Source organism: Bubalus bubalis, chromosome 5, assembly GCF_019923935.1.
Source record: "Bubalus bubalis isolate 160015118507 breed Murrah chromosome 5, NDDB_SH_1, whole genome shotgun sequence".
NCBI classification, from domain to species: Eukaryota; Metazoa; Chordata; class Mammalia; order Artiodactyla; family Bovidae; genus Bubalus; species Bubalus bubalis.
Genome location: NC_059161.1, coordinates 56,310,471 through 56,598,828, shown reverse-complemented (window position 1 = coordinate 56,598,828; position 288,358 = coordinate 56,310,471). Strand labels below are relative to the sequence as shown.

General features: G+C 39.7%; 1 long non-coding RNA gene across 1 annotated transcript; it reads left to right on the top strand.

The window, feature by feature from the left end:
• Positions 1-46,748: 46,748 nt before the first annotated feature.
• On the top strand, positions 46,749-47,970 carry LOC123333574. Its single transcript, XR_006550950.2, has 2 exons — positions 46,749-46,852; positions 47,694-47,970. It is a non-coding gene; the product is annotated as an uncharacterized LOC123333574 (long non-coding RNA).
• Positions 47,971-288,358: the final 240,388 nt, after the last annotated feature.

The following is a 288,358-nucleotide window of genomic DNA, read 5'->3' as shown; positions in this document are numbered from 1 at the left end:
AGCAGGAAATGCTCGCCAACAAGGTGAATGAGCAGATAGGCAACAATGTGCATGAACTATTATAGTGTTTGGTGCATGGTGATGACCTTCCAAGTGTGAAAGATTATGTTGGCTGCTTCTCTTCTGCCTTCCAAATTGCACAAAATATCCCCATGACCTAGAGTAATTCAAATTAGACGGAAAAAAAGAATTCTTAGAAAAGGAATTCTAGCTTAAGGATTGTTGTTGTTGTTGAGTTGCTAAGTCGTGTCCAACTTTTTGTGACCCCATGGAAGTCTTAAGGGTGTCATGGTACAAATTCACAGTAGACATTATTGTGTGTTGTGGACCTGTGTGTACAGCTTTTTGTGGTAGATTTCTCAGAACTGAATTGCTCACTCACAGAAGGAATATGGACCAAATTTTACTACCCAGTGCCACACTGCCCACCAGAAATGCTGTACTTGGCTATAATTTCATTTGCAGAGGTTACAGTTCCAGTCTCTTAGCATTCAACAGCCTCTGTACTTTGGTCAGTCTGAAACTTTTCTGATTACTCAAGTGTTTTAACATCACTGCAAATACTGGTTAACCATTAGAATTTCATATTTTTTGAATTGCCTGTTCATACCTTTTCCCCATTTTTCTACTGAAGTTTCCATCATTTGCATATTGATTTTCAGAAGGCTTTTTGTATTCTAAGTACTAATCATATATTGCTTTAAGTGTGGAAAATACCTTTTTCTAAATATCTTTTCTTAATTGTCATTTTCTGTTAAATTTGTCAGTGGTATCCTTTGTTAAGCAGAAATTTTAAATGTTGTTTTAATCAAATATATTAATTTTCCACATTATATTTTCTGTTTTTAGGTCACTCATATTTCCTTTGATTACTCAAATCTATGGCTTAGTCTTCTTTTTGATACTATTATTAAATAATTTGGAAGAATTTTTGGAAAAATCCCCAGAAGAAAGTAGATGAAAATCAAAGAACTGTAGATAAAAGAGGGAAAAGTAAATAAATTTGATTCAAATTTCAAACTATTTTTATATAGGTGATCATATCATTTGTGAGTAGAGACAATTGTTTTCCTTCCTTTATATTCTCTATGCACTTTGTTGACTTCTTTGTACCATATTGGTTTGGCTAGCACCTTCAAGATAAAATTTAATTAAGGTGATGAGCAAATATCATTATCTTATTCCTGATCTTAGGGAGGAAAGTATTCAGTCATTTATCATTAAATATGACTTTAGCTGTAGGATTTTGTATATGCCCTTTGTTAAGCTGAAGGAGTGACTTTCTCTTCCTAGTTTGGGAATTGTTGTTATGAACGGATACTTTTTCAAATGCTTTATTTGTATCTGTTGATTATCATGTTTTTCTTAGTCTATCTGTATGGCCAGTCATATTGATTAATTCTCAAATGTTGCCAACCTTGCATTTCTGCTGGTCCTTTTTTTAATGCCTTGATCTCACAGATATCTCTTGTTTTAAAAACCTCTAGTTGGGTTTTCTTTGTTGCTAAACTAGATTATAGAGTTTATCAAGTATATAGTCTGAGTGTTTGGTGGAGTGTTGTGTGTATGTGTGTGTTTGGGTGAGAGAGATGAAGGGAAGAGGAAAAAGGAGAAGGGAGTTTGGAGAGTGGAGAAGGGAAAAGGGTTTATGATTGGCATTTTAGAACACCTGGTGATTAATGGTGTCTTTTTGTTACTGTTTCTGATGAGGCCTGGTTAAAAAGGTTAAAAAGTCTGATTGGAAGTTAGCTTAAGTGACTCTTGAAAGTTTAATTGTGATTACTATGATATAAAGTAGAGTAAGTGCTTTGAATTTGCTAGCAAGAGGCTTACAAATTAAGGGTTTTTTTTGGCAAAAAAGGCAAAAAGCAAACTATACAACAAAAACTATAGATGCAGTTATATATATATATACTTATTTTGTTATATATATTTATATGTTGTATATGTTTATATATACAACTATTGGGAGAATGCCTACATCTATAACATCGTGGGAGATTTTAACTAAATTTTCTCACAGAATGACAGAGTCAACGGAAAAAAAAAACAAAAAAAACAAAAGCATATACATGTACACAGTATTTGAATAACATAAATATCTCTCTTGGAGATATATATATGTTAAGTCATGCATGTGTATTTATGTGTATATATATGTATATGTGTATATGAGACAAGATTATAAGTCTCAAACATTAAAAAAAAATCACAATTAAATACATTCAGAAGTAAACACAGAAGGATATCCAACTTTGTTTTCCTCAGAACATCAACATCATTTATCTATAAATTTAAACATATTAATAAATTCATGAGAAAAGAGAAAGTTAAAATAGAAATTGTAAAATACTCAGAACTAAAAAAAAAAATTAGAGTTTCTAATATCTATGGGGAAAAAGCCAAAATGTTTCTCAGGGAAAATTTTATACTCTAAAATGCATGTATAAAAGAAAAAGTGATAAATAAACTAGGCTTTCAACTTACAAAGCTAGAAAAAATAACAAGCAAACAACAAAATAAACACAAACACCAGTGATTAAGAAGCAGAAAAGAGTAAAAATAACACATGTATACCTGTGGTGGATTCATTTTGATATTTGGCAAAACTAATACAATTATGTAAAGTTTAAAAATAAAATAAAATTAAAAAAAAAAAGAATAGGAATTAAAGAGTCAAAATTGAGTTGATCAGTAACCTAGAAACTAGATCTCAGCAAAGACTGTGACAAATATGATAAAAAAGAAAAGTAATAAACTAAAGAAGTTAATAAAATATATATTAAAAAAACTTAAGAGTTTACTAAAACAAATTATACTAGTACCTTTAATATCTAGATGCATTGATCAACTTTTTAGAAAAATACACACTATCAAGATTGTTCTAAGGAGAATAAAAATGCTATGAACATGATGACCTTAGAAGAAATTGAAACAGTAGTTAAAGGTCTACTGATCTACCAGATTTTAATACCTCTGGGCCAAGATAGCTATATGTTTAACTAAAAATTTAAAGGCCAGCTATTTTCTATCATATAAATCATTTAAGAGCATAGAAAGGATGGAAACTTACTCAATTATCTTAATGAGTCCAGGATGACCATAATACAAAGGTAGGAGAAAGGGGAAAACAAAATTATTGATCAATCTGTTATAACTGCAGATATAAAAATCCTAAATGAGGTTATTAAGAAAAATAATCTAGCAATGTTTTAATAGAATAGCCTATGGTCATTAAAATTTACCCTAGGAATGTAAGAGTTATTTGATATTGTAGTAAATTATGTTTAGACTTTCAAAAAAGACCAGATTAAAGGAGAATACCATATATTCATTCCATTAGTTGTTAGAAAAGGCTTTGATACATTGTAATACTTATTCATGCCAAAATTTTATCATTTTATTTACAATATTCTTAATCTAAAAAGGGTGTCTACTAGAAGCTTATAGTAAATATCATGTAACAGTGAATCATTAGAAGTCCAGTTAAAGCCCAGGAGAAGGATGACAGTGCCTGCCTTTACTAATTCAGTATGATACTAAAGGGGCCTAGACACCTGGGCAAGGGCAATAACAAACGAGATGTAAATACTTAAAAAAAAAAAAGAGCCAAATTTTTATTTCATACTGTAGTGTATGCTGCAGTGTGCTCCCCGTATCCTCCTCTTTTAAAACTGGAAAAGTCACTCTCTCAGTTGCAATGACTGCTGATGGATGAAGGGTCACAGCTGATTGAGTTCCCCCTCCTAGTGGTTGGCTCCTGGCTGAAGAGTGCTGCCTTACTCAAGGTCACACCCTGTTCCTGGGTGTGGCTCATATGCAAAGACTGGATAAAGTGAGGATATAAAGATCTGGTCCTACTGCCTCATCTCTGCAACTCCTCAGGGCCACCCCAGTGTGGAAACTCTCTGGGGGGAAAACCCTGTGGCCTTTGTTGTAACATCATCATAACAACTTCTCACTCTGCCCAGTCCTGCTATTTTCCCTTCTTCAACAGGGGCAAATGTGGAAACATCTTCCTAATACGTTTCTTCATGAAAATGTCCATCTCAGAGTCTACTTCCTAGGGAACATGCTGAGAATTTTGTGATCTCATATAACCTTTCCCAAATCATTATTAGGACGTATTAGTTATTAAGCAAAATATTAAGATGAATAAAATGGTCTGTTAAATGACCAGTAGATGGAGGAGCCTGGTGGGCTGCAGTCCATGGGGTCATGAAGAGTCGGACACAACTGAGCTAACTTCACTTTCACTTTTCACTTTCATGCATTGGAGAAGGAAATGGCAACCCACTCCAGTGTTCTTGGCCTGGAGAATCCCAGGGACGGGGGAGCCTGGTGGGCTGCCGTCTATGGGGTCGCACAGAGTCGGACAGGACTGAAGTGACTTAGCAGCAGTAGCAGCAGCAGGCCAATACAAGACCAACGTACAAAACTCTGTAGCTTTTCTTTATTCAGCAAAAGACAATTAGAAGATATGACTCATAAAAATATCTCCGCCCCGGAGCCGTGCTGCAGGCCCCGCCCTCCCTTCCGCTTTGGGAAGCAGAGGGTCTGGCGTTTCCGGTTGTACCGCGTGGGTCTCGTCCGAGTACGAGCTGGCGGAATGGCGGCGTTCGATGGCCCGGCAAAGCCGCTCAAAAAAGATTTAAAAAAAAAAAAAAAAAAAAAAATCTTTCACAGTAGTAGCAAAACTGTAAAGCAACTACAAATAAAATTAACAAAGGATCTTTTTGAAAAAATTATAAAAAAGTTTGCTGAGGTACATTGAAGACCTGTATAAGTAAGAGAAATATTGTAGAATTCCTCTTTTCTATCATAATCACAGCCTTGTCCAACCAGTCGTGTCCGACTCTTTGCGACCCTGTGGACTGTAGCCTACCAGGCTTCTCTGTCCATGGGATTCTCCAGGCAAGAATACTGGAGTGGGTTACCATTTCCTTCTCCAGGGGATCTTCTTGACCCAGGGATCAAACCCGGGTCTCTGGCCTTGGAGGCAGACGCTTTAACCTCTGAGCAGGAACTGATGATTGGTCAGTTGATCATAGCAAGCTTCTTAAGGCATGAAATAATTAAAGACAAGGATAAATATAAACCTGAAGTATTTTATTGCAACTTTCAACATATAAATTTACATTTATTCACCAATATTTTTCCATAGAGCTTAACTGTAAGTCTTACTTTAAGCAAGGATTGATTGGAGTTCCTCATTGACTTTTTTGCATAAATCATATAAGTAAAGGCAGTATTTCAAAGTTCAGTTTCATTTTCTTTGAAGTGAGACTAGTAGTAGAAAGTATTGATGAAGCAATCTGAGAGCAGAATCCTCCTAGAATTTCACAATTTCCTTGTCCTAATATTTGACTAATTTTTCTTTACATCTAATTTTAGCAACTTCCTTTCATTGAATTTTTTCATAGTGTTCAATTTCACTTTGGTAGAAACGCTAATTCTCTCTTTTTGCATGACGTTGGTTTGTGAAATATTTAATTAAATTGCATAATAATGTTAACTAGAGCAGATGTCACAAAAGGGTGTGTAAGCTGTCATCTCATTTGAAACATGTGGGTGTTCTGGGAGTGTTCTAGTTGGGAGCATTCAGAGTGTAATGGGTGTCCATGAGTATATTTCAAGTAATTTGGTTATGAAGAGTTTGACTCAATATTGCAAAGATGTTAATTCTTCCAAAATTGCCTCATAAATTTAATGTGATTGCCGGAATTTCCATAGAACTGATTCTCAAATGCATGAGTAAGAGTTTTAATAAAAATAAAATTGAGAGCAAAAAGAGAATTGGTCCTACTAGAAATCAAAGCATCATGAGTTTGTAGTTGCTATGGGAGAGCGTGAGAAATAGATCAGAATGAATAAGAAAGAAATTAGAATAAAGAAACAAGTATATGCATGTATAAAAATTTGGAGATAATTCCCTGGTGGTGCAGTGGTTTAGGACTCTGTGTTTTCACTGCTGAAGGCCTAAGTTCAATCCCTGGTTGGTGAACTAAGATCCTGAGAACCAAAACAAACAGAAAAAAAAGGAATAAAAAGCAACATTTGAAAGTAATGGTACTGGGGCAATTGGCTCTCCAAACAGAAAAAAATTCCAGTCTCCTGACCTTTATGGGTTAAAGACCCAAATGTTTACATATATGTCATAAAATCTCAGGAATAATTTATTTAAAAATACAAAAATAAAAGGAAATACTGGTAAATTTATTTGATAAATAAAAAGAGAGAAAGAAAACTTCTGTATAACATAAAAATACCATAAGTAAAGATAAAATGCAAACAGACTGGGAGAAGATTTTTGCAACACATTTCATAGACAAAGTATTTGTCTCTTAAATGTATAAAGGATATCAACAAACCAATACAAAAAAACAAACAGCTGAACGTAAAAATGGGCAAAATATAGCAGTGAATTTTACACAGAAGACAATATACAAATGGTCAATAAAACATGAAAAGATGCTCATTTCAAGGACATACTGTGAAAAGAAAGGAAACTTCGTTTAAAATGGAGTTGGGAAGCCTGAAGGGGGAGCTCTCGCACGCACACATCACCACTTCCTATAGACCCCAGACTGGACCGCAAGCCGGCCACTGCCTGCAGCCGGTGAGGAGGAGCCGCTGCGCTCCCTAGCTTCCTCCTTTCTTCTGCAAAGGCAAGCCCCTCCCTTGTTCTCTAGTTCTCGTTTCTTTAACTGCAGTTGTCTGCTATTCCTATATGAACTGGCTCTGTTGTTTTTTAAAAGGCCAATATTACTAATTAGGAAAATGAAGAAAAAAAAACAAACTGTAGGAGACACTGTTTTTACCCTTCAGATAAGCATAAATCAAGTTAAAAAATATATAAGTAAAATGGAAAGAATGATAAGAACCAGGAAGACTGTGAAGAACCAGGTGCTCCAACATACTGCTGATGATTTTGGAGGGTAACCGAGCAGTATTCAGACAAACTCGTGTAGTTTTTTGTTTTTCATTTTCCTAATTAGTAATGTGGACCTTTAAAAAACAACAGAGCCAGTTGATATACCAGCAAAATGAGTTTGTTTTCCCTCAGAGCTCAGTTGGTAAAGAATCCAGGAGACCCTGGTTCGATTCCTGGGTGGAGAAGATCCCCTGAAGAAGGGATAGGCTACCCACTTCAGTATTCTTGTCCTTCCCTTGTGGCTCAGCTGGCAAAGAATTCACCTGCAATTCGGGAGACCTGGGTTCGATCCCTGGGTCCAAAAGATCCCCTGGAGAACGGAAAAGCTACCCACTCAAGTATTTTGGCCTGGAGAATTCCATGGACTAAGTCCATGGGGTCACAAAGAGTCTGACCCACTGAGCCATTTTCATGAGCAGTATTCATTAAAACTAAAAATGTATAGACCTAGTAATTCCCTTTTTTCATAAAGAACCTACACTTTCATGCATGTGTAATAAGACCAGTTCAAAGGTGTTTGTTAAAGTCGTAGTGAATTGAACAGCCCACAGATAGTACAAAGCTCAACAAAATGCATTAAATTCATAAGACATCCTATTCTATAACATTTGTAAGAAACAGACTGGCTCTTTGTATAATAATATGTGTAGTGCTAAAAAATGTTTGTTGAGTGATAAGTAAGTACTGATTAACACCTATAGTAGCAGTTTCTGTGGGTACATGTATAATGAGAAAAATAATAACGGTTTAAAAATCATAACAGGGCAGCAATGAGTTGAAATAAAAAAGGAGTCTAAATTTATTGATTGTGGCTTTTTAAAGGAGCCTATATTTATGTTTTACTTGTGTAACTAAAAATTAATTTTAAAAAGTAACAGTGAATATACCTGAATTGCAGGCTCCTTGAGGAACAAGACAGATAACTTTGAATTTCCAACATAAGCCCAGTGTCTGACACAGAGTGCTGCTGCTGCGTAGTTACTGAGTCGTGTCCTACTCACTGTGACCCCATGGACTATAGCCCACCAGGCTCCTCTGTCCATGGAATTTTCCAGGCAAGAATACTGGAGTGGGTTGCCATTTCCTTCTCCAGGGGATCTTCCCAACATAGGGATCGAACCCACGTCTCAGATTAGGCAGGAGGATTCTTTACCACTGACTCACTAGGGAAGCCCTTCTGACACAGAGTTGCACTCAGTAAAGTTTGGTGAAATGTTTAAAGAGATGAATGGATGAATAGATGAGTGGTTAGACGGGTGAGTCACTGACATGGTGAGCTGACTTGGGCAGAGTTGGTAGAGGGATGACCCACATATTTTTTAAAAGTCTGACAACCTTTCCACTGATGCTTTCTTGAGAATAGTGATGGGTGGTGTTAGTCTGCTAAGGTTGTCATAACAAGATACCACAGACAGGGTGGCTTAAAAACAGACATTTAGGGACTTCCCTGGTAGTCCGTGGCTAAGACTCTGAGATTCCAAGGCAGGGGGCTGGGATTCAATCCCTCATTAGGGAACTAGATCCCACATACCGCAACCAAAGACCTGACCAGCCAAATAAGAGACAAAAAACAGGGGTTTATTTTCTCATAGTTCTGGAGGATGGAAGTCCAAGATTAAGGTGCCATCAGGGCTGGTTTCTGGTGAGACCTCTTTTCCTAGCTTGCAGATGTCCACTTTGTCTTCATGTCCTCACATGGCCTTTCCTCTGTGTGTCTGGAGAGAAGGAGATGTCTCTGGTGAAACTGAAAAATCTCTCAGTTGTATCCAACTCTTTGTGACCTTATGGACTGTAGCCTGTCCATGGAATTCTCCAGATCAGAATATTTATTAGCTGTTCCCTTTTCCAGGGGAATCTTCCCAACCCAGGGATTGAACCCAGGTCTCCTGCATTGCAGGCAGATTCTTTACCATCTGAGCCACCAGAAAAAAACAAGAATACTGGAGTGGGTAGTCTATTCCTTGTCCAGCGGATCTTCCCAACCCAGAAATTGAAGGAGTCTCCTGCATTGCAAGTGGATTCTTTACCACCTGAGCTACTGGGGAAGTCTCTGGGGTCTCTTATTATTACTGTAAGGACACAAGTCTTATTGGATTAAGGCCTTAGCCTTAATTCTGGTGCCAAGAGTAGTTCTAGAAGAACACAGTCTTGAAGATGAATTTTCTACTTGATTATGGATTTTATGGAATTGGGTCTTCAATTGGATTTGATTTGAAAACACTAATGACTCATTTTCAGTAGTGAAGAACACTGATTCCAATGCTCCGTCTACCAATAGAGAAAGAAAAAAATGTCACCATTGACACTTCTGATCAAACAAGTATAAAAAAGCAAGAATCTGGGTGACCATGTATACAATACTTTCGCATTTGTCGGTCAAACTAATGAGTACAGTGAGGTTGGTTGACTGCTCCTTATGTTGCTGGACAATGTTGGAGAAAGGAAAAAATGGGATGACCTCAGTGATTCCCAGTCCCAGCTCAAGGGCCACATAAGTGAGCTGGAAGCTTCTATATCTGCTTTGATGGAGACTCATCTCCTGGAGCCACTGGACTGAGAATATTAAGAGCAAAGCCAGAATTCTCCTGCTAAAGGCTAGATTCCAATGCAGACTGAATCCCCAGCCCTGTGGAGTGTCTCCTGTAGAGTGAGGACAAGGTTTGGGAAGGAATGGGGTTCTGGGAGTTGGGATGGGAATGTGTAGGAAGACCTTGATGGACCTGGAGACATTGAGCTCTTCAATTCTAATCAGTCTTCTTTGCCATTAGAAGGAGACTTTCCACCCACATCTGAGGGTCTCAGGGGATTAACCTTTAATTGCCTGAGGAAACTATAATTCTCTGAGGCAGCTGCCTTGCAAGATAATGCCGATTTTCCTCAAGACCCATCCCACAACACCTCTTTGCTTCTAGATCTATAACTTGACTCCAGTCCCAGCAGAACCCTAAGGGTGAGGAACAAAGTATGAACAAGAGAAAGAGGTGTGTTACACTCTCAGAAAACTACTTGCGTTTTCTAATTTAGACAGGCAGAAATCTGGGGGATGAAAATTAAGAGAGCCTCATCTAATAGGATTGGTTCTTAAAAGAAGAAGAGCCATGAAAGAGTTCCTCCTCCCTCCACACAGAGGAAAGGCCACTTGAGGACACAGTGAGAAGAGTTGTCTTCAAGCCAGGGAGAACTGTCATGAGAAACCAATCCTGTTGACACCTTGAAATTACTTTCAGCCTCCAGAGCCACCAGAAAATAGAAAAGTCTTTTGTTTAAGCCACCAAGTCTGTGGTATCTTGTTAAAGCAGCCATAGCTGACTAATACAGGTAGCATAAGGAAATATTTGGGTAGCATCACGGTATACCAGGCTCATTTCATTTTTTCACTACTCTATTATTTTTTAATTAATTTTTACTGGAATATAGTTGATTCACAATGTTTTACAGCAAAGTGAATCAGTTGTACATATAAATATATCTATTCTTTCTTAGATACTTTTCCCATATGGGTTACTATAGAGTACTGAGTAGAGTTTCCTGTGCTATATAGTATATTCTTATTAGTTATCTATTTCATATTATGAACATGAAAGTGAACGTCACTCAGTCGTGTCCGACTCTTTGTGACCCCATGGACTATACAGTCCATGGAATTCTCCAGGCCAGAATACTGGAGTGGGTAGACTTTCCCTTCTCCAGGGGATCTTCCCAACCCAGGGATTGAACCCAAGTCTCCCTCATTGCAGGCAGATTCTTTACCAGCTGAGCCACAACGGAAGCCCCTATTTTATATATAGTAGTGTGTGTATCTATATATAAAATAGGGGCTTCCGTTGTGGCTCAGCTGGTAAAGAATCTGCCTGCAATGAGGGAGACTTGAGTTCAATCCCTGGGTTGGGAAGATCCCCTGGAGAAGGGAAAGTCTACATAGTAGTGTGTGTATCGGAGAAGGCAATGGCACCCCACTCCAGTACTCTTGCCTGGAAAATTCCATGGATGGAGGAGCCTGGTAGGCTGCAGTCCATGGGGTCGCTAACAGTCAGACACGACTGAGTGATTTCACTTTCACTTTTCACTTTCATGCATTGGAGAAGGAAATGCAACCCACTCCAGTGTTCTTGCCTGGAGAATCCTAGAGACGGGGGAGCCTAGTAGGCTGCCATCTACGGGGTCCCACAGAGTCGGACACGACTGAAGTGACTTAGCAGCAGCAGCAGTGTGTGTATTCCACTACTTAAAAAAAAACAAACCCAATTTTTTCTTTTTTATTTCCAAGGCACTTTGTAAGCAAATGTTTCCTTGACAAGTTGGAGATCACTAGCCTGGAAGTGTATTTTATTCTCTTTCAGAGGATGACTAAGGTTTGACTCTAGAGGTTGACAAAGGGCTACCTTAGGATCTGGGCAAGCTCATTCAGCCTCTCTCACACTTCTTGTGTCCAAGAAGTTATGGACACATAACTTGTTTCTTATGTCTTATGTTTTGGCAACACAGGGCTATTTGCATCTATCTGTTCTTCCTGATTAATCTGTATTCTTCATATACAACTTTGTTTAGTATTACCGGCTCCATCCATCTTCCTGGAGGCTGGTCCTCCTGGAGTGAGTTGGACACCTTTCAGCCTGGAACTTATTACAATGTTTTGTAATTATCTCTGTTTACATGTATTTTTCCTTTGGACTGGTAATGTCTCAGAAACAGGATTTTTGAGTCAGTTTAGTATTTTCCAAAATTAACATGCACTTGAATTACCTAGAGATTTTGTTAAAATTCAGATTCTCATTCAATAGCTCTGAGATGGGGCCCGAGATTCTGCAGTTCTCACAAGCTCCTGGGTGATGCCAATGGCACGGGTTCTTGGTCCACAATGAGCGGTGAGATTTTTCCGTGTTTTCTGGTGCTTTCAGGATTCAGAACAACATGGCTGCTTAAGCAAAGAGAGAAAGCTATTAACTATTATTCTTTATGTGTGTAGGTGCTAAGTAGCTTCAGTCGCATCTGACTCTGTGCGATCCTATGGACTGGAGCCCGCTAGGCTCCTCTGTTCATGGGATTCTCCAGGCAAAAGTACTGGAGTGGGTTGCTATGCCCTCCTCCAGGAAATCTTCCCAACCCAGGGATCAAACCCATATCTCTGTCTCCTACATTGGCAAGTGGGTTCTTAACTAACTAGTGCCACCTTTAATTCTGGCCTCAACTTTAAAACCACATAAGAAGACTTGAAACAGTTCTGTTGCCTATGTCCCACCCTCAGGAATTGTGATTCAATTAGTTGGGAGTGGAGCCTGGACCTTGGTGGGTTTTAAAGCTTGAAGTGTGCCTGATGGATTGAGAACCACTGCTTGAGCCTGTAAACTCTTGAAGATGGGGATTTTCCCTTGTTATTCCTGGGTCTATCACAGGGTCTGGGGTACTGGAGCCACTTAATGTAAGTTGGTTGAGTAAATTAACTCCATAATCTTGGCTGGGGCTCAGTGTTTCTCAGATGCAGTCACATCTTTGGGGTGGGCAGAACATTTTCTTAAGAAGGAAGGTGGTGCTGGATGTGACACATTTATGAGGTGACGAAGTCAAGGGTGAGTGTGTCAGGGGATGCTGAATTAGGAAGGAAGTTGACTCTATGACATCTTACAGCTCTGATGTGGGTGGTAGAGGGGCCTCACTAAGGATGTCAGGGCTTTTAAAGTTATTGCAAGAAAGAAGCTCTGCCCAGATTATATTCCAAGTAACCTCCTTCAATAGCGAATAGCCCCTGCCAGCAAGGAGCAGATTTAAATGAAACAGTTGATTGTGTAGTCCATTTGTGCATTTTAAAATACTGAATGTGGATATATGTAGGCCAGGTGTCTTAGCAAAGAGGATTATTGGGAAACCTCTATTGATCTCCGAAGACTCTTTTAAGTAAAAAGATTTCAAATGCTAAAAAAGTTAGAACAGTCTCTAAGAAAGGCCTTACTAATGAATAAAGAAAAAAAACCAAAAACCCACAACAGCCCAGGAAGGCTCTTGGCATCAGAAAAAGGGGCAAATAGTTATTTGAGAAGTAGTTCGTGGTAAAGGCAGCCGTGAGTCGAGTGGCTTCTGGGAATATCCACTGGATAAGTTCCAGCCAAATGGCCAGTGGCTGGAGGCAGATGGGTGCCGAAGCCAGAGCAGAGCATCTCATGAGAGCCTATTGTTGAATTTTTAGGAGTTCTGTGAGCTAGTTGTTACATAAAGCCATTATTAAAACTTAAATTATAAAAGCTTATGCTGGAATAAATTATATGTAAAGCAAACTAATAAATACTCAAAACTCTTTACTTCCTAATTATTTTACCACATTGCACTATTATGTAAACCCTGGAGATTATTTATGTCTCTCGTAACTTTACGGTGGAAATATTGCATGATGGGGTACTACTGTGTATTTCTTTTCTTCTCCACATTCAATGATGTCATGATGGAAACTTGAGTATTTACAATGCAGAAATAAATAATGCAAATGAGGGTTTGATTCATTGTTTTCTTGACAGTCTTGTCTTAGGAAAGTGATGGATAAAATGTTAATAATTCACATTAATATGTTTATATTAAAATGTGTACAGTGTCTTTAGCTTTTACATTATGAATAGAAAAAACCTGTTGCAATAACAATTCCAGGGTTTGAAAACTATTCCAATTCAGCAAAGTCACCCAAGTAATTGACAAATGAGTGAAGTTCTAAGTCTTAATTGGTTCACTTTTTGTGATCCTTAATCACTTGTTAATAATGTAAAGCAAAGTATCAACCAACATTCATGTGAAAAGTACACTGGTTGGTTAATTGAAGCCATAGGTTGGCGATGGAAAAAAAAGTTTAGCAAAAATTGATGAAGGCATTCTGTGAAATTCATTTGGCTATATGGAAATTACAGTTACGAATATTGGATATTTTGTTCCTATTTGCAAATTACATCCTATAATAATTTTACAGCAGTAAAATTTATAATGAATTTATGTGTGTATACATATACGTATGCATATATTTTTATTTTCAGAGAAACGTTTATTAAATATTGGGTTGGCCAAAAAGCTTGTTTCAGTTTTTCTGTTCTTAGGGAATGAAGTTTTTAGCCAACCCAATATTTACCAGAGTATTATTGTAGAGGCAACTTGTACTCTTTGCTAAGAAAACAAGGAAGCAACGATTGTAGAGGTTATCTGTATTCTTTGCTAAGAAAGCAAGGAAGCAACTATGCCTAGAGACAGCATGTGCTTAAGTACGTGAGACTATCTGGGTTCAAATCTAGTTCTGGGTAACTCTGAGCATTTACTTAATTTCATTGTGACTTAATTTCCTCAGTCTGTACTACCTACTTCATATGACTGTTATGAGATTTAAATGCAGTAAGTAATATACAAATAACACTTGAACAGAGTCTGGTGGTACATACAGAATTATTATAATTTCATTATTAGAATGAAGGGAACAAGGGCCTTAACTTCTGTTCACAAAAAGATCTTCCGAACTTTTATCCACTGGTAAAAAGAAAAGAAAATGATGCTTGTGGGGAAATAAAATAGTGGGTCTTGGTTGTTGAGAGAAGGTTGGCAGATATGTTCTGATTTAAAATTGGTTTTCTGTTCTGATTTGGTGCAAGGAAAGGATGAGACCAATAATGGACACTAGTTTTGAACCTTGACTCTTTCTTCCCGGCCGCATCTCTAGTTCTCATCCCTTACATCCTAACACTGAAAGACATCACATTCCAGATTACAGCTTTGAAGTGTGAAGGGTTAGGAGTCTATCAGCACACTCTAGGTGGTGGCTGGGGTGTTAAAGTCTCACTGACTCTTATACAATATTTGAGGGGGCAGATGAATTTCAGGATTCAGAATTTGGGAGGTTTAGAAAGCTCTATGATGCATATATTGTCTATTGTGTCAAAATCCTCAATAGGTTTTGACGCAACAACTGCAGTCAAATACATGGATATTTCTGTAGTGAAACCATTTAGTATTCTCACCAGGTCACACAAATAAAGACTATAAATAGTCTCACATCAGTTCAGATCAGGCTTCACTACCAGATGAGTTCAGATCAGGTGAAGTATTGCCAGCAAATGAGTAAGGAACAAACTTGTGGGTTTGGAAAATGGCTGTGGCCAAACCTGGCAAGTCTGTCCAGAGGACTGCCACCCTGGGAATGAACATGTTTTTGTCTACACTTTGTATGGTTTTGCCTGCCTGCAGCCCAGTCCTCTGTTCTACCCATGCCATCCTCCCTGCTTCCTCCTCCTCTTCCCATCAGGAGATTTCTAGAGGGAAGGACTAGGACATGTACTCCTTTTTCTTCACATTATTCAGCAGTGTTTTTTTCATCTCCCATTCCTACCAGATAAGGGAAGAGGCCTGAGACTGTGTGAGTTTGACCTGGAAGTTTGGATACACTTGCCTGGCAGAGTGACAAGGAAATAGCAAAGGGATAATCCTATGTATTTGCAGTTTCCCGGGAAAGATGATTCAGTTATGGAAGATGGTTTTTATGATTTGCAAAACCATCAATTCTGGATCTTGGGGATGACCAAATTCATTTAGAAGCTGATTCTGGGGATAGATTTGGATTTAACCTAAAGTCTCAGGGAATGGGGTTTCAAAGCCAAGCATCACTTCCAGGAATTTGCCTTTAACAAAATCAAGAAATAGCACAAGGGTGTGAAGAGACCCTGTTAGTGGTTATGTTATGATCTAAACCTTTTGTTTACATGTGTGCAGAGGCTGACGCCCAAGAGAGATGAAGGACTCGCTCAAGACCACAGAACTAGGACCCCTTGCTGAATCTCCTGACTCTGATCCTGTTTGAATTTGGCTGAGAGAATAAGAGAGATTATCAGGGAGAAAATGGGTTATGTGCACAAACCAGCAACCTCTCTTCCTTCTTTATGTAGCCCGGAGAGTTTAAAGGAGCTGGAGATACGTTTGCTGCATTAACCTTCTGTGGTGGGCAAGTGTCTCTTCCTGACTTTTAAAAACATGAATAATGATTCAATAATAATTCAAGATCCTGGCCTGCGGCTTATGCAGAGATTAGAGAGAATGCTTATGAAGTCTCTAGCACATATTTTCTACCAAAGAAGTGGTGGAAACTGTTATATTAAAAATAAGACCAGTTAATTGTTTTGCCATTTGATTACTTGTGTGTATGTGTGTGTGTGCATTTAAAAGATCTTCCTAGACAGAATTTCTGGAAAATTGGGAAAATGGGGAAATTTTCAACATTGTCACTTCCTACTGTGACAGGCAGCCCAATTGCAATGAAATAATTATGATTATTAGTCTCTCAGGAAATGCATTGCATTTCTCATTATATGAAACTGGACTAAGGATTGTTATTATGCTGCCTTATATAATGGAATTACTCAGATTTTGATAAATTATCTTTAAATACAACATGATTTTTGTCATAACTCTTTGTAAGTCATTTTGGATGGTTTGGATGCCAGCATTTTAGAAGTGACACTGATGTTTCTAGGATCCTTTGAGAGGAAGAGGTTCACATCATCATGGGATGAAGCCACCAGAGAAGAGTCAGAGAGGGGATTCCAGGGCTCCCACCCCAGTGAGCTGGCAAGCATTCCTTTTGGTCTAGGTTCACTCTCTACTCCCTCTGCCCTGTTTGTCAGCCTCTAACAGAAGAGAAAGAGAAGTGAGAGAGAATTTGCAAGTCTTAGACCCAAAGCCTGGAGGCAGCTATATGACTCAGTAAATGATTTGTCATCAAGAGGAAAAATGACAGGGCTGGACTGAATTTGTTAATTCATCAGACTTTTAATTGAATATCTATTATGTACTATGTGTTAGCCATAGAGTTGACTAATTGATTCATCAAGTTCACAAATATTCCCACAGAGTATTCTAAGCTAAGGGCATAAGAAGGTTAAAGGCATTCCCTCATAATATCCTCTACGATGAAAACTGCACTAACTTGCCACTTTGCCCTGTTGGCTCTTCTTCCAGATTGACCCACAACCACAGAAGATAAACTGGGTCTTCTTCGATAATAAAGAGATTGTGAGCGATATCTGAGGTTGCCTCTTTGGCGCCTCGGTTATGCCCACTTACTAAGGGCTGATTATCTGGGATCTACAGTGCTGCTCTTTTCATTCTAGAATCCTGTCCAGCTCATCACTTGAGTCTGGGGTCAGTGCGGTGGTTCTTCTGCTGATTTGTCTAAAGTATCCTTTTCAGAAATTTAAAAAGCAGAAACAGGAGTAGATTCTAACTTTAGAAGGACCAAACTCATAGGAACTGGGTAATTTATAATTTTTATAGAAAACAATATTTTAAAATTTTACTTTCAAAGCTATCCTCCCACTTCCATTTGACTGATTAGCTACATCATCTAGGGTTTGAGATAGATTTTAGGAAAATTCTACATTTTATTTTTCTCATACTCTAAGACATTATAAAATAGAATAAAGTTTTTCTCATTTGGGCATGAGAAAGATTTATGAGGTTATGTGTGTTCTGAGAATTATGAAATTGTAGAATAAATAAAGAGAAGAGCGAGAAAAAAATCGGGCTAATAAAACAGAAAAGTTTAAGAAAACAAGTGTGTGAAATAATGTTATATTTTTACAATTGTTAGGAAAAATAGGTATATAATTATGCCCTTTGGCCAATTCTTCTATCATACAAACAACTACCTTCTAAAGCATTTAATGTGTAAGAGTTCTGATTTTGTATGTCAGATATCATTACTTGGGCAGAGTTTTAAGAAGGAACTTTCTACTGAAAGGAATTTATGGTTCATACAAGTTACTTATTTTTGAGGAGCCAACTATTTAAAATAGTAAGTACATGTACAAACAGTAACAAAACCCTGACTAAGGGATTTTAGTAAATCTTGGATCTTTATTTTCAAAGTGGGGTTGTTTAAGATGAGAATGAAGAAAATTACAATGGATTATATTTAGATATTTATAATATGTTTGAAAGTTGAAAAGCAAGGGTAGGAAATAAATGCTTTTTCTCTCCCCCATTTAATATTTTAAAAGGAATTTAAGTGCCTTAAAACACAACAGTTGCTTTTTGACGGTAATCTTTTCGGCAGGCATGGAAAGGGGAAGCCTTTATATCTTTGTATTTTTAGTTCCTAACAAAGGGCGACTGTGCTTGACTGGTGAGAACATTAACCCCCATCTGCCCTCAAATGTAATCTGTGGTCATATTGTGCCAACTATACTGGTGAACACTCACAACAATTAATTATCTGAGGTTCCCCAAACATCTGGACTTTTGGCACCCAGAACCAAAACATCTGGACATTGGTTGGAATTTGATGCTTGTTTTCTGAGTTTGACATTGTGTCAGAATAATCATAGCCACCGAGTACTTCCTATGTGCCAGAGCCAGGCTAAATATTTTACCTGACTTCGCTTGTTTAACCCTCGACAAGTGAATGGGTCCTGAATGATGAATACATTCATTTCACAGATGAGGGTTCTGGGGCTCAGAAAGGGAAGAGCAGAGCTGAGGGGAGGACCCCTGTGGTCTAATGATAAACCCTGGGCTGTTAACTATATCCTGCACTGTTGCCAGAACAACTACAACTATAGAGGGTCAGAACAACCCATGGTACAGATCCAACATGGGCTACACTAGTCAAAGAAGAGGAGACTGCATAACATCGAAGTGAAAAGTGCTACTCAGAAATATCACTGTTGCTAACCAATTTGGTAATCTGGGGGAAACTTGTCTTTTTCTTGAATTACTCTGATTGAAATTAGAGTTCATTAAACATTGAAAAATGCACCTGATAATTCTGTATTCCATGGATTATACTTTGGGTAATAAAATAACTGAAAATAGTTGCATCTGCTTTGTCAAGTTAAAGAATTGAGAACATGAAAAAAAAAGTACACAAAAACAAACTGAATCAAGTTCGGAACTGATGTCTCAATTCAAGATGAATATTCCAGTTCTTGTTCATAGTTGCTATAACCTGAACTACGTAATCATAAATTATTTAATGTCTTAAGCCTCAGTTTTCTCATTTTCAAAGACAAATAAATAAAACCTACTCATCCTACTTTGCTGAAGGAGGGGATAAGATAATGCATGTAAAAGTACTTTAATCCAGTGCCTGGCTCAGAATATGGTCTCAAAATGTTAGTTACTATTATTATCATAAATATTTGTTATAGCTTAAGCTAGTACGTGAGGGAACTGGAATTCAGAACTACACCTGACGCTTACCCCTGCCAGCAGGAAGCTCTGGAGAGTAGAGCAACCTCAGGCAACTTTCACCCTCTCTCCTCATTTATAGATAGTCACAGAGAAGAAAGCAAGCTTCACTTCCTCTGGGCCTTCTGCCCCCTGCTGGCTGAGGGTACAGGCGAGAGGCTATGGAGGAGCTGAAAGTCAATTTGCCTTCCTCCCTACTCCCTTTCACTTCTCCCTGCCAGGGCTTCAGATTTCTTTAAACATTAAATCTGAATAACCCTAACTTCCTACAAAAGGATGTGAGAGCATGAATATAATCATTGCCTCTTTAGTGCTGTAAAATTTTACGGTTATGTAGAAATTCAATGTTAAAAATAAAACCTCAAAAACTCACTGATGAAATTTCTCTGGATAAATAATTAGTTATGCCCAGAGACACATTGAGGGGGCAGTAGATTTTTAGACTTTTCAACACAGACAGATGGTTTACGCATCTTCAGCATTTAGAGCTTTCTGAGGAGCATTATATAATCTTAGTGCAGTTACCAAATGAAATAAGAAATTCCTCGTTTGGCAGATGGAGCTTGCATATCGAGTTCATAAACTTTAATACTTCTCCCAAGTCCAAAATCAGAGACAACCTGCTCCAAGTCAGTTTCCCATTTGCACTTAATTAGGGAGTGTGTTTTGGAGGTCAGTGAAAATCAGTGGAGTACATTTTCATAATAACTTTCCTCACAATAAAATTATTTGGGAGGCAGCTCTCCAACTTTTTCTGGAATGAGGGCAAGAAAAACGGGGACACAGAGTGAAGTTATTGGATACCTTATCTGGAACTGCCCAAAAAGTTGTCTGGGATCCAAAGAACACAAAGTACCTTCTGGATCAAGGGAAAAGAGCCAAACGCTTTTATATTCCCAACAATTTTCATAACTGTGCAATTTCACACAATTTTAAGGATTCCAAATACTAGAGAACAAAAACCTTCACAGGGTTGTAATCATGTTACATTTTTAGAAGTAGAGGCAGCAATCTCCTGGTTAAGGAAAATGTAAAAGTTTGAGTAGAGTGATGGTTGGTAGTTAGAACAGATAGCCACACTGTCACTTATGGATGATCTTGTGCACTTCAGTTTCTCAAAGATAACACAATGAGCCCCAGACATGTTACACTTCATTTATGGATATGGGATATCTTTGTAGCCATACAAAAATCTAATCAGACAGAGTAAATTTCCTTAATAAGATTAGGAATCTATTAGATTCTGATAGGCTTATAAGTTCTCCATAATTTTCTTTCGTTTTTAAAACTAAGATTTTAGCTACTTCTAAATTTCATTTGGTTTTTACAATCCCCACTAATCCAGGAAAACATGGCCAAGATCCACAATTTCTGAATTGTGGTTGATAAGCTTTTATCATAGTGTAGAACCTTTGGCTGCAATATGTTGAAAAGATCTTCAGCCTCATATACAGAACATGGTTAACCTTTTTGCCTTTTACACACACAGATGTGTGCGCACACACACACCACTCGAGGTAGGATTGGTTATGTTTATACTGTGTAGGTTCAGTGATAAATTGTCCTGAGATGAAGTCTTGAGGCTTCTAAACCAAATTCCCCTCAAAGGCAGTTCATATGTCAAGTTGCTACATTCACCAAATGACTGAAGTGTAACCATAACCAATGTAGCATGACCAATGCATCAGAGTGAATGTACTCGTTCTCTTTAGTCTTTCACTTTGATAGCAATGATAACAGGGAATTTGTCATACTTTGTTTCCAATATTTGGCAGATCATTCAGATTATGGTCTTTACAAGTTACCTGTCTATAAATCACTCTAAATTCAGCTCAGCTGGTATTTTGTTTTTCTGTTAAGAGACATTACCCAGTTGGATATATTAATTTTGTGAAGCTTCAATGTTTTAGGCTGCTGTTGTGTGCCATGGACTGTGTGGTTCAGTTCAGTTCAGTTCAGTCTCTCAGTCGTATCCGACTCTTTGCAACCCCATGAATCACAGCACGCCAGGCCTCCCTGTCCATCACCAACTCCCGGAGTTCACTCAGACTCACATCCATCAAGTCAGTGATGCCATCCAGCATCTCATCCTCTGTCGTCCCCTTCTCCTCCTGCCCCCAATCCCTCCCAGCATCAGAGTCTTTTCCAGTGAGTCAACTCTTCGCATGAGGTGGCCAAAGTACTGGAGTTTCAGCTTTAGCATCATTCTTTCCAAAGAAATCCCAGGGCTGATCTCCTTTAGAATGGACTGGTTGGATCTCCTTGCAGTCCAAGAGACTCTCAAGAGTCTTCTCCAACACCACAGTTCAAAAGCATCAATTCTTCAGCGCTCAGCCTTCTTCACAGTCCAACTCTCACATCCATACATGATCAAAAACCATAGCCTTGACTAGATGGACCTGTGGTAGGCAACCTCTAAGATGACCCTGGATTATCCCTGCCTCCTGGTATTGAGGCTTTCATGCAATTCTCTCCCTTTCAGTGTGGACTGAACTTGCTGACTCGCTTCTAATGAGTAGAATATGGCAGGAGCCATGGGATTAGGTTGTAGAAGGATGGGCTTCCACCTTGGGTGTCCTCTCTTGAACTCTCTTTCTTGTAAGCTTCATGCTGGAGGAAGTATGTTGCCATATTGCATATTGCCCCATGGAGAAATCCAAATGGGAAAGAATTGATGACACTGACCAACAGTCAGGAAGTACCTGAAACCTGCCAAAGCTGCGTAAGTAAGACTAGAAGTGGATCCACCCAAACTTTGAGATGACTGCAGCCCCAGCTGACACCTTTTTTGCAGCTTTGTTAGAGACTCTACACCAGAATGCACCCAGCTAAGCCACATGCATGTCCCTGAGCCATAGAAATTATGAGATATTATCCGAATTGCTAACTATTGGGGTAATTTGTTACATAGCTATTGATAACTAATATATATGTCTACCATTATTGTTGCTGTTTAGTTGCAAAGTCGTGTCCAGCTCTTATGCAACCTCATGGACTGTCCATGGGATTTTCAAGGAAAGAATACTAGAAAGTGAAAGTTGCTTAGTCGTGTCTGACTCTTTGCTACCCCATGGACTATACAGTCCATGGAATTCTCCAGGCCAGAATACTGGAGTGAGTAGCCTTTCCCTTCTCCAGGGGATCTTCCCAACCTAGGTATCCTGCATCGCAGGCAGATTCTTTACCAGCTGAGCTACAAGAGAAGTCCAAGAATAGTGGAGTGTATAGCCTGTTCCTTCTCCAGGGGATCTTCCTGACCCAGGAATCGAATTGGGGTTTCCTGCATTGCAGGTGGATTCTTTACCAACTGAGCTATCAGGGTACATCCAGAGTTTGCCTACCTTCCTAGTAACAGCTAGCTAGCACTGTTCTGTGGGAAGTGGCTGCAGAAGAAGGGAAGGTGCTGCCCCACAAGGCAAGAGGTTTTGTCTTCAGGAGCTACCCCATATCCTTTCCTGACTGCGAGGATAATGATAGCAAAAAATCCCAGGAAAACCTGCCTTGGAATGCACTGAACCTGACATAGGCAAGACACCTATGTTAGGTGTCAAGAGTTGCAAGAAACAGTCATCATGTTCAGACCTGAGCCAGGAAGGTATTTTTAGGATTGATTCCTAGGGTTCTTGATCAAGGGGGCCAAAATGCTAAGCATAAGCAAGCAACTATTTATTGATCTGGGGACTCTTCAATAGGACATAGTTATCTTGGACTTTCCTGGTGGCTCAGTACTCTTGCCTAGAGAATCCCATGAACAGAGGCACCTGGCGAGCTACAGTCCATAGCGTCACACAGAGTTGGATACAACTGAAGTGATGCAGCAGCAGCAGTTATTATCCTAGGAGAGACCTCAAAGTATTAGAGAAAAAGCTGCTATTGAGGTGGCCCTTAGAAACCTGGGAAAGGTAAATGGCAAGCACTAAGTGCAGAGGGGGTTGTTTGCTTTACTGGAATGGATTGTTGTTTCCTTCTCCAGGGAATCTTCCCAACCCAGGAATTGAACCCACTGCCCCTGCCATCTTTCCTGCCTCGCAGGCAGGTTCTTTACCGCTGAGCCACCAGGGAAGCCCAATTCTACCATATTGGTGGTTAAAAATCATAGAGTATATTATTCCTAAACATGGGCAGTGTTCAAATGCTGACTATAGTGATCCATACTCTTTGGCAGCCCTCTATCCAACAGAAGAAAGGCTGGAGTTTTTGGTTCTAGAATTAATAAGTGTATCACGCACATGTGATAAAGCCCCATTTTATATAAGATGTGGGTCATCTTCAGCATCATATAAGGAAGGGGAAGATGAGTGAATAATAAATGAAAGGAAAACTATTTTTGAATTTTTTTTCTATTGATTTCTGATGACTTTTCCAGAATGATATTTTTTTTTTTTTCTGAGCATTTACAAAATTCCTTTTCTATAAAGTCAAATCAGATTGTCTTTCTTCAATCCCTGTAACTATATATAGCCTCAGTGAGAAGGGAAATGTGGCTTTTGATTTCATCTATTCATTCCTCGACGAGACACAAATGCGTCAAAGTCCTAATAGCTTAGCCTCCTTAAATAGTTTGTTGTGAAATAGAATAACTCAGGGTGTTCTGTCCAAAGTGTTTTTTTTTTTTCTTTAGAAAAGTTAACAATACATGTCTCAGGGTCAGAAGGATGAGGTGGATCAGCGCTGAGAGCCTGAGACCATAGCAGTCGTGTTAAAACAATATTGTTTGTCCTCCCGTTCATTTCCTCAGAGGTGCACAATACTCTTTCCTCCCCACCCTGCAGCTCTCTTTCTAAAATTGTTTTGGACCTTTGGGGGCCTTCTATATTAAGACTGGAGGAAACTGGAACCATTATTTGTTCTTTCTTCCAAACACTTTTCCTGTATGTGATAAACTGGTTGAATGAGGGAAAGGAGCTTCTTGGGAGCCTCTGAGCTCGCCTCCCCCTGACCCCTCTCTCTGGCCCTGAGCAAACTGTCTTCTCTCTTCTGTCCTGGCCCCTCTATCTTCACACTCTCTTTGACGTCCCTTAATGCCCCCTCCACCTTCCAGAACTTGCCAAAGAGCCAATGAGGCTGAGGAGAAGGAAGGAAAAATCACCACCAACAGAAGGCCATTCAGAATTTTCTCACCTGCCCTGAAAGCCCGAGGCAGTTTCCTCAGGCAAGCAGTTGGCGAATTCTCCCAGGTAACTAGTTTCTTGGAAATTTGCAGGGTTGTAGAATCATCTTGCTTTGAATCTTAGGAATGTCTGAAATACCAGACAAGTACTCTTCCCACAAAGTTATGTTAAGAGGTTTAATTACCAGAAAGTACTGTGTGTCATACATATCAAAATTTAAATGAGAGGAGCAAGTCTGGCCAGTAAACTTTCTGAGACAACTCAGTGTTGCCAGAACCTATTTTTCTGTGTCTATAAGAGAAAATGTAAGGTATGTTTCTTCCTTCAGTATCCTCTGGAATTAGGCTGGTCTTGTCATTTTCTCCAGTGGTTACTTCTGGTGAATCTATAGGGCAAGCTGTCATTATCGATTGTTTATGTGGCTTTTCTTCAATCCACAGTACAGTTAATATGCGTTTCTTGATTTTTCCAAGGGTTGGGGAGAACATGGTTTATTTGCTGGAGGTTGTTATTTTTTTCCCCTCATCTTATATTCTTCCTGTCTTTTCCAATCCAACAATTACTTCCTGTGCCTACTGTGTTCCCCAGAGGCTTTTCTGTTCTTAAATTGAGTTTTCTACTGACTGTCTGTAGTATAGCCTTGAATTCGAGTTTTATTATAAATTGAAATTAAAGCTGTCCCAAGGGTAACTAGAATTTCATCTCTTCCAATGCCAAGCCCTATTGCCTCTCCAGTGTCAATAGAGAACTTTCCTTTTTCAAGATTTGCAAGATTTAAAATCATACCTTCCGGATATAAGAGAAGAGAGTTTGCATAGTCACAGGAAAATGCGTGGATGGGGAGATTCATTGTTCTTTCTCTCCTCCCTCCCTCTCCTTTTTTACTTCCCAAGAGGAACACTGGCTTCACTTTGTATAGGCCCTTAAGATCGCTCTGCAGAAACAGGAGCTGATTGACTAATCGTTCAAAGGCATGTTCATGCTTTCATGATCAGATATATCTCACTCTTCTGTAAAACAAAAGGCGCGTCACCTCATAGCAAATGTTATGATTGCCCAATGAATCGTGTGCTCCTGAAGCAAAATGTTTTTAACAGATGACTTACGAAAATCATCCTTGCAGTTCTGTGATGGAAAACAACTGTTATTAAAGAGCTGAGCCAAAGATAAAATTTTCTTAAATATATATATTCCATAAATAAGGTATATTGAACACATATATTCAATAAAGGCATACATGTGTTCTATATAATCAACTGCTAGTTATCAAATATGTAATGACTTCGGGGCTTTATTCTAGCATTCACAGCAAGTTCTGTGACATTGTCAAATCTCTTATGCTTTCTAAGCTCAGTTTATACATCTCTAATATGTGAGGAAGTGAAAAATATTTCCAATCTGCCTCTGTAGCTCCTCATGCTCTGCTCTTGTGACTCTCTTTTTGGTTTGGATATGGGTGGTGTGGGCAATCAAAATCCACTCATGACACCCATCCTCAGGCTTGCCAATCAATAGATTCAACATTTTCCTCTCAGCCCACTTCAACTAGAATGACTCAGAAGAAACCATATAAACTATATGAGTTTATTTTTCACTTAGTCCTTCAATTGGCCTCAGTTCAGTTCAGTTCAGTCACTCAGTTGTGTCCGACTCTTTGTGACCCCATGAATCGCAGCACGCCAGGCCTCCCTGTCCATCACCAGCTCCCAGAGTTCACTCAAACCCACGTCCATCGAGTCGGTGATGCCATCCAGCCATCTCACCCTCTGTCGTCCCCTTCTCCTCCTGCCCCTAATCCCTCCCACCATCAGAGTCTTTTCCAATGAATCAACTCTTCGCATGAGGTGGCCAAAGTACTGGAGTTTCAGCTTTAGCATTATACTTTCCAAAGAACACCCAGGGCTGATCTCCTTTAGAATGGACTGGTTGGATCTCCTTGCAGTCCAAGGGACTCTCAAGAGTCTTCTCCAACACCACAGTTCAAAAGCATCAATTCTTCGGTGCTCAGCTTTTTTCACAGTCCAACTCTCACATCCATACATGACCACTGGAAAAACCATAGCCTTGACTAGACAGACCTTTGTTGGCAAAGTAATGTCTCTGCTTTTCAATTGGCCTCATGGAGCTTTTTAAAAAATATATATATATTTTTATTTGGCTGCACTGGATCTTTAGTTGTGGCATGTGGCATCTAGTTTCCTGACCAGGGATTGAACATGGGGCCCCTGCCTGAGGAGCATGGAGACTTAGCCACTGGATCACCAGGGAAGTCCCTGGCCTCATTTGTGAATGATTTGATGATAGGGAGGGAGGACAAAGAGGAAGAAAATCAATGGCCTTAGTCCATTCACAAGCTGGGTTAGAAAGCTGTCCTTCATTTCCCATTGCCTGTGTACAGCCTCATCTCAAGCAGGCCCACTGGACATTCTGGGCTTCCTTTCTAGAGGGCAGAACCTCTGTGGGCTCTGAAACCTCAGTATGGTGATGTGCTCTCTTCTGTGAAGGTGAGGTAGTTAAAAACCACGTGGAGGAGCAGCCCTTTTAGTCATGCTTCCAGTAATGGTGATGACATAAGTGGAGTCATGGATCCTCTGCCCTGTCTTCTGGTGGGAATGCTTGTGAGCATTTGAGTAAAGACTGACTGACAGAGGCCCAGGGGGTACCACGTCTGTGGTCAGTTTTCATCTATCTGTGAGTTGTTCTTATATGAAGTAAACTGGCTCTTATTAATGAAAAGTTATTTTAATACCTTGATACAACTAAATGAAGTAAATGCGCACTTGTTTCCTACCTGGCTGATGGACCTATTGACCATGAGAATGACATTTTATTAGTATGGTAAAAAGAATTAGGAACCTTTATTCCTATTAATACCCAGCCTTCAGGGTGAACCACACTTAAGCTCTCCTTGACTGAGAAACATAGTATTTTTCTTATTAGAATCTTATTTTTCTTATTTCAGAATCTTCAAGAGAAGTAGAGTTTGTGATCACGACTTCTGCCATGTTGAAGGATACATGATAAATACCTTTCTTTGTCAAAAGAATTTTTCTTATGTCCAAGAAACCCACAAATTATGCTAATAGAAGCACCTTCCAACAGAAAATATTTCAAGAGGCGTTTTCATCATTTGCTTGCCTCATATGACTTGTTGACTGAAAAACAGGATTTCATCACGGCGGTTAGTAGAGACAGTCCTGAGAGCAGAGTCAGCAGGTTGTGTGACTTGCCTGGAAAAGAGAGGAAGATGTGCAGAACTTGGTGACCTCTCAATCAAGATGCTGTGACTCTCCAACATCTGCCGTGTCCACTGTACAGCTCACTAAGGCTCTAAGCCATGATGAAGTCTCCTTGGAGCCCCAACTTTTTTCCTGTGAGTCACTCAGTCCTGCCCAACTCTTTGTAACCCCATGGGCTGTAGCCCACCAGGCTCCTCTGCCCATGAACTCTCGAGGCAAGAATACTGGAGTGGGTAGCCATTTCCTTTTCCAGGGGATCTTCTTGACCCAGGGATCGAACCTGAGTCTCCTGCATTGTAGGCAGACTCTCTACCATCTTTACCATTACTGCCCTGGTTGAGCCACCAGGGAAGCCCAACTTCTTTCTTGGGTTCCCTTAGTTTTCAGAGATGTTAATATCACCAAAATCCATTGATTTGTATTTGTATCATAAATTTTACCTTTCAAAAACTCATCACATACTATCATACATCACCATTTTTGACCTTTATAATGGGCCTGTGAGGTAGGTAGGACCAGAATTATTACCCTGTTGTCTAAACTAGGAACTGATCTCATAGAGGCTCAGTGACTTTTTAAAGATCACATAGCTACTAAGTGATGGCCTGAAAATTCAAGGAACCCAAGAAAGAAATTAGGGCTTTTGAAGGTAAAATTTATGATACAAACACAAAGTAATGGATTCTGGTGATAGTAACATTTCAATATGAAATTCTCTTGGTTCAGTAACTTAATTAAAGAGGATGAAATATATACATATATTTGTATGTTCAGGAGCTTTTGAATTCCTTCCCCCCAAACTAACAAAACTCACACACTTTGGTTAGCTTTTCTGTGTCCCAGCCTTTCAGTAAGCTGACATCACAACAGAGGTTAAAATAAGGAAACAGACACTGGCCAAGATATGTGCATTTATGTGTGTGTGAGTGAGTATGTGTGTGTGCATTTAGGAAAATGCACGTGTACCTTTGACCTAGCTACTACATATGTTCATACAATTAAAAAAGGAATAATGACTCATTAACCAAACAAGTCTTAGAAAAAAAATACTCATTTAATACAATCACAGTGACTTCCTCGCTGTTTCCACTTCATTGCTGCTTATGTGAGTAAAAACAACATGCTAAACGGAGACTTTCAGGATCCCGTGGGACCAATTAATGCCACGTGACTTCCTCCCTGCCTTCCATGAAAATAACTATATTATAATGGTCTGTGATATTAATATCAGCTTTGGAAAAGTCAGGCAGCAGCTCCATAGGGAAGGAAGTGGCCTGAGCAAGAACTGTGGAATGTGCAGTATTTGACAGACTAGAGGCCACATCTTTTTATAAGCTGCATCACACAGTTCAATGAGGTGGGGGCACCATGTGGGCTCCTGGGTTAATTAGGGTTAAAAGGCCACCAGGGTAGTCAACCTCTGATCTTGAACTCCAAGAAAATGCGGTTATGTCAGGGGGAGGGAGGGGATGGGGAAGATTGGAAATTAAAGTTCTCAGAAATAAAACCATTTCCAAAGCATTTTTCCCCCTGAATTTCTCCAGATTTCTGCCCACCACAGAGGCAGGATGTGTTTTGACAGCCTCTGTTTGTGTTGGAGTGTAGACCTGGGATGAAGACTGGGGGGTGCACCTCCCAAGTGTGTTGAGTAGTTTGGTGGGGTTTTCCAGTGACTCCAGAATTTAGGGCAGAACCAACGGGTATATGAGCCACAACATCCGTAGCCCTGCTCCAGGGTTCCCTCAAATGCAATCGTAAGAACCTTAGATTCAAACTCCACCCAGGTCCCAATCCAATCCACTCACTGTAGAGTTTTGCAGAGATGCAGCATTCTCCCTGTGGCAAGTCAAACTCTCCTCTCTAGCATATGGCAATGGACCAGTCAATTTTCTTGTCTGTAAATTGCTGTAGTGCATTAATTCTGCTCAAGGGTGGTCCTTAAGCACAATGGAGAATAAAAATTCCCCTGAGAGCAGATTTTTAGTGGTGTGTCTGATTATCCAAGAATGATTGCCTAAGGCAATGATCTAGATCCAATTCCTAGACACTGGCTAATGGTTTGGCCAGACAATCTGAAGCTCAGAATAAAAAATGTTGGAGAATTGATGATACAGAAGTTTAGGGTAAAAGCTGGTTACACTTCTTAGAATGAGCCCAGAATATGAGAATATTTGTACTAAATCTGCAGGCTCATCAAAATGGCCCCCTATGGAGAGATTTTTAAATTATCAGGAGGACAGAATGACTCTCACTGAAGTTATCCATCAGGGTCCTCTCCTGGTGTTTAATCAATTGTCTCATAAATGAAACAGCTATGTTGCAAAAATGGATCTAATGACATGAACTAATGGCTAGCCATCCTACCATGAGGTGACTTATGGCTGGTACCTCAGCTGAGTCCCCCTTTGGCCAGGAGTAGCAACAAAGCCTGAATACAAGGATGGTGCTACATCTGGGAGAGGCAGTCAACTACTCAGTAGGAACTGGTTATTTTGGACACGTCTGTCATGGAAGGGACAGTCATATGGTGGTTTGTTTTCATTGCCCCACTGCTTTGCTAACACTTTCATCAGTGTAGTTTAAACTCTTAAACGTCATAATGAAGTCCTTACTCTACATATCCTTGTTTTATAAAATCATTGATTTTCTTGACATTTATTTTCTAAATCTCTTGAAATAACACTTAAGATGACTCTATATAACTGAACTACAATAAAAATTAAAATTGCAAGTATATTGCTGTGAGCAACTCATTTTATAGGAAAAAAAAAATAAGACAATGGGCTAATGACCATATGATTCACTGTTCTAACCATGTGTCCCATTTTCAGAAGCAATTGACTTTATAGAAACATGGAATCATCTATTGAAGACTCAGATATCATTGAGTCTTGAGTCATTGATATCACTGAGTCATTGAGTTGGCTGGTAGACAACTTCTTGCATATCTGGAGTGCTAGTCCTCATTCAGGGTGAAACATACACTGTAAGTTAATGGTGACTAAACGGTTTTCTTTCTTCCAGTTCTAGAACACAGAGATTCAGGAGACTTGGGGAAGAAATATGGGTAAACACACACAATCACATCTAAAAACCCACTACCAAAATTTTACATTCTGTCCCTAGGCTCTGGTGGTTCAATAATTTTAGTCCCTAATGGAAATTTGATTTCACTGAGACATTAAAATAATTCTATAAAACTGAGAGCTGAAACACCACTTGAGCATTCAAGGATTCTCATGCCATTGAAAATTGTGACAAGGAAGTTGGATATTTGCTGGGTTGATGGATCCTGACTATTGTAAAGAAGGAAAGGAAGGACCACGGACACAATCCAAGGGTACCTCTCGTACTATTATTTTGAGTGGGAAAGATGAGTAGAAGACTACTGCAGTTTACTCAAGCAGAAACAAGGGCTCAAATTTCTAAAGGTGAAATTTCAGCTTTAGTTTGCCTTGCTCTGCTAGCTGAAGCAGAGAACATGGAATGGTGGTGATTGCATGGAAAAGTTGAACTAGCTAGTACTTGCAAGTACTAGCTAGGGTCCATACACAGAAATGTCTGTTGTATATAGAATGTGTTGTTATTGGTGGTGGTTATAATTACAATTCAATCTTCAATTTTAGAAATTTAAAGTGGGAATGTAACAGGAAGAATGGACAATGGCCATTGAGGATATGGACTGAAACTGGAAGGAATAAAAAATAAAACTTACTATTTTCTCTGTTTGGGAAAGGAGTGGGTATGGTTTTGGTTGCACGAGATGGGCTACCAATGCATATGTGCGTGGTAAGTTGCTTCAGTCGTATATCTGACTCTTTGCAACCCTATGGTCTGAAGCCCACCCTTCTCTCCATGGGGATTCTCCAGGTAAGAATACTGGAGTGGGTGGCCATGTCCTCCTCCAGGCTATTTTCCTGACCCAGGGATCAAACCAGCATCTCTTACCTGTCCTGTATGGACTAGCACCACCGGGGAAGCCCCGGGATACCAATATTGTGTAGAAATACTTCTGGAAGTGTGAGTTTGGGAGAAAGTGTTTATGAGTATGTAAGGCAGACAAAGGAATACATTATAACAGACTTGAGTATCCAGAACCTGAATATTCTTTTTATTTTGGAGGAATCCCCAAATAGGTGTGGTAACAGGATCCTATTTTCCACTTTTCTACTAAGCAAACAAAGCGGGATAGCTATTTCCTCTCTGCCTCCTGACATCAGTTTGTCTGTGTGGTCTAGACTTGGTCAGTGATGTTTAGGATCCCACCCAGGACTTTGAAACCTAAGGGAGTGATGTACAGACCAAGTGGCAGGTAAGAAGCTTTTTAATGATGGCAGGGACAGCAGAGTTGTGAGTCTTGAGGTGGGGTCAGCTAATGTTTAAGGTGTATGTGGTGACAATGAAAGCAACAGCCCGTGTTGAGAGCTGGAGATATTTTACCCAGATTGTTTCAGTATGTTTTTAGCTGTCTAACTCTCCTCGATTGCCATCCATTTTCTGTGTCAGGTTCTGCAGCCTTCCTGTTGATTTGGGAGCAAGCCAACATCCTTCCAATGAATTCTTTTTCAGCTTGAGATGGCTAGAGACAATTCTTCCTATCTGGGCAGAGGTATAATGGTTCAAGTTGCTGTTCATTCCACCTGGATAACCTCATTGCAGCCTTTTCTTATGAAACTGGCAGACACTGTGGTCACTTTGGGGTTGGTCATTGTCTTGGTACAAGACTTTTGTTTTCACCAAAGACTTGCTGCTTCTCTGACTTTCTGTGTAGAGGCTGCATTCTTTTAGTATAAAAAGCCTTTCCCTTTGAGAGCATGGCATGCTTTTTCTTAGGACTGGATTAGGAGAAAATGTGATGAGATCATAACAATGAACAAAGGAAAATTGTCCTTGAAGTTAATCCCAGCTTTTTCCATGAGGATTGATTAGATGAATTCTGACTACCTTAATTCAAGGTGAGTTCCTTTCCCTTAGAGTTAAAGATATGCTAATTTGCCTTACATTTTTAAAAGGTAAAGTCACTTCTTGGATCTAGCAATTAACTCCAATATGTTCCAAACGTCTTTCCAGACCACCCCTTAGGACATTTAACATTTTATCTCCTTAGTGCTCTTTAATATATTTCAAATTGCCCCACCCCTGGTAGAAACCCAGGGAATTTGGAACCCTTAGCCAAAGAACCATAGCTTTGCTAGCCAGAGCTCCATTAAATGATGGAATTTAGCTTAGACTTCTTCATAATAATGGAAGCAGAAAACGTGTTTAATGGGAAAAAAAATGATGATTCATTCATTTAATATTTTTTGTTCAAAAATATTTGTTAAGCAGCTATTATGCGCCAGGCATTACCCTCACCACTGGAGATTTGCGGTGGTAGTTTAGTTGCTAGGTCATGTCTGACTCTTGCAATTTCATGGACTGTAGCCTGCCAGGCTCCTCTGTCCATGGGATTCCCCAGGCGAGAACACTAGAGTCAGTTGCCATTTCCTTCTCCAGGAGATTTAAACATGAACAAAATAAAGTGTCTTATATTGTACTTATTTTGGGGGGATACAGATGGTAAACAGATTTAAAAGAATTATGTCTGATGATGGTAAGTACTATGGAGAGAAATAGAACAGGGTAAAGATTTGGGGGTGTGATAAGAGCAGGCACACGTTCAAGAGACTATGAAAATGACGATGTACTGCAGAGTGAGTATTCGGAAGATTATTAGATGTAGTGGGGAACCAGAACGTATGAGGATTCATGTTTTGGCCTTAAGATGGAAAGATGTTTGAAATTTTGAATCAAGGGATGGCATTACCTGACTTAGCTTTCTCCCCCAAGGACAAGTAAGTTTTAAAAAATTGAGGTAAAATGTACATATCATGGAATCATAAATTTTAAGTGTGCTCTCAGGTGATTCTGACAAATGTATTCATTTCATAGACCCAATACCTTTGAATAAAACACAGTTTTATCATCCCAGAAATTTTTCTGATTTCTCTGCCCAATTTCTGCCCTCAGGCAACCACTACTTCAGTTTTAAAAAATCACAACAAGTAAATTATATTTGTCTTAAAATTTTGTTGAAATAGGATCACATGGTAAAGCTATTTTATTGAAATAGCTTTCCATTAGAGGTGATTGTCAAGAACTATAGCCTGAATGTCATGAGTGCTGCCCAGCTGTGACCACAAGGTATTTAGAGTAATAGAATTACTCTCTTGTGGCTGTCTTCTTCCACTGAGCATGTTTTTGAGAGTCATTCATGTTGTTGTACAAATCGGTAATTCATTATTATTATTATTATTGAACAGTATCTAATTATATGACTATGCTGCATCTTATTTATTTATTTTACTATCGATAATTATTTGGTTTATTTTGTGTGTTTTATTTCCTTGTTTATTTTTGCCAATATTAATAAAGCTACCATGAACACTTCTGCCATGTATTTTTTTGGATGTAGGCTTTCACTCCTCTTTAGTAAATACCTGGAAGTGCGGTTGCAGGGTATAGAGTGAAGGTATCCTTAAAATGATAAGAAAATGCCTAATAGTGTTTTGGGCTTCCCCTGTGGCTCAGCTGGTAAAGAATCTGCCTGAAGTGCGAGAGACCTGGGTTTGATCCTTGGGTTGGGACGATTCCCTGGAAAAGGCTACCCACTCCAGTATTCTGGCCTGGAGAATTCTGTAGACTACAGTGCATGGGGTTGCAAAGAGTCGGACTCGACTGAATGACTTTCACTTCACTTCACAATAGTGCTTCAGGGCTTCCCCGCTGGCTCAGTGGGTAAAGAATTCACCTTCAATGCATTAGATGCAGGAGATATGGGTTCAATTCCTGGGTCAGGAAGATCCCCTGGAGAAGGGCATGGCAACCCACTCCAGTATTCTTGCCAGGAGAATCCCATGGACAGAGGAGCCTGACTGACTACAGACCATGGGGTCACAAAGAGTTGAACATGACTGAAGCGATTGAACATGCATGCATGCAATAGTATTTTAAAGAAGTTGTACCATTTTATACTCCCATCAACACTGTAAGAGAGTCTTAGTTGCTCAGCATGCTCTGGAAAATTTGGTGTTATTAGCTTTTAAATTTTTAGCTATATCTTCTACATCCATACATGTTATAAACTTCACCTTACAATGTTAATAGTTTTGCTTTAAGTGGATAATTTCTTATAAGAAATTTATAAGAGGAAAAAACCTGATGTCTTACAGTAAACTACTTGTTTATTATTTCTGGTGTTCTTTATTTCTTCCTGTGAATTCTAGTTTCTATCTGGTATCATTTATTTTCAACCTGAAGAAAATCTTTTGGATTTTCTTGTAATAAATTCTATCAGCTTTTGCTTATTTGAAGATGCAATTATTTTGGTCTCCTTTTTGAAGGCTATTTTAATTGCTTATATGATTCTGTATTTATAGTGGGGTTTTTTCCCTTTGTTATTTTAAAGATGGCAGTCCATGATCTTCTGGCTTCTATTGTTTCTGATGAGAAGTTAGCTTATTGTTCTTGTATATATAGCCTTTTTTCCCCCCTCTGGTTGCTTTCAGGGCTTTTCTCTTTATCTTTGGCTTTCAACAGTTTGATTGTGATGTGCCTAGGTGTGTTTTTTTTTTTTTTGTATTTAGTCTACTTGGGGTTTGTTGACCTTCTTTGTGTGTAAACATATTTTTGAACAAATATGGGAAATTTTCAGTTATTACTTTTTCTATTTCTGGGACTCCAAATACATATGTATTAGACTGTTTGAATTATGCTTAAGTACTTGAACATCTGCTTATTTTTCTATAATGGTTACTTTTATGTTCTTCTGCTATTTCTAGCCTGCTGTTTTTATGCCATCTCCATCACCCATTGAATTTTGAAGTTAATTTCTTATTCTATTTCATAATTTTTATTTGATTATTTTATAATTACATGTATTTTTGATATCTCTTATAATCTTCACTTATTGAAGTCATATTTTTCTTTTAAAATTTTTATTCTTCATTTTTTATTTTACTTTAAAAAAAATCCTGGCTGTACCGTACAACTTGCATGATCTCAGTTTCCCAACTAGGGATTGAACCATGGCCACAGCAGTGAAAACACTGAATCCTAACGACTAGGCCATCAGAGAACTCCCCAGTTTTCCTTTATTTCTTTTACAATATTTATAGTAACCTTTTAAAAATCTTTGCCTGCTATATCCAATATTTGGGCCATCTCAGGATAGATATCTAATGCTTGCTTTTTTTCTTTCTTGATTGTCACAATTTCGTTTATCTTTGCATCTCTTAATATTCCTGATTGTGTGCTCAACTTACTGAATGCTACATTGTAGAATCTCTGAAGGATGTTGAGTTTTGTTTTAGGAGACAGTTCAATGACTATCTCTTTACACTGAACTTATAAAGTCTTAGGTTTCTGCTTTATTATGGAAGATATATGGAGAGCCCAAAGTGTTTCCCAACCCCCTCTATTTTGGGGCTGGGGGAAAGAATCTCCAAACGCTGCCTCTTTTGAGGCTTTTGTCAGGGCTTAGATTATAGCATTTTTTAAGGCAGTGTAGGAATTACTCTAGAATGTGCACTTACTCCCAAGGCTTGGCCTTTTTGACATCTTAACTAGTTGATTCACATGTAAACAAGGTATTAACAAAGTTTCTCACTCTGCCTGTAGCAGAATCCCAACATCCAGTTACTTCCTTCTCCTCTCATGTCTGTTTTACTCTCAAACCCACCATAGCCACTCTCTTGATAGCCTCATGTCACCTTGACCTGTGCATGGTTAGCCCAAAGGCCCCCAGCCGAGGACTCACAGAATAGTTCCTTTCTCTCTGATTACCTAGGCTCTAGATTCTAGCTGCTTCATTATCCTAAACTCAGATACAGTAAACTCCCTACATACAAACATTTGAGTTGCAAACTTCCAAAGATGTGAGTGTGCATTCACATGCCCAATTACATAAGCTAGTTCACATGTCTGGAATACGTTGTCATCTGCATGCCTCATCTACAAGTGTACAGTACTGTATAGAGAGCAGTAGTATAGTATCTTTATTTCAAGCCCAGGATGTCCTGAAGCAAGCACAAACACATTGGTGATGTAGCTGGTACTACTAAGAAGTGCCAAGCAATGGAAACAAAAGTGAAAATTTTTGAGAGAATGGAGCAATAAGAGGAAGAAGTAAGTGAAGAACCAAAGAGATTCACAACGCAGGAAATGGCAAGGGGAAATTCTTTATTTGAGGAGGCACTGTTAGTTTTTGAGGCACAAGACCCAAACGGAGAAAGATACAAGAAGGTTGCAACAGCCATTCAGAATGCAATCCTGTGCTCCTGTGTTATCCATGATGAGAAAGAAAGAGCTACTACCCATTACCCAGACATCACTGGATCGTTTTTTCAAGAGGATAGATAGAATTAAATTGAGCAAGAACCAGAATCTGTGCCTGCTATCAATGTCAGGCATGAGTGACATCACAGCTTGCCCCCCACCTCCTATTGCTGATGATCCCTCCGCTCTACCATCTCCCACCTCCTCTCCCTCCCCTGATCAGTAACTCTTTTTGCCTGTTCACTCAATGGCAGCCTCTGTATGTCACCTGTTGTACTGTACTACTGTACTTTTCAAGGTCCTGTGCTATAAGATTAAACATGTTTTCTTCATTTTTTAATGTTTATTTGTATAGTTTGTGTGAAATGTATTATAGACCTGTTACAGTACAGTATGATATAGCTGATTGTGTTAGTTGGGTAACTAGGCTAACTTTGTTGGACTTATGAATGAATTTTATTTTGTAAGTCACAGTTCTTCTTCATTACTGGACCTTCCAAGGGATTATCCTCACCTTCCCCAAATCATCTCCCAAGACACAAGTCATGGAGTTCCTACTATAGGTTTCCTGTCTCTTTCCTTCCGAAATGTCTTGGCTTCTAATGCAAACTGGTCTGCCTTTTCTACCTCATAGTTCATTCCACTATATTTTGGCAAATAACCAGTGGTTCAAAGTTGTTAAAGGATACCAGGGGCAGAACTAGCTATAATCTTGACTGTTTGGTTCCCAGAAGATGCTTTTCCAGTGCACACACTTAGCCACAGTTAACTTATCATATTGACAAATCGTTCAACAGAACTCAATAGAATTGAGACTGTGGTGGTGATTGTGTGTGGGTGTTTCAAGAGAAATCTTGCACTTTGGCAGAAGCAAGCACAGCTTTTTGCCAACTTGATCCTATTGAGCTCAATAGGATTTGACTGTGGTGGTGGTGGTGGTTTGTGTGTGTACATGTGATGGCAGGTGTGGTGTAGGAGAGAAAGTTTTAAAGGTAAGAGGTTGTTCTGGGTGGACAGGAACTAGAAAGACAGCCCCAGTACCTGGGGATGGCATGGGGTGCTACTGGGCTGGCCCCTGGCCCTGTCTAGTTCTTCCTAGCAACTAAAGACTAGATCCCTGAGTGTCCCTTAATTTAGGGTGACAGAATGGTCTTAGTCATCCCTTTGTGCCTCTTTAACTGTTTTCACACTTAGAGTATCTCTGAGGATACCTGTCTCCTTGGCCCTCTGGCAGAAGAATATTTATTTCCAGACTTGAGCCCTTGACTCTGCTGGCAGAATATTGAAACTCAAGACTAAAACTCAGACATGCCTGGATTTTGGGGAATCTGGAGGATCTCTGTCTTCTGTCCTTAGTTGGGTCCTGCTGGCAAGTCGATGGTGGGAAGGTGGTGGGGGAAAGGGAGGCAGCTTCTTGCCTCTGTTTCTTCCTTGTCTCCCCAAAGACATGCAGTGTCCACCTCTCACGGATGCTGTCTTTCCTGAGAAAAAGAATGCGCCCGCAAAACCCTGAGCAGAGAGGCGCTGCCAGGTCTCCCCCTAGCCTAATCCCCCCTAGTTCCTTGTACAGTGTAGCTGTGTTGCAGCCGTATTCAGAGAAACCTACAGGGAGCTCCTCGGCAGGGCAGCTTTGATGATTTCTTCAGACATATGGAGCAGACTGACAAATTGACTTTCAAGTGAAAGGTCAGCGCAGAGAACCAAAAGGGTAGAGCATCTGGATTCACAATTAAAACGCCCGCGGAGCACAGTTTGCAACTCCGGCGTCTCGTTGTGTAGGAGGTGCTGTCAGAGGGACTCATTTGGCAGCTGTGTCTGACTGTGGATTGGGATTGGAGAAAATAAAAATTCCTTGTGGTTGTCTGTGCATGGTGCGTGCACAGTGCACCCGCGATTGTGTGTGGGTGTTTCAAGAGAAATCTTGCACTTTGGCAGAAGCAAGCACAGCTTTTTGCTAACTTGATTCTGCCCTAGAGTTGACCTCCAGAATGGTCTGTCCCGGGTGAGCAGATCCTTAGAAGAGTGGCTGGCTCATCCCTGTGCCCGCCTTAGGCAGCTGCGAATGAAAGAACTCAAAGGATGGAAAACCAAGTTTAATCACTGACTTAGTCTCTGACCTTGGACCCATTGTCTTTTGCATGTATAAAGGGCTGCTTCCAGCTTCCAGACACCTGCAGAAAATATATTTCCTCATCCAGTTCAAAAGAAAGGATCCCATCAGTGCCTTTTCTCTGGGTTACTTAGTTATAGAAGCATTTGTTCTGTTTCCAGTTTACAAAGTGTTTCCATACCCAAAGATATGGTGCAAGAAAATAGGACACGCCTAAGACGTACTTGTGAATCCAGGACCTCAGAACTGGGCTGTGGGGTTTGGGGGCACAGTATACTGAAAACTCAGCTTTCTCAGAATGCTTTATCTGCCCAACACTTGCCTTTGAGTTCTTACTGACGTCTTTAAGCAGGTAGATGATAAAACCCTGTAATGACATCATTCATTATGGCTTGTTTACTTTCCTCCCCTTTGGAGCAGTCAGTCCCCCAAGAGGTCTTAAAAACCCCGTGTTGAGTGATGGGATTCAAACCTCTCTCCACCAGGGAGTTCTGCTTCTCCCTCTACCTCACACAGGTCCAGCAGGTGGTTCCACTTTGGGGGGCCCTTAGGAAGGGATATTTATAGCTCACTCTTCCCCTTCCTCCTCCTCCCAGGAAGCAGTCAGATAATGAAATCAAGCTTCTGGTAGAAAGTATTGGAGAAGTTTGCTAGAAAGAGACAGAAGATGAGCATGGAGTTCGGAGGGTCTGCTTTGAAAGGACCAGTGTTTTCCAATAAGTAAAAATAGCAGATGAGAGTCTGGGCCCCTGGCTTCATTGGTTGGGAGGCAAAGAATTCTTTGCTTCATAACACAGGCTCTGGAGCTATCCTGCCAGAAATTAAATTCTGTTTCTGTGACTTAATTTCTGTGTGATTTTGGACATTTGATTTAACCTCTCTGTATCTTCAGTTTCCTTTTATACAAACAAAGATAATAATGAAACCTATCTCACAGAGTTGTTGTAAAGAGAAGATTCATTTCCCCATGTGAAATGGTTAAAACAGTATCTAGCACATACGAAGCACTGCACGGTTCTTTGTAAATATCATTAATTTTCTTTGGGTTTATTTATCATCATTTTGTTGCTAGCTTTCTCCATCTGCTGCTGTCAGGTAAACACATTCTTACTTCCTCTTTACAATAACATGTATGAGGGAAACAAACCAAGAGCAATCATTATTGTCCTTTGACAGGTGAGAAACTATGGAGACATTTTTTCTTTGATTGCTCTTCAAGGTCCGTAATTTTCTCTTATATTACTCCTGCTCACCTTTAGCATTTTCTATGAGATAGGAGAGTATTTTCACATACTGCATACATATGTTATATTGGAAATTTTTTGAATGCTAGGAACATAAGGGTGAATAAGACACATAGAGTCCTTACTCTAATGGAGTTTTTAACTTCATCTTATTTCATCTCTTCTGTTAGAATCTAAGCTCCTGATGGACCAGGTATATATCTGATTTATCTTTGTACCCATCAAAGTATTTAGTACAAACTTTTGATCATATTTAATATTTAAATGTTTGTTAACATAATAGCACACATTTGACTTCTCATTAGTGTCAGACACTAGTATCACTAGTTTATTTACTTATTTATTACCTTGTTAATCCTATAATAACAATCCTATAAGACTGGCATTCTTATTATTCCCATTTTTATGATGGGGAAAACTAGTATTAGAGGCTTGCCTAAGTTCACTCAGGTAGTAAATTAGCACAAGGCCTTATCTCAGACTGGCTTATCTCTAGATTTCATGCTTTTAGTGTTTGGAAAGGAAATTGAGTTGAATGGGCTTTATCAAATTATCTTGATAGATGGCAAGTTGAATCTCAAAGTTGTTAAGCCACTGAAAGTTGAATATATCCTCATGCTCTCTAGCCTTTTTCCTTTGGTCCTATTTGTACTCTTCCAAAAAATGAAATTTCCTGCTTGGACTAGGGCTTTGCCTACAAGATTTCCCTGTTTCTCTGGCATCCATGTTTAGAGGTAAATTGATGGTCTTTTGCATCCCGTTGCCAAGGAAACAGCAATCTCCTTGTTCTGTTACCACAACCCTGGGAAATAGAAACAGCAGTCCTTTCAGTCGTTACCCTGCTTGAAATATGGGGTCTATTTTTAGAACTATGGGGATCACGTAAATAATTAAATAGTGACTTGCTTAGTGACTAAGTTATAGGCCTATGTATTGTGATGACAACATGGACTTAAAAATCTTTATTTTATTTGACTATCAGTCGATTCATTTTGCTTCCAGTTTCTAGGGAATCAAATATTATTTTGGTATCTTCAGTTTGCCAGAGAGATGAATAATGTTCATTTTTAAAGCTAAGTTTTATGGTGGTCTTTGAAAACTAATCAATTGCTCAGATACACTTAAGGATTATTTAAAAATTAAAAACAGTACTACAGTCTCCATATCTGTGTCTCTTTGTCACAGGAACCAGCTATGGCTCTGTGAGTAATTCTGTTAGTAAGTATGTGTCATAGAAGGAGTGACTATTGGCAAGTTGCTAACACCAATTTTTATGCATCATTTGTGGAATTTGCCTCATTACTTTAGAGCGACTCACTTGCATATTTTAAAATAATAATAAAACCATTCTTGCCATAGAGAAACAAGGGGTAGCTATAACAGACAAGAAGTTTATCAGTAAAAATATTTTAATTAACTCATCAGGAAGTATTTATTAAGCACCTATCAGACACATAATTGAAGTGAGACACAGACATTGCCTCTAACTGTAAGAAGGTTACTCAATAATTTACAATTGTGATCATTCTATGTAAAAACTCATACATATGTCAGGCTGCTTGATGGAAAATTTGAGTTGATCATATCAAGAAAATGATGGAAGACTCTACTTTCTGGACATATTTGGATTAAGTTTCAAGAAAATCCTTTTCTAGAAACACAAAAATATACACTAAAATAGAATAAGCATTATATTAAATATATACTCCAGTTTATAAGAAGGAAAGGAAATTTTCAAGGGAGAATATGAAAACAACTAATAAAGAGATAGTAAGCACTTGACTTGTTGTTCTAGTTACCTTGGCTGTGGGGAGGAGTTTGACCTTTAAGATCTGAGGACCCGGTAAAAAGCTCTTTAGAAAATAAACAGCACAACAGCAATAACAACAAACTCCAAAATGTCTCTTTTGAAATAAATAGGAACTTGTGTTCATGTGAAATTATAGTTCAGTATTTTTACCACCAGTGTGGCCCACGTATATTTAGATTATGACATAAATAAAAAAGAAGTCTTGGGCTTAATGATAAATGGAATGGCAGAAGGTAAAATTCCGCTTTGGAAGGACATCCTCTCAATCTATGCCATGTAAGATTCCCATAATAATATCTTCCAGATATCAGTTAATAATCTACAATTATGAAACACAGATCCACCATAAATAAGAACCAGAGGAAAAAACAATAGAAGAATTAGGCTACCAAAATGCTCCAATAATAAAACTATCTTTTAGAGATAATAAAATAACTATGTCTAAGATGATTAAAGACATTTAAAAGAAAGGATTAAAATATAAACATAAAAGCATTATCAAAATGCTTTATTTCTTTTCAAAGCCAGTTACGCTAAATCTTAACAGAGCCAGAGAGACAGATGTAAGAGATAGTAAACCTGTGGCTCTGCCTAGTCCACTAGTTCATAGCTCAGCTTGGTTACTCACACAAGGTATAAGATAGTGGAGTACCTTGCCTTTCCTATTCCACAAAGGTTTAAGAAAGGTACAGTAGGGAAAGGGGATAAAACCAATCTTTTTTCTTACTGATAAGTAGATAGAACTGAGAAGTCTTCTGGTGCTTTGGGCTTCCCAGGTGGCTCAGTGGTAAAAATCCACCTGCTTGATGCAGGAGACGAAAAGGGATGTGGGTTCAGTCCCGGGGTCAGGGAGATTCCCTGGAGCAGAAAATAGCAACCCATTCCAATGGCACCCCACTCCAATGCTCTTGCCTGGAAAATCCCATGGATGGAGGAGCCTGGTGGGCTGCAGTCCATAGGGTCGCTAAGAGTCAGACACGACTGAGCGACTTCACTTTCACTTCTCACTTTCATGCATTGGAGATGGAAATGGCAACCCACTCCAGTGTTCTTGCCTGGAGTATCCCAGGGACGGGGGAGCCTGGTGGGCTGCCGTCTATGGGGTCGCACAGAGTTGGACACGACTGAAGCGATTTAGCAGCAGCAGCCAGTATCCTTCCTGGGATAATCCCAGGGACAGAAGAACCTGGCGGGCTACAATCCTTGGGGTCACAAGGAGTTGGACATGACTGAGCACATTTGCATGCCAGTGCTTTAATTTAAACTGTGATATGAATTTAACTGCCAGTGCCTATCACCATGTCTAAAAAAAGAAAATCGCTCAATAAATATTTGTTGAATTAATTAATGAAAGAAAATGAATGGAAAAGACAAGCGGTTGAAGGCTAAATAGTTACTTGGGATGAAGTGAGAAACTTCTGATACCTTAAGAGGGTTTTGTGGAAAAAAAAAAAAATTCTGTGTTTCCTATTCTGGGGCACAAATCTTCCTGGTGAGTTTTTGCTAAGTTTTTATTTTTCCATGACTAGATGTTGGGTAGGACATCTAGAAGCGTGTACTGTTGCTCAGAGAAAAAGGATGAGTAAATATAAGCGTTTGTTGCTATGCAGTGATGAAGTATTCGGGGACCACAGGAGCTGCAGAGGCAAATAGATTAATTAAAGGCTTTAGGCCTCATCATGAGGGCCTTGAACTTTGTCTGAGTATTGTAGCCAAAGTAGTTTCCAAAGGGTGGGGCTCAGTGACTCTTTCACCTCAATACTGAGGAGTATCAACTCCCACAGTTTACAGCTGCTCCAGCAACTGGATGCATTTCAAGGAAGAATGACTCATTTTAGAATCCCTGCAGGCAAAGAGACTCATGTTAATGAAAGCAATAGCTTAATGGAATTTATCTGATTTTTAAATATCACCAAGTCTTCTGGTAGACATAAGATGCAAGTCAAGTATTAGAAAGGATAATAATAATTTAGCTAAATTTCAATTATTCACACGAATGTTGTAAATTTCCGCAGAGTAATTTGTGTTTGGCTTTGGTAGACATCGTGTGATGTTGCCTTTGTTTTTCAGCAACAGATTTATATACCCAGTCGTGTTTGGCTTACTTTGTTATTGAAATGATTTTTGCATTGCCTGAAAACTCCAAGGAAAGGAAAGGAAGCCCAAAAGACATTCACTGGCAATCAGAAATCAACATAGAATAATCATCTGTACATAGCTTTAAAGTTTTCAGCGCACTTTAAAACTTATCTCATTTTATTTTTATGGTAACACTGGACAGACTTTTTTCTATGATCCAATGGACACGACTGAGCGACTGAACTGAACTGAACTGACTGGTCAGACATGGATGTCAAAGCATGGTAAGGATGCTTTACCTTATGTAATACCTATTAGCCTTCTATCATTTCCTAAGCAAATAATTTTTCTAAGAAACAATATGTTTGCTAGGCAAGCACAACTTTAAGAGAAAATCTTCTAGTCCATTCCTTCCAACTAGATCACCATCCTTGTTAACAGTTCAGTTCAGTCATTCAGTCATGTCCAACTCTGAGACTCCATGGACTGCAGCATGCCAGGCCTTCCTGTCCAACACCAACTCCAGAGCTTACAAAACTCATGTCTGTCGAGTGGGTGATGCCATCCAACCATCTTATCCACTGTCATCCCCTTCTCCTCCTGCCTTCAATCTTTCCCAGCATCAGGGTCTTTTCCAATGAGTCAGTTCTTTGCATCAGGTGGCCAAAGTACTGGAGTTTCAGCTTCAGCATTAGTCTTTCCAATGAATATTCAGGACTGATTTCCTTTAGGATGGACTGGTTGGATCTCCTTGCAGTCCAAGGGACTCTCAAGAGTCTTCTCCAACACCACAGTTCAAAAGCATCAATTCTTCTGTGCTCAGCTTTCTTTATAGTCCAACTCTCACATCCATACATGACCACTGGAAAAACCATAGCTTTGACTAGACGGTTATATTTGGTTGCATTAACAGGGGCAGTTCTTGATCCTTTTCCTTCTTGCATCCTCCTTTTTTTTGGTAGCTAATTTTATTTATTTTTAATTGAAGGGTAATTGTTCTATAGTACGGTGTTAGTTTCTGCCGAACATCAACATGAATCAACCATAGGTATATCTATGTCCTCCCTCTTTGACTCTCCCTTTCACCTCCCTCCCCATCCCACCACTTTTGGTGGTTACAGAGCCCCGGTTTGAGTTCCCTGAGTTACACAGCAAATTCCCATGTATGACTTTGCACTTCCTCTAAGCAAGAGACGAAGACTGTTTCCCCACTCCATGATTCTAAGTTTGGCCATGAGACTTGTTTTTGTAGTTTCAGTGCAGGTGGAAAACTGAAACATACCTGCAAGCTTATGATAATATTCTTGTTCTTCTAGTGTCATAAGAAACTATCTAGACTAAACTAGTACAGGATGAGGCATAAGGAGCAAAGTCTAGTCACTTCACTCTAGGAAGGGATGCTTGGCTATGGGAATTCAGGAAGGAAGGCAGAAGAAGGAGGGAAAGAAAAAGGGATGGGAGGAAGGAAGGAGGGAAGGGAGGGAAAAAAAGAACAAATACATCAGGAATGAAGAAAAGATATCAGGAAGGAAGGCAGAGTTGGCAGATTGTATTAGTGAAAGCTAATTACTATTAATATGTTGGAAAGCATCCTTCCCAATATCTTTTACATGTATAGATATGTTTGTACATAGGATATAAATCATAAGTGTGGCAATACTATGCTTTGCTTATTTAAAGATGCCATAAGCATCTTTCTGAACCAATCAATATAGATCATCACCATTTTTTTTAATAGATGCAAAATTTGTGTCATTATTACCATAGTTTATTCAACCCATTCTTTATTTTGATGGATTGAAAAATGGCCATATATTCTACCTCTCTCTCTGTGTGTGCTCCTTTGCTATGTGGTTTTGTTGTTCCTGCCATGAAGAAGTGGAGTCGGTTTCTGCATCATTTGAGTCTGGGTTGTCCTAGTGACTTGTTTTGGCTGAAAAAATAAAATACAAATGATACTATGCAAGATCTGGTCCTAGTCATCAAAAGGGACCTTGCATGTTTCTATTTGTTCTCTTGGAATCCTGCTAAACTGCTATGTGAACAAGCCCAGCTGACAGCTAATCATAGACATATGAGTGAGGCCAGCCAAACAGGAGACCCATCCAGCTAATCTCTGCCAACTTGCCAACCCACAATGTGTTAGCTGAACAAATGGCTATTGTTGAAGTCATAAAGTTTTGGGGTACCTTTTTATAGCAAATTGATCATTGATGAACCTTTAGATTGTGTTAGTTTTTCTTTATTATAGACCATGTTTTGATGAAAAAAATATTTGTATAGTTCTTCACATGCTTGTCAGATTTATTTCCTTATACTAAGGAAAGGGAGTGAGATTGCTGGATATGAGGGAATGTTCATTTTAAGTTATAACATATATAGCTAAATTGCTCCCTAGAAAGTAAGATTAGGTTATGTTTTAATCAATCACATACAGCAGTATTCAACAGGTTGGAGGTAGGGACCAATTTAGATAAAGTGTTTCAGGAAATCTTTTCTGGGGAGGTGACCATTGGAGCAAAGACCCGAGGAGGAAACAATGAAACATATTTGGGCAAACAGTGGTCCAGGCTAGGAATAAAGCAGTTGTTGTTTAGTCCCTCAGTCCTGTCTGACTCTTTAAGACCCGATGAGCTGTAGCCTGCCAGGCTCCTCTGTCCATGGGATTCTCCAGGCAAGAATACTGGAATGGGCTATTATTTCCTTCTCCAGGAAGGAATGAAGAAAAGAACAAATACATCAGAAATGAAGAAAAGATATCAGGAGGAAAGGAAGGAAGCAAGACAGAAGTAACTGATTCTATTAGTAAGAGGTAATTACTATTAATAGTTTGGAAAACATGAAGGGATGTTCCTGACCCAGGGATCAAACCCACTTCTCCTGCATGGGCAGGCAGATTCTCTACTGCCGAGCCACCAGGAAGCCCAATAGAGCAATTACAAAGACACTTAGAGTGAAGGGGGTATATGAAGTTTTTGGCTAGTGTGGCTTCAACTGAGTGAAGGAGGCCCAGTAGTTGGATTGCAGATATGCAGGGGCCAGATTCTGTAGCACCTCTAAGGCTGCAATGAGCGTTTTGTATATTATTCTGAGTTTGGTGGGATGCCACCGGAAGTTTCTGTGCAGGACTGTGGTATCATCATCATTAGCATCATCAGCAGCAGCATTTTCCTCATCGCTAATACTTGATAAGTGTCTGCTATATACAAGATGTTCCAAGCATGTTCCACATGTTAATACACTTAATCTTTTCAATGCAAGAACTAGACACTATCACTATCATCTTAATTTTACAAATAACACAACAAGCATAAAAAGATTAGATGAATTGGTCAAGTTCACACAATGAGTTGGAGGCAGAACTAAGATTCAAACCCAGGTAGTCAGGATCCAAATCCTGGAATTAATGTGGTTTACGTTTTAAAATGATGCCTCTTGTAAGAATTCTCTATAGAAGAGCAAGCATGAAAACAACACTTTTAGAAGCTATTATAGGACTCTTGAGGGATCCTATAATTATTTTAAAAATCATAGCTAATCTGATAGAAATGATATCTCTTTGCCATTTTATTTGCATTTTTAAAATTAAGAGTGAAATTGAATATTTTTCTTAAGGAGGTTGAATATTTATATTTCTTTATTTTTTTCTTTAGGCCATGCCTTGTGATATGCAGAATCTAGTTCACTGACCAGGGATCAAAGCACGGGAGCACAGAGTCTTAACCACTGAACCACTAGCAAAGTCCCTGGATATTTGTATTTCTATGGTTATTTGAATGTACATATTCTTCATATGATTTTTTCTGTTGGGATTGTTTTATATTTATCTCTGAGAACTCTTTGTATATTAGCTATATTAGCTTAAATGCATGAATTCATTTATATAACATAATTTGCTGAAATGAAAATATAGTATTATTAAAATTTCCCAGTTTGTTGTCTTTGGTATTTTGACTTTGTTGATTTCTTTTTTTTCATACATTTCATCTTATTTTTATGCAGCAAGATTTCATTATATTTTATGGTTTCTGAATTTTCTGTTATACTTGGAACAGCTTTCTCCATCACAAAATTATAAACGTATTCACCCATATTTTCCTAGTGCTTTTATGTTTGCATTTCTTTTTACTTAAATATTTGATTCATTTAAAATTTATATTGGAATCAGGAGTGAGTTGAGATGCAGCTTAATTTATTTTATAAATTACTAACAGATTTTTCCAACATTATTATAAGCATACTCCATCTTTTTTTGCTCTGATTTGAAATCCCATCTTTGATATAAACTAAGTTTACATATATGTTGGTATTATTTTTATATTCAATTCTATTCCTGCCTGAATACTAGACTGTTTTAGTGATAATGATTTTATAGTTAACTTTAATATCTGTTAAGATAAATATACCTCTCTCCATTAATCATCCTTTTTAGCATTTTCCTAGCAATTTCTGCTTGTTCATTCTTTAGACTACATTTTAGAATAATTTTTTTGGTTAAAAGCATTTTGTTGAGATTTTGATTGGGATTGTAAAATTCTATAATTTTTTGTAGAGTGATTTAGAGAGAACTGATGTCTTTCAAGATTAAATTGCAGCTGTAACTGAAAGGTATCATCATTTTGTTAATTGTGCAATATTACTGTTATTGTAGCTACTGATATATTGCATGGGGGGAATTTCCTTATTATCATCTTGTCTTCTCTTCACTCCTCTCCTTTCCACCCACCTCCACCCTCCCCTCCCACAGAAATTGCAGAGCATATTAAAATAGGGACTTTTCAGTACCCTCTCTTGAACTTAAGCTTTTTTCTTTTACTTGCTCTGCTTTATCTGCTCCCCAGAGCTGGGGGAATGGTTATTACTAAGCTCCAAATCTTAGTTCCCAGAAGAGGAATGTGTATAAAAGAGCAGATTGGTCCTTAACATCTGTAACTTTCCAGCTCATTGTATGATTAGTCTATGAGCAAGCCACCGGGCATTTTTTTTCCAATCTGAGACTTACTTCATGTTAGCACACTTTTGTTTTACAACACTGTTTCCAAGTTTATGACTTTCTTGCTTGAGCCACTTGTTTCAATCGCATCTAATATTTCATCAAATATGGTAAAGAAACCATGAGAATGAATTGATGCTCCTTGCGAGCCGTCTGAAGCAGACACCGCCAGATTGCTGTAAAATGGCTTTCCTTTTTAGCCCTTCTGAATTGTAGTATGTTTCTGAGGCCAAATTCTTTGGGGAAACATTATGACTTTTTAAGGTCTCCAAACTTTATGCTTCAGTACAAAAGGCCTAAGGGTGAGGATTTTAAATGGATGAAGTGGAGAAATTTGCACTTCCTTAAGCAAACATATAGCATTTCCTATCATGTGTCAGAAATGAAAACAAAAAATACAAACTAATTTGTCATGAAATTTTCCCTTTTATAATTCCCTCTTTGGTGCTTTTTCAACCTAACAAGTCATATTTTCTCTTCTTTCGTGTCAGGTTTATAGCTTTGCTGGTCACAGTTTCAATAACCATGATGGACGATCTTCTGTTCTATATATCATGTACAAGTATTCGGCTTAAAAGTATCTTTGTGTTCACAGCTTGCTTTCTGTCACCTCCCCGATCCCTCCTCCCCACTGCATATGCACATGGCGTTATATTATATGCGCGGAGAGCTTTGGGGAAAGCTCATATTTAGGAACATTAAGTAAGCAGAGGATGGCTGCTTATTTGGGCTGAGACTGACCTCACTATGAAATGAGGCAAATTGTCATATTTATGACTCAGGGTAAGTCAATAATATATTGGCGTTCACATGTGGAAACCCATTTATTCCCCAACATGTGGCCTCACTTTGCTTTTCTCCCAAGTAGTGGTTTTCACCTAAGTATGTTTTTTTATTTTTTTCTCTTTTTCTTTCTCTTCCTTCTTTCATTTTTTCTTCATTCTTTCTCTGTCCCTCCCTTCCTTCCTTTCATACTTTCTTCCCCTTCTCTCATTCCTGAGCCCCCAAGTAAACTTTGTGGGATTTACAGCATTTCTATATAGGATAAAAAAAGCCTTCTCTTCAGATAACTGAAACTATTATTTCCTTTACCCTCTTATTTCCACCCTCTGTTTGTTAGACCCAGGCTTACACACATACACACACACAGAGTCACACACTGAAAAGGAAAATTACATGGTGGATAAATGCTATTCACAACTATTGCCTGGAAATCTGATCCTTGGGTTCTTTGGAATCTGAGTCAGTATCATTTGTTTTTCTTGCTATACTACATCTCTGTAAATTACAGCAGGAGAAACGAAGGTCATGTGGTTTCTGATTTACTGTAGAGAATATTGAGAAGGGGAAAAAAAAAAAAAAAGCATCAGAGTAGTCATTGATAATCAAAAAACAGAAAAACCTCACTGTGAAAGTCTTTATTCTTGCTAAATTTGGTCAGCTGTACCTTCCTAGTCCCCCAGCTACAAGGCCCCCATTATCCTTAAATCTATTTTTATAACAACTCTATTTTGCAAGTGGGGTTTTGGTTGGGAAGGCGTACAGAAAAACTTTACATCCCTTCCCGTCTTCCCAGTGTGTCTTGGAAATCAAGTTTCTCTTCCTTGCTTTTCTAGTTTGGCAGATTCGTGGGGTTTGGGGGCAACTCTTTCTGTACCATCTTTCTCCTCCTCCTTGTATTTGGATTCCAGTTTGGATTCCACAGGCTGTTTGTGGCCAGCCACTCTCTTCCCCAGCAAATCGTGATATGCAGATGTCTGTATTCGTTTAGGGAAGAGAGTCTTGCTCTAGGGAAAGACCCAAAAATGCTGAGATGGTCTTTACTAGCTGCTGTCATTCTTGATTTTCCTCACCAAGCAGACAGCAGTGCAAGGTATTGGAACAGCTGTCCAGACTCTGAGCATACTTAGTGTTGATGCTAAATGTTGTAAACACTTTCAACCACCATTGAAATCAACAGTGACTTCTTTATTTTGCTCTAAGCAATTCTAAGTAACTGGTTGGGGTGAATTTTCCACTTTCACCCCTTAGATTCAGGAGGATTAAACTGTTAAGCATAGAACTGGGCCTGGGAAGATGGGTTCAAACATTCATCTGTGTTTACTCCCAGAGTTAGAGAAGGAACTTATGGTTACCAGTGGGGAAGGATGGGGGAAAGGGAGAGTTAGGGAGTTTGGGATGGACGTGTACACATTGCTATATTTAAAATGGATAACCAACAAGGACCTACGGTATAGCACAGGGAACTCTGCTCAATGTTATGGGGCAGTCTGGATGGGAGGGGAGTTTTCAAGGGAGTGGACACATGTATATATGTATGACTGAGACTAGCACATTGTTAATCAGCTATACTCCAATATACTTCCCAGGTGGCGCTAGTGCTCAAGAACCCACCTGCCAATGTAGGCGATGTAAGAGATGTGGGCTCAATACCTGGGTCAGGAAGATCCCCTGGGGAAGGGCATGGCAACCCACTCCAGTATTCTTGCTTGGAGAATCCTATGGACAGAGGAGCCTGGAGGGCTACAGTTTGTAGGGTCGCAAAGAGTCGGACCCGACTGAAGTGACTTAGCCTGCATACATACCCCAATACAAAATAAAAAGTTAAAAAAATCATCTGTATTGCTGCCTTTCTGGTTCCTGGGAGCTATCTCTCCCCACAGCCTCTGTTTCCAATCTGTGATTTCAAAGAATTGATTCTCTCTGAGGTCATTTCCTGTAACAGCACTTGATGCCCTGTTTGTTGTTGCTTGGTTGTTTAAGAAAGGAATTGGGTAGGATTTTCTTCCTACCACATTTTCAACTTATCCTCTGACTTCAGGAAAGAAGAGAACTATCTAGAGAGAATAATACTCACGAGAGACCTGCTTCCCCTAATGCTGAAAAGAAGAGAGACTAAGGCCTTCTCCACAGATCATAAAACAAAGCAAGATTTGGCAGCTCTCCAGCTCATTGGATTTGAGTTAAACAGGGGTGAATTTTTTATGTTTTATTTTTGGCTTAACAATCATAGAGTTTTTGAGAAAGTTGATTATAGTGCAATTACTGATCATTCTAAAGACAACCTGTTGTGTTGTATAATGTAGCTTAAGAAGCAGGTATGAGTCTCAAGAATTTCAGTTGTGTGACTAATTTATACCTAAAGATTTTGCACGTGAGTAAAGCAAAAAACTACCTTACCATGAAGTATGCATTTATTAGGGCTTTGGTTAATTTGATTGAAAGGAATGATCAGGCTGTAGAAGATGAGCTCAAGATTATTTCAGGGACTTGATTTACCTGTTTGCTCCCATTTTGAAAATTCACATTCCTTGGCTAATACAATCTGGAATCACACTCAAAAAGGGCTAGACTCAGGGATCCTTGATGACAGGAATCATATTTTAGTTTTTGTGTCAATAGCATGGTGCCTGAATGTAGTAGGTGCTTAGTAAATATATTTTGAAAAGGTATGTAATTAAATAGTGGATCAATTCATTTTTGCCACCTTTTTATTGTGATAAAATATATATAACATGGGCTTTCCAGGTGGCACTAGTGGTAAGAACCTGCCTGCCAATGCAGGAGACATAAGAGATGCAGGTTCAATCCCTGGGTCAGAAAGATCCCCTGGAAGCGGGCATGACAACCCACTCCAGTATTCTTGCCTGGAGAATCCCATGGACAGAGGAGCCTGGCGGGCTACGGTCCATAGGGTCACAGAGTCAGACATGACTGAAGGGACTTAGCACACACCCTTACGTAATATGCACTATTTTACTCATTTCAAGTGTGCAGTTCAATGGTATTAAGCACATTCACATTGTTGTGCAACCATCACCACCATCCATTTACAGAGTTTTTTTTCATTCTCCCAAACTGAAACTTTATACCCATTAAGCAATAGTTCCCCATTCCTTCCTACTCCCACCCCACTCCCAGGCCTAGGAAACCACCATTCTACTTTCTGTCTTTATGAATTTGGCTACTCTAGGTACTTCATGTAATAGAATAATACAGTATTTGTCCTGAGTCTGGCTTATTTCACTTAACACGTCTTCAAAACTCATCCATGTTGTAGCATGTATCAGAATTTCCTTTCTTTTGAAGACTGAATGCTATTCCATTGAATGCACAGCCTACATTGTATTTATCCAGTAATGAAAGCTTGGATTGGTTTTATCTTTTGGCTATTGTGAATAATGTTGCTGTGAACTTGGCACATGATAAAAATTTTTACCATTTTTATAAGAAATAAATCGTTACTCAGAAAGAATCCACATTATAGGAATCATTTGAATCTATTAATGTAGCTGAAGTGCTTAAGCCATTTTCTGGGTCAGTTTGGTTTGTCCTGGAAGTTCACCTACCAGAGAGTGAACCCTATCAGGGTAACATTCTTGTCATGTCAACCTTTATACTTCCAGCATCTGACTAGAGCCTGGCCAAAGAGGGCTGAGCAGTGTTGTTGAATGGATTTACTAGAGTTAATGATCAGATTTGTACTTTCAGCCTCAGAGAGAACAAAGAAATTAAAGCTAGAACACTGAGTGTATTTATTGCTAACTGATTTTATCTATGCTTTCTTTCTTTCCTGCTAAACTGGATATTTTCTCAGCATAGAGACCAGTTTGAAATTAGGGAACTTCAATCTTTTTTAATTACATTGTTTCATAAGAATGTCTAAAACTAATGTCATTTGTTCATCTTTATATTGACACCTACATTTTTGCATAATATGTTAAGCAATACTATGAAAATTACTTGTGTGTTGCAGGAATTGACAGTTAATATAAAATTGTCACCTCACTATTTTGGCATGCCAAGTTGCTTCAGTCGTGGCTGACTCTTTGCAACCCCAAGGACTGTAACCCTCCAGACTCCTTTGTCCATGGGATTCTCCAGGCAAGAATACTTAAGTGGCTTGCTATTTCCTTCTCCAGGGATCTTCCTGACCCAGGGATCAAACCTGCGTCTCTTTTGTCTCCTGCTTTGGCAGGCCCATTCTTGGCCACTAGTGCCACTTCCAAAAGTATATAGCATAAAAATTTGATCCTACCATCATCTACTTACATATAGATAATTAAGCCCTATTTTCACAGTTGGGAATTTTAAGGGTTCTTCTTCTTACCTTAATTTATATTATCATTCTACTTCTCTCACAGAATTTTGCGCTAATTTAACAGTTGTTTTATGGTTATTGAATACCATACCACTCTTATTAGCAACACCATATCTTTTAAATGTTTAATTTAAATTTTCAGTGCCCACAAGGCTCCATGTTGGAAACAATTTCTGCTGTGTTGAATCATTCAATTATCACAAACATTATTAGTGCATAGTCAGTCAAAAACCACAATTATATCACAATTTAAAAAATTACTTATAATCTTACAATTTATGATTATTACTCATACAGTAATACAAAATTTTATGGGATGTAAATTTTTTAATGATAGGAGATTTAAAATTCTCTATTTGTTCTCTTAATTACCAGACAAATGGAATTCAGAATGAATACTATTTCTATTTTTTTAACAGATGTAGCAATGAGATATTTTGTTTCATAATAAATTAGATGGGAATGAATGCCTTTTGATTTAAGTGTTAAAAGGCAATTAAGAGATCTATCATAAAAAGTATTTTAAATAATTAATCAGATGGCAGTTCAGTTAGGTCCTCCTTCATTTTCTTAGTTTTTTGGAAGTATAATTCCTTACACTAGTTAATATAAATATTAATTTAATTATATTAATTTAATTAATTAAATGCTAATTTTTTGACAGCCGTTTCACTTTTGAATTTTAAAGATGAATTAAAAAGGCAGGAAAATGTGCCATGAGTTTGTGCTTGGGTATTACAAAGTGGCAGTTGCCTTCAATATATAATTTTTTTAATCAGCATTTTTTTTTCTTTGCTTTTGCAGAACTCTTCCTCAGGAGCAGTTCTTTTTTTTTTTTTTTGGAGAATAGTTGGAGGATGGAAAAGAACAAGATCATTAAACAAAAATCTTTATCTCACTTGCTTTTGCACTCTAAAATATATCTAACTTCAGAAATCCTAAATGGGTTGATAATACTTAGGGTCTAACGCCACCCTTTGCTTTTATACGCATAAGTACATAAGATAGGAAAACATAAGGAGCCCTCTCACTGGTTTAGGTGTCTCCTATAGACACAGGAGCCTTCACCAATGCCAATATTTCAAATGGTCTGTTTGACAGGGGGAGGGCTGAAGGATTTCACACCTCAGGAAAATGCACCGTCATAAGGTTCAGGATCAGAGGTGTGTCTGTCTTTTGTCAATTGGCAGAAGGAAGAATGGACAGGAAATGTCAACTCCAGACATTTCTTCAAGCAAAGAGATTTTTAAAAACCAAATATGGAAGCTGAGAAACAGAAAATGTATTCTCTTAAAATTACCCAAGTCAATAGCCCTTTGGACAGTGTATACCTTCAGGGCTACTTATATTCCAGCTTAACCACCACTGTCTTACGTTCTTCTGCACCATCATTTAGCTTCATAAACACTGATATTTATAAGGGCATCACAGTTGTAAATTCCTTACTTCCATGATACTACTTCTTATGAACTTGTTAACTCCATGAGTTACTACAGATTGCATAGCTCTGGGTGACAGACACCTCATTCATTCTTTTTTTTTTTCATTTGTTAATTCGGCAAATACATGAGAAATACCTACCATTTACAATTCATTGTAGCTTAGCTAAAAATAATAACAAAATAAAATAAGGAGCTCCAATTAGGAATGAACAGGCTTGTACACAAATAACTATGATACAAATCAGAAATTGTCACATTGTTATGTGGGGAGTTTAGAGGAAGAAACAATTATGGCTTAAAGAATCAGATCCCAAGAATGACAGCGTGCATGTACGTGGATAGAGGCAAAGCCATCTTGACTTCTAGAAACGCTACTTGAGAGTTCTGTTGGCCCAATCTTCCTATTTGAAAGACAGCACTTTATTTAACCTTTTGTAATTTACATGCTTAAGCTAACATTTGTGACTATGTATATAAAACCTTGAAAGTGAATTCATTTATTCCCTACTTTCGGAGTCAATTGAATCATGTTTTATTTCTTTTTCAGCTGAGAATAGGCATATAGCATCATAGTCTGTCAGTTTCATATTTATTGGGGGAATATTTTCAGATCAATCTTTCCTCACTGGCTCGAGAACACATTTACTTTTATTTCATGAACTCTACTTCAACCAAAAAAAAAAAAGTCTATGATGCTGACTCAGCACACAAAGCTACATTTTATACCTGTCAGGCTGCATATAGATTTTTATAAGGTGAACAATGGTTGTATTTAAGTACCGATGTAGTAATCATGAAGTCTTCTGGCAGTATCCTTTGGAAACTGAATCCATAAATTTTATTAGTATTAAATGTTTCTAATGGGAGTTGACAAATAGTTGAATGGGATAGTCTTTTCTCTGTTCTTGGCAAAGAGAGAGGGAAGAAAAAGTCCCTATTACACAATGAGAAATACATTAATGCTCAAGCCCATTCATCTCAATTTTGCACAAATATAATTTAAGACCTTTTACAACTGTTGGTGAAATTACAGTGTGCTGTGGGGAAGTTGCAAAATTTTTATGGACCTAATAAAATTGTCATTGTAATACCATTATAGGGTGCTGGGACAATATAGATATTTGTAATATCGTACTCCCATGCCAAACTGAAAAGGGAGATAGTAAGTTTGATTAGAGGCAAATGCTGAATAGGGCTAAAATCCAAGTTTGTTTGATAATGAAAATCTCCCTATTAGTGTTTGGTATCAAATGAAATTGCATGGGTGATTAGGCATTTTGACTGGTTGGCTTTATAAAGAACCAGATAAACATTATCAAGCACAGTCTATAAAATAAATTATTGTTGAAATAATCATGTACTATCTTCAGAAAAATTTCAGAATAATTTCCATTTGTGTAGTTTCTGCTTTTTTACCCAAGTGTGATTTCAGAAATACACTCAGTGGCCTTCTTCTACTCTCACTTTTAGCACACAGCCAAAAATCTCCTGATGGTCTTTAGTCAGACTAAAAGCTTTTGAACACATCTGATAAGAAATCCAGTCACTTTGATGCATGAGGTCAAAATAAACAGCCCTTCTTGTTATCAACACTTCTGGTGATGTCAGTTAGGAGAGGGTAGTATAAAACAGCTCAACACTAAAATCCTGAAGACTGAGAACAGAATTTGCAGCACGTGCCCCCAATGGAGCTGTGGCCTTTTTTATATGACCACTGCCTATCCTGGGTTCACGTCCAAGATCCACAACAGAATCAAATAGATCAAACATTAAGTTTCTCCAAGGTGGAGTGTGACATACAGCATGCACTCTAGCTGTGAAAGACATGATGTTTACTCGTTTCTGTTGATGGACCTCAGCTGAGGAAAGTAATACAAGCACAAGCCATTAATAGATCATTGGCGAAGTCTTTCATTTGAATCCCGATATCCTTGCCATTCCTGAAAAAAAATTAGTTTGATCTAAACCTGTTAATCCTATTCCCCCTTAGTAGTGATTGGTCTAGGAATGGGCCCATTGACCCACTGCCTTCCCGTGTTCCGTGAAGATAAGTGTCCTAGTACTTCCTGGGGTGACCCAGGAAGGACAGTCCCTTTCTCCCTTGTGTCCAAGTGTGACTCATGGAAATGCTGCAGCCATCTCACTACAGCTGAGGATGAGGCAAAACAGAGAGGAGACTGGAGCTAGGAGAGACACAGGGAAGACCTGGGACAGAGCCCTGACATGATCTACCTGCCTTTTCTCTCGCGGGCAAACATCTGAGTCAGGAAAGAAACTTGGCCAGGGACAAATTTGTAGAGCTATGCCACTTGCCAGTCACATAAACTTTTGGAAAAATCTCACTCTCTCTGAGCCTTGGTCTCTCCACCTATGAAACAAGGATACAAAAAGTACCTACTTTCTAAGGCTGATTGTGAGCCTTAAGTGAGTGCATACATGTAGGCTGCTCAACAGAGTCTCTGGTACACTGTGGATGCTCAATAAATGCCGCTATACTTATTATTTTTGTTACGTGAAAAATGGTCTTCCTTTATTGTTTAAACCATTGTGAGTCAGAATTTTCTGTCATTTTAAAACAGAAATATTTGGCAATTTCACATAGCATTATTGATACATTGGTTTTGCTCCAAGGTCATATTTTTAAGGAAGACTCAGCTCACCAACCTAGTTCAATGATGCCTACCTCTAGCATTGCCTGCCTCCTCCTCTGACTTGTTTTTCCCCAAAGAACCTATCATCAGATCAATAATATATTTTACTTATTTATTTGTTTGCATGTTGTCTTCCCTCATGAGGATGTAAATCTCACAAGGGAAAGGGTTTTTTGCCTTTTTTTAACAGCTCTACTCCACAGTGTCTAGGTTGAGTACCTGGCACAGAGGAGGCACTCAATAAACGTTTGTTGACTGAATAAATGTTGTATCACATGCGGCTTGGTAACACTGAAGCAAATGGGGCAAGCAAACCTCTACACCCTTGGATCATAATGGTGACAGACGGGCAGTGAAGTCAATGCTTCTTCCTCCAAATGGAAGCGTGAAACAATTCAGGAAGCTTCAGAAGTTATCGAGCAAAACGCTCACTTTCTGGGTCAAGCCTCTACTCTAAGGGAGAAATTATCAGCATCTTTAAGGATGGATACATCATATCAGTTCGTGTGGGCTGCTAAGTCTGAAATCCATTGGGTAAGGCAACAGTCTGGAAACTGGGGCAGAAATTGATGATGGAGTTTTAGGCAGAATTTTTTTCTCCGAGAAACCTATTTTTGTTCTTAAAAGCCTCGAAACTGACTGCATGAGGCTCATCCACATTATTGAGGTAATCTCCTTTACTTAAAGTCAACTGATTGGAGATGTTCCCCCACCGCAGGAAGTGAGTGGCAGGCATAATCGATGTTTCATCTGTATTTACTCCGCATTGCTCACATTATCACCTGAGCTCCTGAGCTCCGCTTCCTGTCAGATCCGAGGCTGCATTAGATTCTCATAGGAGTGCAGACCTACTGTGAACTGCGCAAGTGAGAGATTTGTGCGGTGTGCTGCTTATGAGAGTCTAACGCCCAATGATCCGATTCCGCGCTATGGTGAGTTGTATAATTATTTCATTGTACATATCAATTAATAATAATAAAAATAAGGTACATAAAAATTAATGCACTTGAATTATCCTGAAACCAACCCCCTCACTGCCCTGATCCCAGGAAAAATTGTCTTCCACAAAACTGGCCCCTGGTGCCAAAAATGTTGAGGCCTACTGCCTTACACGATTGTCTCATTTAATCCTCACTGAAATCCTATGAGGTAGAAGCTACTGCTGCCCTCATTTTACAGTTTAGTCACTTGGGCCACAAAGCCCTTAAGATCATGAAGCATTTCTAGTCCTTCCAGTGTACTCAAGTTCAGAGCTTTATTTGCAATGGATTCTAAAGCAGGGCTGACTGTTAGACTGGCTGGGGCTCTTTAAAAGCTTTGCCTTTTTTTTTTTTAAAGGCCTGAGAGGGCTCACTTTGTCTATCCAAAGAGCAATAAACCTGTGTCTTTTCATTTCAACCCCTTATTGTAATGCTGCCAAGACCAAAACACCTTGGGTTGGAAACCTGACTAAGAATACATTATGATCAAAAGTGGCTCCATCTTATATGTCACAAGTTATAAATTTAGGGTTCATTTCAATGTTCATTTCAATCTGGAAAAGCATAATTTCATTTGAAGGAAAAAGAAAACAATCACTTTAATAAAAGTCTTTATGAACTAGGTTCAGAGTGCTTCTTGGACAACAAATGACTCAGAAAACAACGTTGTGGTGAGTTAAGTGTAAATGGGTCAGAAACATGCAGATTAAATTTCCCTGGAAACACTCAAGGGCTTCCAAAATTAATGGGGGGAAAATACTTGGACAATGTATATTTTAGACTTTATGCTTTTAATTCTTTTTTTCCCCTTTTCACTCTGCTGATTTAATTTTCTTCTACAAAACACTTTTTAGGGTGACTTCATTTCTTGTGGTCAGGATGCTGTCAGGCCAAATTGTCATTAATCCTGGTGCATTCTGGGTGGCCCAACCTGGGTATCAGCTGTATTCTTTCTCTAACACAGTTCGCTTTTCTCTCCACTATGTGTCTTTCAATACAGGAAAGGTATAAAAATAAAAACACAGTTCAAAGTCTGTGCCAAGCTTTGGGGCCTTGTGAAAGTCCACCATTATGACACTCGAGAGATAAATGTGTGAGGCTCTCATATATTAAAAACTGATAAATCTTCTGTGCTTTAACTCAGAAAATACAGCTATGGATATGGATGTGGTAGGAGGATACATAAATCAAGATTTGAAGATTCTTAGGAGGGACTTTTGAAAGGCCCTCTAACCCATTCCCAAGCCTCAGACATATCTCAATATAAAACATGACAGAAACATAATTATAGTCCCATTTCATAAATGATGCCTGAGATAAATTTTCTTCAACATACTTTAGAAAAATATCCCTATATATTTTTCCTCTCCAGAAGTCCCCATAAAACTAACCAAATTCCATTTTATAGGAATTTAGGTTTATTTTCTTTTTTCCTGTCTTTGAAGGAGAACAGACTCTGGAACACTGGATGGGTGTCCATGACTTTTCTTGCTTGGGCCTTGTCTGACCTTAGTCAGTGAAGCTTGTCAGACATTTCTCTCTTTCTGAAGATAATAATGCGGACAATGCTTGTTTTGCAATTCTTCCTGCCATATCTACAAGCAATATCCTCTCCAAAGTCTATTAAATCCTTTCCATCACAGCACATTATATGATAGAAAAAAGCAATTTACTTTATTTAATGAGTGTCAAAGTAGTGGAAAATATGGTAGCTGCCTCCTAGAGCTTAGAGTTTGGTTGGGGTTATAGAATTCACATGCATGGTTGTGTGACAGGGTTGGCAAATCCTCTCTCTAAAGGCAACTATCAAGTTGGACAAAATTGATAAAAACAACCACTTCTGGAACTCAACCAAAGGTATGCAACAATATGATTAAGATGGCAACTCACCACAAATTGGTATATATAATCAATGCAATCTGTCAAAATACAAGCAAGTATTTTTGCAAAAATTGACAAAATTCTCTTAAAATTTATAAGGAAATACAAAGGACCTAGATAGCCAAAATTAGTTTTGAAATAACAGACTCGAGGCATTATTTTACCTGATTTCAAAACTTACTATAACATCCTAGCAAAAAACAAACTAAAAAAATCAGTGTGTTATTGGTGCAAGAATACACTTAATAATCAATGGAACAGATTTAAGAGTCCATAAATAGTTCATTTCATTAAAGGGTAATTGATTTTTAGCAAAGACTGTCAAGACAATTAACTGGGAAACAATAATCTTTTCAACAAGGATGCTAGGATTATTGTATTCCTCATGGAAAAACCTGGACATGGAACCTTCATATCATATGCAAAATTGACTCAAAATGGATTATAGATCAAAATGTAAGAGCTAAAACTATACAACTTCTTGAGGAAAATATCAAAGAAAATATTTGTGATCTCGAGTAGGAAAAAAATTATTAAACATAACTCCAAAACATGATCCATAAAAAAACTGATAAATTGAGCATTACCAAAATTTAAACTGTTTGTATTGCCAAAGATGCCATTATCCTAATAGAAAGACAAGACACACATAAGGAGAAAATATTTGCAAGTCATACATATTTTTTCATAAAGGACTAGTACCCAAAATACATGAAGAACAATTACAACTCAGTAAGATAAATAATCTGACATAAAAATAGGCAAAAGATCTGAGTAGATACTTTACCAATGAAGATATTCAAGTTACTAATAATTATTGTGAATAAAAAAGTTGAACATTAGTTGTATGAGAAATGCAAATTAAAACTGCAATGTTATATCTCTATATATTGATTAGAATAACTATAAAAAAGATAAAACCAAGAGTTAATGAAAAAGTAGAGAGACTGGAACCATTATGCATTGTTGATGGGAATATAGAATGCATTGTCACTTTAGAAAACAATTTGATAGTTTCTTTAAAATCTAAACATAGATTTACATGACTCATCAATTTCACTGTTAGGAATCCACCCAAGAAAACATATCCACATGAAGGTGTGTATATGAACATTCAAAGTATAAAATGGAAAAATCCAAATGTCCATAAAGTGATGACTAATTTTAAACAATTATATGTCAGTATAAGGCAGTACTTATTTATCAATAGAAAGGAAATAAGAATTCTACTAACTGATGCTACAACATGCATGAACCTCAAAAAATGATGCTGACTTGAAGAAGCCAGATATAAATAGCTACATATTATATGATTCCATATACATAAAATCGCCAGAAAAGGCACATGTTTAGAGACAGGAAGCAGGACATTAACTGCCTGGTGCTGAGGAGAGTGGTGAGAATGAACTACAAAGGGCATGAGTACACTTTTTGGAGTTCAAGGAAATGTTCTAAAACTGGATTGTGGTGTTGATTGTTCAACTCTATAAATCTGACTTAAAAAATCATTGAATTGTACACTTATAATGAGTAGATTAAATTATAATTCAATAAAGCTATTAAAGAAGAAAACATGATATATATACAATTTATCAGACATAGTACTAGGTGCTGGGAACAGAGGGAAACTAAGTCAGACAAAAATCCTGCCCATATGGGAGCTTATAGGTAGCCGGAGTCTCTAAGGATTATGAGCAGGTTGGCCTGCCTTTGCAGTTTCTGGAACAAACGAACCATGTTAAATGCACTATATTTTTCCTGCTTTCATGGAAAGTGAAAGTGAAGCCACTCAGTCGTGTCTGACTCTTTGCGATCCCATGGACTAGTCTACCAGGCTTCTCTGTCCATGGGATTTTCCAGGCAAGAGTACTGGAGTGGGTTGCCATTTCCTTCTCCAGGGGATCTTCCTGACCCAGGGATCGAACCCAGGTCTCCTGCATTGCAGGCAGACGCTTTACCCTCTGAGCCACCAGGGAATCTTACATTCTATTTGTAGAGGTTTTGGGGAAGATGGAAAAGAAGGACACAAAATGTAAATATATAACATTTTAGGAGACAACAAATGCTGTTGGTAAAAACTGATCAAAGAAAGGAAATAAAAACTGCTGAGAGGACCAGGAGGAGGTGTTATTCTAAACAGGATGGTAATGGAAGGCCTCCTTAGTAAGGTAATATCGGATTAGAGAGATCCTGGAGAAAGGGAAAGAGACCTGCATCTTGTCCAGGGGAAAGAGCATTCCCGGCAGATGGAACTGAGTCAAGGATAGTCATGGCTTCTTTGAGGACTGGCAAGGGGAGTGTGGCCAGAACACACTGAGTGGAGAGCAAAGAGATACAGTTAGGGAGCTGGGGTAGATCACTTAGGGCAATGATATGCATTGTAGGACTTTAGATTCTGCTCCAAGTGAGCTTAGAAGTCATGGAAAGGGGTTTTTTTGTTTGTTTGTTTGTTTTGTGTTTTTTTGTATGTCTCTCATTAAAGCTGTAAATAATGAGAGACACGGGAAGATTTTGAGCAGAGAAGTGAAATGATTTCACACACTCCAATGGTTCATTTTGGGCTTCCCCAGTGCCTCAGTGGTCACGAATCTGCCTGCAATGCTGGAGATGTGGCTGGAGACGCAGGTTCCACCCCTGGGTCAGGAAGATCTCCTGGAGAGGGAAATAGCAATCCACTCCAGTATTTTTGCCTGGGAAATCCCAAGGACAGGGGAGCCTGGCCGGCTACAGTCCATAGAGTCACAAAAGAGTCAGACACAGCTTAGTAAATAAGCAACAACAATGGTTCATTTTGGCAGCTGGCAGAGAATAGGCAGTAGATTGCAAGGCTGGAAGCAAGAAGCACAACTTGGGGAATTGCAGTCATCAAGGAGAAAGATGCCAATGGCTCAAATCAGGTCTTAGCAATTTATAGGGTGAGAAGTGGTCCTGGTATATTGGGTCTCTAGACCCAACAGGATTTGCTGGTGGATTGGATGACTGGTGTGGGAGGAGGAGAGGCAAGGATGGCCCCCAGGTTTCTGGTTGGAGAACTGTTATGAAACAAATGTTCTTAGGAGGGGTAACATGTTGGGTAGGATTCCACAAAATTAATCATATGAAATAGATATCCCAAATCCTAAAGAAACAGAAGAGCAGAATGGAATGCCAGAGCTCTCTTTATACAATAGTTAAGTCAAATTATGCAGAGCTGATGACTTTAGAAGCACTGGTCTTTGCTCTTCACACCACAAAGAATTTTCCCCACTGTCACGCAAATTCCTGACATTTTAAAGATGGTGGTTGCCATCTTTATTTTCTGGACTCAACAAACATTTTTTCCACCAGATGGCAGCACTAAAGTTCAGAGGCCTTCAGCACAGAGCCTCTAATGAATATAAGTGAGTGGGTTTAGGCCCCCTTTAAGACAAGTCAGACTTTTTAGTCTCTTGCCTACCTCTCCTCCTCCACTGAGGGCACCCCCTTCCAATAATCAGCCTTCTGGATGATGCCAGAAGCTTTTAACGTCATAATCTCTTGTCACATTACTCAGCAATCTCAAGTCGCCCCCAGGAAACCATTTCCTGGAGGCCTCTTTTTTATTTGTGTTCATTAACTCCACTCTAATACATTCTCTTGGAAACCACAGTTTAATAAATTTCATAGCGCATGACCAGCGGACTTAATGAATATTAGTCACTCGAAGCAATTTTTGTTTATTCAGCTTCTCTTGCCTCCCCTCCCTTCCCTTACCCCAGGCTTCATTCTGTGGAATGATAATAATACACAAAGAGCCAACCAGCCACAGCAGACTGAAAACAAGGGGTAAAAGGATCTTTCTGAACTCACACCTGCTTTAAGATTTGTTATCCTTAAAACGAAAAGCTGTAGGGATTCACTTGGCTCCTTCCTTGTAGCTCCCAGGGGACCTTGCTATTAAACCGCAGGGAGGAGCCCAGCCTTCAGAGCACTTAAAAGTACTTATGTCAAATCCATCCCATTCTTCCGGCCTCCGTTCCTCAATCCCGCCACCATTCCCAGGGGCTGGAGCACATTACAAGGCATTCACTTCATATGAATGGGCACAAACAGACTTTTTCACCATTTAGATATGTCTACATTTGCAGGCACATCCTGTAGGCTGCCTGAAACAGCCTTAATTTCAATTTACTGTCTCCCCATGGACCCTGCCATTCTCCCGAACGTGGAAAACTCAATGGTCGTTTCTCCTCCCCGACCTCTCACCCCCAGCCTCTCGCTGCCCTCCTCCTCTTTCAAGGAAAAGGCTGTACTGGGAGGAACATTTTGCTCAAGATGAATAGAATGAAGCTTTGATGCTTCTAACAGTGCATATGATCTTCTACTTAAAAAAAAAAATGAGCGAGCAGTACCAGATTATCACATTTGGAACGTGTTCAAAGTCAGTCCACAAGATCCAGTAAAAGCCATCTTGGGCCCCCTGGAGTACCGCTGTTCAAGAGAGCGTGAAATTGTAGCCCTGAAATTTTGCCTCCTCTGTTTTCTCCTCTGCTAGGGCTAACTATGTTTAATATTTTGTTATGGAAATTCTCAAATGTACACAAAAATAGAGCTAATAGTATAGAGAACCTCCATGTATCTGTTCTTCAACTTTTAAAATAATGGACATTTAGCTAATCTTATATTATCTAATCCTCCCCCACACATCCACATTTTCTTTATTTGGAGATCTAAAAATAAATCACAGATTTTTTTTTTTCTCTGTAAACAGCATAAATTGCTAACTGATAAGGGCATTCTATGTTTATCATCATCACTGTGCCCATATCATACCTAAGAAATTAATGATAATTTCTTAAAATCTGCTGCTGCTGCTAAGCCACTTCAGTCGTGTCCAACTCTGTGCGACCCCATAGACGGCCGCCCACCAGGCTCCCCCGTCTCTGGGATTCTCCAGGCAAGAACACTGGAGTGGATTGCCATTTCCTTCTCCAATGCATGAAAGTGAAAAGTGAAAGTGAAGTCGCTCAGTTGTGTCTGACTCTTAGCAACCCCATGGACTGCAGGCCACCAGGATCCTCCATCCATGGGATTTCCCAGGCAAGAGTACTGGAGTGGGGTGCCATTGCCTTCTCCCTTCTTAAATCATTCAATACTAAATCCATACTTACTTGCCCCAGAGGCCCTCAATACATCTTCTTATAGTTCAGAATCCAAGAAAGTTCCACTCATTCTACTAGTTGCTTCTTAATCTTTTTTGTTCTAAAGAGTAGTTGTTCTTCTGCTTTTCCTTCCTCCTCTTCTTCTTCTCCTTCCTCTTCCTCTCCTCCTCCTTCTCTTCTTAAATTTTATGCTGTAGATTTGTTAATGTTACCCCTATTTTTGTTCTGTAGAAATGAACCACACTTTCCATTTGACTGATTGCTTCCTTGTGGTGTCATGTAACTTGTTCTTGTACTGTTAGGACTATTTATGGTTGAGAATATTTTGGCTGAGTTCTTCAGTCTTTAAGTGAACAAGAAGTATACTGAAGTAGCTAAATGGATTCAACTGTTAGGGGAGATCATCATTTTGCTTTGCCATCCAAAGCTAGACTTACTGTTAATTCATTCAGTCTATATAAATTAGCTCCTAGACTATACCAAGCCATCTGCTGGGATTTGGAAATGCAGAATGACCAAGGGCAGAGGGGATGAAGGATAACAGAAAAAATAGGGATACTATCCTCATGAAACTTAAGGGTCATGAGTTTTAAAGTACTACTTAGATGCTTGTATTGAGTTCTAACACGCTTGTCAAGTCCACCAACTTATAGATCCCTCTCAAATGTACTGAAAAATACTGAGCATTAAGTGATGAGAACCACACTAAAAATTAGTAATAAGAAGTCAGACACCAACTCTCCTGGGCCTTTGGATTCCAGCCTTTAATAAATTAATTTTAGATCTCAAACTTCAACAGAGGTGGAGCGATACTTCTAAAAGAATTAGGCAACTTCTGAACCAAATTAATATATGGATGTCAATGTTTTTTGCCTAGGTTACAAAAGAAGTTCCTTAACAGTCCCTTGATCTTGACACTCATCTACAAGAAACCACCCATGAGTTGAAATTGGAATTACATTGCAATGTAGTGTGCGCAGACTAAACACAACTGAAATGAGTTGCACAAAACATGACCTCTCTTATCTACAAGTGTGTCATATATGCTGACATTTCAAAACCTATCTGGTTTTATTTTTGTTCTATTTTATTTAAAAAAAAAATGCTGGTTGCAACCCCGTAAATGAATTTTATGACCTACCAGTGAGTCAGGGCCTGCTGATTGAAGTGCTGACTTTGGGAATGACATAGCTTTTGGATGAGATAGAGTCATGGACCATCTGCTTTAGTTACGCAATTGAGCCATGCTCTCTCTCAGCCATGCTCTCACAGAAGCTGAGCTTTTGTGCCTCTGAATTCACATTTGAGAAAGAAATTGGGGTTTTCAATAGTTTTCAGAAACTGTAAAGATCATCACAGAACTCTTGTTTATTTTTTAAATTTTGGATAGAAGAGCTGACAGGCAAGATGGAGGGAGACACTTGGGACAAAGTAAGATCTTCTGGAATTTAAAATGTTTTATTGATAAGAAGGAAGACTAACATTTGCTATTTGGCTCCTGCATACTGGATATTGTTTCAATGTATCTTATGTAATCCGCATAACAGTATGATGGAGTAGCCTTTATCGTCTATAAGTCACATATGAGGAAACGAGTTCACAGAAGGTAGGTAACTTGGCTGAGCTGACAGAGTTAACAAGAGGCACAGACTAACCAATTAAAAAAGACCATATCTCCTGGTGATTAGGGACCCACAGAAGCTGAGGTCAGTCTTTACTTCAATTCCTTGTTGTGTCACTTAGTTAACTCAATCTTTTAGTAAGTGAATAAGATAAAATGTGCTAGTACTCCATATCTAGTAAGCAAAGATTATATATTGCATATACATATAGGAGATATATTAAAATATACATAGGAAGATACATATACACATATACATACACACACACACACACACACATATATATATACACACACACATAGATTTTTGTTTCTTGTGATCCCTTGCAAGAAGACAATGTTCATAGGGACTTACACTGTCTACATTTGTCTGTTAGCATGATGCATTGTCAGATTCCCTAAGCAATAAACACTCAGTATCAGAGCCCTGCATGGACTGGTGCGCATGCGTGCTAAGGAGCTTCAGCTGTGTCCGACACTTTGTGATCCCATGGACTGTAGCCCGCCAGGCTCCTCTGTCAATGGGATTCTCCAGGCAATACTGGAGTGGGCTGCCATGCCCTCCAGGGAATCTTCCAAAGCCAGGGGTTGAACCCACATCTCTTTTATCTCCTGAATTGGCAGGTAGGTTCTTTACCGCTAGCGCCACCTGGGAAGCCCTGCATGGACTAGGCACTATAGCAAACTTTGAAAAGCAAACCAAGAAAAATACAATTTCAACAAAATGTATCAATCTCCAGTAGAGAAGTTTGATAGGAGACATAATTTTGAGCACTTGCTCATGTCTCATCAATACTATATTACTTCTTAAAAACCCAGGTATTTTGTTGTTGCAATAACAACATTGGTCTGAAAATGTTTTAATTATCACATGCATTGTATCAAGAGGCAATAATGTGTTGTATTTAAGAGCAAGACCTTTCAAGCCAGACGCCTGTGCCCAAATCTTGGATCTGCATTTACCTGCTATGTGTCATGGACGAACTAGTTAACCCTCTCACCCCCACAACATTCTTATTTGTAAAACAAGGTTGATGATGTTGAGTCATGGTGAAAGAGTCCACTACCTGGGTTGTTGTGAGGATTAAATGCTTCCGAATGCATTAAGCACTTGAAACATTACCTCGAATATAAGAAATATTAGCAAATATTATGTTATGGTGGCTCAGTTGGTAAAAAACCTGGCTACCAATGCAGGAGGAACAAGAGATGCATGTTTGATCCCTGAGTCACGAAGATCCCCCAGAGAAGGAAATGGCAACTGGCTCCAATATTCTTGCCTGGAGAATTCCATGGACAGAGGAGCCTGCAGGCTATAATCCATGGGGTCACAAAGAGTCAGACATGACTGAACACACACACACACATGATGTTATGAGTTAGGAGTATTTCCTGTACTTTTGAGAGTCAACTTTCCCAATCTTAGTTGTGAATGAGGAATATTATATTATTTAGTGACATTCTCCAGATAAAAAGTATGAACAAGTTTATGATTAAACATTCTTATTTCGGGTCCGTCTTTTTTTCCGCCTCTTCTTTCCTTTCCTTCTGCCCTTTTCTCTTCTTCCTTCTTATCTTTTTTCCCCTTGCTTCTCTTGTCTTCCTCCTCCTGGTTAATCATTTATAACAGCTTGTCAAAGAGGCAATGCACCTCCCAAGTTGTTTGCTTCAACTCAGTCTCACTTCTTGGCAATGATGATTGAAGAAGTTTTACTCACTTATTCTCTTCCCTTCCAGTGAGGTAAGTAACTTCCAAATCTCTGGACAGTCTTTCCCTTGATATTTAGGAGGACCTTTGACAATTCTGAATCCATTATTTCAGTCCTCACACAGGTCACTCTATCTCAAAATCATTGCTAATTGAAAATTGAAAGACATGTTTATTTGTGACATTAATAGAGCCCCCAAAGGTGAACCAGATGCCCATATGTCTTCATTCTCTTTTAATCAACTGTTTGTCTTCCTCTGAAGATGCATGTCTTCTACAACAGCAGAGTCATTCATCTTTAAGCAGTTACCCTGCATTTAGCCATATAATAGGACATTGACTTATTGAAACGTTGAGAGCCTGCATAATGCATCACATGTCTCATTAGCAATATATAAATCTGCTCTTGGGCAGCAGTATTAACTAATGCCAAAATGGACAATTGTCTGTCATATGAATGCACTGCAGGAGTCAGCTACTGCATATTGTATTGTGAAAGGTTTCCTTTAGAACAGGGTACAAAAGGCATATGAATTTGTTTTCCTATGTGGTTCCTCAATATGGTTGGATGCAGACAGCCTTAGAAATGGTTGTGTTTTAAAGAGTTCATTTATAAGCTTATTGTTGGCAAATAAAAAGCCATTTTCCAATAGTGACAGTGGACAATAGTCCAGAAATCACCTATGAAACCTATTGAAAGAAAAGCTGAAATTTGATAATTTATACCCATTAATCTACCTAAGTAAACTTCTGTCCCAGCACTGAGTTCCTTAGACCCCAAGAGTTGAGTTACTGCCAAGTTAGTGAAGAAGTTAGGGCTTCCCTGGTGGCTCAGATGGTAAAGAATCTGCCTGCAATGCAGGAGACCTGGGTTTGATCCCTGGATCAGGAAGATTACCTGGAGAGGGGAATGGCAACCCACTCCAATATTCTTGCCTGGGTAATTCCCATAGATGGAGGAGGGTCTGGATGGGCTACTGTCCAGGGGATCACAAAGCATTGGACATGACTGAGTGACTAGCACTTTCACTTTCATACTTTGGTGAAGAGGGATTGGGATGAGTGGAGAAGTGCATGGCATTCCCAAAGATGGAGAGAATAAAAATTGAATTTCATAGCTCTTCCTAGGGTCATTGGTAAATCAGAGGAGATCTGTACTCTAAAGACCCTGTATTTCCCATTATGCAGTTTTCTATCTGGATTTCTCCATAAAAAAGTCTTAGGTATTTGTAATTGAAAAACCTTGTCCTTAAAATTTTAAGAATTTATGGCCACAACTAGAGCCCCCAGAAAAATATATAGGTCTATTCACTGGGGAGAAACACACAATGCAAGTTGCTTGGCATCATATATAGATGGCTTTTAACATTTATTACCTTAATACTGTATTTGGTGAATAGTTGGACTATGTAGTTTATTGGCATTAGTTTGATTATAAGTAAATCCCACATCTTTATGAGGATTCTATTAGTTGGGTTCAGTTCATTTGCTCAGTCGTGTCTAACTCTTTGCGATCGCATGGACTGCAGCACACCAGGCTTCTCCGCCCATTACCAATTGCCAGAGTTTGCTCAAACTCATGTTCATCGATTCAGTTATACCATCCAACCATCTCATCCTCTGTTGTCCCCTTCTCCTCCTGCCTTCAATCTTTCCCAGAATTAGGGTCTTTTCCAGTGAGTCAGTCCTTCGCATCAGGTGGCCAAAGTATTGGAGATTCAGCTTCAGCATCAGTCCTTCCAATGAATATTCAGGACTGGGTTCCTTTAGGATGGACTGGTTGGATCTCCTTGCTGTCCAAGGGACTCTCAAGGGTCTTCTCCCACACCACAGTTCAAAAGCATCAATTTTTCAATGCTCAGCTTTTCTTTACGGTCCAACTCTCACATCCATACATGACTCCTGGATAAACCATAGCTTTGACTAATCAGAACGATGGCTTTGTGGAGCTGAATCATGAACAGTGTCCTGGAACATAATTCCCTCATTGTGCACTGACTCGTTGGGAAAGATAGTCTCAATCCCATATGTGTCTGATGGGGTGAGGGATGCAGTGTGCAGCCACGTTCCTGATGCACAGTCACAGAGGCAGCCTCTACCAGGTGATGGTAGTATTTTTCCAAAGTTGGTATCGTGAAAAAGGAGGTGTTCTCATAGTAGACTGAAGGTTGATCAAGCGAGTAAAAAGTGCTTTCTGAGTATATTTAAGTGCCTCAACACTGCCCTAGAACTAAGTATGTATACTTTATATTACCTGCCAAGATACCTGTGTGCATGCTCAGTCACTAAGTCATGTCCAACTCTTTTCTGGACTATAGCCTGCCAGGCTGCTCTGACTATGGGATTTCCCAGGCAAGAATACTGGAGTGAGTTGCCATTTTCTTCTCCAGAGGATCTTTCTCACCCAAGGATTGAACCCGTGTCTCCTGCATTGCAGGTGGATTCTTTAACATTCTTTAGCCACCTGGGAAGACCCGAGATATTTAATTAGAAATAAATGTAATGTTTTATATGCTAAGAGGAACTGGTGTTTCAGATATTACATCTCTACCCTTGGGAAATTTGTAGTCTAGCTGTGCTGAAATGTAGTCCAATAAATACCATGCAATGGGACATATTCTGTAATAGACATATATCCCCAGAGGAAGGAGAAATTAATTCAATTTTGAGGAAGCTTGGGAAGACATCATAGAGGCTGTGACATCTAATTTATACCTTGGGAAAGTTGAAGGGTTGCTGTATATGGTAAAAGAAGTGAGGGAGATATTGACTAGAGAGAACCATGTAAGTGAATATCCAGAGGAAAAGAGTCTAACTTGCTTGGGGGATAGCTAGGGCCCCTGATGTGGCATCAATTTAATGAGGGACAATGAGGCAGGAAAGATAAACACAGGCCAAAATATAAAAATTCTTCGATGCTATATGCCACACTAGGAAATTTGGATTTTAGTCCACAAACAATAGAAAGTCATGAAGGTAATATGCTGGGTAAAGCTCCTGTGAGAAAATTTGACAATGGAATAGAATATTAAGGAAAGTAAAAGAGCCTATAGGACTGAAACTTTCTGGATTTGGAGCCCCTTGAGAATGGCCATGGTCTTCCCCGGTGGCTCAGACGATAAAGAATCTGCCTGCAATGCGGGAAACCTGGGTTTGATCCCTGGGTCAGAAAGATCCCCTGGAGAAGGGAATGGCTACCCATTCAAGTATTCCTGCCTAGAGAATCCCATTGTCAGAGGAGCCATGTGAGATACAGTCCAGGAGTTGCAGAGTTGGACATGACTGAGTGACTTTCACTTCAGTGAGAACGGCTGCATCCTCTATTTATGCCTATCTGGAAAGCAAAGAAGCCTGATTCTTGGACCTGAACTTGGGTGAACTTGGGTATCAACAAAAGCTGTCAAGGCATTTCTATCAAAAGAACAAAGACTCATCTCCTTCAAATTTGGATTTGAGATGTACTGATGGTCCATGGGAAATGGTCCAGATTTGCTGCACCTGCCTCTTAGCAAACTTCTTTGACTGCCTGATAAATTTCCTCACACCCCAAAATGCCAGTCTTGTTTCAACTCTTCTCCTCTTCTCCCTCCTTCTCTCTTTCTCTATCTCATATGTCTGGCAACTTTGATGAACCAGAGGAAGATGCGGGTTTTCTAGTAATTCAGTCAGTAAATTTTCATGGAACAAACATTTGTTGAGCATCTTTGATGTGTCACACCCTGAGCAAGGCCTTATGTCTGGTTATAAACAAGACTGATGTGATTGGCTGCTGAATTTTGGGGAAGCATCATTTATTCATGACTCCATTTTGCTGTCTTATTTTTCCAGTGTCAAATATATGCATCAATCAAGGCCACTCATGATCTGACTTTATATCTATAACTTCTTCTATATCAGTTGTAATTCTGAGCAATGTGTTCACACTTGTCCATGTACTCCCTCTCCTCCAGTCAAGTGTGTACTAGACCTCTTTCCCTACTCCAACCTTCTGGTCTCTCCTCATGTTTTCTCCTTGCCCTAAGTCCCTTCTCTTTGCTGATCCAAACCCCAGTTACCATTCAAGTCAAACATGTCCATTTTTATTTCCAAGGGCTAGGAAACTCTCATGGACGGAGGAGCCTGTTAGGCTGAAGTCCATGGGGTCACTAAGGGTCGGACATGACTGAGCAACTTCACTTTCACTTTCATGCATTGGAGAAGGAAATGGCAACCCACTCCAGTGTTCTTGCCTGGAGAATCCCAGGGAAGGGGGAGCCTGGTGGGCTACCGTCTATGGGGTCGCACAGAGTCAGACACGACTGAAGCGACTTAGCAGCAGCAGCAGCTGCATACTTTTGGTTTCTTTGGTAGTTTAAGGTAGCAGTTAAAAAGTTGGACTGTATACAGTAAGTCTCTTACATACAAATGAGTTCCATTCCCAGAATGCATTTGTAAGTCCAATTTATTCATAAGTTCAACAAAGTTAGCCTAGAAGCCCAACTAACATGATTGTTTAAATACTATTGCACTGTAATAGGTTTTATAATACTTTTCACACAAATAATACATAAAAACAATAACAAAGACAATGAAAATATTTTAAATCTTAGTACAGTACTTGGAAAAACACAGTAGTACCAGTTACATCACTGCTGCTTTTATACTTGCTTCTGGACATCCTGGGCCTGAAATAAAGATACTCTACTACAGTAGTCTATACAGTAGTGTTCAGTAAAGTCCACAAAAGCACAAGCACTTATAGAGGGTGCATGCAAGGGACAATGTATGCCAGACCTGTGAACTAGCTTGTGACTGGACATGTGAATGCATGTTCACATCTTTGAAAGATCTTAACTTGAAGGTTCATACGTAGAGGACTTACTGTATTTAGGAGTGTGGTTAATTCTAGAGGGAGGAAGATGAGGTGTGTTTAGGAAAGATGTCCAGAGGCTCTCATCTAGTAATGCATGCTTAGTCGCTTCAGTCTTGTCTGACTCTTTGCAACCCTGTGGACTGCAGCCCGCTAGGCTCCTCTGTCCATGGAATTCTCCAGGCAAGACTACTGGAGAGGGTTGTCATTTCTTTCTCCATAGGGTCTTCCCAACCCAGGAATTGAACCCACGTCTCTCTTATTGCAGGCTGATTCTTTACCACTGGGCCTTTGGGGAACCCCCACTTTGGTGGGGGTAGAGGTAAAAAAGGAAAGTGATTTACTCTGGGATATTCGAGGCTTGCGGCTACACCCATGCAATAACATCTCTCTCGAAATATCTTCACTGTTCGAGAACTTTTCCATGTTCTCAACAGGAAATGATGGATGAGGGATCAGAGGACATTGACAAATACTCAAGAAACGGACTCTCCGAGAGTCTTTTACTGAAGTAGTAGGCAGTGACTGCTGTCTTAAATTTGATCTCCTGTGAATGATTTTACATTTTCTACAGAACTGTAAGCTCAGGAAACTTGAAAATACTACTGTTGAAACTCAGAACAAGACTGTGTTCTCAGTTCTGAAAGCTCAAGTTCTAAAGGAGAATGGAGAACTACCCAGAAAGCAGTTTCTATGCCGCTGTGCAGCTGAGCAAAGAGCAGGGGGTGTCCCTTTGTGTGTGGCTATAGATTTGTGATAAGAGATTCTTTCTTCAAAGAAACCTGACTTTTATTTTCCTAAATAGTATTATCTACCATTCTCCTTTTCATTATAACATTTGTATGTGATGAGAAGCTGATGCAAAGATCTGATGACAGTTCAATTTATCACCAATTGCAACATGAGCCTGAAAGAGTGGTGAACCTCAAGAAATTGCCAGAGTGGCCTAAGGGCCAGTATCACTCTGTTCAACCATCCTGAAAGCAGATTTCACAGTGTCCATAAGATATTTAGTGTCCAGTGGATATTATCTTCTAGTAATAATATCTCTCAAGCTGGGTAATGGGTATACATGCATTTTTTTAACATAGTTTTTTATATCTTTTTGTATGACTGAATTATTTCACCCAAAAGAAGAAGGAGTATGTCATTCAATAAGTGTGTACCCTGTAGGAGTTATTTAACTTCTTTATGTATTAGTACCTCATTTGTAAAATAGATATGATGATAGTTTCCACTTTATAGAGGGTTGCGAGGATTGATAATGTAAGTTAATGCCTTCCAGGTATTTATTTACAAAGTGCTTGACCTATATGCAGGTCAGGAAGCAGCAGTTTGAACTGGACATGGAACAACAGACTGGTTCCAAATAGGAAAAGGAGTATGTCAAGGCTGTATATTGTCACCCTGCTTATTTAACTTATATGCAGAGTATATCATGAGAAACACTGTACTGGAAGAAGCACAAGCTGGAATCAAGATTGCTGGGAGAAATATTAATAACCTCAGATATGCAGATGACACCACCCTTATGGCAGAAAGTGAAGAGGAACTTTGGCTTAAAGCTCAACATTCAGAAAACTAAGATCATGGCATGTGGTCCCATCACTTCATGGGAAGTAGATGGGGAAACAATGGAAACAGTGTCCGACTTTATTTTGGGGGGTTCCAAAATCACCACAGATGGTGATTGCAGCCATGAAAGTAAAAGACACTTACTCCTTGGAAGGAAAGTTATGACCAACCTAGACAGCATATTCAAAAGCAGAGACATTACTTTGGTAACAAAGGTCCATCTAGTCAAGGCTATGGTTTTTCCAGTGGTCATGTATGGATGTGAGAGTTGGACTTCGAAGAAAGCTGAGTGCCGAAGAATTGATGGTTTTGAACTGTGGTGTTGGAGAAGACTCTTGAGAGTCTCTTGGACTGCAAGGAGATCCAACCAGTCCATTCTAAAGGAGATCAGTCCTGGGTGTTCATTGGAAGGACTGATGCTGAAGCTGAAACTCCAGTACTTTGGCCACCTCATGCGAAGAGTTGACTCATTGGAAAAGACTCTGATACTGGGAGGGATTGGGGGCAGGAGGAGAAGGGGACGACAGAGGATGAGATGGCTGGATGGCATCACTGACTCGATGGACGTGAGTCTGAGTGAACTCCAGGAGTTGGTGATGGACAGGGAGGCCTGGTGTGCTGTGATTCATGGGGTCGCAAAGAGTCGGACACGACTGAGCGACTAAACTGAACTGAACTGACATATAGGAAGCACTCAATAAATGTTAGCAATTATTGTCATCTCTCTCTTCCTTCTGAATTCCCTAGAGTGCTTTTGCTGTAAATGATATAATTCAACCAACCACTGTGAATTTTCCTTTGTCCTGTGCTCTGTAGCACCCTTAGTATATTCAAACGGGTTAGGAAATACTGATAGGTTGATTGATTGAAATAGTATTTTCAAGAATTAGCGACGTGACCCTCATGGTTTTTCACTCCTCTGATGTCTGAATATTAAAAAAGAAACCTGTGCATGTTTGTTACTTTTCTCCTGTAATATGACCCATGAGATGGCCACTTTGGGCCCAGATTTAAAATATATGAATAAGCAGAGGCCATGTTCATTCACAGTCTTTCCAAAGCCCACCCACCACTTCCTTTTTCCAATGAGTACTGGAACATCACCCAATAATTCAATAAGCATGCACACTTCCCCCTTCTCAAAACAATATTTCTGAGGGCTATAATCTTCTGTTTCACACTTGAAGGAAAATCTGAGTGAACCAGTTGTTCCACAGCCAAGTTCTGTTGGTGATAATCATCCTACTCTTTGTGAGACTATTTTAGGGGTTGCTTAAAGCCACAGGGTAGTTTCCAGAGCCTAGAGCAGAACTAAAATCACATCCGGAGCTGACTGCAGGGCATCACTTTACCCAGCAGTATTCCATCTCCCAAGCTGTTGCCTGTCTCTGGGGTGGATCCAATCCAACACAAACAAAGGCGGTCCAGAAAGACTGGTGTGAACCCCTAATGTGTGCTTGCTGTTTACTCCATTCATTACAGGGGATCTGAAGGTTCTAGAAGGCCAAGTATTTCCACAGGTGTTCCTGGGTTGGAGATCACGTCTCTGTTTCTACCTCTTTTAGTTAGAGTTTGGTAACCTTCTAGTCCTGGGTTCAGTCCATCTAATTTCACAAAAGCTTCTTAGTTGCATGGCCTTTGCTGGGCCTCATGACTGGGCAGCCGAGGAGAGAGTGGCAAAAGGAAAGGCAAGGGGTCAGGATAATGAAGATAAATAATTTCAAGAAGAAACCTCACTCATATGATAATTAGGTCTCTGAATTGTGACTCTAAATGGATTATAAATTATGCTAAAAGGATAAAATCAAAGGACACTCAAATGAGTCATACCTAATTTTATGTAATGAATTTGTTGTCTATAAAGCAGAAGAAGCATTTAAGATAGAGCAGGTGTAAAGAAAGGTCGTGTGCAGCTTAAATCATAAACACCTCATCTACTCTGACTTCTCCCATCTCTGCCTCTGTCCTCATCTTCTAAAGTGCATCCAGTTACATTGAAAACCAACAGGCACATCACTGACAGCAACCACAGAGACCTGTCTGGCCTGGGAATTCCATGCAGTCAGGCCTGACTTCTGTCAATTACCCCAGATGCTAGACTAATTGGCTTGATTCTCAGATGAAAGAATCTACCTCTAGAAAGGCAGGACAAATCTTCTTCTGTGACCAAAGTCATTAAACCTCAATTAGAACATAGACAGGGAAGGTGTAGATGAGTCTGGGGTAATTACCAGGCATTGTCTGACAGCTCAGTTCCTGCAGCCTGGGCCAGAGCAGGTGATTTGGAAATGTGATCCCCAGACAGCTGCAGATGGTGTAGACTGATTGCACTGTGCCAGCTGAACCTCCCCATTATGGACAGTTCACTGCAGTGTGTGGCCCCTCACAACTTATCACTGCCTGAAGCTGACCCCACCTATTTCTGAAAGAGGTGTTGAACATTTATTATATGCCAGATATTGTGTAGTTACTGGCAACACAGAGCTGAAAATGACAGATTGCTGTCATAGAGCTTGCATTTCAGTGGAAAGGGAAGGTCACTAAAAAGGAAAGTGAAGAAGTTAATTTGATTTTTAAAGTTTTTTTGGGGGGTCTATGATGCTGGGAGGGACTGAGGGCAGGAGGAGAAGGGGACGACAGAGGATGAGATGGCTGGATGGCATCACTGACTCTATGGACGTGAGTCTGGGTGAACTCTGCGAGTTGGTGATGGACAGGGAGGCATGGCGTGCTGCGATTCATGGGGTTGCAAAGAGTCGGACACGACTGAGCGACTGAACTGAACTGAGTGTGGCTTTACAATGTTGTGATATTTCTGCTGTGCAACGAAGTGAGTCAACTGCATGTATACATATATCCCTTCCCTCTTGGATCCCCTCCCCATCCCACCTCTCTAGGTCACCACAGATCCCTGAGCTGAGTTCCCTGTGTGATACATCAGGTTCTCATTAGCTATCTGTTTTACACATGACTTGCACATATGTCAATCCCAGTCTCCCAGTTCATGCCACCCCCACCCCTCCCCACTGTGTCCACCCGTCCATTCTCCATGTCTATGTCTCTATTACTGCCCTGCAAGTAGGTTTGTTTGTGCCATTTTTCTAGTTTTCACATACATGCATTAATATATGATATTTGGTTTTCTCTTTCTGACTTTACTCTCTATGACAAATTCTAGGTTCATCCACCTCTCTACAAATCACCCAATATCGTTTCTTTTTATGTCTGAGTAATACTCCATTGTATATATGTGCCACATCTTCTTTATCCACAAGTTGATTTTCAGGAGTGGTTAGTGTGATGAAGGAGCCAAAACAGGATCATGTAATGCAGCGTTTGTGGGGGCAGCTTTAAACAGGGCATCCAGAAGGCCCTTTCAAGGGTTATATTAAACCTGGGACCTGAGAACAAGAAGATATCAGACATGCAAAAACCTGAGGAGAAGAGTATGCAAAAGCACTGGGGCAGAAACAAATCAATGTCTTTGAGGAACAGAAAGAGTGAGAGAAAAGTGGTTTGAGGTGGATTTATGTCAACTGGCAAAAAGGCATAGAATGGCCTGGTGCAGACCTCTGTACACAGCCCCACTCTCCTCAAACTGGAAAGGATGGTTGAGAGTCATAAGTTGAAGGAGACTCATGTAGAGGTGAAAGACACAGAGAAGAATTCTGAGGACTGAATCTAAGCCCTAGACACTTGGTTGGCCTGGACCAGTGGCTCTCACTCTGACCACAGTCAGTGCTTCCTTTTATAGCAAATATTTCATAAGATTCTATTTACTATCCTGAAATTGTCAAAAATAATATAAACTGGGAATTCCCTGGTGGTCCAGTGTTTAGGGCTCTGTGTTCTCGCTGCCCAGGGCCTAGGTTCTATCTCTGGTCAGAGAATTAAGATCCCATAGGCTGCATAGTGCAGCCAAAAATAAATAAATAGTAATATTAACTATTTACATGAAATCAGGAAGACCACAAGAATAAAGCAGCCCCATCTTTTATCTTGGCTACTGTTGCTTTTTCCTGAAACACCGTCTGTTGTTGTTGCTGTTCAGTCACTAAGTCACGTCCAACTCTTTGTGACCCCATGGACCGCAGCATGCCCAGCTTCCTTGTCCTTCACTATCTCCTGGAATTTGCTCAAGTTCATGTCCATTGAGTTGGTGATGCTATCTAATCATCTCATCCTCTGCTGCCCCCTTCTCCTTTTGTCTTCAATCTTTTCCAAAATCAGGATCTTTTCCAGAAGTATTGTCTACACTGGACGAATCATTATTCTTCTGAAAATAAGCAAAATTTAGTGACTTAAGGAAGTAAGATGATGAGGAACCACACTAATCACACTTTATCCAAACACAATGTTATGTGTCAATTATGTCATCATAAAACTGGAAAAAAATGATAATAAATAAATAAAAATATCAAAAATAAACACATAATTAAAAATCAGTATAATGCCCCAATTATAATAAAAGAGAAACATTTATAATAAAACAATTTCAAATACATAGTGAACATTTTCTTTCAGCTTTGTAACTTTTTTCAGTCTTTATTGAATTTGTTACTATATTGCTTCTATTTTATGTTTTGGTTTTTTGGCCATAAGGCATGTGTTATCTTAACTCCCCAACCAGGGATCAAACCCCAGCCCCCTGAATTTAAAGGTGAAGTCTTAACCACTGGACCACCAGAGAAGTCCCCTGAGCTTTATAACTTGTTACAGTAATTTTAGGATTTTTGTCAAATTTGGGGAAATTTCTATTAAGCCTCATTCATTTACGGGCTTTAAGATTTCTTGGTGTTTCAGGTTTTTTGTGCAATGACTAATCTTCATTGCTCTCCGAATCATCAACTTTCATCAACCAGTTTTCATACCCCTTCAGTGCTGGACACTGCAGGACACATGCACACCCCAAGAGGACTGTTGGTCCTGAATCTACATCACAGTCCAGGTGATGAGGAGCAGTGGGAATTTTCTGAAAGCCAATCCTCCCCTGGAATTAGTTATATAATGGTAACTTACCTATGGGCTTCCCAGGTGGCTCAGAGGTAAAGAATCCACCTGTCAATGCAAGAGACGAGGGTTTGATCCCTGGGCTGGGAGGATACCCTGGAGAAGGAAATGACAACACACTCCAGTATTCTTGCCTGAAGAATCCAATGGACAGAGGAGCCTGGTGGGCTACAGTCCACGGGTCACAAAGAGTTGAACACAACTCAATGACTAAACAACAATGACTTACTTATACATGGCAGAGCCTGTGAATCCTATAAACATATTCTACTAAACCTAACCCTTACCTTGGCTTCCCTTAAGCTGGATCACAGAAATGTTTGTCACATGAAGAGAGGGGAAGTGTGACAGACCTGAAAATAGAATGGAAAAAGAGATTGGTCTTGACCAATTAAATATTACACTTTTGTAAAATTTAAGAAACTGTATGACCATGTGAGTGCTCTGTGGCTCCTCGCAGGCGTACGCATCAGAAACCTGGACCTGAAACTTCATTAGCTTCACTGTTAACTTCCCTCTGCTCCAGCTCAACCTCCTGTGCCTTTGACCCTAAAGCCAGCAAAATCCCAACTCTGAATTCAAACTTCTCCTTCCTTGATTGCTGTCCTGCTGAGCACTGCTGGGGAAAGATAATACCACCATGTATGATGCCCCCTTTCAGATGTGACATTCTGAAACTCAGTTAGGCTCTGAATCATGCCTTGAGGTTCCATAAGTCTTATATTAGTTCCCACTCCTAAGTTCCACTTTCCTAAACAGCAGTTCTCAATATACCTCACTGTTCATAAATACTTATCCTAGGCTGCTTTATCCCTCCCTCTTTTAAGATTCTTATAAAGTTTTATCTACATATATAAAGTTATATATATATATAAAATCTCTGTACCCATTCTTACCCTGTATCCTCTTTATTCAAAGTCCTCACTTAGAAACTTTCAAATATGCAATTACATTGCATATTTATTAATTATAATCATCATGCTGTACATATATCCCCATGGCTTACTTTCAAACTGGAAGTTTGTACTTTTTGATCTGCTTCATCTATTTTCCCCACCACCATCCTCCTGTGTCTGGTGACCATCAAACTGTTTGTATCTATGAGCTACATTTTATTTTGCTTGCTTGTTTTTGTTTTTTAAAATTCCACATGCAAATGAGATCATATGGTATTTGTCTTTCTCTGCCTGACTTATTTCACTTAGCATAATGCCTTCAAGCTCCATCCCTTTTGTTGCAAATGGCAAGATTACATTCTGTTTCAGGGGCTTAAAAATTACACATATATATATATGCATATACATATGCATATGTGTGTGTGTGCACTAAGTTACTTCAGTCATGTCCAACTCTTTGTGATCCTATGGACTGTAGCCCACCAGGCTCCTCTGTTCATGGGATTCTCCAGGCAAGAATACTGGAGTGTGTTGCCATTTCCTTCTCCAGGGTATCATCCCAATCCAGGGTTGGAACCTATGTGTCTTATGTCTCTTGCATTGTCAGGGGGAGTTCTTTACCACTAGTGCCACCTGGGAAGCCTATATGTATATATATACACACACACATATAGAAGCCTATATATATATATAGAGAGAGAGAGAGAGAGAGAGACAATGTTGTTCATTCATCTCTTAAGGGGCATTTACTTTGCTTCCATATTTGGAAGCAAATAATGTTATTGTAAATAATGTTGTAATGAAAACAGGGAGGGGATGTGCAAATAACTTCTCAAGTTAGTGTTTTGCTTTCTTTTGTTAAATACCCAGAAGTGGAATTGTCCTGTTATTATTGTCCTGTAATTTTCTTTTTTAATGGCATCTTTGCTTGGACTGGAATGCGAAAGTAGGAAGTCAAGAAACACCTGGAGTAACAGGCAAATTTGGCCTTGGAATACGGAATGAAGCAGGGCAAAGACTAATAGAGTTTTGCCAAGAAAATGCACTGGTCATAACAAACGCCCTCTTCCAACAACACAAGAGAAGACTCTACACATGGACATCACCAGATGGTCAACACCAAAATCAGATTGATTCTATTCTTTGCAGCCAAAGATGGAGAAGCTCTATACAGTCAAGAAAACAAGACCAGGAGCTGACTGTGGCTCAGATCATGAACTCCTTATTGCCAAATTCAGACTGAAATTGAAGAAAGTAGGGAAAACCACTAGACCATTCAGGTATGACCTAAATCAAATCCCTTATGATTATACAGTGGAAGTGAGAAATAGATTTAAGGGCCTAGATCTGATAGATAGAGTGCCTGATGAACTATGGACTGAGGTTTGTGACACTGTACAGGAGATGGGGATCAAGACCATCCCCATGGAAAAGAAATGCAAAAAAGCAAAATGGCTGTCTGGGGAGGCCTTACAAATAGCTGTGAAAAGAAGAGAAGTGAAAAGCAAAGGAGAAAAGGAAAGATATAAGCATTTGAATGCAGAGTTCCAAAGAATAGCAAGAAGAGATAAGAAAGCCTTCTTCAGCAATCAGTGCAAAGAAATAGAGGAAAACAACAGAATGGGAAAGACTAGAGATCTCTTCAAGAAAATTAGAGATACCAAGGGAACATTTCATGCAAAGATGGGCACAATAAAGGACAGAAATGGTATGGACCTAACAGAAGCAGAAGATATTAAGAAGAGATGGCAAGACTACACAGAAGAACTATACAAAAAAGATCTTCACGACCAAGATAATCATGATGGTGTGATCACTGACCTAGAGCCACACATCCTGGAATGTGAAGTCAAGTGGGCCTTACAAAGCATCACTGCGAACAAAGCTAGTGGAGGTGATGGAATTCCAGTTGAACTATTTCAAATCCTGAAAGATGATGCTGTCAAAGTGCTGCACTCAATATGCCCACAAATTTGGAAAACTCAGCAGTGGCCACAGGACTGGAAAAGGTCAGTTTTCATTCCAATCCCAAAGAAAGGCAATGCCAAAGAATGCTCAAACTACCGCACAATTACACTCATCTCACACACTAGTAAAGTAATGTTCAAAAATCTCCAAGCCAGGCTTCAGCAATACGTAAACCATGAACTTCCAGATGTTCAAGCTGGTTTTAGGAAAGGCAGAGGAACCAGAGATCAAATTGCCAACATCCGCTGGATCATGGAAAAAGCAAGAGAGTTCCAAAAAACATCTATTTCTGCTTTATTGACTATGCCAAAGCCTTTGACTGTGTGGATCACAATCAACTGTGGAAAATTCTGAAAGAGATGGGAATACCAGACCACTTGATCTGCCTCTTGAGAAATTTGTATGCAGGTCAAGAAGCAACAGTTAGAACTGGACATGGAACAACAGACTGGTTCCAAATAGGAAAAGGAGTACGTCAAGGCTGTATATTGTCACCCTGCTTATTTAACTTCTATGCAGAGTACATCATGAGAAACGCTGGACTGGAAGAAACACAAGCTGGAATCAAGATTGCTGGGAGAAATATCAATAACCTCAGATATGCAGATGACACCACCCTTATGGCAGAAAGTGAAGAGGAACTCAAAAGTCTCTTGATGAAATTGAAAGAGGAGAGTGAAAAAGTTGGCTTAAAGCTCAACATTCAGAAAACGAAGATCATGGCATCCGGTCCCATCACTTCATGGGAAATAGTTGGGGAAACAGCAGAAACAGTGTCAGAATTTATTTTTGGGGGACTCCAAAATCACTGCAGATGGTGACTGAAGCCATGAAATTAAAAGACACTTGCTCCTTGGAAGCAAAGTTATGACCAACCTAGATAGCATATTGAAAAGCAGAGACATTACTTTGCCAACCAAGGTTCGTCTAGTCAAGGCTATGGTTTTTCCTGTGGTCATGTATGGATGTGAGAGTTGGACTGTGAAGAAGGCTGAGCGCAGAAGAATTGATGCTTTTGAAGTGTGGTGTTGGAGAAGACTCTTGAGAGTCCCTTGGACTGCAAGGAGATCCAACCAGTCCATTCCCAAGGAGATCAGCCCTGGGGTTTCTTTGGAAGGAATGATGCGAAAGCTGAAAGTCCAGTACTTTGGCCACCTCATGCGAAGAGTTGACTCATTGGAAAAGACTCGGATGCTGGGGGGGATTGGGGGCAGGAGGAGAAGGGGACGACAGAGGATGAGATGGCTGGATGGCATCACTGACTCGATGGACGTGAGTGAGTGAACTCCAGGAGTTGGTGATGGACAGGGAGGCCTGGTGTGCTACGATTCATGGGGTCGCAAAGAGTCGGACACGACTGAGCGACTGAACTGAACTGAACTGAACTTGCTTGGTTTTGGGATCAGTACTTTGGCCACCTCATGCGAATGCTGGCCTTATAAAATGAATTTGGAAGCATTCTTCCTTCTATTTTGGGGAAGAATTTGAGAAAGATTAGTATTAATTCTTCTTTGAGAGTTTAGTAGAATTCACCAGGGAAGCCATCTGGTCCTGGAATTTTGTTTGCTTGGAGATTTTGATTATTGATTCAATCTTTTACTAGTAATTTGTTCATATTTTTATTTCTTTATGATTCAGTGTTGAAAGATTGTATATATCGAGGAATTTATCTATTTCTTCCAGGTTGTCAAATTTGTTGATGTATAATTATTCGTAGTAGTCTCTTATGATCCTTTGTATTTCTATGATATTTAGGGTATTTTCGCTTTCATTTCTGATTCTATTTATTTTAGTCTGCTCCTTGTATCCTTGTATAAATGGAAAGGTGTTGTCTTTCTGGCCTATCCTCTCCACCTGTACTCTGCATCATGTTCTGGGGACATGGATTCTTTAATTATCTTTCTTTTTTCCATCCTCAACTAATCCCAGTCAATTGCTTACTGTTCTTAGCCTATAAATAAACTCACATATCTCTAAACGTAAAATTCTTCTTGATTCTGCATCTAACGCTTTTCTGTTTCGTTTTCCCATTATAGTCAAAATTCTTTAAAAAGAAGAAAAAAGATGGATGCTCATTATCTTCATGTCCTTACCCACAGTTGCCTCTTCACATAGTCAGATATCCACTCTCATGACTGCACTGGCACCTTCCTTCAAGATTTCTAGCTGTTAGAGAAACTTCTAGTTTCTAAATTCTAGGAGAACTCTACTCTTTAATTTACTTGACTTTCTTGTACATTTGACAGTATTGGTCAGTCTCTGATTTTTAAGAAATATTGATTGCTTTATGCCTGTGTTATCTGAATCGTTACAGAAATAATTTAAAGTGTCCTGTCAAAGTATAAATAATTTTAAGAGATAAAGTAAAAATTTTCAAGTGCTTTAAAGTTTCTCTGGGCATTTAACATGTGTACTTAACAAAATATAAAGGTAGTTGGCATTGTTACCTCGGTTCAGATAACAGAAGATCTAAGAGCATTCCAATCTCTTGCAATTGCACCAATACATATAAATAATCATTATATATAATTATCATATATAATAATATACTTTATACAGTATACTAGTAATATACTAATATATATATAATATATAAAAATAACATTAACATCTAACATATATGTTAGTGCTATTTTTAAAGAATTAATGATTTATGTTTACCCACACAATTATTAATTTCTTTGTACATTATTTATTTTTCTATCTTTTGCCTTCCATCTGCAGCTACTTCCTTCTCCTTTATTAAGTACACATTTTCAAAGTTTCTTAAATCGAGTCCTGTTGATGGCAAACTCTTGCTTAACTGAAAATTTAATATTTTGTCTTTATTCTTGAAAGAGAATAAACAATCCTAGAACAACAGCTTTGTTTTCTCAGGACATTGGGTATTTTATTTGACTACCTATTTTTTGCTGAGAATTCAGATGTTGCTCTCCCTCTTTTAACATGAATGTTCTTTTCTTTCTGTTCACTTTTAAGATGTTCTCTTCTTCTTTGGTATATTGCATATCACTAATGTGCCTTAAAACACATTCTGCTTGAAATTTGTAGCTTGCCTAGAGTTAAAATTGGTTTCTTTAATCAATTCTTTAAAATTTTAACCACAATATCTCCAAATATTACCTCTCTTGCAGTCTTGTACTTGCCTCCTTCCATAAATTTGGTTAGTAATATTTTGGACTTTGTATTGTATGTTTAATGTGCCCTTTAATATCTTTAATACATGAAACATTTTGTTTTTGCTCTTTGCTTGACAACTTTAGAACATATAATCTTTGTTAATGTGAGAGCAGATCTCTGCTATTTCTGTTGAATAGTGTTTCGATGTTTACTTTGTGTTTTAGTATTTGTGGTTTTCTTTTTCTTAATATGATTTCATTTTGAAACAATGTAAGATCTAGTTCACAATTCTGAATTCTTAGAAGAAACTTTTTCTCAGGGTGATATTTTTTCCCCTTTCTTACTGAAGAGAAGCAACTCATACTGGGCAAGATTCTTGTTTTCTTCTCCGGCTGAGCTGATTTATTTATTTTTACTCTTGTACTCTTGTATACTCTTGTAGAAATCTCACATTTCTAAAGCATCTCCTATTAGACTCTTCCTCTTATTTGCTCCTGCTTTGTGTACGTTGCGTGGCTCTCAAGGTGAAAGCTCAAGTTCTCTGGAGCTCAATAGTAATTTCTCAGGGCCAGCTTGACTCTCTGGATCTATACTTGCATTATGATTTTTGCTTCTGAGGATTCCTTACTTACCAGTTTGGCAATTCATTTGAAAATATTTTAAAAATTTTTTCCAGCACTTTTTTCCAGAAGGAGGATTGTTCAGGATATCTAGTGTGTCAAGTTGCTAGAAATGAAAGACTCTCCTGGCTTCTTGATAATTTTTTTTTCTCTTGGCTTGAGATCTTACTAATTTTTCTCTCCCATTTGCTTTTCTCAGCCTTTGTTGGATCCTCTTTTTCTGCTCATCTCTCAAAGGTCAATGTCTCACTGTATTCTATCCTTTACCCTTTTCTAATCTGCTTAGAAAGCACATTCTGCTCACGTCTTCCACAGTCAGCTCTACACCGACTGTGTAGAGCTAACTTGGGGAGACCCCAAGTTATGCAGTGTCTAGCCAAATCAATCTTTGAAGCTCTGGATCCTTGCATCTAAAAGCCTGCTGTACTTGGCCTTACCCATGGCATCACAAGGGCAATGTGTCCAAACTTCACTTAATCACACTCCCCTCACCTTCTTTTTTTATTTTTTGTTTAGAAAAATGACACCAACATCCATCCTGTTAACCAACATAGAAACGTGGGAAGCATTGCGGACTCCTCCCCCTCCCACATTTTCCATCTGCAATTGATCACTAAGTCTGTTGACTCCACTACCTTAAAACCTCACGTATACCCCTTCTCTACATCACAACTCCCACTACCTAATTAATTAAAAGCTTCATCATTTCTCTCCTAGATTGATGCAATTGCCTCCTAAATGTCTGCCATCCATCCCCAGTCCTCACTGGAGTCAAAGTAATCTCTCTAAAACACATACACGATCATCTCATAGCCTGCCCCTTCCCCTACGTAAAATTCATCAATGACTCTCTATAAGGCACAAGATAAAATTCACATTCCAAGTTCATCTCTTCTAGTCCGTCTTAACCCAGATGGGAGACAAATTGAAATATTTGCAATTCCCCCAGCACATCATACTTTCCATGATGTGCACACAAATTCCTTTGCTTAGAATTTCCTACCTCTTCTTCTTTGACTGACTTACACATTTTCACTTAGTAGACACAATGTTCCTGTGTCTATTAAGACAGAAATCCTCAAGTCTCCCATCTACCCAACTCTACTGAGTGTTTTTCCTCTGCACCCTTGATTCATTCATTCAAGAAAATGCATTGACTTTGTATTATTTATATCATCTCTCTATGTATCACTATGGTGCTATCTTGGGCTTAGGAAAGTAATAAAAATCAAGAAACAACTTATTACATTGTAGTGTAATAAATACAAGGCAGAGAACACAGCGAAGGGGAACCTGCACCAGCCTTGAATGAAGAGAAAGGGTTGTTCATAAGCTGATATAATTGCTTCCTCTTCTGGTTCCCTATAGGCTTCCTAGGTGGCTCAGTGGTAAAGAATCCACCTGCCAGTGTAGGAGACTTAGGAGATGCAGGTTCAGTCCCTGGGTTGGGAAGATCCCCTGGAGGAGGAAATGGCAACTCCCTCCAGTATTCTTCCCTACGGGCTCCTCTGTTCATGGGGTTGCAAAGAGTTGGATGTGACTGAGCACATATGCACTTGTTACCTACCCTTGATTTTTTTATATCCCTAGCAGCCAATCATTTGTGTATGAAATAAATTAGCATATGATTGATGATGAAATTTTTTATTTCCATAAACTTTGCTGATTTAGTTTAAATCAGCCTAGCCTTGGCTTGTTATTAACATACTAGATATCATGAAGCTCTAAGTAATTGTGTTCATATTTCCAGTGGGGCTTTTCTAACCCTGGGAAAATGCTGGACCCAATGGGACTAGCTAAGGCCAAATCCAAGAAATGAGATGAACATATATTGAACTATATTTTTAGAATTTTTATACATTCATTTTTGTTTTTTTCTGAAAGGCACTGTAGAAGTTTCTAAAATGTATTCTGTTCAATGGGATAAAATATATTATCAAGGGAATGAAAGAAGGGAATAAGAAAAGGGGTATTACAAATCTGGAATAAGATAAGTAGTTGGAAAGACTAGAAAAGGGCAACCAAATTGACTGTAAGCTTCCTAACAGCCAAAACAAAGAAAGATCATGATTAGAGACAGTTCTCTGTAAGAAAAATAAAACAAACCACTTATTCAGAAAGAGCACAATTTTATCAAAAATTGATTCCCAAGGAATTTCTCTCATGAGCACATAAACTGCTGTGTGATGTGGTAGACAACAGTCCTAACATGAGCCCTTCATTTCCTCCAATCACAGATGTAATGAGTCTGTCTCATTTTAGGCTTGTGGGGACTTGGCAGAAGGCCAGAGAACAAGTCAGAAAAAAGCTGTCCTACAGGAGTAAAGTTTGGTGAAGCTCTTGAAAAATTCCAAGATTTTAAATCAAACAGTGGAGGATTGAGTCTCAGTTCAGTTAAACTCAAAATATGTGAACTTGATCCTTTTAATTAGATCCTTTCTTAGATCATTAGTAAACACTGTGATGATAATCCTACCTTATTGGTTCTACAGGTTGGTTAAAATTTCAAATATGTAACAACAACAAACATCCACTAAACTCCTCCTCTGTGCCAGGTACTGTTCTAAGCACTTTACAAGGATTATCTGATTTAATCCTCTAAAGTAAAGTCTCTCAGTCGTGTCCGACTCTTTGCAACCCCATGGACTGTAGCCTACCAGGCTTCTCCGTCCATCGGATTTTCCAGGCAAGGGTACTGGAGTGGGCTGCCATTTCCTTCTCCAGGAGATCTTCCCGACCTCGGGATTGAACCAGGTCTCCTGCATTGTAGGCAGACGCTTTACTGTCTGAGCCACCAGGGAAGTCTTAATCCTCTAAGCAAGTCCATTATGTGGGAACTGTTATTCTCATCTGCCAGCTAGGAAACTCATACTAGAAAGGTCAGGTAATTTGTTCAAAAACACAAAGCTAGGAAGAAGGGAGTTGAGATAATCAGCCTAGACAGACAGACTGTGGAGTTTTATCTCTTAAAGCATTCTGTTCTATAATATTATATATAATTTTAAGGCATCTCTTGATAAAAATCATTTCTCACAACCAGAGTCTTGATAGCAGTTTCATGTTAGCATTATCTCATGATAACCTGAAAAACAGATTTTCTCTGTGGCAATTAAGGTGAGATCCCTTTACTTTGCCAAAGGTAGGGTCATCAAGTTCCTCTAATAAAAATCAAGGAGTCCAATTGAATAAATAGTGGGTTACCCTACGGAACTCTGAGACCAGAAGAGTTAATCCATGTGTTCTGCTTACTGTCTGTGGCAAAGACAGCCCTTTGCTATCTACTCACCTCATTTATTCAGTTGACAGACAGCTGCTGGCTAATTGGCCTGCTGTGTTGCCTCTTTGGCTGGTGTGTGTGGTAAGTCAAGTCTGGCAGGAGGCCTTAAACAAAACTCACCCAGCGTGTGTTCAGCTGCACTAAACTCTAAAAATAGAAATCTCAAGCTCTGCAGAGCTGAGGAGTTGAACATCCAACCAGGCGATAGGTTTGTCATCTCCAGGGTGGCTTGTGTTTCCTATTAAACTGGGGTTGAAATGACAAGAGGCAATCTTTTGAGCACTCGAGTCTAAACAGAATGGCACATGACTGCTATGTGCAGGGCCGTATCCTGGCTATAAATCATAACAACAGCCTGAAACTGAGCTATCACAGACCCTTAACTCTCCAAAGTGTGGCCTGGGTAAGCCATTAGGAGAAGTCAGCCTTTGCAGATAGAGGAATTCCATGCCTCAGTGCACAAGGCACACCTTCCTGTAATCCACACCTTTGTCTCACCCAAACTTTTTTTTTCTGGAATTTTCCTCTAAGCTTCATGACTCAATTAAGGGTTAAAGAAGATTCCATTTTCCACATTACAATAGAGAAAAGTGGCAGCGTATCAGAGAGAGGCAGGATGCACCTATGTTTAAGTCAGCCTGTCAGGATCGACATACTGGCTCCATCCTTCACTAACTTTGTGACCTTGGACAAGGTATTTAGTCTTCATGGGTTTCATTATCGCGCTCAGCCTTGGTCTCATTATCTGTGAAACATGGGCAATAAAAGTACAAACTTCACAGAGTGGTTTTGAGACAAAAGTGAGATAATCCAAATAAAGCACTTAACATATGTTCTAGAGAAAATGCTCAAAAGTTATTTCATCACAATGATTAATATCATGTATCATCTGGAGATATCTTAGTATACTCATACTGGAAGCACTTGGGAGAAAAGTGGAGAAGATCTTGAATTATTAATAACTTTAGAAATCCAAAGTGATGCAAGAACTCAATTATATTCAGGAGTGAAATACTCCATAAAACACTATACTCCCCAGGAAATGTCTTCTTCATTTTGATAATTGGGGATTTCCTGTTTCTCGTTCATGTATCTAAAGGGAAGTCTGCTCTTTAGTATACTTATCCATTTACACAAAGGTTAAAGTGGTAAAACAAACTTCCACAAGGCAGAGAAAATCAAATACAGCTATCAATACCAATCATCCTTGTCATAAATGTGAATGGACAGTGAAAAATCACTTGAGAACAATATACAGTATTTAAGAAAGACATAATGAAGAAACATAATTGGCACTAAAGGAAATAGAATCAGTGCAGAAGACTAGAAAATAGAAGACTAGAAAAAAATAGAAAAAATAGAAAGAAAATAGAAGACTAGGAAAAAAATTCTACCAAGTAACTTTGGGAAAATTTAAATACTATTTCATTCAAACCAAAGACAGATTGTTATGACAGAGAAAATAATCGGAGAAGGAAAGCATTTAGGAAATTAAAACATTAGTGGTCCTATAATCAATTTCCAAAAAATTAAATGAAAGGGGTCAAGTAAGAGAGTGGATTTGGATGAAGAATATTGGTTATCGAGAAAGTAAGTGAACAAATCTTCCTAGACTATAAGGCAGAAATTATTGGCCAGCAATTTGAAAAAGTATAATGAAAAATAAAATTAATAACAATCTGACAACCTGAAATGAAAATTCTAGATTATGTCAACAAAACTTTGAGCATAGGTGCAATGAAGGAAGCATGCTGGTGGTCTCATATATTTTAGGAGGGATGGGTTGTAGAAGCTATTATTCATTTTGTCTGAAAATATGTTGAAATACAATTAATTGAAATTTACATATTATCATTAGAGGTGTATAAGTAAAATGTGCAGTGTTCAAATCATTTGTGAGAGAGAGAGAAAGAAAACTCAGACAAGAGAAGCAGCATAATCTGAAGGTTAGGATCATGGTTCCTAGAGATAGGTTGATAATATCCAAGCCCGGGTTTGGCATTTAGCAGTTATGGGACCTTTAGTAAGTTACTGGATATTACTAAGCCTTTCTTCATTTGCAATGTAAATCATAGAGTTATTTTAAATGTTAAAAGATATAAAAACTAAAAAGTACTTGGAATATGAATTGGTACACTGTACAGTATAAAATATTCATCAGTTCAGTTCAGTCGCTCAGTCGTGTCCGACTCTTTGCGACCCCATGGACTGCAGCACGCCAGGCCTCCCTGTTCATCACCAACTTTCGGAGCTTGCTCAAACTCATGTCCATTGGGTCGGTGATGCCATCCAACCATCTCATCCTCTGTCATTCCTTTCTCCTCCTGCCTTCAATCTTTCCCAGCATCAGGGTCCTTTCCAATGAGTCAGTTCTTCACATCAAGTGGCCAAAGTACTGGACTTTCAGCTTCAGCATCAGTCCTTCCAATGAATATTCAGGACTGATTTCTTTTAGGATTGACTGGTTTGATCTCCTTGCACTCTAAGGGACTCTCAAGAGTCTCCTCCAACACCGCAGTTCAAAAGCATCAATTCTTTGGCCCTCAGCTTTCTTTATAGTCCAACTCTCACAACCATACATGACTACTGGAAAAACCACAGCTTTGACTAGATGGACCTTTGTTAGCAAAGCAATGTTGCTGTTTTTTTAATATGTTGTCTAGATTGGTCATAGCTTTTCTTCCAAGGAGTAAGCGTCTTTTAATTTCATGGCTGCTGTCACGATCTGTAGTCATTTTGGAGCCCAAGAAAATAAAGTCTCTCACTGTTTCCATTGTTTTCCATCTATTTGCCATGAAGTGATGGGACTGGATGCCATGATCTTTGTTTTCTGAATGTTGAGTTTTACGCCAACGTTTTCACTCTCCTCTTTCACTTTCATCAAAAGGCTCTTCAGTTCCTCTTCACTTTCTGCCATAATGGTGGTGTCACTGGCATATCTGAGATTACTGATATTTCTCCCAGCAATCTTGATTCCAGCTTGTGCTTCATCCAGCCTTGCATTTCACATGATGTACTCTGCATATAAGTTAAATAAGCAGGGTGACAATATACAGCCTTGATGTACTCCTTTCCCAATTTGGAACCAGTCTGTTGTTCCATTTCTGTTTTTAACTATTGCTTCTTGACCTGCATACAGATTTCTCAGGAGGCAGGTTAAGGTTAAGGTCGTCTGGTATTCCTGTCTTTTGAAGAATTTTCCACAGTTTGTTGTGATCCACACAGTTAAAGGCTTTGGCATAGTCAATAAAGCAGAAGCGACTTAGCATGCATGAATGCATTGGAGAAGGAAATGGCAACCCACTCCAATATTCTTGCCTGGAGAATCCCAGGGACAGAGGAGCCTACTGGGCTGCTGTCTGTGGGGTTGTACAGAGTCAGACATGACTGAAGAGACTTAGCAGCAGCAACAGATGTTATTCTGGAACTCTCTTGCTTTTTCTATGATCCAATGGATGTTGGATCTAGATGTTTGGTCTCTGGTTCCTCTGCCTTTTCTAAATCCAGCTTGAACATCTGGAAGTTTTCAGTTCACATACCATTGGAGCCTGGCTTTGAGAATTTTGAATATTACTTTGCTAGCATGTAAGATGAGTGCAATTGTGCAGTAGTTTGCAAATTATTTCATATTGCTTTTCTTTGGGATTGGAATGAAAACTGACCTTTTCTAGTCCTGCAGCCACTGCTGAGTTTTCCAAATTTGCTGGCATATTGAGTGCAGCACTTTAATAGCATCATCTTTTAGGACTTGAAATAGCTCAGCAGAATCCCATCACATCCACTAGCTTTGTTTGTAGTGAAACTTCCTAAGCCCACCTGATTTTGGACTCCAGGATGTCTGGCTCTAGGTGAGTGATCACACCATCGTGGTTATCTGGGTCATGAAGATCTTTTTTGTACAGTTCTTCTGTGTATTCTTGCCACCTCTTTTTAATATCTTCTGCTTCTGTTATGTCTGTACCATTTTTGTCATTTATTGAGCCCATGTTTGCATGAAAATTTCCCTTGATATCACTAATTTTCTTGAAGAAATCTTTAGTTTTTCCCATTCTACAGTTTTTCTCTATTTGTTTGCATTGATCACGGAGGAACACTTTTTTATCTCTCCTTGCTAGTCTTTGGAACTCTGCATTCAGATGGGTATATGTTTCCTTTTCTCCTTTGCCTTTAGAGCCTCTTCTTTTCTCATCTATTTGTAAGGCTTGTAATGGTGGAGAATTCTGACAAAACGTGGTCCACTGGAGAAGGGAATGGCAAGCCACTTCACAGTTCTTGCCTTGAGAACCTCATAAACAGTATGAAAAGGCAAAAAGATATGACACTGAAAGATGAACTCCCCAGGTTGGTAGGTGCCCAATATGTTACCAGTCCATTCTGAAGGAGATCAGCCCTGGGATTTCTTTGGAAGGAATGATGCTAAAGCTGAAACTCCAGTACTTGGCCACCTCATGCGAAGAGTTGACTCATCGGAATAGACTCTGATGCTGGGAGGGATTGGGGGCAGGAGGAGAAGGGGATGACAGAGGATGAGCTGGCTGGATGGCATCACTGACTTGATGGACGTGAGTCTCAGTGAACTCCGGGAGTTAGTGATGGACAGGGAGGCCTGGGGTGCTGCCAGTTCATGGAGTCACAAAGAGTGGGACACGACTGAGCAACTGAACTGAACTGAATATGCTACTGATGAAGAGTGGAGAAAAAACTCCAGAAAGAATGAAGAGATGGAGCCAAAGTGAAAACATCACCAAGTTGTGGATGTGACTGGTGATAGAAGCAAAGTCTGATGCTGTAAAGAACAATATTGCATAGGAACCTGGAATATTAGGTCCATAAATCAAGGTAAATTGGAAGTGGTCAAACAGGAGATGGCAAGAGTGAACATCAACATTTTAAGAATGAGTGAACTAAAATGGACTAGAATAGGTGAATTTAACTCAGATGACTATTGTATCTACTACTGTGGTCAAGAATCCCTTAGAAGAAATGGAGTAGCCCTCATAATCAACAAAAGAGTCCAAAATGCAGTACTTAAGTGCAATCTCAAAAATGACAGAATGACCTCTGTTCATTTCCAAGGCCAACCATTCAATACCATAGCAATCCAAGTCTATGCCACAATGGCTAATGCCAAAAAAGCTGAAGTTGAATGGTTCTATGAAGACCTACAAGACCTTCTAGAACTAACACCAAAGAAAGATGTCCTTTTCATCACAGGGGACAGGAATGCAAAAATATCCATCAGTTCAGTTCAGTCGCTCAGTCGTGTCCCACTCTTTGTGACCCCATGAATCGCAGCACGCCATGCCTCCCTGTCCATCACCAACTCGCGGAGTTCACCCAGACTCACGTCCATCGAGTCAGTGATGCCATCCAGCCATCTCATCCTCTGTCGTCCCCTTCTCCTCCTGCCCCCAATCCCTCCCAGCATCAGAGTCTTTTCCAATGAGTCAACTCTTCGCATGAGGTGGCCAAAGTACTGGACTTTCAGCTTTCTCATCATTCCTTCCAAAGAAATCCCAGGGCTGACCTCCTTCAGAATGGACTGGTTGGATCTCCTTGCAGTCCAAGGGACTCTGAAGAGTCTTCTCCAACACCACACTTCAAAAGCATCAATTCTTCGGCACTCAGCCTTCTTCACAGTCCAACTCTCACATCCATACATGACCACTGGAAAAACCATAGCCTTGACTAGATGGACCTCTGTTGGCAAAGTAATGTCTCTGCTTTTCAATATTCTATCTAGGTTGGTCATAACTTTCCTTCCAAGGAGTAAGCGTCTTTTAATTTCATGGCTGCAGTCACCATCTGCAGTGATTTTGGAGCCAAAAAAAAAAAAAATAAAGTCTGACACTGTTTCCACTGTTTCCCCATCTATTTCCCATGAAGTGATGGGACCAGATGCCATGATCTTTGTTTTCTGAATGTTGAGCTTGAAGCCAACTTTTTCACTCTCCACTTTCACTTTCATTAAGAGGCTTTTGAGTTCCTCTTCACTTTCTGCCATAAGGGTGGTGTCATCTGCATATCTGAGGTTATTGATATTTCTCCCGGCAATCTTGATTCCAGCTAGTGCTTCTTCTAGTCCAGTGTTTCTCATGATGTACTCTGCATATAAGTTAAATAAGGAGGGTGACAATATACAGCCTTGATGTACTCTTTTTCCTATTTGGAACCAGTCTGTTGTTCCATGTCCAGTTCTAACTGTTGCTTGTCAGCTATCAATTAATACTACAAAAGGTGGGAAAAATAGTAATAGACAACTTCAAATCACAGCAATAAGTCCAAGTATATCAGTAACCATAATAAATGTGAGTAGGTTATATTTTCACGTTAAAACACAATTTGCTAAAGTGAGTAAAGATGCAAAAACCAGAACACTGCTGGTCCAGGTGAAACAAAATATATCTAAAATTTTTAATATGAATATAAAGGATGCACCAGACAAACACAAAAACTATTAATAGTAGACAAAACTCAAGCAAAATCATTAAATGAGATAAACAGAATTCTTATGAGAAAAGTGTACATTCATTCTTATTTATTAACACTAACATTTATTTTTTGAGCATCAACATTGTGCCAGCTATTGTCAAATTGCTGGGAATATAACACTAATCTAGACAAACATATTTGCTGCCTTCAAGAACCTTTTATTCTAGTAAAAGAAGATAAGAAATAAATTTATGAATGTATAAATATAATTGGTAGTGGTTAGAGTGCTATAATAATAATAAAAGGAGATTAAAAATGATGAAGGCTTCTATTTTAGTACGGTAATCAGGAATACCTTTCTGAAGAGATGAACTGAATGGAGTAAGCAAGTCATGTGAATGTTAGGGATGAAATGGTAGGGAAAGTGTTCCTAGGCAGAGTGAACAGCATAATGTCTTCTCTACACACAATGCATACACAAGTGCAAAGGCCCTGCCTGCTGCTGCTAAGTTGCTTCAGTCATGTCTGACTCTGCGACCCCACCAGGCAGCCCACCAGGCTCCGCCGTCCCTGGGATTCTCCAGGCAAGAACACTAGAGTAGGTTGCCATTTCCTTCTCCAATGCATGAAAGTGAAAAGTGAAAGTGAAGTCGCTCAGTCGTGTCCCGACTCTTCGCAACCCCATGGACTGCATCCTACCAGGCTCCTCCGTCCATGGGATTTTCCAGGCAAGAGTACTGGAGTGGGGTGCCATTGCCTTCTCTGAATGCCCTGCCTGAAGCAAGAACAATTCACCAAAGAAGCATCAAATTAAATACAGCAAAATCTGCAGGAAATACAAGAAGAAATTCAGAAATTCCATGATGGTGGGTTTCTTTGTCACTGTCTCTCAGAAATGTATAAATTAAACAGCTAAAGATATAAATTTAAAAATCAAACTAACAATATTAGTTAAATATATGTGTATAGAACTTATGAATGAAGAAACAAGAAAAACAGATTTTCCTCAGATAGGAAAAACTGGTTCTATATTTATGAAAAATATCAATAAGTTCCATAAGTTCAAATGAATAGGTGAATATTCTCTAATTATAATGCAAAAGTAGATATTGAAAAAAGTTCAATATTATATCCACTTAGAAATTAATAAAAATAAAACTAGGATTTAAGAAGAAGTCATAGTAGTGTTGCAGACCATTTAGAAACATATAAAATCAATGTACTACATTAAAATATCATTACTCAAATGACTATGTGTTATTTAGTGCATTTTTTCTATAAAACAAGAAAGAATATGGATAAAATAGCATTCAATTAAAAATATTAAAAAGTATACACATTCACTGGTGGCTCAGTGGTAAAGAATTTGCCGACCAATGCAGGAGACAGGGGTTTGATCCCTGGGTCGGGAAGATCCCCTGGAGAAGGAAACGGCAATCCACTCCAGTATTCTTTCCTGGAAAATCCCATGGACATAGGAGCCTAGCAGGCTACAGCTGACGGAGTTGCAAAAGAGTCGGACATGACTTAGCAAATAACAACAAAAAGTGTAAAAGGTAAATGAAGGGGACTAATAAAGATAAAGGAGAAATTAATGGAATATAAAGTTAAGAAATTAATAAAAATAACAATCTTCAATTAAACAAAAAAGAATTTTTCTTTAAAACATCAATAAAATAAATATTTAGCTATTTAAAATCACATCATAAATCAACAAAGAAGAAAAAACAGATGCAAAAAGATTTCCAAATTAGAGAATATAATTATCACTTATTTCTTCTCTTTTACGAAGGGGACCTCATAGCATACACAATCTTAGTTCTCTGATCAGGGATCAAACTTGTGTCCCCTGCACTGGAAAACGCAGAGTCTTAATCATTGGACCATCAGGGAATTCCCCAGGGTGTAAGTGCGTCTGCTAAGTTACTTCAGTTGTCTCCGACTCTTTGCGGCCCATTGGTCTGTGGACTGCGAGACTCCTCTGTCCATGGGATTCTCCAGGCAGGAATACTGGAGTGGATAGCCATAACCTCCTCCAGTGGATCTTCCCCACCCAGGGACTGAGCCCATATCGTTTATGTCTCCTACCTTCCTTGGCAGGTGGTTCTTTACCACTAGCACCACCTGGGAAGCCCGGGAATTCCCCTACTTACCACTTTTTCCATCATTGAATTTGCAATGTATGAACCTGATGACTCTAGAAAAATATAAAGCAAGAAAGACTACCATATTTCTCACACCATAACTGAAAAGAAGAGTATCAAAAATCTAATAGATAAATGTTACTTATGGTCACACATGTATAGATCATAAATAAATATATGCAAGTAAAATCAAGCAGCTTCTAGAAAAAAAGAAATACATTATACTAGAATGGCTCAACACAGGAAATGTTGAGTGTAATGTAATGTTTTACATTTCTAGATTAAAAGACACAAAAATACATAGTAATTTTAATAGAGAACTCAGTGCCAACCTGAAAAATACTTCTAATAAGACTATAAACAAGTCATCTTTAGTTTGATAAAGGATGACTACCAGGAAAGTCCTGTAAACATCAAACTACAGGGTGAAACTTTAGAAGTGTTCTCACTGGCATAAGAACAGGGTAATGCATGAGAGGCCACTGAAATGACATTTGTCAAGAGACAACTTGTTGATTGGAAAAATAAAAAGCACTGAGTCAGTAAGCATTTGCACAAAGCATTCTTATTCCATTCGTAACTTCCAAGTGAGACTTGTGCATACTTTTTAACCAAAGTAATTACCTGTTTTTATTGTGTGTATGTGACACTGTTAAAAATGCTCCCTTCTAAGGAAGGCTGTTCTTTAGGAAAAGGTCTTTTTTTTTTTTTTTTTTTTTTTTTTTTTTGCTTAATTGTAACTTGCTAGACACATTCCTATTGAGTATAGCTCATAAGACAGGAGTGATACTGACTGAACAAATAATAGTTGGCTTTAAGTGCATTTCTTCTTTCAGAAGAACAGTTCAAATGCACAATTAGGTATTTTCATGGGTTCTTATGTTCTATGGGGCATAATAGAGCATAAACTCTATTTTATGGGGTTCCTTGTAAAGAATCTGCCTGCAATGCAGGAGACCTGGGTTCAATTCCTTCTTTGGGAAGATCCTCTGGAGAAGGAAATGGCAACCCACTCCAGTATTCTTGCCTGGATAATTCCATAGACAGAGGAGCCTTGTGGGCTACAGTCCATGGGGTCACAAAGAGTCAGACATGATTTAGTGACTGAGCAATAACTATAACTTTCTAGTCTGTTCCATTGACCTGTGATTTGTTTTGTTTTTATTGCTCTAATTCTCACTTTCAACTAATTTGCCTTTGCTATTCATGTACATTTATTCTCCATATACCTATAAAAATCTCCAGCAGGGATTGTGATGGGGACTGTTTTAAATTTGTAGATTAATTAGGGGAGAATTGGTACCTTCATAACATTCATTTTTTCATCCAAGAACTTGGACCGCCAACTAATCAGATTTTCCTTTAGATCTTTTATTAGGATGCTGAAATTATCTCAAGAAGCTGCTTAAGGTACTTGTGTACTTCAGGTTAAGTTAGATCTTAGATACTTTATTAGCTTTTATAAATAATATCTTATACTTTAATAAAACATAAACCTTTTATATTTTCTAATTGATTACTGATAGTTTGGAGACATGATATTGATCTTTTTTAAAGTACTGAAACTGGATCCCAAATTCTTTCAGTTCTTCTAAGAGTTTGGCTATTCTTTTTTTCCCTATGTAAACAATCATATAATCTGCAAATAAGAGCAGCCATATAAGTTGCAGGGCCCAGGACAAAATGCAAATTCAGGGCCCTTTATTTAAAAAGCAGGAAAAAAAAATGTAGCTGCTAAGAGTACTAAAGTGTACAATATTTTTCAGTGGTCTCTCTCTTGGCTTGCTATGGTATTTTACTTTAGGTATTGAATATTGTTCTAAGTAAAGTGAAATTAAAATTTTTAATCATCAGCTCAAATTTTACCATTCATTTTATACTGTGCAATGCCAGCTTAAAAATGCAACTATGAGAGGGTTTAATTTGTTTTCAGAATTATATATTTTTTCATAGCTCATGCGTGCATATGTTACCAGAACAGTGGAAACGATATGCATAGGACCAACCCAACTAATTTTATTTCACTTCTTGATATGTGCTGAGCATTCTAACACTGTCAGCCTTATACTTACCGGGGAATAAAGGACTGAAAGGAAAAGGAGCTATGGGTTGCCCTATCTTTCCCTTTTGTTCTATGTCATAATTTTCAGCATGAGTGTTTGGTTCATACAGGGAAGTGACATGAATAAAAGAGTATAGGTTTCTTTAGCCATTCAAACTTCCTTCTTTTTTTTTAATTAAAATTCTTAAAATGTATTAAAATTCTACAATAATTAAGACATTTTGAAAGTAGCAGGGTAGCTACTTGGCAGGGATGTCACTCTTAGACTTACAAGCGTTCTAACCTTTTGTTCAGAAGAATCATCCTCGCGACTTTATTGCACCAGGTGAGACCCCATACCTTAGAAGAAAATTAGGCTGTCATTTCTTGATTTCTGCTTTCTGAGTTCTCCTGTAAGTGAGCTGTAAACAGGAAGCCCATAGTGGTCCATTCTGTATAATCCAGCTGAGGTCCTTGGGGAAGAAATGCTGGCTTTTCATCTTATATCAGTTTCATTTACATTTTTTTTTCTACCATGAGTGAGAATAGTTAATAAATAATCTTTGAGAAAAAAACTAGAAAATAATTGTGCCTGTGATTTTATCTTTATATACTAATAATCTTAATATAATGAAAACTCTATCAGATCAGATCAGTCGCTCAGTCGTGTCCGACTCTTTGCGACCCCATGAATCGCAGCACGCCAGGCCTCCCTGTCCATTACCAACTCCCAGAGTTCACTGAGACTCACATCCATTGAGTCAGTGATGCCATCCAGCCATCTCATCCTCTGTCGTCCCCTTCTCCTCCTGCCCCCAATCCCTCCCAGCATCAGAGTCTTTTCCAATGAGTCAACTCTTCGCATGAGGTGGCCAAAGTACTGGACTTTCAGCTTTCGCATCATTCCTTCCAAAGAAATCCCAGGGCTGATCTACTTCAGAATGGACTGGTTGGATCTCCTTGCAGTCCAAGGGACTCTCAAGAGTCTTCTCCAACACCACAGTTCAAAACCATCAATTCTTCGGCGCTCAGCCTTCTTCACAGTCCAACTCTCACATCCATACATACATTAATAGAATATTAGCAATTGACATAAACATGAATATATAAAAATTCTTAGTTTCAATCAGAACAATAAAAATTAAAATTATGTATCTTATCTATCAATTTATCAAGATTTTTAAGTACTTTTTTTTGGCGTGGACCATTTTTAAAGTCTTTACTAAATTTGTTACAATATTGTTTCTGCTTTATGTTTTGGTTTTTTTGGCTACAAGGCATGTGGGATCTTAGTTTCCTGAGCAAGGACTGAATATGCAGCCCCCTGCCCCCCGTGATGGAAGGCGATGTTTGAACCACTAGACCACCAGGGAAGTCTCAGTACTTAGATGCTTTAACTTCTGCAAACATATATATCATAAAGTTTACTGTTTTAAACATTTTTAAGAGTATAATTCAGTTTCACAATTATGCTGCTTTGCATTCATGATTCTTAGAATATTTTTGCCTTCCTTCTGCATTTAAAGTAAGTTCTGAGGCTGAACTGAAAGGATGTCTTCTCCTGGCTGTCAGGACCCCACTTTGTCATCAATAGTACACGCTTATCTTTTACTTGTGAGTGTTGGTGAACTCTTGCACATTGTGGGTCCGCCAGAAGTCTGTGCCCACGAGGCATCATGAACCCTATGTGCTTAGGCAGTGGAAGAAAGTGTACTGTACCCTTCCTCTCTGACCCCACGCATGTTCCATTGTCCTATTAGATTGCACCTAACAGTTCATAAATAAAATTATTAAGAATTCTAGCACAGGCAGAGCACTACACCAAGCATCAGACCCTCCTGAGTGAAGGGTCGGAGGTGGCAAGCCCATGAAGTGGAGCCTTCTGCAAATGATGCCCATTACACTTTTCCCCTTCCAATTCCTACACTTTTTATTTTCTGTTTCATCACATAATTTGCCAGTGATAACAGTAAGCATCTACTCAATTATAGATGTCTGATAATAGTTGCAGTGATATTTGGCATTCTCTTCTTGTTATTGATCATGTTTCTAAAGTTTCTGTATAAAATAACATTTTTGCTATATTTCAGCTACATAACCTTTAAAAACAAAGTTTCTTTCTATTCCAAATTTGTTGTATTTTTTTAACCATAAATACATATTGAGGTTTATTCAGTATGTGTGCATGCTAAGTCACTTCAGTCATGTCTGACTCTTTCTGACCCTGTGGACCATAGCAGATCATAGCTGGCTAGGCTCCTCTGTCCATGAGATTCTTCCGGCAAGAACACTGAAGTGACTGCTGTACTCTTCTCCAGGGGATCTTCCCAACCCAGGGATCCAGCCCCTGTCTCTTATGTCTCCTGCACTGGCAGTTGGGTTCTTTACCACTAGTGCCACCTAGGAAGCCCTTATTCAATACTTTCCCCCAACCAATTGATGCTACCCTCTGAATTTTCTCCGTAGTCTGTTAGTATGGTATGTTGTATTGTTTTCTTATAAAATCATCCTTGCCTAAATTTTACTTAATCTTGATTCAATTAAAAATGTACTATTGGATTTGGTTAGTTAAAAATCTAAGATTTGTTTGAGCTATGTTCAAATGGAAATAGGGTTTTTCCCCTGAAATTTTTTTTTTTATTCTGTGTTGGAATCAAGACTAACTTCATAAAATAGCCTGTAGAGCTTTTTCTTTTTGTTTCTAATTTCTGGAAAACACTACATAAAACAAGAATAAACCTTCCAATTAAAAGTTTGTTAGAACTCAAGTAAACGGCATCGCAGACTCGATGGATATGAATTTGAGTGAACTCTGGGAGTTGGTGATGGACAGGGAGGCCTGGAGTGCTTCAATTCATGGGGTCGCAAAGAGTCGGATACGACTGAGCGACTGAACTGAACCGAACTGAGAGACGTCTGAGTCTAAGGGTGTTTTGGAGAAGAGTTTTTAAATTGTTCTTAAAGTTTATTGCACAATATTTTCCATTTTTCTTCCCTCAGTTTTGCCACATCATATTTTTTCCAGAAGCATATCTGCATATATTCATAATACTTTAAAATATTATTTTTCTACTGTTTGGTAAGTTCTATTTGTTGCTCTTTTTTTTCTATTCATTTTGATAAGATTCTTTTTTAAAAATTAATTCTTCCAAATAACCTACTTATTTTTAATTTTTTATATAGTTTTAGTTTATTTTTATTTATTTACTTTTAATTTTATATTTTATTGTCTTTTTCCCATTCTTCCACTAGTTTACTTAATTGAATCTTATCTTTATCTTTCTTAAATTCTTCCTTTTTGTATAATTGGTTTGACTTCCTTGTTAATATATTTTAGACTTTTAAAATTTCATGATAATTGTACATAAAGCTACAAGTTTATCCATAATAATACTTCTTGCATCCAAGTTTCTTGCCAGTAAGATGGTATAAATTTGATCCTTTTTCCTGTGTAAGTTATTTTTTCTTACTTTTAGAAGCATTTTGAATGTCTTCTTCATCTTTGATATCTTTAGGCATGCTGTGAGACTTTTAAAACTAAATTATTTCATTTCATTTTTGGTTAATTCTGAAAAGTTGATCATGATTTTTTAAATGTTTTCCCCCTGTATTTATTTCTCTTATTTTGCACCCTCATTATCTGTACACTGATACTTCTAGTTTTTAGTTTTTTAGGTTTTCCTTTATATTTTGCATAAAGTTTTTAGTTTTTTTGTAAAAAATTTTGTAAAACGTTTTTAGTTTTTTTAGTTTTTCCTTTATATTTTGTATAGCATTTTTATGTTTTTAGTTTTTCTTTTATATTTTGTATAAAAGACAGTATTCTTTTCTTATTCCCCTCTGATTACCCAAATGTCTGAGCATTATCCATTCTGTTATTAATTTCACCTATTGGATTACTAATTTCAGTTACTATGTTTTATATACTTAGTATATCTACTTGATTCTTATGGTCACTGGCTTCTGATTTTTACCGTTAATATCATTATCTCTTGGGGGTATTTATTGTGTTTTTTTTGTTTGTTTGTTTTTACATTGTGTGTCCATTGCAACTATTCTATTACTAGAGCTTCATGTTATTTGGTTGGTTGTATTTGTTCTATAGTGGATATATTCCTCAGGTAAATAAGTATATCCGTCTGAAAACTCATGTTTTCCAGAGTGTGTCACATACCCAATCATGCATCATTCTTCAGAAATAGGGTAAATAGTCAGGCATCTCCTATTTATCACTAGTTTATCACCCTACAGAGTCTTTATACTCCAATGAATGTATTTGACAAATGGCCAGGGCTTTATTGCTTTTTATGGTCACAAGACATCCAATTATTGTACGAGGCAATGAGGGAACTTTAAAAAGACCTTCTGAAAACTAGCCTTTCAGAGCTAGCCACATTTACAGCTAAATTTTCTTGCCTGGTGTGTAGATACATTGACCTCTGAAGTCAACTGACCACCAAATTTGGCATTCAGAGCTTATGCAGACCTCATTGTTTCTGATGGCTTTTTAATTTTGTCAGAAGTAAGGAAAGTAGAGCCTGAAGTCTGGGCATACACATTGAGGAAACCAGAAGGGAAAGAGACACGTGCACCCCAATGTTCATCGCAGCACTGTTTATAATAGCCAGGACATGGAAGCAACCTAGATGTCCATCAGCAGATGAATGGATAAGAAAGCTGTGGTACATATACACAATGGAGTATTACTCAGCCATTAAAAAGAATACATTTGAATCAGTTCTAACGAGGTGGATGAAACTGGAGCCTATTATACAGAGTGAAGTAAGCCAGAAAGAAAAACACCAATACAGTATACTAACGCATATATATGGAATTTAGAAAGATGGTAACAATAACCCTGTGTACGAGACAGCAAAAGAGACACTGATGTATAGAACAGTCTTATGGACTCTGTGGGAGAGGGAGAGGGTGGGAAGATTTGGGAGAATGGCATTGAAACATGTAAAATATCATGTATGAAACGAGGTGCCAGTCCAGGTTCGATGCATGATACTGGATGCTTGGGGCTGGTGCACTGGGACGACCCAGAGGGATGGTATGGGGAGGGAGGAGGGAGGAGGGTTCAGGATGGGGAACACATGTATACCTGTGGCGGATTCATTATGATATTTGGCATAACTAATACAATTTTGTAAAGTTTAAAAATAAAATAAAATTAAAAAAAAAAGAAGTAAGGAAAGAATGCTATGAAAAGGTCAAGGACGCACAATTTAAGGAAGGGAGACTCTCAACCCACAGAACCAGCCAATTAAGACTGAGACCAGGCAAATGATTGGGGCATATCATCTGGAATGAATTTAAAATTTTCCTTAGGACTTTCTTGCCCTGGAAGAGTTACCTGGGTTTGGGAAGTACAGTTGGTATGGTACATGGGAGAACTTTTAAATTTATGAAGTGCTTCATGCAAACACACGTGATCTCTTTTAATCCTTACAATGATCCTATACAGTAGGCGAGGCTGGCAGGATTCCCATGTCACAAATGGGTAAGTGAAGGCTTGATGGCTTCCTTTGGCCACATTCTTGGTACAGCCAGAAACAGTACTTGAACACAGGCCCTTCTGCTGCTGCACACACAGTCCTTTAACGGAGAACATGATCTCAGGTGGCTTAGTGGTAAAGGACCCGCTTGCCAATGCCGGAGATGCAGGTTCAATCCCTGGGTGGGGAAGACCCCTGGAGAAGGAATTGACAACTCGCTCCAGTATTCTTGCCTGAGAAATCCCATGGACAGTGGAGCCTGGCGGTCGACTGTCCATAGGGCCGCAAAAAGTCAGACACAACTCAGCGACTGAGCACGCCCCTTTATCAACAAGCAAATAAACTCAACATTGGTAAAGGCTTGCTGACTCATTTAAACAGAAAAGAGTACACAGAGTATAGAATTACCCTATTAAAAATATCTGCCTGGATTAGGGCCAGCTGGGAATTTCGCCTTAGGTCTGTGGAGAGGTATGGAACTCAACGGAAGGCAAAAAAAGAGAGAAAGAGTGCAGAAAGGAAAGCGTGATCTCAGCAGAACCATTTTAGGAGCCTCCTTTCCTGTGAGTTTTATTCCACAAGATTATAAAAGCTAATCCCAGGCTGCAGATTTTTAAACAGGAAAACAGGCCCTTGGTTTGCTTTCTGACCTAGTCCTCTTTCACATAACTCAGCTTGTCCAACACACGGAGCACCAAAGTTACATTTCTTGGAGCAAAACCATAACATATTTCTGGTCTTTCCCAAGCGGTTTGTTTACTGGGTTACGGTTGGTTTAATCTTATCAGTTCTGCTGAGCAAGATGCTCTGAGCAATCTCCCTGAAGTTTGTCTCTCAGCAGGCAATTCTCCACTCCTTGCTACCTCATTAATGTCAGAAATCCCGAGGTGAGGTGTTTGCCAAACTGTAGCTCTCCGCAGAGAGAGCGAGCCCTCCTCATTTCCTGTAGATACACATGTAGAGTACATTTTTCCTCTTCTCCCTCCAATCCCTTCAGAAGGAGGAGGAATAATGTCCCTCAAATAGAATTCAGCCTAAAGCATAAATCATAGCCCTGAGGAGAACAAAAGAAACACTGTAAGAGAAAGTAGCAAAAACGCTTGGACATTATGGTCAGAAATGGCTCCAAAGATAGGTCTTGTGGGCCCAGGATTAACTTCTTTCCTCTTGATCTACTTGTGATTGAGGATTTATATGTCAGTTGTGGGAAGAGGAAGGCTTGGGCTAGAAGGAGTCCGGGTGTGGATGTGAGAGATAGAGGATGGGGAGAGGAAAGCAAGAAAGAAAGGATTGTGGATTTGAGTCTTCCCTGATGCTATTTTAGATATACGTGTGTACATGCTCAGCCATGTCTGACTCTTTGTGACTCCATGAATTGTTGCCCACCAGGCTCCTCTGTTTATGGAATTTTCTAGGTAAGGATACTGGAGTGGGTTGCCATTTCGTCCTCCAGGGGATCTTCCCAACCCAGGGATCAAACCCAGGTCTCCTGTGTCTCCTGCATTGGTAGGTGGATTCTTTACCACTGAGCCACCTGGGAAGCCCCTATTTTAGATCGTGAACGTCTAAACACCAAAAGGATGACAGTGTCATGGAAAAAGGAGTCCAGATAATGGGACATCGTGTTTGTCACCTTTCCAGTATCCATATCTGCACCCAATGTGGGGGATGAGCGATGGCTAATAACTCTGAAACAGGGAAGTATATTCAATATTCTGTGATAAATCATAATGGAAAAGAATATAAAAAGAATGCATAATCAACAAGGACCTACTGTATAGCATAGGGAACTCTACTCAATACTCTGTAATGAGCTATAAGGAAAACAACCTAAAAAAATGAAGGTTTATATGTATACATATATCTGATTCACTTTGCTGTACAACTGAAACTAATGACATTATAAATCAATTAAGTCCAATATAAAATAAAAATTAAATTAAAAAAGACAAAAAAGAATGCATATATATGTATGACTGAATTGCTTTGCTGTACAGCAAAAATTAAGTTGCAAATCAACCATCAGTTCAGTTCAGTTCAGTTGCTCAGTCGTGTCCGACTCTTTGCAACCCCATGAATTGCAGCATGCCAGGCCTCCCTGTCCATCACCAACTCCCAGAGTTCACTCAAACTCATGTCCATCGAGTCAGTGATGCCATCCAGCCATCTCATCCTCCCGCCCCCAATCCCTCCCAGCATCAGGGTCTTTTCCAATGAGTCAACTCTTCGCATCAGGTGGCCAAAGTATTGGAGTTTCAGCTTTAGCATCATTCCTTCCAAAGAACACCCAGGACTGATCTCCTTTAGAATGGACTGGTTGGATCTCCTTGCAGTCCAAGGGACTCTCAAGAGTCTTCTCCAACACCACAGTTCAAAAGCATCAGTTCTTTGTTGCTCAGCTTTCTTCACAGAAATCAACTATAATTCAATAAAAATAAGTAAATAAACAAATGCTCTGAAAAATCAGTATGAATGTTTCATAAATAAATATCATCCCTGAAACATTCATCCTGAAACATACAGGGTGATCCTGGATAAATTAGAGTAAAACTAAGCAAGCATACCTCATTATATTACAGCAATCAATGACTGTATAGCTCTTATGATACACTAGGTGTTATCTTAAGTTTCTAAACACTTTACATACATTAACTCATTAATTCCTAATAATACCTCTTCAATTGAGTACTATTATAACCCCATTTTACAGGTGGAAAAAAAAAGAAACTGAGGTGAAAGAAGTTAAATAATTTTGCCCAAAGATGCATGGTTAGTGGTAGACTTAGGATTCCAACTTGGGCAGTCTGGCTCTGCAAGTATGTGGTCTTCATATAACATTTTACTACTTCTCTGGGATAAACTAGGATGTTCATACCTGTGCTATTTAAAATATTGAAAAGTTAATAATAAACTCTTAGCAAAAGGGGGAAACTAATAAACTTGCAACCTAAGTTTTAAAGCCATGAAAATTTATATTTTAAAATAATATTTAATAGCATGGGAAAACCTTCATGAGACAGTATGGAGAGAAAAAGCACAATGCAAAGCAACACCAAGTGTGACCCCTATTTTGTTTAACCACAACAACTTTCATGCTTACGTCTGTATCATCTTTCTCTAAGTAGATAAGCACAGGAAAAAAAATAATGGAAAGAAATATACCAAAATAATAACAATGGTTATTTCCAGGCAGTGAAATGCATGGCAATTTTTATTTTCTTCTTTATACTTTTGCATGTTGGTTACTTTAAAAAAATCTATCTGCACATAAAATATTTATAACAAAGAAAATTTTTTACTGCAAAGGCAAATTATGTGATTGAATCCGATTTCTTCTTTCCCACTAAGTGCATTCCATCCTGAGATTGGTCTCATTGCTGGGTGCTCTGAGTCAAGGGGTGTGGGGTTTTGTTTGTACCCTCTCTACCCATCCCTTGAATTCCCTCCTGCTCCACACTGATGCTCTATAAACTTATCTCCATCTACAAAAAGGAGCTGTGTGGTGAACTCTGGGATGGTACATACTTCTTTGCAATAAGTTTAACCACTTCCTATATTATGATGTTTTGAAATTTTGGAATTGTGCATCAGATTTCTGTTCATAATGCAGAAGTGTTACCTGGGGGCTGAATTAAAATATACATGATGATTTAATTAAAGAATTTAACATTAATGGTAGAGAATATATCTATATGTGCATGGGAGGGGATATGAAGACTTTAATAGAAATGTCTATACATACCTGTTCATTTTTAAATAGTTGAATGGATTATTTGAAAAACACTTTTGGATCTTTTGCAAACTGATTATCATGCCATGAATATGAACAATCCTCTGGTCTCAAATTCTCTCTTAAGAAAATATCCACTCCCCCCACCCCTCACCCTCTATTGAATACTTCTTTCTTACTATCCTTGCTATTTGCAGAATTTTCATTTTAGTGTTAGATTATAACCTGAATCCTTCCTCTCGTGATTTACACATTTTTCTCTTGTTTTAATCAGCAAAAGTATATCCAAAGGGCTTTTGGCTCTCTGCGATGAACTAAGACATTAATGAATGGATCTGTTCTATAACTCTTCTAGTGAGAAATTCAAAAACATAAACCTTTAGGATCCAATAGGACTCTGACGAATTCTAGAATTTCCATGCTACTCACAAGGTACTCCGATGACTGTTGGAATGACTTCCACCATTCTCCAGATGACAAAACGGAGGTCCAGGTGAGGAAGAGGGAGGAGGGTGGGGGTCTGGCTACAGACAGACCCCTGGACTGACTATGACTTTCCAGCAAACTGGCCCTATACCTACTACCAGCGGGGCCTGAGATTTACCTAGATCCTACACCAAAACGGCTGACATTACAGGATAGAGGAAAAAGGGGAAAAAAAGGGGGGGGGGGTGGCTGACTGCGAGTCTGCAGAACTCTTTTCCAGTTACTGGTAGGGCCAAAAGTGTCCCACACAACCCTCTCTGACCCGGCATCATCCGTGTCCAGATGTGGGGCCAGCACACCCTGCCTCCGGGCAGCCCATGAACCAAAGTCCTCAGTGCCTCCTGGGCCCCAAGGCATAAATCATTGATTTTCTCTGAATTAGGGATTACTGCTAAATCGTGTGCTTTCTATTAATAGATCTTCATAAATGCTGCAGGTGCGGCCGGAGCTCGTCTTTGAAGTACTGCTTAATCGTCCCCTTTCCAAATCCTCATAATCCAACCCTCATAAAAAACCCCGGGGATTATTGATTGAGAGGGCCTCGGGGATCCCTAAAGACTCTGCAGCTCAGACGCAGGCCTGCCCCCGAGGTGCGGCTGCAGCCCGGGGAATGCGTGCCAGGTGCGGCGGTGCTGCCACGCCAACCTGGAGGTCGGGCCACGCCCCCCAGGCAGCGACGGGGGCGGGGCCTCAGCGTAGAGAAAGCTTGCGGGGGAGGCGGGCAGGCACTGGCCAACAGGCCGCTGCTTCTAACTCATCAGCTTCAGCCTTGCAGTGCATGGATTTCCTCCCCCACCCCCCTTATTAAATCTTACTTAAAAAATATTCTTCGGCGCTGTAATTCGAGACACATTTTAAAACTCTAATGAATTGATTAAGGCAATCAATGCAAATTAAAATACATTTTCATTTGTTTAAATTTGTTAATTTTGCTTACTTTATGTTAGTTACTTAAAATTTATTTTTATTTAGTTCATGGGTTTCTTTGCTGTAATCACATTTCTGTTCTTACTTGTGCCTCCCCTTCTGGCATTGTACAGCCTCTTAGGCCAGGCAGGGCCATGTTTAAAATACATGTTGGACATGTATATGAAATTCCTGCACCTAGAATGTCTTTCGCTCTCCTATTTCATGAAATCCTGGCTCTAGAGTCACCTTCCTTGTGACACTTTCCCAAGATTCTAGGTAGATTTAGTCATGTTCCCCTTTCTGTTTCCATAAAACTTTGTTCAAGCCTTATTTCAGCACTGTTAATCTTTGAGTCTATTTTATTAGCATAATTGTTATTTATTCTGCACATCTCTTGTATCCTGGGTTCCAGGCACTTGGATGAATGCAGAAGATACAAAGTTGAGTAAGACAAGTTACCTGTGGAAAATTCTTAAAGAGGTGGGAATACCAGACCACCTTACCTGTCTCCTGAGAAACCTATATGCAGGTCAAGAAGCAACAGTTGAAATTGGACATGGAACAATGGACTGGTTCGAAGTTGGGGAAGGAGTACTTCAGGGCTGCATATTGTCACCCTGCTTATTTAACTTCTATGCAGAGTATATCATGCAAAATGCCAGGCTGGACTGCTCACAGTCTTAACTCATGGACTCAAGATTGACAGGAGAAACACCAACGTCATCAGATTTGCAGATGATACCACTCTAATGGCAGAAGGCAAAGAGGAACTAAAGAGCTTCTTGATGAGGGTGAAGGAGTAGAGTGAAAAAACTGGCTTAAAACTCAGCATTCAGAAAACTAAGACCATGGCATCTGGTCCCATTACTTCATAGGCCCCATTACTTCATAGCAAACAGATGTGAAAAAAATGGAAACAGTGGCAGATTTTATTTTCTTGGCCTCCAAAATCACTGTGGATGGTGACCGCAAGCCATGAAATTAAGACACGTGCTCCTTGGAAGAAAAGTTATGACCAACCTAGACAGCATATTAAAAAGCAGAGACATCAAATTGCCAACAAAGGTCCATCTAGTCAAAGCTATGATTTTCCCAGTAGTCATGTACAAATGTGAGAGTTGGATCATAAAGAAGGCTGAGGGCCGAAGAATTGATGCCTTCCAGCTGTGGTGCTGGAGAAGACTCTTGAGAATCCCCTGGACAGCAAGGAGATCAAATGAGTCAATCCTAAAGAAAATCAACTTGAATATTCTTTGAAAGGACTGATGCTGAAGCTGAAGCTCCAGTACTTTGTCTACCTGATGAAAAGAACTGACTCCTTTGAAAAGACCCTGATACTGTGAAAGATTGAGGGCAGGAGGAAAAGAGGACAACAGAGGGTAAGATGGTTGGATGGCATCACTGACTCAATGGACATGAGTTTTAGCAAACTCGGGGAGATAGTGAAGGACAGGGGAGCCTGGGGTGCTGCAGTTCATGGGGTTGCAAAGGGTTAGACATGATTTAGCAACTGAACAACAACAAAAACAACCTGATTTTGAGGAAATCTCAGAGTCCTAGAAGAAAGAGAGGAAAATAACTATGTGAGTAGAAGATGCTATGCTATGTGCTATGCTAAGTCACTTCAGTCGTGTCCAACTCTGTGCGACCCCATAGACCCATAGAGCCCATCAGGCTCTGCCGTCCCTGGGATTCTCTAGGCAAGAACACTGGAGTGGGCTGCCATTTCCTTCTCCAAGAAGATGCTAAGTGTTTTAATAAAACGTACTCTGCACTCTGAGGTCTTGTAGAGTAGAGAGTCATTAGTCCTCTCTGGGCTGTGAAATCTTGAGAACTGCCTTAATGAGAACACCCAGTAGGATGCCTGGCTTTTACCCAGTGCTTGAAAAAACCTTAATGGAATTATTGGTGCAGTTGAAAGATGTCTAGATCTGGACTCCAGTTACTCAAGTTGTTCCTGTCAGAAGCTGTGTAGCCTAAGACAGATCACTTGAACACTTTCTTTCCTTTCTTATAAATGCAATGGGTGTCTAATACCCACCTTCTTCTAGCCCTGTTATCAGAGGCAAATGAGGAAATCTAAGTATTACCAATTTGAACACTCTGAGGAGGGAAGTGAAGGCCGTCCTCCATTGTGAATGCTGCTATCTTCATGTCACAGAGTCAGGATTCCTGCTACTGGAAGCAACTCTATATGAAACCCCATGGACTAACTACATGATGTGGACGACTATAACTATGACCAGTGTTAAGACAGTCAGAAAGGGACAGGACGTCCTGTTCTTTCACTCCTCCTGATCATTGGTCCTTCTGATGTATATGTTTCCATGGAAACCTTTGGGTTCAGAGATTTGAGAACACCGTAAAGTAATCCTTGAGGTGTAGTTGGTCATTTCTATTTTATGTAGAACAGAAGCAGTGCATGGAGATATCCACATCTTCAGGGAGAATTTTCCCAGTTGCTTTTTGTGATCTGATGGAAATAACTCCTACTGGAAGCAAAATCAGCCAGACAAATGTAGCTGTTATCGGTGGGTCTTGAGAATTGCTGTCATGTTCAGATTTCTTCTCATTGCCTTCGTAAATATGGTCAGGAATGAGCAATAGCCTGTCAGTGTGAGTTTGAGGGTAGGTAGACAAATCCGTCATTGGTTTAAGCAGTTTTGTACAACACTGTAGTGCTAAGAATCAATAATTCCTCAGCTGGTAGAAAGATACCCTTGGTGGTAAATGGGTGAAAAAAGAGGTGAATAGAAAGGAAGGAATATGGGGAGAGCTCTATTTCTCATTGTGCCTTAAGTGCTTCCTGGGCTTGTAACAATATGGAAATTTGTGTGATAGGGTGGAATTTACAATGAAGGGAGGCCAGGACTTCCCAGGGAAGAGAGAATGCTTTGCTTCTGTCAGTAATATCATTCCAACTAAAATGTATTTGGCAAAATGTTGGGGTATCCTTTCCTCATGGAATGGTGCTCATTCGATGAGGTAATATACAAAGAAAAGCAGAACCCCATCAGTTCAGTCACTCAGTCGTGTCTGACTCTGTGTAACCCCATGGACTGCAGCACTTCAGGCGTCCTTGTCCATCACCAACTCCTGCAGTTTACTCAAACTCATGTCCATCGAGTCGGTGATGCCATCCAACCATCTCATCCTGTCATCCCCTTCTCCTCCCGCCTTCGATCTTTCCCAGCATCAGGGTTTTTTCCAAGGAGTCAGTTTTTTGCATCAGGTAGCCAAAGTACTTGGAGTTTCAGCTTCAGCTTCAGTCTTTCCAATGAATATTCAGGATTGATTTCCTTTAGGATTGATTGGTTGGATCTCCTTGCAGTCCAGGGGATTCTCGAGTCTCCTCCAACACCACTGTTCAAAAGCATCAATTCTTCAACACTCAGCTTTCTTTATAGTCCAACTCTCACATCCATACATGACCACTGGAAAAACTATAGCTTTGACTAGACTGGAAAAATCTAGCTTTGACTAGGCTGTGTATTGTCACCCTGCTTGTTTAACTTACATGCAGAGTATATTATGTGAAATGCCAGGCTGGATGAAGCACAGCTGGAATCAAGATTGCTGGGAGAAATATCAATAACCTCAGATATGCAGATGACACCACCCTTATGGCAGAAAGCGAAGAAGAACTAAAGAGCCTCTTGATGAAAGTGAAAAAGGGGAGTGAAAAAGTTGGCTTAAAGCTCAACGTTCAGAAAACTAAGATCATGGCATCTGGTCCCATCACTTCATGGCAAATAGATGGGGAAATAGTGGAAACAGTGAGAGAATTTAGTTTCTTGAGCTCCAAAATCACTGCAGATGGTGATTGCAGCCATGAAATTAAAAGACACTTGCTCCTTGGAAGAAAAGCTATGACCAACCTAGACAGCATGTTAAAAAGTGGAGACATTACTTTGCCAACAAAGGTCCTTCTAGTAAAAGCTATAGTTTTTCCTGTAGTCATGTGTGGATGTGAGAGATCCCTAAGGCTTGCAAAAAGAAAAAAAAACAACCAACTTTTTGATTTACTCCTCAATGTAAGATTGAGTAAGAAGCTGGGTTTAGTCTGTGCATACATGCTCAGTTGTGCCCAATTCTGTGTGACACTTTGGTCTGTAACCTGCCAGGCTCCTCTGTCCATGGGATTCTCCAGGCAAGAATACTAGAATGGGTTGCCATTTCCTTCTCCAGGGGATCTTCCACACCCAGGGATCAAACCCGCATCTCCTGTGTCTCTTGCATTGGCAGGCAGATTCTTTACCACTGGGCTACCTGGGAATTAGCCCCCAAACTTGCTAGCCACATAGGGGTGAACCTGAGAAGCCAGGCAGCCATGGCTGAGCAGCTTTGAGGTGCTGTGGTGTGGGGAGCAGAGCCTGGCTTGTGTCTGGAAACCACCGCTCTTCCATGTGTCTGTTAGTCTCTCAGTAGTGTCCAGCTCTTTGCGACTCCATGGACTGTAGCCTGCTGGGGTTCTCTTCTCTTCCATACCTTTCTACCCAGCAACTCAGTGCAGTCATCCTTATGGCTGCGTGTCCCCTAGCTTTTGTTAACACTGCCCTCTACTCTCTGGAGCAATCACTCCCCATGCTGAGCTTTCAGGGGCAGCCACACTGCATCCACTTACTAAATGGTACCCACATTTCCTTCAAATTAATTTCCTGGCCACAGAATTGTTGGTGACCCTGATGTAGATATTTTTGTTATACAGTTTTTAATACAGTTTGGCTTTTTTAAAGATTGTAAATATATTATATTGTATAAAAGAAGCTAAAAGAAGTACCAAGTACTCATATATATTGTTAAGTTATATATTTTACTCAGAGCTTAATGCTAGATATTCAGCTATGGATGATAATATCATACTTAAGCCTTTGTAATTTAGAGAGTACTTTTTTGGGAGTAAAAACTCTCTGGACCGGCTGCTCCTGGTGGGTCCCCACTAGGACTCTTATCCAAGTGAATAGAATAGCTGCCCACCTTATCAATAAGATACTGAAGTGGTGCTAATTTCAAACTCAAAGGAATATGCTAACTAAGTAGAATATAGTAGAATTTGGAAGACGAATACTACTGGAGGCCAGTCTGATAACCCGAGGAAGGGACTCACCCTGGTAGTTGCCAGTGCTCCCTGTGGTGCTCTCTGGAGAACAGCTGGTCCCTAAGGAATCTTCCAGCAATCCCAATTATACATCTTTTCTGTAGGGAAACAGGCATGAGAGACTGAACCATGTTTTCCCAGAAAGACAAATAAAAGTTAAATGAAAGATTTGACCTCTTGATGTAACACTGCGCTGTGATTCCCTGATGCATATGCATTTTCTTTGTAGTAAAGAAAAAGCTCCAGCATATGTATACCTATGGTTGGTTCATGCTGATGTTTGGCAGAAACCAACCCAATACTGTAAAGTGATTATCCTTCAATTAAAAGTAAATAAATTAGAAAAAGAGGAATAACTCCAAAGAAAAATCCAGTAACAATTCATAATGCTCATAGCAAACACTTCTAAGTTTTCTCCTTTGAGTTGCCATGGAGAATCCATTTCTTTTTCCCCAGTTTGCATTGAAAGGTGAGCAGCTAGAAGCACTCATTTAGCTTCCTGATGCCATCCGGGAGGGCTTACAGTCTTTCCGCTAGGACTAGTAATTAAGGACAGATTGGGGTCCTCAAGGGAGTCGCGCTGCCCTCTAACACCATCCAGCACCACTCAAGAGGGAGGCAGGACTCTCTCATAAGCTGTTTGCCCCGATTCACCCAACAGAGGTGGGAAATTCCCAAGGAAAGTATCAAATGAATTTGTTAATGAGCCAAACATTAGGAAAGAGCACAAGGGATCTGTACACATCCTGAGACTGAGTGAGGGAGTGGAGGATTTATTTATCTGGTTCTTAAATGAGTGTTACTGTGAGGATCTTGAATGAAAGCATTTTCAAGCCAAATCTTTCACTACATTAAAGGATCTCAGATAAACCAAGGGCTTCAGAGTTTACATTCTGAAAAACAAACAAAAGCAATTTGACCCTCACAAGGGTGAATATTTTAATGTGAATTATGGTTATTATTCATCTGCATTGAGATTTTTAAGTAAGAATTTGTCCTGAATCAAGCCCTGGAAAAAGAAGGGGGGAAAAAAAACCCACTAGAGAAAAGAAAGAAAATTTGGGCTTCTCTGGTGGCTCAGACGGTAAAGCGTCTGCCTACAATGCGGGAGACCCAGGTTCCGTTCCTGGGTCGGAAAGATCCTCTGGAGAAGGAAATGGCAATCCACTCCAGCACTCTTGCCTGGAAAATCATGGGGTCACAAAGAGTCGGACATGACTGAGCGACTTCACTTTCACTTTCAGAGAAAAGAACTTAGAGGTTCATTTGTTTAAACTTTTTATAAAGGAAATCAAGGGACCGATCCAACTTTGTACATCCAGTTAAGGATTTGACATGGACTAAGCTCATTTCATTATGCCACAGTGATGCGATTTCTACTTTTAATTCTGTATTTTCTATTTGTCCAGTTTTATCTTTCTTCTTCCCTCTGCCATCCCCTTGTCTTGCTTATTTTGAATTTATTGAAATGTCACGATCCCGCAAATGTACTGCCTCATGCATTCTTCCACTATCTACTACTTCAGAAACTACACTCTCTGTTTCTGTTCTTTTAACACTTACTCTAGAAATTTTAGCATACATATTTAACTTAAACTTTATAAGATTAGTATCTGTACCCTCCTTTAGTTATGAGATTAGTCAAATAGTTTTACCTTCCTTCTAAGAGACTTTGGGCTTCCCTGGTGGCTCAGTGGTAAACAATCCATCTGCCAATGCAGGAGACGAGGTATCGATCCCTGAGTTGGCAAGATCCCTGGAAAAGGAAATGGCAACCCACTCTAGTATTCTTGCCTGGGAAATCCCATGGCCAGAGGAGCCTGACCAGGCTATAGTCCATGGGGTTGCAAAGAGTTGGACATGACTTAGCGACTAAGCAACAACAACATAAGAGACCTTGGAAAATGTTCAATTTCAGTCACATTTATGTTCCACTATAGTCTAGTATTTGGTTCTCTCTTGATTTTTTAAATTAATACAAATGTAGTAGAGTAAAGTACACAGATTCAAGAGGGCAATTCTGTGTGTTTTCATCAATACTCAATGTTTGTATTGATGGAACCCCACTCTAATAAAGATATAGAACATCTCCATCGAATTCCTTATTCTTCTCCCACTCAACCCTCACTTTACACAGGCTACCACCATTCTGATTTTTGTCACTATAAATTATTCTGCCTAGCCTGAGACTTCATACAAATGGAGTAACACAGTCTGTATCTTGTGTGTCTGGTTTCTTTGGCTCATTATGTGTTTGAAACCCATCCTATTGTTTTGTGTACCAATAGTTTAGTGATTCCCAAAATGCGTCATTAGGGCACCTTGAAGTGAAGAAGTGAAGTGAAGTCGTTCAGTCGTGCCCGACTCTTTTTGACCCCTTGGACTGTAGCCTACCAGGCTCCATCCATGGGATTTTCCAGGCAAGAATATTGGAGTGGGTTGCCATTTCCTTCTCCAGGGGATCTTCCCGACCCAGGGATTGAACCCCGGTCTCCCGTATTGCAGGCAGACGCTTTACCATCTGAGCCACCAGGGAAGCCCCAATTAGAGTCATTAGGGCACCTTAAGACCTTTTAAAGAGGGTCTGTGAAGTAAAAAATATTTTTATAACGATGAAAAAAAGTGCCATTTACCTTTTTCACTCTTATCCTCTCATGGAAGTATAGTATAATTCTCCCAAGGATAAATGAAGTACTGGTTTTGCATAATATTGAACAAAGAATTGATAAGATAATCTGGTTGCCTTTTCTTAAGCCAGACACTGAAGATCCAAAAAGTAAAACAGTATCACTGTTCTCACTAAATGTTTTGTTTTGAAAAATATTATATTCATAGACATTTCACTTATGTTAACCTGTAATAAGATTATTATTGTTATGTTAAAGTGAACAATGAATACACATTTTTAAATTTCTCAGTTGGTAATACGGTAAATACTGAGAGCTATAAACCACATTTAAAAGGCTCTTTTTTGGCTCTGCAATGTTTTTAAGAGTAGAAAGTTTTCTTGAGACCAGTATATTTGGTAATAACTTCAGTAGTTCATTCTTTTTTATGCTGAGAAGCTTTCCATTATATATAACACAATTTGCTTATACTTTCTCTTTTTGGGTTACTTCCAATTTGGGGTTGTTATGAATAAAGATGCAAGAAACATTTTTGGATATATCTCTTATGTACCTATGTTTTTATTTGTCATGGGCAAGTATTTAGGACTATGATTGCTGAGTCACAGGATAGATGTGTTTTCTACTCTATTCAAGGCAGCTACATTATATTCCAAAGTAGTTGCACCATTCTACACCCCACCAGATGTAGATAAAAGTTGCAGTTTCTACACATCTATCCCAAATTTTGGTGTTGTCAGTTTTCTAATTTTAGACATCCTAAAAGGCTTGCAGTATTGTCTGTCTGTGGATTCTGACTTTCATTTCCTCATGACTACAAGTGTTAAGTAACTTCATAATACTAATTGGTCATTCATGTATTTTCTTTTGTGAAATATTGAGCCCAAGGCTTTCTTTTAATCTGAATTTTATTGCTGTCTTTTTAATCTAATTATGGAAGTTGTTTATCTAGTTTGGGTAAATTTCAACTGTCAGAAAAGTGTATTGCAAATATTTTTTGCACTTTTTTTCTTTTTTTTTTAATGGTGACTTTTGATTAGCAGAACTTTTTACTTGTAATGAGGTTTGATTGCCTAGTATTTTTATGTTTAGTGCTTTTTGTACCCCGTCTAAAAAAAAACATTACTTCCCATGAGGGAAGTACGTTTCCCTACGTTTTCTTATTTTAGAAGTTTTACAGCTTTAACTTTTATATTTAGGTCTGTGTTGTATCTCAAATTAATTTTTCTATGATGATAGGGAGGGAAGCCTCTTTCCCTTAGCCCAAATTTAACGTCCAGGGGAACTAGAATCAAGTGTTCTAGTGCAATCCTGTGGGTACCCTAGGCCCTGTCTTATGGAAAGAAGAAATACATCCAAACACATCACTGAGGCATTTATGACACTTTTCAGGATGGTGACTATCTACTCTTGCACCTTAATCTTTATTACTTTTGTGCATATACCAGATAGTCCAGCTAGCTAGCTTTTTTTTCATAACCATATGTTAATAATTCTTTATGTATTCTTTATTTCTGGAAACTCCAATCCCTTTTCTTTATCTTCTGACAGCCTACTTTTTCAAGTAGGCTTATTAGCCTTACTTACTAGCCTTATTCAGCCTAGCGCAAATGCTATTCAAATCCTAGCTCAAATATTATTTCTTTCAGGAAGCCAATACTGATTTAATTGCCTTATTTTCTTGCAACACTGACTTATCATATGCATCTTCCAAGTAGGATTTTGCCTTGTTCACTTAAAAGCCACCCAAAAAAACTACTCTAGCAAGTTGTACACAGCAGATGCTCAATAAAGGATTACTGAATCTAATTTTGTTGCAGGTTAAGGGTTTATTGAAAAAATATTCTACTGTTGAAGACTTCCCTTTACATTCTGACTTGTCTTATAATGTGCTTCTTGATATAAAATAAACCACAGCAGTATCCAAGCACATACCTAAGTAAAAGACATTCTGGGAAAAAACCCCTTTCTAATAGGTAAACCCAGACTCTTCAGAATTTCAGCCCAATAGACCAGCTAGATATAATTGAAGTTTCATGCACTAAATGTTGCTCTGTTGATAGACAGTGCTGGCATTTTTAATGCAATATGAGTTTATCAATAGATTTTGCTGTATATGGAAAAAATTCTGAGTTGTTTAAATAAAATACATATGCTATAGTTAAAAATCGATCTTCATTCAAGGGTTCTGTGGAGGTATCCTGTTTTCTCAGACTCTCACTGCAGCTTACTGATAAAATCTTCCCAGATGAAGAAGCCACACATAAGCTACAGTTTTGTGTTTCCTTCCTTTATTGAAAGTAAGTATATTTTCCAAGGTCTTATCATTAGGGATGGATTTGGTTGGTTAAAGAAGTCTAATTATTTCATCCTACAGTCTTGGGTGCATGTGATAAAAGTCAACCTTGGTTAACTTAAGTAAGAAAGAAAGAGGAATTCATTGGAAAGGTAGAACTCTCACAGAATCAATGAAGTGTTAGACCAGGGTTCAGAAATTCCAGGAGCAAGGGATTTAGGGAACAGGAGCTGATAGAATGTTTATTTGGGCAACCACCAATAAGATGAACTAGCTCCAACTTTTTTCTGGCTTTATCTTATTCATTGCTAGATTAAATTCCCCGGAGAAGTGAGATGGGCTATTTTGACTTGGAGGCCCTGCTTCGGCCTCACTGAGGGAAAGAAAGTTCTCTGTGATGAACTGAGTGATAAGGAATGGTAAGAGGATTTGTTCTCTAAGGAAACTCTGGGTACCAGTATCAGAAGAATGGGGAGTGGTTGGTGGATGGTCACCAACCGCAGATGTACAGTGTGGGTGTTTAAGCCCCAGTGTATGTCCCTCATCTCCCACGCTAGTAAAGTAATGCTCAAATTCTCCAAGCCAGGCTTAAGCAATATGTGAACTGTGAACTTCCAGATGTTCAAGGTGGTTTTAGAAAAGGCAGAGGAACCAGAGATCAATTGCCAACATCCACTGGATCATCGAAAAAGCAAGCGAGTTCCAGAAAACATCTATTTCTGCTTTATTGACTATGCCAAAGCCTTTGACTGTGTGGATCACAATAAACTGTGGAAAATTCTGAAAGATGTGGGAATACCAGACCACCTGACCTGCCTCTTGAGAAGCCTATAGGCAGGTCAGGAAGCAACAGTTAGAACTGGACATGGAACAACAGACTGGTTCCAAACAGGAAAAGGAGTACATCAAGTCTGTATATTGTCACCGTGCTTATTTAACTTCTATGCAGAGTACATCATGAGAAATGCTGGGATGGAAGAAGCACAAGCTGGAATAAAGATTGCTGGGAGAAATATCAATAACCTCAGATATGCAGATGACACCACCCTTATGGCAGAAAGTGAAGAGGAACTAAAAAGCCTCTTGAAAGGAAAGAGGAAAGTGAAAAAGTTGGCTTAAAGCTCAACATTCAGAAAACGAAGATCATGGCATCTGGTCGTATCACTTCATGGGAAATAGATGGGGAACAGTGGAGACAGTGTCAAACTTTATTTTTTGGGGCTCCAAAATCACTGCAAATGGTGACTGCAGCCATGAAATTAAAAGATGCTTGCTCCTTGGAAGGAAAGTTATGACCAACCTAGACAGCATATTAAAAAGCAGAGACATTACTTTGCCAACCAAAGTCTATCTAGTCAAGGCTATGGTTTTTCCAGTGGTCATGTATGGATGTGAGAGTTGGACTGTGAAGAAAGCTGAGGGCCAAAGAATTGATGCTTTTAAACTGTGGTGTTGGAGAAGACTCTTGAGAGTCCCTTGGACTGCAAGGAGATCCAACTAGTCCATCCTAAAGGAGATCAGTCCAGGGTGTTCATTGGAAGGACTGATGCTGAAGCTGAAACTCCTGTACTTTGGCCACCTCATAGGAAGAGTTGACTCATTGGAAAAGACCCTGATGCTGGGAGGGATTGGGGGCAGGAGGAGAAGGGGACGACAGAGGATGAGATGGCTGGATGGCATCACTGACTCGATGGACATGAGTTTGGGTAAACTCCAGGAGTTGGTGATGGACAGGGAGGCCTGGCGTGCTGTAATTCATGGGGTTGCAAAGAGTTGGATAGGACCGAGAGACTGAACTGAACTGAACTGTATGTCTCTCCGTACTTCCCAGGTGGTGCTAGTGCTAAAGAACCTGCCTGCCAATTCAGGAGATAAAAGAGATGTGGGTTCAATCCCTTGGTCGGGAAGATCCCCTGGAGAAGGAAACGGCAACCCACTCCAGTACTCTTGCCTGGAAAATCCCATGGGCAGAGGAGCCAGGTGGGCTACAGTCCATGGAGTCTCAAAGAGTTGGACATGACTGAAGCAATTTAGCATGTATGACCCTCCTGTGCTAGCTGTGTGCTTACACTTAGTCAGAACAAATGCTTTCTCAATAATAAAGGGGATTTTTGAACTTGTATTAAATAGTGCCACTTGTGCCTTTCCTGGCGTATATTTGACTATAGCTTCATAGAATGAAGTCCTTTATCTCTCCTAATCTGTTTCCTACAAAATAAAAATGCTGCTTAACACAAGAGGTGATCTATACCTCCACCTCCTTTCAATGGAAATATAAATTCAAGATCGTATAGACAGCTGTCACAATAGCTTATTGTCATATACTTGTGTGTTCTTTTACTCACAGGCGCACGAGCTGGTCTAGTGGTTAAGATTTTGCCTTCCAGTGCAGAGTTGCCTATTCAATCACTGGTCAGGAAGCTAAGATCCCACATGCCTCAGGGCCAAAAAACCAGAGCATAAACAACAGAAGCAATATTGTAACAAATTCAATAAAGACTTGAAAAAGAGAGAATAAGGCTTCCAGTAAGTCCTTGCACTTCCTTTGACTCAACTTGCAGTCTTGAGAAGGCATTTATTAACAATGATAATAAATAGTAATAGTAACCATATATTCAATGAATATTTATAATATGTGAGAAATATGTCTAAGTACTTACAATGTACCATGTCATATAATCAGTAAAGAAAGCATCTAAGGCTTTCTTAACATCTAAAGCCCAGCTCATGAAAGATAATGTGGGGACAGGGCAGTGGATTGTGCTCATAGCTTTTGTTCATCATTGTATACTGCGGTATATCACCCAGCCCAATCCTCTCCCTATGGGCCTGATATAGGCTTATTCTTAGACAGTTGGGAGTACTGCTGGCTGGCAGCCTTCATTTACCAGTCTTCTCTGTGAATTGCTCTTGTTTAGTTGCTCAGTTGTGTCCAATTCTTTGCAACACTATGGACTGTACCCTGCCAGGCTCCCCTGTCCATAGGATTCTCCAGGCAAGAATACTGGAGTGGGTTGTTATTTCCCCTCCTCTAGGGGATCTTTCTGATGCAGGGATCGAACCCACGTCTCATTTCTATATATTAATTTGCATCTTTGCATCAGCACCTCAGGGAACTTGAGCTACCCAATCATAAAGCCAGGACTCCAGTAAGTGTAGTTTTGTGTCCATGTGGTAGAGTTATTTCTGACTGGGCAGTGAATATGGAACTTGGAATGATCCCCTGACCACCACGATCTCCTCTAGTACCTCCTGATCAAGCCTGTGCCATTTCTCAGCCCAGGATAAAGGGAGTATGCACATAGCCAGCACTTTATTCTTCACCTTGTCTTCGGCCTCAGTAAAGATCCCTTGACTGCTTTGTGGATATCTGGATTTCATTCTGGATCAGTTGCTAGGTCACTGTAAGACCACAGAGCCTTTAACCATAAATCCTTAAACTCTCTGGTAGTGGAAGAGGAGAAGCTCAGATTTTCTATTTGAGGACATTGAAGTAAGACAATGTCTTCAATTTCTTAATTTAAAAATTCTATGATTTTACAAAAATAATAGTGCTTATACCTATTCAAGTTACCTGAATCTCAGTTTCAAACTGAAAATGGGACAATATTCATCTTTAAGGTCTGATGCAAGTGTTTAATAATAGAGGGAAATGTGCTTTAAAATCTGTGATGGTTACTTTTTTGTCATCTTGACCGGGGCACAGGATGTCTAGATTAAAAATCATTTCTGGATGTGTTGGGAGGCTGTTTCTGGATGAAAGTGCCATTTGACTCTGTGGATCAGTAAAGTTGATTTTGTTCTCCTACATGAATGGGTGCCATCCAATACATCAAAGGCCTGAATAGAGCAAAAAGCCAAGGAAGGAGGAATTTACCCCCTTTTCTGCCTTCCTGCTTATTTGATCTGGAACCTTCTGAGATTTATGCTATCAACTCCCCTGGTCCCCAGGCCTTTGAACTCAGAATGAATTATACTGCTGGCTTTCCTAGGTCTCTAGCTTGCAGATGGCAGATCATGGAACTGCTTAACCTCCAGCAATTGCGTGAAGCATTTCATTAAAAGACATCTCTCTCTCTAGATACCTCCTGCCTTCTTATTTACATAAAGAAAAAGTCCCCAGGCTTCTTGCAGAGGGTATTTGAGCTAACCAGCCTCTTTGTTCTTGTCCTTGAAAGCTACTTTGACATAGCCCCATTGTTCATAGACCCATATATTTGGTTGGTGTAATCTTAGTTTGGTGAGTTTCCCAGTAAATCAGTCTCCCTTGTTTTCACCCCTTAGTGTGCATTGGAAACGCTGGAAGAAAGGACCTGCGTGGAGACACTGGGCATGATGGACCAAGTGCCAGCATGCAATATTCATGTCTCGGGCTCAGCCATTGCTTTACATAAACCCCGTCTGTCTTCCTAGTCCCAGGAGAACAGCTGAAGAATTTGTTCATGCTGCAGAGGGCCAATCTCCTACCCAAGGGAAAATTTCTCCTAAAGCCAATGTTCTCAAAGGATCATGACTCCCTTTGGCTTCTCAGCTTTCTTTTTTTATATTTTTCAATGAATAACTGTTCATTTTTTTTCAAAGCATTCTTCCCATCTGCTTCTGGACAAGGTGTATAACTAAATTACATTCTGCAATGCATGCTGTCTGCAAGCTAATAAAAGAATAACCAGATAAGTAGTAAGTAGGTTTTTTAATCAGAAGACTATATTGAACTGGAGATAGTAAAAGCCCACCTAACTACCTACAGATGCTAAAAACCTATAAAGGTATAGTCTGGGTCAGCATGGTTTACCTCTCTAATATGTCAGCCTTTGTTTTGTACTGAGTTTTATTATTGAACTTAATAAACTATCAGTTTTATTATGTACAGTACATAACTCCTAGAGTTTTACTATATAAGTGTAATCCCAGCAGAGTTGAGAAAGACAAAAGAGATCATTTCATGGGCGGATACTTTGAAACACAAAGCTAAAGACAAGTTTATTGAAAACATTTATTTTCACTAAGCAATCTGACTTTTGATAAAATTTGAACATCATTATTGAAAATAACATTTCATCTCCCAATTCCTTAAGGTGGTGTCTCCTATGATATAGACCCAAATGGATCCTTGAATCACTGAGGCTTTTTACCAGTAATATTCTTATGACTTCCCCAGAATCGGTGTGGAATGAAACCACAGGAAAAAGATGGGCAGTAAGGGAAAGTGACATCCCTTGCACTACCTCTAACTTCTTGTAGAAACCCCAGCATAAAATATCAGGAAGGAGAGAAAATATCTTAGAACACCTTTGGGATATTGATGAATTTTGCAGACTTTCCTATACTCAATGGTATATTTAAGCCTGTGATTCTGGCATTTGAGTGTCTGATGCGGTTTAGAAAAAAACATGTTTTATTGTCATCTTGCTTGGTGTTACTGTTGAGAATGCTCAGCTTAAACTAGATTAACTTGATTTGAAGTCTAACTTGACTAGACAAGAGCCAGAGAAATTATCAGTTTATCACTAGTATCCTGCAAGGAGAGGTTTGCTTTTGGTTTAACCTGAGACTTGAGTTCACCAGAGGGAAATAATGCTTAGAATTGAGTCCAAAAAGTGATCAGCACTACCCACGTTAACCCACATTAACCCAAAGAGCAGAACCTTTAGATTAAAGTAGGTATGACTTTTGCTTTTCCTATCTGCATTTTGAAGCTATTAAGCTGATGGTGCAAATTTAGAGAACTTTTTTTTTTTAGACCAATGTGCCAGTTAAAATTTGGGTCATCTCTTTCTACGACCTACCTTTGCCACCCAAGCACAAACTTTTTGAGGCAAGAATCCTGTTTTACATTTATTTGGCCCCTTCTCACATCTCCTAGCAGCCACCATATAGGAGAGGGCTCCATGGCACTATCACAGCTCATCTGGTTTGCCTGGCACACGACAGGACACAACAAGGGAACAGCAGAGATGAGTCCAGAGACTCAGCATCAGAGGACCTGCACACTGTCCTGGTACTTTGGAGTCCTTGGAATTTCAGTAGCACTTGTAGTGGGTCTTGCCAGTTTCACATCACTGTAGTTTACCTTGTTTTAGTACACTTAATAGGTGCTTATTTTCATGAGAATGTGAATGCCTTAGGGTTGAGGCTGAAATGGCTTATTCTTATCCGGATTCCTCTTAGAGTTTGATATCTTAGGAGAGGATGACAAGATGTGATGACTTTATAATGTGAGAAGTATTACTGAGCATTCGCCTCAGCCGTTGGATTACCTGTACTTTGCTTCTCTTTTCTGGAGGCTGGTTGGAACAGGGTAAACGGTACCTTAGGAAACTGACTTCCTATGTTATGGAGAAGTTCTGCCTTGTCATGATGCTTCTATCTCTGAGGTTTATTTTTAAGTAATTCTGACATTTTGAGAAATGCTGCAAATGACCCAGCAGTTCATTTGAACATGGGGCTCCTAATCTTTTGACCCAAGAGAAGGAAAATTCAGTCACACTTACACATTCATAATCCTGGAACAGGATAACTTTCTTGTTTGTTCCCACGAGAAATCATCATTCTCCAAGATCTGGAGGACTTGATTGTCAGGAGGGTGGAAGATGACTTGTTCACAGTAGACACCAGAAGAATAAGGGACCTCACTCACACTTGGAACGTGGGTTTATTTTCTTAAGCAATTTAAGGACCATCAGTATTAATAGTAGATGGAATGCGTATTGGAAAAAGAGGGGGGAATGAAGTTTCAGGCAAATAATTCAATTTACTATTGTATTCTGATCGACTCCATGTCATACATACATTCTAGGTTATATACTTTTTCTAGCAGCATACCCAGCACCCAGACTCACACAAACATTTATGAATGAATTGTTTAAAGCTAGATAATTAGAAGATAACACAGATACATTCTAATATAAAGATGAAAGTACAAATGTCAACCTGCACTCTTTTCCTGTGAAGTGGCAATGAATGACACATCATTACCCGACTGTACACTTTGAGTTGTTTCTTCTTCACTGTTCGTGTCATTCACCCAATTTACAGCCTATTTTTATTGGCCTTTTTGGCTTGTGACAAATAGCACAGGGTGGTGATTCTGCTAAGATTAAGACTGAAGTGGCCATAAACTTATTTCTCTCATTGAAATGCCAAGCCATTGTCAACTATAGGAGTTGGGAGGAGTATGGCAACCCAGCCACATGCATCTGGGAAAAAGAAGTAGAACTCTTGAGTTCTCAGCTGCGACCCAGAAGAGGGATGTTGGGTATCTTTGTAAGACCATCCTTGAAGAAATCAGAGCACCGTAGAGTTCAGTCAAAAGTGCCCACAATATCTTCTCAAGAAGGGCACAATATGGGACTTCCCTGGTGTTCCAGTGTTTAAGACTCCATGCTTCCACTACAGGAGACGTGGGCTCAATCCCTGGCTGAGGAGCTAAGATTCAGCATGCCGGTGCAGCATGGCCAAAAAATAAATAAATGAAATGTGTGTGTGTGTGTGTGTGTGTGTGTGTATATATATATATATATATATATATATTTTTTTTTTTTTTTTAAAGAAAAAGGCTCAATAGGCTGAACTGAGCTGATATCACTACTGGTCAAAACCATGGTGACTCTGGACCTGTCTGGACATGTGTAACTAAAAGGCACTGTGAACATCCTTGCTTTAGGACAGAGATAAGAAAACTGGGGAAAGTCTCAAGTAAGGTGAACATCATTTGCACAATGATGGAACACCTTTAGGAAAAGGTGTTATATCTCAGGTCACAGAATCAGAAGACTGTTCCCTTATTAGAGTGCTCTTGCTTTATGCACTCATTTTGCTCTTTCCCTCCTTAAGCTGGGTCTCTTTTCAAATATTACCTCCTGGAGATGTCCCTCAGAGCCACGTCTGAAATAATAGCCTCTTCTCTTTTGACACTTTCCTTTTAGTTTCCTTTATTTTATCCCCTCTACTAACTATAGCTCTACAGTACTTGACATCTTATCATACACATGTTTATTTATTGTCTCTTATGAGCTGCTTATTTAACTTATATGCAGAGTGCATCATCCAAAATGCAGGGCTGGAAAACTCACAAGTGGAATCAAGATTGCTGGGAGAAATATGAACAACCTCAGATATGCAGATGATGCCACTCTAATGCAGAAAGTGAAGAGGAACTAAAGAGTCCCTTGATGAGGGTGAAAGAGTAGAGTGAAAATAACTGGCTTAAAACTCAACATTCAAAAAATGAAGATCATACATAAAGTCCCATCTTCTCATGGCAAATAGATGGGGAAAAAGTAGAAACAGTGGCAGATTTTATTTTCTTGGGCTCCAAAGTCACTACGACTGCAGCTGCAAAATTAAAAGACATTCCTTAGAAGAAAAGCTATGACAAACCTAGACAATGTACTAAAAAAGCAGAGATATGACTTATATTTTTATAGAAGTCCATATATTTTTCCTTTAGTCATGTACAGGTGTGAGAGCTGTACCATAAAGAAGGCTGAGCACTGAAGAATGATGCTTTTGAACTGTGGTGCTGGAGAAGACTCTTGAGAGTTCCTTGGACTGCAAGGAGATCAAACCAGTCAATCCTAAAGGAAATAAAGCTTGAATATTCTGATGCTGAAGCTGAGCTCCAATATTTTGGCCACCTAATGTAAAGAGCCTGATGGTGGGAAAGATGGAGGGCAAGAGGATGAGATGGTTGGATGGCATCACTGACTCAGTGGACATGAGTTTGAGCAAACTCTGGGAGATAGTGAAGGACAGGGAAGCCTGGTGTGCTGCAGTTGATGGGGTCACAGAGCCAGACACGATTTAACAGTGACTGAACAATGAGTTGGAATGCATAAGGGACAGGGGCTCTGTTTTGTAGTCTGGGGATTGAGATCAGTCTCCAGCACATAATGGGTTTCGCAATAAATATTCATTGCATCTATTCACTGTCTTTTATCCGACAGAACTGCAGATCTGGAAGTAGATGAGCTTCTGAGTGCCACGATTTTGTGTCTTACTCAGGTTTTATCGGGCGGGTGAGTGGTTGAAAAAGGGGTTCTGACTCCCTGTCAAGTGCTCCTTCTATTCCCTCACACCACCACCCGGTAACCACAGCTCTTATATAGCCTTTTGTCAGGAAAACAGCTATTTGGGGGGTGGAAGCCTATGAGATTTTCACCAGGAAATGATCTGGGGTCCAAAGTGAAGCTGGTCCAATACACTGCACTGCTAGGAATCGCATTCTGCCAACCTTTGACTCCTTCTTCTGAAATATAGCCATAAAATAATGGATCTGTAAACTGCTCTGGGCAATTATGGTGCTCCTGGAGTGAAAGTAGGCTGTCGTTAGCCCTGCTTATGGAGACCAGCTTGCCGCTGTTGGCTCTTAGCCAGGTCGCGAAACTGCCTTCCAGTGAGAGGACACAGGTTCAAGGGGATAATTAGGCAGAGTTTGGTGCAAGCTTGTTGATATAAATGTGCTACAGATTAGCCTTTTCCCCTTTCCGGGCTGAGTAAAGATCAGAAAGAACAGGTGGTAAGCTAATGGGGGAACATGAAATTAATACTTTGTTTCCTGGTCCCACCTTTGTTGTTTTTGTACAGAGGATTTCTTCAGAATCTTCAAACACATTGCAAGCACCTTTTCCCTCCCAGTTTTATTTAGTTTAGTCTAAAACCTCTGGCCCAAAGGGATCTGACACATCCAGGTTTTCAAAAGGAGTTCCCCTATTTTTGTGGGAAATGATCTAGGAATAAACATCTGGAAAATGGAACAATTAAAAACAACACAAAGTAAAATACAAAGCTTTCGAACTAGTTGTTAAAACCCAACCCATGGCACCATCTCAGACACCAAATGTCAGCTCAGCCTTAGTCCAAGCAATTTGTACATGCTTGAAAAGATGCCAGGCTGTAAGATTGCAGCTACTCATTCCTCTCTAATGACAGAGTCTCTTGCATGGTGAGTGATGGGTTTTCATTATGTTTATGCCTCCACAGGTACTGAAGACCCTAGAGCTTACTTCTAGATATCAATTTTCAGTCTACAAAAACAAAATGAAACAAAGCAAAGCAACAAACAAATTGGCCCCACCCTTTACTATGATGAAACTAATTTCCTTTCCTCATCTTTGGAGTCAATAAAAAAAAAAAAAAAAAAAAAAAAAAAAAAAAACCTCAGAATTATTTTAGAAGAATCTGGAGATTCAGGGTTTCTATCTTTATGGAAGATCCTCAACAATAAAAGCTTGTCCCGTGAGATGCATTTGAGTGTGTGTGTGTGTGTGTGTGTGTGTGAGTGTGTGTATAAGTATAAGGCTCAGGCTAGTTACCCTTTCGTCCATGAAGTTTATTTTTATTATTCCAGCTTTGATCATTTCTGTCTGTGCTCAACTTGTGCTGCCTCAGGCTTTCGACTTAACTACATTAATGGTTTAAATGGCTCCATTTTGTGTTGCTCTGGCTTCATATGGGAAGCAACATAGCATAGTTACAAAATATGGACTTGAGACTGATGTCAGCAAGATGGCAAACTAAGAAGCTTTGAGTCCTTGGTCCCCAATGGAAACACCAAGTAAGCAGCAACATGCAGACCAAAGTAGCTTTGTGAGAACGCTAGAAATAAGTGAACAATCTGCAGCAGTCAAGCAAATGCCTACCCACGGGGCAAACAAAAGCACATTCAAAATGGTGAAAGAAAAAAAGGTTGCATTGTTGCTCACCCTTGTCCCATTGCTTCTCTAGTACAGCCGTCACAATCAGGAGAAAAATCACCTGATTCCTAGTTCCTCTGTCAGGATGGAGAGAAAAGAATGGAACTTTTAAGCAATGTTCTTGCTCGTCTAGAAACTACCCAAGGGAGTAGTATCTATTTTCACTGACTCAGAGTGCTGGGAACAGTGGCATAATTTTGATACTATATTAGAGGACGATGAGGTGGTTGCTGGAGCCCATCAGATCTGCAGGGGGGCTGAATATCTGTGGGCATCTGGGAGTAGAGATTGTAGGGTGGAATAATATGATAGAACATCCAAGACCCTGAGAAGAAATAGCTGTGAGATGTGGGGAAATTAAGATTTTTAAAAGCAATCATGTATGCAAGGGGGTTGGGAGTAAAATGCATATGCATTTGTCCAGAGAAAATGCATATGCATAGGCCCAGAAAGGCCTGTGAAGACCTTCAGCCTGCATGCCAGGCTAATTAGTGAAGATATTCTCCTGCACAGAACTAGTTCACCTAGACTGGGGGCAGTGACTGGGATTTCAAATGTCCATTTCAGCAACAAATCACAAAGCATACAAAGAAACAGGGAAACATGGATCAGTCAAAGGAATAAAATACAGATCCCAAAATCAAACTACAGGAATGCAAGCCTCAGGTTTGCTTGAGAAAGGTTTTAAACTAACTGTCTTAAACATGCTCAGTGAGCTAAAGGAGAACGTGGACAACTAAAGAAGTCACAAAAATGGCATGTGAGCAAAGTAAGGTTGTTAACAAAGGGATGAAAATAGTAAAAAAAAAAAAAATCTAATAGAAATTCTGGAACTGAAAAGTGCAATAACTAAATTGAAAAGAGTCATAAAAGTTGTTCATCAGAAAACTTCAGCAGGTGGAACAAAGAATAAATGAACTTAGAGACAGATAATTTGAAATTATAGCGTCTGAGGAACAAAAAGATAAAAAAAAAGAATTAAAAAAAGTGAGGGGAGCTTAAGAGACATGAGACACCAACCAAAGGACCAATATACACACTATGGGAACCCTTAAGAAGGTACAGAGAGATTGAAAGAGAAAGGGTAGGAAGCTTATTTGAAGAAATAATGGTTAAAAAGTCCCCCAATTTGAGGAAAGAGATAAGTTGTAATGCAAAAATTTCAACAAATTCCAAGTAGGTTGAGTCCACAGACATAGTCAAACTGATGAAAAGTTAAAGACAAAAAGAGAATCTTGAAAGCAGTAGGAGAAAGGTGACTGTGTTGCACAGGGATCCTCAGTGAGATTTTCAGCAGATTTCCCAGCAGCAATGTTGTAGGTTACAAGGCAATGGGATGATACATTTAAAGCATTGAAAGAAACACACACACACACACACACACACACACACACAAGAATTCCATGTATGACAAAGCTGTCTTTCAAAATTGAAGGAGAAATTAAGACATTCTCACAAAGAAAAGCCAGAGAAATTATTTAACTAAACCCGCCCAACAAGAAGTGTTAGAGAGCTCCTTCAAGTTGAAACAAAAGGACAGTAGATAATTACTCAGGAAAGACACAAAATATAAAGTTTCCTGGCAAATGACAAATACAAAATCTTAGCCATCATAATTTTGTTTGTAATTCAACTTCTGTTGTTTGTTTATGGGATCTAGAAGACAAAAGCATAGATGTAAACATAAACCTATGGTGATAGGTACACAATTATTAAAAGGAAATCTGTAACATTATACATAAAATTGATGACACATGCTACAACCCGGATAAATCTTGAAGACATTATGCTGAGTGAAATAAGCCAGGCACAAAAAGATAAACATTGTATAATAATTCCATTTATATAACATGCCTGGAGTAGTCAAGCTTATAGAAACAGAAAGAAGACTGTGGTTACTAGGGGCTTGGCAGAGGGAAGAATGGGAACTGTTCTTCATAAGTACAGAATTTCAGTTTGGGAAGATGAGAAATTTCCCGAGGTTAGTTGTACAGCAATATATATGAATGGACTTAGCTCTATTGAATTGTATGTTTAATAATGGTTGAAATGGTAAAATTTACTTTAAAGAATTTTTTGATGTGGATCATTCTTGAAGTCTGTATTGAATTTGTTACAATATGGCTTCTGTTTTATGCTTTGGTTTTTTGGCTGCCATGCATGTGAAATCGTCAGTCTCTGAACAGGGATCGAACATGCACTCCCTGTTTTGGAAGGCAAAGTCTTAACCACTGGACATAGAAAAGTCCCCCATATCATGTATATTTTATCACAACTAAAATTTTAAAATATGGGCTTTGGAGCTAGATAGTCATGAGTTTACATTTCAAGCTCCTTTAAAGTATTAGCTGAGTAACCTTAGGGAAGTAACCTATATATCCTGAGTTTTAGTTTCCTCTGGGATAATGTGTAAATAAAGCCTTGTGGATTGCAGTGAAGACAGAACAAGCAAAATGATGAAATGGAAAGCACTTGGGACAAAGTAAAGAGAGTATCCATTCTATACAGCAACTTCCTCAATGGCATGCCTCAAGTCTAATACAAGTTCAGAATGTCCAGCTAATTGCAATTGTACTTTAGGAGTTTTGTTTTGTAAATGTTCATGTAAACAAAGGTTTTGGAATGGCAAGAAGTCACAGGTAAGTCATCACAGTGAAGCCGAGAATGGCTTTCTCACTTTTGTTTCTGTGAACACACTTTAAAGGGCTTCCCTGGTAGCTCAACTGGTAAAGAATCCTCCTACAATGCGGGAGATCCTGGTTCGATTCCCGGGTTGGGAAGATCCCCTGGAGGAGGGCATGGAAACCCACTCCAGTACTCTTTGTCTGGAGAATCCCATGGACAGAGGAGCCTGGTGGGCTACAGTCCATGGTGTTGCAAAGAGTTGGACAGGACTGAAAAACTAAGCATGCACACACACACACACATTTTACAATAGAAAAAAAGTCAGTCTCCCCAAACCAATTTTTAAAAATCTTTCCTGGAGTGAGGAGGGTAGAAACAAAAGGGCTAAAAGAATATATGACCATGAACATTTTTCCACTCTATAAACAATATTTTTATAGGATGTCCTAACTGATGGCTTTGTGAAAACCCACACTTTGTCCTTTCCCATCACACCTTTGTCCTGAGGGACCGCACCCCCCTACACGCACATGGTTTCATGCAGATTCAGCATCCATAAAGAAAAGACCTGGGACACCTTCTGTTCTTGCTTATCCAGCCTCCTCTGACAGCTGAAGGGGAAGACTACAGAATGAGAATATAGGGAGAAAGGGCTTTGGATTATTATTTTTTTTTAACTGCAGCCTATCTTACCAGAATCCTGCCCACCAAACCCCAGCCTTGGTTTCAGCTACCGCATGAAGCGTAGCATTTTGATGACTAGCTTAGGTTCCAAAACCCTTGTTTATATGGATTTATTTGGAAAAATAAAGCCTTAAAATAGAAGTCTGGGCTTATCATGTGAAGGCCTTTTCCTACCAACCTATAAGCAACAAACTGTTTGGTTTATTTTTCCCTTCTCTTGCAGATAGAATACATTCCAAGAGGAAGTTGATGTCAAGTATTTGGACAAACAGTTAAGATTTGAGCACCAGTTTTCCTGGGATGCGGGAGGCTTTATTTTAAAAACAAAACAAAAACTTCATCAGACTTGTGAACTACAGATTTGTAGCAATTCTTAAGAAAAAGGAAAAAAAAAAAAAAAGAAAAAGAGGCATTTTCATCCCATAGGAAAAAGATGTCTAATAGAGTACAGGGCACGTAGGTCCTGGTCTCTGGAACTAAGTTCTCTGGGGTACCCCTTTGCCCTAGGAAGTTACTCAGGAAGCCTGTTGGACAATCTTCCCAGGGGAAACTGAACTAACAGAGTGACCAAAGAGAGCCAAGACGGCTTCTCAGCCCAACTAGGGAAGCCGATGACTGAATGAGGAACAATTGCTGAATACAAATGCTTCTCTTTTTGTTTGTCTTCCTGGGAGCAGTTTACACTGCCATTTGGGTGAAATGCTTCCCTGTGAGTCCCATGGGGATATGGCGTCTTACAACTGACCCATCTAGTGACGCACACACCATCAGTGGTGTCCACTGACTTGCCCAACAGAGAGAACTTCGTGAAAAACCATGTTGTGTGTGTGTGTGGGCCTGTGTATTCCAGATGTCCGGGAGGGCTCTGCAGATTCTTACTCAAATTGCCACTAGCTAATAAGTGCTTGAACCAGAGCTCAGATGCCTATATGGAGCAGAGGGAAAAGGACTGAAAAATCTGCTCTGGTGATGAGCCAGTTTGTACAGCAGTGAAAGCCAGAGAACTCAAGGCTCCTTCCTGAGAGTGTGAGAGATGGAGAAAGATAACATCAGAGCATCAAAGCCACCACATTCTTGTGGTTAGATGGAGACTACAGCACAGAGTGAAGAGATAGAATGTTAAGATCTCCAACATTCCAGTGTGACCCAGCGCCCCTCCCCTTTCTAGCCACAGGAACTGTTCTCTTGGCCAGCGCTGCCTAGAGAGGATAAATCAGTTAGCAAGTGGCCTAAGGGTTAGGCCTTTGAAAAAAAAACAACAATAAAAGCCAAACAAGTTATAAACCCTGAGTCCACAGGCACTCCCGGGAGACTTGCTTCTGTATCACATCCATTCTCCGTTTCTTCCCCCGGGCGGACCGGAGGGGTGTCTGTGCAGCCCTGCGCTCTCAGTGCCAGGAACAGGGAACAGCTCCGATTGTTGCCAAAATCCCAATTGGTTATTTAGGGTGAGGTGCATGTTAAGTTGCTTCAGTCGTGTCCTACTCTTTGCAACCCTATGGGACCTTAGCGCGCCAGGCTCCTCTGTCCACGGAATTCTCCAGGCAAGAATGCTGGAGTGGGCAGCCATTCGCTTCTCCAGGGATTTTTCCTGACCCAGGGATTGAACCGGTTGCTCTTTACGTCTTCTGCAATGGGAGGCGGGTTCTTTACCACTAACACCAACTGGGAAGGCCTAGGGTGGGGGTAGGTAGAGAAACAAAAATCATTCATGGGCTGGGACCTGAAGGGATACGGAGGGAGTAATTGTCCTATTACCTAAGCAGGGCAAATCTGGGTCATTTCATCAACTGTCTTCTCTAGAAAAGCTTCAGAAGCAACCATCAGTGGAAACTGGAAACTGTTTTGGGCTAGGGCTAGGGAACATTGGCTCACAAGGCAACTGCTGGTGTCACAAATTCACTCTACAGACAACTTGCTTCATGATATGCTCTGTCTTCCTTCTCAAAACACATGAGTGTTTTTCCAAGTCCAAAAGTCACTAGTCCTTTTCCCTCTTATTTACTCATCTTGACTTTTTCCCCCCCCATAACACCATTTTTTTTTTCCCCCTGATATCAGGATCCAGAAAAAAGTTGAAATCTGTTACCTGACATAGTCAGTCTTAGAGTACTGGGGACCCCTTTTCAGCTCCTTCATTGGTGTGATCTCTTGGGGGCTGTTCAACATATAAATTGAGTTCAAGGCTCATTTCTTGTTCTGTAAAACAGCACCTTATTCTTTATGTTCTCTTCATATTCAGAAATCAAGGTTGCTTCTCATAGAGCTCTCAGGTCCTCTGTGTCATATGGGACCCATTTTCTGAAATATCCTTTAGTCACCAAGAGATCCAGAGATAGTTATTTTAGAGTTCGGTTTTTGGTTCTCCTCTATGCCACAGAGTAATAATCAGACATGCCTGCTATGAACAGTTCTGAAGTGCCTAAAGAAAATGATTTTGAAAGTATATTCTATGAGCTTCCTAGCTGACAGTTTTTACAGGTAAAAGCTCTCCCTTTTATTTGTGAATATGTATCTCTTCGACTAGGGCCGTCTTAATTCTACAGAGACTGTTTAGTCTTTTCTAGAACTCTAGGTTACATTTGAAAGAAACACCAGGCTTTATATTAATACCAAGGCTTTGAAACTAGGGTGGTTAATGACTTGACCAGCTGCCTTTCCTCGTCTTTAATACTGATCTCTTTTTAGGAATAACTGCCATCCAATACCTCCCTGTCAAATACTGGGTCAACAGAGAGTCATTTGGCTGATTTTTCCATCAACAAGCTGGAGAATTGGGGGTTGGCACCAACTGGTTATATCCATTTCTTTCTTCAGCCTCTCGCTCTGCCTGGGTCTTAATATTTCTCTGATGAATACTAGTTGCCTCTGGTCACAGTATAATGATGATGCTATTAAAATCTTGCCCTACTAAGTAAACGTACTGACCTCTTGCCCCACCTCCCAAAACATAGACACACAAACCATGTGCTGGTAGCCTCTTTTCTATAAATACAGTCTCAGTATATTTAAATATTTGTGTTTAGCATTCATCTTCATTCATCGCTCTTTTGCCTTTGCTCCATTATGATATGCCTACAATTATGGTTAATTTCAAGGCATTCAGCCTGTTAGGAGGAATGTTAGTCAGGCTAAAGCTTTTGTTCCTTGGGCAACAAACTTGCTAGGGTCAATACATGGGAGCATCCGGGACAAGTATCACCAGAGTGTGAGCCCATTACTCAGAGGAAGTAAACCCGGGAGAAGGCTCTCCAGAAGAAATGACTAACTTAAATCGGAGGTGGTTCCAAACTGTTTATGCCCTGTTGGACTTTCTGCCTATTGCTCCTCTGGCCGATGTCCTTCCCATTGATTTCAAGATTCAGACTCTAGGAGTGCGAAACTTTCGCTTGGGGTTGGTGGCTGTCATCTTATAATCATGGAGCCGAAAGGTCATGATAACCTCATCACAGTTGCAACATGGGCTTCCTCGCTGTTCTACTTTATGTCTATGGTTTATGTATTATATATAATCAATCATAAATCATTAGTCAATGTATTTGTAGGTGGAGTTAGGTAGTATTTAAGATCACAGGCTTTAAAACTGGATTCAAATTCTGTCTCTACCATTTACTAGCTGCTTGGCTAGAGGAGGGTTACTTAACTGAACTCCAGTCTCTCGTCTGTAAGATGTTGATAATTATATCTACTTTATGGGGTTAGTGAGAAGCTTCAAAGAAATAATGTATATAAAACGACAGCCATGATATTTTGCATGTTTTAAACATTCAAAATAATTATTTTTATGATTAATAACATTGATATCTTATGATTTGTAGAAGTATTCAATTTTCAGAGGGGCATACACTGAAAGAGTGGGCATTCTGGCTCACAAGATAATGTATTTTCCTTTTTGTCTGAGGCTGAGGGCCTAAGATCTCTGAAGGTTTCTTTATCCATAAACTTTATTCATAGACTCGAGTTTGACAAGGAGTCTTCCTCTGAGGTTGAATTTGTCTTCTGTGAAGTGAAGGACATCTATGTTCATTCCATTGGCAGAAAAAGGAAGTCATATTGAATTTTTTCATTCAACAAATATTGAGTGCTGACATGTAACAGGCACAGAAGATATAAGCAGTGAACAGATCACATTAAGCATAACGACCAGAAGTGTAGACTTCGAATATATTTTAAAATTTGAAAAGAGGCTTTTTAAATGGCATAATAGAAAAAAGCTTAAGACTTTCTTAGGAGGAAAAGCTGATCCAAGGTGAGCCCTGAAGGGTCATCAAACCAGAAACAGACCAGCCCTCAGACTACAAACAATGTCACCCTTTCAGAGAGGGGGGTTCTGTGGGCACAGATGTGCCAGCTTGTGCTCACTGTGAGACTAAAACCTGCTCTTTAGAGCTTTTTATTATAAAAATTGATGTGCTTCCAAATGGCACTAGTGGTAAAGAACCTGCCTGCCAATACAAGAGATGTAGGTTCGATCCCTGAGTTGGAAAGATCCCCTGGAGAAGGAAATAGCATCCACTCCAATATTTTGCTTGGGAAATCTCCTAGATAGAAGAGCTTGGTGGGCTACAGTCTGTGGGGTCTCAAAGAGCTGGAAATGACTGAAGGGACTTAGCACGCAGGAGGGCCTAAGAAGCAAGCTAATGGTAATAACCCAATTCAGAAATTTTTTTTGGTCATAGTTTCAGCTCCATAGATATGGTTCCACCCAGGTTATTAGGATTTTCTTCAACAAACTTAATTGTTTTTCAAAGATTCTTATAACATGGAATCCATTTTGTCGTTTGAGTAGTGCCAATCCATTATTCTTATCATCAGATACCAAATTCAGCCCTCTCCTTTTCCAGCCTTAATTGAAACTATTGATAATTACCCAGAATTGTTTTCTGGTGGAGAAGGTCTAAGGCAAAGTCATAAGCAAAAGTCCAAAGTGAAGTAGGAGGTGGTTATTTAACAGTCTGGGGCTTCTCAGAAGTCTCAGCAGTAAAGAATCTGTCTGCAATGCAGGAGACCAGAGTGGGGAAGATCCCCTGGAGAAGGGAATGGCAAAGCAGTCCAGTATTCTTGCCTGGGAAATTCCATGGATGGAGGAGCCTGGAGCTCCCCCATGGGGTCATAAAAGAGTCGGGAATGATTTAGCAACTAAACAACAACAACAATTTAAGCATCTATGCTTCATTGTAGATGGTATGCAGCCATCAAGAAAATAGAATCTTTCATTTTGTGCTTAGCTTCCCTCCCTGCCCCCATGGTACAAATTTGAAAGTTTGAATGAAGTAGGCAATAGGGAAAAAAAGGTTTCATTGATATACTCCTGAGGAGAGAGGTCCAAGATGCAGTATATTGTGTTTTAAGGGGTGTGTGTGAGCATGTACACTCACACACCCACACATATTCACACACGTGCACCCATGTACAATGGGGAAACATTTCTCCTTGATGATTTAAGGCTGCTTACAAAGCACATTTACAATTAACAGCCCCCATCCCCTGCTTTTTGGCCATGGTCTCACTTTCCAAAATCCATATGTTGTAACTGATATGAGGCGCCAACTGCTTTGCTGCACATGTGAATTTAATAGGGGCAAATTTAGACAAAATTGTTCAAATCTACCAGTCTATTTTCATCAATGGCAACAGTACCACGTTAATTCTTTTTTCCAAGCTGATGGAGAGGCTAGGCTTCTCTTAATGGATGATGGATCGTGCTGACTGCAGCCTGGCATGAAGATCAGAAGTGCTGGATTGGAAGCTGGCCCCTCTGAGCTCAGCCCATGAGACTTAACCTCTGGGCTGCATGGCTCCCTCTTGAATTTTAGTCTTCACGTTCCCACCATCACAGAGCTCTTGTCTTTTGTTGTCTCTACTCTGTGTAGGTGGATGGATCCAAAGAGATCATAGTGCGGGGGATTTCTATTGCATTTCCAACCCCGCAGCTGGGGGCTGACATTGGTGTGCTGTTGTGCTCATCACTGTTTGCAACTCTGCTCCTTCCCCTGGAGGTTGCTTCAGAGTTGTTTGCTTAGTTCTACTTTTTTAATCTTCCAAATAATAGCTTCTTCTAAGTTTCTTTATTTCACTGAAATATGGTTCTTTTGCCTGTCTTGTTCACTTTAATTTTACTTTTAAATCACCTAATATCAGCTGTTGTAGTTCAGTTGCTAAGCTGTGTCCAGCTCTGTGACCCCCATGGACTGCAGCACATCAGGCTTCCCTGTCCTTCACCATCTCCTAGAGATTGCTCAAACTCATATCCATTGAATCAGTGATGCTATCCAAACATCTCATCCTCTGTTACCCCCTTCTCCTCCTGCCCTCAATCTTTCCCAGCATCAGGGTGTTATCCAGAGTTGGCTCTTTGCATTGGGTAGCCAAAGTATTGGAGCTTAAGCTTCAGCATCAGTCCTTCCAGTTCAAGGTTGATTTCCTTTACTATTGAGTGGTTTGATCTTGCTGTCTATGGAACTCTCAAGAGTCTTCTCCAACTCCACAGTTCAAAAGCATCAGTTCTTTGGCTGAGGGGCATCCTACTACCTGCTGTTGCCTACAAAGACCAGAGGTGCAGATATTTGTTTCCGTAAGATCCAATTCAAGCTGGTTAGAGTGCCAAATAAGAGTGGATACTGCTTACAAAGCATATTCATACATCTTATTCTTTTGTGCCCTTGGAGAAGTTTTCTGGACCTAATATTATGATGTCATTGCTATTATATGCACAAGGTCACTCAAAAAAAGTTGAGCTTCACAAAGTCACCCAGTCACTGATTTAGCCAGCAGCTGAATCCAGTCGTTTGTCTCAGAGTATTTGCTGATTCTGGACCACATCTATTTCTGAATCTGGAGTCCTAAGTTCCACCAGCAGACTGCTGTGGAAGCATTTTTATGGTTCCTGGTGCCACAGACCTCCTCTCCAGATCTTGGGGTGAGGTAGAAGCTGGGCAAGAGTGGAGGAGGAAACAGCTACCAAAACTGTGGGAACTAGTGAGGGTAGCAACTGAAGGGGATCAGAATGTCACAGATCCTAAAAGGTATGGGACATTCTCCAAAGCCAAGGAGGTTGGAAGATGTGCCAGAGATGAGGAGCGGATAGAAGAATAGGTCATAAGTGAGTAGACAAGAGTAAAAGCAGCAGGTTGAGCATACGAAGGGAGTGGTCCAGGATAGGTGTCTTGAACCAACTTAGTTGTCTAGTCGTAATTATAATTCCATGGATGGGGTTGATTGCTAAATAATCAGTGGCTTTCTGAGCTGATATTCTCATATTGTCATATTGAAGTGTGACATTGATTTTACAATTTCTTAAAAGGAATGGATAACCACTGCCAGGTTATCCACTAAAGTTCATTAGGAGGTGCTGGAAATGGGAAAAGTCAATGATCTGATCCCTTCCCTCCATTCCCCCAGTTGAGAGATGATGAAAATGAAGTATTTACTGAGGTCAGACTACAGGCTGCACATTTGCTTTTGTGGGATTCTTCAAGTTTCAAGTGGTTCCCAATGTATGGATTTCAACAAGGTCTGGCACACAAGCCCAGCCACGTAACTGGTAGAGCTTCTGAGAAATGAATACTGTTCAACTTGTGTCATCTAGAATTCTAAAAGGCAGAGAATTCTTCAGGACAGATTCAGCTTTGATTTCATTCCTAGAGAGGCAAGGTCTGATGAACCTCCAGCTTCTCTTGAGGAGAAGTCTTCACTATCTTGCCACCTTGCAGTCTTAGGAGGGAACAGTGCCTCTTACCTCAAATATTGCTGATGAACTACATTTAAGACTTGAGGCCCCCAGATAGATCTCCTCTTTAGTGGGAACCCAACATTCCTCAAGAAAGACTGCCCTAGCCTTATTTTCATAAATGTGTGACTTCTTTAAATTCAATGCATGCTAAGTCGCTTCAGTCACGAACCGCAGCCTGCCAGGCTCCTCTGTCCATGGGATTCTCCAGGCAAGAATAGTGGAATGTGTTGCCATTTTCTTCTCCAGGGTGTTTAAATTCAATGTTGTACAATTTATCCCTTCATTCACTTGTCCAAAAAATTTTAAATTCCAATATTAGGCATGGGGGAAACAAAATTCAATGAGATTATCTACTAAGTATTTTTCTCTTTTGATTTGCACTGAAAAGTGTTTTTACTGCTATTATAGAACTTAACCTGGAGAAGGCAATGGCAACCCACTCCAGTACTCTTGTCTGGAAAATTCCATGGACAGAGGAGGCTGGTGGGCTGCCGTCTCTGGGGTTGCACAGAGTCGGACACGACTGAATCGACTTAGCAGCAGCAGCAGTAGAACTTAACCTCCATTATGATGATATTCTGCTTATTTATCTACTAATTAAAATGTAATCAGCATAAGTATAAATTTTTATATCACTGGTGAATATTGTACCTAACAGATGCAATACATTTTCTATCTAGCATGTGAAACAAATATTGATTTGATGAAAATTGTAGATGTAGATAGTACTAAAATTAATTATTAAGTAAGGTGGTGATCAGCATTCAAGTACTAAATCATTTAATTCTTCCTCCTAAGGCAGAGAACTCTTATTTGTGGGACCAAAATTTATTATCCTTCTGCATTTATTCACTTCTTAATGTAATAAACATTTATTGAATCATTACCAGGTTTTCAGATAAATCTGATGAAATCTTTAGTGTTCAACATTTATTATTTAACTTTTTAAAAGAAAAGTATTCCCAGTTCCATTCTAGGAGTTGAGGACCACTTAGGACCTGTATTAGTCAGGAGCAGCCTTCTTGTAGCTGATGGTTAGCAGGGACATTATATCCTCACAGTACAGGACATTAGCCGATTATCTCTCTAAGCCAGCCAAAGTGGAAAGACGAGAGGTTCTGTGAACTAGGCACCATAAAATAAGCTTATCCTTTTCAAGATATTATCATTTTATCCTGAATTACATTACCTTTGAGCTTTTTGGATGGAAAATACCCTAACACTTCTTTGATGATTATCTCTCACCTTTGTCCATCATTCACATTCTCAGTCAATTCTCAAATCTTTCAGTTTTTGAAATTATAACATTTCTAGTGGATTCTAGGATTCCTTCGAAGTCTGTTTTCTAGCTGTATTTGGTACAATGTAGCATCATGATCATGATGACTCCTTATTCTTTTTTAAGTTTAGACATCTTACTGTTCCTCGGCTCTCTCTTATTACCAGATTCTGGCTAATTTTTGCCAATTTTCTTCATATTCTTGTTGCAAAATATTAACTAATAACTCAGGGCTCTTATGTTTTGAAAGCTCAATTTTTCATTTGGCAATTCTCTGACTCCAGAGCGAAAAGTATTCTTCAGAATCAGAGGTGAGTCAATGTCTAATTTCTAAAATGGAAACCAAGGAGCCATACATGTATGGAACCACTCTTTGCTTTAAAACAGATTTTTAGTAAGACCACACAACTCCTTTGTTTCTTGCTAACCAGTGACTTTGTTTCTTGCTAACCAGTGATTGAGGCTGAGCCCTTTGAGCCATTGTGTAAATCAAAGCAGAGAAATGAACTCTGATTACCAAACCTTGGGACTAAGTTATAGAGGAAAGGTGCAGAAACTGCCAAATGTCTAAGGAAGTTGAGATGAGAGTGGATTCAAATGGGTACTGGGGCTCTGAGGGACCCCAGGGAGTTCTTATTTACACTAGAAAGATCACAGGTAGTTAAGATAGGAGCAAAATGTTCTTTATGCCCTGAGTATTTCAGGATCCCTGAGTATTTTCTTTAGAATCCTTCAACTTAGGAACTGAAGAGAATATACCTGGTTTTGCTGTAAATCCCAGTTTTAAACCCAAACTGAAGGAGTTCAGAAGCTATTTTCAGAGGTTTTAAGATTCACATTGGGGTTCCTCATGTCCAGTGGTGCCAAGGTGAAAGATACATGAAAGAGGAGATAGAGAGGATGAGAACTGGGAGAATGTGTCTATCCTGGGGTGAGAAGTCATTACAAGCATGCTATTGTTACTTTCCTAAGTATGTTAGGTAAAAAGCAAAAGGAAACAATGTCTATTATAAATATTTCTTCTCTGTCCTGCACAATACCAAACTTGCCTACTGTGAGGAGGATTTAGACTGGTATGTTGGTCCATGTTCATCTTTGTAGGCTCATTTGAGCGAGAAACACATGGTGTTAATTACATGCAAATGAATTGGCTATGAGGCAGAATAGTAATACTGGTTTCCTATTCTTGGTTCCTACTGCTGCCAGAGAACTGAATTACCTGGCAGAATTTCAGGGTCTGCTTTACTTGACCTGCAAAATGGTGATGATGGTCATTTCCTCAGTTGAGACAGAACATCTCAAAAGGCATCTGTGGCATAATGGAAAGAATATAGACTTCGGTATTTAAAAGATCTTGGCTACAGTCAAATTTATGACATTTATTAACTATACACCCTTGTCCCAATCACTTAATCTCCCTAAGCCTTAATTTCCTCCATTCTTACATGGGGATAATAATACCTGCCTCACAGGATTGTTATGGGGATTGTTATGTTATGAAAGGGCATAAAGTACATAAAAGTGTTTTGCAATTTAACAAACATTTAAGCTCGAGTCAATTTTTGTGCCAGGAACTCCGCTAGGGGTTGATGATAAATTGGTAAAGAGCACAGTCTTTGTTCTCAAGGAATGGGAAGTATAGAGTTGTAAATAAATAAATATAATGATACTAACTTCATAATATAATATAGTTAATGGTGTTAAGCAGAAAGTACAATGGGATAAATGCCTGAGCTGACAAATAAAGGATGAGTTAAAGATTGCTTAGGCAGACACATTTATGAACATTTAAATGAAGGAATTGTGCAGGCAGAGTAGGAGGATGTGGGCCTCACCTCCCTCCATGAACAGATCCAAAATGCATCTATACGCAGAACAATTCTCACAGAAAACTAACTGGAAACTGCAAGAAAGCACCCTGTACAACCAAAGCTGAAAGAAAGATCTGCATGAAATCAAGTAGGAAGGGAAAAGACAGGGACAGGAGGTTGGGACCTGTGCCCCCAGGAAAGGGGTTTAGAGGAAAAGGGAGATTACATGGGTGGAGATCCTCCCTGGGGAGTCAGCATTTTGAGCTACATATTGGGTGCCCCAGCCCTGAGATCCAGTATGGAAAGATGCACCCCCTTGGCTGGTTGGAGGGTCAATGGGACTAACGGAAAGACTATAGGAAGAGTCCGCTTGGGAGGAGTGCCAGAACATTTACTTGCTCCTGAAGCAGGGCAGAGAGGACAGATTAAAACTGCACAGATGGCTGACTGGTTTCCTGCAAATGTCTCAGCCTAACCTGAGTGAAGGCCCCAGCCACCCTTTCTTCACACTGCAGCTCCACATTCGAGCAAGAACCACCATGACCAAGGAAAGAGCTCAGGCATCAGAACAAAGCCAGATTGGACTCAAAGCAGCATCTGAGCTGGGGACAAAGGGCACAGCCATTACTGGCACTTACACAGGCAATGCCTCAAAAACAACCCTGACCACTGCTGCAGCCAAACTGCCACAGCCTGCCCTTGATTCACGCCAAGAGTCCACATGGGACCTGCCTGCCCTACAGCACAGCTCCACATGATGGGGGAACAGCAGAGGCTGAGGGAAGAGACTGACCGTGAGGGATAAAGGAGACTCAGACATGAGGGGCATCTGAGCAAGGCAGGGGCAGCCATTCCTGACACACAGGCAGCATGTCAGAAGCAGTTCTGAACTCTGTCTGTAGAGAGACGGCCACAACCCACACACCATCATATATTCAAGAGTTGTCACGGCCCCTCTGCTTCTGCTACTGCTCCTCTCAAGGTCAAGTACGCTGGGGTGCTGTGCTAAGTCTCTCAGTCGTGTCTGACGCTTTGCGACCCCATGGACTGTAGCCTGTCAGGCTCCTCTGTCTATGGGGATTCTCCAGGCAAGTATACTGGAGTGAGTTGCCATGCCCTCCTCCAGGGGATCGTCCCAACTCAGGGATCAAACCCTCATCTCTTGTATCTCCTGCATTGGCAGATGGGTTCTCTACTGCCACCTGGGAAGGGCTATGCTGGGGTAGTGCTTACACTTAAAGGGAACAGAACCAGCTTGGACCTGAGCCTCAGAGTTTCTGCTTCAGCAACTTGCTTCTTAGTCCTATCCCTGATAGGGTGGGGACAGCCACTGAGTAGAGTGGAAGCCTGGGCTCACTCCTACCTCTGGTTCTAACCACTCTTTCCATAGCCCTACCTCCCAGCGAGCTGATAGTTGCCAGCACACCCTGAGAAAAGATGTGACTTGGGTTCATGTCAAAATCCAGCTCTCTCACCAAAACCACTGGCATATTCAGACACTACAGGGATGCTCCAACATAAGGAAATGCCTTCAAAACTTCACGCAGTTGGTAATGCCTCATCTAATCATAGAGACAAAATAAGTTAAGCAAAATGAGAAGACAGAAGAAATTTATCTCAGCCAAAAGAGCAAGTGAAAATCCGTATAAAAATGAAACAGAAACAAACAATTTAATAAATAAATAATTAAAATCATTAATAAAATGATGCTAAGTGAATTAAGAATAAGAATAGATGAACAGTGAGAATTTTAACAAGGTACAAGAATATATAAAAAAGAAATAGAACTGAAGAATACAATAACTGAAATGAAAAACACATTAGAAGAAATGAATAGCAGACTTGGTGATACAGAAGATTTGATAAGTAATCTTGTTGATGGAATAATGGAAATCACCAAATCTGAATGGAAAAAAATAAATGAATAAATAAAAAATGGATAACACGAAACATACTAAAAATTGCATTATGGGGGTCCTAGAAACATAAGAAGGAGAAAAGAGGGGAGTCAAAAATATATTTCATGATATTACGACCGAAAAATTCCTAAACCTGCAGAAGAAAACAGATACAGGTACAGGACACCCAGAGGATTTCAAATGGAATGAATTCAAACTGCACTAAGAATTATAACATCATAATTAAAGTGTCAAAAGTGAAAGACAAGGAGAGAATTCTAAAGGCAGCAAGAAAGAAAAAAGAGGCCTTCCCTGATGGCTCACCCAGTGAAGAATCTGCCTGCAATGAGGGAGACCTGGGTTCAGTCTCTGGGTTGGGAAGATCCCCTGGATAAGGGAATGGCTACCCACTCCAGTATTCTGGCCTGGAGAATTCCATGGACATAGGAGGCTCGAGGGCTACAGTTCATGGGGTAGCAAAGAGTCACACATGACTGAGCGACTAACACTAAATAAGTAAATAGGCTATCAGCTGATTTCTCTGCAGAAACTTTACAGTCCAAAAGGGAGTGGCATGATATATTCAAAGTGGTGTAAAGGAAAAATTTGCAGCCTATTCAACAAGGATACTCCACTCGGTAAGATTTAGAATAGGAGAGATAAAGAAATTCCCAGACAAGCAAAACCTAAATATAATACTTCAGTACTAAAACTTACCCTAAAAGAAATGTTTAAGGGTCTTCTCTAGGTGGAAAAGAAATGGCTATATCGAAAAGTAAGATACTATGGGAAAGTATTGTATTAAATTCATTAATTATAGTTGTTGTTCAGTTGCTAAGTCATGTCCGACTCTTTTGCGACCTCATGGACTGTGGCCCACAAAGGTCCTGTCCATGGGATTTTCTAGGCAAGAACACGGGAGTGGGTTGCTGTTTCCTTCTCCAAGGGATCTTCCCGACTCAGGGATCAAAACCGTGTGTCTGCATTGGCAGGAGGATTCTTTACCACTGAGCCACCATGGAATAAAAAGGAACTACAGAAAAGGAAAAATCCCACAAGTAAGCTCAAATATATGATAAAGGCTGAGGATCAACCCTTAAATACATTATTATGAAGATTACAACACAAAATTGTAAAAGCAACTATAATTACAATAAATTAACAGTGGAAGGAAAAATATAAAGATGTAATAATATGACCTTTAAAGCACAAAATGTTGGGGAGGGAAATAAAAAGGTAGACCTTTTAAAATGTGATTAAACTTAAATAACTGTTTTAAACAGGTAGTTATAGTTACTGATCAACATATATAAACCCCACATATAGTAAGCACAAATCAAAAACCTGTAATAAATGTGCAAAAACTAGAAAGGGACACAAGAATACCACTAAAGAAAATCTGCAAACCTCAAGGAAAAAACAAAAAGGAGAAAGAAAAAACAAAACAGAACTATGAAAACAAGCAAAGAAGTAAATTTAGAATGGCAATAAGTACATCTTGTTGTTTAGTTGCTAAGTGGTGTCCGACTCTTTGTGACCTCATGGACTGTAGCCCGCCAGGCTCTTCTGCCCACGGGATTTCCCAGGCAAGAATACTGGAGTGGGTTGGTATTTCCTTTTCCATGGGATCCTCCTGACTCAGGGATCAAACCCAGGTCTCCTGCATCAGCAGGCGGATTCTTTTTATAGTTGAACTGCCAGGGAAGCCCAATAAGACCATCCCTATAACTTATCAAACACTATGCTAAATTTCAGTGGACTAAATGCTCCAAATAAAAAGACTGATCATGGTGTATGATGACTTGAATGTGCTGTTGAATTTGGTTTGCTAGGATTCTGTTAGAATTTTTGCATTTATATCCATTAAAAATATTTTTTTACACATTTCTTTTCCTGTGGCGTCCTTATCTGCCTTTGGTATCAGGATTAAGCTGGGCTTGCAAGGTGGGTTTGGGAGTGTTCCCTCCTCTTCAGTTTTTTGTAAAAGACTTAGAGAAAGATTAGCTTTATGCTTCTTAAACGTTTTGTAAAATTCACCAGTGAAACCATCTGGACCTGGACCTCTCTGTGTTGTTGTGAGGTTTTGGCTACTGCTTCAATCTCTTTAGTCATTATTTGTCTTCAGGACTGCTTCTGAATGGGTGTGTCTCCTACCAAGTCTCTGGGTGTACTAGACCGTCCATGACTGTGTTTGAAGGGCCTGGAGCCAAATAGAGGGCCCTTTCAGGATCCCTGAGGCTCAGACATGGGTGTCTCCTGTCTGGTCTGTGTGCAGGAGAACTGTTTGTGGACTGTGGCTGAGAGGGACTGAAACCCTTGCAGCATCTTCAGGGCTACAGATGGGAGTGTCTCCCAATGGTTCCTTGAACCGGCAGAACCACTTGTGGACTGCAGCTATGGCAAGGTTTGCGATCAGTATAAGGCCCTTCAGGATCATTAGAGGTACAGCCTGGAGGGTTTTCTGTCGTGTCTCTGAACCAGTGGGCCTGCTCATGGACTGTGCCTGGGAGGGTGTCGATTCATTCTAAAGTTGGAGGGGAACCAACAAAGGGAGGTAAACTTTGCTTTGAAACCTCGTGCAAATCTCTGTACTTACCCTCAAACTCTTGAATTCAAATACATGTGTTTACTTGAGGATCACAAAGGAGTGGCAGAGGGATTGGGACAGGTCTCCAGGGATTTATTTAAGTCTCTAAAATTTCTGTGAATGACAAATTGGGGTTAAAACACCATATTCAGATGATTTAAGTGTAAATGAGCAGAAACATATGGATTAAATTTCCTTCCAATTGCGTACGAGGTGAACAATTAAACACAAAAGGGTGCTTGGGGTAAAAATCTTACTGGGGCTTTATTAGATCCAAAATATGGGAGCAGTGGTTAGAGAATCAGCAAGTTAAGCAAGCAGCGCAGCTTGCCATGAGAAATTGAATCTGGATTTTACTGTTTCTCTCCCTCCATCTCTCCAGGTTTCTCTCTGCCTCTGTCTCTCCCTCCTGGTCTTCCTCCCCTAACCAGCTCTGTGTTCAGGCTACCATCTGGGTTCTCTCAGACATCTTGAAACCACATTTTCCAGCTGTCTAAAAGCCATAGCCAGGCCCTCTTCTGTTTGTAGAATTCCACCAATAACTTCCAATTTGAGAGGAGAAAAATCAGTAGCAGGTGTCAGTTCTTCAAGTAGAATGTTGTTTATTACAGCCGTTCTCTAAAGAAATGTTAAAGCCCACACTACAGTACATACTATATTGCTTCATATAATTTTGCATTATAGCCTTTCCTTTATTTCTTCCTCCAGTCTTTCTACTCTTACCTTGGCCCCCAGCTTTCTCTCACTAGGTAAGCTTAATGCAAAGGAATTAAAAGCCATTTTCCATATGTTTTTAAGCATGTCTGAAGAATGTGTTCATACATTGGTTGAACACTGTTTGATAATAGAAATTACATAGCGATTATGGAGTTGAGCATGGGCTGTGGTCAGAGTGGTTTACCTTGTTCTAAAGTTTTTGATGAAACAGTGGTAGGGACTAGCATGAGAGGGTGGGCAGATTAGAGGCCAAAGCCAAAACTAAGTGGATATATTTGTGATTGCTATTTTTGTTTAAAAGTGGAATGTTTTTGCTTGCAAAGAAATGCTATAGCCTTTCAGAGAAAAACTGTAAGTAATTAGGGATTAGGGAAAACTATGCAGGCTAGGAGGTTTGAACAGAGCGAAGAGGCAAACTTAGACATTGTCCCATTCCTTCTCAGACTCTATGGGACAGGTGACAATGAAATGCTGAAATCCAGGGTTCGTAATATGGCACAGGAGAAAGATGAGTGATTTTTTTTCTAAATTATCCAGTTTAATGAATTTCCATAGGTTCATCAGTCAGTTCAGTTGCTCAGTCGTGTCCGACTCTGCGACCCCATGAATCACAGCACGCCAGGCCTCCCTGTCCATCACCAACTCCCGGAGTTCACTCAGACTCACGTCCATCGAGTCAGTGATGCCATCCAGCCATCTCATCCTCTGTCGTCCCCTTCTCCTCTTGCCCCCAATCCCTCCCAGCATCAGAGTCTTTTCCAATGAGTCAACTCTTCACATGAGGTGGCCAAAGAACTGGAGTTTCAGCTTTAGCATCATTCCTTCCAAAGAAATCCCAGGGCTGATCTCCTTCAGAATGGACTGGTTGGATCTCCTTGCAGTCCAAGGGACTCTCAAGAGTCTTCTCCAACACCACGGTTCAAAAGCATCCATTCTTCGGCACTCAGCCTTCTTCACAGTCCAACTCTCGCATCCATACATGACCACTGGAAAAACCATAGCCTTGACTAGACGGACCTTTGTTGGCAAAGTAATGTCTCTGCTTTTGAATATGCTATCTAGGTTGGTCATAACTTTTCTTCCAAGGAGTAAGCGTCTTTTAATTTCATGGCTGCAGTCACCATCTGCAGTGATTTTGGAGCCCAGAAAAATAAAGTCTGACACTGTTTCATACAGTTGTATAAATATGGCTACAATCAATATGTAAAGCAATTAATATATATGACAACATCAAAAAGTTTCCTCCTATGGCCTTTCAAATCCACTCTGATGTCCATCTTCAAATAACCACTGACTTTACTTTTATCACTGGGGTTTGCCTACTTTTAGAATTACATAAATAGAGTGATAGAGTGTATATGATTTTTTTGTCCACAATTCTTCACTCAGCAAAATTATCTTGATATTCTCCAAGACATTTTTGTTCATTTTTATTGTTGTGTAAATTTCCACACTGTGTGTGTGTGTGTGTGTGTACATATCCTTTCATCATTTGGCGGACATGTGAATTGATTTTGTTTTCTGCTTTTATGAATAATACTTCTATGAGCATTGGAATTTGAAAGAAGTTTATTAGGAATTTTTTGTTTAGGCCATGCCATGAGACATGTGGATCTTAATTCTCTGATCAGGGATAGATCCCATGCCCTCTACTATGGGAGCTCAGAATCTTAACCACTGGACTGTCAGGGAAGCCCCTATGAGCATTTAAAAAAAATCTGTGTGTGTACATCTGTTTTCGTTTCCCTTCAATAAAAACCAAGGATAGTTGAACATGTGTTTGACTTTGTAAGATACTGTCAAACTGTTTTACAAAATGTTTGTACCATTTTACAATGCCATCAGCAGTTTTGTTTGTTCTACATCATTAATACTATTTTTAGTCATAGAAATTTTACCTATTTTATTAAAATGGTAGTTCAGGCTTCCCAGGTGGCTCAGTGGTAAATAATCCACCTGCAATGCAGGAGACATGGGTTTAATCCCTAGGTGGGGAAGATCCCCTGGAGAGGGAAACGGCAACCCACTCCAGATTCTTGCCTGGGCAATCCCATGGACAGAGGAGTCTGGAGGTCCATGGGATCACAAACAGTCAGACATGACTTACTGACTAAAACAGCAACAAATTGTAGGTTATTGTGGTTGTTTTTATTTATTATGGTAAAACACACATAATATAAATTTTACTATCTTAATCATTTTTCAATGCACAGTTCATCTACAATACTGGCCTAACATCACCATTATGCATTTTCAGAATGTTTTCATCATCATAAATAGGAACTGTGGCCATTAATAGAACTGCCTTATGATCCAGCAATCCCACTGCTGGGCATACACATTGAGGAAACCAGAAGGGAAAGAGACACATGTACCCCAGTGTTCATCGCAGCACTGTTTATAATAGCCAGGGCATGGAAGCAACCTAGATGTCCATCAGCAGATGAATGGATAAGAAAGCTGTGGTACATATACACAATGGAGTATTACTCAGCCATTAAAAAGAATACATTTGAATCAGTTCTAATGAGGTGGATGAAACTGGAGCCTATTATACAGAGTGAAGTAAGCCAGAAAGAAAAACACCAATACAGTATACTAACGCATATATATGGAATTTAGAAAGATGGTAACAATAACCCTGTGTACGAGACAGCAAAAGAGACACTGATGTATAGAACAGTCTTATGGACTCTGTGGGAGAGGGAGAGGGTAGGAAGATTTGGGAAAATGGCATTGGAACATGTAAAATATCATGTATGAAACGAGTTGCCAGTCCAGGTTCGATGCACGATATTGGATGCTTGGGGCTGGTGCACTGGGATGACCCAGAGGGATGGTATGGGGAGGGAGGAGGAGGGTGGAGGGTTCAGGATGGGGAACACATGTATACCTGTGGCGGATTCATTTTGATATTTGGCAAAACTAATACAATTATGCAAAATTTAAAAATAAAATAAAATTAAAAAAAAATAACTCCCTATTCTTTTCTCCCCTGAAGACCTAGTCATCTCTATTCTACTTATGTTTATGAATTTGCATGTTGTAGGTACTTCAGATATATGAATTCATACTATATTTATCTTTTTGTGTCTGATTTCTTTCACTTAACATAATATTTTGAGATTTCATCCATGTTGTAGCATGTGTAACAATTTTTACTTTTTAAAGTTTGAATCATATTCTGTCATCTCTCTCTCACTCTTCAGATTCTGTTTACCTGTCCATTTTCAACCTTTAAAGTACATCATTTGGGTTGTTTTATATCTTGTGAATACTGTTGCTATGCATGTTGGTGTGCAAGCATTTGAGTCCTGTTTTCGATTTCTTTGATGCATATTTAGAAGTAGGATCACTGGATCATATAGTGATTCTGTTTAACTTTTTGAGAAACCACCAAACTGTTTCATAGTGGCTGTAATACTTTACACATTCCCAAGCAAACCCTGAGGGTTCTGCTTTTTCTGCATCTTCATCTTAGTTATTTTTCATTTTGGGAAAAAAATAGCCATTCTAAATGCTAAGTAGTATCTTTCTGTGTTTTGATTTGCATTTCCCTAATGACCACTGATGTTCAGCACTTTTTCATGGTCTTCAGTTCAGTTCAGTCATTCAGTCACGTCCGACTCTTTGTGACCCCATGGACTGCAGCATGGACTCCAGGCTTCCCTGCCCATCACCAACTCCTGGAGCTTGCTCAAACTCGTGTCCATTGAGTTGGTGATGCCATCCAATGTCTCATCCTCTGTCATCCCCTTCTCCTGCCTTCAATCTTTCCCAGCATCAGGGTCTTTTCCAGTGAGTCAGTTCTTCACATCAGGTGGCCAAAGTATTGGAACTTCAGCTTCGGCATCAATCCTTTCAATGAATATTCAGGACTGATTTCCTTTAGGATTGACTGGTTTGATATCTTTGCAGTCCAAGGGATTCTCAAGAGTCTTCTCCAACACCACAGTTCAAAAACATCAGTTCTTCAGTGCTCAGCTTTCTTTATGGCCCAACTCTCACATCCATACATGACTACTGGAAAAACCATAGCTTTGATTAGATGGACCTTTGCCAGCAAAGTGATGTCTCTGCTTTTTAATATGCTAAGTTGGTCATAGCTTTTCTTCTAAGGATCAAGTGTCTTTTAATTTCATGGCTGCAATTACCATCTGCAGTGATTTTGGAGCCCAGGAGAATAAAGTCTGTCACTGTTTCCATTGTTTCCCCATCTATCTGCCATGAAGTAATGGGACCAGATGCCATGATCTTAGTTTTTTTAATGTTGTTTTAAGCCAGCTTTTTCACTCTCCTCTTTCACTTTCATCAAGAAGCTCTTCAGTTCCTCTTCACTTTCTGCCATAAGGGTGATGTCATCTGCATATCTGAGGTTATTGATGTTTCTCCCAGCAACCTTGATTCCAGCTTGTGCTGAAGTCATGGTCTTACTCACCATTTATATATCATCCTTGGAGAAATGTGTATTCAAGTCCTTTCACCATTTTTTAACTTTGGCTTATTCTTTCTGTTGTTGTTAGGTTGTAAATGAAGGATTTTGATATTGGTCCATCTAGTGTGTTTTAGGTCAAATTTAATAAATACATGCTTATGTAACTATGTGCTTAGTGCTTAGTCACTCAGTCGTGTCTGATTCTTTGTGACCCCATGGACTGTAGCCCACCAGGCTTCTTTATGTTGATTTTCCAGGCAAGAACACTGGTATGGGTTGCCGTTCCCTCCTCCAGGGGATCTTCCCAACCTAGGGATTGAACCCAAGTCTCCTGCTTTGCAGGTGGATTATTTACTATCTGAGCCACCAGGGAAGCTTCTATGTAGTTATACTGTAGCTAAAAGTAGATAATATAGAGCTTCAGGTCTTTGATCTTCCATTTCTGAAGTTCTGACCTGATTTTTGAAGCTGTTGTAATTAAAAGTGAGAAATGTTAACATTCAAGCTGTTATTTGATATCTCTGATATAAAGAAATCAGTGCATTGTTTTGGAGGGGTGTTATGGAGAATGACATAGAAGATTGATTACTTATTTGGAATCATTTCTTATTTAATAATTTAATTCCAGTCTTCTGGATATTTTATATTCTAGCCCAACAGAGCGTACTCTTAAGCTGTTCATAATGATGCTATTCTGCTTTTTATTACCCTTTGGTGAAACAGAGAGCCACACATGTAACTGTTAATAATGAAATGTATATGATCTTTCATTTCAATGAAATATGTGTTATTTGATGAGTAGTACTTAAAAATATGTTATTTGATTTGTAGTACTTAGAACTAAAGAGCTTCTTTATGAAGGTGAAAGAGGAGAGTGAAAAAGCTGGCTTAAAACTCAACATTCAAAAAACTAAGATCATGGCATCTGGCCCCATCACTTCATGGGGCAAATAGATGGGTAAAGATTGAAAAGAGTGACAGACTTTATTTTCTTGGGCTCCAAATTCACTTCAGATGGTGACTGTAGTCATGAAATTAAAAGACACTTGCTCCTTGGAAGCAAGGTAAAACCTAGACAGCATATTAAAAAGCAGAGACATCGCTTGCTGACAAATGTCTGTAGAGTCAAAGCTATGGTTTTACAAGTAGTCATGTAAAGATGTGAGAGTTGGACCATAAAAAAGGCTGAGTGCTGAAAAATTGATGCTTTTGAGCTGTGGTGTTGGAGAAGACTCTTGAGAGTCTCTTGGACTGCAAGGATATCAAACCAGTCAATCCTGAAGGAAATTAACCCTGACTATTCATTGGAAGGACTGATGCTGAAGCTGAAGCTCCAATACTTTAGCCACCTGATGCAAACTGCCAACTTATTGAAAAAGACCTTGATTCTGGGAAAGATTAAAGGCAGGAAGAGCAGGGGATGACAGAGCATGAGATGGTTGGATAGGATGTTCGACTCAATGGACTGAGTTTGAGCAAACTCTGGGAGATAGTGAAGGACAGGAAAGCTTGTCGTGCTGTAGTCCATGAGGTCACAAAGAGTCAGACATGACTGAGCGGCTGAACAATAATAACAACTTAGAAAAACAAATTTTCCTTTCTTAAAAGAGTGAGTCTAAGACTTCCCTGGCTGTCCAGTGGTTAAGACTCTGTGTTTCCAATGCAAAGGACTTGGGTTTGATTCCTGGTCAGGAAACTAAGATCCCACATACTGTGCAGGATCCTAGGGGGAAGGGGAAGCAGCCTCATGAGGGAGGGGATCTATCTTTAATTATGGCTTATTCATGTTGTTGTACAGCTGAAACCCAGATAACATTGTAAAGCAATTTTCCTCCAATTAAAAAATAAATTAAAAGAAGTAAATTCTGAAGAAAAGGCTATTTGGATAGAAATTTTATGATGGAAATAGATAAGTTCGAGACATTTTGTGTAAGCCAAATTTATATTTTCTAATCATGTCCTTTCTTAAGCATTTTTAAAAAAGAGTGGCAATCAAGCTTACATTAGCATGATTTCATTTATGTTAATAATAATAGATAAGGCAAAAGAAATACTTGCATGGCAGGTGAGAGAAAATTATAAAATACTGTCAAGATGAAAAAAAAGAAAAAAGAGTGAGTCTAAATTTAAGGACAGGAATTAATTACAATAGATAAATTCAGGCCTCATATAACTTAGTAGCTTTTTTTTAAATTTTATTTTATTTAACTTTAAACTTAGTAGCTTAAATGTTAAGTGAACTAAAATTTTAGAGGAAGTATGACAATCTACCTATCCCCAAATATCTCAAAATACCTAAACGTAATTGAAATACAACCATTTAAAATGCATGATCCCTTACTAACACGTAAATGCTCCTGGTGCAGATATTCTTGAACTGAGGTCAGCTGTCCACATGTCAGTATTGACACATTAATTTCATCCTCTATAAATATTTAAACTCATAATAAAAAAAATATAAAGTCATCTTGCTGCTGCTGCTGCCGCTAAGTCGCTTCAGTCATTTCAGACTCTGTGAGACCCCATAGACGGAAGCCCACCAGGCTCCCCCGTCCCCGGGATTCTCCAGGCAAGAACACTGGAGTGGGTTGCCATTTCCTTCTCCAATGCATGAAAGTGAAAAGTGAAAGGGAAGTCGCTAAGTCGTGTCCGATTCTTAAAACCATGTAAAAGAGAGCATAACTTTACAAAACTCTTTAAAACAATTTCTTAAGGATCACTGTTTGAACCGCTTAAAAAAAACATCTTCCTAAACTGGGCTGCTATTCCTCATTTCCTCAAGCTCAATACTAGTGGCACAAAGGGCAGACAGAAATTGTTTCCTCTAAGCCATTCCCCATCGTTTCCCTTAATTTGTGGTTGTCATTGTTGTCTTCCATCCTTAACAATGACCTAGTAGTTTGGAGGTCTTACCTAAAATCCTTCCCACTAATGTGGCCTTATTTATGTCCTCATGGAAGTGAGAATCATTTCAGTTCTCTTCAACAAGCTCCTCTGTGGATATGGTCCATGAACTAAGAGTGGTTTTTATACTCCTCCTACACATTTTCTGAATTTTACTGTGCTTGTTTTGGTTTCCTTTTTGTTTTGTTTTATTGAAGTATAGCTGACTGACAGTATTATATTAATCTCAGCTGTACAATATAGTGATATGATATTTTATAGATTACACTCCATATAAAGTTATTATAACATATTGGCTATATTTCCTGTGCCATATATTACATCCAGATATGAAGGGAATTATTCTCAGTGAAATAAGTCAGACAGAGAAAGACACATACTGTTTGTTTTCACTCATTGTGAAAGTGTTAGTTGCTCAGCCGTGTCTGACTCTGCGGTTCCTTGGACTGTAGCCCGCCAGGCTCCTCTGTCCATGGGATTCTCCAGGAAAGAATACTGGAGTGGGTAGCCATTCCCTTCTCCAGGGGATCTTTGTGACCCAGGGATTATATCTGGGTCTCCTGCCTTGCAGGCAGATTATTTACCCTCTGAGCCACCAGGGAAGCCCCTTCACTTATATGTGGAATCTAAAAAATAAAACAAGTGAACGAATATTTAATATATCAAAACAGAAATGGACTCACAGATACAGAGAACAAAGCAGTGGTTACGGGTGGGGAGAAGGGTGGGGAAAGGCAACACGAGGGGAGGAGATTAAGAGGTACAAATTATTAGGTATAAAATAAATATGTGGTGCTCATTTGTGTGCATGTATTTAGTTCAGTACAATTTTATAACATGTATAGGTATATAGGCATGTATATCACACGTATCTATAATGACATAAAAGAGTCTCATTACCTCAATGTTTTTCATGGTCACACCTGCCTGCCTCTCACTTGCTTGGGAAATCACTCACTATACCTGTTCTCCATTTCTATTTTTCTTTTATTACATGTTATATAGATGGAACATATAATATGTAACTTTGGAGGGTTTATTTTTTCACTCACGGTAATTCTCTTGAGGCTTATCTAATTGCTATTTGTATCAAGAGTACACTCTTTTTATTGTTGAGTAGTATTCCACAGTACGGATGGATGTACTATATTTTGTCTAACCATCTATCCACTGAAGAATACATGAGTTGTCTTTATTTTTGGCTATTATAAGTAAAGCTGCTCTGAATATTTGAGTACAGGTTTTTGCATAAATACAGGTTTTCTATTTCTTTGGGATAAATACACCAAATGTAACAGCTGGGTTGTTTGATAATTATGTGCTTAGTTTTATAAGAAATGGCTGAATTATTTTCCAGAGTGGCTATATCATTTTATATTCTGTCCAGAAATGTATGGATTATCTAATTTTCCCACATACAGCATTTTCTGCTATTACTATTTTTCCTTTTAACCAGTGTAAAGAGTATATAGAAATAGCTCACTGGGGTTTTAACCTGCAACTCCTGGATAGCAACTGATATTATTATTTTCCATGTGCTTACTTGCCATATCCATATTCTCTTTCTGTAATATTTGTGTATGTCTTTTTCCCTTTTTGAAATTGGATTTTTTTCTCTTTCTTGACTTATGAGTTTTGAGAGTTCATTATATGTTCTAGACACAATTCTTTTGGCACACATGAAATTTGCAAATATTTTATCTCAGCTTAAAATTTGTTTTTCCATATTCCTAAAAGCAAAATCTTGAATTTGATGAGATACAATTTATCAAGTTTTTCTTTTATGGATCATGCTTTTGATATCAGGTTTAAGTAATATTATGTTTGTTGTTGTTTAGCTGCTAAGTCGTGTCTGACTCTTTTGTGATGCCATGAACTGTGTAGCCCACCAGGCTCATGTATGTGTCCATGGGATTTCTCAGGCAAGAATAGTGGAATGGGTTGCCATTTCCTTCTCCAAATATTGTATTTGCCTAGCCTTAAATCCTAAAGATTTTCTCCCACGCTTTTTTCCCTAAAAATTTACATTTTTGCATTTTGCATATAAGTCTATAATTCATTTTGAGTTAATTTTTGTGTGAGGTATTAGGTCTACTTTGAAGTTGGGTTTGCTTTATTATTTTTTTTTTTTCACCTATGAATGTCCACTTTAAACCATGAGAGACAGTGTAGGGTATTTTTTTTTTTTTTGGAGGAGAAAAATGGATGTTATTATTTCTAAATATATTTGTAAGACTGACTTTATAAAATAAGTTGGTAAATGTTCATTCCTCTTCTGATATCCAGAAGAGATTGTGTAAAACTGGTGTTCGTTCTTTAAAAGTTTGGTAGAATTCTCTAGTAACACTATTTTGGTCTGGAAGTTTCCTTTAGTAGAGTTTTTAAATCATGAATTCAATTTCTTTAATGGTTATAGGAATGTTTATAATGTCTAATCTTGGTTGGGTTTCTAAGTTTGTGATTTTTCAAGGAATTGGTCCATCTCTTGAAAGGTATTAAATTTATGATTACAATGCTTTTTATAGTATTATCTTATTATCCTTTTAATGGTTGGAGGGTCTGCAGTATTATAATATTCCCCTTTATTCCCATTTCTTTCCTCCACTCCAACTCCAATCAGTCTTTCTAGAGGTTTATCAGCTTCATTAATATTTTTGAAGAACAAGCTTTTGGTTTTATTGATTTTTTTCTGTTTTACTTTTTTAAAGTTAGACGATTTCTCTTATCTCTATTCTTTCTGTTAGTTTTTAAAATTTATTTTGCTCTTATTTTTCTAATATTTTGAGGAAGGCACTTCAGTTCAGTTCAGTTCAGTCGCTCAGTCATGTCCGATTCTTTGTGACCCCATGAATCGCAGCACACCAGGCCTCCCTGTCCATCACCAACTCCTGGAGTTCACTCAGACTCACGTCCATCGAGTCAGTGATGCCATCCAGCCATCTCATCCTCTGTCATCCCCTTCTCTTCCCGCTCCCAATCCCTCCCAGCATCAGAGTCTTTTCCAATGAGTCAACTCTTCACATGAGGTGGCCAAAGTATTGGAGTTTCAGCTTCAGCATCATTCCTTCCAAAGAACACCCAGGACTGAGGAAGGCACTTGCTGCTGCTGCTGCTAAGTCACTTCAGTCGTGTCCGACTCTGTGTGACCCCACAGATGGCAGCCACCAGGTTCCCCCATCCCTGGGATTCTCCAGGCAAGAACACTGGAGTGGGTTGCCATTTCCTTCTCCAATGCAGGAAAGTGAAAAGTGAAAGTGAAGTCGCTCAGTCGTTTCTGACTCTTTGCGACCCCATGGACTGCAGCCTACCAGGCTACTCCATCCATGGAATTTTCCAGGCAAGAGTACTAGAGTGGGGTGCCATTGCCTTCTCCAGAGGAAGGCACTTAGGTTATATTAAATTTGAGATATTTCTGATATCACCACTTTTCCTTTTAACCAATCTAAAGTGTGCATAGTGATAGATTATTGTGGGTTTAATCTGCATCTCCTTAATACTATTGATGTTATTATCTTTCCATGTGTTTATTTTCTCTTTACTGAAATATCTGTTCTACAGGCATTTAGTGCTATACATTTCTCTCTTGGGACAGATTTACCTATATTCTGAATATTTGACATGTTATGTTTTCATTTTCATTTCATTATTTGTATTTTCATATTTCATATACATATTTCATATTTCACTGCTCTTTAACCCACAGATGACTTAAGAGCCTGAAGTTTAATTTCCAAACGTTTGAAAATTTTTCTCTTGTCTTTCTGTTACCAATTTCTAGATTTATTTAATTTTGTTTAGAGAATATATTTTATAGAATTGCAATTCTTTTAAAAATGTTGAGATTTGTTTTATGACCCAAGATATAATTTATTAATATCTTGGTGAACATACTCTTCTCATATGGAAAAAAGTTTGTATTCAGCTATTATTGGGTTATATGTAGGAATTAGATCCTGTTGCTTGATTGTGTTGTTCAGATCTTTCATATCCTTGTTGATTTTCTGTGATGTAGTTGTATAGATTATTATGTTGATCCGAAATAAAGTGTCAGTTGCTCGGTCATGTCTGACTCTTTTCAACCCCATGGACTGTGGTCCGCCAGTCTCCTCGGTCCATGGAATTCTTCAGGGAAGAATACTGGAGTGGGTGGCCAGTCCCTTCTCCAGGGGATCTTTCCGACCCAGGTTTCCTGCATTAAGAGTGGATTCTTTACTGTCTGAGCCACCTGCCAAATATTTCTCCAACAAATATAGGTTTATTCAGGATCAGTAGGAAATTGCAATTTGGGGTCTGCAACCATGGAAAGCCATGTGCAGGTCCCCACAGCACAAGGGAAGGAGAGCATTTTTACCTAGAAGAAAAAGAAGTTGGGAAGAATGTAGTTAACAAACAAGTCCGTGGCATTTCATTGGCTGAGACCTTACCAGGGAGGAAGGAGTCTTCTTGTTGGGTTTGGTTATCAAGGTAGGGCATAAGAGCTCCCCCTTCTGGTTTCCCACCTCTACTTAATTGAGATTTCTGTTTATTTCTTCTTTCAGCTTTATCAGAATATGCTTTATGTATTTTGAAGCTCATTTTTTTGGGTGTATACACACTAGAACAGTTGTATCTTCCTTGTGGATAGATTCTTTAATTATTACTTAATGTTCCTTTTTTTTTTTTGCCTCTAGTAAATATCTCTGCCAAAGTCATATCTATCCAATTTTAATAGTAATAAGACAATCCTTGCATTTTATTATGAGTAGGGCTTTCATGGAATATCTTTTTCTATATTTTTACATTAGTCTAATTGTTGAATTTAAAGTCAGTTTCTTGTAAACAGCATTTGGTTGGGTTGGTGTATACCTTCTTTTTTTTCTTAAACTCATCTTACCAATCTTTGCCTTTTAACTGACCTATTTAGCCTTTCTGTCAATACATTTAAAGTAATTGTTCATATATTAAAGCTTTAGTCAGCCATTTTATTATTTGTTTCCTTTGTTTTTTTTTTTTCCTTCTAGATATCTTTTCTTGCCTTCCCACTGGTTACTTGAATATTTAGGATTCTGTCTTAATTGATTTACAGTGTTCTTATGTTGTTTCTCTTTCCATGCTTTTTTTTAAGTGCTGAGCATCTGACTTGTGAACAGCCTACAGATATAAACATTTTCCCGCTTCAGGTAAAATGTGGGACTTAACTTGCATTTGTGTCCCTTTTAGAGTAGGTCTAGTGAGGAAATCTTTTAGCTTTCTTTCACCTGAAAGTATCTATATCCCCTGCATCATTTCAGAGGGATAGTTTCCCAGGACACAGAATCTGCACCTGACAGGGCTGGGGTTTCTCACCACTTGAAAAATGTGCCACTTTCTTCTAGTTTCTATGGTTTCAGATGAGAAATTTGCTGTCACTTGCATGGTTTTTTCCCAATAGGTGATACACTGTTTCTCTCAGAATGCTCTCAAGATTTTTTCCTTAGAAGTTGTTTTGGTGTGGCTTTCTTTGAGTTTGCTCAGATTGTTGAATCAATCGATCGATCTATATTTCTCCAAACCTGGGAAGTTTTCAGACATTATTTCTTCAAATACTCTTTATGTTCCATTCTGGTTCTCCTCCCCTTTTAGGATATCCAATATTAAATCTTTTTTTGTCATTTTTGCACAGGTCACTGAGGCTCTGTTCATTTCCCCCCTTCCCCCCAGTCTCTTTTATCTCTATTGTTCAGACTAGGTAAATTTTATTGATTTGTGTTCAAGTTCACCAATTCTATACTCTGTCACCTCAACTCTACTATTGAGCATATACAGCAAGTTTCAAAATTTTTATTATTGTATTTTTTCACATAATTTACCTCTGGTTCGTTATGATAGCTTCTATTTTCTCATCACACTTTCTGGGTTTTTTTCCCATTTGTCTCAAGATAATTTATGATTGTGTATTAAAGCATTTTTATGATGGCTGCTTTAAACTTCCTCTCAGATAATGCTGACATTTCTCTCATCCTGATGGCAGCATCATTTAATTGTGTTTTGCCATTCAAGTTGTGATTTTCCTGACAAGTGATTTCCTACTGTATCCTGGACATTTAAACTATCATGTCAGAAAACCGTGGCTTATATATACATCTTTTATTTTAGCAGGTGATTCTGTTTAGGTTCAACATACAGATTGCGGCCTGCTTTTGTGGCCACGACCCACTGTGGGCTGTGGTTCCAAAGGCAAGCTTATTTTAGAACATTTGCTTTGCTAATTTGGTCTGCTTGGTGTATCTTGTGCAGATGAGACTGTCATTAGTCACTGCTTTGGAAATGTACAGATTTTTCCAGGCTGCCTGTACAGTGGTAAAGTAAGGGGGTGCTTGGTCCATTGGAAAGAAGAGGCTTCCTGATCCAGGACATCTGTTGTGCCAAGGTTCTCTCTTCCAGATGCTGCCTGGTCACCTGTTGTGTTAGGTGCAGGAGCTGCAGGGAGTCTCAGGTCTGTGGGGACAAGGAGCTTGGCCTCTTATTATGGCAGAATCCCCTTTTCAGGCATTCCTAGCTGCCTAGTATCTCTTGATGGTAAGGAAATTCTCAAGTCCAGAGGAGATATAGAATGTTTCTTAAACCAGAGTGATTATTGTGGTGAGATTCCCACTTGATACACTGTCAACCATCTCTGGGCAGGTGAAGAGAATCCCAGTCCTGGCGAAAGGGACAATGTTCCCCCTGGCCATGTGTAGTCAGTGGGGATGTCTTGCTAGAGCTGCTGGTCTTGCCTAGGTAGGAATGACTCTACCTGAGCCACCTTTTTTACTAGGTTAGCTGTGAGGAAACAGGCTCTGGGTCGCCTTCTTCTGCTGGGTAGGAGTTTGTAAGAGGCACTGGGACTGTGTTATGTTTTTCCTTCAGTGCTGGAGTCCCTAATCAGGTTTCCTTCCTGTGACTACCTTCCAAGGTTCTCTTTTGGTTGTGTCTTAAATTATTTCCAAGGTTTTAAATTGAATTTAGAGAGAAGCAGAGAGAAACAAATCTATAACTGTCTTCTCTGGACATAATTTATGTTTTAGACAGAATGACTAAAAATACATGGAATCTTTGCTAAACAAATTTTCTCTGGGAGGTCAGTAGTTGACAGGACCATGTACATTTCCAAATTATTTACTGAGAATTGCCCATAATAAATAAACTGAGGTTCTGGTTGTTGAAAAACACACTACTCTTCAAGAATCTACTTTTAAGCAGAAATTGATCTGCAACTAGCATGAAACTGACACATAATAGATCTCCATATGTAATTGGTGAATGAATGAAATAAGGAATGAAAACTAAAGAATCTCTCCCTTAACAGCATGATAATACAGATGGCCAAGTAAGGGCTAGATGTTTTGGAAGGAATATGACATATATTTTTGCAAGATTTGTCTCTAGGTTTATTTTCCTGATTCTAGTCACAGAAGAGCTCCCTATAAATACAAAATTAACACAGCAAGAAGAAAACCTGAAGGTTTTGTTATTGTACGAAGGGCCAGAAAGTTCTTGAAAAAATGAATGAAGAGTAGATCCAAAAATGCCCAGAGTTTATGTGGAAGAGATTGAGGAACCTCTGTGGTTTGGAGGACTGGTCCAGAACAGGGGATTGAGTTAAACCATAACATTAATTACCAGCAACTCCAGAATGACATGAATCAGAGATTTTAGTTAAGGTTCCCTTAGCAATTCAGAGAAGGCAGTGGCAACCAACTCCAGTACTCTTGCCTAGAAAATCCCAGGGATGGAGGAGCCTGGTAGGCTGCAGTCCATGGGGTCGCTAAGAGTCGGACACGACTGAGTGACTTCACTTTCACTTTTCACTTTCATGCATTGGAGAAGGAAATGGCAACCCACTCCAGTGTTCTTGCCTGGAGAATCCCAGGGATGGGGGAGCCTGGTGGGCTGCCGTCTAGGGGGTCGCACAGAGTCAGAAGTGACTTAGCAGCCTTAGCAATTGGAGCTTCTGGTGTTCTGATAATGCAGAAAGGAGAGAAGACAGTGTTCAGACTGTGCAACCCTTCCCAAGAGAGCACCCTGGAAAAAGAAGAATGTCCTGTCAAACACCAAGCTTCCACTCTTCTCTCTGGGGACCCTTCTGAGGGCAAGAGCTCAGAGGACATCTCTGATAAGTCTCTGCTCTAGATCCTCATTTGCCCCTTGTCTATAAGGCTCTATTTTCCATCTTCACAACCTGACTTGCTTTTCCTCCACCTGACAAACAGACCCAGTCACAGCCCTTCACCTCGTGGGCACCTCTGCCAGCCCCCTTTCAAATTTCTTGCTGGTGGGAGACAGCTGGGTCATCTAGGGCACGCACTGTCCCATCCCGTGGATGTGGTTTTGGTTCCTGACAGCAGGCCCTAGCCAGAGGCTTAGTCTCTCTGCATTCCACAGCTGATGAGCTCCAGCAAGAGAAATTAGAGTGGAATGGCACCGGCCTCTGTCTACAGACTTCAAACACTCCCAGCAGATGAGGCCTGGTGCTGGTTAAGGGCCGTTTGCAGTTGTGACTCTGGGTTTCAGCTGTACGTTTTTATGTTTCGCATTAGCCCATTCCACTCCGCCTCCCTCACACATGCCCTGGAGATGGATTGTGCAGGCAGACACCGTCTGCTGTCCCTCAGTGGGAGACTGAGGCCTGCCTTCGCTTTGCACATGTGTCATGTTTTGTATGAGAGGTGACTACACGCGACCCCTCATCAGTCAGATATGGCGCTGTTGTTCCTGCCATGGGTGGCACCGGGCAGAACAGAGCCCAGCGCTTTCTAGTCTTCCCCTTCTGAGCCACAGCACATTTGGCAAATCTTCAGTCTCTTCCTGGGGAATAAAAGAATCAGTTGTGCAAAAAGCAAAAAGTTCCACCCAGGAACCTCATCTCTGAGCAGGACTAACCCAGACACATGTTACTCAGAGGACAGTGATATTTCAGAGATGAAGTACCACATTCTGGGTTACTCTGTCCCCAATAGCCCTGAGAATATGGACAGCTGCCTGTAGGTCTTCCCCAAGAAGGTGGCTAGACTGAGTCTGTAAGTTGAGTTGCCCAGGAATCCCGTCAGTTGCTTGGAGACGTTTGTCATTCTTCAGTCGCCCAGTCATGTCCGACTCTTTGTGACCCCATGGGTGGCAGCATGCCATGCTTCCCTGGTTTTTCACTGTCTCCCAGAGTTTACTCAAACTCATGTTCATTGAGTCGATAATGTCATCCAGTCATCTCATCCTCTGTTGCCTCCTTCTCCTCCTGCCCTCCATATTTCCCACCATCAGGATCTTTTCCAGTGAGTCAGCTCTTCACAGCAGGTGGCCAAAGTATTGGGGCTTCAGCTTCAGCATCAGTCCTTCCAATGAGTATTCAGGTTTGATTTCCTTTAGGACTGACTAGTTTGATCTCCTTGAGATCAAACTCTATGAGGTCAAATGCCTTAAGATCAAATTCTGTGAAAAAGAATTTCCCTACACTGGCTATTCCCTCACCTAACTGTAGTATTTTCTAGAATTTTGTTTTTAAGAGATCTTATTGAACTCTAAGGCCCTCAAGGAGAGAGAATTTGGGGACATAATTCATAAGAAAGATACTCTTGGGTTAGGTGAAATTGTGGGGAGAAGGAGAAGATAGCTAAAGCAAAACTATGATTCATTTTGCTGAAAAAATAATGATTACTAAAATTTTGTTTCCATTTAAAATTTTTTGTTTAAAAAATCATAATATATATGGAGTCAAATGCAAAACTTATTTGCATTTTGGTCACAAAATAGGGTATGTCAAAGACTTATAGACTTGACTTTAGGCTGCTCTGATTTGTGTCTACCCAAATACCAGTCATTGGGTCCCATCACAGGGCACATAAAGGGGTAATTCAGGAAGCACTGTACCTGTGCTTCTTAAAGGATGACCAGTTCAGACATGGGGTCCTCTGTGGAGGTGATTGGAATTGAATGGAGAAGAGGGGACCTCACAGGAGATGGGAATCTTACCTTAGTAAAGCGTTGGGTGAATCATGAAGATACACTTACTAAAAGCTTATTCCTTCAGTTTGAGTGTCTAAATCTAGCTGAGGAGTTCACCCATGAATGAATCTATGTCTCTTCTACAAAAATCATGAGGACTCAATCAGCAAGTCAATCTTTCACCAAAGCTGCTTTTTTAGAGGGATTTTATATATGAATGATATATACTTATTTTTTAAATCCATTTTTTTGTCTTTATTGAATTTTTTACAACATTGCTTCTGTTTTGTGTGTGTATGTGTGTGTTTTGGCTCTGCACTATGTAGAATCATAGCTCTCTGACCAGGAATCGAGCCTGTACTCTCTGCATTGGAAGGTGAAGTCCTAACCACTGGACCACCAGGGAAGCCCTAAAAGATGCAAATTCATGATTTTAGAATTTCATAGAGAATATTTAATGTATTCTTTTTAATTGCAGTGTAATTGCTTTACAATGCCCTGTTAGTAATCAGCTGTACGTATATATATATCCTCTCCCTCTTGGACCTCCCTCCACAATACCTTTTCTTTTTAACTTCAGAGGTAAGCAGGACAGTAAAGTCACTTTTTAAAATTTGAGATGAGAAAACTGAAGTTAAAGGAGCTAAGAAACTTGCCCCAGGACACCTGGCTGTTAGGGCACAGCAGAGACCATCCTTCCAGTTTCTTTGTGTTTCATACACTGTCTTTCTCTACTACACCGCATGGCCTCCAGCTAAAAGGTGTGCAGCAATTCACTTCCAAGCCATGTGGTTTAGTATGTTTTTCACTATTAAAAATGCAAATATAGACTGGTACTAAAAATGCAGTGAAGAGTTGAGAAATGCTGATATCTGCTTATTTAGCATCTTGCAGTGCAAACCTGGAATTTAGCCAGCTTTGAGACCTAGATTTGCATCTAGTTTTAAAGCCTAAGAAAAATTTAAAAGTTTTTGAAGTATCCTGTTTCATCACCGAAGTTCACCTAAGTTTTCTACTCTATAATATATACTATTTTTAAATAAAAATTTCAAAATGAAAAAATCTTTGAAAAATGTTGATTTTTTTTCTTTCAACAAAATCTCTCATTAGATGCCTTTGTGTGTAAAATAAGGAGTCATTTATGTTTGGGTAGAGGAGAGAGAGAAAAGCATAGTGACCACTTATTCTCAGAAATGATTGGAAGTTACTTTTGCAGGGGTAGGGGTAGGGGGCTGTGTGTGCCAGACTGGCAGTGTTGGGGTGAGGGGATATCTTACATGCCAACACTGTCTAGGGGTAGTATGTTTCTCCTTTTTCCCTCTCTGCTGACCGTCATGGCTGGGATGCCCGTCTCTACAGAGCTCAGATCTTAGCACCTGTTCAGTGTCCTGCCAACTTCTGGTTCTAACACCAACCCATGTGACAACCAAAGCATGAATAGTAGAAATCAAGGACCTCAAAGCAATGTATCAGAAGGATATGGTTCAGAGCTCAAAGCCGTTGATTTCTAATCCAGTCCTGCTTTCACTTGATTTTTATGGCCCTCTGAGATTTAAAGCAAAGTGAGCAGACACACGACCTAAACCCAAGTCATGTTCTGGCCTCCGAATTGATTTCTGGGAATTAGCTTCTAAACTGAGAAACACGTCTTCATTAGAGACAAACATTACAGCTGGAAGGAGTCCTTAATCAGAACATAGGTATGACATTCATTAGAGACTGTCATTTTTCTTGTCTTTCTGTCCCTTATTTAAGTCTAAGTCAATCTGTTTCTCTTTATATTTCTAAATCAAAGGTGTATGATAGATTTTTCATAAGGCTCCTTTTAACCAACAAAACTTTCTCTGGTTCATTGACATTGTAAAGTTTTTTTTTTCACTTAACATGCACTTATTTGAAAAACAAATCTTGAATTTTTTGCCATTAGGCTCACTGCCTATAAAACCATCTGTTTGGAGAGCCCCTCTTGGGGTACCCTGCAGGTGCCAAAGTCTCCACAGCTGTGGCAGTTACACACTGATGAATTTGGGGAATGGAATGGACTTCAGATCAAGATGACCAATGAGATAACTGTACAACTCAAGCTGAAGCTTATGTTAAAAATTAAAAGGCCTTTATAGATGGCTTTTGTTTCTCCCCTGAGTCTTCTAAATCAGGAAGACAGCTTGCAACAGCCCTTGTGCTGGATATTCCTTGCATGGACAGGCTCCCTGAAAAACCAGAGGGCCAAGACATGGGCCCCAGTTGAGTTTGGAAAAACTGGGAAAGGATTGCTATGATGGCTGCTGTGGAGGTCGGACTCCTTGCAAATGAGGGTGGATAGCTTTTCCAAGTGGGTTTTGGCAACCATTGATGTCACCTGCACCTCCAAACTTCTTTTGTGACTTGTATTCTCCTAAGCTAACAGCTCCAACAAATGTAGAAGCTAATGAGATAAGGTGGGTCTGGCTATCCTTCAAATAGACCTACCAGCAAATAATTCCCTTGTGGTGTAGACAAGTTAACTCTAAGTTGTTTAGGAAAGATACTCTAACAAAACTGAAGTTGTGATCCCATTGCAAATTAGGGTCTCTGATTTGCAGCAATCATGAGAAGGTTTCTCCACCTTATCCACCAGAGTTCTCATGCCATTACATGGTTGCAGGACTTCTGGGTTGTATGTAGATTGTTTCTTCATGATCCAGTCACAACTATGACTAAAAGGCATAGGACAAGCAACCTTAAAGCTTTTTTTTTTTTCTGAAAAGAAAAAGCAAAGAACTTGTGTCCTTTATTTCAAATATTTTAATCATATTAAATAACCTAATTGAAAATAAGTAGCATAACCGAGAAACAAAATAGTTAATTCATCCATGTGTCTTTAAAAAAAAAGCTCATCCTTCATGTTCTAATATTATCCTTCCAAGTATTTACAGTACTTTATAAACCACCATCTATCAGTGCCGAACATGTGGGGCTGGTGTTACCAGAGCATGAAGTGCATTTGGAACATTCTCTGCACAGCAGCCTTGCTGGTAAAGGTCAATAGGGGAACATGCTCCTTTCAACAGCACATCTCTTGAAGAGTCTATGCATGATCTTTGAAGATTTGCATGTTTACTAGCAGCAGTAAAACAGAGAAAAATGGAACTGTTAAAGAATCTCTAGATGGCTAACCTCCCAGGAACAAGCAAGTCTGGATCTTGAGCATAAGTTTCTTCAGAGAAGGACTTTGAAGTTTGTTTCATCTGTGATATTCTAGTAATGGTCTAAATTTGCCCCTCTACATCTGGTGGAGATAACTGCAACAAATGGTATAGATATGTCCACTTGTTCATGTATTCATTCATTAATTCAAGACCATTTTGTCGAAAGCCTCCTATGTATAAGAAAATCATCTCAGCATTTCAAGGAATAGAGAGGTAAGATAGTCTTTGCTCTCAAAAACCTTTTTTTGGAGGGAGGGATCCATAAGTACATAGTGGTAACATGTGGTATACTGAGATAAACCTCAAAAACTGTATCAGATTCAGAGATGTTTTATATGATGACATATAAGACACTGAAGAAAGAAATTGGAGGTGACGCAAACTATACTGTGCTGACTAGAAGAATTAATATTGTTAAAATGACTGTATTACCCAAGGCAATCTACAGATTCAATGCAATACTTATTAATGCCAAAGGAATTTTACACAGAACTAAAATAAATAATCATAAAATCTGTATGGAAACACAAAGACCCTCAGTTGCAAAAAAACAACCTTGAGAAAGAAGAAAAACCAAGAGGTATGATGAGCCCTGATTTCAAACTATACTACAAAGCTTCACTAATCAGAAAACAGTATGGTACTGGCACAAAGACAGATACATAAATTAATGGAACACTATAGAAAGCTTAAAAGGAACTCAGTTGTAAAGGCAATTAATCTACAACAAAGCAGGTGAGAATATGCAATGGGGATAAACAGCCTCTTCAATAAATGGTGTTGGGAAAACTGAATAGCTACATGCAAAAGAATAAAAATGGGCTACTTTCTCAAATAATAAACCCAAAACACAACTCAAAGTGGATTAAAGACTTATGTGTAAGACCTGAAACCATTAAACTTCTAGAAGAAAATAGGCAGAACATTCTTTGACATCAGTCTTAGCAGTTCTTTTGCATATTTCTCTCCAGGCAAGAGAAACAAGAGCAAAAATGAGCAAATCAGGCTACATCAAACTAGAAATCTCTGCATAGTAGAAAGAAACTACTATCAAAACAAAAGTGCTGTCTACTGAATGGGAGAAGATATTTCCAAATGATACTTCTGGTATGGAATTAGCAGTCAACATATGCAAAGAATTCATACAATTCAACATCAAAAAAAGCAAACAATCCAATTAAAAATGGGCAGAAGATTTGAATAGACATTTTTCTAAAGAAGACACACAAATAGCAATAAGCATATGAAAAGATGCTGAACATCAGAGAAATACAAATAAAAACCTCAATGAGATGTCATCTCACACCTGTCAGAATGGTTATTATCAAAAATAAGTGTTGGTGAAAATGTGGAGAAGAGGAACCCTTGTGTCCTGTTGGCAGGAGTGTAAATCAGTGCAGCTACTCTGGAAAACAGTCTGGAGAACCCCCCAAAAATAAGAATAAAACCATTATAGGGCACATAAATTCCACTTTGGGGATTTATCTGAAGAAAATGAAAATATTAATTCAAAAAGATATGTGCATTCTTATTCACTGCAGCTTTCTTTACAATAGATGACACATGGAAGCAACCTATGTGTCCATCGACAGGTGAATGGCTAAATAAAACTGTATATTTATGTATATACACAATGGAATATATATTATATATATATATACACACACACACAATGGAATATTACTCAGCCATAATAGGATAAAATCTTACCATTTGGGAAAACATGGATGCACCTAGAGGGTATTATGCTAAGTGAAACAAGTAAGACAGAGGAAAAAAAAATACTGTACGATTTCACTTATATGTGGAATCTAAGAAACAAAACAAATGAACAAATATAACGAAAGATAAAACAAATGAACAAGTATAACAAAAGTATAGGTGAAGAGTACAAATATGTGGTTGCCAGAGGGATGTCACATAGAGGGAGGAGAGAAATAGATGAAGAAGATTGTGAGCTGCAGACTTTCAGTTACAAAATGGATGAGTCACTGGTGTGAAAAGCAAAGTGTGGGGAATATAGCAAATCACTATGTAATATCTTTGTATGGTGACAGATGGTAGCTAGACTTACCATGGTGATCCTTTCAAAATGTATAGAAATATTGAACCACTATGTTGCATTCCAGGAACTAACATAGTGTCATAGGTCAGTTATACTTCAAAAGCAAACAAACGAGCAAACAACAAGCTCATAGAAAAAGAGATATTTGTGGTTACCAGGGGAGGGTCTTTGGGGGTGGGAGAATTGAATGAAATGAAGTTGTTAAAAGGTATACGCTTTCATTTACAAGATAAATAACTACTACGGATCTAATGTATGATATGATAAATACAATTAACATTGCTGTACATCATATATAAAAACTTTTTGTGAAAGTAGATTCTAAGAGTTCTCATGACGAGAATAAAATTTTTTCTATTTATTTAATGTTGTATCCATATGAGATGGTGGGTGTTCAGTAAACCTGTTGTGATCATCGTTTCATAATATATGTGTGTCAAATCATTATACTGCACACTTGAAACTAATACAGTACTGTATGACAATTATATATCACTAAAACTGGGAGAAAAAAGTTTGAAAAATAAAAGATGGATAATGGCATATTTTGGGGACTAACCTAATGGAAGAGTTTATAAAAGGATTTGGGTTATACTGAAAAAATATGCTGGAGTTCTGTATCTAAATAGGTCTGAAGGTTTGGGAGGATATTTCAAACAAAGGCACAACCGGAATAAAGGCATAAGCATGGGAAAAATGCAAGTCAGGCTTGGAAACAGTGAGAAGCTGGATTTGAAACTATGGTCTACCCTTGGATTGGCTTCTTGAGTAGCTCAAATGGTAAAGAATCTGCCTGCAGTGTGGGAGACCTGGGTTCGATCCCTGGGTCAGGAAGATCCCCAGAGAAGGGCATGGCATCCTACTCCAGTATTCTTGCTTTTGGAAAATTCCATGGACAGAGAAGCCTGGCAGGCTACAGTCCATGAGGTTCCAAAGAGCTGGACACAACTGAGTGACTAACTTTCACTTTCACCCTTGGATTATCCAAGAAATTGATATTTCCAGTTGTCTCATAATCTATTTTCTCTAATTCATTGTTTTGTTCTTTACTCATTCATTTATTAATTTAAAAGATAGTTACTAAAATTTTAATATAACAAATATTTCCAGCACTGATTAAGTGTTGAAGATATAATGAACTAGATTGACTTAGATTCTACTCACAGATCATCTAGAAAGATGGACAAGAAAAAAGAACACTACCTGTCAGTCTCCAGCTGCCGGGGACCCAGCTCACCCTCTGCTTGGATAAGGATCCAAGAACTCAGGTCAACCCTCTCTGTTTTTCCCCTTTCCCTAAAAGTCACTCTCACTGGGATTTCCTTACAGAAATCTGCCTAGTTTCTGACTCCTCCCCATAAAATCAGATGTTCTGGACCTTTCTAGATATATCAATAAATTCATCTGTAATATGACTACTGATAGGCTTCCTGGTGATTCAGACAGTAAAAACTCTGCCTGCAATGCAAGAAACCTGGATTCAATCTGAGTAGGGAAGTTCCCCAGGAGAAGGGAATGGCTTCCCACTCCAGTATTTTTCCTGGAGAATCCTATGGGCAGAAAACCTGGTGGGCTACAGTCTATGGGGTCACAAAAAGTCAGACACGACTAACAATTTCACTTTTTTCATTAATGCTGACAATAACAAAGTAGGAGGAGCAGTAAGTATATTTATCTGGATATTTCAGATTGACAAAAGTAGAAATTTAAGGATGCCAATTTTAGAATTCAGCTGCATATAGATGAGTTCAGGAAGGCAGACTAAAATTCTTTCCATGATGCTTTTAGAGATATAGAAGTAAGTCAACTGAGAATAACACTTGGGAATAATGTAAAGAGTTTTCCTGAGTGTAGACTGTGTTCTCTGAAGAAGAGCTTCAGTGTCTGTGATTTCCCATGGGAATAAAAGTCTAAGTAAATTTATTAGGTGATCATTTATATTTGAAAAAGGAGATAAATTTTGACTTTCATACAAACATAAAATGAAAAGTGTCAAAGATTTTACTTAACTTATTAATTAATGAGGCAACTAATAAGATGCTAAAAACTTGTTCAAAGGAGAATGGAAAGAGCAGGCAATCAATGATGCTGAAATGAGTTTGTGTAACGGATGCAAAATTGACTTATGACATGGGCACAAGGTTATATGAATTTCACCTCCACAGGAAGAAAATTTCATTTGAATTTCTATGAATAAGAAGGGTTAGCATTAACATCAGTTTTCTAAACTGATTGAAAAACAGCTCCAAGTCAATGAAAAATGCAGTCTTCATAGAATCATATAGCCCAGAAGGGTACATACTAAACAAAGCTTAACTTTCTTTTGAAAAGAAACTCAGTAATCTTCATGGCATATTTAAAAGCCTTTCACAATTTTTCCTGACCAAGTCTTACTGTCATCTCTGATAAGAGAACAGTTTGATGGTTCAGTTACATTTGGCAATGTCTTCTTCCCCATTTAGGTGACCCATGTATAATCTAATTAGAAGCATCAGCCATGCCTCTGGGAGAAGACATTCAAGTATGCAAATTTATGGCTACAGACATGTGCCAAAGTAGTGCAACTAGCTGCACTGGGATGAGCTGAATCAGAGGATAAGTAAGGTTCCTAGTTTGAGTGACAACTTCAACCACAAGAAGCCAGGAATAGCGCTTCTCTTAACACAGAATTAGCAAATGACTTTAAGAAAATGAAGAGGGTACTCAGAACATTATTGTGTTAATCAGTGAAAATGGTAGTCAAGAACTAGATGTGGTCCAGGGAAAGAAGAAGAAATAAATTAAAGCAGGAAGCCATGCAGTCTCGGGTACTGTGGTAGGAGTTTGAGGAGAGCTGGTTATGCCCCACAATATTGAAAGCAATTTGTTCACATGTGGTGAATGGGAACAAAATCAAGGGGACTGATTGGCACAGAGGAGGGAGGAATCGACTGTGGGCACATGTGACAAACAGATTTCTGACTCTGCCATATAATAAGCTAAATATGGAATATATTATTATATAATTACATTATTATTATACAACAGAACTGGCAACATGCTGCTATGGTTCATAAATAAGGGTATGACATGCAGGTAATCATAAACACCTCCATCTCTATAGCATTTTGTATGTGAATGTTCTCATTAATAACCCTTAGATGTATATACTGTTATTTCTGCATTTCAGTGGAAGAGCTAAAGCCCTTGTTAATGGGAGGCAGAGGCAGCACTTACACAGCTTCTTCTGATTTCCATCAGACCACAGCTGCTGCTTCTGTTCCGCGAGCCGGTCCTCCTATCACGCTGCCCCGGGCAGATCCCACATAGAATTCTATGTAGGACCAGAGGTCAGGCAATAACTATCCAGAAGCCCAAACTATAGGAAAGCAAGACCCACCAACAGTGTCTAAAAGATCTATGACTATACTATGTCCTTAAGAGACCAGAAAGCTGTGGGGAATAGAGCGGGTACATTGTGGATGAAATGCTGGATTTAAAGTAGTGGCCAGAAGGGTGCCCTGAGGGAAGATGCAAAAATGGGAATAAACAGCAAACTTCTTGGGAGAATTAACCAGGCCAGGCATTGGCTCTGTAAGTTACATGGGCTTTCCCCTTTATTCTTTACAACGCGCCTAGAGGTAGGTACTATCTCTATCTGTCAGATGTGGAAACAGGCACAGAGATGTTAGAGGAGACCCCAAGGTCCCGCGGGGCTTCCCAGGTGGCGCTAGTGGTAAAGAACCTGCCTGCCAATGCAGGAGACATAAGAGACACAGGTTCAATCTAGAAGATCCCCTGGAGGAGGAAATGGCAACCCATTCTAGAATTATTGCCTGGAGAATCCCACGGACAGAGGAACCTGGTGGCCTACACCATCCATAGGGTTGCAAAGAGTCAGACACTTTCAAGGTCCCTACCTTATAAATGTTAAAGTGAAAGGGAAGTCACTCAGTAATATCCGATTCTTTGTGACCCCATTGACTGTAGCCTACCAGGCTCCTCCATCCCATGGGATTTTCCAGGCAAGAATACTGGAGTGGGTTGCCATTTCCTTCTCCAGGAGATCTTCCCAACCCAGGGATTGAACCCGGGTCTTCCGCATTGTAGGCAGATGCTTTACCGTCTGAGCCACCAGGGAAGTAAATGTTAAGGCTTTTATTAAAACCCAGGTCTGTCCGATCCTAAGTCTGCCACTGTTTTCCACTCAGCCCTACATACTCTTTGCCATAAAAGTGATTATGGTTAATTGGGGTTTTTCAGGGTTAGAAGTGTCTGAGAGAATTTGGAAAAAATTTCTTTGGAGTAAAATCAATTATTGGACCCAAATCTTGTCTGATATATTAGTAGTTTGCACGAAGTGTACAATTAAAGATTACAAAAAAAAAAAAAGATTATCTATGATCTTAAGAGAAAATCAGTGTCATAAAATTGCAGCTGTAGTTGCTATGGGAGGTCAGGGTGACAGTTGAGGAGGGGACGGTGTTATTGAGTGGAAAGTATATTCTACCAGGTTTTGAAATAGACTGAAAACTATTGTAGGTTAATGTGTTAGTCACTCAGCTGTGTCCAACTCTTTGTGACCCCATGGACTGTAGTTCACCAGGCTCGTCTGTCTGTGGAGTTTTCCAGGCAAGAATACTGGAGTGGGTAGCTATTCCTTTCTCCAGGGGATCTTCCCGACCTAAAGATTGAACCAGGGTCTACTGCAATGCAGGCAGATTCTTTAGCATCTGAGCCCTTAATAGCCATTAGATGAAATATAAATAGATACTAATATGGATGGTATTTAATCAAATAAGGAAACAGAATTATTACTATTCACAATAAACTATGTTGCACAAAACCTATGAAACCTTGTAGAACGCAATCCATTTTTAAAACAGCTATTGCCTTTAGATGGAATTCCAGTTAAACACAAAGAAGGGCTTAAGGATTTCCCAAATGCTGTCTTTGAACACTACATTGGCCTTCACTTATCATCCATTCTGAGTCAGTGACATCTGACTTGAGGAGATAGTACCATTTTCCCACAATTGCCTCAGATGAAAATCTAATGCAGTCTTTAAAAAATGAAGTTCAGAAAGGCCAAACTACCAGAGATTGCTTCTATTTCCTTTGACTTCCGTTGGATCCTTGTCCCAGATGGCTCTCCAGGCTTGTTCAGACCTCTCATTTGTCCACTTCCCTATCAATACTGACTTTGAGTTCAGCTCTTTGTCCTCAGATCTGCTTAAAACCATTTTGGGGACCAGGGCTCCCAGATGTTCCCCACTGAAATACCAGACCTCCAGCTAGCACTGTGGGGTGAGTTTTCTACAATATCCCATCCTCCATGGCACATTATTAAACAAAACACAACATCATCAGAGGCAAAGCTTGCATCTGGATTACTTTATGGAAGCCCAACAGTAATACCAAGGATAATGAAAACTTAATTGACCAAGAGGCCTCACAGAAGCAACTAACAGACTGCCTGACCTAGAATTTCTGTTTCTACCTTCATAGTCAAAAGGGGATTTTTTTTTTTCCCTAGCAAATTTTAAATAGCCTTCTGTCTTTCCCTCCAGTCATCCAAGTTTTAGAAATATTGAGATAACATCATGTTGAAATAACATCATAGAGCCTTGAAAGATTGAAAGGACATCATAGAGCCTTGGGCTTCCCAGGTGGTGCTAATCGTAAAGAACCTGCCTGCCAATGTAGAAGATATAAGAGACGTGGGTTTGATACATGGGTCAGGAATATACCCTGGAGGAGGGCATGGCAACCCACTCTAGTATTCTTGCCTGGAGAATCCCATGGACAGAGGAGCCTGACAGGCTATATATAATCCATAGGGTTGAAAATAATTAGACATGACTGAAATGACTTATCATAGCACAATGTCATACAGCCTAGCCTGAAATGGGGACATTAAAAATTTATATTAAAAATAAGATTTATATGACCTATTTTCATAATTTTACTAGACCAAAAGTTAAAATATCAGTTAGTCCAACTCAACTGAAGGCATGGAGCCACTCTAATGACAGATAGCCTACAGTTCCCCGTCAGGAAAGTCCCCCTTACTAGCCCTGATCTTGGGAAAGAGCTCTCCTCCCATGGTGGAACTTTGCCAGGGAAATTATGTTCCAGCCAGTATTAGTTGGGAAATCCATTTGTTTTGAGAATTTGGCTCTTCCTGGACGCAGGGTGGTTGGTCAGATCTCCCATTCTTCTTAATTTTTTTTCTGTGAGTGATTCTTTACTTTCCTTCAGGGTAGCTCTTGCTTTTTCCCCAGCACTCTCTGCTTTCCCTAATGACTGATTAACATGCTGGCGTTTTGCCTTTCAAATTTTCTGAGATGTTGTCATGGCTCAAAGCGGCAGTAACTATTTTATTTCATTTTCAAAATCATCTCTGAGGGCAATGGAATGGTTTTAATTCGACTCATCCACAACCTTCTTTTTTCCCAATAGATTTTTTTTTTCCTATTGCCTTGTTTGGCACAATTCCTGATTTACTCTTGGCTAATTTCAAGGACAGGCAAGAGAGATGTTTACAGGTATCCTTAAGTTCAAAGTTGATAATAAATAATGTAGTTATTAAACTTATCTTGCTGCCAAAGGCAAAATGAATAAAGATGTTCACTCCAATGAAGATAACTGTATTTCTAGTCTTTTCAGAATCTTGCCTGGATCTGTAGGACATTAGCACATTAGAGAAAATCTTTAGCAGTGACTAAAGATCTCCAGCCCCAAATTATCCTCAGCCTATTGCTTAATCACTGCTCCTTGGAGTCAGGGCTCAGAGGAGAAGCACATTTAGGAAAGAATTTATAGATAGAAAACTACTGAAGACAACTCAATGGAATGAGCCAAACCATCCCAAAGCAAAAACCAAACAAAAACAAATTATTTGGGGGAAAATGCTATTATCCAAGGACTTATTTATTTTTGATAGCATTGGCCATTGGCTGCATATTTTTGCTTTCTGTTTGATTTCTTTTATGATACAGATATTCCTCCAAATTCCAGAGGTCCCCATTCTTATTCTTACGCAGACTTTCTATATGTACAGACTAACTCTACCCACCCTCCAGGTTTCCCTACTGCTGTTTAGCCAACCCCCCTTGTCTCTCTTAGTTCCAAAATCTCTGGAGGAAACCTCTATGATGGTTGGTTCAAGACAGGGCCTGGAGAAAATGACAAACTAGGGGAAAATTTCTTTTTAGTTTTCTGGTTCCCTTTCTAAATCTCCAAAGCTGGTAATGATGCAGTCTTACTGGCAAAATTGTGCAATCTGTTAGGAGTTTAGGTATGTATATAGTATTCTCGGAAACTGTTTTAAAAATATGCATAGATAAACTTATTGCATTCATACATTTTGGCTCGATAATTTTAACTTTGCATATTTATCCCAAGGAAATAATCTGAACAACAGCAAAAATTTTGTACAACAAGATGTCAACTTGTTCATTGCTTACATTAGTATAAAATTAATAGCAGTCTAAATGTATACCTGTCTAACACAGAAGAACTGTACAAAAAAGATCTTCATGACACAGATAATCATGATGGTGTGATCACTTACCTAGAGCCAGACATCCTGGAGTCCAAAGTCAGGTAGGCCTTAGGAAGCATCACTACGAACAAAGCTAGTGGAGGTGATGGAATTCCAGTTGAGCTATTTCAAATCCTAAAAGATGATGCTGTTAAAGTGCCGCACTCAATATGCCAGCAAATTTGGAAAACTCAGCAGTGGCCACAGGACTGGAAAAGGTCAGTTTTCATTCCAATCCCAATGAAAGGCAATGCCAAAGAATGTTCAAACTACCACACAATTGCACTCATCTCACACGCTAGTAAAGTAATGTTTAAAATTCTCCAAGCCAGGCTTCAGCAATACATGAACTGTGAACTTCCAGATGTTCAAGCTGGTTTTAGAAAGGGCAGAGGAACCATAAATCTAATTGCCAACATCCGCTGGCTCATGGAAAAAACAAGAGAGTTCCAGAAAAACATCTATTTCTGTTTATTGACTATGCCAAAGCCTTTGACTGTGTGGATCACAATCAACTGTGGAAAATTCTTCAAGAGATGGGAATACCAGACCACCTGACATGCCTCTTGAGAAACCTATATGCAGGTTAGGAAGCAACAGTTAGAACTGGACATGGAACAACAGACTGGTTCCAAATAGGAAAAGGAATACATCAAGGCTGGCTGTATATTGTCACCTTGCTTATTTAACTTACATGCAGAGTACATCATGAGAAACGCTGGGCTGGATGAAGCACAAGCTGGAATCAAGATTTCCAGGAGAAATATCAATAACCTCAGATATGCATATGACACCACCCTTATGGCAGAAAGTGAAGAAAAACTAAAGAGCCTCTTGATGAAAGTGAAAGAGGAGAGTGAAAAAGTTGGCTTAAAGCTCAACATTCAGAAAACGAAGATCATGGCATCTGGTCCCATCACTTCATGGGAAATAGATGGGGAAACAGTGGAACAGTGGCTGACTTCATTATCTACTTCCTTCACTCAAATATGATTTCCATGGAGGCAGGGGCCTTATTTCTATTGTTAGTAACTTGTTTAAATAAAGCCTGATAAATAGTGTGTGCTCAGAAAATAATTATTTGATGGCAGAATGATCACGTGCACATCAGATGAGGATCAATCTTCTTCCCTGGGTCTATGGGCATGGCTGAAAGTGAAAGTGTTAGTCTCTCAATTGTGTGTGACTCTTTGCAACCCCGTGGACTGTAGCCCACCAGGCTTCTCTGCCCTTGGAATTTTCCTGGCAAGAATACTGGAAAGGGCAGGGGATCTTCCTGACCCAGAGATTGAACCTGGGTCTCCCTCATTGCAAGCAAATTCTTTACCATATTAGCTACCAGGGAACCTCATTTCATATGGACCACTGGGAATATGCTCAAGGCAGGAGGATCACTCAGCAGAGGGGATCCATCAAGGAAGTGCAAGGAATTGCAAGATGATAGTCTGGCGAGGATAGATGGGACGAGGGTGAACATCGCCAAAGTAGGGGATCAGAGCACAATCTGATGCTGGAGAAGCTAAGGCATCCAAGGGCCAAGGAGACAAAAGTGGAGAATGTGGTTCTAATGCAAAGGATGGGGAGCAGTCTAGGCAAGTTGTGGAAGCAGGCTGGCTGCATGTGAGGCAGGCTTTGGTAGCACTCCCAGCAAGGGCACAAGCAGACAGGCCAGCTCTATTGCAAGCATTAAATTCTTGCCTGGACGAAGTTATTTACAAAGCAGAAATAGAGACACAGACATAGAGAACAAATCCATGGTCACTGTGGAGGAAAGGGGGTGGGATGGATTGGGAGACTGTGATTGACATATATATATATATACTGTGTGCATGTGTGCTAAGTCGCTTCCCTGCCCTGCTGTCGCTTCAGTCGTGTCCAACTCTCTGTGACCCCATAGACGGCAGCCCACCAGGCTCCCCCGTCCCTGGGATTCTCCAGGCAAGAATACTGGAGTAGGTTGCCATTTCCTTCTCCAATGCATGAAAGTGAAAAGTGAAAGTGAAGTTGCTCAGTCGCGTCTGACTCTTAGTGACCCCATGGACTGCAGCCCACCAGGCCCCTCCGTCCATGGGAATCTTCCAGGCAAGAGTACTGGAGTGGGGTGCCATTGCCTTCTCTGATCAAATATTACAATACTTCCATTAAATTTTCTCTAATCATTCCAGTTAGCTATTTATACGGGATTTAGCTTTCACTGACTTGTATCTCTAATAGGTTTTGTTTAGTACTTACCTGGACTACTAGACTGTAAACTGAACTTTTCTCTACCAATGATGGTTTTTCCTAGTTTGGTGAAACCAATACCATGAAAGAAAAGGTACATGAATTATATCATGTTTCAAATATCATTTGCAAAATGTTTCTGAGTAATAGTAAGTTGATATATTCTTAACTCAATCTCAACCCCAAACTGTAATTTCCCTGAACAGTTCTCAATTCCAACTTTCTCCTTTTTTTTTCTTTTTCTCTGTCACACACTATTACCATTTTTGTCCTGAATTGTTATGCAATGTATATTATCTTAATCTTGGGTTTTTTTTTTATATATTTATGTGGATTGCTGTTGTCTAAAATTATAGACTGTTAGGAGATAGACACTGGGTCTCATTTGTACCTCTCTCTTTTGAGTTAGAACAGTCATACCAAGCCCAAATTTTGCAATATCCTAGAGGTATTTGTTAGTGATATCCACTTTTTCCTTTCTGGTATCTATATCCTAATGACCAAATTCTTAAAATAATTTTCAATTAATCTTAATCTAAAAATGTAGTGTTCCAGAAAGTCCTTCTTAAAGAGCTGTTGGGAAAAATACACACATTTGTTACAATTCCCCAAAGGTGGAAAATGGATTAAAGAAAAGATAACAGACCTAAGAGCGGTATCATACACCTACATAAAAGTGACTTAGCTGAGGTTTAGCAGCAGGACAGGCTAAATGTTTCCTTTGATGAAAACTGTTGTTTCCTGACGTGCCTCGTTTTCAAGAAGTTGATCAGACTAGAAGTTGAATTATGACTTCATCGCCTGTGACTCACGTGGAATGCACCCATTCTGTCCAAACCCTGTGTTCCAGTAAGATTTCAACTTTCAAACTCTTGGCAATGATGAAAAGCAAACACAGGCATGTAACACAGTGTGCCAGGCATCACAGTACTTATGCTCTCTCTCTCTTTTTTTTTAGTGCTCTCTTTTTAACAAAAGTTGCTTTTGACAAATTTTGACTTTGTTCAAGAAAGGCACTAAGTCTTAGAAAAAATATGGTGTTGTGAAATCAAGGACTTTTAATGGAAATAAATCATGTGTTAAATGACAGCAGCCAAATGGCATCAATTGGTACTCCTAATATGGGAGTAATGTTTTTTCTCTCTGAGGAAGGATTATCCACAGAAATGCTAAAGCCAAACTTTGATTAGTGTACTCTTATTTCCTTGCCCAACCCTGAAATATAAGGTAACCAATCAACCTTAAGGTCATGAAGGGGCCAATGCAACTATGAGATGCTTTGCTGTGATAATAACTCAATACATCTCTTATGTGTGCATGCGTGCTAAGTCCCTTCAGTTGTGTCTGACTCTTTGGACTGTACCCACCAGGCTCGTCTGTCCTTGAGATTTTCCAGGCAAGAATACTAGAGTGGGTTGCCATGCCCTTCTGCAGGGGATCTTCCCCACCCATGGATCGAACCTGCATCTCTTATGTCTCCTGCATTGACAGGAGGGTTCTTTACCACAACTGTTGCCTGGGAAGCCTAAATCTCTTATAATCTACAGAGAACATTCATGTATTTGACCTCACTTGATCCTAGTAGAGATCCCTTGTGATGGGTAAGGCTGATATTCTTGTTGCTACATCCAGATTTCTCTCAGTGCCTACTGCACACATAGTTACCACTTTATAGATATTTATAGAGTCGAAGTTGTTGAATCCATATTTTTATAATCAGATCAGATCAGTTGCTCAGTTGTGTCCAACTCTTTGCGACCCCATGAATCACAGCACGCCAGGCCTCCCTGTCCATCACCAACTCCCGGAGTTCACTCAGACTCATGTCCATCGAGTCAGTGATGCCATCTAGCCATCTCATCCTCTGTCGTCCCCTTCTCCTCCTGCCCCCAATCCCTCCCAGCATCAGGGTCTTTTCCAATGAATCAACTCTTCGCATGAGGTGGCCAAAGTACTGGAGTTTCAGCTTTAGTGTCATTCCTTCCAAAGAAATCCCAGGGCTGATCTCCTTCAGAATGGACTGGTTGGATCTCCTTGCAGTCCAAGGGACTCTCAAGAGTCTTCTCCAACACCACAGTTCAAAAGCATCAATTCTTCGGCGCTCAGCCTTCTTCACAGTCCAACTCTCACATCCATACATGACCACAGGAAAAACCATAGCCTTGATTAGACAGACCTTTGTTGGCAAAGTAATGTCTCTGCTTTTGAATATGCTATCTAGGTTGGTCATAACTTTCCTTCCAAGGAGTAAGCGTCTTTTAATTTCATGGCTGCAGTCACCATTAATATTTGATGATTTCCCCAAACTCAAACATACCAGATAAAATTTCTAGAACTTAAAGCCATAAATTATGCATTGTGTCTAATGCTCTTGTCATTGGTATCTGTGAAAATATTTCTGTTTCTCAATAGACTGTTTACACCATTGCAAACAAACAATTCTTGGTGCCCCTGGACTGCAAAGCCCCTGGACTTAAGAATAGGCTTAAATCTAATTAGCTACAATGCTAAAGAGAGAAAAAAAAGAGGGAGCTGTGAAGGAGCAAATTGATGATAAAAGTTTTGGGCGTGGACCAAGCAGTATTTAAGATAAATACAATAAAAGTTATCCTGTAATCAGTAAACAGCAATATAATTAGAATTTTCCCCCTATTTACTTCCTTTAACATGCAATGGGGGGAAATGAAAAAAAAAAGTCAAGGACTCAATCAAACAGATGGTTCTTGAGTTATTAGTTTTCCCTTGATGTTGTTTACAAGAATAAGAGGCTCATTTAAGGAAAGGTGACTCCCGGGTTCTAGTGAGACAAGCAGTTCTTTACAAGAAGGACAGAGGAAAACAGCGGGAAGAAAATTCAGATTATAAGTTTTTATTATGCACATTATTATGCCTCATTAATTAACTCAACCACTGTCCTGGTGACGTTCTGGTCTCACTTCACAGGAAAAAATTCGTCTGGATTGCCAAGTCAAACAGACAATTACAGGAAGATCAAATTATGCCTACATTGCATTCTGTCGGGGCATCAAGCCAAATACATGTTGAATTCATAAGACTGGAATATCCTCACTCAAAACAGCCCCGAAGAACCAACGTCACAAGCCATTTGACATCTACGCAGAGGATGTATCGATCTTGCCTGAGTTTCCTTTCTCAGCATCATATAATAGACCGAGAGAGAGAGGGCTTTCTGAGCATCACCAGCTGGTTAGCTCCTTTATTATGTCCCACCCAGCACAATGTGGCAGGGAAACACCCCCACGTCAGGAGCTCCTGTCTCCTGTGCTGGCTGGCAGCTGTCACAGCCCTTAGAGACAGCTGGGACATTTGAAGAGAACGATGGGAACTCCTAGTGTAGGTTTTCCACTGTGGAATCCTTTGTTCTGTCTGTACTCTTGAGGCAAGCTTTGCCAAGGAAGAATGGCCAAAACAGGAAAAAAAAAAAAAAAAGTCTACTCACTGACCTGGAATGTCTGAGGTTTACAGCATCAGAGATGACTCTACACTGGGATAAATAAGAACAATAGCTAAAATGCTGTTTGTTTTTTTTTTTTGCTTTCTTTTTTTTAAGTTTATTTTTTAATTGGAGGAAAATCATTTTACAATATTGTGATGGTTTCTGCCATACAACAATGCTAATCAGCCATAATTATACATGTCACCTCCCGCTTGAACTACCCTTCTCTCCCCCTAACCCACCCCTCTAGGTCAGTGCAGGGTGCCAGGCTGGGCTCCCTGTGTTATATAGCAACTTCTCACAAGCTATCTATTCACACATGGTAGTGTATACAAGTCGATGCTACTTTTTCCAGCTGTCCCACTCTCTGCTTCTCCCACTGTGTCCACAGTCCATTCTCTACATCTGCATCTCCATTGCTTCCCTGCAAATAGGGTCATCAATACCATTTACAGATGGCAAACCAACACAGGAAAAGGATGCTCAACATCACTAAAGATTAGAGAAATGCAAACCAAAGCTACAATATTTTTAATTAGAGTTGATTTACCAGTGGTCCAGGAATCAGAAAGACAGAGTAAAACATGCTTTATGAGCACTAAAGAGTAAAACCCTGTATATGAGACAGCAAAAAATTTTAAGAAAATTTAAGTTTGATGTAACTTAGAAAGCTGCTCCCTGATCCCATTCAGGGCATTTCTCATTTGTAATTGAAGGCAATTACAAACCCAGGCTCTTTTCTAGATAATTTCCCTTTTTAGGCAGAAATTCCTGTACTCAGAGCCTTTCATTTCTATTTTCTAGTATATGTGTTGAGTACATAGATACAATTTTTGACTTTACATTGGAAGCAAAAGTTCTAATTTTTTCTTATGACCATTCATCCATTGGATGAGCATTCACTATATGTACACTATATGTACATTCACTATAGGTACATTTATAAGGCACAAGATACAAGATACCGCTTCCCAAGTGGCGCAGTGGTAAAGACTCTGCCTGCCAATGCAGAAGACACATGAGAAGTGGGTTCGATCCCTGGGTCAGAAAGATCCCCTGGTGAAGGAAATGGCAACCCACTCCAGTATTCTTGCCTGGGATATTCCATGGACAGAGGAGCCTGGCAGGCTATAGTCACAAAGAGTCAGACATGACTGAGTGACTAAACAACAACAACAAATTAATTACTTAGGCTTGTATCTGGTGGAAAGAAAAGTCCAGTCTTTGCTATTGCATTTTCATTAGAAGTAGAAATCCACTGGAAAATGAATAACTGTTTGATATGGGTTTGTCACCCAGAATATGGATTTAAGTTGAACACAACCTAAAATCTATAACTTGTTTTGCTTTATCTTCTGATCCTCCCATTTTTCTCAATTTGATTTACACATTGCTTCTTTTAGCTTGTCCCAGAAATTGTAACATCAGTCTTGCCCCTTCAAGCTATGAAAAGATCTCTTTGGAGCTTATGAACTCTCCATAGCTTCAGGAATTGGTTATTCTCACTGCAGCTTATTAATTTAATTATTTAAATGAATCAATGATACATATATGGAAATATATCTATCTGCCTACCTACCTACCAAGATATATATGTCATTCAGTCTGCTAGTCAGCATAATATGAAGAATATAAACTATCTGGCATATGTATTGTCTCTCTGATTGACAGAGATGTTTAAAAGCTTTTATCACCTAGCCATAAAAGGTTTAATGCTCCGTCTTCTTCAGAGTATTTCTTTTGAGAAGCTATGATATGGTCTGAGACTTCTTTCTCAAAAGAATTGTGTCCTGCTGAGTGGCTAGATTAAGGAAAGTTATTTACAAGACTGCTGCGAAGGTACTAGGTGGAAGGGATGCTGCTATTTCACAGCATCCCTTTGTCTAGCACACTTGTGAAAGCCATTATGGTGCCTGTCACATGCTTGGAGGAAGAGGCAGTATCAGAGAGATGATAAAGATGCTGTCTGCAGTAAGGGACCTCCAATAATCTAAAAACATCTGTCACCAATATTTCTACTTTTTATGGCATTTGCAGCTTTTCTGCTCTTTGTGTATATTACCTGCAGACTTTTCTTCACTTTTTTTTCCCCACCTGCTTAAAATATAGACATTCTGCAGCAGGATTAGGACATGTCTAAGTGTGCCGTTATATGATTTAAATTCTTGGCCTTACCATCTGAGCCCACATTCTAACCAAGGCAAGCAAGCCACATACATTCTTACATTATTTTTAAAGCTCCAACTTTATATTCCCCTTCTGAAATACTTTCCTCCTTCACTGCTTCAATATTATCACCCTATAAACTCCTGGACTTCTTCCTAAATTCCATACTTGACACTGTGTATTATCCATAACCAAGGAAAAGCTAACAGATATGGAATCACATTATAGCTGATGTTTAGTGTTAATAGCTAAAACAAACTAACTATGGTGATCAACCTCATTCAAAGAATTCTGGATCAATAGTCACCCTACATTTTAAGGTTGAAAGAGTCATAGCATAAAGAAGAGAAGAAAAAAAAAACCAATCAAAAAGCCCAGGGAATTTTTGTCTTTGAAAATAAAATATGTTTCATTTGGAAGCAATCACATTTTATTATACTTTTTATTAAGGTAGCCTTATATTCTAATAAATTTCTTAGTATGCGCTTTTAAGTCATGAAGTGGATTTCCTTAGGATAGCATGATGAAATCAGAGGGTAGATCAGAACATTAGACCTCAATCTTTTTGCTTTATGCCTGAATCATGTGCTGCACTGGTATCGGTGTCTAAATACCTGGACAGTCATATGAGGTGAAGGTAGAGAAGCTTCTTTCAGGTGAAGTATATGCTTATACTTTACTTATGCTTAGCATGAGGTATAGTATATGCTTACCTTAGAGTCACCCATACCATTCCCATGCTTATCATACTTGCACCCAGCACTGCCCACAGTGATGGAGCAGCCATGCCTGGGGGGATGGAGTGTAAGGCTCTACTTATACGTAACATAATTCTGGCCAAGTCCATCCTAGTGGAGAGACTCCAGACTTGGAGAGGACTTGGGGGTCAATCACTGAGAAAGTAATGGAGGAGACAGGTTGGTATCTGGGTTAAGAGCAGATCGAGAATCAGATTGAATCCTTTCTTCACCACTTTCTAGCTGTGTGACCACAAATGGTTCTCCCTGGCCATGTTTCCTTCCATCTGGAAAGAATTTATGATAGGTTACAAAAATGGCCACAGATTTCTTTCTCCTTCCTGTCGCCATCTGGCTTGGAATGCTCTTCTGTTCTGAATTGGAATTGGCCACATGCTTTCTTTGGACAATGAAATGATAGCAAACTTGATGCAAATAGAAGCTGAAAAACACTTTCATGTTTGGTCAGATGTCTCCTGGAGCTCTTGGGAGCCATTTAATACTGTACAGAAGAAAGGCACCTCAAATAGGACCCAGTGATGGGGCTGCCATTATGACAAACTTGCCAATTTCACAAGGGGATAGCAATGTCATAAATGCCTTTTGGAGAGAGAGAGGGCAGAATGCATGTCAAAATTTAATCCTCAGATTTCCTAAAAATTTTCTTTCAATTGACTTTGAGTTCCTTGGCTATTAATTCTGACGAATTGTAATGTGGTATGACTGAAGAAAATGAAATTTCCATCTATTTGAATTCCATGATACTCTTTGACCATACAGGTCTGTAATTCTTTCTCCCAAACCTTCTGTGTTTCTGAATTCAGTTATTCAGATTATATCCAACATCACAAAATACTTCAAATACTGTCTGCAGAAGCACCCCATAATCTAACATTCATATTTTTGCCACAAAATATGTAAATATTTATACTTGGCATGACACGTGAAAACTATAAATCACATCAGTCTGTTGACATGAATATTTGCCATGAAATGCATTTTGAATTTTGGAAATACAGATAAGGGACTGTGAATTACTACATGTTTTGGGTTCTAGGAATAAAATTTTTCCTATGATACTGCTCTAGAGCTGGAGGGAGTTTGTTTTCTAAATTTGGTAGATGTGGGACTGGTCCTAGATAATCTTGTGTGTTCTATTCACTCTTGAATTTATTAAAAAGGTAAAGTATTGTATTAAAAAGGCTAATACACTGTCTAATACACTGGGCTAATACAAGCCTGACTTAGCTACTGTTACCCCATTGAGATGCAGCCCAGACTTTATCAGCCATAGGAACTCTACTTAGGGAGTGGAAACCCTTCTGTGCATGCGTGTTAAGTCACTTAGTCGTGTCTGACTCTTTGCAACCCCATGGACTGTAGCCCACCAAGTTCCTCTGTTTATGGGATTCTCCAGACAAGAATACCGGAGTGGATTGCCATGCCCTCCTCAAGAATGCTTCTGAGATTGAAATGAGTAAAAAGCTGTGGGGGAATTTGAACTTCCTTGGACTTTTGACTCACATATGATTTCTTCTCTGGATCTTAGGTCTCAAACAGCTTTAATTGCTGAATCTTAATTTCTCCCTGGAATTAAATATACAAAATCATAGCTGGACTTTAAATCTCTTAATCTTGAATGTTTTAAGTGAAAGGAATTTAATCATTGAACATTAGTGTCTCTCTAGAAAAGTTATAATGTCAGGGACTTCATGTTCAAATTTGGCACTTTTAGGTTATTATAATTTTATTCTACATTTCAATATTTGGATATCTTAGTGTTTTCATTTCATCTCATCCCCAAGACTGTGCTATGCTATGTTGGTATAGAGTTGACTAGAGTTGATTAGATTCTGATCTATTTTACAATCTTCTTAGAACAAAAATCTAAGCTTTTCACCAATTAAATCAGGAAGATATCCTGTAGAATTGGGCATCAGCTCATGAAGATGGGGACAACAATGCTGGTTGTTACCACAAAGCGGGATAGTTGCAATTCTGGATGATAGTAGGCTTAATGGCTAAGTCTGATATGCTAAGGGAATAAACATCTAGGGACTATTAGAGGGGAAAAGGTTTTCCCGAGTACTGTTATTTCCTCCATATAGAAGGAGCTCAATCATGAATGCTCTGCATATTTCTGTTTCCCTTTTACTGGCTTCACCCCCATAGAGTATGGAAAAATAGATCTGGTTGGTAAATTTGGAAAGAATCTATTAACATATATTATCAACTTAGCTACTCCCCTCATCCTCTTGGACATGACTTACCCGCAGAGCACAGGATCCAGTCCAGCACTGCCACGGCTGGGTGGGTAAACTTTTCCAGTTGTTGGGTTCAGTATTAATATAGACACCATTTTTCTTTAAGCTATTTACTCCCTCCAATGCAGGAATGCAGGTGTAATGAGTAAAAAAGTGATATATCAATCCTGTCTTTCTTATTTTTGGTTATTCCTAAATTGATTCAGAACTCATAAGTTGGTTGGGAAGATGACTGCTATCAATTTGGTGCCCTTGAAAATTTCAATATTGTATGAGTTACTTAACCTCTCTGTACATACATCTTCATCTTTATAAGGAAGATTTTTGATGATGATAAGTATGTGATTTAATACATCTAAAGCATTGCCTAGTGTGTAGCAAGAATTCAGTATTTGCTATTATCAATATTTCTATCTAGTTTGTGTCCAATGTTGTAAGGAGAAATTTATAATGTCAGAGAAACTGGGTAAGACTGAAATGCATGCCTGCCTCCCAAGAAGTCTATAATCTGGCCAAGAAGACAAATTATAGAGAGTATATATGGCATGTAATATATATGCCGTGTAATCATGTGTTTGACTTGTTAGCATCCATACTCTGGGCTATGACAGATACATAAGAGTAAAACTTGGACTTGACCTGAGAGGACAGGGAGCATTTAAATAGATGGATTATAAACACTGTCTTTGACATTTACTTCTGTTTCTTTAATTGGGGAGAGAGACAGCGTGAGTGTGTGTGTGTGCATGAGTGTGTGTGTGTGTGTGGTCAGTTGCTCAGTCTTGTCTGGCTCTTTGCAACTCCATGGACCACAGCCTGCCAGGCTCCTCTGTCCATGGAATTTTTTACATGAGAATATTGGAACAGACTGCTGTTTCTTACTCCAGGGGTCTTCCTGACCGAGGAATTGAACCTGTGTCTCCTGCATTGATTCATTACCACTGTACTACCTAGGAAGCCCATTAATTACAGAGCATTTTCTTAAACACATATTGTTGCTAATTTCCTACATGACTTTTTCTTTCACCAGATTGAAAACTCTGTAAGAGCAAACACTGAGTATTACTGATTTCTCTATCTTCACACTTGTATCCAGGAACATAGGTAGTGTATGTAGGCATGCACACACACACACATAGGAACACGCAAGCACGAATGCACACACACCCTTTGAATAATGATTCTATAAGAAAAAAAAGAGGGAATGAGGAAGAGAAGGAAGGAAAGATCTATCTGACTGATCCGAATAGAAGGCTGAGCTGGGAATGGAAATAGAAGGCCAATTAGACAGGCAAAAAGGACATGCATTGTGGAAGGAAGATTGAATCTGGGGCTCAGTGCTCACAGAGGACAAAGGGTCTATTATCCTTAGTGCAATGGTTACTGGGTGCAGGGCAACAGATCAATATGCACCCCTAACTCTCTAGTGAGGAAGAATTTCTCAATGTAACAAGAAACTTAGGCTTCAGAGGTTCAAGACTGGGGTGGGTCCAAGTGTCCTCATGAGAGGATAGTAATACAGTTGAGTGGACCCTGAGCAAACTGAGATACATGACCAATTCTGCAATGTTGTTTATTTGGGTAAAAGGAAGAACTAATGAGTACATCATTTAAAATCTCTCCAAAGAAAACCACTAGATTACTTTAAGTGTCTATTTTTAGGTAAAAGTTGAAACTTCACAGTATCCTGTCAATTACTATCTAGTAATATTTTATACTTGGCACATGGACAATGCACAGATTTTCTTTAAAAGCAGTATCACTGGAGTTCTCATATACCTCCTAGAATATACACGGCTTGACTTCCTCGGAAAGGTGACCTGCTGATTTTGACTAATGACTCTGCTAACGAATGTCACAAAGAGACTACTAACCTAATCGTTTTTCATTTCCCACTGGGCGGTGGGGGCGGGGCGGGGGGGAAACACACACCCTCTCTTTTGCAGTTTAATGCTTCCCTTAGATCACAAAGGATCTTGGTAGAGAAGCCAGCACTAGAACTAATATAATTGTCCTTATGGGAGACTCTGCCTGGCTTCCCCATCTTCAAGGGCAGTAACAGTGTTGGCATTCATTCAAGAATGGCATGTCAACAATCATCTTTGTTTTATGCCTCTTTGTCATCAGTAGTTAATATTTCCTGGTGCATCAGAAAAGGATTACATCTTGATGCACAGGCTTCCTTCTCCTATTGATAGCCTTTGCAATTTGTCATAAATTGTTGGTCATTAAATAAGCATGTCTTTTAAACACGACTGGCCTGGGAACAGTTTAGACTATCAATCCTTAGAAAAACCTACCACTCTTTCCTAAGTCACATTCCTTTCAGCAGAACTGTATTATGTTGGGCTTTGTTCTATTTCCTGCTTTGGACCAATAATGAGGCTTTAGTGTCCCTTGCTTGTTTTTAAGAAGGATGACATATTTCCTGCAGCTCTTTCTACAAGTAGACAGCTGTGGAAACATCACAATAATGAACCAAACATCTTGTGGGTACCCAAGGCAGCTCCTAAATATTCACTATCCTTTTGTTTCATGTTCTGGGAAATTTCTGCTAATAAAACCTGGGGAACCAAGCGGCATTTCTCATCCAAGATCCTTGACTTTGGCATCAACCATGGTCTTTCCCCTTTGTCAACTTATGTAGTAAGGTAACACTTGGGCTTGGGTATTGTTCTTAATAATTTCAATTGTCTTGGCACAGCCAATCATCCAGAGAGCAAAGATTTTATTAGAATAAGAAAAAGACTTGAGGAAACATACTACACCTACATAAGATAACTTTCAAACATAATGCTATGTCATTTAACTCAAAAACAAGTAAAGCTATAAATTGTGTTTATAAGTGACTTTTCTATCTTAATTCTCAATGGAACTATCTTTCCTGCACATTTAGGGAGCGTAAACCATATGTTTAACACCTTACTTGCACAACAGTGTATCTCCCTAGCCATTTGTTTTATTTTTTAGAATAAACTGGGGCTACTTCAAATGCATTACAATTCCTCCTGCTGTCTTTGTATAATTCTATAATGTAAAATTTTATTATATGGAAAACCTTTTATCTAGGGCTTAATGAGTTATTATAAAATGAACTTCATTGTTACCATTACAAGAAACAAAATTTGCTTCCACTTCAGAAGCTATTCCAATTCTATTTTCTCCCCCTTCAAATTTAACCATGGCTTGCACTTTCATAGTGATTTCTTCATCATCTTTCTTTGCTGTTTTATCACCCATGTGAAGTGAAAAAGTGAAAGTTGCTCAGTCTTACCTGACTTTTTACGACTCCATGGACTGTAGCCTGCCAGGGTCCTCTGTCCATGGGATTCTCTAGGCAAGAATACTGGAGTGGGTTGCTGTTTCCTTTTCCAGGGGATCTTCCTGACCCAGAGATCGAACCCAGGTCTCCTGCATTGCAGGCGGATTCTTTACCTTCTAAGCCACCAGGCAAGCCCCATTACCCATGTGAGCATTCCAGTAACTGTAGCCTTGATCATTTAAATAAAACAGATATGACTTTTGAGCCATAGTTACCCCCTTCATACCTTACTTTTCTTTACAATTTATCTGTTGAGTAAGAGGCATTTGACATGAATGCCCCCACAGTCTGGATTTTGCTGATTGCCAACACAAGGTTCAATTCAACACATTCATCTATCATTGAGATTTGCTACAATGTGGATTTGATGAAACAAATCCTCATCAGACTCAGTTTCTCTTCATTGAGTAGGACTATAGGTGGTGGTGTGTTTACAATAGAAGGCATTTGATGTCTGGTTGCCTCTCTTTTTGTGATGTTAGTGGAAACTGATGCTTGATGAATAGGTTCCTTAATATTTTATGGGGTTTCCCATGGTGTCAGTCTAAATTTATCATTTATTAGATCAGAATATTTTATAAGAGAAACTTCCTCTTATCTACAAACCTACTAGAAAAGTTTATACTGAAAAGGAAGGGCAAATGATTTTTCTTGTCCTTAATTTTCAAGATGATAAGTTTTCAAGATGATAAATTGTTTCCCAATAATCTTTTGTGATGAACTGCTAATTTTACCTTTTAACATCAACTCAACCACATGAGGGTTTCCCTGGTGGCTCAGTTGGTAAAAAATTGGTCTGCAAGGCAGGAGATCGGATTTGGATTCCTGAGTGGGGAGGATCCTCTGGAGAAGGAAATGGAAACCCAGTCCAGTATTCTTGCCTAGGAAATCTCATGGAAGAGGAGTCTGGAGGGCTATAGTCCATAGCATCAGAAGAGTTGGATGTGACTTAGCAACTCAACCAACACCATGAACATATTTAATGGGTTTTAATCCACTGCAGTTAGTATGTTTTTTCAAGCACAAAATTGAGCCACTGCAGAATGGAACCTCTTCAAGTTGACTCTTGAATCTTTTCACAGCTTCATCACAATCCAGTATGATAATTTTGTATATTTCTGAGTTGAGCTATTTCAAATCCTGAAAGATGATACTGTAAAAGTGCTGCACTCAATATGCCAGCAAATTTGGAAAACTCAGCAGTGGCCACAGAACTGGAAAAGGTCAGTTTTCATTCCAATCCCCAAGAAAGGCACTGCCAAAGATTGCTAAAACTACTGCACAATTGGACTCATCTCACAGGCTAGTAAAGTAATGCTTAAAATTCTCCAAGCCAGGCTTCAACAATACGTGAACCGTGAACCTCCAGAGGTTCAAGCTGGTTTTAGAAAAGGCAGAGGAACTAGATCAAATTGCCAACATCTGCTGGATCATGGCAAAAGCAAGAGAGTTCCAGAAAAACATCTATTTCTGCTTTATTGACTATGCCAAAGCCTTTGACTCTGTGGATCACAATAAACTGGAAAATTCTGAAAGAGATGGGAATACCAGACCACCTGACCTGCCTCTTGAGAAATCTGTATGCAGGTCAGGAAGCAACAGTTAGACCTGGACATGGAACAACAGACTGGTTCCAAATAGGAAAAGGAGTAGTCAAGGCTGTATATTGTCACCCTGCTTATTTAACTTATATGCAGAGTACATCACGAGAAATGCTGGGGTGGAAGAAGCACAAGCTGGAATCAAGATTGCCGGGAGAAATATCAATAACCTTAGATATGCAGAGGACACCACCCTTACGGCAAAAAGTGAAGAGGAACTAAAAAGCCTCTTGATGACAATGAAAGAGGAGAGTGGAAAAAGTTGGCTTAAAGCTCAAGATTCAGAAAACAAAGATCATGGCATCTAGTCCCATCACTTCATGGCAAATAGATGGGGAAACAGTGGCAACAGTGGCTGACTGTTTTTTGGGGGGCTCCAAAATCACTGCAGATGGTGATTGCAGCCATGAAATTAAAAGATGCTTACTCCTTGGAAGGAAAGTTTTGACCAACCTAGATAACATATTCAAAAGCACAGACATTACTTTGCCAACAAAGGTCTGTCTAGTAAAGGCTATGGTTTTTCCTGTGGTCATGTATAGATCTGAGAGTTGGACTCTGAAGAAAGCTGAGTGACAAAAAATTGATGCTTTTGAACTGTGGTGTTGGAGAAGGCTTTTTTTTTTTAATTTTTTAAATTGGAGGATATTTGCTTTACAGAATTTTGTGGTTTTCTGTCATACATCAATAAGAATCAGCCATAGGTCCACCCATGTCTCCTCCCTCCTGAACCTCCCTCCCATCTCCCTCCCCATCCCACCCTTCAGCCTGTCACAGAGCCCCTGTTTGAGGTCCCTGAGTCATACAGCAAATTCCCACTGGCTATCTATGTTATATATGTTATTGTAAATTTCCAAGTTACTCTGTCCATACATCTCCCCTTCTCCTTCCTCCCCTCCCCCATGTCCATAGGTCTGTTCTCTATGTCTATTTCTCCATTGCTGCCCTGAAAATAAATTCATCGGTGCCATCTTTCTTGATTCATATGTATCCATCAGTATACGATATTTATATTTCTTTTTCTGACTTCCTTCACTCTGTATAATAGGTTCTAGGTTCGTCCACCTCATTTGAACTGACTCAAATGCATTCCTTTTTATGGCTAATATTCCATTGGGTATATATACCACAACTTCTTTATCCATTCATCTGTGGATGGACATCTAGGTTGTTTCCATGTTCTAAAAATTGCAGTGAACGTTGGGGTACACATGTCTTTTTCAATTTTGGCTTCCTCAGGGTATATGCCTAGGAGTGGAGAAGACTCTTGAGAGTCCCTTGGACTGCAAGGAGATCCAACCAGTCCATCCTAAAGGAGATCAGTCCTGGGTGTTCATTGGAAGGACTGATGCTGAAGCTGAAATTCCAATACTTTGGTCACCTCATGCAAAGAGTTGACTCATTGGAAAAGACTCTGATGCTGGGAGGGATTGGGGGCAGGAGGAGAAGGGGACGACAGAGGATGAGATGGCTGGATGGCATCACTGACTCTATGGACATGAGTTTGGGTGAACTCCGAGAGTTGGTGATGGACAGGGAGGCCTGGTGTGCTGCTATTCATGGGGTCGCAAAGATTCAGACATGACTGAGCAACTGAACTGAACTGAACTGAATCTCCTAGAAGCTCTGGATTCCTTTAATAGTCAAATATGTTTGAGACTACAATATAATCAATAAGATGTTCATTTCTGTCTGTTTGGTTATTGTTTCTAAGCCTCTTCAGTGGACACAGCCAGAAAATAAACTCACATGTGTTCACGGGTATGCACACATGCTCACACACAGAGACACACACACACAGACACACGCACACACACCATGTGTTCATACTCATACGTCAAATTCAAAGTCAGGACTAACTGGTTTTTCTTGAACAGATTCTATATCATTTCTGCAACTCCTTTCTTCTCTGTAGTAGTAGTAGTCTCTGTTGCAACTACTCAATTCTGTCATTAGAGCAGGAAAGCAGCCATCAATAATACGTAAAGTATGGGTGTGGCTATAGTCCAGCAAAATGTCATTTACAAGCATAAAGGTGGTAGGCTCATGAACTATAGCTTGCCAACTCCTGTTCTGCATTGGAAATCTTGATTCTTAAAGACATGGATCATGGCTAGATTAGACAAGTCCATCACTGCTCTTTTACTTGTCTCACATTACATACAATCAACAGTTTCGGAATAATGATACTACTACTATTAGGAGCCACATACTTACTAAGACAGTTAAAATAGACTTCATTTGTGCATATTCTGTCCCTTTCTATAGTCGCAGTCTATCTACATTATCTGTGGATAGCTATTGCCTGTTATGGGACTTCCCTGGTGACTCAGTGCTAAAGAATCTGCCTGCAAAGCAGAAGAAGCAGGAGACTCGGGACTGATCCCTGGGTTGGGAAGATCCCCTAGAGGAGGGCATGGCAACCCACTCCAGTATTCTTGCCCAGGAAATCCCATGGACAGAGGAGGCTGGCGGGCACATGGGGTCACAAAGAGTCGGACATGACTGAAGCGGCTGAGCACACAGACACGTTGCAGGTTATATTTGTTCTCTCTTTTAATCCTCATTTAGTCCTAATTGTACAGCTATCTATATATTAAATTTTCCTCTCCAGGTTTTATCAATATGTGTTTCTAATCCCTTTCCTTATCTGAAGCTCATTCTTTAGTAAATTCTTTAGGGAAGGCCCATAAGGAATAATATTTTCTGAGCTTATTCAGATTGATAATAATTTGTCTGTGCCCCTTGTACTTTCCTTTTCCTTTTCTTCTCTTAATATCTTAAACATGTTACTCTATTTTCTTCTCCCATAAAGTGTTGCTGTCAGATAGCCTGTTGATAAACTACACTCTTTCCCTTATAAGTCACATGCTGTTTTTCTTACTTGCCTATTTCAGATTAGGAAGGAAGCCCGCACTGATATGACCATCAGCACGAAGGAAGTTTACTAGAGAATGTCCTCAGGATTAACACTAGCTGAGGGGTGGGGGAGGAAAGAACGGAAAATCGGGTAAAGAGAGAAGTTGAGCTGTGATGCAGCCGCAACAAAGCTTTACCAACCCTGAAGGGAGCACTGCAGCTGATCTTAAGTGGGGAGAAGAAACTGCATCTTTTAATCCTAGAGCTGACCAGTTCCCTAGAAAGTGGATATGGTGTTGGGCATTGTGGCTTTCCTCAGCCAAGTAAGTTACTGAAGAGGTCATTAAAAGTGCGATCTGTTAAGCAACAGTTTCATAGCAGCTAGTGACATTTCAAAAATAAAATAAAACTTTAGGTTCAATAATTTTTCTAGAATATGTCTCAATGTTGGTCATTCCAGTTCAGTATTCTCAGAGACATAACATACTCTTTCAATTTGCAGTTTCAAGCTATTCCTTATTTTAAGAAACATAAATTCTTGTTTTTTAGCATTTGTTTTACTCTCTTGTTTTGGTTTCTAACATCAGGGACTCCCATTATACCTATACTGGATCTTGATCTTTCTTGCTTTTTTTAGTCTCTTACATCGTCTCTTCTCCTTAAGGTATCATCTGTCATGTTTAGCAGTTTTTATATTTTTCCCGGTTTAGCCCTCATTTCTGAAAAGATCTAATCTTCTAATTGTTTCCTGAGTTCTGTCACTAAATTTATGAATATTTCTAAATCTGATTTATATTTCCTAGTTCTTATTTATGTTTTCTTTCTTCTAAATGAGAATAAGTTTATAGTTTATCCTGGGGCTTCCCAGCAGGCGCTACTGGTAAAGAACCTGCCTGCCAATACAGGAGACCCAAGAGACACAGGTTCAATCCCTGGGTTGGGAAGATCCCCTGGCGTAGGAAATGGACACTCATTCCAGTATTCTTGCCTGGGAAATCCCTTGGACAGAGGAGCCTAGCAGTCTATAGTCCATGGAGTCACAAAAGAGTCAGATACAACTGAACACAATAGCCTTATATTCTGTTTTAGAGCCTATCTTTCTGGTATATTTCCATTACCTGTAGGGATATTATTTATTATCTTTTTTTCTTTTAATAATTCTGTATGAAATTTAACCTCAGGTCTTTTCTGTGTTCTTTTTGTGTGAAACTAATTTTCCCCAACTTTAGAAAGAAATGTGGTTCAGGGAAGCTCTTACTCCACAGAGGATTCTGTTATATACTGCTTCTTGTAGTTTTAAAAAATATGGTTGTTTGCTTCTGAGATTTCCTGGCTCTTTTCCTTTTCTCACTTTTGTCTGGACCTCCTATTATTTCATCTCCATGGTCCCTATTCTTAACAATCTTGATTCAACTCCCAGAAGTTTCTCCTTTGGGCATGGACCTACCTGTAAAGAAGATTTGGTAGGTTAGTTTTGAGAATTTATTGCAAATTTAATACTACAGACCCATTGGTATTTACAATAGGCCTGTTTCACTAATTTACAATTACATTGAGAAAAACCTCTCCTAATTTCAGCTGCTCATCTGAAATTGGCCCATGACACTTCCCACCACACTGTGTGAGCTATTTTTAATTTCTCCTGTTCTCAGGTATTTCAGGCTAACTATCACACAAATACTAAAACTATGCAGATCTTGGCTGGTAGTAGCTTGTATTCACTCTTTTATTGCTTGAGAATTGTGTTATTCAGTTTTATTTAAAATATCATCTATGGGTTTTTGATTTTGCTGTCTAGCCATTCTTTTTTTCATGTTGGGTTTTGGAAAGATTAGAAAACAATGTAGCTGATACTGCTGCCTCTCTTCCAGAAAAAATTTTAATTTGTTTTCTAGATGCTAAAAGTATGAAACAGTCTGAATAAAATGTGAATGAAAAAAAAGTGGAATAAGAGGTCTATGGTAAAAGATGCATTTTATATTTCATTAAAAGTACCTAGACTCCAAATTTTACCCCAAAGGCCACCAGACCTTTTTAAAGTGTTTCATTTCCTAGGTCAAATTTACTCTCTTGTAAACTGTTTCAGCCATGAATAAACTTCTGGCTTTGCTGTGACTCACTTGGGTTCAACTCTGGCTAAGCCATGGTTTATTTCTGTGAACCTGCGGAATGTTTGTTAAATTATCTGAGGTTCACTTAAAATTTAAACAAAATTATATTCATCTTATGAATTTAATTTTCCAAGAATATTTTTATAATCTTTTTCTCTCACCTCTCATCCCCCCAACAACCAATACATATCACAAAGTCCAGTTACTATTCCTTAATAGGTAATTTTTGAATTTTCTCTCTTCATTTCCACCACTACTGTTCCAGGCATCTTAATGCCAACTATCATATTCCATTTCTTGAGCCACTTAAATACTCTCCTCAATTACCTGCCAACATGCTCTTTGGCCCCTTCTGTCCCCATTCCTTAAACTCAGCCAGAATAATTTCAAAACACGATTTTGTCAACCTCTTGCTTAAATAACATTGACTACAGCAAATCTTCTCTTAAAATTCTTCAAGGTTTCCCATTGGCTCTAAGATTTAGGTGAAACTTGTTTTGCATTAAAAATAAATCTTTCCTCTGTCTATCTTTCAAGCTTATCTTACCTGGCTGTCTTCATTTGCCATCTCAGTGTTGGTCACACTGCTCTGCTTTCTGCTCCTTGTCCTCGCCATACTCCTTCTCTTCAGGGATTTTTCACATGATCTGTCTCTTCTTGAAATACTATTCTCTCCCTTCTTCACCAAATTAACTTCTAAAGATGCTTCCTATCTCAGTGTAAGCATCAGTTTCTCCAGGAATTTTTTCCTGCCCTTCTGAGCAAAGCAGATCACGTATAGTACCATGGACCTCTTCTTCAAAACATACAATAAATAGCACGTATTTATTAAAGTATATAATTACTGCCTCCATTCCTATAGTGCTTAAACTCCATGAAGACAGGGAGCATTTTTGTTTACCATTGTAATCCCAGCACAAAGCCTGCATGTAGTATTTAGGAAAGTTTTATTATGAATAAATGAGTAAGCAAACATTTTTAATATTGTTGTGAAGATCAGAAAAGTTTACTTGTATTCTGAATTGGCCTAAGTTGTTTTGTTTTAACAAGTACTTAGTTTCTTTTAAATAAATACTGTGTGCATGCTAAGTTGCTTCAGTCATGTCTGACTCTTTGCAACCCCTTGGGCTGTAGCCCACCAGGCTTCTCTATCCATAGGATTCTCCAGGCAAGAGTACTGGAGTGGATTACCATGCCCTTCTCCAGGGGATCTTCCCAACCTAGGAATTGAACCTACCTCTCTTATGACTCTTAGGCGGGTTCTTTACCAGCTGAGACACTGTGGTTGGGAAGATCAGCCACTGATCCCTGGGTTGGGAAGATCCTCTGGAGATGGAACCAGCTACCCACTCTAGTATTCTTGCCTGGAGGATCCCATGGACAGAGGAGACTGACAGGCTACAGTTCAGGGATGGGGTTGCAAAGAGTCGGACACGACTGAGCAACGTTCACTTTAACTCTTACGTCTCCTGTATTGGGAAACCCAAATAAATCTTAGTAGCCACCAAACTGCTAAAAGTAATGGAGTTAGTTGCTTGCTCCCAATCTTACTAAAGGGCTTCCCAAGTTGCGCTAGTGGTAAAGAATCCACCTGCCAATGCAGGAGATGTAAGAGATGTGGGAAATCCCATGGACAGAGGAGACTGACAGTCTATAGTCCATGGCGTTAACCTGCAAAGAGTTGGACACAGCTTAGCAACTAAGACAATAACAAAATGCTGTGAAGCTTTGTCATGTTTACAGGACTGTTTTTGTTAATTAGCTTGTTTATTTTGTAGCAAAATGTGATCTGAGACTTGTTTTCATTAAAAGCTTTTTGTGAGATTGCCTGTGTGTGCTAAGTCACTTCAGTTATGTCTGAATCTTTGCAACCCTATGGACTATAGCCCACCAGGTTCCTCTGTTCCTAGGATTCTCCAGACAAGAATACTGGAGTGGATTGCCATGCCCTGTGTTATTTTTGTCACTAAGTTGTGTCCAACTCTTTGCAATCTCATGGACTGTAGCCTGTCAGGTTACTCTGTCCATGGAATTTCCCAGTCAAGAATGTTGAAATGGGTTGCCGTTTCCTTTCCCAACAGCCTTCTGTACTTTTTGGCTATTTGAGAAAGCCATTGACAGCTATGCCTGAGGCAAAACCAAAGTGCTCCTGACCTGAAATTCTTAATCTCTATGTGACATTTGGGGAGAATTTCCCTTAGGTTGTAATAATTAGGCTGCTTAGAGTTCCAGAGGTTTCTGAACCATATGAAGTCAGAATGATAGCCTTAAAGCAAAAATCATCAAAAACCCTAACAGGTTTTAGATTCCTGATTGATTTCTTTGCCCTAGATTATCGGTTGTGTAAAAGCCTGGAATTCTAAGATAAAAGAGTGCAATAAAGAATAATGCAGTTCCTATGTATATGTGATTACTATAGGAATAAAGCAAATAAGTAGAAAGGAACTTCCCTCATTTTCAAAAAATCTGAGGTCATTGTTCCCTAGCTCTATAATTGTAGCTCCAAACAATCCAGATAATTATGATTTATAATGAACATTTCCAGAGCACCTGAAGGCTGAGGTTCCTTGTACCCAGAGTGGATGAGTCACTCTTAACTTGTTTGTGCAATACTGACAGGAAAACAACAAGATCATATCTCCCTCTTGAGCTAATAATAAGGTGACATACACTTAATCAAAATAAAGGGCACTGAAATAATTCAAAGGGGTCAATCCTCAAAGGAATCATTAAGAGGTGTCCTCTTGTTACCAGAAAAACAAATTTCAGGAAAGGATATAATAATCATTCAGATGAGATTAGTTGTTCAAAATGGAATGATTTCACTTCCCTAAGGAATGTTTAATAAGTCTGGGGATATTTTTGGTTGTCACTATTGGGTGCTACAGGCCTCTAGCACATAGGGGTAGAGATATGGATAAGCCTTCTGCATCACACAGGATGGTCCCTCACAACATGAAATTCATTATCCAACACAAAATGTCAGTAGCAATGCTATTGAGAAACTCTGGGCTAGATCATAGATGAGGAACAGTTGGAGCTTTTTTAGGACCTGCCATCATCAGACCCATGCAGGGTGTTGAGACATAATGCCAAGTTGCCAAGTAGCTGAAGCCAAGCTAAGCCCAAGTATTTTCTATTCCATCACACCCTCATCTAATATAAAATCTGGTTTTCTCTCCTCTGTAACCTAAGGTGAAGATTCGTAAAGGTAAACCTTACAGTGCTTCCCTGGTAGCTCAGCTGGTGAAGAATCTGGCTGCAATGCAGGAGACCCTGGTTTGAGACCCTGGTTTGATTCCTGGGTTGGGAAGATCCACTGGAGAAGGGATAGGCTGCATACTCCAGTATTCGTGGGCTTCCCTTGTTTCTCAGCTATTAAAGAATCCTCCTGCAATGTAAAAGACCTGAGTCTGATCCCTGGGTTGGGAAGATCCCTTGGAGAGGGAATGGCTACCCTTTCCAGTATTCTGGCCTGGAAAATCCCATGGACTGTTATAGTCCATGGGTTCACAAAGAGTCAGACACTACTGAGTGACTTTCACTTTCACCTTCAAACCTTACAGTGATGCAAGACATTTAAATGAAGATTAAAAATGTCACTTGGTTTTTAAGGCAGATATTTTTGTTCTTGTACATTGTCTTTAAAACAGCCTTCCTCAATTTTATTATTCTATCTTCCTCTACCCTTCTCTTTCCCTACCTCTCATTATCCTTCTCATCTCTCTTTGTTTTTTAGATATTTTGATGTGGACCATTTTTGTAAGTCTTCATTGTATTTGTTACAACGTTGCTTTTGTTTTATGTTTTGGTTTTTTGGCCCCGAGGCATGTGGGACCTTAGTTTCCTGACCAGGGATTGAACCCACATCACCTGGATTAGAATGTGAAGTCTTAACCACTGGACAACCAGAGAATTCCCTCATCTCTATTAACAACTCAGCATATAGCCTTTTGTAGTTTTCTATGCTCATACAGATATAGATATGTAAATATTCAGTGTAAGTATTCATACATACAAGTGTATCTTTTTTTTTACAAATATTTCTTTTTTACAAGTGTATCTTCATATTATGCATAATTTGCTACAACTTGCTTTTCTCACTCAAAAATATTTCATGGAAATCTCTCAAAGACAACTTTTACAGTTCTCTTTCTTCTTTTTTAAAAATCTTTCTTCTTTTAATGGTGTCAATTGTCTTTGATTTATTCAGTCATTCTCTGGTTGACAGCATATTTTATTGTTCCATGGTAAAACATTTTAAAACAATATCCCTCTGCAAATATTATGTCCGAAGGTTTAGTGGGATTGCGTATTTGAGAATCTAGAATGAATACTCCAAGTACATCTGAAGGTAAGACAAGCCTTTTTAGATAAGACTAGAAATTAAAAATCTAAAGATGCGTTTGTATATACATACATATATACATAAAGAAATGGGAATACCTGTATGCAGATCAAGAAGCAACAGTTAGAACCCTGAATGGAACAACTGATTGGTTCAAGGTTCAGAAAGGAGAACAACAGGGCTTTTGCTGTCACCCTGTTTGTTTAATCTATATGCTGAGCATAGCATGAGAAATGCCAGGCTGGATGAGTTACAAGCTGGAATCAACATAGGTGGGAGAAATATCAGCAACCTCAGATATGCAGGTGATACCACTCTAATGGCTGAAAGCAGAGAGGATCTAAAGAGCCTCTTGATGAGGATGAAGGAGGAGAGTGAAAGAGCCAGCTTAAAACCAAGATCATGGCATCTGGCACCATTACTTCATGGCAAATAGAAAGAGGGAAGATGGAAGTAGTGAAAAATTTCCTCTTCTTGGGCTCTAAAATTACTGTAGATGGCAACAGCAGCCATGAAATTAGAAGACAATTCCTTCTTGGCAGGAAGTGAAAGTGAAAGTGAAGTCGCTCAGTTGTGTCTGACTCTTTGCAACTCCATGGACTGTAGTCTACCAGGATTCTCCGTGGGATTTTCCAGGCATGAGTACTGGAGTGGGTTGCCATTTCCTTCTCCAGGGGATCTTCCCAACCCAGGGATCGAACCCGGGCCTCCCGCATTGTAGGCAGACGCTTTACTGTCTGAGCCAGCCTAGACAGTGTGTTGAAAAGCAGAGACATTACTCTGCCGACAAAGGTCTGTATAATCAAGGCTATGGTCTTCCCAGTGGTCACATATGGTTGTGATCCATAAGTTCTGTAAGTATAGAACTGTATGAACCGTAAAGAAGGCAGAGCACCGAACTGATGCCTTCGAACTGTGGTGCTGAGGAAGATTCCTGAGAGTCCCTTGGAGATAAAATCAAGTCAATTTTAAGGGGAATCACCCCTGACTACTTGTTGGAAGGACTGATGCTGAGGCTGAAACTCCAATATTTTGGTCATCTGATGCAAACAGCTGACTCATTGGAAAAGTCCCTGATGCTGGGAAAGATTAAGGGGAGAAGGAAAGGAGGGCATCAGAGGATGAGATGACTGGATGGCATCACCGAAGAAATGGATATGAACTTGGACAAACTTTGGGACATGGTGAGGGACAGGGAGGCCTGGCATGCTGAAGTCCATGGAGTCACAAAGAGTCAGACATGATTGGGTGACTGAACAACAACAGCACACATATATAATTTTAAATGTTAATTAGAACTTTAAAAAATTTTAATTAACAGTGTATGTGGAAAATACAAACATTCTCAACAAATGATTATTTTTGGAAAATGTAACATAGAGGGTGAGCAAAAGGAAATATTATTATAATTTTTTATTTTTTATTATTATAATTTTTAAATAGCTTTTTAACTTACAAGAAAATTTGATATGAGACATGCAGAGGCAACTGATTGAAAATCATATGCAAATGGGCTACCAAACACCGGAAAAGATGTTCAAATTCTGTAGAAGCCACATAATTACAAAATCAAGTAGCAATGTACTCTCTCTTTGAACCCAAGAGACTGGCAAAGGATATAAAGGATCATAACACCTGCTGGAGAGAATGTGAGGAAATGAATATTCTTATGCACTGTTGGTGATAACGCAAAATTTTAAATCTGTTTGGAAAACAGCCTAGCTTAATTAAAAAAAAAATCATATCTGCTCACAGAAGCAACTATTGCTAAGTGGTTTGTAAGATAGCAAAGGAGGAAGCAGGCTTCTCAGGTGGCGCTAGTGGTAAAGAACCTGCTTGCCAATGCAAGAGACACAAGAGATGTGGGTTCAATCCCTGGGTGAGGAGGATCCCTTGGAGGAGGGCATGGCAACCCATGCCAATATTCTGGCCTGGAAAATCCCATGGACAGAGGAGTCTGGAGGGCTACAGTCCATAGGATTGCAAAGAGTTGGACATGACTGAAGCGACTTAGCACAGCACAGCACAGCAGGAAGGAGTTCTATTCATAATTTTAAAGTGCAAGTAAAATGGAAAAATGAAAGCCAGAAATGGGTTTTGACACACCTAAACCTCCTCAGAGGATGGTTCTGCAATTGTATCTCTTTCCTGAGGTGCTGGACCCTCTAGTGAAAGTCTAGTGAAAGTGAAAGTCGCTCAGTTGACTCTTTGAGATCCCTTGGGCTATACAGTCCATGGAATTCTCCAGGCCAGAATACTGGAGTGGGTAGTCTTTCCCTTCTCCAGGGGATTCCCAACCGAGGAATTGAACCCAGGTCTCCTGCATTGCGGGCGGATTCTTTTTACCAGCTGAGCCACAAGGGAAGCCCAAGAATACTGGAATGGGTAGCCTATCCCTTCTCCAGCAGATCTTCCCTGACCCAGGAATTGAACCTGGGGTCTCCTGCATTGCAGGCAGATTCTTTACCAACTGAGCTTTCAGGGAAGCCCAAAGGCTGGCTTGTCAGGAGTGGGATTCGAACCCTCACCTCCAGGGGAGACGGCAACCTGAACGCAGCACCTTAGATCGCTAGTCCATCCTGAGAGCAAGTCTAGTCCTGGTGTAATCGTGGCGGGGAAAACATGTCGGACACCCCACATGTAAACTGTGAGTTGGTGGTATTCCAGACACAAAGGCAGGATTCAGTGCTACGTTAGAAGTGGGAAAACCATCAAGTGCGAGTGAATTCTAATTTGGGGGTAAATCGGAAATCAGCACCCATGGGGTCTGAAGAATGGAAGGCACAGGGAGCAGTGAGAGAATAGTCTGGAGCATTTGTCACGCCTGAGATGCTATCCTTCGAGCAGGGTGAACTGGTCCAGCCTACGAGGGTCCTGCCCAGTGGAGAAGAGAGTCCTGGGTGAGCAAAAGGCGAATTCATGAATGGTGCTTGAGAGGTTCATCTCTTGTTTTCCCACTTGATTTAAGCGGTAGGCTCACAAACCTGGATGGTGTCTTGGAAGTCATTTCGGAAGGAAGAGAACTCTGATACTGGAGCATTAGAATGTATATACACGGGGACTGGCTTTGTCAACTCATTTTGACTTGAATGGGGACAGATTCCAGTACAGATTATTTGTTGAGGTCATAGCACAGTGAAGATGTTCCGAGAAATTTCCAAACCTGGATTTGGGATGAGCTGTCTCATAAGAGTAAATGTTATTGTTAAGTTGATCAGTAGTGTCTAATTCTTTGCCACCCAATGGACTGTAGCCTGCCAGGTTCCTCTGTCCATGGGATTTCCCAGGCAAGAATACTGGAGCAAAGTATTTCCTTCTCCAGGGCATCTTCCAGGATTAGGGATTGAACCTGCATCTCCTGCATTGGCAGGTGGATTCTTTACCACTGAATCACCAGGGAAGCCCAAATGTTCTCTACCAGGTGTAAAAACGATAGCTAGTGGGAAGTTGCTATATAGCACAGGGAGCTTAGCTTGGTGCTCTGCAGTGAGCAGGGTGGGATGGGGGGCTCAAGGGCGAGGGGATATAAGTATAGTTGATACACTTTGCAACCATGGGGTTGCAAAGAATCAGACATGACTGAGTGACTGAACTGACTGACTGATGCACTTTGTTGTACAGCAGAAATTAACACAACATTGTAAAGCAACTATACACCAATAAAAGAAAAAAAAAAAGGGCTTCCCAGGTGGCATTAGTGGTAAAGAACCTCCTGCCAGTGCGGGAGACACAAGAGACCCAGGTTCGATCCCTGGGTTGGGAAGGTCCCCTGGAGGAGGGCGTGGCAACCCACTCCAGTGTTCTTGCCTGGAGAATTCCATGGACAGAGGAGCCTGGTGGAGCTACAGTCCAAAATGTCACAAAGAGTCAGACACAATCGAAGCAACTTAGCACTTGCACAGAAGAATGAAAAGAATTAAATGTTCTTTCAGGAACAACGTGATAGGCTCTTTTCAATCATGGCTGTTTCAGAAAACGTGAATATATACAATTAGTATGAGTACAGGGGAACATGTAAGGATAAATCATGTTTCAGGTCAGCTCTGATGAGGAGATATGACTATCCTGAAGTCCTCTATCACTTTCTGTGTTCACACGACTCCCAGGCCAGATGCCAGCATTGGTCCTCCAGAGCTGGTTTGCAGCACAGGGTGTGCAGCAGCCCACTGAACTATATAAGGAAGGGGGAGCCTCTGCTTCCTTCATTCTTCTTCCTAATTACTGCTGAACAGCCTACACACCTGCCAAAATAATTTGAAAGGAGCTTGGTGTTAGAGCAAGGTCTGAGCCATGTATGGACTAACAATGGGGCCCCAATATGCAGGCCCGTCTCAGCAATCACTGAGATTTATGATATTAATACCCACAATTTCTCATAAAAGCAACAGAGGGTGTGCTTCCTATATGTCAGTGGAATTTGGCTTGGATCCCCAGCTTCGGCTCCTATAATCGAAGCCAATAAGGCTACCCTCCTCCCCACCGGACAGAGACGAGTATGTTTAGAATTGTCCCCTGTCTTGGGATAGCCACTCTGTCTCGGACGTTCCTTCTCCCTTGACACTGTAGTGAGCCAAACTCTGTCATTTCTGCTTAGGGTCATACTTAGCAGGAAGATGTTAACCGTAAGACTTTCTAAGTCTAAGAGCCCCGGGAAAAACTTGGCTGAAAGTCCAGGTTTTGAGGACATTAGACTCGGAATGGATATGTTGACAGATCGTGTGCAGCCAAGAATAAACCTGCTTTTGTGCAGCTGAGTCACAAGACCCTTTGGTTAACTCGTTAATAACTGAAAACCCAGTAATAAGTTCCATATTTCACGAGCAGAGTCTCATACCAGAGATATTTCTCCATCAGTGTGTACATACGCTGGACTTATATATCATATTTGTAATGGCTGCAGGTATATTCTGAGTTCTCCATGCTTTTTTAGGTACCAGATGTGCCTGCTACAGATAATGTTCAGATGTCTCATGCCTTTCTAGAATGTGGGGGTTTGCTTTGATTCTTTTCTAACACAAAACACAGATCTTAAATGGAATTAGTGTTTCACACGACAGACTGTTCTATGGCACTACTATAATCGAACAGTTGTCAAAAATCCACTTTTTGGATGAAGAAGACTTGGTAGAAGGGCTTCATTCTTTAGAAGAGATATTACTTTCATGACAAACGAGAGAAAAAACAATTACCATTTTAAATGAAACAAAGAAAATGAGGCTCTGGAAAACTTCTGTTAGTTCTGCAGCAAAGGCAACTTTTAAGAGTTGCCAAGAGACTTTAGTTAAAGAGAGAGAATTAACATGGATATGTCACGGTTATGTGACACATAGGAACTGTGAAATTCTAGCCTGTAGAAATTTTAAGGAGTTCTCTGGGAAACTAAAAATCTAGGGCAGGAGTTCCATTTCTAGCAGCATGGGGAGCAGATATAATTTTGAACAATATTAACAAGAAAAAGTTTTAAATGCAATACAAATTGTACTTAAAAAATTTGTGTATTTGAATCTAATTCATGGGGTTTAGGGAGAAGGAAATGGCAGCCCACTCCAATTTACTTGCCTGGAGAATCCTGTGGATGGAGGAGCCTGGTGGGCTGCTATCCATAGGGCCGCACAGGGTCGGACACGACTGAGGTGACTTAGCATGCATGCATGCATTGGAGAAGGAACTGGCAACCCACTCCAGTATTCTTGCCTGGAGAATCCCAGGGACAGAGGAGCCTGGTGGGCTGCCGTCTATGGGGTCACATGGAATTGGACACGACTGAAGTGACTTAGCAGCAGCAACAGCAGCATGGGGTTTAGAGCACAATGAATATATTAACCAATTAGTAACATAAAATAGTAAGATGGTAATCTAAGTTAAGGTTTTCAAAGTTCCTTAAACTATTCTGGAATAGAATTCAAAATATTCATTAATTATAGATACTAGTATGTTATTATATATACATAGAAAATTTCTATGATAACTGCAAAAGAATCCAGACTATACACCTTCTAAAAATTAGGGGTAGACAAAGTCAAGCATTATAAAATAAGCAAGGAAATGACAAGAAACAGAGAAAAAACAGAATAGAAAACTTACAGTGAGTTAGAGCTACATCAATATTAATGAAATTATCATGATAAATGTAAATTGTTTTTCTGTTCAAAGACAAAGATTGTAAGCTAAAATATATCTTTCTAATTCAAATATCTTATGTTTACAACAGATATCTCCAACATTTCTAAGATCTCTAAGACATCTCTAAAACATCTAAAAGGTTTTCCTTTTAGATGGCTCAGATGGTAAAAGTGTCTGCCTGCAATGCGGGAGACCCGAGTTCGATCCCTGGGTTGGGAAGATCCCTGGAGAAGGAAATGGCAACCCACTCTAGTACTCTTGCCTGGAAAATCCCACGGACGAAGGAGCCTGGTAAGCTAAAGTCCATGGGGTCGCAAAGAGTCTGACACAACTGAGAGACTTCACTTTCTTTCTCTAAAACATAAGGACATGGAAAAGATTAAAGTAAATTAATGGAAAAAATATATTCCAGGCATTCACCAATCAGAAGAAACCCTATGAAATTTTATTGTCAGAAGGATAAGACTTTAACAAAAAGCATTATTAAAGATAAAGAGGATTATAACATTTTATATATAACATTTATATAACATTTTAGTTTTAAGTTATCAGGGAAATAAAATACATCTGATCTTGCAGTTTCCTAATAATGTAGTTGCAAATGTATAAATAAAAAATGGCAGATACACAAAGAGAAATTTAAAGATTTACCATTGAGAGTTTATATATATGAGTATATAGGTATATATACATACATACATATATTCAGTAGACAAAAATTTAGTGAAGCTATATAGTTATATAACAATATATATATAGACAGCTGCTTTAAATAATTAGAAAATAATAATTATTTCCAGTACTTGGATCATTTAAAAATTTTAATATCAACTAGGATATAAAATTTCAAAAATTAGTAGCATACAGATTCTCTTCTCTGGCCACAATGCAGTTAAGATAGACATAAATAGTGAAAAGATAGCTTTTAAACTTTAGAAATTCATAAGTCAAACCTGAAATAATTTGAGAAACATAATAACAGTATTAGAAAATAATACAGAAAAAGAAAATAAACATTCTACAAGTGTATAGTAATATAAATAATTTATTGAATAAATAAATAGGGGAAAACGGAGAAGGCAATGGCACCCCACTCCAGTACTTTGCCTAGAAAATCCCATGGACGGAGGAGCCTGGTAGGCTGCAGTCCATGGGGTCGCTAAGAGTCGGACAGGACTGAGCAACTTCACTTTCACTTTTCACTTTCCTGCATTGGAGAAGGAAATGGCAACCCACTCCCACTCCAGCGTTCTTGCCTGGAGAATCCCAGGGACGGGGGAGCCTGGTGGCTGCCGTCTATGGGGTCACACAGAGTCGGACACGACTGAAGTGACTGAGCAGCAGCAGCAGCAAATAGGGGAAAAAAGATAATCTGCTTTTCAGAAGAAAAATAATGTAGATGCTCCCTCTCCCCCAATCCTGCAATGCAATGAAACATAACTCCTCACTCTGTAAAGGTAGATGGCGTGGGGTGATTTCCTTCTAAAGAGCACAGTATGGAACGGGGCAAAATATAACCTCACAGTGGAGAAATCTGACAGATATTATTTTAAGCAGGTGATCAAGGTAAACATCATTAATAATAAGTCATGTCAGTAGCATGTATTTTGATATGATGTGATGAAAATGGTACTTTACCTTCTCACAAAAACTCATAACTCCAGCGTAACCATGAAAAAAAGTCAGACAAGTCCAAATTGAAGAGCATTCTATAAAAGACTTGACCCGAACTCTTCAAAACTGTCAAAGTCATCAAGAAACAAGGAAAGTCTAACAGTGGTCACAATGTAGAGGAGTTTAAAGAAAGATGAAAACTGAATTTAATGTGATGTCCAGGATGGGATTCTGGAACAGAAAAAAATAGGTAAAAACTAAGGAAATGTGAATAATGTATAAACTTTATACTTATTTATTGGTTCCTCAGTTTTGACAAATGTGCCATGGTAACATAAAATGTTAATGATAGAGGAACTTGGGTGCAGGATATATGGAAACTCTTTGATTTCTCTGTACTATAATCTTGGAAACTTTCTTGTAAATTTAAAATTATTTAAAATAAGCATTTTACTTTGAAAAAATCTGTAAGTTTGGAAATAATATTAAAATTTATAAAAATTCACAAAATTCTTATAGTGGATATTAGAAAGTGCTTGGAACAGAATAATTATGAAAATACCACATTTAAAAATTTATGGAATTTAACTGAAACAATTGTTTAAGAAAGTATAAAAGCTTAAATGTTTATGCTATGAAAGAAGAAAGTCCCAAACTTAATTAGCTAAATACCCAACTTTTCAAGTTAGAAAAAGGTCAATATAATAAACCTTACTCAAGTCGAAGAAGGAAATAATAAAGGTAAGAATAGCAATCATTGAAATTGAAAGCCATTAAAGAATAAAGAATAAGCATAGGGAAAACTGATTCTTTTTTTAATATAAATTTATTTATTTTAATTGGAGGTTAATTACTTTACAATATTGTTTTGGTTTTTGCCATACATCAACATGAATCTGCCTTGAAAATATTTGAACAATGGCAAGATAGATTGGGAAAAAAAGGAAGAGATCTTAATAAACAATGTGACAAATGAAAAGACATAACTGCAGAGATTTTTTTTCAAGTAAAATATTGTGAAAAGTTCATGCCAATATATTTTAAAATCTACATGAAATTGACATATTCTTGAAAAACTGTAAATTTTAAAAACTAATTCAAGAAGACATGAGGCACAAAATGATTTTAGAGATGAGTGATTCAAATTTCTAAGAAATACAAAACTCAGTTCTTATACTAAACTAAATATTTCAAAGAATAGAAAAATGGAGACAACTTACTCCCAACTAATTTTATGAGGTTTTTATAACCTGCATAACTAACCAATGATAAGGACATCTTGACAAGGGAACCAGACAAGCTCTAATTATAACACAGGTGCAAAACACTAAGGAAAATATTAGCAAACAGAATCCTTTATTTCATAAAACAAATACTTGACCACTAATTTGAATATGTGGCAGAAATGCAAGATCGGTTCAATGTTAGAAAATCTATTAATGTGGTTCACCACATGAACAAATCAAGCAAACAAAAATATCATATGATTGCTTCAATGTATACAGAAGAACACACAATAATATTCAACACCAATTCTTTATATTTAAAAATTCCTTAGTAAACCAAGAGTAAGGAGTGCTTTTGCAACCTGAAAAAGATGCACTTACAAAATATTAAAGAAATCACTATACAAATAGTAAAACACTTAAGGCATTCTCTTTAAAATTAGTAATAGGACATGTCTTCCCACTCTCACTAATTCTATCCAACATTAACTTAGAGGTTCTATCCAATATAATGACTCAAATAAAAATAGATGTAACTGTTGGAAGGGAATAAAAAATATTATTTTCAGATGGCATCATATTCTACATAGAAATCCCAGAAGAATCTGCAGACACTTACTTTTAGACTTGTAAGAAAGTTATACAAGTTTTCTATATATACCAGATACAATTAGAAAATGCAGTGTTGAGACATTATTTATAACATCAATTGAACATATAAAATACTCATGGATAAAAGTAAAGTATGTGTAAGACCTTTATAAATATTTATTGGATAGCTTTAAATACCCAATTGAATGAAAATATAGACAACGTCCATGATTAATAATACTTAATATTATAATAATAATACTTAATATTATAATGTCGGTGCAGGAGGGCCGAGAGGAGCTACTCCACGTTCAAGGTCAGGAGGGGCGGCAGTGAGGAGATACCCCTTGTCCAAGGTAAGGAATAGTGGCTGTGCTTTGCTGGAGCAGCCATGAAGAGATACCCCACGTCCAAGTTAAGAGAAACCCAAGTAAGAAGGTAAATGTTGCGAGAGGGCATCAGAGGGCAGACACACTGAAACCATAATCACAGAACTCATCAATCTAATTACACGGACCACAGCCTTGTCTAACTCAATGAAACTAAGCCATGCCATGTGGGGCCACCCAAGATGGGCGAGTCATGGTGGAGAGGTCTGACAGAATGTGGTCCACTGGAGAAAGGAATGGCAAACCACTTCAGTATTCTTGCCTTGAGAACCCCATGAACAGTATAAGAAGGCAAAATGGTAGGATACTGAAAGAGGAACTCCCCAGGTCGGTAGGTGCCTAATATGTTACTGGAGATCAGTGGAGAAATAACTCCAGAAAGAATGAAGGGATGGAGCCAAAGCAAAAAGAATACCCAGCTGTGGATGTGACTGGTGATAGAAGCAAGGTCTGATGCTGTAAAGAGCAATATTGCATAGGAACCTGGAATGTCAGGTCCATGAATCAAGGCAAATTGGAAGTGGTCAAACAGGAGATGGCAAGAGTGAACGTCGACATTCTAGGAATCAGTGAACTAAAATGGACTGGAATGGATGAATTTAACTCAGATGACCATTATATCTACTACTGCGGGCAAGAATCCCTCATAAGAAATGGAGTGGCCATCATGGTCAACAAAAGAGTCTGAAATGCAGTATATGGATGCCATCTCAAAAACAACAGAATGATCTCTGTTCGTTTCCAAGGCAAACCATTCAATATCACAGTAATCCAAGTCTATTCCCCAGTAATGCTGAAGAAGCTGAAGTTGAATGGTTCTATGAAGACCTACAAGACCTTTTAGAACTAACACCCCCCAAAAAAGATGTCCTTTTCATTATAGGGGACTGGAATGCAAAAACACCCTCTTCCAACAACACAAGAGAAGACTCTACACATGGACATCACCAGATGGTCAATACCGAAATCAGGTTGATTATATTCTTTGCAGCCAAAGATGGAGAAGCTCTATACAGTCAGCAAAAACAAGACTGGGAGCTGACTGTGGCTCAGATCATGAAGTCCTTATTGCCAAATTCAGACTTAAATTGAAGAAAGTAGGGAAAACCACTAGACCGTCCAGGTATGACCTAAATCAAGTCCCTTATGATTATACAGTGGAACTGAGAAATAGATTTAAGGGACTAAATCTGATAGGCAGAGTGCCTGATGAACTATGGACTGAGATTTGTGACATTGTAAAGGAGCCAGGGATCAAGACCATCCACATGGAAAAGAAATGCAAAAAAGCAAAATAGCTGTCTGGGGGGCCTTACAAATAGCTGTGAAAAGAAGAGAAGAGAAAAGCAAAGGAGAAAATGAAAGATATAAGCATCTGAATGCAGAATTTCAAAGAATAGCAGGAAGAGATAAGAAGAAAGCCTTCCTCAGCGATCAATGCAAAGAAATAGAGGAAAACAACAGAATGGGAAAGACTAGACATCTCTTCAAGAAAATTAGAGATACCAAGGGAACATTTCATGCAAAGATGGGCTTGATAAAGGACAGAAATTGTATAGACCAAACAGAAGCAGAAGATATTAAGAAGAGGTGGCAAGAATACACAGAAGAAGTGTACAAAAAAGATCTTCAAGACCAAGATAATCATGATGATGTGATCACTCACCTAGAGCCAGACATCCTGGAATGTGAAGTCAAGTGGGCCTTAGAAAGCATCACTACGAACAAAGCTAGTGGAGGTGATGGAATTCCAGTTGGGCTATTTCAAATCCTGAAAGAGGATGCTGTGAAAGTGCTGCACACAATATGCCAGCAAATTTGGAAAACTCAGCAGTGGCCACAGGACTGGAAAAGGTCAGTTTTCATTCCAATCCCAAAGAAAGGCAATGCCAAAGAATGCTCAAACTACCACACAATTGCCCTCATCTCACACGCTAGTAAAGTAATGTTCAAAATTCTCCAAGCTAGGCCTCAGCAATACGTTAACTGTGAACTTCCAGTTGTTCAAGCTGGTTTTAGAAAAGGCAGAGGAACCAGAGACCAAATTGCCAACATCTGCTGGATCATGGAAAAAGCAAGAGCATTCCAGAGAAACATCTATTTCTGCCTTACTGACTATGCCAAAGCCTTTGACTATGTGGATCACAATAAACTATGGAAAATTCTAAAAGAGATGGGAATACCAGACCACCTGACCTGCCTCTTGAGAAACCTGTATGCAGGTCAGGAAGCAACAGTTAGAACTGGACTGGAACAACAGACTGGTTCCAAATAGGAAAAGGAGTGTGTCAAGGCTGTATATTGTCTCCCTGCTTATTTAACTTGTATGCAGAGTACATCATGAGAAACGCTGGGGTGGAAGAAGCACAAGCTGGAATCAAGATTGCTGGGGGAAATATCAATAACCTCAGGTATGCAGATGACACCACCCTTATGGCAGAAAGTGAAGAGGAACTAAAAAGCCTCTTGATGAAAGTGAAAGAGGAGAGTGGAAATGTTGACTTAAAGCTCAACATTCAGAAAACGAAGATCATGGCATCAGGTCCCATCACTTCATGGGAAATAGATGGGGAAACAGTGGAAACAGTGTCAGACTTTATTTTTTTGGGGACTCCAAAATCACTGCAGATGGTGACTGCAGCCATGAAATTAAAAGACATTTACTCCTTGGAAGGAAAGTTATGACCAACTTAAATAGCATAATCAAAAGCAGAGACATTACTTTGCCAACAAAGGTCCATCTAGTCAAGGCTATGGTTTTTCCAGTGGTCATGTATGAATGTGAGAGTTGGTCTGTGAAGAAAGCTGAGCGCTGAAGAATTGATGCTTTTGAACTGTGGTGTTGGAGAAGACTCTTGAGAGTCCCTCGGACTGCAAGGAGATCCAACCAGTCCATTCTAAAGGAGATCAGTCCTGGGTGTTCTTTGGAAGGAATGATCCTAAAGCTGAAACTCCAGTACTTTGGCCACCTCATGCGACGAGTTGACTCATTGGAAAAGACTCTGATGCTGGGAGGGATTGGGGGCAGGAGAAGAAGGGGACAACAGAGGATGAGATGGCTGGATGGCATCACTGACTTGATGGATGTGAGTTTGGGTGAACTACGGGAGTTGGTGATGGACAGGGAGGCCTGGCATGCTGCTATTCATGGGGTCGCAAAGAGTCGGACACGACTGAGTGACTGAAATGAACTGAATATTATAACTATGTCTTTTATCCACACATTTAATTTATTGATTTAATACTAGTCTTATCAAAATCAGAGTATTTTTTTTACTAGAACTTGAAAACCTGATCCTAAAATGTATATGAAAAATAAAGGGCCCAAAATGGTCAAAAGGCTCTTGCAGAAGGCAAAGAAGGAAGATTTTCTCAATCAGATATTTAGACCTGGTGGCTCAGATGGTAAAGCATCTGCTTACAGTGTTGGAGACCTGGCTTTGATCCCTTGGTCAGGAAGATCCTCTGGAGAAGGAAATGGCAACCCACTCCAGTACTCTTGCCTGGAAAATCCCATGGACGGAGGAGTGTAGTATGCTACAGTCCGTGGGGTCGAAAAGAGTCGGACACGACTGAGAGACTTCACTTCTCTTCACTTCATACACTAGAGATGCTGAGTTATACTGAAACAGCATTAGAAAGAGCGATGAGCATGACAGATGTCTGTGATATAGATGTACAAATAGGTACCAACTTGATGTTATACAAAAGTGACATAGCACCTGATGATTAAAAATTGATGCTGAAAAATTAGTTTCAACATGGAAAAAAATTAAAGTGAAATTTTATACACCTGTGAAAATGAAAGAATATATCACAAGCATTAACAGGGATGGGTCCTGCAAGCATGACACTGAGTGAAAGAAAAGCAAGTTTAGGAAAAAATATATATGGTATGAGCATGTTTTATATAAAACTAATAATAAATTATATTGTTTAAGGAATTTTTCCCTCAAAAAAAATCAGAAGAATCATGAACCCCACATTCAAAACAGTAATTCCCCAAAGAATTATCTGTTTGTACATTGCAGCCCCTGGTGTATCATAGATAGTGACCAGGCAGAATGGATTCTGCTTCCTGCTACACTGGGAGCACTCGTTTAAGATGCTGGGTAATGGAGTTGTCTAGAAGGTTCCAGGAAAGGCACTTGAGTGGCTGGGGAATCCCAAGGCAGTGGGTCTATTAATGATGTGTAACTAGTTCAGGTATGATAATCTCAATATGCACTAGCTAAGCATTAGCCCTGGAAGAAACTTTGAGACATATGGAGAGAGGAAGTAATAGGAAAGGTACATAGGAAATTCAGAGTTCTTGGTAATGCTTCATCTTTCATACTAGAAGGAAATTCATTTCATTTCATCACCATTTTTAACATACACAAATACTCATTTGCACATATGATATAGTTTCCAATAATCATAAAACAGAAAATACCTGTATTACTGTCAGCAGTTAATTTTATTCAGAATAAAAATGCTTCAGAAATAGCACTTGAATATCTGAAGTACAGGGTGAAAAGGAATTGTGCTTAAAGTTCGATTAGAGGAGACAGCACTTCCTTCTTGTATGTTTAATCCCCTTCTTCCCGGGTATGAGTCCATCTAGTTCTAAGCTTCACTGTTACCCATCTGTTGGTGACTCACAAGTTTGTATCCTCAGCTGCAACTTGACCTCCAGATCTGAATAACTCCTGCTTGCCTGACATCTGCACAGACTTCCTGTTGGCATCTCAACTGAACATTCCTAGTCCACTGTCTTTGAGAAGGTGTGCATCCAGAAAGTCTACTGGGGACACTGGATAAAAACCCATAGGAGAGTGAAGAATGTATGGTAGCGGAGGTGGGTTGAAGGGTGATGCATTTATAGCAGAGGCCCCAGCTGGTCCTACTAGTAGGTTTGAAGCTGGATGTCCCTTCAGAGTTCCCCTGACTTGAGGGAGGGGTCTGAGAATTTATATCCCACCATTGACTGGTTCCTAGTTGGTGCTAGTGGTAAAGAACCCACCTGCCAATGCAGGAGATGTAAGAGACGTGGGTTCCATCCTCAGGTAGGGAAAATCCCCTGGAGGAGAAAATGGCAACCCACTCCAGTATTCTTGCCCAGAGAATCCCATGGACAGAGGAACCTGGTGGGCTACCATCTATAGGGCTGCAAAGAGTCAGGCACGGCTGAAGTGATTTAGCACATGTACACACCATTAACTCCTATTACTTCCAGGGGATCTGCTCTTGAGGGGGTGACTCTCTTCAGTTGAGGACAATTCTTGGAGATAAAGCTGAGAGCTGTCAGCAGAATCTCTCCCATTACTGAAGGAATGGTAGCTGCCTTAATCTTAAAGAGGGGATGGGGGCAGAATCACAGCATCCACTCTGTCCATCCTGCTTATCTCTCCTTTCTACTCCAGTCCATTCCCTGTGTCCCTGCCTGGCTCATGGCATCCTCATCCCAGAATTTCTGGTGGGCAGTTTCTGGCAGGAAGAATGGGTCTCTGCCTTTTGAGTTTTCATCCTCTACCTGGCAGAGAGTCAGACACATTCTCTGACAAATTATTAGATGACTGAGGTGTTACATCAATGACTAGCCCATATGAAAGGGATTAAGGAAATATCAAATTATCAGGAAACTCATTGCTAACACAATTGTCAGGGTGACAAGGAGCATAAAGTATGTTTTCCTCTCCCTCCTCATTAAATCCATCTAAGATCACTTGAGAGTCCCTTGGACTGCAAGGAGATCCAACCAGTCCATTCTGAAGGAGATCAGCCCTCGGTGTTCCTTGGAAGGAATGATGCTAAAGCTGAAACTCCAGTACTTTGGCCACCTCATGCGAAGAGTTGACTCATTGGAAAAGACCCTGATGCTGGGAGGGATTGGGGGCAGGAGGAGAAGGGGACGACAGAGGATGAGATGGCTGGATGGCATCACCGACTCGATGGGCGTGAGTCTGAGTGAACTCCTGGAGATGGTGATGGACAGGGAGGCCTGGCGTGCTGCGATTCATGGGTCTCAAAGAGTCGGACACGACTGAGCGACTGATCTGAACTGAAGATCACTTAATGCGATTGATACTATGGATGCACCTTTCTTGCTTACCTTCTCCCTGCCCTCCTTCAGAGGAGGAAGTCTTCCTGATCTCTCATCCCATCTGTTGTTTTCCTCACCTTCAGTCTGTCTTCCAAGCTGCCACAGATCTACTTCATGAAAGTGAGCCTGGCAGTGTCACTCCCTTGCCAGATATCCGGTGGTCAGTGCCTAGTGCTATCCGAAAATGGTAGCGTACAACAGCAGGGGACAGGGAATGCAAAGGCTCCGCTAGGGCGGGCCAGCAGGGAGAGAACTTCCTGGCAAGTCCCTTCACTCCTCAAGGACTGACTTTAGTCATTTGTCTGGGGGCTCAACAAGGATTCCTCTTTCTCTTGGCTGTGCTTGGAGGGCATCAGGGCTTCTGACAGAGCCAGGTGACAGGGATGAAGTGTCTGTCTTCAGCTAAAAGACCAGTAGTCCATCCCTTTACCCTGACCACAGTGCTTGCTCCAGGACTCAGTGTGTGACTGAATGCGGGACTCAGTGCCTACTGGGCCATTTAGCTCTCAGCAGACAGGCTTTTCTAGCTGGGTGTTTGATGATGTCCCTTTGTGGTCATGGCAACAGAGCAAGGGAAGACACTGTCACCAGGAGTCTGAGAATAGAGCCAACCTCAGACCCATACCAAGATGAATGCTGGTGATGTCATTTTGTCACTGAATTTAACCTATGAGCTTTTTCATTTATGCAATCCAAAAAATTCTCTTTCTATTCGAGCCATCCGTGCTGCGTGTTCTGTTGCTTATATCCTAAAGAGTCCTAAGTGATAAAGTCATGGTTCACTATTTTTTAAACTGTAAATCATTTTCTGAATGTAGCTATTATATAATAACTTCTATGCTCCTTTTCATGATATCAAGAACTATCATAATATTTTCTTCAATTTACTTTTTCTGTCTTAATTTCTTACTACTTCTGTCCCATGTACAAATGTTTCACCCACGCTATTCTATGTTTCCTTCCCAAGAATATAATTCCATGTTGTCTATATTTTCATTGTATTCTTCATTTTTCCCTAAAATACCTTCCCCTACCTCATGGCTGACCATAAGTTCATTATATTCTAAGGCCAAGCTCAAATACTCCCTAGTGTGTGATAGAATCAACCCTCTGAGCTACTGGAGTTGGGTTCCTATCACTGTAAATCCATAGTATGATCATTTTGGTGAGTTGAGGGATCACATTAAACAGAGAACAGCTTGAAGGCTAGACCCACGTCCATTCATTTACCTGCCCATTATTAAGTGCTGGCTGGCATTCAATAAGCATTAATTGCTTGAATTCATGAATGACCTCCTTAAATGGAAAACAGCAAGATGAATGTAAAAGTTTATCATTGGCAAATTAGCCAAAGCTCAGCAAATAGATGAAACTAAATTTCTTTGACCCTGTACAGACTTTACAGGGGCTCTTCCTGCTTCTTCTTTTCAGTTTTACAAAACTGTTCCTTTTCAAATCAGAGTAACTGGCCCAGATTTGAAGCCCTCAAAAAAATGTAAACTTCTCTCCACTGTGTTTTCTTGCCTAGAAGGAAAAAAAAAAAGCAACACATTCACGTGGTCTTTCAACTATGGCTGTAACATGTAGTCTGGGATTTTTAAGGATGGTTTTCAGAGGAAACAGAGATGGATCCTCTCCATTTCATTCTAGCCAAGGTTCACCTAAGCATATAGAGGTTTCCTTCCAGTTTTGTGTTGCTTTTTATTTCTTCCTCTAACGTTCATTCATCACCATGGATGCTATGCTCAGAGGGAAAGGGGTTTCAGTTGCAGAACTTGTTTCCTGTTAATTCTTCCATTCCAGAACATTTTGGAAACAGATATAATGTCTTAAGTGTAATAATAAAAGTAAAATAATTATATTCAGACAACTAAAGCCAAGCAAAAATAATTTTACAAAGTAATTTCTCTTTTCCCTTTTATAGAATGGGTATAACAATCCTTGCCTTTCTGTTAGCATCCATTAATGTAAATAATATGGGCAAGATCATTTGCTTGATACTTTTATGTATACATGAACCTCACTGTGTTCTACTTCCACTGTTATAAATGACTCAATACTTCACATATTTGAATAAAAATATTCACTAAACATTAAAATTACCTATTAAAAAGTGTTACATGACAAAAAAAACAGATATTTGGTTTATATCACAAATAGCAGCAGCATTAAATATTTCCACTTTATTCAACAGGATCCAGAAGCACATTTAGAAAATAAATTGGAAAATTCTGTTCACTGGTGTAGTCATTTTTTGAGTGGATTTTGGTTCCTAGTCATTTTTATTTTATCCACAGTATGAAGTTCACAGTAAGTGGTAAATAAACATTGGTCAAATTAGTAAACCAATGACATAAGAAATAATGTTACTAACCACAAAATTTGGGAGGAAACTGAGCTTTAGTAAATATATCCAAAAATATTTGAAGGAGTAGGAATGACAGGCCAGTATTGATGAAAGCACAGTGCTGAGGGCTTGTTTTGCTCCTGCTGCAAATCTTTTCATGGATATAGTTGTTGGATACACTGACTTTAATGTCCTAAAGGTATCAAAAATAATAAGCAAACAAAACCAAAAATTTAAAAATAAGCAAAACCAAACAAAAATTAATAATGATGACAGGAAAGGAAGTCTTCAGGTTCAACACTGTGCTTTGATATACAATCTGTTTATCTCCTCTGCTTCCCAAGACCCCATGGAAGTGCTTGTATAGGATAGTGTAGCTCTTTCTCATAAAGTAGGTCTCCTGGACTAGTTGATTGTTTTAGTTATGTTAGTGTACAATTTAATTAAAGCATAAACAAGGACTTCTACGGTTTTTAGAAACACCCATGTTTTGGCCAGCAAGAATGAAAGGGGGAGATTCCTAAATGGATGGTGACTATCTTCTCAGGTACTGACTAAAGAAATAAACGAGGGGGAGATATAAAGAGGTTACCATGAAACTGCTCAATCAGGTGACTGCAAGAGCAGCATTTCTTCCATTGCATGGACTCAAGGGCATCGTTGTGCATTTGAGACCCCACTAGAGTTATCCAATTAGGTAACTATTATAATGTTACTCCTAATTCTGGGATGAAAGAAATCAAATCTAATTCTCGCACTTCCAAGGAAAGGGATTTTTCAATCACATCAGGGCCAAGGATTGAACTTGAAATTCTGCTAACACAAAACTGAACCATTCCATTTCACTAGAGTAGGAAGTCCGGAGAAGGCAATGGCACCCCACTCCAGTACCCTTGCCTGGAAAATCCCATGGATGGAGGAGCCTGGTAGGCTGCAGTCCATGGGGTCGCTGAGAGTCGGACACGACTGAACGACTTCACTTTCACTTTTTACTTTCATGCATTGGAGAAGGAAATGGCAACCCACTCCAGTGTTCTTGCCTGGAGAATCCCAGGGACCGGGGAGCCTGGTGGGCCACCGTCTATGGGGTCGCACAGAGTCGGAGACGACTAAAGCGACTTAACAGCAACAGCAGAGTAGGAAGTCAGCTCAAAATAGAATTTTGTCTATTTTTTTACCAAAAGAAATGTTCCTGGGAACATAAAGCTGTCTGCATGCTAAGATCATTGAATTTTACAAACACCAGATGAAATTTTGGAAGAGGAAAAATTATTCCTTTTCTTTTTCTTTTTTGCACCATTTAGCAAATCCACTGGCCACTCAACTACTTTAATTAGTTCTCCCAAACAATATCAGAAGATAAACACAAGGTCCGATTGATTACTCCTACTTAGATGAAGAATTGTGAATTATTTAGTTTGGCTCTGAGACCTCGTTTTATATGTGCACATGTATACCCACTTGTACCAATATCTAGTAAACTGGCTTTAGTTTTAAAAATAATCTTGCAGTCAAGCAGTGCATCACACAAGCAAAGACTGCTTGTGTGAAGACGGACACCTGGTGGCGAATGTATAGAACTGCAGCCCAGGAAAGAATTTGAGTATGTCTTTTTTTTTCACCCCCCATTTCCCCTCCTGCTTTCTGGGTACAGACTGCTGTTGACGGTGGACATACTGCAGCTGTAGGAAAGTGAGTCTCAAGCTCAAGTCAAGAGATTTCCAGAACAGTTACATCAACTCCATGAAAGCTCCAGGTCACAAGTTCTCTAAATTATTTAGAAAGCCGACCGATGTAGCATGCTAACCATTTTTAAAAGCTACTAAAATCTCTTAACCAAGAAGCAGAACAGGGGCCTCAGTGTTTGAGAGTAAAGTTTAATCTCCACCTAAAAACTTCTGGACTTCCTCTGTCAGGATAATGAGCTTCTGTTTTCTTTGGGGAAGAAAAAAAGAAGTGTCGATTCCTTTGGCACCACAAAAACAAGCTTCTAAATATGGCCTTGCCCCAGAAACGACCCTGTCTAACTGCTTTTCTGCAAATGGAACTCTGTGAGACAAAAATACGTAACTGAAAGAAACAGAAAGCCAAACCCCTCTTTCTTGCTGCTCCTGGCTCCTGGTTTTATTCTCTAATTTTGAAGTGTGGAGATAAACCTCTAGAAACCAAAAGAGAATAGTTCCTGAACTTCCTCATGGTGTACTTGGTTTCAACGGATGATGGAATCAAATCTCGGACCCTCACTGCCCATCTTGGCACCAGTAAGTGAGGAGGAAAGGCAGAGCATGTCTTCTGCTTGGATCAAGGTGATGGTAAGTGACACAGTGCAGGTCTGGGAGAGTCTCTGATGTCCCCTCAACCCACCCCAGAAGAAGGCATCTTTAGTCTAATGGGCTGACTTCATGAGAGAAAATTCCAGTCACTGCGGCACATGAAATGGCAAGATACTGTGGTCAGGGTGGCCTTTGCTATGTACCAAGCACTGCGTCAAGTCCCATCACATGTGTCTGAGGCTGGCACTGATGGACACAACCTCAGCGTCTTCGTCCTGGTAAGTAGAGGGCTGAAGTCTCCGTTTCTGAGCCTCATCCAGGTGTGCCATCCTGTTTCTGACACACGTGTGTGTACGTATATACGCATGTGTGCATGTGTGCTAAATCACTTAAGTCATGTCCGATTCTTTGAGACTCCATGGACTGTAGCCTTCCAGGCTCCTCTGTCTGTTTGCACACTATAATGCAACAATAAAGGCCTTCCCAGATATTCAGAGGCCGACTGCTCAGCATTTTTATTTACTGTCACAGAGAAGAGTAGGAAAAGGTGTCATAAACCCTCCTTTTTTACAAGAGAAGACACATTCATTCAGGATGAATAAAGCACCATATATCCTTTCCCTCCAACCGTCCTCGGTCACAGCAGCCAGAACTTGTGACAAGGACTAGGAGACACCCAAGGAAGAGGTTTCGTACAAGAGCTATCCTATCACGAGAGACATTTAAATTACAGGTACACCGCCCTCTTCCTGAAACTTTTATGAGCATGTGTGTTACAGAATTCATATCTTTTCAGATGTTAGGTAGGTAGTTCAGTCCATATATTAAATATTATGTAATACCCTCCTCAGGTCATAACACACAAAGAGTTCTGTAACAGAACATACAAAGGACACATTAAGAGGGATCTATTGATTCAGGGACTTCCTTGGAGGACCAAGAGTTAAGACCTGGCCAGATCAGGGAACTAGGATCCCGCATGCCTCCCTGGCCAAAAAAAACCCAAAAAATTAAGAATAGAAGCAATATTGTAACAAATTCAATAAAGACTTAAAAAAATATGTAGTGTAGTATGCACACATTCATGCATGCTCAGTTGGGTCTGACTCTTTGAGATTCTTTGGACTGTAGCCCACCAAGCTCCTCTGTCCATGGGATTGCTCAGGCAAGAATACTGGAGTAAGCTGCCATTGCGTCCCCGAGGGGATCTTCCCCACCCAGGGATCAAACCCACATCTTTTATATGTCCTGTATTGATAGGCAGATTCTTTACCCACTGAGTCAACAGAGAAACCCTCTTAAATGGTTCACATCAAAAAAGTCTTTAAGAGGGACAAAGACAAAAAAATAGTCTCATGTTGGTTCAGATCAGGTGTAGTCACTAAATGCATCTGACATACAAAAAAAACTTGCTTATCGGACTATTAATTTTTTTAATTTTATTTTATTTTTAAACTTTACATAATTGTATTAGTTTAATTTTTTAAAAATTGTAAACAACAAACTGTGGTCCTGTTATGTGATGAAAGAGTCATTCACAGACATGCTATTTTGTCTAAAAGGCTTCGATAACTCCTTAGAATCCAAACAAGAAATCTACAAAATTATGAAGACAATCTGTTATCGAGCACCTCATCTCTTTTGTTCTTCAAAAATCAATGCATTCACAATGAAAACATAATTTTTAGAAGCAAAGAGAAGAACATCTTCATGATCTGATGTTAGGTCAAGTGTTAGCAATGAACCATCCATAAAAGAAAAAAAAATGATGTTTATTAAAAACTTTGCTCTGCCAAATCACTGTTTAAGAGAGTAAAAAAGACAAGCCACAGATGAGAAGAAAATATTTTCAAATCACATATCCAACAGAGGACTTGTAACCAGAATTTAAAACCCTTAAGTTCAATGATAAGGAATTCAGTTACAAATGGGGAAAGGACATGAACAGATGCGTCACTCAAAAAGATTTAAAAAATAGTAAATAAGCACATGAAAAAAGAAGTTCATCACTATAAGCCATTAGGATAATGCAGTTTTAAGCCACACTGAGATGCTATTACACACCCATTAGACTATCAGAAATGTAAAAAACACTGACAATACCATGTGTTGGCAAGGATGTGGAGTACCTTAAACTCATATGGTACGATGGAAAAATGCTCCAGCCAATTTGGAAAATGGTTTAGCAGCTTCTTATAAAGTTAAATATACACTTAACACATGACCTAGCAATCTTACTCTTGGGTACTTACACTAGGTAATTGAAAACATACGTACACATGAAAACTGCTACACGAATGTTCATAAGCAGCCTTTTGTGTAGTAGGTCCAAACTGGAACAACTCAGATATCCTTCAGTGTGTAAAAGGAGGAACTAACTATGGTTTACCATAGGCTACATCACTATTCAGCAATAAAAAGAATGAACTATCGATACATACAACAACTTGGATGAATTTCAGACAGTATGATGAGTGAAAGAAGCCCATCTCAAAAGACAAGGCTATAGTGATAGAGAAGAGATTCGTGTTTGCCAGAGGTTGTGGGTGGGGGGAGGATATGACCATAATAGGATAACATGAGGGAGGATTTGGGAAAGTGATGGAACCTTTCTGGATCCTGGTCATAGCAGTGGTTACACAAACCTGTAAGCATATTAACGTGCATAGAACTGTACACCAAGGAAAGCCAATGTCAGTCTATGAAGATTTAAAAAATAAAAACCCAGTAAAAGCCGACACAGTCACATTTGTCTGTGGTGTTCAGTTTATTGTCAACCTCACCTTCCCTTCACTGATGACATCGTCCTTCAGCCAACTCTGCCTTCATGACTAGGAGGCATGAGATATATTGAGATACTGGGCACACAGATGAGTAGGGCAGAAGCCCTGACAGTCAGGGCTATGACTAGGCAGAAAAATTAGACAGCACGGTGGAGAGCTCTAAGTGACTTACATGACACCAGTTCAAGCTGGTGATGACCAGGGACTGTATGCACAAGGAATTTTTTCTTAATATGACCATGAAGGAATAATTGCTGTGCTTAACTATTTTCTTATCACATACCTGGTAAGAATACATTTTTTTTGGTAAATTTTGAAGACTCCTTTGTTTTGGCCAAAAAAATACTAAATGAATATTCTATTAGGTGATAGGAATGGTGTCTGCTAGATAGCAAACTTACTGAAACATGGCCCATGTCTATTTCTACTTGTATATTCCAATAGCTAGTACTCTGACACATGGAAGTCCCATCACTCATGAAATATTTATGAAATAAATAAGCGAGAGTTGACATCAACACATTTTAATCATTGCAAGCCTTTCTACTATTATTTATTTAGCTATCATGTTCATCAGTATAGCTTCTGCCAATCATCTGGAGATGAAGCCTGTATTTTTATTAATATGTGCATATCACATTGTCATGCTGTTTGGGTGGCATTTCTAAGGGGAGAGTCCCTAAAAGTGCGTCATAATGATTAGTCATGTCCTATGGCATCGGTCTTTGAAACCAAAGACCATAGCATACCCTCTTAGTATCTTCAGGAAATAAATACCAGGAATGTGAATGCAGATCCTTTTAGAAGACCACTAATCCTGCTGTGATAAGTGACTGGGCAGTTATTCAAGTGGGGTGTTTGTGCTGCCATGGAAACAGACAAAGTTGGTGTTTTCCAGTGTTCTAAATCCAGAGTCCTAATCTAGATATAAATACACTGAATGTTATGAATATAGTTTCCTAAACTGAGCCCTACATCTGCGTCCTCATCTGTGAGATAAAGGTCACTTACCACGAGCTGATGCGGAGTCATGACGATTAAGGTCCTTACTTATAAAAAGTCATTTTTATTCCCATCTGAGCAAAAGTGAAGTTCAAAGTCAGAGTTCCATCAGAGTTCAGCTTCTGTGATCCATCAGACGATTCCTGTTTAGAAGAGAGCTTTCTAAAGTAAGTGCTAAGTATCTTAGGCAAAGAAATCCAGCTGTGAAAATACTATTAACATTTGTACAGTTGTTTTATATGTGGATTTATTTTTACTTGCGCTTATTTCAGGGCAATTCTTTGGAGAGAAGTCCCTCTTTCCCTACCTCCCTCCACATCGCTTACTCTTGCTGCCCCTCATGGGTCTTTTGAGAAATGACAGTCTCTCTCTCTTTAATTCTTGTAGGTCACAAGTGTTCTGCATCACGGCACACTGCTGACTAATTTGCATTAATAAGTGATGGTAGGAGAAAGAGCCCCGGAGAAAAAGCAGTATGCCTGCTTTTGCCAAATTGGAGCTGACCCAACTAGGAAAAATTTCCAGTGTACTTTCATATTCTCCTGCCTCACGTGTGTGTTCCTGCTGCCTAAACATACATTTCTGACACGGGGTCTTGGACACCCCAGGAGGTACAAGGCCCTGTGGACTTTTTGTTCCAGGAGGTACGGGGACTTCATTTATTTAATAAGCTCTTTCTGAACTGTCTACTATATGCAGGAACTATGGGGAGAAAGACATTCATCGCTGCCTCCTAAGATCTGAAGATGTTTTTGCAAAGAAACAGTGAACGCGAATTTACTTGTTCTTGGGATATTGAGCACCTAACGGTGTTCAAGGCACTGGACTGAGTACAGCTCTAGAACCTGGCAGAATGAACAGGGTGTCAACAGACAGGGAACCAAAGGAGGACAGGGCAGGTGGCAGCTGGAGAAAAAACTTGGAACCAGAAAAGCAAAAGGTCAATTAGAAAACCTCTTAGGCACAAACCAGAAAAAATAGGGTAGCCTGGGAAAACTGGAGACTCAAATCTTGACTGCCCCTTACACATGCTGAATCTATTTCCTCATATACAAAATAAAGATAACAATGACACTCTGCAGGATTGACGTAGGTATCTAATACTACCAGTATATGGAACCCACCAGACACACAGCAGGCAGTTAGTAAACCATACTTACTAACAGTATTATCAGTTTTCCAGTAACAATTTATGAAGGGGAAATTGGGGAATAAGGCTGCAAAAGCCGTTTGAAGCTTCAAATAGATGGCCTCAAATACCTGGCTAATTCTGTGAGCAGTGAGCAGTTGCTGATGGTCAGGGGCAAAAAGAGTGACAAGATCATGGATCTGTTTTTAGAATAATGCAGAGCAGGTTGGGCTTCCCTGGTGGTTTAGAGGTAAAGAACCTGCCTGTCAAAACAGGAGATGTGGGTTCGATCCCTGGGTTGGAAAGATCCCCTAGAGAAGGAAATGGCAGCCCACTCCAGTATTCTTGCCTGGGAAATCCCATGGAGAGAGGAGCCTAGCAGGCTACAGTCCATGGGGTCTCCAAAGACTCAGATACAACTTAGCGACTAAACAACAGCAAGAACAGGTTAGGAGCAGGGAGAGAAAAGACTTAGACCAAGCAGGTGAAGTTGCTACAATTTTCTGTTGATGAATAGAAAGCAAGAGTCGCCATTGCAGTGCTGTCAGGAAGTTTCTATTCTGCTTGAAATACATTCAAATTTACATCAAGAAACTTTTAGGTAGGGCATAAATAATTTAGTACTATTTTCTGTCCTTTAGCAATTTCCAAGTTTTATCAAATATTTATCTAAGAAACAAACTGTAGAAAATTCTTAAAGAGATAGGAATACCAGACCACCTGACCTGCCTCCTGAGAAATCTGTATGCAGGTCAGGAAGCAACACTTAGAACTGGACATGGAACAACAGACTGGTTCCAAATCGGGAAAGGAGTACGTCAAGGCTGTATATTGTCACCCTGCTTATTTAACTTATATGCAGAGTACAGCATGAGAAATGCTGGACTGGATGAAGCAAAAGCTGGAATCAAGATTGCTGGGAGAAATATCAATAACCTCAGATATGCAGATGACACCACCCTTATGGCAGAAAGTGAAGAGGAACTAAAGAGCCTCCTAATAAAAGTGAAAGGGGAGAGTGAAAAAGTTGGCTTAAAACTCAACATTCAGAAAACTAAGATCATGGCATCAGGTCCCATCACTTCATGGCAAATAGATGGGGAAACAAAGGAAACAGTGACAGACTTTATCTTTTTGGGCTCCAAAATCACTGCAGATGGTGATTGCAGCCATGAAATTAAAAGACGCTTACTCCTTGGAAGAAAAGTTATGACCAACCTAGACGGCATATTAAAAAACAGAGACATTACTTTACCAACAAAGGTCCATCTACTCAAAGCTATGGTTTTTTCAGTAGTCATGTATGGATGTGAGAGTTGGAGTATAAAGAAAGTTGAGTGCCAAAGAATTGATGCTTTTGAACTGTGGTGTTGGAAAAGACTCTTGAGATCAAACCAGTCCATCCTAAAGGAAATCAGTCCTGAATATTCATTGGAAGGACTGATGCTGAAGCTAAATTCCAATACTTTGGCCACCTGATTCAAAGAACTGACTCATTTGAAAAGACCCTGTTGCTAGGAAAGATTGAACGTGGGATGAGAAGGGAATGACAGAGGATGAGATGGTTGGAAGGCATCATGGACTCAATGGACATGAGTTTGAGTAAACTCCAGGAGTTGGTGATGGACTTGGAGGCCTGGCGTGCTGCAGTCCATGGGGCTGCAACGAGTTGGACACAACTGAGCAACTGAAATGAACTGATATATTGGTAACAAAACATAAACGTGATGTGGTAACCTTCCATTAGAACTTGCGCATGTGTGTTAGCTTTTGTAAAAGCCAGACCAGAGGACATCTGCCTACAAGAGAACATGCCCCTTCAATGTCCACATAGTTCTGAGTGGAAAAGGACAGGGGGAATAGTTTAGGAAGGATGTCACCTGGAAGCTTTTATTCAGACCTTTCAGCACATTTTGAGGGAAAAACCTGAATGTCCGAAAGGAGAAAAATCATTAAACAAAGACATATTTTAAAAATGGTGCAGTCATTAACATCATGTATTTAGAAACTTTTAATGACATGAATAAAATGTTTATGGTACCTTAAGTGAACTAAGCCAGAGAGAGATAGTTCATCCAGATGTAATTTTTGTTAAAAAATTAAACATATAAACATAACATTTAAACATATAAATAAGAAATGAAAGAACACACATTAAGGTTTTAACAGTGGTTGTCTATGACTGGAAAAAAATTGTTTTAACTGAAAGATTGCAAACTGACAGCCAGAACTAAAAAGTGACTTGCAGACAAAACAAAGTAAGAGGACTAGGCATACATTATGCAACAGTTCATTTGGCACTGTGGTTCTCAAATATTCAAAGAAAAAATTAGTGCTAATTTTATTTTAAGGGAAGTAGACTAATACAGTATGTAGTATCGGAATAATGGCTTCCCTAAAGCCGTTATCTACATACTAATTCCAGAACCTGTGAATATGTTATCTGATATGGCCAAAGAGACTTTACAGATATGATTAAAGTTGAGGACCTTGAGATGCAGAGGCTATCTATCCTGGATTAGCTGAGTGAATCAGCCTAATAACAGGAGTCCTTATGGTTGTGGAGGATTTGAACTCCAACATATGTCTTATTTTTAATGTAATAGATTAGTCTCTAAAGAGGTCCCATTTCTTTGACAATTCCTCTCTTTTTGGTTTGCACATGCCTTTACTTTTTATATTAGTTAGTTTTTATAGCTAGACTTAAAAAAATTTTTATTGAAATATCATTAATATACAGGGCTTCCCTGGTATCTCAGCAGGTAAATAATCTTCCTGCAATCCAGGAGATCTGGGTTTGATCCCTGGGTTGGGAAGATCCACTGAAGGAGGGCATGGCAACCCACTTCACTATTCTTGCTTGGAGAATCCCCATGACAGAGGAGCCTGGCAGGCTATAGTCCATAAGGTCACAAAGAATTGGACAGGACTGAGTGACTTTCACACCCATGTATATATATATATACCCATGCATACATATATATATTCTTTTTTAGATTCTTTTTCATTATAGGTTATTAGAAGATGTTGTTATAGTTCTCTATGCTATACTGTGCTATACAGTATATATTTGTTGACTCTCTTTATATATAGTAGTTCATGTGTGTATGCAGTCACCATCATGTCTGACTCTTTGTGACCACCAGGATCCTCTGTCCATGGGAATCTCCAGGCAAGAATACTGGAGTCGGTTGCCATTTCCTTCTCCAGAGGATCTTCCTGATGTAGGAATTGACCTGAGTCTCCTGTGTCTCCTACATTGGCAGGCAGATTCTTTACTAGTGAGCCACCTGGCGGGGGCGGGGGTGGGGGGGGAAATATATATATATATATATATATATACACATACATACATACATATAGTAGTTAGTGTGTATATTTTAATCCCAAACTCCTAATTTATCCACACCCCTCACCCCACCACCCATTTCCCCTTTGGTAACCATAAGTTTCTTTTCTATGTCTGTGAGTCAATTTCTGTTTTGTAAATAGGTTCCGGGCCAGATTTGAGATCAGTTTTGACCAATAAAGTATGGCAGAAATAACACTCTGCAACTCCTGAGTCCATTTCTGAGGATGACTCTCAGTGCCTATTTCCTGCATTGTAGACTCAGCTGCCTTGTTGCGAGGAAACACCATAGCCCTTGGAGAGGCCCATGTAGAGGAGAATTGAGACCCTTGGTAAACAGTTAAACTTCCATTCAGCAACAAGCACCAATAGTCAACTATGTGAACAACCCAGTAGGTACCCAAGATAGGATTACTTTTTTAAAAATTCTTTTTTATACTTTTTAATTTAATATTTTCTTCTGCAAGTATATATTCATCAAACTTGTGAGCACTTTGATGCAAGGACCCCGTCTTATTTGTATTGGCATTCCCCAAAATGAGCCCATGCCTGGAATATAAAACATACTTGAAACTATTAAAAGAATGAAAAAGTAAGTGAATGAGCATTTAACCTATAATCGGAAGGACAAAATATACAGTGTGTTAAAAAATTAATTAAAATAAGTTAAGTACTCACTTAAACTTGAAATTGGAATTTTAATTTGGGGATTTTTATCCAAATGAAAACCTAAATCATTGCCATGTAAACCAACTAATGAATACCACATAATCCCAATTCTAGCATGCACTGGTAATATGTCTTAATCCCCATTCCCAAGGCAACTCAATTTTCGGGTCACGTTTCTATTCATGTATATTCTCTTCAGCAGCTTTGAATATACTGAACACAGAATGTGGCAGGGAGCTACTCAATAGTTATGTATACCTGGTTGGTTTTTACACTAGGAAAAAAAAAGGGACTTTTCTTAAGACATTTTTGGTAAAATAAAATGCTCTGACTCTTTGGAATTAGTGTTCATCTGTGGGTTTCCAACAGGAATCTCAGAAATTTTTAATTACTGTACATTATTTCCTCTCTATAAGTCCTTGAGCTCATAAGAAAAGAAAAATAAAAGAGGTCTACCACTGAGGTTGGCAAGTCAATGAGGTCCATTGTGAACTCCTGAGTATAATATAAACTTTGCCTGAACACATAAAATTCTTGGCTTCCAAGAAGTGTGTTGTAGAAAGAGAGCATGGTGTTTGTTTCCAATGCATTAATTTTATTCAGGACTCTAAGTCCCAAATCAGTTCTAAACTCCTCAGTCCAAAGAAAGTTGACATGGGTCACATTTTTTAAATTAAAGAACATTCTTTTACTCTGTTTTATAGTTGACATGAGTATTGTAGTGCTGTCTTATTAGTAGTGAATAATTCTAGAGTACATAAATAGTTCACTTTATAAAAATCTTGTAGGTTATGGTGCCAGATCAGAATAGAAATTGCAAGACTTGAAACCACTGAACTGCACATCTGAAGTGAGCTGTCAAACTACCCAGATGGGGAATCTCTGGTGGGTAAAAATATTTGACACCAAATAAAATTTAAAGTATAAAAGTGACTGGGCTAGGCTCCTGATCTTGCTTGTTTTGACAGTGAGAGGGTGATGGTATGGTCTCTGGAGTTAAAACTCTCATCAAGAATTCCAGCCCCACCCTTTGCAAGATGTATGGACAAGTACTGATGTAGAATAAGTGATGAATAAACATCAGTTGGTAGATATTTGGGCTTCTCCAGTGGCTCAGTGGTAAAGAATCTGCCTGCCAATGCAGGAGATGCAGATTCGATCCCTGGGTCAGAAAGATCCCCTAAAGGAGGGCATGGCAACCCACTCCAGCATTCTTGCCAGGAAAATCCCATGAACAGAGGAGCAACAGGCTACGGTCCAGTCCGTGGGGTCACAAAGAGTCAGACACAACTAAAGCAACTGAGCACTCATGCATGGTAGATATCCACACAGGTAACACTGCAAAAAAAAAAAAAAAAAATCTAAGAAATCAAGGTTGGTTGTCACTTTCTCTGTCTGTTCTTTCATTCTCACAGCCCCTCAGATTCATGTGCAAAAATCTAAATTAAGGCAGATTCCAATAATAAGAAATAGAACAAAGAAAAAAAAAAAGAATCCAGCAGGTAAATTCACCTAAGATTAGAACATAGTATTCATGTATTTTGGACTTCCCTGGCGACTCAGTGGTAAGGAATCTGCCTGCCAATTTAGGAGATGCTGATTGGATCCTTGTGTCAACTAAAAAAATATTAGTCACAATATGTAAATAGATAGCTATTTTATTTGGTAGAAATGTTTAGGATCCCGAACCCTGGAGATAACATCTCAGTAGCTCTGAGACTACTCCAAAGAAGCAGGAGAGGGAGTCAGGCTATATACAAGTTGGCAACAAAGGGGGCGGGCAGTCTGAACATCAAAGATTATTGTTAGTTAAGGAAACCAGATATCAAGTTAAGGAATTCAGTGTTCTTCTTTGAATGGGAAGATGCAAGCCTCTGGGCTCACTGAATTCATCCCTTTCTTATGCACTTCAGCTATCTGGGGCCAAATCCTATTTCTTAATTGTTTATATCCTTTATTCCTTGTTCACATGTGGTGGATGGCTGCTTTTTGCATCCCTCCAGCTTACCCCACTCCAATACTCTTGCCTGGAAAATCCCATGGACAGAGGAGCCTGGTAGGCTGCAGTCCATGCGGTCGCTGAGGGTCGGACACAACTGAGTGACTTCACTTTCACTTTCATGCATTGCAGAAGGAAATGGCAACCCACTCCAGTGTTCTTGCCTGGAGAATCCCAGGGACGGTGGAGCCTGGTGGGCTGCTGTCTATGGGGTCGCACAGAGTTGGACACGACTGAAGTGACTTAGCAGCAGCAGCAGCAGCTCCTTAGCAGTCACTGTGGGGTATGGCAGCTTCTGCTGGGCCGCAGAAATTGTGTTCCCTTTTTGGAGCCCTTATTCACATTTGGAGGGCCAGAATTGTAGAGAGCTGTGACATTTCTTGCCCACCATGTTTAGCAGGAGATACTTCATTTCACACCTGAGTTGGGAAGATCCCCTGGAGAAGAAAGTGGTAACCCACTCCAGTATTCTTGCCTGGGAAATCCCATGGACAGAGAAGATTGGCGAGCTACAGTCCATGGGGTAGCCAAAGAGTCGAACCTGACTGAGTGACTAAATGAGAACAACTCATGTATATGGATGTCAAGGTGAATATGAGATTTTAAGCTCTTTGAAAGGTGGTGGCATATTTTACCATCTATAGGACCTCCTATCCTTCAGAGATATAGGAGACCTCAGGTATTATAGTTCAGGAAAGACTGATAATAAAACAAGGGTTGGAAGCCGAGGAAGTCTCATGTTCTAGATTGCCAAGGATACTACACTAAAAGGCACTTAAAATATCCAGACAAATATGAAAAGCAATGCTCATGGCATGACTGTGCTTCTTCTCCAATGTTGTATGCTGATGATGGGAAGATAGTAACGGACAGACGTAGCAGCCTTGGGACTGTATTGCCTTTAAGAAGGCTGAGGCTAACAAAAATGCGGGGGACCTACGGGATCATGTAAACTATGTACCACTGGCTGTGATGTCGTTTTCTCTCATCGGCATTCAGTTTCCTCCTTGTGCAGTGAAAGAGTTAAATTCAATGGCTATTCAATTATGTCCCATGGTTCTTCAGGGGACTCTTCATTTGATTTCCTCAGGAATGGATCTCATTATGAGAATCTGCATATAAGCTGTTTATTTGAAAGGTGATCCCAGGAATTGTGGTCTTGGAATGGAGACATGAGCAGGAAAGTGAATCAAGTCCCACAAGTGTGTTATTAGAAAAGTTATCTCTGGGAGTTTGAGATGAATGCCACCAGGAAACTCAGAAATAATGAGAAACTACAGTTTTCAAATGTTTAACCTCAATTTACCTTTATCATCCTCATTACTGAGGACCCCAAGAAACTATAGCGTGTGGGGTTATATCTAAAACTATTTATTATATGAGAAATTAAAATATAAAAATGTATTTAATTTAAAAATAAGTCAACTCATTACATGTTAATTAAAGGACAAACATTTTATGAAAGGTTATCATATTTTCCAATACAGACACCTGTGTGAGGAGGATGACATTATACTTCAAAAAATGCTTTAAAATCTCTTCAATATCTGGTTTAATATTTGGCAAAACTAATACAATTATGTAAAGTTTAAAAATAAAATAAAATTAAAAAAAAAAACAACAACTAGTGGATTCTTCCTTGTGCCTCTGTGCTCAATCTGTTACTGTATGTTTTAGTTGAAATACTACTGCCCTTAACCAGTTATGTCATTGAAAAAGGGAAGAGTATTTTAAATATGCATGCATATATGCATGTATCAGTTCAGCTCAGTTCAGTTCAGTAGCTCAGTCGTGTCCAACTCTGTGACCCCATGGACTGCAGCATGCCAGGCTTCCCTATCCATCACCAACTCCCAGAGTTTACTCAAACTCATGTCCATTGAGTCGGTGATGGCATCCAACCATCTCATCCTCAGTCGTCCCCTTCTCCTCCTGCCCTCAATCTTTCCCAGCATCAGGGTCTTTTCAAACAAGTCAGCTCTTTGCATCAGGTGGCCAAAGTATTGGAGTTTCAGCTTCAGCATCAGTCCTTCCAATGAAAACCCAGGAATTATCTCCTTTAGGATGGACAGGTTGGATCTCCTTGAAGTCCAACGGACTCTCAAGAGTCTTCTCCAACACCACAGCTCAAAAGCATCAATTCTTTGGCACTCAGCTTTCTTTACAGTCCAACTCTCACATCCATACATGACCACTGGAAAGACCTAGCCTTGACTAGATGGACCTTTGTTGGCAAAGTGATGTCTCTGCTTTTTAATATGCTGTCTAGGTTGGTCATAACTTTCCTTCCCAGGAGCAAGCATCCTTTAAATTCATGGCTGCAGTCACCATCTGCAGTGATTTTGGAGCCCCCAAAAATAAAGTCTGCCATTGTTTCCACTGTTTCCCCATCTATTTGCCATGATGTGATGGGACCAGATGCCATGATCTTTGTTTTCTGAATGTTGAGCTTTAAGACAACTTTTTCACTCTCCTCTTTCACTTTCATCAAGAGGCTCTTTAGTTCTTCTTCACTTTCTGCCATAAGGGTGATGTCATCTGCATATCTGAGGTGATTGATATTTCTCCCAGCAATCTTGATACCAGCTTCTGATTCCTCAAGCCCAGTGTTTCTCATGATGTACTCTGCAGGTAAGTTAAATAAGCTGGGTGACAATATACAGCCTTGATGTACTCCTTTCCCAATTTGGAACCAGTCTATTGTTCCATGTCCAGTTCTAAGTGTTGCTTCCTGACCTGCATACAGATTTCTCATTCTCAGGTAATTATATATATTCTTGATTGATATATACTAAAACATGACAATTGAGCATTTCTTAAAGGTTAGGTTTAATGTGAAATTTGAAACCACATCCATGAACATTTTGTACTCTATTTCATTAAAAATCAATGTTTTTATTCTGTTATTTGAACAAATCTTTTACCATATTTGATTTTGATCATGTGTTGGTCACAGGAAAATTCATGGTTCAATGAGTTAAGGAGATATTTCAAATGCTGACATATTTCATTATACAACCTCAAAATTTCACATTCATTATTATCCCCACTTGTGTCATCAGAAAAAGCAGTTAAGCTTTGGGAAGTCATCAGACTCACAGTGGTGGATATAAGTTTTCAAAAACTCTAATTTTCTCTTGAAAACTCAGATTGTATTGTTGGAAACAAATACTGTCAGTGGTTTCTTTGAAGTAACCGTCTGATTTCATTCATCTTGCAAACATCTGCCAAGTACCCAAATCTGAATAAGCATGGTTTGTTCTTTCTACTCAAATAATTGTGCAAGTGCTTTTCTTTGAAGCAACAGTCATACTTCAGTATGGAGCAGAATTGCTTTATATAGAGTTCCCACTTTATCACATAGAATGCTCAAAGGTCAATATTTAATATAATGTAATTTTTTGCTGCTTCAAAAAAGGAGGTTTTAAGTGGAACTTTTTTTTTCCCTCATCAGTCCAAGACGGAGGCTAATGCAATGCCTATCAGTATAGCAGTACAACTAGTAAAATAGGGTGTCCCTGCCTGATTGCTAAGGAAAGTGTCACACCATAGTTTTTGCATTGTCAATACACATGTCAACACAGTGAAAACAGCAAAAATTATGCAGTACTTTTAAATTATTATGGCAATAACTTCTTGAGGACCTCCAGATATCCATGGAGCATACTTTGAGAACATGTACATCTTAATTCTCCCACATGAAGAGTGAGTCAGCTGAGAATTGGTTGGTTGAGGGCTAGAGAGGGGCATGGATTCCCCAACATTTCTCATCTTCTACCTTCTGTGCATAGTGATGAAATAGGCTTCACCTAGGAAAGCCATCAGAAAAAGAGACACATAATAGGAAGTTGGAAACCAAGAAGATGTGCACTGAAATACGAAACAAAGGGGAAGTAGGTGGGTACCAAGAAAGTCTGTTAAAACCACAGGAATGGGTAGGGTTGGATGAGGGCAACACAATCCCTTTCTTCATCTCCTGCCTTCAAAGATAACAATTCTCTTATTTGTTTCCTATAATGGATTTACATGTAAATGGATTTTGACTACTGAGGAGTTAGAAGTACTGATTTTAATGATTTCCAAACTCACTTTTAATCCTAAATGTGTTCCAAATGTATTATTAATTACTATGAAATCCCTAATGTGGCATCCTAATTACATAACCAAAAGAAGGCAAGATAAAGGAAACATTAAGTAGATGGCCCAGGAGCGTGGCAGCTGTGACGGTACACGAGGTGGCAGAGAGGAGCTACCCCGCATCCGAGGTAAGGAGCAGCGGCTGTGCTTTGCTGGAGCAGCCATGAAGAGAGACCCCCATGTCCAAGGTAAGAGAAACGCAAGTAAGACAGTAGGCACTAAGAGAGGGGATAAGCGGGCAGACCGACTGAAACTACAATCACCGACAACTAGCCAATTTGATCACATAGACCACAGCCTGGTCTAACTCATTGAAACTAAGCCATGCCATGTGGGGCCACCCAAGACAGCCGTGTCATGGTGGAGAGGTATGATAGAATGTGGTACACTGGAGAAGGGAATGGCAAACCACTTCAGTATTCTTTCCTTGAGAACCCCATGAACAGTTTGAAAACGCAAAAAGATAGGACACTGAAAGATGAACTCCCTGGGTCGGTAGGTGCCCAATATGCTACTGGAGATCAGTGGAGAAATAACTCCAGAAAGAATGAAGGCATGGAGCGAAAGCAAAAACAACACCCAGTTGTGAATGAGACTGGTGATGGAAGAAGAGTTCGATGCTGTAAAGAGCAATATTACATAGGAACCTGGAATGTTAGGTCCATGAATCAAGGCAAATTGGAAGTGGTCAAACAGGAGATGACAAGAGTGAACATCAACATTCTAGGAATAACTGAACTAAGATGGACTGGAATGGATGAATTTAACTCAGATGACCATTATATCTACTACTGTGGGCAGGAATCCCTTAGAAGAAATAGAGTAATCATCACAGTCAACAAAAGAGTCTGAAATGCAGTACTTGGATGCAATCTCAAAAATGAAAGAATGATCTCTGTTCGTTTCCAAGGCAAACCATTCAATACCACTGTAATCCAAGTCTATGCCCAGACCAGTATCGCTGAAGAAGCTGAAGTTGAACAGTTCTCTGAAGACCTACAAGACCTTCTAGAACTACACCCCCCAAAAAAGACGTCCTTTTCATTATAGGGGACTGGCATGCAAAGTAGGAAGTCAAGAAACACCTGGAGTAACAGGCAAATTTGGCCTTGGAGTACAGAATGAAGCAGGGCAAAGGCTAATAGAGTTCTGCCAAGAGAACACACTGGTCATAGCAAACACCCTCTTCCAACAACACAAGAGAAAACTCTACACATGGACATCAACAGATGGTTGACACTGAAATCAGATTGATTATATTCTTTGCAGCCAAAGATGGAGAAGCTCTGTACAGTCAAGAAAAACAAGACCAGGAGCTGACTGTGGCTCAGATCATGAACTCCTTATTGCCAAATACAGAGTGAAATTGAAGAAAGTAGAGAAAACCACTAGACCATTCAGGTATGACCGAAATCAAATCCCTTATGACTACACAGTAGAAGTGAGAAGTAGATTTAAGGGACTAGATCTGATAGACAGAGTGCCTGATGAACTATGGATGGAGATTCATGACTTTTTATGGGAGACAGGGATCAAGACCATCCCCAAGAAAAAGAAATGCAAAAAAAGCAAAATGAAAAAAAAAAAAAAAAAAGCAAAATGGCTGTCTGAGGAGGCCTTACAAATAGCTGTGAAAACAAGGGAAGTGAAAAGCAAAGGAGAAAAGGAAAGATATACCCATTTGAATGCAGAGTTCCAAAGAATAGCAAGGAGAGATAAGAAAGCCTCCCTCAGTGATCAATGCAAAGAAACAGAGGAAAGCAATAGAATGGGAAAGACTAAAGATCTCTTCAAGAAAATTAGAGATACCAAGGGAACATTTCATGCAAAGATGGGCTCAATAGACAGAAATGGTATGGACCTAACAGAAGCAGAAGATATTAAGAAGAGGTGGCAGGAATACACAGAAGAACTGCACAAAAAAAATCTTCATGACCCAGATAATCATGATGGTGTGATCTCTCACCTAGAGGCAGACATCCTGGAATGTGAAGTCAAGTGGGCCTTAGGAAGCATCACTATGAACAAAGCTAGTGGAGGTGATGGAATTCCAGTTGAGCTATTTCAAATCTTGAAAGATGGCACTGTGAAAGTGTTGCACTCAATACGCCCACAAATTTGGAAAACTTAGCAGTGGCCACGGGACTGAAAAAGGTCAGTTTTCATTCCAATCCCAAGAAAGGCAAAGCCAAAGAATGCTCAAACTACCGCACAATTGCACTCATCTCACATGCTAGTAAAGTAACGCTCAAAATTCTCCAAGCCAGGCTTCAGCAATCCGTGAACCATGAACTTCCAGATGTTCAAGCTGGTTTTAGAAAAGGCAGAGGAACCAGAGATCAAATTGCCAACATCCGCTGGATCATGGAAAAAGGAAGAGAGTTCCAGAAAAACATCTATTTCTGCTTTATTGACTATGCCAAAGCCTTTGACTGTGTGGATCACAATAAACTGTGGAAAATTCTGAAGGAGATGGCCATACCAGACCATTTGACCTGCCTCTTGAGAAACTTGTATGCAGGTCAGGAAGCAACAGTTAGAACTGGACATGGAACAATAGACTGGTTCCAAAAAGGAAAAGGAGTTCATCAAGGCAGTATATTGTCACCCTGCTTATTTAAATTATATGCAGAGTACATCACGAGAAACGCTGGGCTGGAGGAAGCAGAAGCTGGAATCAAGATTGCTGGGAGAAATATCAATAACCTCAGATATGCAGATGACACCACCCTTATGGCAGAAAGTGAAGAAGAACTAAGGAGCCTCTTGATGAAAGTGAAAGAGGAGAGTGAAAAAATTGGCTTAAAGCTCAACATTTAGAAAACTAAGATCATGGCATCCAGTCCCATCATTTCATGGCAAATAGATGGGGAAACAGTGGAAACAGTGGAAACAGTGGCTAACTTTATTTTTTGGGGCTCCAAAATCACTGCAGATGGTGATTGCAGCCACAAAATTAAAAGACACTTACTCCTTGGAAGGAAAGTTATGAGCAACCTAGATAGCATATTAAAAAACAGAGACATTACTTTGCCAACCAAGGCCAGTCTAGTCAAGGCTATGGTTTTTTTCAGGGGTCATGTATGGATGTGAGAGTTGGACTATAAAGAAAGCTGAGCACCGAAGAATTGATGCTTTTAAACTGTAGTATTGGAGAAGACTCTTGAGAGTCCCTTGGACTGCAAGGAGATCTAACTGGTCCATCCTAAAGATCAGTCCTGGGTGTTCATTGGAAGGACTGATGTTGAAGCTGAAACTCCAATACTTTGGCCACCTGATGTGAAGAGCTAACTCATTTGAAAAGACCCTGATTCTGGGAAAGATTGAGGGCAGGAGGAGAAGGGGACAACAGAGGATGAGATGGTTGAATGGCATCACCGACTTGATGGACATGGGTTTGGGTGGACTCCAGTAGTTGGTGATGAACAGTGAGGCCTGGTGTGCTGCGATTCATGGGGTCGAAAAGAATCAGACACGACTGAGCAACTGAACTGAACTGAACTGAAGTAGATAGCAATCTATTTCAGGCTGGATCTTGATCATCTATAACACATGCTAAATTGCTTTCTTCCTTGATCTTTTTCTCTTCTTCCGCTCCATCAATTCTTTATTCACCTTCAGCCTGCAGCTCAGCAGTGCAACCATTGGAACATGGAATCACCTGGAGTATTTAAATCAGTCACCAGGTATCTCCCTCTCCACCACTTGTACAGAAAACCTTTGCTGGCATCTTGGGAAAGCTTACAGGGGTGAAAAAATTGAAGTTGGGTCTGCTGGCTTTTCTATAGAAGTCATGTCTACAGGGAGATGGTTCCACTTTCCACTGGGACTTCAAGAGCTACACCTAGAAATAAATATGAACCAGAATTTCCCCTGCTCTCATGTAGATGTTTTAGTTTACATCCTTGGGAGATCCAAAAGCCCTCAATCTATGAAATTTAGTTTAAAGCAGCAGTCCTGAACCTTTTTGGCACCAGCGACTTGGTTTGTGGAAAACAATTTTTCCATAGACCAGTGTGGCGAGAGTGGTTTCGGGATGATTCAAACACGTTACATTTATTGTGCTCTTTGTTTCTATTATTATTACATCGGCTCCACCTCAACCCCCAGAGGTTTGGAACCCCTGGTTTAAAGAGACCCAGGACTAGTAGTACCACCACGTACCTAGCTAAATCAGATGTAAATTCACTCAGAAAGAACCCACGTTCTTCTCGAAGCTCAAAGAGTTAGGGAAGAAGTGTGTGTATGTATGCACATGCTAAGTCACTTCAGTCTTGTCTGACTCTGTAAGACTCTGTGGACTGTAGCCCGCCAGGCTCCTCTGTCCATGGGATTCTGCAGGCAAGAATACTGAATTGGGTGTTGTGCCCTCCTCCAGGAAATCTTCCAACCTAGGAATCGAATCCCTGTCTCTATGTCTCCTGCCTTGGCAGGTGAGTTCTTTACCACTAATGCCATCTGGGAAGCTTTTAGGAAGAAGAGAGATTGTTATAGTAAGAAATCAGTATAGGTTCTTCTCCATATCTGTTCCATTGCTTACTCTTGCAGTTTACAGATAATCTAACTCAAACTGGCTTAAAAATTAAAGGCCATTTTCAGCTTTCATAAATGGAGGTTTAGTGCAAAGTGACTTTCAAGTGAGGTCTGATCTAGGGGTTCACTTCTCTCACAAAGGGCTTAGGTTTTTTTTGTATCTCTATTTCCATAGAGTCAGCATCATCTTAAAGTTACAAAAGTGAAAGTGAAGTTGCCAGTCGTGTCCGACTCTTTGCGGCCCCATGGACTGTACCAGGCTCCTTTGTCCATGGGATTTTCTAGGCAATAGTACTGGAGTGGATTGCCATTTCCTTCTCCAGGGGATCTTCCTGACCCAGGGATCGAACCCGGGTCTCCCACATTGTAGACAGACACTTAACCATCTGAGCCACCAGGAAAGTTACAAAGGAAGGTTAATTTTCCTTGCACTTGTAAGACACCTGCCTGCAGCAAACTGGGCTTCCCTACATCCCTATCTACAAATATAGGGATAGGAGACTTCCTTTTTCTCAACCATTGAATCAAAGCTCCAAGATCCACTTAGGTCATGAACCAACTTAGGTTTCATGCCTACTCTTGAATTAACTATAGTGATCAGGGCTTAGGTCATAGGCCAATCAGAGCCTATAGTTCTGGATGTGAGGTCAATTCCACCCAAACTGCATGGCTGCTATACAATGAAGGGGAAGTAGAATGGATTCTAGGAAAGCTCATACATATATTCACATACAACCTCCAGGTCTGAAGTCTAGTCACAATTTGAAAGTACTATTCCTTCCGGAAAGAACTCCCCATGGCACATTCACATTCACCTCAGGTTATTCAGATTATGGAACTTGAATTTCTAGGCACAGTAGTCCATCTTACTGTATTCTTATGAAATCTGTCAACCCAGAAATCTGAGACAACAGCCAAGGGCAGAAGGAGCTAAATGTCCTCTGATTAGCTCAGAGGTGGAGGGATCAGCTTCTCATTTTTATCAGAGTAAAGGAAATTTGTTGGCAGGGGTGAGAGGAGACTATTCAGAATCCTTCTGCTACTTCTCCCACAGAAATGTTTTATACATTATGTATTTTAAAGTAAATGATAATAGACAATTGTGAAAGTGAAGTCACTCAGTTGTGTCCGACTCTTTGCGACCCCATGGACTGTAGCCCACCAGGCTCCTCCGTCCATGGAATTTTTCAGGCAAGAGTACTAGAGTGGATTGCCATTTCCTTCGCCAGGGGATCTTCCTGACCCAGAGATCGAACCCGGGTCTCCTGCACTGCAGGCAGATGCTTTACCGTCTGAGCCACGAGGGAATCCCATAAAGGTTCCATTGAGATTTGAACTCGGATCACTGGATTCAGAGTCCAGAGTGCTAACCATTACACCATGGAGCCAACGACAAGTATTTCTTTGAGCCCCCTTTTTTTGGCGGGGTGGGGAGGGGGGGCGGGCAAGAATACTGGAGTGGGTTGCCATTCCTTTCGCCAGGAGATCTTCCAGACCCAGGGATTGAACCTGGGTCTTCCACATTGTAGGCAGACACTTTACCGTCTGAGCCACCAGGGAAGTCTAAATAAATGCTCTATATACTATATATATTCATATTTCTTGACACCGTGGTTATATAACTACTGAAAGGATGAAAAAGACTTTTTTTTTGAAGACTTTTGAATTGGCTAAGATAACTCTTTTATTACTGGGCAGATAGGAGATGAAAATATAAATTAAGTATAGTTATAGAAAGTGATGTCAATGTTGCATTGCTTGAGCACCTGAAATTGAATGCCACACCTAGTATCGCAGCGTCCTCTGCCCTGTCTTTTTTTTTTTTTTCTTGCTTTTTCTTAAGTTTTGTAGTTTTTAGTGTACATTTTTTCTTCTCCTTGGTTAAGTTTATTCCTAAGCGTTTAACCCTTTTTGATGCTACTTTAAATGGGCTTTTTAAAAAGTTGTATTTTTAGATTGTCATGCTTTCATAGAATGTTCTTTGCAGTGCCATCAAAGGTAGACATTCACAGCATCTTTCTTAGAAACCTATGCTTGACTTGAAGGATTCAGTCTTCTCCAAATAAGAAAATGGATTAGTCTTTATTTCTGCACTCCTCAAAATGCTCTCAGACCTCAAAGGTCTTCCTAATGACCCAAATTCCTTATTTTTAAAGTCCTCAGGAAAGCCAATCACTGGCATATATGTGAGGGGGCTTCCCAGGTGCCACTAGTGGTAAAGAACCCACCGGGCAATGCAGGAGACCTAAGAGACCTAAGAGCAACCTGGCGTGTTACAGTCCAGGAGGTCTCAGAGAGTCAGGAATGGAGGGACTCAGCGTGCACACACATGTGGAGGGGACAGAGCTGGGGGACAGCTCCTAAAAGTTTTCCACCACTCAGTCTTTAGTTAATCTTCTTCACTTGGAAACTTCATTCTGGGAATTTGTAGAACTTATTTTCTTCTAGGTTGTGATTTTGAAACAAACAAAACCCAGTAAAAAGTGGCACAATTTTCTGCAGCCACTGTGCTTTGTCCCTTGTAGTCTCCAAGGTACTCGAAGTGGCAGAGCAAATTTTACTCCACCTCTGAAAGATGACTCCGGAGATATTTTTCTTTTCTGACTTGTCATGGGACCTGGCTCTTGGAAGGGGGCCTTAGGCTGTCTAACTTGATCATTCAGTACTGCTGGCCTCAGTGTTACTTAGGACTGTGTAAGACTGTCTCTCCACAAGGGAGGCAGGCCAGGAAACCCTGCCTTGTCAGAAGCAGGAGTGAAGGGGCCCTGAGGAAGGTAGGGGGATGTATGCAAACCTATCATCTGCCTGGAAAAAGCTGTCGGAACTGCCTGCATCACCACCCCGGGGTTGTGGGTAGTATGGACCGGTTGGTGGGTAGTCAGAGTCATTTTGGTCAGAAACTGCTGTGCAGAAAGTCATGGAAGGACACACACTGAGGCACAAGCTCAGGCCTTTCTGGAAAAAAGTCAGCCTCAAGTCCAGAATAGTTTGAACAGTTTTACCTGCACAGCTAGTGCTCGTCCCTAGAATTCAGGGGGACACAGATTCCATCAATTTTCCTTTAATTAAAAGCACATTTACACACAGTAATGTCAGCAACAAATTTTAAAATGCTTCTTTTTCAATAATAATATAATTCTTACATGTATTAAAACACAATGAAGAAAATAATAATAATAATTAAAAAATAAAATAGTTTCAGTCCCTTCATTCAAAATCTATTAATTAAAAAATAGGTGATTTTAATATTTTGCTATGTTACCTGCCCAGCTTCTTTTTTCTATTATGTTTTGTGTATATATATATATATATATATATATATGTATATATGGATCATAAAATTGTTTTATAACCAACTTTCTATTTTATACATAGTGCTCTCTGGAAAACATTTACGTAAGTCATTAAATCATCTTCTATTATCATCACATTAGCCACATATTATTTCATTACTCCATCAGATGGGTTTTTTTCCTTCTCAAATTACTTAAACAAGCTTTAATTTTCTTATCTTTTTAATAAACATACATATCACAGGTATTTTGGAGATTCATTAAAACCTTCAACAGACTGCCTGCCATAGTAACCTCTTGGGACTAGTAACTTCTAGGTGTAACTTCTATTTTTATTACTTCTACTACTAGAAGTTATGAACCCTTCCCTAATATTGCATTTTCAAATTCTCAGTATTTTTATTTTATAGCTATTTTATTAATACAAATTAATCAGTGTTTTCTTAGACTAAAGAACTAAAAGCAAGCTTATAGGATCAAGATTTATAGAATCATGATTGTAACTGAAAAATTCCTGAGTATTTTTATTATTCAGTGAACAAGGTCTGAACATCACCAGGAGGAAGGCACTGTGGGAGGTGCCAGAGTTACGTGTCACACACACACAGGTTGTGGCTGGTCCCGGCCCGTGTGCAAGGGAGCTAATAGAGGACACAAATGGATATGAAGAAAACATTGCCTTTTAGAGCTATCTCTGCATGAAAAGGAAAAATGCACGAGGCCGTAGCCAAAATAGACTTTCTATAATAATAGGAGGGAGACTTGGCTCTTCATGTGGAACTGCTAAGACAAGTTGGTGGAAAAGCAAGAAAATGTATACTTGACTCCTGCACATTAACGGGAGCATCTGAGCATTAAGTGCCGCTCGATCAAACACAAACTGGAATTCATTTCGGGTTTCACTGCACTCCATTTCTGCCCAGACATAAGATGAAGTGGGACAGCAGAGACAAGCACAGATTTCTTGAGCTCTGCAGAGTTCCATAAAGTAGTCCTGAGAAAAACCCTCTGACAGTCATTATGAGACAACAGATATAAAAATGAATTAGGTGTCAATCCCTTCCTTAAATTTTAGTACTTAGCAAGCATAAGAAAATCACAAGAATAATTTTTAAAAAACTCTTTCTGAAGGGCTGTAGTTATTGAGATGAGTGAGGAGTCCCTTACATCCAGAAGGAGATGGAAAGAGTTGGGTCTTGGACAATGAATAGTTTGAATTTGGGTCAATGAGGGCAGCATTCTCCAGGCCAAGACAACTGCAGAACAGGGAAAGAAAACTGCATCATGGCTGGCATGTATAGGCAATGAACAGTTCAGTGTGGTCAGAGGAAAGGGTATGGACAACAGATAGAAAAACTACCCACTGCTGAACTCTCACTATGTGATATCTACTGGGTAGAGAGCTTTATCCATTATCGTTTTTGAGCTTTACAACTGCAATAGATCATATCATGCTCATTTTATAGATTTAGACAGTAGAAGCCTGCTGAAGATTTTAAGCAAGAAAAACTGCCCATTTGGAGCTGTGCTCCTAGAAGATCCCTCTGGTATCTGTGTGCAAGATGGAGTATAATGAAAGCATAATGGACAGGAGTTCCTGTCTGCCGGCTGAGGCCATGACTATAGTTCAAATAATGACCCACGAAGATCTGATTTGTAAAACTATGATGAGGGAGAGAGGATGAACATAAAGGTGTTTCAGAGGTTAAGTCTAGAGGACTCATAAACTGACCACACGTTAAAAGTAAAAAAATAAAAATGATGCTAAGGTTTCAATGCTGGACGACTGTGAAGATGATGGTGCCATTAATAGAGGGAGAATTGGAGGGCCTTGGAAGAACCGATGATAGACTTGGTTTGGAGTGTACTAGGTTTGTAAAACAGCCAGTGGTAGGGCGCCAGCAGATGAGACGGAAATAGGGGAGCAGAGGTGTAATAAGAGGTAATAACAGGTCATCAGCTGGATGCATGCACAAACTAGTCACTCCACAGAGCTGCATCACAGAGACAGAAGAGGACAATGAAAGTCCCAGATTCTGAAGTTTCAGGGTTATTTAAAATGCATTAGTTCTTTAGCTCAAAATTACACTGTGAAGTTTAATTGAGCAAAGTAACTTCACATATTCATTTTACTTTGGGGAGAAACTTTATTTCGGAACAATGACACATGTGTGTATGTGTGTGTGCGGCTTTTTCCTAACAACAAACTAGAATAAAAGCAGATTTCATAATGTATTATTTAAAATTGGAGAGCTGGTAGCATTTTTTTTTTTTCAAATCTCCAAAGTAAATGACTTCCTTTTGAATCTCAAGTATAAATCATAATTGTGCTTTCTTTCTGGGGCTTCTGCCTTTTGTCAAATTAACAGCTTTAGAAAGAAACACATATTTTCAGCTGACCTGCGGTTGGACCTATCATTTCTCCCCCGAACTGTTCTCAGACATTTTCGTCCTGGCGGACAGAGAGAGGACAAGCTTTCAGAATCTGCTGTGTGTGGCCTGGGTCCCCTTTCTCTGGCCCCCAGCAGTTTAACCACTCTACCTCACAGGGGGCAGCTAATGAGTCCTTAGCTTCAAGTTTTCCCTCCTTCTAATGAGGGCTAATAAAATGCATTTAACTCCACTAATGCAACAAAAACTCAGCATTATTTCATTGCATCTACTTAACAAGAACCTTGTTTCATATCCGATTACAGCCTGCTCAGCCAAAGCATTATACTGGGGGAAGTGGGGCTGTGAGAAGGGAGTATCAAGTGCTATAATGTGGACATTCTTCCTTAATATGCCCTGCAGTCTTAGGTGATTGCTTAATTCATTTAGCCGAGCTGGTCTGATCCTTCTGCCAACTGTTTTGTAAAATTTACTGCAATGCTAGGCAACGGGTCCCACCACACAAGCTAGAAATATAGTATTGCTTTTCCTGGGACCAAGCTAGTAACAGTTGTTTGGGGAGAGGCCACAGGCAATGGAGCAGATACTGTTACAAAAAGGAAGATGTTTTGGATGTGCTTCATTTTGTAAAATAGTTACAGCAAATCCAATTTTTATTAATAAATGTTTCCCCTAATTCTTTACAGTCTAATTTCAGAAGAAATTCATCATCATAAAAAATTCATCATCAGAAGAAATTCATCTTTCTAATTTCAGAAGATAATTCATCAGATTTATCTTCAGTGAGTAGTGACGTCTAATCTATTTATTTCAGCTATGAACTTCTCCACCTTCTTTTGAACCAGCCCTTCGCTCAAGTAGCCAACAGAAACAAGTATCTGTTGGAAGCTTTCCACTTAAAGAAAAGAATCATTTTGTAATTTGAGTAACCATTACTTGAATAAGTTAAAATTCCATGTACATAGAACTTTATGAAAGTGAAGCATGTCTATCACCTTATTACCTATAATTTAGAAATAAGAACCTTCATTTTTACTCTCCCCATCAAATTTTGCAATCTAGAGTATTCCTTGTCCTCCTGAGAGAGATCACATTCAAAGACATTTTCATCTGTATTCTTCCTTAAGGTACAGGATTCTATTCACTTTGATGGCTTGCTTATTAAGAAGAGGTAGATATTTCTCTTGAGTTTTTGAACAAGGACTTTTCTATGGGTTTATGAAGGCAAAAGACATTGTAGAGAAGAAGAGATTCCTTTCATTCTTTACAAAATTTACTCAGAAGAATCTATTGCTATTTATATGTGAAAAGAATTTACAAATTGTTTAGGAAAATGATAGTGTGAAAAGACTAACAGTTATCTCTTGAGACCTTACAACTGGTCACCCAATAAGAAAATAGGTGAAGACTGCAGAAATCCTTTCAAGTTTTACCTGGTAGAGATCATCCAGGGATCTGTAAGACCAGAAGATTGTTGTTGTTGAATTTCTAACAAACGGCTTGAGTCAAAATTTCATTTCGAAAAACTACCAAGTGTAGCAGCGCTGTTCTCAGTCTGTCCTGTTCCTCCTTGGTGGATGGAGTGAAGAGGAGAGCCTGAATTTCCCCAGGCAAGGACAAGACAGGAGATCACTGCTAGCTATACTTGTGTTCCACAGCTTCTCAACATTTCACAAGAATAAATGAAAGCTTCCACCTAAATGGGAAATTCACCTTTGTTAAAAAATGAGTCTGGATGAAGCAAATACCACAATATTTTTGTAACTTCTAGTTATAAATTGAGTGTTTTTTCTTCTTCCAAAATCTTAGTTTCTGGTCAGTATATAAAATAAGTTTCAAACTATATATGACTTCTGATGACTGCATGAAATAAACCGGTATTAAAAGAGCCAATATATAGTTTTTGGTGATAAAGAACATTAATATGAGAAAAAGTCCTGTATAATCCTTTCTCTTATTTTGAAACTCTGATTGCAGATTATTTATTTACAAACAATGTTCAAAAATTTTACATAGAATCTCTCCAATTAACTTCATTTTAGATATACTGATAGAGAAATGCTTCTAAGTAGCTTTGTGGTTCTAACTGCGTTTGTTTTAAGGTAATGAAAAATGCTAGTGGTAAAGAATCCTCCTGCCGATATAGGAGGCACAAGAGATGAGGATTCGATTCCTGGGTCCAGAGGATCTTCTGGAGAAAGGAATGGCTACCCTCTCCAGTATTCTTGCCTGGAGAATCCCATGGACAGAGAAACCTGATGGGCTGCAGTCCATGGGGCTGTAGGGATTTGGACACAATTGAGAGACTGAACACAATGAAAAATTAGCCTCACATAAGCTTCTGAGAAAACAAATAATCTATTAGGTTTTCCTTAAACAAGCAAAGAAACAAACAAAAACTTAAAGGAATATGTTTTTAGAAAGCTAGTTCTTTTCAAATTTAGGTAAGACTGTGTATGTGTGGACAGTCGTGTCTGACTCTTTGCGACCCCTGCCAGGCTCTCTGTTCATGGAATTTTCCAGGCAAGAATACTGGAGTGTGTTGCCATTCCTCTTCCAGGGGAAAGGAGGGAAGACTACCCTTTGTCTAAACTAAGTCATTGCTAGAAATGGCTGGGATTAACTGGTTTATGAGTAGAAATTTCTGTCCCTGAGTTATTCTTCTACTGGACTCATGTAACTATGAGAAGGAGCTTCAATTACTTCAGGGAAGAAGCTAAAAAAGGAAGAGGTTTATTACATCCGTAGTGGGCCAAGGTATCTGAGCCTCTGTGCTCCTAAAATAAAATGTAACACTTACTAGATCAGACTGGCCTGGGATTTCATATGCTGCTTGGTTTTCTCTGTTTTGGAGGTTCTGAAAGTGCTTCTTTTAAAGAACCAAGACTGGTGAGAGTGCAAGAAAAGAGGTTGTGAAATTGTTTCAATTCTAAACTTTCAAGGAAATAGAAAAGGAAGTCACTGCGTTTATAACACGAAGGGAACCATGTAGTGTGACCGTTGCTTCTTTGAACAAACTCATTATCTTTCATTTGTTTAATGTCACCAATCATTTCCTCATCAAAAATCTGGGGGTTACCCTGAACTCTATCTACTAATTCGTCCCTCACAGCCAATCAGCATTGGACCAGGAATATTCTTCATCCCCAGTTTCTCTCATATCCATCATTTATTAAAGCTAAATCTGGCCTCTGTACCCCTTTGTACACCCCCACACTGAATTAAACCTAGGAGATAGAGTTTTATCTTTGGAAAAGACTCTTGAAAATCCCTTGGACTATAAGGAGATCCAACCAGTCCATCCTAAAGGAAATCAGTCATGAATATTCATTGAAAGGACGGATGCTGAAGCTGAAACTTCAATATTTTGGCCACCTGATGCGAAGAACTGACTTATTTGAAAAGACCCTGATGCTGGAAAAGATTGAAGGCAGAAGGAGAAAGGGATGACAGAGAATGAGATGGTTGGATGGCATCACCTACTCAGTGGGTTTGCGTAAACTCTGGGAGTTTACTCGGATGGACAGGGAGAGTCTCCCTGTCCATGGAGACAGGAAACATGGAGACATGGAATGACTGAGCAACTGAACTGAACTGAACTGATTGTTTCTTTGGACCTTCCTCTCTTCCCTAATTAGTATCTGTTTGGACCTGCTGAGTTGGAACTCAGGGAAGGTCCTAGAGGCTAAATGAAGCCTATTTCTTATAATCAAAATCTGGGGGACACAGAATGGCTTTGGTACCCAGGAGCACCACAAGATCTGGTTTGATATTATTATCCCTCTCTTTTAAAGTAATTTTATTGAGGTATAAATTTTAAACCATGAGACCTACCATTTTGAGGGTATGGTTTGCTGAGTTTTAGTAAGGAGGTAGGAGATGGTCCCAGGGTTGGACAAGTGTTTGTCAAGATAAAATTGAAGCATTATTTTCCTAACTCCCCCACCCCCAACACTCTAGGACAAAGCTAGTGGCAGAAGCTGAGCTCTGCTGAAGTGAAGAGATAAAGTGCCTGCTCCTGAAGTCCTAAAAAGAAAAGCTATGACAAACTTAGACAGCATGTTAAAAAGCAGAGACATTACTTTGCCAACAAAGGTCTGTGTAATCAAAGCTGAGGTTTTTCCAGTAGTCATGTATAGATGTGAGAGTTGGACCATAAGGAAGGGTGAGCACCAAATAATTGATGTTTTTGAACTACGGTGTTGGAGAAGACTCTTGAGAGTCCCTTGAACTGAAAAGAGATCAAACCAGTTGATCCTAAAGGAAATCAATCCTGAATATTCATTGGAAGGACTCAAGCTGAAGCGATAATACTTTGGCCAGCTGATGCAAAGAGCCAACTCATTAGAAAAGACTCTGAGGCTGGGAAAGATTGAAGGCAGGAGGGAAGGGGACAATAGGAGATAAGATGGTTGGACAGCATCACCGACTCAATGCATATGAGTTTGAGCAAGCTCTGGGAGATGGTGAAGGACAGGGAATCCTGGCATGCTGCAGTCCATGGGGTCGCAAAGAGTTGGACAGAATGGAACGACTGAAAAACGGTAATATGAAGTCAATGAAAATGTCCCTGTCTGCACATGAGCAGGAAGGGTACTTGAAGGTTAAAGTGGGAGGGGGTGCCACCCCATAATGATTGGACATGCACACAGAGTCCTCTGTAATGGGATCCATTTTGGCAAAAAGTTGCACATGCATCATGGGGAGGGTCCCAGGCAGGTGTGAAAAAAGAAACAAGATAATTGGCCAAAGTAAACAAAGGCCTGGAAGGACTGTCCTATATAAGTGATTTAAATCACCTCTTTACTGGACTCGTTCTCATCAGAGAGGATGCCACCCACCCTTTCTCTCTGGGTCTGTATTTCTGTCTAGCTTCTGACTTAAGTTTATTTATTATTTATTTAACTTATAAATAAATAAGTTATTTATTTTCTGTGTACTCATCCACAAGTTATGCTGTGTCTATAAAAATAAGCTTTGTATCTGTTTTCACAGTATTTGCCTTCTTGAAACATTCTTGCTTTCAAATGGGAGAATAAGCCAGGGCCACCTCACTTCTAGCCTCTGGTCCCTGGTGGTCAAGTGTCTAGGATTCCTGGTTTTCATCCAGGCTACTCAGGGAACTAACTCCTGCCCAAGTCCTGGGCAGGGAGCTAAGATCTCTCTTTAGGATTGTTCACTGCTCTCTCTCCAAGATTAGTAATGTTATCCATTGGTGCAACAGTCAACACAATCCCGATTGAGAACACTTCCATAGTCCTCAAAATTCCCTCGGGCTTATCTACAGTCAATCCCAGTCACACAGTATTTGGCAACCACTGATCTACTTTCTGTCTCTATGGATCACCTTTTCTTATTATTACACTTGAATGGAATCACACAACATGTGGTCTTTTATATCCTCTTTTCATGTGGCTTCTTTCACTTGGCATAATATTTTTGAGTTTCATTCATGTGGCAGTACCTGTCATCACTTTGTTCTCTTTTTATTACCGAAAAGTATTCCATTGTATGGATAGACCACTTTTGTTTATCCATTTTTTTCAGTGGATGGACATTTTTTCAGTGGATGGACGTTTCCGGTTTTTCACTACTGTAAATAATGCTACTGATAAGCATTTGCATCCTTGTCTTTATGCAAACAAATGTTGTTGCTTCTCTTGGTGGATTTCTAGGAATGGAACTGCTGGATTTTATGATAAGTATTCTTCGGTAAGTTCCAAAGAAGAGCAAGGAGACATAAAAAAGCCTTCCTCAGTGATCAATGCAAAGAAATAGAGGAAAACAATAGAATGGGAAAGACTAGAGATCTCTTCAAGAAAATTAGAGATACCAAGGGAACATTTCAAGCAAAGATGGGCTCAATAAAGGGCAGAAATGGTATGGGCCTAACAGAAACAGAAGGTATTAAGAAGAGGTGGCAAGAAAACATTGAAGAACTATACAAAAAAAGATCTTCATGACCCAGATAACCATGATGGTGTGATCACTCACCTACAGCCAGGCATCCTACAGTGCAAAGTCAAGTGGGGGCCTTACAAAGCATCACTATGAAAAAACCTAGTGGAGGTGATGGAATTCCACCTAAGCTATTTCAAACCCTAAAAGGTAATGCTGTTAAAATGCTGGACTCAATATGGCAGCAAATATGGAAAACTCAGCAGTGGCCACAGGGCTGGAAAAGGTGTTTTCATTCCAATCCCAAAGAAAGGCAATGCCAAAGAATGCTCAAACTACCTCACAATTGCACACATTTCACATGATAGCGAAGTAATGCTCAAAATTCTTAAACCTAGATTTCGACAGTATGTGAACCAAGAACTCCCAGACATTCAAGCTGGATTTAGAAAAGGCAGAGGAACCAGAGATCAAATTGTTAACATATGTTGGATCATAGAAAAAACAAGAGAATTCCAGAAAAACATCTATTTCTGCTTTACTGACTATGCTAATGCCTTTGTGTGGATAACAGCAAACTGAAAAATTCTATAAGAGATGGGAATACCAGATCAACCTCACCTGCCTCCTGAGAAACCTGTATGTGAGTCAAGAAGCAACAGTTAAAACTGGACATGGAACAATGGACTGGATCAAAATTGGGAAAGGAGTTTGTCAAGGCTGTATATTGTCACCCTGCTCATTTAACTTATATGCAGAGTACATCATGAGAAACACTAGGCTGGATGAAGCACAAGCCGGACTCAAGATTGCCAGGAGAAATATAGATAATCTCAGATATGCAAATTACACAACCCTTATAGCAGAAAATGAAGAGGAAATAAAGAGCCTTTTGATGAAAGTGAAAGAGGAGAATGAAAAAGCTGCCTTAAAACTCAGCATTCAAAAAACTAAAATCATGGCAGTCAGTCCCATTACTTCATGACAAATAAATGGGAAAACAATGGAAACAGTGACAGACTTTATTTTCTTGGGCTCCAAAATCACTGCAGATGGTGACTGCAGCCATGAAATTAAAAGACCCTTGCTCCTTGGAAGAAAAGCTATGATAAACCTAGACAGCATATTAAAAAGCAGAGACATAACTTTGCCAACAAAGGTCCATCTAGTCAAAGCTATGGTTTTTCTGGTAGTCATGTATGGATGTGAGAATTGAACCATAAAGAAGGCTGAGGGCCAAAGAATTGATGCTTTTGAACTGTGGTGCTGGAGAAGACTCTTGAGAGTCCCTTGGATTGCAAGGAGATAAAACCAGTCCATCTTAAAGGAAATCAGTCCTGAATATTCATTGGAAGGACTGATGCTAAAGCTGAAACTCCAATACTTTGACCACCTTATGTGAAGAGTCAGTTCATTCAAAAAGACCCTGATTCTGGGAAAGATTGAAGGCACAGGAGGAGAGGGGGATGACAGAGGAAGGCATGGCATCATGCCATGGCATCACTGACTCAATGGACATGATTTTGAGCAAGCTCTGGGAAATGGTGAAGGACAGGGAGGCCTGGTGTGCTGTAGTCCATGGGGTTGCAAAGAGTTGGACACAACTGAGTGACTGAACAATGAACAACAACAATGGCAAGTATATATCTAACTCTTTTAAGAAACTTCCAGACTGTTTTCTACAGTGTCTGTACCATGTTATATTCCCACCAGTAGCTCGTGAGGGTTCAGTTTCTCCCCATCCTTGCCAGTCCTTGGTCCTGTCAGCCTTTTTGACTCTAACCACTGCACTAGGTGTGTCGTGTGACATCTCGTATTCTCTTTATTTACATTTCTCTAAGGACTAGTGATATCCAGCACCTCTCCTTCCTGTTTTGCTTCCCACTCTCTTAGTTCAGAAGTTCAGATCCTCCTCTCCTCCCACTTAGCTTACAAAATATAATAGTTGATGTGGTATTTACAGCTTTTCTTGACCCAGAACACCTCCCCCTTTGCCCTTGTTTGATAAGGGACCCTCTTTTCCTCCGGAAACCCCATTACATATAATTCATGTGTGGCTGAGCCTGCCTCTCTCACTCGTAGTATCATGGAAACCAGGCCTGGTAAACTGGAAAACAATATTTCCAAAACAAAGTGTTTGGTTTAAGACTGGGATTGTCACCTTTCCCTTGGCAGGAATCTTTCTGCAGAAACTTGGGAAATAAAACTAATCAAACAGCCTAACTTTATTCATTGCAAAAATTCAAAATCAAGTAAACTAAGTGCCTTTGGAATTATGTGTGTGGGTGTATACAAATACACACAAAAAATTCTATGGACTCCTTGACTATAAGGCTCCCTTTATGGGCAAGAGGAAAATTCCCCTTTCCATAATACACTGTCAAGAAACTTTTATGTTATTTTATGTTTTATCCTTCTGAAATATTCCCTTCTTGCCCTAATATTAACTGGGGGTTTGGTTTGGAGGGGAGGGGGTGATTGGTTCTCACAAAATGCCCAGGCTTGCTGTTGACAGTCTCCTTTTGTGTTTGGGAAAATAAGGCTGCCTGAAACACTTAGGTTCTGTATAACCAGTGGTCTAACTGAAACTACCTGCCTCTTCTTATCATGGGAACTTTAGACAAGTTATGTAACCTTGCTATGCCTTATTTGTGCCATCAGTAAAATGGGGTTAGTGATAGTTTCCATTTTGTGTATTTGACATGGTGATTAAATATATTGCCCATATTGCAAAATGCTCAAAACAGTGTCACATAGTAAATGCTCAGTAGGTGATAAACTTGTGTTTGCAGGTGCACACATCACAGGTGCCATTAACAACCAACCTAGGCAACAGGCAGAAAGAACGGGTTCCGCAACTTCTGAGACTTTCGTGTCCCACTTGGCAACTGACTTCTTTATCTTTATTCACTTCTTTGGTGATTCCATCCAATCTTATGATTTAAATACTATCTACATATTAATGACTCAAATTTATATCATACATTCACTGCAGATTATAATATCCAACGATATATTCACCATCTCCACTGGGAAATCTGTTTGACCTTCCAGATCTTCCCTCTACACTTGCTCCTCTGTCAGCCTCTCTCATCCACTGTTTCAAGATAAAAATCTTAGCATTATCCTTCATTTGTCTGTTTCTCCCATCCCCTATTCCTGATTGTCAAAAGTTCCTGATGTGTGTACATTCAAAATACGACAAAATGCTACCACTCCTAACCATCTCTACCATCGCTACTCTTATTACCAGGTCCAGGGAACGCGTCCTCCAGGATTCCGGTAATAGCCTCACTCCTGATTTCCATGCTTCAACTCTTGTGCCTCTGCAGTCCAATCTCTCCAAACTAATAGGTCTCATAATGCAAGTCAGATGGTGTCATTTCCCTGCTCAAAACATTTCTATGGCTTTTCATTTCATTCAGATTAAAAATTGCATTCTATATTGTTCTAAACCAATATGCCCTAGAGATCTGGCCATTGCTGGCTCTTTGACATTATATTTACTGTGCTTCACCCCATGCCACCACTGACTTCATCTCAGTTATGCTAGTCTCTTTCTGGCTTGTGAACCATTAGGCCTTTGTGCTGATGGTCTCCAGGGCCCGGAAACTCTTGTCCCCAGATATTCACACTGCTAATTCCCTCATGTCCTTCAAGTATTTACTCAGTTCAGTTCAGTTCAGTCATTCAGTCATGTCCGACTCTTTGCGACCCCGTGAACCGCAGTACACCAGGCCTCCCTGTCCATCACCAACTCCGGGAGTTTACCCAAACTCATGTCCATTGAGTCCATGATGCCATCCAATCATCTCATTCTCTGTTGTCCCCTTCTCCTCCTTCCCTCAATCTTTCCCACCATCAGGGTCTTTTCAAATGAGTCAACTCCTTGCATCAGGTGGCCAAAGTATTGGAGCTTCAGCTTCAACATCAGTCCTTCCAATGAACACCCAGGACTGATCTCCTTGTTTCACCCTATTAATCAGTGTCACCCTCTTTAAAACTGCAAACTGCCACCCCAACTCCTTATCTTGCTCTTATTTCTTTATTGTATGATAAAATTACATTTTTAATCTTCTAATATACTATATATATTATATTTACTTAATTTTTTTCTATGTAATGTTTACTTTCCATCCTTTCTAACCAGATTATAAGCCACATAAAGACAAAGCATTTTTTAGAGGGGATGGTTAGGGATCTGGATTGTCTCCTGATGTGTTTCAGGAAAGGAGTACATACTTAATATATACTTGTTGAAAGAATACATTTTAGACCTTGGCCCTGAACTAGTTCACTTTTTTGTGTGCTTTGTCATTACTTCCGAATCGCTCACTATAGAAATGACTATGACATAGAGATTTTTGTACACATGAGTAGGAGTGGCAACCTGTAGAGCAATTTGAGTGCTTTTTGGCCAATCTGTCTTTAGCCCCTTGCTCTTGTGTTCTCCTCAACCACTGAGGAGCCAAGTCAGGTGGTCCTGAGAAGTGACTGGGAGTCCGACAGACAATGCAGGCCAGATTTTTTCACTGATTAATAAAATGGGTGGAGAAGATCGCTGAGACCATAAAGAAATCATGGAGAAGAACAAGCCCTTCGTTTAACCCCTTGTCCAAATCCAATATATATGATTAAAACTATGCATCAGTAGTGCTTAATAAAATAGCACCTTAATTGTCTCAGCCAAAAAGAAATTGATTCTTATCCTGTGCAAAATGTCGTTGACTTCAGCTATGTAAAATAAAGTAAAATTAAAAGTTCAATTTATTTTAAAAAAGAAAGATGATATCCATCTATAATGAAATAATTGGAGTGGAATGCAGTTACGCCCTTAGACTCAACAAGAGCCAGCCCACTTTGGCCTCCATGCCTTAGAGGGCTCTTCCCTAGGTTTTATCCATCCTGTTCCTTCCCATGCTTCCTCATCCATCCTCCTGTTTAAACTCTGCCCAGTTGTCAGGACCCTGGAATCTGCTGCCCAAATGACCCTGGGCCATCTTTAAGCACTTGCAGGTTCTGTGTACACCCTGGACCTAAGTGGTCTAGGTGGACAGGGGTGGCTGTTTTGCAAATTGAGCTCTGAGGGACAGACTGTAGTGCCCACTAATAAGTACAAGAAGGTCCTTCCTAGGGTAGAATCCAGCTAGGAGTGAGAAGGGGACTGACCAGAGACCCAGGGATGGACCCAAAATTCCTGGGCTGACACATTCCAGCCTGAAACTCCAAGTCACCCTAGAATTTTTATTAGAATCCAACATTCTGAGTCACAAAGATATATATGTTCACTAAGAGAATAGAATGGAACTGATCTATCACACATTTGGAAATTTCAATGATAACTTCTAACTTGTAAAAAAAAAAGTTGAAACCAATCTCCAACCCATCACACACAGGTGCAGGAAGTGGAATGATGTGAAACCTGGTTCCCAAGGAATCTTCTCAGCTACAATTAGAGAGGGAAGATGCTGTGCTACATTACCATGACAATTAGTGAAGTAAGTTTTTCCTGCCTCTTGTCCTCAAGGGTCATGGGCAGGGGCTTTTTGTTCTGAATGATCTGGTCAGTGACATTCTGAGGAAACCCCACTCCTGATTCTGAAGCATACACATACAACATTTTCTCTGGGAAAAGAAACCTAATATTTTTAGATAATGACATCCAACAACTCAGTAGGACATGGCCTGGTACCATGGTACCTAGTACTGTCAAATTTCATCTTGAAGAGCAAATTTTGTATGTTTTGATTTCTAGTATGATAAAGTAACTTCATTTTCAGTAACAAATCAAACACAGGTTTCACTGAGGTGATGAAACAGGCCTGCAGAAGAGAGAGCATGACAGGAGGGGTACAGCTTTCTGCAGTGTTGCAAGCAGTGGGTGATAAGGGATGCCACACATGGTGACATCTGTCAAAGGTGAAGCATTGTATCCCCAAACATTGATGAATTGCCCTGTGGCTAAAGAATCCTCTTCAGAAAAGAAGGGGGAACGTTTTCTGACAAACTAAACCTGATGGCAATTTCTTTATTTTCACCTTGAGTCAAGACAATTTAAAATTTTTTATACTGTCTCATGGACAAATAAGCTCCTATCTCAAAGAAAACGAAATGCAAGAAGGCAAAGTGGTTGTCTGAGGAGGCTTTACAAATAGCTGAGAAGAGAAGAGAAATGAAAGGTAAGGGAGAAAGGGAAAGATATACCCAACTGAATGCAGAGTTACAGAGAAGAGCAAGGAGAGAAAAGAGAGCTTTCTTAAATGAGCAGTGCAAAGAAGTAGAGGAAAACAATAGAATGGGAAAGACTAGAGATCTCTTTAAGAAAATTGGAGATATCAAGGGAATATTTCATGCAAGGATGGGCATGATAAAGAACAGAAACAGAAAGGACCTAAAAGAAGCAGAAGAGATTAATAAGAGATGGCAAGAGTACACAGAAGAACTATACAAAAAAAAAAAAAAAGTCTTAATGACCCATATAATCATGATGGTGTGGTCACTCACCTAGAGCCAGACATCCTGGAGTGTGAAGTCAAATGGGCCTCAGGAAGCATTATTACCAACAAAGCTAGTGGAGGTGATGGATTTCCAGCTGAGCTATTTCAAATCCTAAAATAAGATGCTGTTAAAGTGCTGCACTCAACATGTCAGCAAATTTGGAAAACCCAGCAGGGGCCACAGGACCGGAAAAAGTCAGTTTTTATTCCAATCCCAAAGAAGGGCAATGCCAAAGAATGTTCATACTACCCGAAAACTGTGCTCACTTCACATGCCAGCAAGGTAATGGTCAAAATCCTCCAAGCTAGGCTTCACTAATATGTGAACCAATAACTTGCAGATGTACAAGCTGGATTTAGAAAAGGCAGAGGAACCAGAGATCAAATGGCCAATATTCGTTGGATCAAAGAAAAAGCAAGGGAATTAAAAAAAAAAAATCTGCTTCATTGACTAGACTAAAGCCTTTGACTGTGTGGCTCACAACAAACTGGAAAATTCTTCAAGAGATGGGAATACCAGACCACCTTACCTGCCTCTTGAGAATCCTGTATGCTGGTAAAGAAGCAACAGTTAGAACCAGACATGGAACAACAGACTGGTTCCAAATTGGGAAAGGAGTACTTCAAGGCTGTGTATTGTCACCCTGCTTATTTAACTTGTATGCAGAATACGTCATGAAATGCTGGGCTGGATGACTCACAAACTGGAATCAAGACTGCCAGGAGAAACACCAACAACCTCAGAAATGCAGATGATACCACTCTAATGGCAGAAAACAAAGAAGAACTAAAGAGCTCTTGATGAAAGTGAAAGAGGAGAGTGAAAAAGTTGGCTTAAAACTCAGCATTCAAAAAACTAAAATCATGGCATCTGGTCCCATCACTTCATGACAAATAGATGGGGAAAAAGTGGAAACAGTGGCAAATTTTATTTTCTTGGGCTCCAAAATCACTGCAGACAATGACTGCAGCCATGAAATCATAAAATTAAAAGACACTTGCTCCTTTGAAGAAAAGCTATGACAAAACTAGACAGTGTATTAAAAAGCAGAGACATCACTTTGCTGACAAAGGTCCATTTGGTCAAAGCTATGGTTTTTCCAGTAGTCATGTATGCATGTGAGAGTTGGACCATAAGGCTGGGTGCTAAAGAAATGAGGCTTTCAAATTGTAGTGTTGGAGAAGACTCTTGAGAGTCCCTTGGATTGCAAGGAGATCAAACCAGTCAATCCTAAAGGAAATCGACCTGGACTGTTCATTGGAAGGACTGATGCTGAGGCTGAAGCTCCAATACTCTGGCCACTGGATGCAAAGACTCTGATGCTGGGAAAGATGGAAGGCAGGTAGAGAAGGGGAAGACAGAGGGTGAGATGGTTGGATGGCATCACTGACTCAGCAGACATGAGTTTGAGCAAACTGTGGGAGATAGGAAAGGACAGGGAAGCCTGGCATACTGCAGTTCATGGAGTCACAGAGATCAAACATAACTTAGTGACTGAACTATAACAGCAACAAAATGAGGAAGAGATGGGATGAAGTGAGGGAGGTAGGGAAGGTGTGCTTCTTCTGGGAGCCTTGAGTTGCCATTGACCCTTGGAGATTATTTCCAAGGTATTCATTGGTTAGTTGCTTCCATGTTCTCGTCAGCTTTAAGGGCAGGATACTTTACTAAATTCTAGATAAATCTCTGAGGTGATGTCCTTTGGTTAACCGACAGGTGAGACCATGGCTCAGTTGACCATTTAGCACTTAACAGCAGTAGCCTTTCATTCTTTGGCTGGTATGTGGTGGCATGGGGAGGGTGGGTATTAGAATGGAAGAGAACACAGGGAATTCTTACAGACCACAGGCTCCTGTTGCTCCTAACCTGAGTTATTACTTTCTCTAATGAGAATCAGCTGCATTGAGCATATTATTAAGAAGGTGTGAAAAGAAAATATTTCCTGCCATATCAATAAAAAAGAAATTTTACAGCCATCAATGATTTCTGGTCTCCAAATGTGAATGATGGCTCCCCAAACTGGGATCCAGTGGATGCTGCTAGCTGCTACCCGCCACGGTGATTGCTGAGGAGCTGGGGAAATGCAAGAAGCAGCCATCTGCCATTCCTTAAGGTGAACAAGAAAACAGGATTGGCCCCAGATATCTGAGATACATATTAGAGGAATGAATTCAGTGAGCCCAGAGGCTTACATCTTCCCATACAAAGAATGATAAATTCCTTCTCTTGATACCTGATCTTTGATGTTCAGACTGCCTGCTTCCTTTGTTACAAACTTGTATATAGCCTGAGTTGGAGCAGTTTTCTCAGAGCTACTGAGATGCTGTCTCCAGGGCTTGGAGTCCTAAACCTTCCCAACAAATAAATTACTCTCTACTTTTAGGTTGTGACTGTAGCTTTTAGTTAACAAAGGTCACTTTAATTTATCTTACTGCTGACATTCCTACTTCTCTATGTAACTAGAGCTGAGTATGACTTAATTTGTCAAGTCTTATTCTGAAGCATTTTCTCATGTTTTCTTTCTTTTTTCTGTTAGGTAGGTAGAATAGGGAAAGGAGTCCAAAATGGCGGTAGCTAAAAGACAAGGAAGGGAAAAGCCCGCAAAAAATAGAACAAAGGAAGGTCTGAGGACCAGAGTGAGGACCCCAGGTAAAACAAACGACACTCCTGGCTGGCCCAACTTACATAGGACAGGCCCAGGGAGAGATAAACATATAAAAAGAAGAGCCAAAGCTAGCTTGCTTGCACGCGCGCGCGCGCTCTCTCTCTCTCTCTCACATGCTGGGGCACTCTTCTCCTCACGTCTTTGGATTGACGTGCCCTCATGCCTCGAAGATGGATTTTCCTGCTCTCTTCTAAATAAAATAGAGCTGTAACATTGAGCTGTAACACTGATTTGTCTAAGAGCTATAATATGGTCCTTTCGTGACCTGAGAGCTATAACAGGGTCTATCCAAGACCCGAGAGATGTGACACGCTGAGGGGGCTTTAATGTCCAGCACTCCAAATCTTTGTTGTGACGAGACAAAGAACCGAGGAACATACACTCGCGTGACACTTCCGTTATCCCAACCGCATACATATGCCCATTCTTTATATTCTAATAAGTGATTGTGAATCATCGTCATAAGTATAACTCGACTCTGAAAATCTTGAACTGATGCACTTCAACACCAGCTAGCTGATAATCATCAAATCTTCACATCTAATCACTTTTTTCCCCTCTGAATAGATATTCTGTGAAAAAAGTCATGGAATCTCTGTATATGTGGATTCCTTTACTGTACTCATTGAAATCAACACTACTTGATTACCTCTGAGCCTTTAGTCTTAGAAGTGTTTTTATTGTTGTCCTAGGAGATATTTGTCACACTTGTATAAATAATCTTCAGTAAACAAGTATCTACAATGTGATATCAGAAATTCAGGCTAGTTTCTAAACTCAGTGAAAAATATTCTTCAAATTTTTTATCAACCTGTCCCAAGCCACATCCCCATTTTCTCCTTCTTTAGAAGATGTTCAATTCTCCCTTATGCTCCTCTCTCATTTTCTTTCTCTCTTCTTTTTTTTTTAAGCCACTTTGTTTATCAGTAATTGATATGTTAAAAGCTGTAGACTTTAATGTATACAACTTGATGAGCTTGGGGGTAAATATTCATCCATGAAGCCATCATCATTATCAAGGGCACAGACATATGCATCATCTCCCAAATTTCCTCCTACCCCTTTTGCTGTCATTGTTGTTTAGTTGGTTGTATCTGACTTGTGACCCCATGGAGTCTGCCAGGCTCCTCTCTCCATAAGATTTCCCAGGCAAGAATGCTGGAGTGGGTTGCCATTTCCTTTTCCAGGTTATCTAACTGGTCCAGGGATTGAACCTGACTATACCTTTATTATTACTTTTTTTTTTTTGGTTTGGTAAATAAAAAACAAAAACACAAGATCTCACCTCTTAGCAAATTTCAGGTAGTCAATACAGTATTGATAGCTAAAGACACTATGCTAAGAGTAGGTGATTTCCAGAACTTACTTGTCTTATGTAAGTGAAACTTTGTAGCCTTAACCATCACCTCCAATGTCTCACTTGCCCACCCCAGACAACCACCATTCTAATTCTGATCTTATGAGCTTCGTTAGGATTTTACATATAAGTGAGTTCATGCAGGATTTTATTTTTTGTGTCTGGCTTATTTCACTCGGCATAATGTCCTTCAGGTTCATCCATATTGTCACAAATGGCAGTATAACAGTCTATTGTATGTACCCACTTCATTTTCTGTATCCATTTTCTAATGGAATTTGTTGGTAATAAGATTTTTGCCTCTCAAGCCAGTGTCTTTTAACCATGATGTTAGGCAAAATTGAGACACCAGATGTACCAAGCCAGATGCTTTGAGATAACAGACACATGGGTTTCTGTGTAAGGACGTTTTGTCAGGCCATGGTGCGTGGGAGACAATGGGCACATCTTCTGAAGAACATGGAAGGATGCTTTTCTAGAGTGTATTGTGCAATGAGCTTTCATTTCTCTATATCACAGCTCTAAACCATGCAGCTGAGTTTCATTGCCCTAGAAAAAAATCAGAACTGGATAAGACTATAGTTAATCCACAGCCGGAACACCCATACCATCACCTCGCTGCGCCCTTGAACACACTCCCCAACGGTCCCCGCAGAGCCGCTTCACTGCATTAATCTGTGTGCAGTCTTCCCCAGTGACGCCATCCAAAACGGCTTCAAGTCCACCGCTTTCGAACTTGAACAATTAGCATCCCAACTTAAATGCTTGGTTCAGTGTGTTCAAAATTGCTAGCCCTACATAGATGAGCAGTTTATCACACTAGCATTACCTAGTGGTTAGAAGAATGAGCTTTCCTAGCAAATGCGCTTGGACTTGAAGTGCAGATTCTTCCGCATCCTCTCTTGGTGCGTCATCAAAGGAAATAATTTCCTGAATTCTTTCATCATCTATAAAGCTGGGATTATACTCGTACCTGTGGGGCTGTAAAAATTAAATAAGACCCCATGTATCAAGTATTTTCACATCACTAGAGCCCTATAAATATTAGCTGTGGCTCAACAATAAAGAAGCCACCTGCAGTGCAGGAGATGTGGCTTCAATCCCTGGGTCAGAAAGATCCCCTGGAGGAAGAAATGGCAACCCACACCAGTGTTCTTGCCTGGAGAATCCCACGGACAGAGGAGCCTGATGGGCTATAGTCCATGGGGTTGCAAAAGAGTAGGACATGACTTAGCAACTAAAAAACAGCAACATCACAATTATATAATAATTATTGTACTATCCTGGTAAGCAAACTTGTCTTGAATTATTCAACACATATGGTCATTTAGATTTCATATGAGTTTTAAGCCAGGTAGGTTATTAAACCCAGAAAAGAGCTTATATTTATGTGGGTCTTTCAACTCAGCACCTAGTGTAATCAGTTCAGTTCAGTCACTCAGTCGTGTCTGACTCTTTGCAACCCCATGGACTGCAGCACACCAGGCTTCCCTGTCCATCACCAACTCCTGGAGCTTGTGCAAACTCATGTGCATCAAGTTGGTGATGCCATCCAACCAGCTCATCCTCTCTCGTCCCCTTCTCCTCCTGCCTTCAATCTTTCCCAACATCAGGGTCTTTTCCAATGAATCAGTTCTTCACATCAGGTGGCCAAATTATTGGAGCTTCAGCTTCAGCACCAGTCCTTCCAATGAATGTTCAGGGCTGATTTCCTTTGGGATTGACTGGTTTGATCTCCTTGCTGTCCAAGGGACTCTCAAGAGTCTTCTCCAATACCATAGTTCAAAGGCGTCAATTCTTCGGTGCTCAGCTCTTGAGCCTGTAGACAACACCTAGTGTAATAGCTTGTCATTAAAAATTCCATTTGTGAATCTCATTTTTTTCTCATTCTTCTTTCATAAGGTCTTTATTCAAGATTAGCTGTCCAGATGATTTGATCTTTACAAAATAAACAAATTTAAATTTATGCAGCAGCCTTCTTTTCCTCTGTGATGGGTTTCTTTTCTGTGGACTTCTTTTCAGCTGCTGATTTCTTGATCACTGCAGCCTTTATTTTTTTTTCCCACCAAAGACTTCGTCAGCTTCTTAATGCCAACAGCCTTCTTTCCTTTTGTTCCCACCACAGACTTCTTGTCTGGAACCCATTTTTCATCTGATTTGGCTTCTAATGCTACTGCTGCCCTATCCATTTGAATTTGGTGATTCTTGTTCTGGCAAAGACTGGTGTTCCAGCTCAAGGTCTTTGCATATGGGTTTAGCTTCAATATGATTTGTTAATCACATTTCATAGTGTTCAGAATAACTCTAAACTTTTTAGAGGATATAATCTTCCTTTCCCCTACATAATCATCATATAATTATTTTGTACTTCCTATATGCCTGACCTTATGTTAGGCAGTTTACACATTTCGTCTGTAGCAATGTCTTAAGCAATGTCACAGACCTGACATAAGAGTACATGATAGACAAATCTCTGATGAGTTTGAATAAATACACTTGAGTAAGACTGTGGAGAGTGCATAATTGGGGTACATGGTGATACATTCATTCATTTATTCAACAAATATTTCTTGATCTCCTCTATTCTACCTGCTATTCTAGGTCCTAAGTTTGCAATGATAAACAAGACCCATCCTTGTAGAAGGAAAGCAGGCAATTTACTAATGAACAGACCAGTAAGAAAATTCTGGATAGTGGTATTTGATATAAAGGAAATAAAACAATAGAAAGAATTTGGGGTGTGGAGGAAGAAATATGAGAGTGGTTGGTCACAGGCAATTTGTTGGAGGGCCTTTTGTGCCAGCCTCAGCTTTGCATAATTTTAAAACATAAGTTGCTAAAGAGTACTCCTTACAAAAATAAAGGTGTATATAATACTATGGGGATTTTGCTGTGAAAAGAAGAGAAATGAGGTGGAAGCAGTAGAAGGAGGGAAGTCAGGAGAGGTTCTAAATGAACAAAGAGAGGAATGATGTAAATCATGTAAAGACCCTGATGTTGGGAAAGACTGAAGACAGGAGAAGGGGATGACAGAGGATAAGATGGTTGGATGGCATCACTGACTCGATGGACATGAGTTCAAGCATGCTCTGGGAGTTGGTGATGCACAGGGTAGCCTGGCATTGAAGCCTGGCGTGCTGCAGTCCATGGGGTCACAACAAATTGGACATGACTGAGTGACTGAACTCAAGTGACGTGAATCAGGAAGAGATCCTATACTTGAGCACCCAGAGCCTGGCTGCTTTCTGGCTCCATCATTCTAAGCTCTCCGAGGGCATGGAGAGTTGTCAGGATCTCATATCAGAGGTCTGCTCCTGGAGTGTCCTCCCCACTTTCTTAAACGAGGGGCTTACTTCTATCATTTCATTCATCTCCTAACCCTGAGAGAATTATTTGCATGTGGTTAATATTCAAAAGGTATTTACTGAATAAAGCTTTATGAAGAATTATTGGTTTGTTCAAGTGTACATGTTTAATTAGTAGTCTGTCTAGCAGCCCTGTGACCTTGAGTTAATTACTTCATCTCTTGGACTCTCAGATTTCTCATCTGTGAAATGCAGTGATAACGAGTGTCCCCCTGGGACTGGATGAGAGATGGGCAGAATGCCTCAGTCAAGTCAAAGTTGATTCTCCCATGTTCTGGGGGTTCCTTGCTCTAGGAGTGGATGGCAGGGTAGATGGAATGGGGGGAGGTAAAGAGACCTGGATCAGAGAGGGAACACAGGGGAATCTCACTGCACTCATGTCACCACTTCCCCACTGCCTTGGTTGGTCGGTGAACAGGTGTGGAGAGTGGGGGAGGGGCGAAAGAGCAGCAGGCGCATTAGCACTGTCGAGCTGGTTTACTGTTTTCACCCATATGGTAATAAATTAATGCAGGGTTTGCCATTTTAATTAGTCTTCTTTCAGTCGGGAAAGTCAAGGCTGTGAAATGCTGATAGGGAGCTGAAAAATTACCTGGGAACAAGTAACCTGAAGGAGTGCTGCTGGTCCCTGGGGACAGAAGGGGTGCGTGGACAGCTCTCCACTTCAGAAAGGGAAGGTTCCCCTTGGGGGGAAGGCTGGCACGAGGAAGGTGGGGAGAGGGGGGAGCTGAATTAGCCTCTTTCCTGCTTGCCCTCATTCAGCCCTGTGGTGAACTGTAGGGAAGTGAAGATAGAGGGGGAAGTGAGGGAGGCGGTGTCCATCTAGTCCAAAGTGAAGATGCAGAAATGAAATACACAAAACAGTTGGGGAAACAGTGCCCTCAAAGTCAGAATATCGAAAACCAAGTAAAGCTAATCAAAGCCTTGTGTGTGCTTAGTCACTCAGTCCGACTCTTTGTGACCCCATGGAGTGTAGCTCATCAGGCTCCTCTGACCATGGGATTCTCCAGGCAAGAATACTGGAGGGGGTTCCCATCCCTCCTCCAGGGAATCTTCCTAACCCAGGTCTCTGACCTGGTGGAATTACCTGGTGGGTAAAGAATCCCAGGTGGATCCTTTACCATTTGAGCCACCACGGAAGCCCAATCAAAGCTCTAAAGTTTGTTAAAGAAAAATTTGCCAATTGGATTGTGTTCCCTTGATTGTACTGTATATAAATAAGCCTTTTTTAATTTTTTTTTTTTTGCAAGATCTCAGGGTACAGTCAAAGCAAGGCAATTGCAGAGTAAGTTGTACAAGAGGCTTGCTGGCTTAAGGGTGCTCATTGCTAGTTTCCTAGTAGATTAATAAAGGGAGACATGACTCTGAGCCCTCCAAACAGGAAGTCCTGGCTGACAATTCTGAAATCAGCTCTTCCTTTCTCCAACAATATCTAGAGTTGTCATTAACTTTCTCTTTGTGATCTGATTTGATAGCAATAGTATTGATACAATGCGGCTCTTGGAAGAATCTCTTTTACTTACTTTGAATGAATGTATTGGCCTTTACTTACTTGGAATGTCCTGGGAAATCACTTAGCTCTAAGTCTTGGTCCCTTGTATACAATGGAAACAAAACACCTACTCTACCTGTCCCACAAAATGGTTTTGAGTATGTGATGGTATGTTCCATACTACAAAATAGAAGAATAATGGATTATTATTATTACCATTATTATCATTATAATTTATAGTAATAAAAAGCTATTTCTCTGGATTTCTTTAATGGAATTTCCAAATTTGGAAAAGATCTTAATGTTCAGCTAGTTCAAAAAAAGTTCAGTTAGTCCAATGTGTACTTCAATTCCAATCTCTTTGACCAATTCTTGATAAGTTCATTATCCACTCTTTTCTTGAAACTTCAGTAAAATATACTGTCTCCCAAGGAAATCAGAGCTTTATTTAGCCAGCTCTAATATTTCATGCTCTAATTATCAAGTTGTGTAGAAATATTTAACTCCTACCATTTAGTATTAGCTCTTCCTGCTAAAGCCTTAATCCCTTTTCCAACATGATAACCCCTCACATGCTTTAACAAATCTCTTTTCTTTCCCCAGCTGCAAAGCCTGAGTGTATCCAAAAACTCTTCCAGTGATGTGGTTTTGGATTTCTTTATCATTCTAGTTGGTCAGTGCTAAGTATTCTTATTTTCTGTTTCTTTCTTAATATGTGCTCCCTTATCTAAATATCCAGGAATAGTATGATCAGTGTGCCCCAAAACACCACATGGTAGTTATATCAACCAAATTTGCTTACCTTTCCCCAAGTCTTCATCTTGCTTTTTAGCACATATAAAATGCCTTGTTTGTTTCTGCTTTGGCTACTTGTCTTCATTCTATAGTGTGCTGCTTTATGAAAGTCTTCTCTGAATGGTTTCATCCAGGTCTGTTTATCTCTTTCATTCCTAGACTTGGACACTTAGGAAAGTATAAAGTCCAGGGAAATGGAATTAGGAAGATGAACAGAGAAACGGGCTTTCATGGCCTCAAGGAGAGAAGACAAGGAAGCTGACTCTAAATATGAGAAAGATGGGCTTATGGGAAAGGGGCTACATTTGCTTTATGTTCATCTAAAGATTAGAACTGGGACCAGTCAGGGTTACTTCCTGGGGTAGTTTCCCAATCTTAGTCACAATGGTAAACAGCATAGGATTTCGAACAGAGCAGATCAAAGTTCAAGTCCTGACTTGGCATCTTCCTAGTTCAGTGGTTTTAAGCAATTTTTCTGCATCCCTTCACAGTCTCAGGGTTTTCCTGGTGACTCAGATAGTAAAGAAACTGCCTGCAATGCAGGAGACTTGGGTTCGATCCCTAAGTCAAAAAGATCCCCTGGATAAGGGAATGACTACCCACTGCAGTATTCTTGCCTGGAGAATTCCATGAACAGAGGAGCCTGGTGGGCTACAGTCTGTGGGATCGCACAAAGAGTTGGTACCATTGATCAACTAACACTTTCACAGCTCCAACCTTTTCCTCTATAAAATGAGGTTGATATTGTCAACTTCATTGTGTCCTTTTCAGGACTAAGGGATATAGGCTAACCTGTGAATTAGCCCTCAGGATGTGCTCAATTGTCCAGGCCCCATGCATGTCTGGACTTCCCTGGTGGCTCAGAGGGTAAAAGCGTCTGCTTACAATGCTGGAGACCCGGGTTCGGTCCCTGTGTTGGGAAGATCCCCTCAAGAAGGAAACAGCAACCCACTCCAGTACCCTTGCCTGGAAAATCCCATGGACAGAGGAGCCTGGTAGGCTACAGTCCATGGGGTCGCAAAGAGTCGACTGAGTGACTTCACTAGTCATGCATGCCATTTTTCTACTTGTGTTAACTTATCCTGCCTTGACTCATCTAACAAGAACAGTTCTACACAGTACATAAGATTCATGTTCAGAAATAGTCACTCCTTCCCCATGACCCCCATGCAAAAAATGTGATTCTCCACTTCAACAATGGTGAACTTAGCTCTGTGAGTTGTTTTGACCAATGGGAAGTCAGCAGCCATAAAGCAGTAGGATCTTTTTTTTTTTTTTTCTTTTAAATTGGAGTATAGTTGATTTACAATGTCACATTAATTTCATGTGTACAGTAAAGTGATTTAATTATATATATCTATCTATATATATATCTATACATATCTATGGTGCTCAGTTGATCAGTCATGTCCAATTCTTTGAGACTTCATGGACTGTAGTCTGCCAGGGTCCTCTGTCCATGGAGTTTTCCAGGCAAGAATATCCAAGTGGGTTGCCATTTCCTAAAGAGTTGGACATGACTGAGTGACTGAACAACAACAACAATGAACAACATATGTGTGTGTGTGTGTATATTTTTGATTCTTTTCTTTTAAGGCAGTATAGTTGTGAAAAGTGTCTTCTTGCTTAAACTTACAGTCTTAAATGTCTGCTATGCCCATAGAGAGAATATGCCTAAGGACAGACAGCTCATCTCAGGAGGAGAGTGAAAGTCCTAAGGAACAGACTCTAACCATCCAGCTGAGCTCACCCCAGATCAGCAGCTCTCAGATGACCCCAGGCAGATGCAGATGGCTGGGCAAGCCCAGTTGAGATCAATAGTACTGGGCTGCCAACCAGCACAGCTGTGAGCTACATAAATGCATTTTTGTATGTTTCTGAGGTTTTGGCAGGATCTTCCAGGTGGGGCTAGTGGTAAAGAACCTACCTGCCAATGTAGGACATGTAAGACACCAGAGTTTGATCCCTGGGTTGGGAAGATCCTTGCAGGAGGGCATGGCAACCCACTCCAGTATTCTTGCCTGGAGAATCCCATGGACAAATGAGTCTGGTGAGCTATAGTCCATGGGGTCACAGAGAGTAGGACGTTGAGTGACTGAAGTGACTGAACGCAGCATGTACTGGGTTTTGCGGCTATTCTATGTGGAATAATACTGTGACCTTAGTTATCTGAAATAACTAGTAAACTAAAGATACAAATGGCTGACAAGATTTCATGTTTCCCCTCTTCTGAAAGACATGGGAAGCCAATATTTTCATTTGTTCAATAAATACTTGAGTATTCTCTACTTAGTGCCCCCACAGTTGCTAACTTTCTCTCAAATAAGCAGTGCCAGATTGTACCAGAGCCCAATTCTTTTGCCTTAAAGTCATTTCATTCAAAGTACAGCACAACCAGTATACATGCAGAGTTTGTACTGGTTCTTCTTCTTTAATCTCTGAGTATCTCTCTGCTTGCGGACTCTGGGTGTCATTTGGCTCCCCTGGCTCCCAGGGCTGGTGGTCCAGAACATGCTGGATGACCCCTGTTATGTTGGGTGATGAGGTAGAATTTTATTAGGTAAGAAGCTCTTCCATTTCCCTTCCTAATAAAGTGCTCCAAACTCCACTCTCCGCCTTTTCCCCATGCTTAGGCAAGTGTTCCAGGTGAATCCTGCATTCTATGGCCTTTGGGAGTGTGGAAGAAAGGACAGAAGCTAAGAAGGGCTTGCTTTCCCTTAGTCTTCTTGACTGTCAGGATGCAGCTTGCAGCAGGATTGAGGGGGACCATCACCGTTTCTCTGAAATCTGGGGCTGCAACTGCACAGAAGAGGGTGCTCTTGTGTAAAGCTGCAACCGGCTTCCTGGGAAGAAGAGAGGTTTCCTTGTTCATTACCAAGTGGATGATTCATTGCTTATGGTATCTGGTAAATGTAGTCCGCATTAGTGCACACACATTCTGCAACGGCAGATAAAAAATCCAAACTGCAAATATATCAGGAAACTCATTTGTGCTGGGTTTGCACATCCATTGCCTCTGCTCGTCTGATGTGACAAGGCCAACTTTTATCTGCATCCTCCCCTTTGCCCCCATCTGCCAGGCCTGCTAAATGAAAATTATCAAGGAATGGGGAAAAAATAGTCATTCTTTTTACAGTTTTCAAATTACTTTCACCATTTGGGAAATAACTACTTATCCATTAATTCATTCGTCACACAAATATTTATTGAGGGCCAGTTATTTGGATTTTCAATGCTCTTAGGGAAAATTTCAAGTTCCTTCCCTATCGATCAAACCCAAGCAATCTGGTCCTTGCTTTTCTATTTGATATAATCTCATGCTCACTGCTTTCATTTTACTTCTTTTTGGCCTGGGCTTTTGCTCTCATCTTCCATTTTATTGGAATTATTATATATATACATTTTTTCTGGCTCTTACCATGCCTGTGTTTTTCTGATTCTCTAGAATTTAGCACAAGTGTTAGATTTCCAGACAGACTTTCCATAAGCCCATTTAGTAGTCATGATTCTCCAGAAAATTAATTGGGTTTATAGAAAGATAGAGATGGAAATACACACACACACACACACACATACATATATATCTACAAAAAGTGAAAGTGTTAGTCAATTCAGTCATGTCTGGCTCTTTGCGACCCTATGGATTGTAGCTTGCCAGGCTCTTCTGTACATGAAATTCTCTAGGCAAGAATATTGGAGGGGCTAGGAATTCCCTTTTCCAAGGGATCTTCCCAACCCTGGGATCAAACCCAGGTCTCTCACAGTTCAGGCAGATTCTTTATCATCTGAGCCACCAGGGAAACTGATATACATACAAATAAAAAATTTACTATAAAGGGATTTGGATCATGTGCTTATGGAGGCTGAGAAATCCAAGATTTGCAGTTGGTTAGCTGGAGACCCGGAAGAGCTGATGGTGTGAGTTCTAGTCTGAGTCTAAATCTGAAGACAGGAGAGGACTGATGTCCCAGCTCAAAGGTAGTCAAGTAGGAACAGCCAATTCTCTCTTACTCAGTCATTTTGTACTTTATAGGCCTTCAATTGATTGGATGCAGCTCACCCATAATGGGGAGGACAATCTGCTTCACTTAGCCTACCAATTCAAATATTAATCTCATTCAGAAACACCCACATGAACACACCCATAATAATGCTTAACCAATTATCTAGACATCCCATGGTCCAGTTAAATTGACACATAAAATTAACCACAACACTCCATATCTACATTGTCTTTTCCTGATTACTATTGCCTGCGTATCTTCTCAGTATTTATCACAACTTGCACATATTTTGTTTGCATATTTGTTAGGTTTCCTATCTGTTTCCTTCTCTACAATGTGAGCTCCTTGAAGGCAGGAACAGAGACTATTGTCTTTATTTTTCTGTCCCCTGAGCCCTGAAGATGCCAGGAACCTAATAAAGACTTAATAAGCATTTTCAAATAAGTACAAATAAGTAAGTTCAAGAAATGAAAGAGGAGAAAGTTGATTTGGGTGTGAAAGTTGATTTGAGATGAAATTTATAAAATCTGGTGAATAATTAGATATAGGCTGCTGCTGCTGCTGATTAGTTGCTTTAGTAGTGTCTGACGCTGTGCAATCGCCTGGACTGTAGTTCGCCAGGCTCCTCTGTCCATGGAATTCTCCAGGCAAGAATACTGGAGTGGACTGTCAATTCCTACTCCAGAGGATCTTCTCCACCCAGGGATTGAACCCGGGTCTCTTGCACTGCAGGCAGATTCTTTACCACTGAGTCACCAGGGAAGCCCAATTAGATATAGCATGATGGAGCGCAATACAAGAAAATTGAGAAAGATTTCCGTGGAAACTGAAAAGAGGGACTAGAGGAATAACAGATTTGGGCATCATATTTGAGCCAGACTATTTCCTCTAAGTGGAATTGTTCAATCAGCTACTTCACCAGAATATTTAGGGGCCCCACAGTCAGCCCCTCAATATTTAGTTGGGAATTTTCTTAAGAACATTATTCACCAACTAGGCCCACAGGGAACAAATATACAGCTCAGTTTCAAACCTCTTCACATTCTAGAGCAACTCTTTTTTTTAGAATAGGCACCAGAGAATTCATCACTACCATCATAGTTATCATCATCATTGCCATTCTTTTCATCTGAAGCAGCAGCAGTTCTTATTTTCTGAGGACTTATTGTAATAATAGCCACTATTTATTGTATGCTTATGTAATCTATGTCCTAGGATTCTTCTAGGTGTTCTTCACATGTGAACACGTGTCAACTCAAATAAACCCCACACCCAAGTGAAGTAAGCACATCATTACCCACTTGATACAGAGGAAAGATCATAGGCACATGGAGGGAAGTGACATGTCCAGGTAGGTGAGGCAATCAGACACTGCTGCTGCTAAGTCACTTCAGTCGTGCCTGACTCTGTGTGACCTCATAGATGGCAGCCCACCAGGCTCCACTGTCCCTGGGATTCTCCAGGCAAGAACACTGAAGTGAGTTGCCATTTCCTTCTCCAATGCATGAAAATGAAAGTGAAAGCGAAGTCACTCAGTTGTGTCAGACTCTTCTCGACCCCATGGACCACAGCCTACCAGGCTCCTCCGTCCATGGGATTCTCCAGGCAAGAGTACTGGAGTCGGGTGCCATTGCCTTCTCCTAATCAGACACTACAGAGGTGTATTACAGTCTATCTGAATTGGTCTTTAGTCTCCCCAACAAATTTGGAGCATCATGATTATTTCCTTTTTATAGAAACAAGGAATACAAGTATAGATTGCATCACCTTTTCCAGACCATTCGTTCCACAGGTCTTGTAACTGATATTTGAAACTACCATTTTTAAGCCAGGGCACAGGCAAGGGATGTAGTGCCCGAAAATTAGCTTTTTTTATTGCAGTGTAAGAGTTTGACATTGATTTGAATTTCAGAGACATCCGTTTCAAGTCATCCATCTTGTATAAATGGCTTCCTAGGTGGGCGCTAGTGGTAAAGAATCCACCTGTCAATGCAGGAGATGCAAGAGACACGGGTTGGATCCCTGGGTCAGGAAAATCCTCTGGAGGAGGGAATGGCAACCCACTCCAGTATTCTCACCTGTACAATCCCATAGAGGAGCCTGGTGGACCATAGTCCATTGGGTTGCAAAGTGTCAGACACAACTGAACGACTGAGCAGAGAGAGATCTTGAATAAACACATTGCCAACTACACAACTAGAGAAAGAGCCAGGCCACCCCATACACGAAGTTTCCTTTTCAGAAAGCCCTCTGTGACCTAGGTAACTTGTTGGGGGCCAGAGTGAGGCACTCCGCCCATGGCAAAGGTCATGAGGAAGGAGGCTCGACATACGCAAAGGCGGGATCGAGCCTCAGGAGTCCCCCTGGAAATCCTCGAGCATCTACCCCCATCACCAGAGCCTGCCTACCTTACTACTTTGTGCTCTCACCTACACCTCTGACTTTACGGGGGGCTGTCCCCCACCACCTCTTTCGGAGAAGGAGTTAACCTAGAGCTCCAGTTGATAAAAACCCCTGGGTGTGACAAGAGTGTTTTAACCTACAAACTCCTCTGAAGGTTCTCTAGCCTGCCTGACAGGCTTGTCCGGCCACATGTGATTGCTCACAGCCTCCCAACCATGAGAGGCACGAGATGCTTTAAACCTTCTAAAAACAGGTTCCTTAGAAAAGTTAGAAAATTATTAGTATAAGTATAATGGGCTGATTAGAAATCATATTGGTGAAGGGTTTTTCATTTGTTGAGCTGATGTTTACTGCTAAGTCTCCACATCCCCTGCCCTTATACACATTAATGAATATATAGAAGAAATAAGTATTAACCTTTGATATAAATCACGTTAGACCTTAGGCTAAGTAAATTCTTTCCTTAACTAAAACCCACTACACCCTCACCCTATAGGAATGTAACTTTATTTGGGTGGCGTCTGTTTTAAGAATAATCACCCCTGGAGAAATAAGTGTCCTGGTTGACTGACCGCTGTCACAAGGAGAGGGTCGTAAATTGTCAGCAGGCCCCCCGGCCAGAAGATGATGTAACACCCCTAAGACCTCTGTATACTTTTGTATGAAGCACCTGACTTTGATAAAAGTCAGGACTGCTGACCCCACGTGACTTTTGCATAACATCTCAGTGTATAAAAGTAGACCATGGAAAATAAAGAATTGGGATCAGTTTCTCGAAATACTGGTCTCCCCATGTCTCTCTCTCTCTCTCTCACTCTGGTTGAGTCTCCATCTGGAGCGCGGAACCCACCAAGCTTACTAATTTTGCCTGGGCTTCTAAGATCCGACCGGGGAGGCCTCAGTGTCTCCTCTCCTTCGGGAGAACGGAAGGACGCCTGCGGCCTACGTAAGTGGTGCAAGCTTCTTGTCTTGAAGTTTTATTGGTCCCCCGCGTAAACCAAGCTACTCAGCCTCTTTTCTCCACTGAATTTTCCTACTGAGCTATCCTCATTTTATTACTCTTTATATCCTTAATTAACGTTTAATTAAGCAGTTGTTCCCTGACCCTCGCCTACGCCGTCTCTGCTTCGAATACCCTGGATCAGCTGGGGCTGGACCCCGGCAGTCACTGACCATTTGCTTTTCCCTTCCTGCACTTTAATATCCACTTTAAAAAAATTTCGCCAATAAAGAGTGAACCTGTGAAACCCTAGGCATCCCATCTTTGATGCCAATAAAGGCAGAAGCTCAGGTCCAAGCTCTCTCTCTGTCTTTCTCTACATAGGACCTCCCTGTGTGGTCCTGGGAATGCAGTGTACTCTTTAGTACCTATGAGTTTTTTCAAAGTTCCCTGATAGTTGCTGCTGAGGTACCTCTTATAATCATAATAAGAACCACAAAAGCCAGGCCAGCCACAGTTGGCTCTCAGGCCTAGGAAAACCTGTTGTGGGGTAGATCCATCATAAGCATTAGGGCCCCAAGGCATTCCCAGCTGATAACCTCACTCTCGATAGGTTGAGACTGGCACAAAAGAGGGGGGCGTTTCCAGAGTTCAAAAGTACACATTCCAGGAAACATAGCATTGTACAAAGGTAGCAAATGATAGTGAATATTTAGCGAAACTCACATAATGTGACGTGCTTTACAATGCTGTCTCCTGCAAAAGTTACTATCTTCTCCAAGATCACAGAGGAGAATTTGAGGACAAGAAAACTTGCTCAGGGTGTCACTTGTCACACAGCAAGTGACAGATTCAGGATTCCTACCCAGGTCTGACGTCTGGGTCACATTATTCAAATGTGGAAGCGGATGCATCCTCTGTTGTTTATCTGACTCCTCTCAGCTCTTAAAGACCACTTTCACTTTCAGTCTCAACTTTATATCCGAGGGGATATAAAGACGTTTAAAAACACGTCTTCATACCACCTCCTTCAACATCCCTCCCAGTTCCTCTACTACCTAGAATTAGACACTTGCTTCCAACATCCTTCTCTCTCTGTCAAATGTGAAGGTTAAATCAGGCCTGAAGATACCGCCTGAGCAGAAGACAGTTCCTTCCTTCTATGTGTTCATCCAAGACTCCTCACATAGAGTGGGCCCAGACTACCAGGCTTTCATCCAGCACCAGAAACAGTCATTGTCTCTAGCCATTTATGTTTGTTGTCCAGGAAGAGAATAGCTTCCTATGGTCAGAATCCAGAACACAATTTCTCCATATGTTGACTGTATATTTAGTCATCTCTGCGAATTCACTTTCCCCACGTATAGAGACACTGTGAGGATCTTCAATGAATAGTAAACCATCCCCTAGTCCACTAGCATCTACCCCTGGAGCTCCCTTCAAGAACATTCCACGAGAATTACTAACTGACCAATTGACTAGGATTGATCAGGGGAGTGATTGTACAAAAAAATTACTTTTGGATCTCAGGCCTCAAGCACTGATTTAAGAATAACATTTCTGTCTTCTTACTCTCCTAACCTCAGCCCCTTCCTTTGGATGAACTTGATACATTTGGATTAGAGGGACTGGAATATTGGCCAGCAGACAGTATTTATTTTGGAGCTCTGTAAAAAGAGATGCAGAAATCACTAGCTTCTTAGTGAATTTTGCTGTATGTGCATTTTAATTTGCAAGCACAGTAGAGGGTGGTTGTTACTTTTCTGGAGCCTATAGTTTTATTTTTCATCTTAGACTAGTAAGTGAATAAGCTACTTGATTTGTGCCTATGTGTTACTTTATATGTTCTCAGCTTTTAGTTTATAAAGGCGATAAAGTGATGACATGAAAGAATTTACTACTTACAGTTCTCAAGAAAAGGGGCCACAGCATGGTATGCCATACAGGGCCACATGAGGAGGCACCAGGTTCGATCAGGAGGCAGAAGCAAGAGTGAAGGAAGAACATAGGCTACCACCTTTAACGAGGTGTCTATGAGAAAGGCAAGAAGCGGGAGAGGAAATAGCTTAGAATTGACTATTAGCTTGAATAATTCCAACAGGCTTGGTGGTGCTGGTGGTAAAGAACCTTCCTGCCAATGCAGGAGACATGAGATATGGGTTCGATTCCTGGGTCAGGAAGATCCCTTAGAGGAGGAAATGGCAACCCACTCCAGTGTTCTTGCCTAGAGAATCCCATGGACAAAGGAGCCTGGCGGGCTACAGTCCCTGGGGTCATAAAGAGTCGGGCACAACTAAAGTGACATAGTATAGCATAGCATGGGACATGGAGCCTGTCCCTAGTCCTTTGGTGCCTGGCTCTGGGTTGATTTAAGGCTTGGAAAATATTGTAAGCCTGCAAAAGTTGGATCACAAGAGAAATGTAAACAACTTTGACCATTATTTTGGCTCTGTGATTAATGGATGCCAAACAAACAAACACAGAATCTAAGAAAACATAGAACACTGCTAAAGACAGCTCTAGAGCATATTCTTGCATTCTTTCCATCCCCTTTCTTATTTCCTCTCACTCCCACAGGACAGCATGATGGATGGATGAGTAGTTCATTGCAAGCAGGTGGCCTCTCTTAGAATGCATCTCAAGCTGTGGTTGTATAAATCTAGAGCTTTAGCGACCTTCATTGTCAAGGTGTAGCTCTGCCACACCATCCTATCCCAGAGCTGGGGCTCTTCTGGCATTACCAGTGACCTGACATTAGTGGTCATTGGAAGATAATGTGGGGAGTGTGGAGACCAAAGGGCAGTCCTGAGGTTGTCTCTCAGAGAAGTTGTGATTTAATTTGGAAGAGAGGTAATAGGTAAGCAGATTTTTAGCAGAAGTCTTCAAAGCAGCAGAGATGATAGAAGTGTTCAAGACGAGGGATAGGCTACTTTTTCAGGGAGCAGTCAGAATTCAAGAATAAATTCAGAGTAGCCAGTACCAGCCACCCCAGTCTTCTCACTACTAAGGCTCCAAAGATATCTACTGTGATTGTTCAAAAGAGTCAGAGCTAATCTTTTTTAGGCTGCATGTCTTCAGTAAATATGAGTGTCTAGGGTCAGATAAAATTTTATAGGAATAGCTCCTGTGATAAAATATATATAAATGTAATTAAGGTATTGGTAAAGGAAAAATACAGTCAGTGATGGACTTGTACCTCATTTTTTGGAGAAAAGAAGATGGCTGGAAATACATTTAGAGTTACCACATAAAAAGAATACACTCGCATTCTTTTCAAATTTATTTCCCCTTTGCATTTCTGCTGCTGGAGAAGTAAAGTTGCTTCAAAAGAGAGTCCTTCCCTCTACCCTTTCTTTTTAACATGATTGCATTGCAGTATTTCTCAACTGTTCTTGTTTGCCACAGTAGAGAATTTTCAAACTTTTGTGTGAAAATATATGACTTAAGAGAAAATGTCAATATATGCAGTTTAAAGTAGATGAATCAAGAAATAAAGATATAAATACATTATGTGGGATGATGATAGACGTTAGAAAGGGTTTTTTAAAAAGAAGATTGGAGCAAGGGGATGGATTGAGAAAATGTTACTTTTTATTGAACACCATTTAATATTGAATTTTTAACTGAAGTACAGTTGATTTACTAGGTTGTGTTAGTTTCAGGTGTATATATTCTTTTTCAGATGCTTTTCATTAGAGGTTATTATACGATTTGCATATGACTCCCTGTGCTGTGTGCTTCCCTGGTGGCTCAGAGGTAAAGAATCTGCCTGCCAATGCAGGAGCCACAGGAGACATAGGTTCGATCCTTGGGTCAAGAAGATCCCCTGCAGTAAGAAGTGGCAACCCCCTCCAATATTATTATTTTTTTTTTAATTTTGTTTTATTTTTAAACTTTACATAATTGTATTAGTTTTGCCAAATATCAAAATGAATCCACCACAGGTATACATGTGTTCCCCATCCTGAACCCTCCTCCCTCCTCCCTCCCCATTCCATCCCTCTGGGTCGTCCCAGTGCACCAGCCCCAAGCATCCAGTATCGTGCATCGAACCTGGACTGGCAACTCGTTTCATACATGATATTTTACATGTTTCAATGCCATTCTCCCAAATCTTCCCACCCTCTCCCTCTCTCACAGAGTCCATAAGACTGTTCTATACATCAGTGTCTCTTTGCTGTCTCGTACACAGGGTTATTGTTACCATCTTTCTAAATTCTATATATATGTGTTAGTATACTGTATTGGTGTTTTTCTTTCTGGCTTACTTCACTCTGTATAATAGGCTCCAGTTTCATCCACCTCATTAGAACTGATTCAAATGTATTCTTTTTAATGGCTGAGTAATACTCCATTGTGTATATGTACCACTGCTTTCTTATCCATTCATCTGCTGATGGACATCTAGGTTGCTTCCATGTCCTGGCTATTATAAACAGTGCTGTGATGAACATTGGGGTACACGTGTCTCTTTCCCTTCTGGTTTCCTCAGTGTGTATGCCCAGCAGTGGGATTGCTGGATCATAAGGCAGTTCTTATTTTCAGTTTTTTAAGGAATCTCCACACTGTTCTCCATAGTGGCTGTACTAGTTTGCATTCCCACCAACAGTGTAAGAGGGTTCCCTTTTCTCCACACCCTCTCCAACATTTATTACTTGTAGACTTTTGGATCGCAGCCATTCTGACTGGTGTGAAATGGTACCTCATAGTGGTTTTGATTTGCATTTCTCTGATAATGAGTGATGTTGAGCATCTTTTCATGTGTTTGTTAGCCATCTGTATGTCTTCTTTGGAGAAATGTCTATTTAGTTCTTTGGCCCATTTTTTGATTGGGTCATTTATTTTTCTGGAGTTGAGCTGTAGGAGTTGCTTGTATATTCTCGAGATTAGTTGTTTGTCAGTTGCTTCATTTGCTATTATCTTCTCCCATTCTGAAGGCTGTCTTTTCACCTTGCTAATAGTTTCCTTTGATGTGCAGAAGCTTTTAAGTTTAATTAGGTCCCATTTGTTTATTTTTGCTTTTATTTCCAATATTCTGGGAGGTGGGTCATAGAGGATCCTGCTGTGATGTATGTCAGAGAGTGTTTTGCCTATGTTCTCCTCTAGGAGTTTTATAGTTTCTGGTCTTACGTTGAGATCTTTAATCCATTTTGAGTTTATTTTTGTGTATGGTGTTAGAAAGTGTTCTAGTTTCATTCTTTTACAAGTGGTTGACCAGATTTCCCAGCACCACTTGTTAAAGAGATTGTCTTTAATCCATTGTATATTTTTGCCTCCTTTGTCAAAGATAAGGTGTCCATATGTGCGTGGATTTATCTCTGGGCTTTCTATTTTGTTACATTGATCTATATTTCTGTCTTTGTGCCAGTACCATACTGTCTTGATGACTGTGGCTTTGTAGTAGAGCCTGAAGTCAGGTAGGTTGATTCCTCCAGTTCCATTCTTCTTTCTCAAGATCGCTTTGGCTATTCGAGGTTTTTTGTATTTCCATACAAATTGTGAAATTATTTGTTCTAGCTCTGTGAAGAATGCTGTTGGTAGCTTGATAGGGATTGCATTGAATCTATAGATTGCTTTGGGTAGTATACTCATTTTCACTACATTGATTCTTCCAATCCATGAACATGGTATATTTCTCCATCTGTTAGTGTCCTCTTTGATTTCTTTCACCAGTGTTTTATAGTTTTCTATATATAGGTCTTTAGTTTCTTTAGGTAGATATAT